Genomic DNA, 288358 nt, shown 5'->3' on the forward strand with positions numbered 1-288358 from the left:
CATTACTGATGAGTTTAATAGTTGTAGAGACAGTTGATTTCTTCTTCTGTTTTATACTGCAGAAAGCATTGTGCAATTAAAGTTTCAGCTTCAGATATATAAATCTCTGCTATAAGGATCCTTACATTGTATAAGAAAAACAACTAGAAAAAAACAACTAAAACTGAGGTAGATTTGCCAGATCCGGCCAATAATCAGCAGTCTGTATACAGGGCCACCATCAGAAATGTCTGAGCGCAATAGGGGCAAATAATAAGGACCTTTAAATCAACTATTGTCTCCACAAACCTTCATCATGTACGATAATAATGTGTTTATCTGTGGGAACCCTGAACACGGCTGTGATACTTTGAATAATTAGGGGTAATATGATCTTTTCGCAGCCTATACCATTTATTTAGTGGGTCCAGGTGGGAGTGGAAATAGAATACTAATGAAGAGCACCATGTTGTGTCTATTGAAGGTCACAGTTATATTGTGGTGGGTGGGTGTTATGTCCTCAATTTGCTGGGGCCCCTGACAGTGGTACCAACGGAGTATAATATATACCCAAAAAGTTATTTGATCAGCTCACCTCACTGTGCAAGGACAACCAAGTCTCCAAAGAAAGCAAAGCGTGAGTGAGGTCCAGAAGACCTCAGAAGATCCTCTTCACAAAATGTCATTCCTTTAAAAATACCATCCAAGCAATTACTGGTGGAACTGAAGAAAAATGTGAAGCCAGAGGAACCCCTGGTCAAGACGTTTCAGATATTAGTCCTTAATCATGATTCAGGCTACTTTTACACTTGTTAGTTCCGGAATTGATATGCGCTAGAGGAACCGTTTTGATTTTGCACATCAGGATGCATCCGTTCCGTCGGGATGCGGTTGTGTGAAATCAAATTGGGAAAAAAGGCATCCGTCACTAAATACATTGAAAATCAACGGTGACGGATGACGGATCTGTATTTTTAGGCTCCTAAAAAAACTCATCCATCGCGATTGACTTACATTGTTTTCAGTGCCGGATCCATATTTTTTTTCTGTTTTTTATGACCAGACACAAAACCATAGCTTGCAGCAGTCACAAAATGGAATACTGCCGGGAACGGAGGACATCCTGATGCATCAGGGACGGATCTCTTTCCATTCAGATTAGAAAGCATGAGGACTAAATGGATAATTTTTTTCCGGTATTGAGATCCTCTGCCGGATCTCAATACCAAAAGACAACAACGCAAGTGTGAAAGTAGTGTTTAATGAAGAGCATGATGAGTATAATATATGCATGGTGACAAAACTATTGTTACTGACAGAGAGAAATTGCCCACATCTGGCCACAAACTTATTCTTTGGGCCTAAGAAAAAAACAAGTACACCTGCTAGGTAAAAAAATTAGCGAATGAATAAAAATGGATGTACAAAATGGGTCCCAATTGCCTTCTTACTATGTAGTAATGTGTGCCCAATGCCAGGCAGCAATGCAAATCAATGCAAACATTTAATACTCACATATTTCTAGGCCTTAATACTGTATAAATGACCTTTTCACAAGAAGGGTATTTTCCTACATAATAAATGTGCAATAACATTTCCCCCTCCGCTGCTTCCAAATGGCTACTGTGATAGTTTAGAGCTTATTTTTTTGACTTGAACCGAGGCCCCGTGACCTCCTGCCCGGAGAGACAAAAGATGGTCATAGGTCAATCACTTCTGCAGCGAGAGCCTTTGCAGTCAACCTAAAAAATACCCCAAGCGTGGAAAATGGATTTAGGAACCTTGTTGACTCGGTTTAACCTTGTAATCCCAGGGACTTGAAGCTATAGACTTTGAATTGTTTTCTTCCTTTAAGGCACAAGACAAATATTGTTCACAAGAATCTTCCATGGTCATTAAACTATGTGACAAAATGTACAGTGATAGACAACTTTATTACATATAATGTGTGTGATGTGAGGAGTGGTCAGCGCCATTATATGTGAAATACTTGGCTATGAGCAAAAATCACATCCCCATGATCTTCCTCGCTGCTAAAGTAGATCTGTGGTCGTTACGGGATAATCTTATTTCCCTTGCCCATAGTTTAGTTTCTTGTATGTGCTGTACTGCTCACACCACAGCAACTAATCTGAGAAAGCACTGCTGCAGTGTAAAGCATAGGAAAGGCTCAGAGGGGACATGAGGTGGATTTCAGAAAATATTAGACTTGTACTATCAAACTCTACAGCTTAGCAGCGGTCACTGGTTTAAGCTATATCAAATATTGCAGTCAATCAATTATCAGAGAAAAAGAGAATTTCCCCCAAGATCAGGAATCACCCGCTAGTAAAAGTAAGCTAAGTCACCCCACCAATATCTGTCTCTGACAACAAACCACTACAGCTCCTCCCCTTTAGGGTACGTCCACATGGGACTTCATTTTTGGCACAAAAATCCACTGAGGATCACTGGAAAAATCTGTAAGTAGTTCATACAGAAGAGCAAACAGATTTGCTGCATACAAATTTACAGCAGTAAATGTACTGTATGTGCAGCGACTCGCTAGGGAGTGCGTGAAAGATGGGAGTGGAAGTTGCTGTGAGGGTGGCAGTGGTAGTCATGGATCACAGTGGCACTCCCCACGTTGGCACTACCTGGGGCCATGCAGTGACCGGAGGGAGCAGCCTTTTTTCCCTCGTGACACCCCCTGAAGTTGGTGGTAGTTGAGGTTCCCTTGGTGTTGGATGTTTGTCTGAGTTCAAGACAGGAGAATAGGTAAGGTGGCCAGCGGATGGTGGAGTCAGCAACAGGCCAGTCGGTTGCAATAAATAAAGTCTTTCTTTACTAAAGTACAAAATGGGAGTAGTAATTCTTCCGGTAATGACAAGGCACCTTTCCAAAGCATGTACCAGTGCAATTATTACCCAATGGAAGCATTTGGACAGCAGCAATAATGAGAGTTGTAGTACTCCTTCTGTCTCTCTGTAAAGTCTATTTGCAGAACCGTGGGCATGCAATGAGGTACCTAGTAGACTTTTGCAATTCCCAGGCTGAGGGGTGCAGATTTAAGATACAGTTGTTCAAACCATCCCAAGGTGTGGAAGGATGTGTTAGCAATATCCCCTTTCACAGCAGTAAGGTCTTTCTTCCATAAACTTGCCCAATACCTTGCTGACTGACTCCAGTGCACGGCCTGGTAGATTCTTGATCTTGTAACCTCCTTTTCTGTGGAGCATTTGGATGCTAAAGGTTCATTATTAGCTGTAGAAGTCTCAGAGATGGTGGTTTACTGAACTTGGGCCTAGCTGTGAGGAGCTTGCATGTGTAGCTCTTGACTTTTCGAAAAGGCTGAACTACACTCTCCACTAACTCACTCTCCACTAACTTATCAGGGGGTAGACCCAGATCCATCTCCTGGCAACCTAACACAGTCAGCCAAGAAGTTAACCATCAAAAGGGTTTTCTGAGATTTTGCTATGCTTGCATACCTAATTTAAATGTGTTTTTTTTTTTATAGATGAGGGAGGGTCACGTTTCCTCATATATGCACATTCATACAGTACTTTTTTCTGCTATATGGACACAATACATTTCATAACTCTACAATTTCAGCTGCAATACCAGTCACAACCAGGGGCGGACTGGCTATAGACACTACATGGAAATGTCCCGGTGGGCTGATGTCCAGGGGGCCACCTGAGCCCTCCTCATGGCTGCCGGCTGGGTACATAATGATCTGATGCTCTCAGCATTAGTTAATTTAGAAGCATCAGTTACTTACACACCTGACTGGCACTTTGTTATTTGGTTACTGCATTTGTGATGCACTGTGATATTTGGTTATGCAAGGGCGGTACTTTATGCTGCACACTACGGTATTGCTGGCTGCACCTACTTCTGTTGGCCCTGCCTTTTGTGTTGGCCTGCCTTCTGTCCGTTTGAACCTGCCTACAACATGGGGCCACTTTTAGTTTTTCTTCAGGGCCGCTTTAAGTTCCCAGTCCGCCCCTGGTCACAACCTACAGACAGTTTGTCTCAACACTTTTAGAAATTTTTTTACTCTTTTTACTAATCCTGAAAAACCCCTCAAAACACAAGATGTTATTCTTAGTCTACGTCCACATCAGTGGCAGGTGTTCCAGTATTCGTTTCCAGCAGAGGAACAGAATACCAGAATTGCAGTACCACCTGGATTCCATTCACTATAATGCATGTGGCAGTTTTCTGTCCGGCAGAATGCCAGCATTCAGAATGTCGGCCGTCCCCATTATAGTGAATGGGAACAGGCACACCTTAGCGGTGTCTGGCTATGCCGGACACAGAAATTGCAGAATACCAGAATGTCTGCTACAGATGTTGACGTAGCTTTAGGCCTCATGCGGTCCGCAAAAAATACGGATGACGCCTGTGTACATTCCGTATTTTGCGGAACGGAGCGGCTGGCCCCTGATAGAACAGTACTATTCTTGTCCGTAATACGGACAATAATAGGACATGTTCTATTTTTTTGCAGATTGGAAATACAGAAACAGAATGCTCACGGAGTAACTTTTTTTGCGGACCCGTTGAAATGAATGGCTCCGTATACAGTCCGCAAAAAAAAAACTGAACGGACACGGAAACAAAGTACGTTTGTGTACATGAGCCCTCAATCAGCGTTGTTCAATCCTTATGAGTAAGTAAAGCTATAGAACATATTTAACTGTCCGTATAAAAGCACGTAAAATAACATATCCACGTTTTGTCTTTTTCAGACATTTGGATTTCCACTGGTGTTTTGGACTTTGGGCATTTGGATGTTTGCACATTTTAGTTTTTTTTAAATGTTACCTAATTGCAACATATTTACAGATCAAACAAGAGCTAAGGGCAGAGATTACACATTTGCAGGACAGGTTGAGTAGATTGAGGTGGGACGTGTATAACAGCCATCCACTGCCTTTCAAATCAATGTTTAGAATAGAAAGTTCAGCATATTTTTATGTTTTATGACATCTGCATTTTTAGCTTTTTATTAGTTTTCTCTGGAAAACTAATAAAAGTAACCCCCTCCAATCTTGACAAAATTTCTAAAAAAATAATCTCAAAGGAAATATGTTCAGTTATGTATAAAATACCAAAACACTTGTATGCCACTGAAAAGGACTTGGGGACATTGATAGACAGTAAGGCCGAATGCACACGGCCGTGGAACACAGGAGCGCACGGAGTCATTGGTTGCTATGACGCCGTGCGCTTCATGCCGCCGCTGCACTACAGTCAGAGGCGTACATAGGAATCACTGGGCCCCATAGCAAAAATCTGAATTGGGCCCCTTAACCCCGCCCACTACCCACCATGGCCCCTCCCACTTCCTGACTTTGCTCCTCCCATGCCACACCCCCATTAAATAAATTTATACATGACCTACAGAAACTGTTAGGGGTTTCCTGGGGGTGACCTGTCACATGGGATATCTGCTGCAGCCTGCAGGTCTCCTTATTTGGGGTGCCATGTTAGGCTACCTTCACACTTGCGTTCGGGTCTCCGCTTGTGAGTTCCGTTTGAAGGCTCTCACAAGCGGCACCGAACGGATCCGTCCAGCCCTAATGCATTCTGAGTGGATGCGGATCCGCTCAGAATGCATCAGTATGGCTCCGTCTGTCCTCCGCTCAGCAGGCGGACACTTGAACGCTGCTTGCAGCGTTCGGGTGTCCGCCTGGCCGTGCGGAGGCAAACGGATCCGTCCAGAGTTACAATGGACGTCAATGGGGGCGGATCAGTTTGAAGTTGACACAGTAAGGCTCAATTTTCAAACGGATCCGTCCCCCATTGACTTTCAATGTAAAGTCAAAACGGATCCGTTTGCACTATCATGAACAAAAAAAAAAAATGTTAGTTTTTTTTGTTCATGTTAATGCAAACGGATCCGTTCTGAACGCAAGTGTGAAAGTTGCCTTAAAGGGAATCTGTCACTAGCAATTTACCCCCAATTTTTTTTTCATGAATCCATGTTTAACAGAGAACCTGTTTTCCATCTGTCTTGTTCTTTTGATTGTGAGTCTTGTCATTTCTTCAAAAAATCGATTCTTATGATATGTAAATGAAGCTGTAAGGAGCCCAGAGGGGCGTTATTCTTTCTCCACGGTGCCCAGGAACGCCCCTCTGAAGTGCCGTGCCCGGCTAAATTTGAAAACTAATAACGCCTCCAAGTTCATCTAAATCGCCTCCCAAATCCGATCCTCCTCTCGCCGGCATCCCAAATCCCACGCAGGCGCAGTGCCGTCAGTCATCTTATCATAGCGCAGGCAATCGCCGGCACTGCGCCTGCGCGGGATTTGGGATGCCAGCGAGAGGAGGATCGGATTTGGGAGGCGATTTAGATGAACTTGGAGGCGTTATTAGTTTTCAAATTTAGCCGGGCACGGCACTTCAGAGGGGCGTTCCTGGGCACCGTGGAGAAAGAATAACGCCCCTCTGGGCTCCTTACAGCGTCATTTACATATCATAACAATCGATTTTTTGAAGAAATGACAAGACTCACAATCAAAAGAACAAGACAGATGGAAAAAAGGTACTCATGGATCCATGTTTAATAAAGTACCTTTTTTCCATCTGTGTTCTTCTTTTCCATGTCAGTCTTGTCCTTTCTTCTAAAAATCGATTCTTAGGATATGCAAATACAGGAACGGTGCCCCTCTGAAGTGCCGTGCCCGCCTAAATATGAAAACTCTAACATCTCCATGTTTAGCTGAATCGCCTCCCAGAGGCGCGGCTAAGTCCTCAACACCCGCCCCCCTCCTCAGCGCTGCGCTCTGCAAACACCCGATCCTCCTCTCGTCGGCGTCCCAAATCCCGCGCAGGCGCAGTGCCGGCGATTGCCTGCGCCTGCGCTCTGATAATACGGCTGAGGGCAACAGCTTCAACATAGTCACTGGGCTCGGCGCATGCCCAGTGACGATGTTGAAGCTGTTGCCCTCAGCCGTATTATCAGAGCGCAGGCGCAGGCAATCGCCGGCACTGCGCCTGCGCGGGATTTGGGACGCCGACGAGAGGAAGATCGGGTATTTGCAGTCAGAGCGCGGCGCTGAGGAGGGGGGCGGGTGTCTAGGGCCTTAGCCGCGCCTCTGGGAGGCGATTCAGCTAAACATGGGGGGGGCCCTGGGGAGAAAAGCAGCCGCATAGCCGGCTGCAGGTCATGAGTGGGCGGGGCCTTATCTGCGCTACGGGCCCCCCAGTGCCGCGGGCCCCATAGCAGTGGCGTGGTCTGCCTCTATGGGCGGTACGCCACTGACTACAGTAATACACTCGTATAGATCATACCAGTGTATTACTGTAGTGCAGCGGCGGCACGAAGCGCACCGCGTTATAGCAACCAATGACGCCGTGCGCTCCTGCTGTCAGCAGGATGCCAGGCCAGGATACCATGGACCGCTCACGGCCGTGTGCATTCAGCCTAAATTTAACATTAGCAACCAGTGTCAGGCAGCTGCAGCCAAGGCACATAACATAATAGGATGCATCAAAAGAGGCAAAGCTGCTTGTGACAAGCACATAGGGGGTAATTTACTAAATGATATACACCAGATATATATTTCGCAGATTGCGAAAAAAAAGGTCTAAAAAAAGTTGGTGTGGCATGAGCGGGGAAGGGCCAGCAAGAGCATTTCATTTACCATTTCCTACGCCTGTTTTAGGCATATAAAATGATCTACATTTCAGCCAGCAAAGAAGGTGGCTTAAATGTACACAGGCGGTAGATGCGCCGAAGTTATGTAGCACAGGGGTTATTAAGACCTGCATCTAAAATGCCTGTGTTGATAAATGACCCCCATAGTTTTGCCTCTATACAAATCATTAGTTGGACCATGGAATATTGTGCACAATTTTGCAGTATCAGGACAGGTTAACAAACTTAGGGCTCATGCACACGACAGTATTTTGCGTTCAGTATACTGGCCGTTTTTTTAGTTCAGTATGCGGTAAATATACTGAACCAGCCGTATGTTGGGTCTGCATCCAATTACTTACATTGTGCGCCAGGACGGATCCGTTTGGCTCAGTTTCATCAGACGGACACCAAAACGCTGCAAGCAGCTTTTTGGTGTCCGTCTCCAAAGCGGAATGGAGACTGAACTGATGCAAACGGATGTATTTTGAGCGGATCCTTATCCATTCAGAATGCATTAGAATGCAAACTGATCCGTTTTGGACCGCTTATAAGAGCCCTGAATGGATCTCACAAACGGAAAGCCAAAACGCGAGTGTGAAAGTAGATTTATTCATTTCAATAGGGCCGCAGAAGCATACTGTGTGCTCTCCGCATCTGTGTGTCTGTTCAGCGGCACTGTAAAAAAGATAGAACATGTTCTATTCTTTACTGTTTTGTGGACAAGAATAGGACGTTTGTGAAGGAGTAAAAAAAATTGTCGGAATACACATGGCCAGGATTCGTGTTTTGCGGATCTGCAATTTGAGGACCACAAAACAGATACGATCGTGTGTATGAGGCCTAATGATCTTTTTATACCTAGACCTGTAACCATGACAAGAGGGCCTTCTTCTGGATAAATACTGTAGAATTAGAGGTTGGTCTTGATGGACCTTATCAACTATGTTACTCATGTTATTTCCATATATCTAAACTCATGTCTCCAGTGTCAGACTGAGGTTCCTTGGGCCCAATAAAGTAAATTATCCTCTATATAAAGCAGGTGCATATCCACTTTTAGTTGCTACGTACAGTCTGCTGTTATCACTGCACATACTTGGGACAAATTGACGATTTGTGAGTCAATCCATAAGAAATAGACCCTTGTCGATTAGATCCGAAGTCACCTTTGGACCTTCTTTCTAGGCCTTTGGAGCCCATTGTTTTCTCAGAGCCTGTGTCCAGCAGAGGATCAGTTTGATCCTGCATGTCATCATGTTGAAGTTTCTCTTTAAATGTGAAACCATTAATAGGTTTTCCAGCAAAGGACTTTTATGACATCGACGAGATGATAGCCTGGTGAGAGTAGTTTTGGATTTCCCATTCATTTCAGCTGAGATATGGCTATAGATGTGGGATGATATCCCGCCTTAGCCTCCTGACCTCCATAGATGTGACTCTTACAATATATTAGCAGTTTTGGAAAATGTTTCTACAGTGAACGCTATAGGAAAGGAGTACTGAATGTAATAACAATTGTGGTTATTACATCTGGTTTTGTAAGCTGAAGTTTTCCCCCATTGAAGTGAATAAGGAAAAGTAACAAAGAAACTAGAAAACAGCAGTAAGTGATCTGTTGGTCTGGCTTTTACACATGCTGACTGCATTAGTGATTATAGGTAAAGGATTGTAATTAAGGTTATATGTTTTCTTACTAATATGTAAGAGATCAAACATCCGTGAGGTTACACAAGAGATGTGAAATGCAGAGTAATTAATGTTTCCCTTAAAAACAATGGCTCATGTTTCGAGGATGAAGGTGTACCTTTCCAGTACATGTATGTCTGTAATAATACTATTAGATTACAGATCCTTGGCACTATCTCTCGTCAGCTGGAGGAGTATGCAGACAATGCCGCAGTCCAGGCTGTAGGAAAGTTCTATAGGGATCTAGTATTTCCCTTCTAGACAACAGTAACAAGTAATGCAGTATATTTATCAGTGGTAAAATCTTCCTTACCTGCGTATGTGGTTAAAGGGGTTGTCTAGCTATTAATATTGATGACTAGAGATAATCGAATTTATTAAAAATTTGATTCAGCCGTTTTGCCGAATTTCTCGGAACAATTTATTCACGGCGAATCGCGTTAAAAAACTGCCATTTCTGGGCTGCAGAGAGCCTTTATAGTGGTGTAGAACACTGTGCCTTGCAGTCTGCTTTGGTAGTGAAATAAGACTGTGAGTCAGTATGACATGCAGATGACAGGCGTCGCTCTTAGAATCACTGCACACTTCACTTATTAGGGCAGTCACGCGGCCAAAACTGACCAAATAACTCAAGTGTGAACTCAGCCTTACAGGTCAATGTTAGTGTCAAGAAGAAGCGCACTCCTTTTACACTGTCATCAGCTGATTCCACATAGATGTCTACAGAACCTGTTCTATTAAACAGTTATACGAGTAGAGCCCCCCGACAGAGTGGAGAGGGTGTCAGCGGTAAGTTTGTGTTGACATCACTGATTAATTTGCCCTTCCTCTGATCCGTCAGAACAATAACCCCCAAAAGCGGATCCTGTCTGTGAAGCATACGCTTTCACTCGGTCGGCATTTGCTCAATAATCCATCAGTATTGCTAATGGAAAAAAAACAAAAACAGGAGTGGATCCAAAACAGAGATGACATGTGAATGGAATATTTGCATGTCTTCTGTGTTTTGCACCCACTCCTGCTTTTGGCTACCAAATCACAAGCCAATTCTGATGGGACCATACAGACCTTACAGCTGCTACACAGACAGGATCTGTTGTGCATCTCATTTTTCCTTCCATCTGACAGATCAGAAGAAAGGTCAAATAAATCATTATGTCAGCCAGGCCAAAATAGTGGCCCAGTCATGAAGTGGGGAGCGTGGGAACAGCATGAGAAGTCCACAGAGTGGCCTTCTGACATAGTGGTGAGGTGGAAGCAGCATGAGGAGACCACAGAATGGCACAATGACAGTCTCAAGGTGGCAGCAGCATCAGGAGGCCACAGAGTGGCACAATGACCGAGTTTGGAGGTGGCGGTAAGGTGACATAGTGTGGAGATGGCAGCAGCATGAGGAGACAACAGAGTGGCAAGGTGACATAATTTGGAGGTGGCGGCAGCATCCGGAGACCACAGAGTGGCAATATGACATAATGTGGAGATGGCAGTAGCAGCAGCAGCATCAGGAGACCACAGAGTGGCAAGGTGACATAGTGTGGATATGGCAGCAGCATGAGGAGACCACAGAGTGGCAAGGTGACATAGTGTAGAAAAGGCAGTAGCATCAGCATCAGGAGACCACTGAGTGGGAATGTGACATAATGTGTAGATGGCAGTAGCAGCATCAGGAGAACACCACAGAGTGGCAAGGTGGCATAGTGTGGAGTTGGCAGCATCAGGAGGATTCCACAGAGTGGCAAGGTGACATAGTGTGGAGATGGCAGTAGCAGCATGAGGAGACCACATACAGTAGTAGCAAGATGACATAATGTGTAGATGGCAGTAGCAGCAGCATCAGAAGGATATCGCAGAGTGGCAAGGTGACAGTGTGGAGTTGGCAGCAGCATGAGGAGACCACCGAGTGGCAAGGTGACATAGTGTGGATATGGCAGCAGCATGAGGATACCATAGAGTGCCAAGGTGACATAGTGTGGAGTTGGAAGCAGCATGAGGAAACCACAGACTGGCAAGGAGACATAGTTTGGAGGTGGCGGCAGCATCAGGAGGATACCACAGATTGGCAAGGTGACATAGTGTGGAGATGGTAGTAGCAGCACAAGGAGACCACAGAGTGGCAAGGTGACATAGTGTGGAGATGGCAGCAGCAGAATAAGGAGACCACATAGTAGCAAGATGACAATGTGTAGATGGCAGTTGCAGCAGCAGCATCAGGAGGATGCCACAGAGTGGCAAGGTGACATAGTGTGGAGTTGGCAGTAGCAGTAGCATCAGGAGTCTACCACAGAGTGGCAAGGTGACATAGTGTGGAGATGGCAGTAGCAGCATCAGGAGGCCACAGAGTAGCAAGGTGACATAGTGTGGATATGGAAGCATGAGGATACCACAGAGTGCCAAGGTGACATAGTGTGGAGTTGGAAGCAGCATGAGGAGGCTACAGAGTGGCAAGGTGACATAGTTTGGAGGTGGCAGCAGCATCAGGAGGCCACAGAGTGGCAAGGTGACATAGTGTGGAGATGGCAGTATCAGCACCAGCAGCATCAGGAGACCACAGAGTGGCAAGGTGACATAGGGATCCGGAAACAGAGTGGGGCGGTGGGTGGCAATAACAGTACCCACTGACGAAGGTGGGTGAAATAAGGAGCACTTGGCATCAGATGTGTGGCATCAGGTGGGTTGCAGCATCAGAGTAGTAGCTGAGGCAGGTAACCAGAAGAAACTGGTCTTTTTATCAAAGTGTTGGTGTGGCACCATGGATAATCTAGTCTGACACATCAGGAACTGGTGGTTAGAAATCCTGGCTGATCCACGCCTGATTCATTGTGACAAAGATCAGTCTCTCCACATTTTGGGTGGACAGGCGAGTTCTCCTTGGGGTAAATATGGCCTCTGATGCCACACTACTGGCCGGGCAGGACAGCTTCTTTAGGGCAAACTCTGCTAGTGGTGGCCACAAATCCAGTTTGGCTACCCAGTAGTCCAGCAGATCTTCAATGTTGGGTGGCAGGGTGCTGTCCAAGTATGCCACCACCTGCTGGTTCAGGTCCTGCTCCAGGTCTACCTGCTGCTGCTGGTGAGTAGTTTCTTAACTATGCGGGTAAGGAAAGCTACTCATCAGCGACTGTAGACTCAGGCTGCTGCTGATGGAGCTGGCAGGATGCTGCTGATGGAGCTGGTACTGCTCCTGCCACCCCACCCCTCCCCGGCAGCCATGGCAGTGGAACGTGAGTGCAGACGGCCCCTCTGGTCAGACCTGCGAGAGGATGGATGATGGCGCAGATAGGCAGCGGCCAACTGACTACAAAGGATGTCTCTGTAGTAGTTCAGTTTGTCCTCCCTCTCAGTGGGTGTAAGAAAAAAGGCCCCCCTAGATCGGTAGTGAGGGTCCAACAAGGTGGAGAGCCAGAAGTCATCCATCTGCCGAATAGTGACGCAAGCAAGTGAGCATACATAGTGCCATTTGTGCAAGTGACTCGGAGGGACTCCCTGCCTCCATCTCCACTGCATACTGCCATGGTGTGTCCGGGTCCTCTGTCCCATCTTCCTCATCGCCCTGTGGCTCCTCTGGCTGCTCCTGCTCCTCCTCTCCTGTCAGCTGAGTAGAAAAAACACCCATTTGGCTACACATTGCCTGTGCTCCAATGTCCTCCTCCCCTTCTTCCAGTTCAGCCCCCACAGGGCTCATGTGGCTTTGAGATCGAGGCGCCATGTCTCCTCCTGACCAGCCATAGTTATCAGCATCTGTTCCAGGACATGAAGCAGTGGAATGACGTTGTTCATTCCGTAGTCCTGGCTACTGACAAATAACGTGGCCTCCTTAAAGGGCCTGAGCAAACGGCAGTTATCACACATGAGCTGCCACTGGCTGACATCGAAGTTACACAGTGGAGTACTCCTATCTGCTTGCATCATCAAGAAATCGTTGATGGCCTTTCTCTGTTCGTATAGTCGGACCAACAAATGGAGGGTGGAATTCCAACTAGTGGAAACGTTGCATATCAGCCTATGTTAGGAAATGCCGTTCTGCCGCTGCAGCTCAAGAAAGGTGTGCTTTGTTGTGTATGAGTGGCTGAAGTGTATGCAAAGTTTCCTGCCCATTTTTAGGATGTCTTGCAGATGGGTGGAAGACTTCAGGAACCGCTTGACAACCAGATTGAACACATGTGCCATGCAGGGCGCATGGCTCAGCCATCCTTGACGCAGCGCCGATACCATGTTCTTCCTGTTGTCGGTCAGCATGGTTCTGATTTTCAGTTGACGCGGAGAAAGCCAGGATTCGACTTCTTGATGCATCACACGGAGCAGTTCCTCCCCTGTGTGACTCAGTTCGCCAAGGCAAACCAGGTGCAGAACAGTGTGACACTGCTGAGCCCTGCACATGTGGTATGCTGGAGGGGCACTGTGACTTGTCCCTGCAGTGGAGGCTGAGGACACAGTGGAGGAGGCAGAGGCGGACATTGTCGCAGGACCAAGGGCGTACAACGTGGAGGTGGAAGTGGCGTGACCTGGCCAAGTTGCTGGTGTGGCTGTGCAGGAACCACATTCACCCAGTAGGCCGTAAAGGACATATACTATCCCTGACCGTAGTTACATCTCCACACGTCGTTGCTGCCGTGCACTTTGGCAGACGCCGACAGGCTCAAAGACTGGCCCACCTTCTGTTCTACATGTGTGTGCAGGGCTGGTACTGCCTTTTTCGCAGAGAAATGACGGCTTGGGACTCTCCACCTCGGCTTGGCACAAGCCATCAATTCTCTAAAAGGTGCATAGTCCACCACTTGGAAAGGGAGGGACTGCAGCACCAGCAACTTGGACAGAAGCACGTTCAGCTTCTGCGCTGTTGGATGTGTGCACGCATACTGCTGTCTCTTGGCAATCGCTTCGGTGATCGATTGCTGACGGAATAACTGACGAGGAGTAGGAGCAAGAGCATCTGGACCAGCAGATGAAGGGAATGACATACAGCTCCCTTCGGCTGAGGTGGTGGAGCCTTGACTGGCTGAAACAGGGTGCGTGCCACTGGGTGATGCAGTGGTAGCTGGGGCAGGCTGGACACTACATCGGAGCCACGGTTCTCCCAGGCCACTGCATGGCGACACTGCATATGTTGAAACAGGGCCGTGGCACCCTGGCCACACTTCACCTTCTGCCCACATATTTTACATGTGGCCACGTTAACCTCCTCTGGCAGCTTAATAAAAAACTGCCACACCGCCGAGTACGCTATTTTCCCCCCCAACAGTCCGCACTGATTGACTGCTACCACCGCTGTCTTCGTGAACCCCTGCACCACTACTTCCCAGGCAGGCAGGCTGCTGCGAAGGAGGTGTTCTACCCCGGGCACGTTTGATTCCCGACCTGCAACTGCTGCCACCCTGCTGACTCCCAGCCATGCTACCACCTTGCTGGCTCAGCCGCTGCCTCACAGGTAAGCTGCCACCATCTTGTCCTGATGATGATGAAGCCCCTTCTGCACCCGGCTCCCAAGTACGATCGGCTTCATCATTATCAAGTAGTGTCTGCACGTCACGGATGTCCTCCTCAACGGTCTCTGGGTCAGGAGCTCGCAACACAAGCTCCTGTGCCACTCTCCTCATCACTACTGCAGCGGATGTCTCCTCAAGATTTTGGCTCGGCAGTAGCTGCTGACTGTCCTCTAGCAGCTCATCCTCGCTGTATAGTGGAGCTGAGCCCACAGCATACAATACTTCTGTGGCTGAGGGAACAGCAAAGGACAGAGGCAGGTTGAGGACAGGTGAGGGCACAGGGCCTGCTTCCGGGTCATGCCAACTAAGTGTGTGTCTGACAAACCCACCGATTTTGGCTGGGGGTGTCTGATGTCACTTGGGATGACATGACATGGATGACCGAGTTAACCAATCAAGAACTGCTAGGTTGCTGATCAAGACACGACCACTAGATGACACCGGGAGCTCAGGCCTCTCGCTGCGACTCCTGCTGCCATGCTCCCTTACTCTGCTGCGACCTCTGCTTGCGCCCAAAACATTCGGGCCTCTGCCACTCCTCTGTGCATGGCCTGGCACTTCTCTGCCTGACATACTTGTAGCTGAACTACACAAATTAAATGGAAATTAAAACACCCCTAAAAGCGATAAATATATTTTTATTTTTGTACAAAAATAGTCCACTAAACGCTTTCACCATAATTAACTGCCGAAATGCACTGAGAATATATTTTTCTTGTTGTACTGAAATACCACCCTATATGCTTTGACCAGAAAAAAATTAAAGAGTGAAGTGTGTATATATATTTCTTGACGTACTGAAATATGTCCCTATTCGCTTTCACCAGAAATAACTGCAGAAGTGAAATGCGTATATATTTTTCTTGTTTTACTGAACTATGCCCCTATACGCTTTCACCAGAAATAACTGCAACAGTGCAGTGCGTATATATTTATCTTTTTTTTACTTTAATACGCCCCTATACGCTTTAAACAGAAATAACTGCAACAGTGCAGTGCATATATATTTTTATTTTTTCAATGCAGTAAGCCCCTATACGCTTTCACCAGAAATAACTGCAACAGTGCGTATATATTTTTCTCGTTGTACTGAAATATGCCCCTATACGCTTTCAACAGAGATAACTGCAGAAGTGAACTGAGAATATATTTTTCTTGTTGTACTGAACTACGCCCCTATACGCTTTCACCAGAAATAACTGCAACAGTGCAGTGCATATATATTTATCTTGTTGTACCGAAATACGCCTCTATACGCTTTCAACAGAAATAACTGCAGAAGTGAACTGAGAATATATTTTTCTTGTACTGAACTATGCCCCTATATCCTTTCACCAGAAATAACTGGAGAAGTGAAATGCGTGTATATATTTCTTGAAATACTGAATAAGATACTAAGATATAAGCCACTAAAGGCTTTTCAACATGACACTTACAGCCCAATAACAAAAAGCTGGAATGACAGAGCTGTCTAATGACTATTTGGATCCCCAAATAATCGTTCCCTGCACTTGTAAATCACTTTCCTATCGATTTCCCTAGCGCCTTCTGACTTTTCTCCCTGCACTAAGATACTGTAAAATGATTCCTCCCTATGCTTTCCTTGCACTTATAAATAGTTTTTTCTGTCTTTTTTTTCCGCAATCGTTTTTCCACATGCTGTCCCTAGTGCCTTCACACATCTGTCCCTGCACTCTGAACGCTGGAAAATGGCAGAATCTAAAATGGCTGCCGCATTTATAGGGCTGTGACATCACAGGGCTGGCTGCTGATTGGCTGCATGCGGGCATGTCAATCTAGGTGATCCCGTCTTCCCAGAGTTCCTTGCCTCATGTCCTCAGTCCTCACACGTGTAGCTGCTATTTTAGGAAAATTTCATTGGTTACCACGAAGCACAAGGAAATTCACATTCGTTGCGAACTGAATTTTTCCTGAAATTCGGATCGAATTCTACTTCGTCAGCTTTGATTCGCTCATCTCTATTGATGACCTATCTTCCGGATAGGTCATCAATATATGATCACCGGGTGTCCGACTCCCGGCACCCCCGCCAATCAACTGTTTTAAGAGGGGGCGGCTCTCCATCTGAGAGCCACTTCCTCTTCATTACACTGCACTTCCTCTCAGAAGTGAGTGTAATTACAAGTACTCGCTTCATTTAAGTGAATGGAGCGAGTGCTTGTAATTACACCACGCCACCACTCCACAGGAGATGAGATGTAGCGTAATAACCAGGAATGGTGCTCGCATGGAGCACTGCTTCCATGTCGCACAGCTGATCGCCAGGGGTGTCGGGTGTCAGACCCCCGCCGATCAGGTATTGATGACCTATCCTGAAGATAGGTCATCAATATTACTGGCTGGACAGCCCCTTTAAACAGCTTTCTTAACCACTTCAACCCCGCTAGCTGAAACCCCCTGTCACAACCAGACAGCTGAGAAGCTCTGACAGAGGCCTTTCAGAACCTCCTCCTTGAGTTCTCTTTGTTGTGCTGTTCAGTTCCTCATCTCGTTAGCCTCTCTCAGCTGTCATGGAGTTGGACTGATTGCTTCCCTTTAAATCCCTCCCCATGGTGCATTGCTGGGCGGCTTATAATGTCACGGACGGTGTACGTACAGGAAACAAGACAAAGCAACATGCATATATGACTGAGTGGATCCAAAGCTAAGGAACCAAAAGGGAGACCCCTGCACAAGACCTGAGACTATCCCTGGCTGCTCAGCCTATGCAAAGATCCGAAAGGTGGAGGTTTGCATATCCACGTACCTAGACTATATAACCCCTGAACACCCTACAATAGTGAGGGGACATGACCACCGGCTCCCTACTCCAGACACGGAGGGCGTCAGGGTCACCTGGGATCCAGCAAACAGAAAATAACAGATAAATGTTCAGCACTTAACTTTGTAGCAGACAGGAAAACAAGATCAGCATGCACACACACTCCAGGAGGAAGTATAAGCCGCCCAGCAATGCACCATGGGGAGGGATTTAAAGGGAAGCAATCAGTCCAACTCCATGACAGCTGAGAGAGGCTAACGAGATGAGGAACTGAACAGCACAACAAAGAGAACTCAAGGAGGAGGTTCTGAAAGGCCTCTGTCAGAGCTTCTCAGCTGTCTGGTTGTGACACCCCCTTAATGACCAGGCCACTTTTTACACTTCTGCACTACACTACTTTCACCTTTTATTGCTCGGTCATGCAACTTACCACCCAAATGAATTTTACCTCCTTTTCTTCTCACTAATAGAGCTTTCATTTGGTGGTATTTCATTGCTGCTGACATTTTTACTTTTTATGTTATTAATCGAAATTTAAAGATTTTTTTGCAAAAAAAGGACATTTTTCACTTTCAGTTGTAAAATTTTGCAAAAAAAACGACATCCATATATAAATTTTTTGCTAAATTTATTGTTCTACATGTCTTTGATAAAAAAAAAAATGTTTGGGTAAAAAAAAAAAAATGGTTTGGGTAAAAGTTATAGCATTTACAAACTATGGTACAAAAATGTGAATTTCCGCTTTTTGAAGCAGCTCTGACTTTCTGAGCACCTGTCATGTTTCCTGAGGTTCTATAATGCCCAGACAGTACAAACACCCCACAAATGACTCCATTTCGGAAAGTAGACACCCTAAGGTATTCACTGATGGGAATAGTGAGTTCATAGAACTTTTTATTTTTTGTCACAAGTTAGCGGAAAATGATGATTTATTTTTTCTTACAAAGTCTCATATTCCACTAACTTGTGACAAAAAATAAAAACTTCCATGAACTCACTATGCCCATCACAAAATACCTTGGGGTGTCTTCTTTCCAAAATGGGGTCACTTGTGGGGTAGTTATACTGCCCTGGCATTCTAGGGGCCCAGATGTGTGAGAAGAAGTTTGCAATCAAAATCTGTAAAAAATGACCGGTGAAATCTGAAAGGTGCTCTTTGGAATGTGGGCCCCTTTGCCCACCTAGGCTGCAAAAAAGTGTCACACATCTGGTATCGCCGTACTCAGGAGAAGTTGGGGAATGTGTTTTGGGGTGTCATTTTACATATACCCATGCTGGGTGAGACAAATATCTCGGCAAAAGACAACTTTTCCCATTTTTTTATACACAGTTGGCATTTGACCAAGATATTTATCTCACCCAGCATGGGTATATGTAAAATGACACCCCAAAACACATTCCCCAACTTCTCCTGAGTACGGCGATACCACATGTGTGACCATTTTTTGCAGACTAGATGTGCAAAGCGGCCCAAATTCCTTTTAGGAAGGCATTTTTAGATATTTGGATCCCAGACTTCTTCTCACACTTTAGGGCCCCTAAAAAGCCAGGGCAGTATAAATACCCCACATGTGACCCCACTTTGGAAAGAAGACACCCCAAGGTGTGGGCATAAGTTAGCGGAAATTGATTTATTTTTTGTTTTTTTCTCACAAAGTCTCCCTTTCCGCTAACTTGGGACAAAAATTTCAATCTTTCATGGACTCAATATGCCCCTCACGGAATAACTTGGGGTGTCTTCTTTCCGAAATGGGGTCACATGTGGGGTATTTATACTGCCCTGGCATTTTAGGGGCCCTAAAGCGTGAGAAGAAGTCTGGAATATAAATGTCAAAAAATTTTTACGCATTTGGATTCTGTGAGGGGTATGGTGAGTTCATGTGAGATTTTATTTTTTGACACAAGTTAGTGGAATATGAGACTTTGTAAGAAAAAACAAACAAACAAAAAAAAACTATTTCCGCTAACTTGGGCCCAAAAAATGTCTGAATGGAGCCTTACAGGGGGTGATCAACGACAGGGGGGTGATCACCCATATAGACTCCCTGATCACCCCCCTGTCATTGATCACCCCCCTGTAAGGCTCCATTCAGATGTCCGTATGATTTTTACGGTTCCACGGATACATGGATCGAATCCGCAAAACACATACGGACGTCTGAATGGAGCCTTACAGGGGGGTGATCAATGACAGGGGGGTGATCAGGGAGTCTATATGGGTGATCACCCCCCTGTCATTGATCACCCCCCTGTAAGGCTCCATTCAGACGTCCGTATGTGTTTTGCGGATCCGATCCATGTATCCGTGGATCCGTAAAAATCATACGGACATCTGAATGGAGCCTTACAGGGAGGTGATCAATGACAGGGGGTGATCAGGAAGTCTATATGGGTGATCACCCCCTTGTCATTGATCACCCACCTGTAAGGCTCCATTCAGACGTCCGTATGTCTTTTGCGGATCCGATCCATGTATCCGTGGATCCGTAAAAATCATACGGATGTCTGAATGGAGCCTTACAGGGGGGTGATCAATGACAGGGGGGTGATCAGGGAGTCTGTATGGGGTGATCAGTGGTTCATAAAGGGTTAATAAGTGACAGGGGGGTGTAGTGTAGTGTAGTGGTGTTTGGTGCTACTTTACTGAGCTGCCTGTGGTCGATCCAAGCAAAAGGGGCCACCAGAGGACCAGGTAGCAGGTATATTTGACGCTGTTATCAAAACAGCGTCTAATATACCTGTTAGGGGTTAAAAAATTCACATCTCCAGCCTGCCAGCGAACGATCGCCGCTGGCAGGCTGGACATCCACTCGCTTACCTTCCGTTCCTGTGAACGCGCGCGCCTGTATGCGCGCGTTCACAGGAAATCTCGGCTATCGCGGGAGGACGCGTATATTCGTCCACCCAAAAGAGCAGGGCCGCCGCCAGGACGCAATCCTGCGTACGGCGCTCCTGTAGCGGTTAATTAGGACCTATGTTGGTCACAGACAGTCAACAAGCTAATATATTACAAGTAAGGCCTCATGCACACGACAGTATTTTTTCACGGTCCGCAAAACGGGGTTCCGTTGGTCTGTGATCCGTGACCGTTTTTTCATCCGTGGGTTTGCCTTGATTTTTGGAGGATCCACGGACATGAAAAAAAAGTCGTTTTGGTGTCCGCCTGGCCGTGCGGAGCCAAACGGATCCGTCCTGAATTACAATGCAAGTCAATGGGGATGGATCCGTTTGACGTTGACACAATATGGTGCAATTGCAAACGGATCCGTCCCCATTGACTTTCAATGTAAAGTCAGGAGTCCCTTTTATACCATCGGATCAGAGTTTTCTCCAATCCGATGGTATATTTTAACTTGAAGCGTCCCCATCACCATGGGAACGCCACTATGTTAGAATATACCATTGGATTTGAGTTACATCGTGAAAACTCATATCGACAGTAAATTCTAACACAGAGGCGTTCCCATGGTGATGGGGACGCTTCTAGTTAGAAGATACTACAAACTGTGTACTCAGTATTCAGTGCAGGGAGCCGGTAGTCGTGTCCCCTCACTATTATAGGGATTTCCGGTGTCACACAGGCTTAGGTACGTAGTCATGCAATCGTCTACCATTGAGACCCTTGCATGTGCATAGCAGTCAGGGAGAGCTCTTAGGGTTTTAAAGGGCTCACCTATATGCTCCTTAGTTTGGGATCAAGCCAGTCGGTCGTTTATTTATAAGTTCCAGCTATCTGCCTTTAAAACTGCTCATTTGCATATGGATTTGCATATAGCATCTTCCCCTCACAACAGCTGTAAACAGACAATGGATTACCAGATTATCTATATAGGAGGTCTTATCATTTCTAGTGACTGCTATGGAATGGTACTGCCGAAAAGAAAATCAGCCATAAATTCTCAACGGAAATATATTTTCTATGAATACAGATTTTTTTTTTAAATACTCCTTTCTGATGGAAGTGTCTCTTTAAAAGGAGACCTAGGCCGTTGTGCATTATCAACAAAGAAAACAGTCTAGGTACTGTACAAGGACAATGACTACTGTGACATTTTCACAACAGGATAAAAGCTAAGGCTACTTTCACACTAGCGTTCGATCGGATCCGTTCTGAACGGATCCGATCATAATAATGCAGACGGAGGCTCCGTTCAGAACGGATCCGTCTGCATTATTTTAGCATATAACAGCTAAGTGTGAAAATAGCCTCGTACGGATCCGTCCAGACTTTCAATGTAAAGTCAATGGGGGACGGATCCGCCTGAAGATTGAGCCATATTGTGGCATCTTCAAACGGATCCGTCCCCATTGACTTACATTGTAAGTCTGGACGGATCCGCTCCATTCAGACTACATCAGGGCTGGACGGCTGCGTTCGGGTCCGCTCGTGAGCCCCTTCAAACGGAGCTCACGAGCGGACCGACGAACGCTAGTGTGAAAGTAGCCTTACAATGGAAGACTGAGGCTATTGTGACATCATCAAAAGAGAATACAGTCTATCAATAAAGACAGCGATATTGTGACATTACCAAAACAGAGCCTAGCTTACAAATAGGGTTGAGCGAACCAGAACTTTGCGAGTTCAGGTACCTGGACCAGAACCTTTTCACTGAAGTTCAGGTTTGGTGTTTGGGTGATTTTATTATTATTTTCCATTATAACATGGTTATAACGGAAAATAATATCATTCTTAGGCCTCATGCACACGACCGTTGTGTGCATCCGTGGCCGTTGTGCCGTTTTCAGTTTTTTTTCACGGACCCATTGACTTTCAATGGGTCCGTGGAAAAATCGGAAAATGCACCGTTTGGCAGCCGCATCCGTGATCCGTTTTTCCTGGCCGTGAAAAAAATATGACCTGTCCTATTTTTTTCACGGCCAACGGTTCACGGACCCATTCAAGTCAATGGGTCCGTGAAAAATCACGGATGCACACAAGATTGTCATCCGTGTCCGTGATCCGTGTCCGTGATCCGTGTCCGTTTTTTCCTATCATTTCAATGGCAAACTTGACTTAGATTTTTTTTTCATTTTTCATGTCCGTGGATCCTCCAAAAAACAAGGAAGACCCACGGATGAAAAAACGGTCACGGATCACGGACCTACGGACCCCATTTTTGCGGACCTTAAAAAAAAACGGTCGTGTGCATGAGGCCTTAAAGGGAGTCTTTCACCTAATCTGAGCGTTTTAGACCGCTCAGATCAGGTTATAGACTCTTTAACCCTCATTACGATCATACCTTTCTGTTATGTGTCCCTTGCCCAGATAATGAAAATAACACTTTTTAAACTTATGCAAATTACCTTCTGAAGGTGCCCAGGGGCGGCGTTACTGGGCGATGTGCCCAGAAAAACACACCTCCAGCCGGCGGACGTCACGAGCGGCACCAGAGGACGGCGGGCTGGGAACTGGCCCGCACCTGCGCACTGCTCTGCCCATTATGGGCAGAGGAACATTCTTTCATATTGCGCATGCGCCGGCCGGCTGTCTTTAGTTGGCCGGCGCATGCGCAATATGAAAAGCTGTTCATCTGCCCATAATGGGCAGAGCAGTGCGCAGGTGCGGGCCAGTTCCCAGCCCGCCGTCCTCTGGTGCCGCTCGTGACGTCCGCCGGCTGGAGGTGTGTTTTTCTGGGCACATCGCCCAGTAACGCCGCCCCTGGGCACCTTCAGAAGGTAATTTGCATAAGTTTAAAAAGTGTTATTTTCATTATCTGGGCGAGGGACACATAACAGAAAGGTATGATCGTAATGAGGGTTAAAGAGTCTATAACCTGATCTGAGCAGTCTAAAACGCTCAGATTAGGTGAAAGACTCCCTTTAAGACAGAATGCTAAATTAAATGGCCATTGAGGGGTTGAAAATAATGAATAAAAAACTCACCTCATCCACTTGATTGCGCAGCCGGTATCCTCTTCTTTCTGCAGGACCTACAAAAGGACCTGCGATGATGTCACTGCGCTCACCACGTGGTGAGTGCGGTGACGTCATCGGAGGTCCTTTTGCAAGTCTTGCAGAAAGAAGAGGATACCGGCTGCGCAATCAAGTGGATGAGGTGAGTTTTTTTCCATTATTTTTAACCCCTCAATGGCCTTTTTTTTTCATTCTGTCTTAAGAATGCTATTATTTTCTGTTATAACCAGTGAAGTTCGGGTCCCCATTGACTTTAATGGAGTCCGGGTTCGGTGTCAAGTTCGGGCCCCAAACCCCAACTTTGGCCGAACCCGGCAAACCCGAACTTCCACGGGTTCGCTCATCCCTACTTACAAATAAAGCATATGGGGGAAATTTATCAACGGCTTTTCGCCAGTTTTAGGATAAAAAGGACCAAATTTTGGCCTTATTAAATTTCCCCCACCGTCAGGACATAGCCGAAACACAATGCCGATCACTTGTATGATGATATCTAGAATAGGACACAGTGAAAACATGGTTTAATGTGACATCCAGCCCAGATCTAGGGTATCTTGGCCTCACCTGAGGATGAGTCCTAAGGGTATCTTCACACTTGTCTGTTTTACAAGGGTAAGCCAAAAATTATCTGCACTCTGGCTGAAGAATTTATTTTAATCCACTTTCAGAAAAGACAAATACTTCACTTTCGCTTTTGAATAAATTCTGTCCATCTGTCAACAAGCTTTCGTATTCCCTCATAAAAAATGTTTTAGGCTGAGCTGTGAGCCATGAATGGCCCGCTGTCGTCACCTTTTCATCAGAAGAGAATCCTCATCCTCAATCAGTCCACTGTCACTAGTCTATCCAACAGATTCAGCTGGGGTTCGACTCTTTCTTCATGGCTGACACTTGTGTGGCCTTCCTTGAATCTCTCTATCCATTCATACACACTTCTTTACGACTAAACACTTTCTCCATACTGTGCACACAGTGTTCGATAAATATCGACACCAGGCATATCCTCAACCACAAAAAACGAATCACTGCTCTTCTGTCATGCAAATCACAAGTGGGACAGCCATTATTTCTCACACGGCAGTCACAAATAAATGGATGTAACATTTTCAAGCATGCACAACGGTGACTGGGAAGATTACGTTAAAAAATTATGTTATTTGCCTTCACTGAATGTTGACCAAAATAAATTCTACAGCCAGAGTGTGGATAATTTTTGACTCACCCTTGTAGCAACTAAATGCATTTCCCATGTAATATCAATCCTGGAGCATCTATTCTCATGACTCTATGACGTGCTGTTCGTTTATTATTCCTGTTGGAAGTTATGAATGAAATACCAGCAGTTTGCAATTAAGGTCCAGCTGGGTGTTACATGGGGGGATGGGGTGTCTCTGCACAGTCTGGCACTGGCAGCACTAATTGGATAGTGGGGTCACAGAAAGCTAGGAAATAAAACGTAACTATCAATAACTATCTCAATAATACTTTACTTCAATATATTCTAAAACTGCAATTAAGCAAAAATCCACATTTCATTATCTCATATCAATAGGTCATAAACATAAAGGAAACCTGTCATCACTTCCTCAGCCTATTTATCCTCTCACTTTTCTAAAAAATACTTTTTAATACATTAATAATGATATTAAAATCAATTCTGAACGAACTATCAGTTCAGAGAAAAATCTAAAATGTATGTTCCCGCCATATATGTAAATGAACCTTAGATGAGTCCTGTCCACTCCATGCTGCAGAGATGAGTCCAGCATTCTCGGTCTCTGAGCCCAGCCACTCCCACTGTGAAGGAGACCAGCACCGCCCCGCCTCCTCCAAATCTCCTCCTTGCTCCCCGACATCACAGAGCTAGAGCGCCGTAATCTCGCCATGTGCGAGCTAGCGCATGCGCAGTTCGTTCCCTGAGGCTGATGCCAGCACATGGAAGGAACACTATGCCGACACTGCACATGGGCTAGCTCACGCATCGCAAGATTACGGCGTTCTAGCTTTGTGACGTCAGGGAGCAAGGAGGAGATTCGGAGGATGCGGGCGGTGCTGGGCTCCTTCACAGTGGACGTGGCTGGGCTCCGGAAACTTTAGTAACAGCTCCTTGGGCTTCTTACTTGCCTCATTTGCATATATATAAAATCATTTTTTTGACCCAATAAAAGCACACAGAGCTATGGGGACTGGGTATTGCGGATGTGCTAGCGGCCATCTAGCAGCCTGTGGCCATCAGCTCTATACCCAAAATCCAGGTGACAGGTTCCCTTTAAAACCTCAAATTTACAGGGGAGACCTAGAGGGGTACACTTGGGAAAGACGATGTCCCTACCAGATCCCTGGCTAGTACCTCAACCCACAGGAACACCCTGATGGTGGGTGGCTGTGGTCCCGTACCTGCCCTGTCTCACCCTCTCATTACCTTAAACATTCCCAATGCGTTTCCCCACATAGCAGTTCATCAGGGGAATAATATGGGGAATTATTCATCAACAAAAAAAAATAAAAAACATATAGTTGCTAGCACATAAATCTCAGATAAACATGATCACAGCAGGATACCAGATCTCAGAAAGACATAATCCAAACAGAGATACCAATAATATTATTTCTAGTTATTAAGCCCACAGGTTTATACACAGTTAAATCCTTCAAAAACATGATATTTCAAGACCAAGATGAATTGTCTTGAAGGGCAAAAGGACCAAGCATATCAATCAACCCTCTACCTGGTATATCATGTCAACCATCTGTGGTCCCACAATTCATAATCAATTAGATAAATAGTTAAATACCAATATGTAGTCTATAATTCATGGAGCCGTAGAGGTTTTTACTGCCAGATATTCACCGGACCTAAGGGTATAATATCAGACACATCCCCAACTGGTAGCGCCCATTTGTACCTTCAATGTAAACTGCTAGTATTTTCCTATTCTAGCAGGGATAATAAAGGAATACATCTTAGAGTTGTTATTACAAGGGGGATATAAGTAGGAGTTGTTAGGACACATTATCAGAGGATATAGGTCCTCTTTAAGGCCTCCTGCACACAACCGCATCTGTTTTGTGCTCCAAAACTCGTGGATTTGCAAAATATGGATGTGGTGCATGTGAATCCCTATAAAAAAGCCTATTCTTGACCGCAAAACAGGTTTTTTTTTTTTTTTGAGACTCATAGAAATGAATTAGTCCGCATGCAATCTGCAAAAAATGCAGATTGGGCACAGACCAAAAATATACTCATGAGGCCTAACTCTATTGCAAAATCTGCATGAGTTAAGGGGCCTGAGAATCCGCCAGATAACCGGTAATGAACGTTTACCCGCTTGTTCATTGTTCATCAATTGTTTGTGTAGGCACCTAAATCGCCGTTTGCCGGCAGCAGATCGTGCTGTCTAATCACGCTCTGCTGCTGGCAAACAACTACGAGGACGAGTAATTGCATTTGCGATTGCTCCTCCCCATGCTGTGAGATCGCTGCATGTAAATGCTTCGGTCTCCTTCACTGACGAGCAGGCGCTTGCTGGAAAGGAACGCTTCCTTCCTAGCAATGGTCTGCTGCACTGTCCGGTCTGAAGGGACCTTTACAGGCGGATTTGTTTTTTAAATTTTGATGCAGATATGTTGCAGATTTCACCCTATGTATTGCAGAAAGTGAAATCTGCTGTGAAAATTTGCAGCATAAAATAACATAGATTAACAGCCCCAAAATCCGTATTCCGTGTCCCCCAAGCGGCATGTAACCAGTGACATGCAAGTCAGAAGACACCTCACCCCTGAGCCAGCCATTAGCTGCAGCAGCGCACGTGACCCCATCCATAAGGACCGAACATTGGGGAGTAGGTAAGTATGCTCCCCTTGACAGGTCCCTCTGTTTGTGGCGGGTGGGGGAGGGTTATTTAAAGGAAGTCTGTCACCATCTTCTTATCTGTTGTAATACATGAGTCCTACTGCAGATAAGAAGTCCAGATCACAATTATTTTATTTCCCCCCCACTGGGAACTTAAAAAGGCCTTGGAAAAAATCCTACAAGTGGCCCCATGTTGTAAGCCAGACCAAATGGACAGAAGGCGGGGCAGTACAAGTGAGCAGGGCCAACACAGGTAGACGGGGCCAGCACATAATACCGCCACAGCAGCACCAGTATGACATCCACAGAGCTACTGCAGATATCTGTCTTCATTTGCACTTGAAAAGAGGCACAAATACAGATAAATGTGGGGGACCCACTGAGCGGCGCAGAAATCCAACCTGCAACAAAAATTGTCTCAAGTGGCATATAAAAAGTCACAAACACAGGATTTGAGACTTTTTTATGCCAGAAAACTGGATGATAAATTTTGCCTATGTTTTCTCTGAAGTACAGCAGGATTTCAGAATAAAACAGAGCTGTGCGCCCTTTGTATGAAATCAGAGGTACAGTTTGGGCCCACAGCGGTCTATAAGGTGCTGTATCGCATGTGGCTGAGCCCTAGACGCCGCACCTCAGCCCGGAAATGCTGTGATACACATGGGAGCGAGGACGTCAGAGAATGAGCGATTAGAAAACACAGACTATAGATAGTTTCATGTCAGTAAGTGTTTTAAAGTGTGGAGAGAAAAGATAGTTGTACAATAAACTGATAGAGTTTAGAGGTGTCAGCCTTGGGCCTCATGCACACGACCGTTGTTGTGTCCCGTGTCCGTTGTTCCGTCATTTTCTGCGGACCCATTGACTTTCAATGGGTCAGTGGAAAACTCGGCTAATGCACCGTTTGTCATCCGCGTCCGTGATCCGTGTTTCCAGTCCGTGAAAAAAATACGACCTGTCCTATTTTTTTCACAGACAACGGTTCGCTGGCCCATTCAAGTCAATGGGTCCGTGAAAAAACACGGAGCCACACAAGATTGTCATCCGCGTCCGTTTTTTTCCTATCATTTGCATGGCAAACTTGACTTAGATTTTTTTTTACTTTCCTTCATGTCTGGAGATCCTCCAAAAATAAAGGAAGACACACGGAAACAAAAACGGACACGGATCACGGAACAACGGAACCCCTTTTTGCGGGCCGCCAAAAAATACTGTGCATGATGAGGCCTTAGTCAGCGTGTTAGGCCTCATTCACACGTCAGTGTTCCACGGACAGCACACGTCCCTATTCATTTTAAAGAGCTTGGAAGGGTTTGGATACAGTCCTAGGAGACCTCGGTGTCATAAATGACTTTTGTAATTGGGGCACTTTTTATTTGGACCGGATTGAATCTGACGGTCGATTCAATTGAATCGGACCCATATCAAATTTCGCTCATCTCTACACATGCCCCAAACCCTAATCTAAATGTTATAAATTATTTGCTTTCTTCGTTGTGCTGAAAGGTTAATTACTTTATTTTTATTTACTTGCAACTAATGTAATTATCTTTCATAGGCTAACAGCGTCTAAAACTTTTTTCCTCATTATCTATCTATGTAAGATGTGCTTCAGCAAAACTCATTTTTCAGAAATTAACATTTTGCTCTAAACAAATCAAAGTAATTAGTACAATTATTATATTATTAACCCTTCTTGTGCTCTTAGTAAGCGCAGAATAAAGCCATGTGCTCAGAGCTGCGTACTACAACCTGTAGGCAGGCCGTTTGCAGGCTTATTGCTTGTCTCCGTTAGGGTGCAGTATAAGGCTACATGCACACGAACGTTGTTTGTTTACGCGTCCGTTCCGTTTTTTTTTTGAGGATAGGATGCGGACCCATTCATTTCAATGGGTCCGCAAAAAACGCGGACAGCACACCGTATGCTGTCCGCGTCAGTATGTCCGTTCCGTTGCCCCGGCAAAAAATAGTGCATGTCCTATTTTTTTCTAGTTTGCAGGCAAGGATAGGCATTATTACAATGGATCCGCAAAAAAAACAAATGCCGTATGGAACGTCATCCGTTTTTTTTGCGGATCCACAATTTGCGGATCACAAAACACATACGGTCGTGTTCATGTAGCCTTACTCGGGGGTTGTACAGACCCCTTAGGGCTGTATTTCATACAGAGACCATGCAGGCGATTGTCGGGAGGGAAGCGTTCCTTCCTGGCAATTGCCTGCTTGTGGGTGGAGGAGACCGCTGTTATTATGTGCAGCGATATCCTCCAGAGTATGGGGATTAGCGATCACTAATGCCATCATTCATTCCCATACTGACTGGTTGTTTGCCGGCAGCAGATCGTGATAGAATTAGGCCTCTTTCACACGGGCGTCGTGTGTAAAGGCCGGATAGGATGTGGGTGTGTCGCGGGAAAACGTGCGATTTTTGCCTGTGAGTGGGTGAGACTGGGAGAAAAGGACCTTTGGTGACGTCACTGTGCTTATCACATGGTCCATCACGATAGTGATGGACCATGTGATGAGCGCAGTGACATCAACAAAGGTCCTTTTCTCCCAGGCCCTCAAAGAAGAAGAAAGAAGACAAGCCAGGCTGCGCAAACAAGTGGATGAGGTGAGTTAAATTTTTTATTTTTTTTTAACCCCTCCATCCCTAATTTACTTGGCATTCTGTATGAAGAATGCTATTATTTTCCCTTATAACCATGTTATAATGGAAAATAATAAAGATCGGGTCCCCATCCCGATTGTCATCTAGCAACCACGAGTGAAAATCGCTCCGCATCCGCACTTGCTTGCGGATGCTTGCGATTTTCACGCAGCCCTATTCACTTCTATGGGGCTTGCGTTGCGTGAAAAACGCACAATATAGAGCTTTCTGAGATTTTCACGCAACGCACAAGTGATGCGTGAAAATCACCGCTCATGTGCACAGCCCCATTGAAGTGATTCAGTGCGGGTGCAATGTGTTCACTTCATGCATTGCACCTGCGCGGAATTCTCGCCCGTGTGAAAGGGGCCTTAAGCCTCTTGCACACGACCGTATGGCTTTTTCTGTATTTTGTGTTCCGTTTTAAACGGATCCGTTTTTTCTGGTTTTTATTTTTTGCTTCATCAGTTTTTCCGCTTCCCCTCCATTTTATCCATTTGTGATCAGTTTTTTGCGGATCGTAAACGGAAACTGAAGCATACAATAATGTTTAAACAGTAAGTACATAAAAAAATTGGGCTGGGCATAACATTTTCAATAGATGGTTCCGCAAAAACGGAATGGATACGGAAGACATACGGATGCATTCAGTTTTTTTTGCGGACCCATTGACTTGAATAGAGCCACAGATTGTGATTTGCGGGCAATAATAGAATATGTTCTATCTTTGAACGAAACGGAAATATGGAAACTGAATGCATATGGAGTACCTTCCGTTATTTTTGCGGACCCATTGAAGTGAATGTTTCTGTATACGGACCGCAAAACGGAACACAAAAAGAAAAACGGAACGGAAAAAGAAAAAAAAAGAGGCCTTACACTGCCAGATCTTCGCTAACGAGCATTCATACGAATGTGATCTGGCAGACAATCTGCCAGTCTAATACACCCTTTAGGCACACGGCTGTGATCGGCCCAGGAAACACGGTCCGTGTGTCGGTTGCATCTCCGGCGCTGACTGTGGCTCCGCTGACCTGAACTGGCTGTATCATAGTAATTTATGCTGATAGCGGTGTTATTGCAGTGTGCTCACGTCATCATATGAGTACACTGCAATCGCTCTGCGATCACATACAAACTATCTCATAAATCACTATGAGGGAGCTGCAGAGCGTGAGCCCTTGTTGTAAAGATTTTTTTGCACACTTTTTTACCATAAATGTCTTAGGTCATTTGTAAACATCTAGATTTCATTGCTTTTGACTGAGAAAATATCTTAGCCTTGGTATATCATCTCCAGATACATGACAGCGCTTCCCACTGCTATATGCTGCAAAATGAGTGACTCAGTCATATACAGACCCGTATGTGCCCAATTTTGAAAGACTGGATTTTATGGTTTCCCATCGCTTTCTGTACAGGCTTCACCCCTGGAACTTTGCAGACTGATACTTTAAGCACATACACTTGGATGACTGTAGTTGTATTGGGGGAGGGGAAGAGGCTTATCCCCAGAGGGGGGTTCATAATGACCATTAGTGAGTCAGCAGGAGAGGGGATGGTGGTGGTGGTTTTATATTACTAATGCGCAGAAGGAAAAAAGCTGGTTCAGCCGGCTGCTCTGCTTCTCCCTAATGACACCCAAATTGACAAAAAAATTGCCTGCTCACCTGAAAACTTTCCTCCGTGACTCCTGTGAAGATTTATATCGTACTAAAAAGTAAAGAAAAAGAACGCGTCCTCTTCTGTCAAGTTTCTGTGACGGCCGAGAGATATTCAACATAGCTGCTGTTAGGTTCTGGCCACATGGCTGCGGTCGAGAGCCACGTGACTGTGCAGGCCACAGCTTGTTCCTGTTATAAAAGGATGAGGACCACTGACCCCTGAAATGCCCCCATATGCCCGGGCACCTCACACACAATGTACTTACCTCGCTTCCTGGTACTCGAGTCACTTCTGAAGCCCGGACGGCCGCCACTGCATCTCCCCGCCAATAGCAGGCGGTGGCGGTGACGAGCCTCGCTAGCGTCATCCGCGATGCTAGAGAGGTTCGTTCCAGTCACCGCCTGCTATTGGCGGGGATCACTCCGGTCATCACATGGTCTTTTACCATGGTGAATCACCATGGTAAAAGATCATGTGACGTACCATGTGATGATCGGAGTGACGTCATCGAAGGTCCTTAACCGGTATTTAATGCAGCAGCTCACCCCAGGTCCTGTTCAGCGCAGAGGAGACACAAGGAGATGCCGGCTTCGCGATCAAGTGGACTAAAGTGAGTAAAAATTTTTTTAATTTTTTTTAACCCCTCTAGCGCTGTTTTACTATGCATTCTGTATTCAGAATGCTATTATTTTCCCTTATAACCATGTTATAAGGGAAAATAATAATGATCGGGTCTCCATCCCGATCGTCTCCTAGCAACCGTGCGTGAAAATCGCACCGCATCCGCACTTGCTTGCGGATGCTATGCGATTTTCACGCTTCCCATTCACTTCTATGGGGCCTGCGTCGCGTGAAAATCGGACAATATAGAGCATGCTGCGATTTTCACTCAACGCACAAGTGATGCGTGAAAATCACCGCTCATGTGCACAGCCCCATAGAAATGAATGGGTCAGGATTCAGTGCGGGTGCAATACGTTCACCGCAAGCATCGCACCCGCACGGAAAACTCGCCCGTGTGAAAGGGGCCTAACAGTGAATGGAGAGAGCACTGCGCAAGCCCGGCCACCTCTCCATTCACCGCTATGGGACTGCCAGAAATAGCCGAAACTCGCATAGTGGTGAATAGAGGGTGTCTGCACATGCACAGTCACACACTATTCACTTCAGGGGTTCCATTCGGGGACCCGCATGACATTAATGGCATATCCTGGCGATATGTCATCAATGTCCTGGACGATAATACCCATTTAACAATGCAGACCAACTAACCGAGCGGTCCTCAGTTGACTAAGAGCTAGCTGCAGCCTGTAGGGCCACGAGATACTCGACCACAGTGTGGCAGCGTCGCAACCGTAACATAACCGCTCCATGTGGTTGTAGACTTACTGGGGTCATCATGCATCTTTCCTAGAGTCCAGACTGTAATCTGCCCCGCCATGCAGGGTTTCTGAAGACTGTTTTGGACTACTTGTTCGACAACTGAAGGACATTTATTTTTATTTACTAGTGATTTTTTTTAACTACATATGGAGTCTCCATGAGGCACTGTACTCTGCCAAAGTAATCCCTGAGCTAATACCTTAGTATAAGGCAAACATTTTTTATTTCACAGATTCATAAGTATGAAATTGGAGGCCCAGTTAGGACTCATGGTCAATAGGCAGTGGATTACAGACCATTCAACACAGGTCCCTAATACCTGTGTGCATTAGGCATTTAAATGCTGTGTTTACTGAAAGTGAATGATGTGCTTCGAATGTCTATTGTAGTGTGTTTCTATATATATACACACTACACAAAACAGGGAAAAGGGTGAGAGCTGGACTGTGACATTTCAGAGGTAAAAAATGTCCTTCTGAGTCACACTAAAGCAGAAAACATGAGATTCAGAAAGGTATTTCAGGATGGGTGAGGTGTGAAAAAAATTAAAAAGAAAAAAGAATAGTTTTTGCTTCTCTTAATTTTGTCAACTTTTTTTTTTATGAGTGATATATATATATATACAGTACAGACCAAAAGTTTGGACACACCTTCTCATTCAAAGAGTTTTCTTTATTTTCATGACTATGAAAATTGTAGATTCACACTGAAGGCATCAAAACTATGAATTAACATAACAAAACTATGAATTATATACATAACAAAAAAGTGTGAAACAACTGAAAATATGTCATATTCTAGGTTATTCAAAGTAGCCACCTTTTGCTTTGATTACTGCTTTGCACACTCTTGGCATTCTCTTGATGAGCTTCAAGAGGTAGTCACCTGAAATGGTTTTCACTTCACAGGTGTGCCCTGTCAGGTTTAATTAGTGGGATTTCTTGCCTTATAAATGGGGTTGGGACCATCAGTTGTGTTGTGGAGAAGTCAGGTGGATACACAGCTGATAGTCCTACTGAATAGACTGTTAGAATTTGTATTATGGCAAGAAAAAAGCAGCTAAGTAAAGAAAAATGAGTGGCCATCATTACTTTAAGAAATGAAGGTCAGTTAGTCTGAAAAATTGGGAAAACTTTGAAAGTGTCCACAAGTGCAGTCACAAAAACCATCAAGCGCTACAAAGAAACTGGCTCACATGCGGACCGCCCCAGGAAAGGAAGACCAAGAGTCACCTCTGCTGCGGAGGATAAGTTCACCCGAGTCACCAGCCTCAGAAATCGCAGGTTAACAGCAGCTCAGATTAGAGACCATGTCAATGCCACACAGAGTTCTAGCAGCAGACACATCTCTAGAACAACTGTTAAGAGGAGACTGTGTGAATCAGGCCTTCATGGTAGAATATCTGCTAGTAAACCACTGCTAAGGACAGGCAACAAGCAGAAGAGACTTGTTTGGGCTAAAGAACACAAGGAATAAACATTAGACCAGTGGAAATCTGTGCTTTGGTCTGATGAGTCCAAATTTGAGATCTTTGGTTCCAACCACCGTGTCTTTGTACGACGCAGAAAAGGTGAACGGACGGACTCTACATGCCTGGTTCCCACCGTGAAGCATGGAGGAGGAGGTGTGATGGTGTGGGGGTGCTTTGCTGGAGACACTGTTGGGGATTTATTCAAAATAGAAGGCATACTGAACAGGCATGGCTACCACAGCATCTTGCAGCAGCATGCTATTCCATCCGGTTTGCGTTTAGTTGGACCATCATTTATTTTTCAACGGGACAATGACCCCAAACACACCTCCAGGCTGTGTAAGGGCTATTTGACCATGAAGGAGAGTGATGGGGTGCTGCGCCAGATGACCTGGCCTCCACAGTCACCGGACCTGAACCCAACCGAGATGGTTTGGGGTGAGCTGGACCGCAGAGTGAAGGCAAAAGGGCCAACAAGTGCTAAGCATCTCTGAGAACTCCTTCAAGACTGTTGGAAGACCATTTCAGGTGACTACCTCTTGAAGCTCATCAAGAGAATGCCAAGAGAGTGTGCAAAGCAGTAATCAAAGCAAAAGGTGGCTACTTTGAAGAACCTAGAATATGACATTTTCAGTTGTTTCACACTTTTTTGTTATGTATATAATTCCATATGTGTTAATTCATAGTTTTGATGCCTTCAGTGTGAATCTACAATTTTCATAGTCATGAAAATAAAGAAAACTCCTTGAATGAGAAGGTGTGTCAAAACTTTTGGTCTGTACTGTATATATATAGTTTTTGGTCATTGTGGATCGGACTAGAGGCTTTTTGGGCTATTGGTGGCTTTGTTTTTTGTTTAGAATTTGCTTTTTTTACCTTTTTATTTTATTTTTGTCTTGATTTACTCATTTACTCATGTTACACATAAGGTCATATAAAACCTTTCTGAAGGCATCTTTACATTACATTATTACATCATCGCAGCTACTTGAACTGTATACACAACGCCATGTATACAGCCATAGCAATTGTGAACAGTCAGATTTATTATATGGTGGGATGTTGTGTGCCACCACTGCACAGCTATTTATGGCAACAGATGGCCAGGTTGGAATTCACATTGGACATTTGGCCATTTACATTGAAGCTGATTCAGGTCAGACACCCAGCAAACATCTTCTGGATGAGTTTTGGGGGTAGTCTTAAAAGGGTTGAGTCATCTCAAGCATTGGTGGCATAACACTAGTATATGCCATCAATGTTTGATAGGTGCGGGTCCCACCTCCACACCTATCTCTAGAAAGGAGCCTGCAAAGTGAAGGAGAGCAGACTATACATGTGTGACCGCCCTCCTTTTATGAAAATAGGCTATTTCTGTCAGCCCTATAGAAGAGAATAGGAGAAGTGGCCATGCTGGCGCAGTGCGCTTCTCATTTGTTTCAATGGGACATCCCATAGAAATGAATGGAGGGTGGCCGTGCATGCACAGTCTGAGAGTCGAGACCTGCATCTATCAGACATTGGTGACATATCCTTTTGATATGCCACCAATGCTTGAGATAAACAACCCCTTCAAATAGGTAGTCCAGGAGTAGACAAACATGGCAGCTTTCTTCCAAAGACTGCATCACACCTGTCCATAGGATGTGTGTGGAATTGCAGCTCAATCTCATTGAAATTAGTTGAGCTGCAATACCAGATACAACGCTTGGACATGTGGCGCTGTTTTTGGAAGAAAGCATCCCTGTTTTCCTAATCCTGGACAACCCCTTTAAAGCTCCATACACAGCAATGTATTGTTGGTAGAACATGCTGAGAACTGCGGATTTGTGTAATGTGTAGGGGAAGCTCCCAAATCTACAGAAGTGTCTGGTGACGGATTATTCCTCTGTCCCAATTGAAAATATATTCACACTCATCCGATCGTTCAGCCGACAACTATTAAATGCATGTGGCCATCTATAACCAGGGGCGGTCTGGCCATAGATCCTACAGGGAAAGTTCTTGGTGGGCCGGTGCCCAGAGGGCTGTCTGAGCCCTCCTTATGCCAACAGCCATGGTAAGTATCTGGTGAATCCTGAATTCAACCGTATTGCCATCCTAAGGGAACTGGAGTAGGAGGATAGAGGGGCAATGTTTGGGTAGATATTTTTTGCTGCTGGTGCAGTTTTTTGTCATACAAAATAGGGCCACTTTTAGTTTTTTTCTAGGGCCACTGTAAGTTCTAAGTCCACCCGGGCCTATAACCCAGATCTGATTGCTTCAAGCCATATACTTGATAACTTGTGGAGTTTTTGATGCATTTATGGAGCCATTGGCGGACTTCATCACAGTCTGCTAAGCTGGTGGAGGTGTTGCTGTAATGCTTGGTTGTCCATAAGACAGTTTACTTCATCTAAAACATCTATGGCAGCTTAAAGGGATTGTCCTGTTTCAGGCCCTCTATGACTTCCATATGCGCTGACAAAGCATAAACATTAACTTCTGTCCAAAGTGATAATGATATCTGCAGCTCGGGCTATCTGAAGTTTGCCTTACCTCATGCTTTGTGATGGGATTAAAGTGTGGAACCAGTCTCTAGAGATAGACCAGACGGGATCATTCTAAATGGATTCAATCGAGATTAGGACTAGAATCCTAGATAATAGCAGATAATTACATTATGATGGACACACAGGTACAGCTCTAATCATTCCCATGTGCCAAAAATTGCGTGTTTTCATCCCAGAAATGGCAGATTGTAGCAAATGAATATAACTTACATCAATCATGCGTGACCCTAAATAGACAACCTCTATCCAACAGGTCGAGCAATTCAGAATGACATTCCAATAAAGAGTCCAAATAGAAGTATTTCTAAAAGTAACCAGATTTCAACTATGTGCGACCATTAGTGAAGAAGTCCCAGTCTCACATATGTACATGGTATACACATGCAGATACGTAGAGACATAAACACAATATATACATTATATAGGCAATTCAATATATGAAGATGTCACACTCACATATGGTATAGACTTGGAATGATGAGTATCGTGGTTATGATAAAATTGTGTTTATTAATGATAAAAAAAAGATAAAAACCAAATAATGGTTATGTAAGGTATGCTGTATAGTCACAATTAGATGATATTAGAAATTTTAGGATGCTATGTGCAAGCTGAGTACATATGAAAGTCAATTCAAGCTGAATATGCAAAGTGCTAAGTGCAAGTACCAGATAATCTTGGAATAATGAGATGCTATAGGCAAGCTGAGTACATAAGAAATCAAATAAGGCTGAATATGCAAAGTGCTAAGTGCAAACTTAGTATATCAAAGTGCAATATGCGGGCTCGGTATATCAAAGTGCAATATGCAAGCTCGGTATATCAAAGTGCAATATGCGTGCTCGGTACATGAAAGTGCAATTTGCAGCCTCGGTAGGATATGTGCAATATGCAGGCTCGGTACATTTTGAATAAATAGGATGTACTGAAATGATCAGTTCAGGTACTCAATGTGGTAATGTTAAATATATAGAAGTGCTATGTGCAGACTGAATAAAGTGCTATGTGCCACTTGAGTATATCGAAATAAATTATATAGGTAAGGCTACTTTCACACCTGCGTTCGGTGCAGATCCGTCTGGTGTCTGCACAGACGGATCCGCACCTATAATGCAAATGCTTGTATCCGTTCAGAACTGATCCGTTTGCATTATTCTTTAAAAAAAAACAACTCTAAGTCAAAACGGATCCTTCCTGACTTACATTGAAAGTAAATGGGGGACGGATCCGTTTTCAATTGCACCATATTGCACGTACGTTTGGCTCTGCATCGCCAGGAGGACACCAAAACGCTGCAAGCAGCGTGTTGGTGTCCGCCTCCAGAGCGGAAGGGAGGCTGAACGGAGGCAAACTGATGCATTCTGAGCGGATCCTTGTCCATTCAGAATGCATTAGGGCTGAACTGATCCGTTTTGAAATGTTTGTGAGATCCCTGAAACGGATCTCACAAACGGAATTCAAAACACCAGTGTGAAAGTAGCCTATGCTGAGTATACAAAAGTTGATACATATGCAATTAACCTGAGATGAGTCCTGTATGTGAGAGGAGTCAGGGACAGGACTCATCTCAGGGTAATTTGCATATGTATCAAATCGGTTTTTATACACAATAAAAGCACACAGAGCTATGGGGACTGGATATTGCGGATGTTCTAGCGGCCATCTAGCAACCCATGTCCTCAGCTCTATACACAAAATCCCGGTGACAGGTTCCCTTTAATGCTAATGACCTAAAATCTGGATGGGTCATCAGTATTTGGTCGGTGGGTTTCAAACACTCGGAACCCCCGCTAATCAGCTGTTTGAGGCAGCACCGGCGCTCCCTAAGATCCGTGGACTTCTCTCCGCTCACCTTGTACCACGGCTGTGCTTGGTATCGCAGCTCAGCCCCTTTCACTTCAATGGGGCTGAGCTGCACCTAGGTCATGTGACCAATGACCGCGACGTCACTTGGCCTAGGCAAAGCTGTGAGAAGACCGCAGAGCTACTGTCAGTGCCTTCTCTAATAGCTGATCGGCGGGGGTCGAACCAGCACTGATCAGATACGGATGACCTATCCTGAGGACTCAGTTAAAAAATCTCAGAAAATGTAATAGGGGGCATTTATGCAGTGTCCCAGGGGGTCAGTAGTGTGTGCAGGGCTTTGTAGTGCAGTTTGACCACTAACCTGGGATCCACTGTCGTCTTCAATTGGGGCAAATGCTGGAACAGGCAGATGATTAAAAGTTCGTGACGCCAGTGTCAATTAAACGGTGACACGCCGTGTAAAGTATGGTGGAAAAATGAAGCAAGCACAGGATAGCCAACAAAAACTGGAACTTTTACTGAATATCAGTCAGGATAATACACGGACACTGGTACAGCACAGTTCCATAAAAGACGGTTGGTTTTAGAAGAATACAGGTGGTTCTTGACATCACAGAATGGCCGGTCTTAGCAATGTATAATACAGAGTGTTGATTGCAGGAGATGCAGTACAGGCGGATTGCTCACTATTCCTGACTGGGTCCTGACTCATATGTGACTTTCTCTCCAAGGTCTAATGCCCTTTATCTGGCGTACCCTTGAAGCTGTCCTTATCTAGTACCTCCTCTGTTATCTTGAGTACCTCTTGCTTTCTCTGATCGGCCTCTGTGGTATTCTGTGTCTTGGCTTGCGTCTGGCTTGTGGCTTGATTATGCTGCTTCAGCTAAACGAATGGTGACTCAGGAGGGGAACCTTTTCCTTGGATCCGGAACCCGGTTACAGGGCCTTTACTACCCTCTCCTAGCCGGCAGGCTTCAGGCCTGCTCTGCTCTCACAGGCCCATAGCCTGGCCTTCTCTCAGACACAGGATCATTTCTGACCTCTGCTCCCACTGTCTGTCTCTCCTCTACCTGCTACTACTTCCTGACTGGGCCTTATATAACCTAGGGTTCCCTAGCTCCCTCTAGTGACTCAGAGCTGGAATGACACCCTAGCCGGCCTGCATAAGCACGTTTCACAGTAACAGGAAAATACATAGCATGACATTACAAGATGTTTTTACCAACCTCCCCTTAAATACAGGGGGAACGACAATACCCAAGTGACCCTTCTGTAGTGACGGGGTATTACTCTCCCGTACACTACATACCCCGCTGCTTTAAGCTGAGTACGACCTCGTACTCCATCAGGGCCCGCCCAACTGGAATCCTGACCTGAAACAGAGAAAGACACATGCATACATACATATATGTCAATTACACTCTTATCAGACCCAATTGGAAAGGTGAAGTCTGGTGACAAGGGGCGTCGTTCTCTTTTTCACAGGATAGTGAGTGGAACGGGGGCGCTGACCTGGCACAGCGGATGTTGAAAGAACCAGGATAGTCCATGACAATAAATTAGTCCATAATAAATTAACCTCTCAGAGGCTCGCACATAGGAAGTCCATCTCTGGGCACATATACTTGAATAGAAAAACCGGTTATTAAATACTGTCAGCAGCACATATATAAAATGACAATACAGGACTCTGACAATACCAGGGCCTTGTTATCCTGGCAAGTCCTGCTTACCCTTTAAAATAGTGCTGACATAAAAATGTCCTTTCAACCTGAAATGGGGGTAAAAGGGGTAAAATTTGTGCAAAACTTCAAGGCACAACCGGGAATTCAGCAGCAAACCGGATGTCCCAAACAAAACAAAGGCAGCTGGAAGCCTTGGTACACAGTGGCACGTTATAGAATTAGAATGCCACCGGCCGTGGGTAACTGGCAGCGAGCTACACCAGCTCTGCCAACCGGAGGGACAAAACGGCCATTAAGGAGATGGACCTGAGGGCAGGAATACTCACAAGCGAGTGTCATATTCTTCCTCGGATGACGAGTCGATGTACGGAACCTGCAGCAATTGTTCTGGCAAGGCCGGCCACATCTGGAAACCATCTCCTCTTACAATCTTTAGAGGGGGAGGCTTGTCTTTCATGGCCTCCATTTCTGCATCCGTTCTGGGAAACGGGATCCACTGCACGCATCCTGCGTACCCGAGGTCCTCCACCCAGTAAACTCTTTTGCGTAGCGCCTCTATGTCCGCCTTGGTGCAGGTCATCGGGGCTACCAGAGGTCCGGCGACAGTGGCCTCTGAGGTAACGGGGGCAGCCGCTGCTTGACGTCGGGCCTCTGCACATTCTTCCGCCCGCTGGCAGCTGTCCAACCTCTCTCTCTCCTCTTCTCGCCTCACCGCATCGGGAGGGGGGTATGGTTCTTCTCTCACTGGGTGCAGAGTCGACACTGACTCCTCCCACACACTGGGCCGGTCTACCTCCATCTGAGGCCCGCCTCCCAGGCGTAACTCTTCAGGGTAGTCAGTCGCATCGTCACTCCTCAAGGTGGGTGGCGCTCCAGGACAATCTCCTCCTTCTTCTTGGAAGGTTTGGGCGCCAAATCTTCGCGCCTCTGCACATCCTGATGGCGCAGTAAAAAGCCTCATGGCGTCGGCGGCCATTTTAGATGTCCTGATGCTGCAATTCACTGACAGCAAGCAGGATGATGAAAAGTCCAGTAAAACACAATCCACAAATGCGATTTTCTCTCTGGGGGTAGCGCAACACAGTACAGCGTCTCTGATTCCTCCCAGGCACAATTTCAATCCACCGGCTTGGAAATAAAGGGTACAGTCTTTGTAATACGGTGGTGGAATAGTTAAAGCACACAGTTCACACTTCTCTGCACTGTAGAAGTATGCGGATCCTGTTCGTGACGCCAAAAAGAGCGATGCAGTGTCCCAGGGGGTCAGTAGTGTATGCTGGGCTTTGTAGTGCAGATTGACCACTAACCTGGGATCCACTGTCGTCTTCAAATCGGGCTAACAACTGGAACAGGCAGGTAGTTAAAGAGTTCGTGACGCCAGTGTCAATTAAACGGTGACACGCCGTGTAAAGTATGGTGGAAAAATGAAGCAAGCACAGGATAGCCAACAAAAACTGGAACTTTTACTGAATATCAGTCAGGATAATACACGGACACTGGTACAGCACAGTTCCATAAAAGACGGTTGGTTTTAGAAGAATACAGGTGGTTCTTGACATCACAGAATGGCCGGTCTTAGCAATGTATAATACAGAGTGTTGATTGCAGGAGATGCAGTACAGGCGGATTGCTCACTATTCCTGACTGGGTCCTGACTCATATGTGACTTTCTCTCCAAGGTCTAATGCCCTTTATCTGGCGTACCCTTGAAGCTGTCCTTATCTAGTACCTCCTCTGTTATCTTGAGTACCTCTTGCTTTCTCTGATCGGCCTCTGTGGTATTCTGTGTCTTGGCTTGCGTCTGGCTTGTGGCTTGATTATGCTGCTTCAGCTAAACGAATGGTGACTCAGGAGGGGAACCTTTTCCTTGGATCCGGAACCCGGTTACAGGGCCTTTACTACCCTCTCCTAGCCGGCAGGCTTCAGGCCTGCTCTGCTCTCACAGGCCCATAGCCTGGCCTTCTCTCAGACACAGGATCATTTCTGACCTCTGCTCCCACTGTCTGTCTCTCCTCTACCTGCTACTACTTCCTGACTGGGCCTTATATAACCTAGGGTTCCCTAGCTCCCTCTAGTGACTCAGAGCTGGAATGACACCCTAGCCGGCCTGCATAAGCACGTTTCACAGTAACAGGAAAATACATAGCATGACATTACAAGATGTTTTTACCAACCTCCCCTTAAATACAGGGGGAACGACAATACCCAAGTGACCCTTCTGTAGTGACGGGGTATTACTCTCCCGTACACTACATTTACTCTGCCCCTACGCCAGTTTTCTGGTGCAAAAAAAGAAAACATCAAAAATAGTAACTGGTGTTTTTATGCCACCCTCGGCACTTTCAAAAAAGTGGGCAGGATGTGGATGGTAGGAGGTATGCCACAGTCGGAAGCTCCGACATGTCCACCATTAATCTGGAGCACATTAGACCACAAATCTACTCCAGCATCTGGACGGGGTGGAGTTCTGTTTTGGTGGACGGATAGCAGAAGAAGCGACAAATTTTAGTAAACTGGTCGGATCTTCCACCAGAGGGGTTTTAAGACCGACCTGTGAAATGCCGGTGTGTAGTAAATGATCCCCAATGTGTCTGCCACCAGTCACTCCATTGGGCCACATAATGCAGTAAGACCAGTAGAAGAGAGTGATGAGGTGAGTGACTTATCACCTGATGATGTCACACCGGGGCACCCGTTGACAAGGACTCGCGCTGGCATGATTACAGGCTGTGGAATCTATACGACACTATATTGCCCACCCGATGCTGCTCCTGGTACAGTCCACACTATGGTACACTGCTTCTGATACATTCCATACTGTACTGGGGATATCCGTGGTGACAAACTGGTTCAAGCATCTGGCCTGCTTTTTATGGTGTGGTCATCATAAGAACTACTATACAGCCTCATGCACACAAATCGCTGATCCGCAAAACACGGATACCGGCCGCGTTCGTTCCGCATTTTGCAGAACGGAAAGTCTGGCCCTCAATAGATCAGTCCTATCCTTTTTCGAGATACGGACAAAAATAGGACATGTATTTATTTTTATTTTTTTGGCGGGCTACGGGACGGATGTGAATGAGTCCGCAAAAAATCCAGCTCAGATGTTGACCCAAACAACACTCGTGTGCATGAGGCCTAATAGAGCATCCGTAGGATCGCCCATAAGGTTTCATCTGGTGGCAGTAGGACTGTATCTGCTCTCCGGGCACCTGCCTTTACATTTTGGGATAAGGTATGCCTGCTTTGGGTGGGCAATCAGGACCACTGTCACACGCCTCTAAAGCTTGTCCTGCTGCCACTGCCCTAGGGGATGAGGGGCCCCAAAGCAAGGATTAAATGAGGACCCTTTCAAGTGCTGCTTAATACCACCACCTGTGTGAGCGTGATTCCCCCTTATGGACAGAGCTCATTTCTCAGCAGTGCACAGCATTAGGCCTCATGCACACGGCTGTTGTTTGGGTCCGCATCCGAGCCGCAGTTTTGGCAGCTCGAATGCGACCCATTCATTTCAATGGGGCCTCAAAAGATGTGGACAGCACTCCGTGTGCTGTCCGCATCCGTGGCTCCGTTCAGCGGCCCCACCAAAAAATTATAACATGTCCTATTCTTGTCGGCGATTTGCGGACAAGAATAGGCATTTATATTGCCGGCGCCCGTTCCGTTCCGCAAATTGCGGAAGGCAACATGGACGCCTTCCGTTTTTTGCGGACCGCAAAAAATGGCTCGGTCGTGTGCATGAGTGCATATACTGATTTATAATGCTGTGTGTCTCTGCCCGACCTGACTCCTACAGAATTATACGGACATAATGCTGTCAGTATAATTCAGAAGATACAGGTCATGCAGAGACACACAGCATTATAAATCAGTATAAGGCCTATGGCACACGACTGTATGTTCTGCAAAAAAAAAGGGATGACATTCGTGTGCATTCCGTATTTTGCGGAACGGAACAGCTGGCCCCTAATAGAGCAGTACTATCCTTGTCCGTAATATCCTTGTTCTATTTCTTTGTGGAACGGAAATACGGACATACGGAAACAGAATGCACACAGAGGACCTTCCGGTTTTTTTGAGGACCCATTGAAATGAATGGTTCCATATACAGTCCGCAAAAAAAAGGAACAAACACGGAAATAAAATACGTTTGTGTGCATGAGGCCTAATGCCCTGCGCTCCTAGGCATAGACCACATGATACATGGCCGGGCCGAATATCCCTCACTGCTGTGCGGTGCACCAGAAATTGTGGATGGGAATGAGCAGAGCCTTTTACTAGTTGTGATGTCACGCAGTTTACCTCACTTTCTCACACTTCAGATGTCACAGAAGGTCACAGCCATGCTTCTGACTGAAACCCACTTGAGATGTCACCAAATGTCTGAGAAAAACACAGTTGTGATGTCACAGCAGCTTACTGAAACCCACCAGTGATGTCACAGCAGCTTACTGAAACCCACCAGTGATGTCACAGCCGCTTACTGAAACCCACCAGTGATGTCACAGCAGCTTACTGAAACCCACCAGTGATGTCACAGCCGCTTACTGAAACCCACCAGTGATGTCACAGCAGCTTACTGAAACCCACCAGTGATGTCACAGCAGCTTACTGAAACCCACCAGTGATGTCACAGCAGCTTACTGAAACCCACCAGTGATGTCACAGCAGCTTACTGAAACCCACCAGTGATGTCACAACAGCTTACTCAAACACACCAGTGATGTCACAGCAGCTTACTGAAACCCACCAGTAATGTCACAGCAGCTTACTGAAACCCACCAGTGATGTCACAGCAGCTTACTGAAACCCACCAGTGATGTCACAGCCGCTTACTGAAACCCACCAGTGATGTCACAGCAGCTTACTGAAACCCACCAGTGATGTCACAGCCGCTTACTGAAACCCACCAGTGATGTCACAGCAGCTTACTGAAACCCACCAGTGATGTCACAGCAGCTTACTGAAACCCACCAGTGATGTCACAGCAGCTTACTGAAACCCACCAGTGATGTCACAACAGCTTACTCAAACACACCAGTGATGTCACAGCAGCTTACTGAAACCCACCAGTGATGTCACAGCAGCTTACTGAAACCCACCAGTGATGTCACAGCAGCTTACTGAAACCCACCAGTGATGTCACAGCCGCTTACTGAAACCCACCAGTGATGTCACAGCAGCTTACTGAAACCCACCAGTGATGTCACAGCCGCTTACTGAAACCCACCAGTGATGTCACAGCAGCTTACTGAAACCCACCAGTGATGTCACAGCAGCTTACTGAAACCCACCAGTGATGTCACAGCAGCTTACTGAAACCCACCAGTGATGTCACAGCAGCTTACTGAAACCCACCAGTGATGTCACAACAGCTTACTCAAACACACCAGTGATGTCACAGCAGCTTACTGAAACCCACCAGTAATGTCACAGCAGCTTACTGAAACCCACCAGTGATGTCACAACAGCTTACTGAAACCCACGAGTGATGTCACAGCAGCTTACTGAAACCCACCAGTGATGTCACAGCAGCTTACTGAAACCCCCAGTAAAGTCACGGCAGCTTACTGAAACCCACCAGTGATGTCACAGCAGCTTACTGAAACCCCCAGTAAAGTCACGGCAGCTTACTGAAACCCACCAGTGATGTCACAGCAGCTTACTGAAACCCACCAGTGATGTCACAGCAGCTTACTGAAAACCACTAGTGATGTCACAGCAGCTTACTGAAACCCACCAGTGATGTCACAGCAGCTTACTGAAACCCACCAGTGATGTCACAGCAGCTTACTGAAACCCACCAGTGATGTCACAGCCGCTTACTGAAACCCACCAGTGATGTCACAGCAGCTTACTGAAACCCACCAGTGATGTCACAGCAGCTTACTGAAACCCACCAGTGATGTCACAGCAGCTTACTGAAACCCACCAGTGATGTCACAGCAGCTTACTGAAACCCACCAGTGATGTCACAACAGCTTACTCAAACACACCAGTGATGTCACAGCAGCTTACTGAAACCCACCAGTAATGTCACAGCAGCTTACTGAAACCCACCAGTGATGTCACAACAGCTTACTGAAACCCACGAGTGATGTCACAGCAGCTTACTGAAACCCACGAGTGATGTCACAGCAGCTTACTGAAACCCCCAGTAAAGTCACGGCAGCTTACTGAAACCCACCAGTGATGTCACAGCAGCTTACTGAAACCCACCAGTAAAGTCACGGCAGCTTACTGAAACCCCCAGTAAAGTCACGGCAGCTTACTGAAACCCTCCAGTGATGTCACAGCAGCTTATTGAAACCCACCAGTGATGTCACAGCAGCTTACTGAAACCCACCAGTGATGTCACAGCAGCTTACTGAAACCCACCAGTGATGTCACAGCAGCTTACTGAAACCCACCAGTGATGTCACAGCCGCTTACTGAAACCCACCAGTGATGTCACAGCAGCTTACTGAAACCCACCAGTGATGTCACAGCAGCTTACTGAAACCCACCAGTGATGTCACAGCAGCTTACTGAAACCCACCAGTGATGTCACAGCAGCTTACTGAAACCCACCAGTGATGTCACAACAGCTTACTCAAACACACCAGTGATGTCACAGCAGCTTACTGAACCCCACCAGTAATGTCACAGCAGCTTACTGAAACCCACCAGTGATGTCACAACAGCTTACTGAAACCCACGAGTGATGTCACAGCAGCTTACTGAAACCCACCAGTGATGTCACAGCAGCTTACTGAAACCCCCAGTAAAGTCACGGCAGCTTACTGAAACCCACCAGTGATGTCACAGCAGCTTACTGAAACCCACCAGTAAAGTCACGGCAGCTTACTGAAACCCCCAGTAAAGTCACGGCAGCTTACTGAAACCCTCCAGTGATGTCACAGCAGCTTATTGAAACCCACCAGTGATGTCACAGCAGCTTACTGAAACCCACCAGTGATGTCACAGCAGCTTACTGAAACCCACCAGTGATGTCACAGCAGCTTACTGAAACCCACCAGTGATGTCACAGCAGCTTACTGAAACCCACCAGTGATGTCACAGCAGCTTACTGAAACCCACCAGTGATGTCACAGCAGCTTACTGAAACCCACCAGTGATGTCACAGCAGCTTACTGAAACCCACCAGTGATGTCACAGCAGCTTACTGAAACCCACCAGTGATGTCACAACAGCTTACTCAAACACACCAGTGATGTCACAGCAGCTTACTGAAACCCACCAGTAATGTCACAGCAGCTTACTGAAACCCACCAGTGATGTCACAACAGCTTACTGAAACCCACGAGTGATGTCACAGCAGCTTACTGAAACCCACCAGTGATGTCACAGCAGCTTACTGAAACCCCCAGTAAAGTCACGGCAGCTTACTGAAACCCACCAGTGATGTCACAGCAGCTTACTGAAACCCCCAGTAAAGTCACGGCAGCTTACTGAAACCCACCAGTGATGTCACAGCAGCTTACTGAAACCCACCAGTGATGTCACAGCAGCTTACTGAAAACCACTAGTGATGTCACAGCAGCTTACTGAAACCCACCAGTGATGTCACAGCAGCTTACTGAAACCCACCAGTGATGTCACAGCAGCTTACTGAAACCCACCAGTGATGTCACAGCCGCTTACTGAAACCCACCAGTGATGTCACAGCAGCTTACTGAAACCCACCAGTGATGTCACAGCAGCTTACTGAAACCCACCAGTGATGTCACAGCAGCTTACTGAAACCCACCAGTGATGTCACAGCAGCTTACTGAAACCCACCAGTGATGTCACAACAGCTTACTCAAACACACCAGTGATGTCACAGCAGCTTACTGAAACCCACCAGTAATGTCACAGCAGCTTACTGAAACCCACCAGTGATGTCACAACAGCTTACTGAAACCCACGAGTGATGTCACAGCAGCTTACTGAAACCCACGAGTGATGTCACAGCAGCTTACTGAAACCCCCAGTAAAGTCACGGCAGCTTACTGAAACCCACCAGTGATGTCACAGCAGCTTACTGAAACCCACCAGTAAAGTCACGGCAGCTTACTGAAACCCCCAGTAAAGTCACGGCAGCTTACTGAAACCCTCCAGTGATGTCACAGCAGCTTATTGAAACCCACCAGTGATGTCACAGCAGCTTACTGAAACCCACCAGTGATGTCACAGCAGCTTACTGAAACCCACCAGTGATGTCACAGCAGCTTACTGAAACCCACCAGTGATGTCACAGCAGCTTACTGAAACCCCCAGTAAAGTCACGGCAGCCCATCTTACTGATCCCCCCCCCAATGATGTCACAGCAGCTTACTGAACCCTCCCAGTGATGTCACAGCTGCCTACCTCACTGAAACCCACCAGTGATGGCACAGCAACTTACTGACCCCCCCCCCCCCCCCAGTGGTGTAACAGCAGCTTACTTTACTGAACCCCCCTGGGGATGTCACACTAGTTTTTGTGACTGCAACGCCTTGTAATGTGACAGCAGTTGTCTGACATAAAAACCCCTTGTGATCTCCTAACTTTCCTGCCTGAAACCCCTGGGTGGTCACAGCAAGCTGCCCGGAGAGAACCACTTGTGATGTCACAGCAGCTGAAGCTGTTTGTCAGTGGATTCCGCTCATGATGTCACAGCAGACTATCTGAGTGCTAGCCAGCAGTCACAGAAACACAGCTGAAACCCACTTATGATGTCACAACTGCACACCTGATTGAAACCCACCTGTGAGGTCATACAAACCTATGTAATTTAAGCTAGTTGTGATGTCACAGTATTTTACCTGAATGGAATCAAGTTGTGATGTCACAGTAATTTAGCTGACTGAAACCCACGTGTTGGCAATAGAAACTTACCTAGCTAACGGAACTCCCCATGTGATGACACAGTCCCTCTCCCAACTGCAACCTAGCTGTGATGTCAGAGCAGCGTCCCTGTTTGAAAACCACTTGAGATGTCATAGACATTGATCAAATTTAAGCTCAGCTGTGATATCACAGTAGCTTATCTGACTGAAACCAGCTTGTGATGTCACGGTAGCTTATCTGACTGAAATCCACTTGTGATGTCACAGTAGCTTATCTGACTGAAACTTGCTTGTGATGTCACAGTAGCTCGCCTGACTGAAATCCACTTGTGATGTCACAGTAGTTTATCTGACTAAAATCCGCTTGTGATGTCACAGTAGCTTATCTGACTAAAATCCGCTTGTGATGTCACAGTAGCTTATCTGACTAAAATCCGCTTGTGATGTCACAGTAGCTTATCTGACTAAAATCCGCCTGTGATGTCACAGTAGCTCGCCTGACTGAAACTCGCTTGTGATGTCACAGTAGCTCACCTGACTGAAACCAGCTTGTGATGTCATAGTAGCTTATCTAACTGAAACCATCTTGTGATGTCACAGTACCTCACCTGACTGAAATCAGCCTGTGATGTCACGGTAGCTTGCCTGACTGAAACTCGCTTGTGATGTCACCGAAGCTCGCCTGACTGAAATCCACTTGTGATGTCACAGTAGCTTATCTAACTGAAACCAGCATGTGATGTCACAGTAGCTCACCTGACTGAAACCCACATGTGATGTCACAGTAGCACACCTGACTGAAACTCGCTTGTGATGTCACCGAAGCTCGCCTGACTGAAATCCACTTGTGATGTCATAGTAGCACACCTGACTGAAATCCACTTGTGATGTCATAGTAGCACACCTGACTGAAATCCACTTGTGATGTCATAGTAGCACACCTGACTGAAACCCACTTGTGATGTCACCATAGCACACCTGACTGAAACCCACTTGTGATGTCACCGTAGCTGACCTGACTGCAACCCAGTTGTGATGTCATTGAAGCTTGCCTGCAACATATTAGTGATGTCATAGCTGCCTACCTGAGTGAAACACTAGTATCATACAGTTAGTACTATACACTTGCTAATACTATTCAGCCTGCACGTCATTTGGTTATAGTATACTCTCTAGTTGCTAGTATTGTATAGTTACTACCATACAGTCGCCCATGTTAGAACGCCAGTCAGCACGCAGTACAGCAGTCATACGGCGCTCGCTCCCATTCACACTGAGCGCCGCTTTCGTTAACCCTCTGTCGCCTGTGTCAGGTGAGCGCGCCGTACTACATGCCGCTCCCATATTCCCAATCCTCCTCAATTCACAGTCTCCTCAAACCTCCAGGCCACGCCCATTATGGTAATCAGGACACCTACAGTCGGCTTCTCATTGGCGCGCCGTGGTTAGGAGGCGTTACCCCACCGCTGGCAGACCGAGTGCCTTCTGGCAGGACTGTGCAGTGAAGGAGCGATGTTGGGAGGCTGAGGATCGCAGTTGATGTGTGGACTGTACCGGGGGGCTCTGTTCCACTGGGCAGGGGGGCTCTCCATGAGGGAGGAGAGGGCTGAGGACACCGAATACAGAATGGAGAAGCAGATGTCTCGCTGTAAAATAGTGGTGGTCGGGGACACTCAGTGTGGAAAGACGGCTCTGCTTCATGTGTTCGCCAAAGACTGCTACCCGGAGGTAACCTGCTCTTCTCTGCTGATCACAGCACTGCTACATCACAGATACCCCGCAGTGTGTGGAGCTGGTAGTCCAGTATACAGTGTGATGGGAAAGCAGTCTGTGATAGCGACCGGACTGTTCTGTACGGGAGAGTGCATTATATTAGTTATACTCACCAGTGTGTTATACCATAAACAGGAGAGGATTATTGCTAGTGTATTAGGTATACTTCTAGTAGTGTATTATATACTTCTAGTAGTGTGTATATATATATACTAGTACGGCGTTATATACTTCTAGTAGTGTATTATATATAAACTTCTAGTAGTGTATTACAAACTTCTAGTAGTGTATTATATACTTCTAGTACGGCGTTATATACTTCTAGTAGTGTATTATATATATAAATACTAGTACGGCGTTATATACTTCTAGTAGTGTATTATATATATAAATACTAGTACGGCGTTATATACTTCTAGTAGAGTATTATATATATACTTCTAGTAGTGTATTATATACTTCTAGTAGTGTATTATATACTTCTAGTAGTGTATTATATACTTCTAGTATGGTATTATATACTTCTAGTACGGCGTTATATACTTCTAGTAGTGTATTATATATATACTTCTAGTACAGTATTATATACTTCTAGTAGTGTATTATATATATACTTCTAGTACAGCATTATATACTTCTAGTAGTGTATTATATATACCTCTAGTAGTGTATTTTTTATATATATATATATATACTTCTAGTAGTGTATTATATACTTCTAGTAGTGTATTATATATATACTTCTAGTACAGTATTATATACTTCTAGTAGTGTATTATATATATACCTCTAGTAGTGTATTATATACTTCTAGTAATTATATATACTTCTAGCAGTGTATTATGTATACTAGGATAAGCAGCAGAGTATTATAAGAAACTAGTGTTTTATAGCTGTGATGGTATTTATCATTTACTATGATATTAGATACTAGTTATAATTACCAGTGTGTTATACCATAGGCAGGAGATGACTATTGCTAGTGTGTTATTGGTGTATATGTAACCAGCTCTGTATTATAGCTGCGAGTATGTGTTACATCCACTACTACTAATTAATTTATTATGGCTGCTAGTTCAGTAATGTCTTATAACCGGTTAATACATTACCTGTATCCTTCAGTGTATTATAAGTAGCCGTGTCTTATAACCACTATTCTATTTTATAGGCAATTAGTGTTTTATCACTTATAATGGCATGTGTGGTATAGTGATTTATAGGCTAGACTTCTGTTATACATACTGTGGTGTTATAACTAGTAGTGGATTACAGTTGCATATCCAGTAGTGTTAGAAGCTACTAGTAATGTGTTCTATATACTCTAGTGTGTTATCACTATTAGTGTGTTCTATATACTCTAGTGTGTTATCACTATTAGTGTGTTCTATATACTCTAGTGTGTCATTACTAGTAATGTGTTCTATATACTCTAGGGTGTCATTACTAGTAGTGTGTTCTATATACTCTAGGGTGTCATTACTAGTAGTGTGTTCTATATACTCTAGGGTGTCATTACTAGTAGTATGTTCTATATACTCTAGTGTGCCATTACTAGTAGTGTGTTATAGCTACTTTCTGTAACTAGTAGTTCATTATATTTACTATTGTTATAATCTGGTAGTTTGTTATACACAACTAAAAGTGTAGTTACTAGTCTACCACATACTACTGTGTCATAGGCTAATGCATTATATCTACTAGTCTGTTATATATGCATTGCTTGCACTAGCAGACTATGATTGCTGCTGGTTGTTATTAGTAGTGGATTATAATTATTAATGTGTTATAGTCAGTAGTGTTATAAGCAACTAAAAGTAATGTAACCAGTACATCAGTGTTATTACTAGCAGTGTGTTACAACTAGTGGTGTATTATAGCTGTCAGCTGTATCTAGCAGTGTATTATAGTTACTAGTATGTTATAACCAGTAGCTGTCAGCTGTAACTAGCAGTGTGGTTACTAGTGTGGTATAACTAGCAGTATATTATAGCAACTGATTTGTTCTAGTTACTATTCTGTTACATACTGTTACTGGTGTGTTATAGGCTACTATATGGGCTCATTCACATCTGTTGCAGAGGCCTCTGAAGGAGCCCATATAGTAGCCTATAACACACCAGTAACAGTATGTAACAGATTAGTAACTAGAACAAATCAGTTGCTATAATATACTGCTAGTTATACCACACTAGTAACCACACTGCTAGTTATACCACACTGCTGGTTATACCACACTGCTAGTTATACCACACTAGTAACCACCCTGCTGGGTATACCGCACTAGTAACCACACTGCTGGTTATACCACACTAGTGTAACCACCCTGCTGGGTATACCGCACTAGTAACCACCCTGCTGGGTATACCGCACTAGTAACCACACTGCTGGTTATACCACACTAGTAACCACACTGCTGGTTATACCACACTAGTAACCACCCTGCTGGTTATACCACACTAGTAACCACCCTGCTGGTTATACCACACTAGTAACCACCCTGCTGGTTATACCACACTAGTGTAACCACCCTGCTGGTTATACCACACTAGTAACCACACTGCTGGTTATACCACACTGGTAACCACACTGCTGGTTATACCACACTAGTAACCACACTGCTGGTTATACCACTCTAGTAACCACACTGCTGGTTATACCACACTAGTAACCACACTGCTGGTTATACCACACTAGTAACCACCCTGCTGGTTATACCACACTAGTAACCACACTGCTGGTTATACCGCACTAGTAACCACACTGCTGGTTATACCACACTAGTAACCACCCTGCTGGTTATACCACACTAGTAACCACACTGCTGGTTATACCGCACTAGTAACCACCCTGCTGGTTATACCACACTAGTAACCACCCTGCTGGTTATACCACACTAGTAACCACCCTGCTGGTTATACCACACTAGTGTAACCACCCTGCTGGTTATACCACACTAGTAACCACACTGCTGGTTATACCACACTAGTAACCACCCTGCTGGTTATACCGCACTAGTAACCACACTGCTGGTTATACCGCACTAGTAACCACACTGCTGGTTATACCACACTAGTAACCACCCTCCTGGTTATACCGCACTAGTAACCACACTGCTGGTTATACCACACTAGTAACCACACTGCTGGTTATACCACTCTAGTAACCACCCTGCTGGTTATACCACACTAGTAACCACACTGCTGGTTATACCACACTAGTAACCACACTGCTGGTTATACCACACTAGTAACCACACTGCTGGTTATACCACTCTAGTAACCACCCTGCTGGTTATACCACACTAGTAACCACACTGCTGGTTATACCACACTAGTAACCACACTGCTGGTTATACCACACTAGTAACCACACTGCTGGTTATACCACACTAGTAACCACCCTCCTGGTTATACCGCACTAGTAACCACACTGCTGGTTATACCACACTAGTAACCACACTGCTGGTTATACCACTCTAGTAACCACCCTGCTGGTTATACCACACTAGTAACCACACTGCTGGTTATACCACACTAGTAACCACACTGCTGGTTATACCACACTAGTAACCACACTGCTGGTTATACCACACTAGTAACCACACTGCTGGTTATACCGCACTAGTAACCACACTGCTGGTTATACCACACTAGTAACCACACTGCTGGTTATACCACACTAGTAACCACACTGCTGGTTATACCACACTAGTAACCACACTGCTGGTTATACCGCACTAGTAACCACACTGCTGGTTATACCGCACTAGTAACCACACTGCTGGTTATACCACACTAGTAACCACACTGCTGGTTATACCACTCTAGTAACCACCCTGCTGGTTATACCACACTAGTAACCACACTGCTGGTTATACCACACTGGTAACCACACTGCTGGTTATACCGCACTAGTAACCACACTGCTGGTTATACCACACTAGTGTAACCACCCTGCTGGTTATACCACACTAGTAACCACACTGCTGGTTATACCACACTAGTGACCACACTGCTGGTTATACCACACTAGTAACCACACTGCTGGTTATACCACACTAGTGTAACCACCCTGCTGGTTATACCACACTAGTAACCACACTGCTGGTTATACCACACTAGTGACCACACTGCTGGTTATACCACACTAGTAACTACACTGCTGGTTATACCGCACTAGTAACCACACTGCTGGTTATACCGCACTAGTAACCACACTGCTGGTTATACCGCACTAGTAACCACACTGCTGGTTATACCGCACTAGTAACCACACTGCTGGTTATACCGCACTAGTAACCACACTGCTGGTTATACCGCTCTAGTAACCACCCTGCTGGTTATACCACACTAGTAACCACACTGCTGGTTATACCACACTGCTGGTTATACCACACTGGTAACCACATTGCTGTTGCAGATTCTGCAGGACACAAAACTGCAACACTATCCAGTATAATGACGGACGCCATACCGGAAACCTGACGGACCCCTTTATAGTCAGTTTAGTCTCTCTGGATCTGACAGATTGGGCACCTCCAGTACTTTCGTTGTTTTGCTCCTATTATACTGGAGGAACAATGTGAACAAGCCCTAATGCTAGTCTCTGGTTTGTGAAGGACCCAGTGGCGGCCAGATGTCACATTTTCATGTGAATAAGACCTGTTGCTTTCTCTGGGCTCTTGCAACGATGGTTACTAGCCTCTGCTACTTTTAACTGGTAGTGCAGTATAGTTCCCAGTCTGTGATACCAGGCTACACTGGTCTTATACTTACTGGTCTTTGATACATAATGTCTTGTTATTAGCAGTATCTGAGGATAGAGGACTCGTATGTCCATGGGCTATTCCTAGCAGTATGTGCTGATGTGCAGTGCAAGCCTAGTGGCGTGTTTCATGTCCTTTACAGCAGTTTTACGTATTTAATAATGTGATTGTCGCAGACTATCATTGCTGTAAAGTTTTTGCTTGGCTACCTCCAGGACTGAGGTAGCTGATGTGACATGACATTGGAGGCAAACATTTTGGGTAGTTTTCTGCTCAGGTCAGGCCACTACAAGAATCAGATGGGCTGTGAGCACTTGCATATGAATTTTCTATAAGAGGTCATGTGCTTTTGAAGGGTCCCTGGATTAGTTCCAGTTCCCTAACTCTTGAGTTTCACTTTTACTTCCACTGACTTAGCTATATACTCTCTGTTGAAATGTGTAATTCCTCTATATTGGTTACTGTATATTCTATATGGAGTGTCTACATATGAATTGGAGCATTCTTAAATGTCCCTTTTAAAGGTGTCCAGGAGGAGGTGGGTTTTGGCAACCCTCCTCCTGGACAGACCTGCGAAGGGATGCATACTTTCCCTGCTTCCCGACACTGGCACTCCTTTGCTTCACGGCTTTGGCTGTTCCTCTGGGCTCCCTCGATGTAAACTTCATGTTCGACGCTGCAGCCAATCGCTGGCCACTGTGCTAACCTTTTCCCCTTGTCCGTGACCACTTGTCATGACGCAATGGGAGCAGGTCACCGCTGCAGTCAGCAATTGGCAGGAAGTTTACATCAGGGAGACCAGCGGAGGCTGGGGAAATATGCCTCCCTTCGCAGGATGCCAACCCTCCTCCCCAAATGCGAACAGCCTCTTTAACGCTACAAGCCCACGGCCTTGTCCGTATTTCGGTCCGCAAACCAACTGTCCACAAAATACAGATATCTTCTGTGTACACTCCACATTTTTCTCACTCCCATCAATGGAAATGGCCCATCTCTTCTGCAATATGGACAAGAATAGGACAGGTCATCCCTTTGATAGAGCTGTCGCCTTTCAATCCAGCCATGCTGTTCCCGGACGCAGTGTGATCCATTTATCATTTCGGTGCATGCTGTCAACATCAATTTGTGCTCCATACTTTATCATTTCGTGGTACATGGGATCAAGCTGGTGACGTGTTCGACGTGTGTGTCGCACTCAATGCCTACGTTAGGGCACATTGCTGCATTCATGTACAAGATGACTCCCTTGAAGCCCCACTTACAGGCCGTGCTTATCAAATAGAAAGCCATTAGACTGGTAGATGTGGCGTAGAAAGCAACGAGGCAGGATCGCAGCGCACTTACAGGTAGAATGCAGAGAGCATTAACTCTTGAGGTGGTGGGCCATAGTCCTGTCCTGTGTTGTGCTAGCTGACTGTGCAGCAGAGCCCTCTGAAGGGTTAATAACGTATGCATCTACAATAGGATTCAGTTCAGGCTGCTCAGCTGGATATCCCCCTTTTTTCGCCCCAAAGTGGAATCATATGTCAGTTTCCAGTACAGTACAGTGTAATCCTACAGAGGATTGTTCCCAGGGAGTTTTTGCATTTAGGAAAAGTGGTGTTCCACCGAGGCATGGGGTGGGGTGAAGTCCTACAGATACATGGTAGGTAGCGTGTAGGCAAATACTCAGGCGTGATCATAAAGGATTAAGCTCGGCCTATGGTAGAGACCCGGCGTTTTATCTATAGAAATGCTAATAGTGTAACTATTCCCATTGTAAGTGCCTTGTGATCCTATCAAAAAGTTCAGAATTGAGTTGTAGAGATGAAACGTGGTCCTATAAAGCAGACGGTGTAATCCTATTGACTCCATGAAGTTCTTTAGAGATCATTTCCACAGAGGCGTCTACGTGCCAGGCTAGAGACGATACGGAAAGTGGTTAATACTGCGCTATGAGGATGTCTGGCTCTGCAGCTTGGACCTCTCGTGGATCTCATGCCTAAGAAAATTCTACTGCTATATGGTGTTTTACAGTATAGTGATAACCGACATAGCTATGGCCTGTAGTGTTTCTGCTTTCATTTTTTAGATTATTACGAATGGAGCGCAGCTAAGAGGATGCTGATGGGGCTGGGTACCAGGGGGTGCCAACGAACCACTCTGCCATGGTATTTAGGACAGAACTGACTCTTTGAGCTAATCCTCTGATTATGGAGACATAACATGGGTTTTAAAGAACATTTTAATCTGAGATCTAGCTGTACATTTGCTAAGCGGTTGAAGGCAGTCTGTTGGTTTCTGTTATTTTAGACTAGGGAGAGTTTACTGTATACTTTTTTTTCAGACCAAAGTCCAAAAATGTTTGCCCCCATGGTCACTACTTTATCTGGCATTTCTCTAGTTCTGAGAACCTCCTTGAAGCATCGGCATACGTCTACATGAATGGTATTGGCAGCTGTTTCCATAAAACTCACGTTTATAGGCTTGCAACTTTAGTTTTATTGCGCCTTTACATATAACAGGAGGCAGCGTGATGGTGTTTGTAATATTCACTGTGTCGTACGGACACAGTTAAAAAATAATGAAAATTGGGGTCTTGGTCCTTGTGCATATTGGGTGTTTTCTGCAGACATAGGCTATTAAATATGCTGCAGAAAGTGTGTATGATCGGAGCTCTGCCTCGTTTTATCTATTAGAATAAGCAGAAAATGAACAAATATGACTGCCACTAAAGTGATGCAAATCCAGATGAAAAATAAAGAACGGTATACTGTACCTTTAAGGCTCAGTTCACATCTGCGCTAACATTTCCATTGCTCTGCAATATTATTTCAGTACAGATGCAAGCCGGGCTCAGCAGACCCCATAGGAGGGATCGGGTTTCCAACAGAGAGCACTGCTGTGCTATTATGTCCAGCTTTCCATTTTTTTTTTATTTATTTTTTTATGGAGACCATTAATGGAGCCTTCGTGTGAACGAAGTCTGAAATTCAGAGCCGTTCTTCCACTGCTGTCCTTCATTGGCCTTACTCCTCTGTTTATGTCTTTGCATGATTAGGTGTTGTCCATAATTGCACCACGTGGCTCTGGTGGCCAATGCCACGTGACTTGACTTCCATATGAACCACATATCATCATAGTGGGCTGTAGTCACTGGAGCAAGAGTACCAAATAAGGAACCAGCACAGATAGTAGTATATGTGTAGATGCAGACAAGAAAGAGAATCGGTGGAAGAGGACCAACCCTCCCCTTCATAGGCAGGTGGAGCTAACATACAAAACAAGCTATCCTTACAGAGGATGGAAGGTGGTCATCAGAGCTTGGGTTTTTCTGTCTTAGAATCATGGATTTCACTGCGACTTTTCCTCTGGGGAACCTGTGTTCTACACCCCACAGCTTTCTTGTGTTTGTGAAACATTATGGTTGGGGGGAAAAAGTTCCCCACTGAGTGGTATTCATCAGCATTTCAAAAATATAGTCCTGGAATAAGCCCCTTTTAGCTAACCCAATGTCACCTTGGGTGGCCTTTAATCTCCGCCAATGGCTTTGTAATGTATTGTGGTGCCGTGATCAGATGTTCTTCACCTTCTGGCTACACAACTGTATGCAGTGATTGATATCATAGCTCATTTTGTGTATGACCGTTCCAATCAATGACGGTAAGAATAGGAAAGCTCGTATCTATGGTCGGTTACTAATTAACCACATAACTGTGCGCAGGTTTGGATTTCCGAGAAGGGTGTTTGGATTTATATCATCAATATTTCTTCCACTTGATGTGTCGCTGTCATCTCTGGGCTCACTTGTTAATTATATTTTATGATATGTTGACTTGTCTCGCCGCCAGTGTCCAAGTTTCCTTGCAGAGCAGGCGTCCGATCTTGTGTTGTAGGTCAGCCTTCTACTGTAGCTTCCTACCTCATGTATTTGTTCCTACAGAGTTCTCTATTTAAGGCCTTTGTAGGTTGTCGCATTTACTGCAGACATATTATATGATCCATGCATGTTGTAAGCTTGATGGTTCATCGGGGTATAATTAGAAATAGCGTATTCTCTACCGGACCGTACAAAGACAAAGGCTAACAAGTTTTAAGTGACTTCTAACGTCATAATAATTTACATCAGGGGATTATTATTTCTTAGAATTCATAGGTTCCTTATGACAGTGTTGGGTCTTTCTTGTTAAATGAAGGTCTCCTGCAGACTGCTGTCAGCACCCACAGCAGGACCATACATGGTCAAGGAGATATAAAGGGGTTATCCCACGAAAAGTATTACTATGCAATGTCTAGGGCATTTCTAATGAAGTATTATTGCAGTATACATGCAAGTTTTTTTTATTTTTATGTTCATGACATTTTCCACCTTCTCCTGCTTATTCTTCCGGTCCATCTTCTTCTTCATTGAATGGTGGTGGACTAACATGCTCAGCATCTTCCCTGCTGTCCTCTCAGTGCCATCGTGGAGCTCTCATAGTGAAGCTGCCCAGATACCTTTCATTGATGAATTAATTAATTTATTCATTCCTGCATCTAAATTCATAGAAATTTACCTTTTTCCACAAACAAGTGCCAAATAGACATCAGCCCAACATTTCATTCACATTAGAAGGTCAGCCAGTCATTGGCTAGTTTGGTTAACCTACATTTAGTGTGTATGGCCATCCATAGGCTTAAGAATCATTTTGTCTTTGATCAGCTTTGACCAGTTGAAATATTCTGCATCGGTCAGAAATACATAAAAATATATTTCCCACTGTTGAAGTAATTTGGCCCAAAAAAATGGTTCATATGATACCAGATAGCTATCTGATTATCTGTATGTCCCAGCCATGATTTTCCCAAAACGCCATTTATAGTTATTTAGTGTATGTTAACATACATAATGGGGAAGCACGTTAATTAGTGATGGGCCGTGTCTGCCAGAGGTTGCCTTCGTTAGTGTCTGGTTTATAGAGGGGAGGAGGGGGCCCAATCAGTGAACCCCCCTCTATGATGCATATATATATGTATATTGAAAAGAGCTGTCGAAATGAGTCAGCCCCTTTAATGAGGTTAAGGAGACTGTCTCTACGGAGTCCACTAATGGGCGCATTCAGTCTGGTTTTGCACCAGGCTGTTTTCTTCCTGTAGACTTCACACAATTGCATTAGCTGAAAACATCTGGGCTTAATCTCATTAGGACGGTTTTAACTGTAGTGAGTGCGGATTAACGCTCATTCATTTAGATTTCCGTCTGATATTTTAATTGAAAATACAGTTATCAAGTTAAAATAAAGAAACGCTTAAACATTTGGCTGCAGATGAAATGTTTTGTGACGGCTCAGAAGTGCAAATATCGATACTATGGTAACAAAAGCAGCAGACTATAAGAAGAAGGCATGCTACGCTAAGAAACAGAACCTATCTGAAGCTGAAATAAAGGAGGCCTAGTTGTTGAGTCATCACGTGGGCTTTAAAGCGAGTCCGCCAGCAGTTTTGATACCTGTTGTGGACTTCAGTCCAGTACAGAGAGTGCCCGGAACTGCACCATCCACACACTGTGCTAATTGCTTGAATACGTATCCCTCGCCAGCCTGTTCCAGTTATTCATCAGTGGTGCTCAGTACTTTTGCAGAAAAGCCAAATAATTGGCGCTTCTGTAGTATGAAAAAGTTCATATGGCACGCAAAACCCCGCAAAGGCACACAGATGGGAATGATGGCCATGTCACGCCTCACATGACGCTTTGTCAAAGTGTCTCCTTTTATTATCAGAAAAGTTGTGAATATGATCATTTTTTTTCTGCCTGATTCTGCTCCTGCAAGTGCCCAGGAGGTAGCGTGAACTGCTTTGTGCCTTGAGCTGCTACACAGCCACTCCCCTCTGCTCTGAGTGACAGCTGTAGCATCCAACCAAAACTACAACTGTCACTCAGAGGGGAGGGGCTGTGAAGCAGCTCAATGCAGAGCGCACGTCACCGTGAAGCTCCACCTCCAGTAAAGCTCCAGGGCACTTGCAGGAACAGAGTCTGGCAGATTCCCTCAAGGGCATTAGCAGAAGGAAGCAAGTGCGAAACTTGGGTTGGATATTTCACTATTGGATCTCTCTGTCTGTGTTCCTGAGAGGGATCTAGGCGGAGATTTGATGTATCTGAAGTATTAGGCCTCGTTCACACTTCAGTGTTTGGTCAGTGATTTCCATCAGTGATTTGTGAGCCAAAACCAGGTGCAACTCTAAACACAGAACAGGAGCAGATCTTTCCCTTCTACCTCATGTCTGTGGAGGCTCCACTTCTGGTTTTGGCTCACAAATCACTGATGGAAATCACTGACCAAACACTGAAGTGTGAACGAGGCCTTAGAGATTTCCACGTGGAGCTACTGGCAGAACAACTAGAGTGTCTTTCCTTCCCTGGACTTCTTTCTGTGAATTGAAGGGAGCGTGGATCAGATTTTACAATGTTCATCCAAAGTCAGAATCACCCATGAAGCAGAAACCCGTTTTTCCTTATGTTAGGGGAAATATTCCTTTCTGACCCTAAATTTGCCAATCAGAATAATTCCCTCGTCAACAACCCTTCTTTAGAAATCTAGTAGCTATAACTTACACTCCAGAAATACATCCAGGCCCCTCTTGAACTCTTATTAAGTTCATCATCACCACCTCTTCTGGCAGAACTCCATGGTCTCACTCCTTCTTCTTTTCTCTAGGCATAGATAATGGTCTGTTATCCATCCATCTGTTATTTGCGTGAAAAACATACCAAGGACAATGGAAAAAACGTATTACAATGGACTTCAGGTTCTCTTTTGAGGTCGACAAATCCACTTCATGATGGCTACTAATCATCTAATAATGGAGAGTGTGTATTATTTTACCTTAAAGGGGTATTCCCATCACAGACAATGGAGGCATATTGCTAGGATATGCCCCCATTGTCTGATAGGTGCGAGTCCCACCTCTGGGACCCGCACCTACAATGAGAACGGAGCGGGGAAATGAACGGAGGACGCACTGCGCATGCGCAGCCGCCCTTCATTCATTTCTATGGGGCCGTCGAAAATAGCCGGCTATTTCCATCTTCTACATAGAAATAAATGGGAGCAAGGGCCGCGCGTGCACGGTGCGCTTCCATTCATTTCTGTGGGAGCAGCGTGGACATCTGGGGTCCTCCAGCCACAGCTCTCCCAGCTCTGTTCTCGTTGTAGCTGTGGGTCCCAGAGGTGGGACCCACACCTATCAGACAATGAGGGCATATCCTAGTGATATGCCCCCATTGTCTGTCTGTGATGGGAATACCCCTTTAAAGGGGTTGTCCATCATAGCTGTATATAAGTGGTCAATTGCTGGGGCCCTCACTGATCATGAGAGTAAGGCCTCATGCACACGACAGTATTTTTTCACTGTCCGCAAAACGGGGTTCCGTTGGTCCGTGATCCGTGACCGTTTTTCCGTCCGTGGGTCTTCCTTGATTTTTGGAGGATCCACGGACATGAAAAAAAAGTCATTTTGGTGTCCGCCTGGCCGTGCGGAGCCAAACGGATCCGTCCTGAATTACAATGCAAGTCAATGGGGACGGATCCGTTTGATGTTGACACAATATGGTGCCATTTCAAACGGATCCGTCCCCATTGACTTTCAATGTAAAGTCTGGAGTTCTGTTATACCATCGGATTGGAGTTTTCTCCAATCCGATGGTATATTTTAACTTGTAGCGTCCCCATCACCATGGGAACGCCTCTATGTTAGAATATACTGTCGGATATGAGCTACATCGTGAAACTCATTTCCGACAGTATATTCTAACACAGAGGCGTTCCCATGGTGATGGAGACGCTTCAGGTTAGAATATACAAAAAAACTGTGTACATGACTGTCCCCTGCTGCCTGGCAGGTGCTGCCAGGCAGCAGGGGGCAGACCCCCCCCCCCCCCTGTTTTTAACTCATTGGTGGCCAGTGGGCCCCCCCTCCCCTGTTGTTAACTCGTTGGTGGCCAGTGTGCGCACCCCCCTCCCTCCCTCCCTCTATTGTTTTAATACATTGGGGCCAGTGTGCGCGCGCCCCCCCAACCCCCCCCCCCCCTCCCTCCCTCTATTGTTTGAATACATTGGGGCCAGTGTGCGCGCGCTCCCTCCCTCCCTCTATTGTTTTAATACATTGGGGCCAGTGTGCGCGCGCCCCCCCAACCCCCCCCCCCCCCTCCCTCCCTCTATTGTTTGAATACATTGGGGCCAGTGTGCGCGCGCTCCCTCCCTCCCTCTATTGTTTTAATACATTGGGGCCAGTGTGCGCGCGCCCCCCCCCACCCCCCCCCCCCCCCCCCCCCTCCCTCCCTCTATTGTAATCATCATCGGTGGCAGCGGAGTGGAAGATTTTCATACTTACCTGGCTGCTGGCTGCTGCGATCTCTGTGTCCGGCCGGGAGCTCCTCCTACTGGTAAGTGACAGGTCTGTGCGGCGCATTGCTGTCACTTACCAGTAGGAGGAGCTCCCGGCCGGACGCAGACATCGCAGCAGCCAGCAGCCAGGTAAGTATGAAAATCTTCTACTCCGCTGCCACCGATGATGATTACAATAGAGGGAGGGAGGGGGGGGGGGGGGGGGGGGGGGGGGGGGGGGGCGCGCGCACACTGGCCCCAATGTATTCAAACAATAGAGGGAGGGAGGGGGGGTTGGGGGGGGGCGCGCACACTGGCCCCAATGTATTCAAACAATAAAGGGAGGGAGGGGGGGTTGGGGGGGCGCGCGCACACTGGCCCCAATGTATTAAAACAATAGAGGGAGGGAGGGGGGTGCGCACACTGGCCACCAACGAGTTAACAACAGGGGGGGGGGGGGGCCGCACAATGATATTCAAACTGGGGAGGGGGGGGGGGGGGGGTCTGCCCCCTGCTGCCTGGCAGCCCTGATCTCTTACAGGGGGATATGATGGGGTTAATTGTACTATCATATCCCCCTGTAAGAGATCGGGTGCTGCCAGGCAGCAGGGGGCAGTCTTGTACAAAGTTTGCAGTGTATTCTAACTAGAAGCGTCCCCATCACCATGGGAACGCTTCTGTGTTAGAATATACTGTCGGAAATGAGTTTTCACGAAGTGAAAACTTAGCTCAGAAAAAGCTTTTATACAGACGGATCTTCAGATCCGTCTGTATGAAAGCAACCTACGGCCACGGATCACGGACACGGATGCCAATCTTGTGTGCATCCGTGTTCTTTCACGGACCCATTGACTTGAATGGGCCCGTGAACCGTTGGCCGTGAAAAAAATAGGACAGGTCATATTTTTTTCACGGCCAGGAAACACGGCTCACGGATGCGGCTGCCAAACGGTGCATTTTCCGATTTTTCCACGGACCCATTGAAAGTCAATGGGTCCGTGAAAAAAAACGGAAAACGGCACAACGGCCACGGATGCACACAACGGTCGTGTGCATGAGGCCTAAGGCCTCATGCACACGGACGTTTTTTTTCACGGTCCGCAAAACGGGGTTCCGTTGGTCCGTGATCCGTGACCGTTTTTCCGTCCGTGGGTCTTCCTTGATTTTTGGAGGATCCACGGACATGAAAAAAAAGTCATTTTGGTGTCCGCCTGGCCGTGCGGAGCCAAACGGATCCGTCCTGAATTACAATGCAAGTCAATGGGGACGGATCCGTTTGATGTTGACACAATATGGTGCCATTTCAAACGGATCCGTCCCCATTGACTTTCAATGTAAAGTCTGGAGTTCTGTTATACCATCGGATTGGAGTTTTCTCCAATCCGATGGTATATTTTAACTTGTAGCGTCCCCATCACCATGGGAACGCCTCTATGTTAGAATATACTGTCGGATATGAGCTACATCGTGAAACTCATTTCCGACAGTATATTCTAACACAGAGGCGTTCCCATGGTGATGGAGACGCTTCAGGTTAGAATATACAAAAAAACTGTGTACATGACTGCCCCCTGCTGCCTGGCAGGTGCTGCCAGGCAGCAGGGGGCAGACCCCCCCCCCCCCTGTTTTTAACTCATTGGTGGCCAGTGGGCCCCCCCTCCCCTGTTGTTAACTCGTTGGTGGCCAGTGTGCGCACCCCCCTCCCTCCCTCTATTGTTTTAATACATTGGGGCCAGTGTGCGCGCGCCCCCCAACCCCCCCTCTATTATTTTAATACATTGGGGCCAGTGTGCGCGCGCCCCCCCAACCCCCCCCCCCTCCCTCCCTCTATTGTTTTAATACATTGGGGCCAGTGTGCGCGCGCCCCCCCAACCCCCCCCTCCCTCCCTCTCTCTATTGTTTTAATACATTGGGGCCAGTGTGCGCGCGCCCCCCCAACCCCCCCTCCCTCCCTCTCTCTATTGTTTTAATACATTGGGGCCAGTGTGCGCACCCCCCCAACCCCCCCCCCCCCCCCTCCCTCCCTCTATTGTAATCATCATCGGTGGCAGCGGAGTAGAAGATTTTCATACTTACCTGCTTCTTGCTGCTGCGATGTCTGCGTCCGGCCGGGAGCTCCTCCTACTGGTAAGTGACAGCAATGCGCCGCACAGACCTGTCACTTACCAGTAGGAGGAGCTCCCGGCCGGACGCAGACATCGCAGCAGCAAGAAGCAGGTAAGTATGAAAATCTTCTACTCCGCTGCCACCGATGATGATTACAATAGAGGGAGGGAGGGGGGGGGGGGGGGTTGGGGGGGTGCGCACACTGGCCCCAATGTATTAAAACAATAGAGGGAGGGAGGGGGGGTTGGGGGGGGGGGGGCGCGCACACTGGCCCCAATGTATTAAAACAATAGAGGGAGGGAGGGAGGGGGGTGCGCACACTGGCCACCAACGAGTTAACAACAGGGGAGGGGGGGGGCCGCACAATGATATTCAAACTGGGGAGGGGGGGGGGGGTCTGCCCCCTGCTGCCTGGCAGCCCTGATCTCTTACAGGGGGATATGATGGGGTTAATTGTACTATCATATCCCCCTGTAAGAGATCGGGTGCTGCCAGGCAGCAGGGGGCAGTCTTGTACAAAGTTTGCAGTGTATTCTAACTAGAAGCGTCCCCATCACCATGGGAACGCTTCTGTGTTAGAATATACTGTCGGAAATGAGTTTTCACGAAGTGAAAACTTAGATCAGAAAAAGCTTTTATGCAGACGGATCTTCGGATCCGTCTGTATGAAACTAAAACCTACGGCCACGGATCACGGACACGGATGCCAATCTTGTGTGCATCCGTGTTCTTTCACGGACCCATTGACTTGAATGGGCCCGTGAACCGTTGGCCGTGAAAAAAATAGGACAGGTCATATTTTTTTCACGGCCAGGAAACACGGCTCACGGATGCGGCTGCCAAACGGTGCATTTTCCGATTTTTCCACGGACCCATTGAAAGTCAATGGGTCCGTGAAAAAAAACGGAAAACGGCACAACGGCCACGGATGCACACAACGGTCGTGTGCATGAGGCCTAAAGGTCCTGAGTACAGCACTCAGCTCTCTTTGTCAGGTCCATAGAAAATGAATGCAGTTTGTGTGACTGTCACTCCAATCAGGCAAGAGGCTTTGTACCCCTGTTCTCAAGATTGGTAAGGTTCCCAGAAGTGAGACTCTCAGATGTCAAACACTTCTCACTATCCTATGGATGGTGGAATAACCCTATTAAAGGGTTTATCCAAGACGAATAAAGACCTCCCAGAGTGACCAACCTGGAGTGGTGATCATACTTAATTGGTTTCCGTTACTGGGTTCGGTCTCTGTGGCTCCCGGGCTGGGTCTTCCTCTCCCTGCAGTGCTGAAAACAAAATTTGTCAATGGAGGACAGATGACTGCTGCAGCCAGTCACAGGCCACAGTGGTGACCTGCTCTCCTAGTGGCCTGTGATTGGCTGGATCGGTCACGTGTCCCCCCCCATCGACGGATGTTGTTTACAGCACTGCAGTGAAAGAGCCAGCCCGGGAGCCACAGAGACTGAACCCAGTGGAGGGGACCAGGTAAGTATGATCTCCACCAATGGTCGGCCACACTGGGAGATCTTTATTAATTTTGGATTGCCCCTTTAAGTTCTATAACCGGCCATATACAGATTGGAGATGGCTACTTTCTAAAAAGCCTATCATTCGTGATTGCCCTGGGAAGGTTGTCCATGGCTTTTTTATCTCATGACAGTCAGCAGCCAGTGGTCTAACCTCTGAGAACTCTTTAGGTTGTTGAAATGGGTCTGAGTTTCTTAGATTCTCCGGTTCTCCTGTTTCTTTTGAACGTCTTTCATTCCCATTTCCACTTCATTCATCTATTTTATTCTTGCTGTTGCGTTTCCTTTAATCTTATCATGTGCAATTACAGTATGTCAGATGGACACATGGTAGCTAGATCCACCAAGGAATAATCGAAGTACGCTTTCCTTGTATCCCATAGGAATAGCCCGGCTTCATTTGCATAACTTGTTACAAGGTGATAATTTCCTTTCTCCATCTTCAGGGACTTTTTTTTAAATCATTCCAGAAGATGAATAGGATTCTGGAGAAATTTGTGTGATTCATTTATCGTTGTCATCTCACATTTAAATGAGGTGGTCTGGCAGCTTGAAATGTGAAGACATGGAGGATTTATAGCTGCACCGGGGAAAAATAGGAGACAAAGAGCCGTCATGTGGGTGGTTCTGTGCAGATGATCTCATGACTTTGTAAATCATTGGTTCCTCCCTGACCGGTTATTAGAGGGGGTTTCTGGGAGTACATTAATGAGGGCCAGTGGTGTACATAGAGAAGTAAGGTCCCCATAGCAAGGATCAAACCAGGCCCCCCACACAGGACAGAAGGGTTTCCAACTAAACCCCTTTCAATGACCCTTTGGCCATTTTTCCACGGCCTCATTTGCTAAAAGTTGTTTCTTTAGAGGGTCCTGACTAAGTTTTCACCCCCAGTAGAAATGGGGATGATCCTAACTGGGCCCCCTCTTGCCCTGGGCCCCATAGCACTCGCATGGTCTGCTGCTATGGTAGTTACGCCCCTGATGAGGGCCTATCCTCAGGATAGGTCATCCATATCAGATCAGTGGGGTCCGACTCCCAGCACCCCCAAGATCAGCTGTTTGAAGAGGCTGCAGCACTGGCGCCGTACATTATATAGTGGCTGCGCTTGATATTCATTTGAATGGGACTGAGCTGCTACTAGTCCATTTGACCAATGAATGTGATGACTCTGGCCGAGAAAGAGGGTGAAGGTCTCATTGGAGCACTGTGGTCCCTTTAAACATCTGATCGCTGGGGTTACCGGGAGTCGGATCCCCGCTGATGTGATATTAATGATCTGTCCTGAAGATAGGTCATCATCAATATTTTACTCCTGGAAAACCCCTTTAATGTCTATTTACTCAGGCTGGGGAACTCGGGGAACTAATGCTTTAGGAACTTTAGTTCAGCCGATCATTTCTAAGCACCCCACCTATCTGCTGACAAATGCTCATTTGTCGAAATAGTATGGAGGACGACGGGTGGTGCTAATGATATTTTTCAAATAAACACACTGAAAGCAATACTATAGGGATCAGATACTAAAAGGGGGTCATTTACTATTAGAAATATGCGAGCTAGCGCATGCGCAGTGTTGTCATAGTGCTCCTTCCCTTGTGCTGGCATCAGCCTCAGGGAAGAAACTGTGCATGTGCTAGCTTGCGCAACCCGAGATTACAGCGTTCTAGCTTTCTGACGTCGGGGAGCAAGGAGGAGATTCTGAGGATGCGGGGCGGTGTTGGGCTCCTTCACGCTGGACTTATCTCCGGGACAGGACTTATCTCAGGTTAATTTGCATATGTATCAAATAGTTTTTTTTACACAATAGAGGCACACAGAGCTATGGGGACTGGGTATTGTGGATGTGCTAGCGGCCATCTAGCAACCCATGTCCTCAGCTCTATACACAACATCCAGGTGACAGGTTCCCTTTAAACTTGTTAAAAAATTTTTTTTTTTATGTGTCAGGTAAATGTTTATTTCATCACATATTTATTACAATGTACAAACAGTGTAGAAAAGCACAACTTTGTCTACCATTAACTGTAAAGTCACTGCATGCAAAATCTAGTATATTCATATGTTCATTAGCTTTTTTTGTACATTTTTTAAAAAAAAAATAATTAAAATTTTACTTGATGTTTGTAGTGCAGAAAAAAAATATGTATCTGCATGAACACTGTCAGCAAGTAGGCCCATTTATAAAGACCAGCATGTAGTATGCCAGTCTTAAGCAGCTGCTGACATAAGATGTGTAAAATTTATAAAAAGTTGCATGCCTTTTAATAATTTTGCTACACCTGGGATATCCGTGTGCTAGGAACTCATGTTGCCCATATCCTGCCCACATGTTTGTTTTTTAAAAGAGGCAAGCACATTTTAAACAAGGAAAAAGTTTACTTTTCTGGCACAAGGGGCTTAAAACAACCCCCCCTATGATTCTGGTAATAGCTTGATAAATACTCAGATAGAGGACTGGTTATAGTTAGAAAAAAATACTCACCTCTCTCTTGCTCCTATGGGCACCTCCGCTCTTCTTGCAGTACTGTGTCTAGGTGAACACTACACTGTGATCTGATGTTGCACAGCGTCAGGTCAAAGCGTGCTCCTATGCGCACTACGTCCTGTCCTGTGGACAATGCAGTGCAATGCAGGCGCCCAGACAACAGGCCATGGGAGCGGTAAGTAATACTAGTGCTAAGACTGGGAGCACCATACTCACCACTCCCTGGGCCTTAAAATAAATCCATCTATCCTCCTCCTGGACCCCTTCCTGAGTTTGGGCCCTCCAGCAGCCAATTCCCCTGCTTCCATGGTAGCTATGCCCCTGCACACCGATTCATCAACAGCTCCTTGCGGACAGTTTTCTGTAGAACAAAATGTTTTTGCACACTTGACAAATAAAAATCAACAGAAAACATATAGGAAAAGTGTATCAAAGATGCTACAATGTTGCTGTATTTTACCTTTGTTGACTATAGAGACAGTTTTCATTAAAATGTACCAAAACTTTTAACAGAACTTTATTAAAACCTGTCACTTACCGGGGACCAAACCAGCCCACCGCTTCAAGTGACAAGGGTTGCTCAAGCCCTTCAGGCCGATTCACCTCACACCCTCACACGCTATTACGCCCTGCACCAGTCTGTTACTCGAGCATAAATCGCCACCTGAAGCCTGCAAGCACACCCACGCAATAGCACAAAACTTTTGCCTCCACCACCTGCCCGTTATAAAGTCAAAAGGACACCCCTGAATGTTCCACTCGCAAGCAGACACCCACACGATAGTAAGCCTCACGGAAAAACAACATACAGCCTCAGACTGCACACACACTCTTCATGGAGCTAACAGGTTCTTAAGGTTACAAGACAAACCATCAAACTTTTAGGTTTAATGTACGAAAAATAGACAGTACTTGGTTACAAAAAATGATTAACAAGAGACATACATAAATGGCAAACAATTGTAAAATAAAAAGGAGAAAACAAAGTCCTAAAACTTAGCAGTTGGGTGGTAAAAGTCCTTTCCTGCCAAGAGATTTGGGCAGAGTAATGGTGCACAAACCAATTCGATTGGCTCTCCCACTTTGTGACACACAAATATCCCAGGGATTACATTTTTATGTCTTCCCTCAAGGAGCAGGCCTGTGGGGGATTACCCATGCAGCCGGCCCCCTGGCCAACTAGGGAACAGGTAGGAAAATATCCAAAATATATTTTCCCAGTTGCCCTGGTGAATATAAAGACCCCAGCCCTTCTTCATAATTCATATCTCATCGCTCTGAGTCCTAGCATATCTAACGCGACACGTCCAGGACGCTCGGAAGGTGAGATCCTTATTTTAAGAAGATGAAGGCGAGTTGATACGCCATGTCTGGTGTCCATGCAATGCCCCCATCATACCAGAGATGATGAGCTGGATTTTGGGGCCATCCGCCCCCTCCTGAACAAGTTATGAAGGATTACGGATTATTGTTCATTCTCTGATTAGGAAGCCCCCCGCTGACAAAAGGTGCCAGAGAGTCTGCTGTCCCCTGTCCTGAGATGTGACCAGCAAACGGGCCCATCCTCGTTAGCATATCTGTGCTAACTTCCCCCCGGGGAGCAGTTTGTCTGTTTCCTAGGTACAAGGCAGATAGCTCGGCTCTCTCTTTATGCAGCCTTAAACCAATTCATAACTACATAAATACACACTGTATGTATATGTGAATCACACCGGAATATATTACACTACGACATATAACCATAAAACATATAATATCACAGCAAACATTATAATAACTAGGGATACGGTGGTCCTTATTCCTGACAAAACCCTTTCTAAATGTGATAAAAATATTTTTGTAACATACTTTTGTTACATATTTTTGTTCAGTTTTACTCGCAAAATAGGCACCTGGAATTCAGGTGCCTATAGCGTTTTTGAATCTGTAGACAGTGAACTGGTGTACAGATTCTACTAGGGCCACAGAGCTGAGCACACATCGTTGCCTGAACCACCTCTGCTAGCTAAGGCTACCTGTCCACGGGTGCAGAAACTGAGACTTGCAGAAATTCTGTACGAATTTCCACATGGATTTCTGTGCATTTCTACACCCATCAAATCCACATCAAGATCTACATGTGCTACAGCTGAAACCAGAAGTTTACATACACTGTATAAAAAGACACATATGCATGTTTTCCTCAGTATCTGACATGAAATCAGAATAAACCTTTCCTGTTTTTGTTTAATTAGGATTACCATGATTATTATTTGCCAAATGCCAGAATAATGAGAGAGAGAGAGAGAATGTTTTGGATATCCTTCCACAAGCTTCTCACAATAGTGAGTCCAGTGGGGGGATGTGTACCAGGACAGTACACAAATGTGATACCTCTTGGCGCAACACGACTTCCCTTTTCTACCACACAATAGTTGGTTGGAATTTGGGCCCATTCCTCCTGACAAAACTAGTGTAACTGAGCCATGTTTGTTGGTCGCCTTGCTCACCCCTGCCTTTTCAGCTTTGCCCATAAATTTTCATCAGAGCTTTGTGATGGCCACTCCAAAACATTGACTTTGTTATCCTTAAGCCACTTTGTAACCAGTTTGGCAGTATGCTTCGCCCCAAGCTTTAACTTCCGGGCTGATGTCTTGAGATGTTGCTTCAGTATTTCCACATAATCCTCTTTCCTCATAATGCCATCTATTTTGTGAAGTTCCCCAGTCCCTCCTGCAGCAAAACAACCCCACAACATGATGCTGCCACCCCCGTGTTTCACAGTTGGGATGGTGTTCTTAGGCTTCCACACTTCTCCCTTTTTCCTCCAAACGTAACGATGGTCATTATGGCCAACAAGTTCAATTTTAGTTTCGTCAGACCACAGGACATGTCTCCAAAAATTTAAGTCTTTGTTCCTCTGTGCATTTGCAAACATTAATCTGGCTTTTTTATGTTTCTTTTGGAGTAATGGCTTCTTCCTGGCAGAGTGGCCTTTCAGCCTATGTTGATACAGTACTCGTTTCACTGTGAATATTGACACAATGTTACCAACTTCCGCCATCATCTTCACAAGGTCTTTTGCTTTTGTTCTTGGGTTGATATGTACATGTCGGACCAAAGCACGTTCATCTCTGGGACACAGAACCCGTCTCCTTCTTGAGCGGTATGATAGCTGGACATTCCTATCTTGTTTGTACCTGCATATAATTGTTTGTACAGATGAACAAGGCACCTTCAGGTATCTTGAAATTACACCCAAGGTTGAGCCAGACTTGTGCAAGTCCACAATTCTCTTCCTGATATCTTGGCTGATTTCTTTAGACTTTCCCGTGATGCTACGCAAAGAAGCAGTGTGTTTCAGGTGTGCATTTAAATACATCCACAGGTGTGTCTCTTACTCAGATGTTGCCAACAAACCTAACAGAAGCTTCCACATGACATCATCATATGTTCAGTCCAGAATTGTTTAAATGCATACTAATCTTAGTGCATGTAAACTTGTGACATTGCAGAAAGTAATAAAAATGTCTTAAAACATTCTCTCTCATTATTCTGGTATTTGGCAAATAATAATAATTATGGTAATCCTAACTGACCAAAAACAGGAAAGGTTTATTCAGATTTCATGTCAGATATTGAGAAAAACATGCATATGTGTCTTTATATAGTGTATGCAAACTTCTGGTTTCAACTGTACTTGAGAATTTTGCTACAGATTTGATGAAAAGGGTGAAATCTGCACAAGAAAAACACTTCACATGCTGCAGATTTCAAAAATCAAACTGGAGGTCAATTTCTGCACGGAAGAAAAAAGCCAAGTGTAAATGAGATTTGTTTAGTCTCATACGCTTTGCTGGTACTGTATTACAACGCATTTTCTTTAGCACGAGAATCCATACGGAAAAACCACATGTAATCTGCAACGTATACAGGTAACCTCAAAGCTCTGCAGAGCACATCACTGATGTGCCATACCAGGCTTTAGTGGAGCGAGCACAGGAAGGAGCAGTGATGTGCTATGCAGAGCTCCTGCCTCTGCACACTTCGCTCTGCTAAAATCCTGTACCAATGTGATATATCGTAAATCGGTGCAGGAGTCTAGCAAAATGGAGCAATCGGAGACTTTGCATAGCACATCGCTGCTCCTGCCTGCGCTCGCGCCATTTAGGCCCCATGCACACGGCCGTGTTTCACGGCCGTGTGCGGGCCGTGGAACCGCGGCCTGGATCCCTCCTGAGAGCAGGAGCACACGGCGTCACTGGTTGCTATGACGCCGTGCGCTTCCTGCTGCCGCCGCAATACAGTAATACACTGGTATGATCTATACCAGTGTATTACTGTACTGTGCCGGCAGCAGGGAGCGCACGGCGTCATAGCAACCAGTGACGCCGTGCGCTCCTGCTCTCAGGAGGGATCCAGGCCGCGGTTCCACGGCCCGCACACGGCCGTGAAACACGGCCGTGTGCATGGGGCCTTAAAGGGATTGTCTGGGTTCAGAGCTCAACCCGGACATATCCTTATCTTCATCTAGGCAGGCCCTCTGTTAGGATCATTGGAGCATTCCTTGCTCCGATGCGTTCCCTTGCCCTATGCTGTATCGCGCAGAGCATTTTTGTTTACATTTTTACACTGCCCGGCGGAGGCTTACCGGGAACACTGCTAGGCGGAAGCCTCAACCAGGAGAGACCCAGTACATCACCGGATCTGCAGAAAAAGCCCTTCAGCCAAGGGCAAGTGAGAACATCGGAGCATGAAATGTTCCAATGCTCATCTTAGAGCAGCTGCCCGGGTGAAGAAGCTCTGAACCTGGACAACCCCTTTAAGCCTAGCGTATCACATAGGTGATGTGCTGTGCAGAGCTTTTAGCGGGTAGAGCAGGTACAGACAGGAACAGCGATGTGTGCTCCTGCCTGTACTCAGCTCACTGCAGCCCCAGTGGAAACAGTACACCATTACAGCACTGACAGGTCAGGGCTGTGTACAGATGCCAAAGCGCTATAGGCATCTGAACTTCAGGTGCCTATTTCACAAGGAAAATTATTTTTAAAAAGTACATTCAAAAATTACTTTATCACACTTAGAATAGGTTTTAATAAAGTTTAGTTGAACGCTTAGGTACAAACCCTCCCTATATATGGCAAAGTCAGCTCTACTACATCTGTACGTATAGTAGAATGAAAAGAGAGCAGACGAAGCCTTGTTTTGTAACCAGCAGTAACCAGTCAGATGTTCGTGTTCATTAGTCAGATTCTGTAACCACAGTCATTAATAGGCAGTTAGTGAATGGATGTGTCTCGGCTTCGTTGTCTTACACGTTGGAGACGTCCCATGAACATGATTTACTCTGGATGCTCTTGGATAAGACTGGTTGTCAATACCGTACAAAAGGCATTGACCCTTTCGACATCATATTGGAGAATCGCTTATAATGCAGTTACATAATATAATAGCTCAACTGGCTCAAAACCTGCTGTCAGTAAACAATCACATTTAGAGAGTTATTACATTTACTTAGACAGTATGGCACCACCTGGTGGTCAGAGTGTATACAATGTCCACATCCATCTACAGAGATGAGAGCTGCGGGTCACACATGCTCAGTTATTCTTCCTACAGCCAGGTCTCTGGAAAGTGATCCTCTATTGATGACTATTCCTCAGGATAGGTCATCATCAATATTAGATTGGTGGAGGTCCAGCACCCGGCACTTCAATGATCAGCTGTTTTTGGGTAGCCACTGGTACCGGAAACTATAAACTGTACACTTTGTAGTTTTCGGCACCAACACCAGTTCAATGAATCTGAGCTAATTTGAAGTACCTTGTCACGGCCACTACACAATGTATGTAGCCTTCTGCTTCCAGCTCCATACAGCGACAGTAGCATCCCTTTCTTCCCCGAAATCCAGAGGAGCATGTATTGCCTATAAGTCTCACGCCGATAGGGGTGTGCTCTCCCCAAAGAGCGATAGTACCCCCAAATCCTGACTTGGCCTCTCACCCAGTTAAGATAGTACTCTCTGCTCTGCCCTGAGGAGGGGCAATCACTCCGAAACTGTTGTCTGCAGATGAGATGCTGGGTTATTTAATATCTGAGTCATGTCTCAAGGCCTATTTAAAGGGTCGAACACTGACTTATAAGATAGCTGCCTTACATCTGGTGGCATCAGAGTCAGAACTTAGAGCTAAGAGCTAATTTGCATAACCTCTTCCCAGAATTCCAAAGGAGCATGTCTGGTCCATAAGTCTCCTCATGCCAATTAAAGCGCTCTCTCCCTAAGAAGAGATAGTACCCCCCCCCCCCCCCCCCTCCAAAAAAAAATAAAAAAATACACCCTTTGGCATGACACCTAGTTACAGATTTTTCCATTGTAGGTTCATAGGGCCTATGGGGAGTCTTTTCAGCAGTGTTACAACCCGCCATTCTTCATCACCCCTATCTGCCCCATATGTCACACTCAGATTGTAAAGTGTGTAAAGTTGAGTGGTTGAAAATTGTGTTAAATTGTAATTGATGCTGTCACTTTAGATGCCTTGATTGGTGCAAATATGCAAGGCGTATGTGGCACAATTGTATTTCCTTTAGCACATGCATGATTCAAGTTTTTTTTTGATAACCTTTGTATAAAATTTTTATTCTGTTTTGCGCCTTGTTTTGTTGTAGTTTTAGGGCTCTTTCACACCTGCGTTATAGTCTTCCGGCATAGAGTTCCGTCGTCGGGGCTCTATGCCGGAAGAATACTGATCAGGATTATCCCCATGCATTCTGAATGGACAGTCCGTCCTTCAGGATGCATCAGGATGTCTTCCCTTCCGGAACGGAACGTTTTTTGGCCGCAGCAAATAGCGCAGCATGCTGCGCTATTTGCTCCGGCCAAAAATTCGGAACACTTGCCGCAAGGCCGGATCCGGAATGAATGCCCATTGAAAGCCATTGATCCGGATCCGGCCTTAAGCTAAACGTCGTTTCGGCGCATTGCCGGATGCGATGTTTAGCTTTTTCTCAATGGTTACCATGGCTGCCAGGACGCTAAAGTCCTGGCAGCCATGGTAAAGTGGAGCGGGGAGCAGCATACTTACCATCCGTGCGGCTCCCGGGGCGCTCCAGAGTGACGTCAGGGCGCCCCAGGCGCATGGATCACGTGATCGCATGGACACGTCATCCATGCGCATGGGGCGCTCTGACGTCATTCTGGAGCGCCCCGGGAGCCGCACGGATGGTAAGTATGCTGCTCCCCACTACTACTATGGCAACCAGGACTTTAATAGCGTCCTGGGTGCCATAGTAACACTGAAAGCATTTTGAAGACGGATCCGTCTTCAAATGCTTTCAGTACACTTGCGTTTTTCCGGATCCGGCGTGTAATTCCGGCAAGTGGAGTACACGCCGGATCCGGACAACGCAAGTGTGAAAGAGGCCTTAGACAGGATTTTGGTGAATGTTTTGGACAAAACTGTATCCAAGGTGGTATAAAAGTGATAATATAATTCCCTACGTAGCAATATGTCACAGCTTCCCTTTACCGCTCTCTGAAACAACATCACAGGTTTGGACACATTTAAGAATCCAAGTCATAAATGGCGCAGGCACAATATTCTGGTGCAAAATACTCTCATCTTCTCCTCTTTGCTCCGGAGTGTTTTCTGTGTCCACTTCTCCGAATCATAATCTCGTTCTCTCTTTTTCAGAATTATGTCCCGACTGTTTTTGAGAACTACACCGCCAGCTTCGAGATAGACAAGCAGAGAATCGAGCTCAACATGTGGGACACGTCTGGTGAGTCTCTGCTTCTGCTGTATATCGGCGGGCTGTCTGGGAGTTACACAGCATGGCAGGTGTGCTGATCTGTAGCTGGAAATAATGAGCATTTTATGTGTTGTGTGGATGTTCCAGCAAAATAACTTTCATTTTATTTTAGATTTTCTTTTAAAGAGCAATTGTAGCAAAAATGTGAAAGGAATGAACAAAGTAGACAAAAAGGTCCTTAAAAATGAATAGATTCTGGTGATGACCCATTAATTTGGGGAAGTATAGTGTGAATGAGGCTTTCAAGGGATTTTCTGGGAATAAATAACTTTCTGTGATGCCTCAAGCCTACCTCCGCCAGATTCATACTCGCCTGCTCTCCGCTGCTCATGTCATCTGGTTCTCCAGCTTGCATACTTGTGACTGGGCATGGTTACCTTTTCCGCTGCCCAGGAACGGCGTTAGGGGGTTAAACTGGGCAATTGCCCCAGGCCCCCATCCTCTAAGAGGCACCCTGCTTCAGTGCTGCTCTTCAGCTGAACGTCCCTGGAAGCGGACGGGCGGACAGCTGAAAAGCTGCACCTTACAATGCCCTGTAAGGCCCCCTCACTGTACACATAACACAAGTCATTACCACAGTGCTGCTCTGCAAACTGACAGCTCCGGACACCAGCAACACTCTTCTACTGGAGCTGTAGGACCTGCCATGATGTCACGTGCGGCAACACTCTTCTACTGGTGCTGTAGGACCTGCCATGATGTCACGTGCAGGAGGCGGAGCTCAGCAGAGAAGAGGGGAATGAAGTATCTGTGATGACCTCACCATCATGTGACCAGAACAGGAGGCGGGGCTATGCAGTAAAGTAATGAAGAAGAACAGTGATGCATGGGAAGAATTGAATGATTCAATGTAAGTGCCAGGAAAGTGCTGGGAGTTGTAGTCCTCTCCTCTACCTCCTGTTATGTAATATCAGAGTACATTACAAGAGGAGGTATGAGGAGAGGACTAAAACTCCCAGCATGTCCAGCTTGTTATGTAATATCAGAGTACGTTACAAGAGGAGATATAACAGGAGAGGACTAGAGCTCTCAGCATGTCCAGGCCATTATTATGTAATATCAAGGTACATTACAACACCCTAGATATGCTGGGCGTTGTAGTCCTCTCCTCTTATACTTCCTTTTATAATGTACTCTGATATTACATAATAACGGCTTGAACATGCTGGGAGTTGTAGTCCCATCCTCTTATACTTCCCCCTGTAATGTGCTCTGATATTAAATAATAATGGCTTAGATATGCTGGGAGTTATAGTCCTCTCCTGTTATACCTCCTGCGTTAATGTGCTCTGAACTAGGGCCAGGACGATGGATAGGCGAGGGTAGTCATCCGCCTAGGGCGCCACTTTGCTACCCATAAAGGGGGGCGCATAGGCCGCCCAACTTCACAAGCCTCAGGCCGCTAGACCACAAGCCTGTGAGGCATTAGAACAGCGCAAGAAGCCGCAATGACATCAATGGGACCTCCTGCGCTGGGTCTCGCATGATGACGTGATCGCGTGAGACCCAGAGCAGGAGTGGTGATGTCATTGGGACCGCATGCATCAGGACGCAGCAACACAAGCCACAGATAAAGCTGTGGTCTGTATCGCAGACAGTGGCGGGGAAAACGGGAGTGAGGTGTTTTTTGTTATACTAAATGTCCGCACTGCTGGGGGCACCAAGAAAGGGGGGAAGGAGATCATTATATATACCTGGCACTACTGGGGAGTAATGGAGGAGCATTATATACTGGCACTACAGGGGAACATTATATATATATATATATATATATATACATATACTGACACTATGGGGGGAGCATTATATATGGGAACTATTGGGGGGCACTACAGGGGGACATCATGGTTATATTATTACTACAAGGGTACTGTAGGGACACCCGCCACACCTGCCGATCAGCTGTTTGAGAAGACGACGTGCTCTGTGCGCATGTGCCATCACCTTTCTCTCTTCCTGCTCACTGCTGTATGTCTATGGGACAGCAGCAGTGGACAGCACGCTCCATCTGCTCAAACAGCTGATCGGCGAGGGTGTCAGGTGTTGGATGTCGGACTGTGTTTTTAGCACATTATTACAAGATTTGGGGCCCCACTTTGATTTTGCCCAGGGCCACATTTTGTCTAAAACCGGCCCTGCCGCTGCCACAAGCGACATGTGTCTCTGCAGCCTACCATTGCCTTCATCGGTGACGTAGCTTGTTGCAGCAGACGAGGTGACCATGCCCAGCTAGAAGTATGCAAGCCAGAGATCCGTAAGATGGACACACGTGATCCAGCACGCAGGACCTGAGCTGTGGAGAGCAGGTGAGTATGAGTCTTTCAATAATGGCGGAAGGCTGTGGCATCACTTAAAAGTTAGTTATTCCTGGAAAAGCCTCAGATCAGGTTATAGACGCCTTTGCCCTTATTACAATGGTACCTTTATTTGTTTTGTCCCTCGCCGAGATCTTCAAAAAAATACTTTTTATACTTATTTTAATGAGGTTCGGCAAGTGCCCAGGGGCTGCATTACTGCATCAAGTACCCTGGCCCCTCGGCGATGTGCCTAGAAAACCACACCTCTTTCACCCCTCTGGCCTGCCCTTGTTTCCTATTATTACCTCCTCCTCTCCCTTCCAGATCTCGCGCCTGCGCCGCTCCACACTTGTCCTGCACCTGCGCACTGCTGTGCCCACCATGGGCAGAGGAACAGGTATTTAGACTGCTCATGCACCGGCAGCGCTGGCGCGAAATCTGGGAGGGAGAGGAAGCGGTAATAATAGGAAACAAGGGTGGGCCAGAGGGGTGAAAGAGGTGTGGTTTTCGTGGGCACATCGCCGAGGGGCCTGGGCACTTGCTGCAGTAACGCCGCTCCTGGGCACTTGCTGAACTTCATTAGCATAAGTTTGAAAAGTCTTTTTTTGCAGATCTCGGCGAGGGACAGAACAAATAAAGATACCATTGTAATGAGGGCACATAAGTCTATAACCTGATCTGAGCGGTCTAAAAGGTTTAGATTAGGTGACAAACTCCCTTTAAGGCCTCATTCACACTATACTGATTTCAGTGAGTTTGCCAATCATCTAATGTGATTGGGGTGGGGTGGCGGTGGTTGTCTCGACTTTTTGGCCGTTAGGGCAAAGAAGGATTGGGCTGTTGGATTTCAACAATACTACGTGCACGCTGAGCATGCATGTACAGGTGAAACTCGAAAAATTTGAATATTGTGCAAAGTTCATTTATTTCAGTAATGCAACTTAAAATATGAAACTAACATATGAGATAGACTCATTACATGCAAAGCGAGATATTTCAAGCCTTTATTTGTTGTAATTTGGATCATTATGGCTTACAGCTTATAAAACCCCAAAGTCATAATTTTGAGGTACCCTTTGCTCAGGGGGTATGGATTAATTAGCTGACTAGAGTGACACTTTGAGCCTAGAATATTGAACCTTTTCACAAAATTCTAATTTTAAGCTGCATTAATGCAATTCCTTTTAATTTGCATTACTGAAATAAATGGACTTTTGCACGATATTCTAATTTTTCGAGTTTCGACTGTATATGGGAGAATCGGGAGAGATAGTTGTCAGCCTACAATAATCTAAAGTGTATGGCCAGCCTAAGCCTACGTAATTCAGTTATGTGCAATGTGGCTACCAGTAGTCTGTGAGACTTACCAGTCGGAGCTGCCGCATTACCCATTCTCCTAGCACACAGCACAGTGATTTATATATCCCCAGTCATGAGGGACATAGTTTAGCATCTGCTTATTAATACAAGTGCAGTGAGTATATCATGTATATAAAGGGAACTGGAAGTTTTGCACAATAATAAATCAGGCCTCGTAGCCCGGGCACATCTACGCACAGGCCCCTCCTACTTGCTCGCTACGCTAACATTAATCACTTTTAATGCTATCAAGTTGAACCCGCGATTATATATCCAGTTATTGGCATTTGAAGCTGTCATAGTGGGAAGTAATAAATGTGTTTTATACTAGAAGTAACGTCAGGATAATACCCTGTTAGCTTAATGTCAGAAGAAGCCATCATTATGCACTTTTATTGCCTCCTTCATCTTAGAACGCAGCCTTCATTTCAATTAATTTTTTTTTTAAACATTTCCTAATATGTGTATCGGTAACATGTGTTATGCTATCAGGGGTCTTTCTTGTGGAGGTAATTGCCGTTCCTTGTGGCAGAGAGCTGCTATTCCATCTTGGTGGGGGGTTCGCATGATGCAACGCAGAATATATATACTTTATACGTATATAATATTAATATGTATTATTATTTATTATCGATATACACAGTATATCTCATTATACAGGCCATAATATATTATGAATAAGGTGACCAATAAACTGCCCATAATGGGGGGGGGGGATGTTTTGTTACATATGACTCTCAACACATTTAGCCATTCTTCTAAAAAAAGGGAGACTTATTGGGCTCTGGGAAGAGCTGGTAAATCTCTCGGACAGCTTGTGGAAAGCGTTTGGTTTTCCGAGAGTTTAATACTAGTGGCCTATCCTCAGGATAGGTCATCAAAATCTGATCGCTGGGGGCCGACTCCCGATGCACGCGCCAATCAGCTGTTTGCAGAGGGTGCGATGTTCCGGTGAGCGCTACGGTCTCTTCCTAGACCAGTGACGTCACGTTCATTGGTCATATGGGCTAAGCTCAGCTCAGTCCCATCAATGTGAATGTTCCCCAGCTTGCAATACCAAGCACAGCCGCTATCTAATGTACGGCTTTGTGCACGGTCTGCTGTGAGGAGGCTGCAGCAGTCACCGGGGCGCCACGGCCTCAACAGCTAATCGGCTAGGGTGCCAGCTGTCAGACATCCATTAATCCTGAGGATAGGCCATCAATATTAAGCTTCCAAAAAACACCTTTAAAGGGGACCTGTCAGCTCCCATACACTACCCTCACTGACAGACCTGCTCATTTCAGAGCACTGTCACTGTTGTGATGGCATTCAGTAATTTCAGAGCTCCAGTGATGTGAGAGAGATTAGTCGGATGCAGCACCTGCTGTGAATAGGAAAGGAAACTGTCAATAATCATCCGGGGGAGGGGGCAGCATGCTGCACTGGACTCATCTCTCTCACACCGCTGATGTGCGTTGTTTTATTGACTGCTATCACAGAAGTGGCAGACACTGTCACTATACTGTGCCCTCAGGAAGGGCAGCATATAGAGCTGATAGTTTCCCTTAAAGCGACTGGTATGAGGCGGTAAAGATTTTAGCACAGACACAGATCAAGCATAATGTTTCAGGAAAGAAAAAGTCATTCTTTGCACAGACTAATATAAAGCAGATGTGAACTATGGACAGAGAGACATTTTTCTGTCCGTTATTCGCTACGAGCCATAACTCTACACACAGGAAAAAAAAATGCAGCCTTCTAGTAATTCACATTACCACTGAAAACGTTCCAATTTCGAATATTGGCTTTTACGATGCTTCTTAGGCAGCTGTAAAATAACTGCTGTAACTCTGTAGTCACACTGGGCTAATTTAATGCAGGAATGGAAAAATTCTGCTTTTCATTTAGTTAGCTAGTAAAGAACAGAGGACGCACAAGCTTCGTCCTATTCCCGGTTACAGCTTTACTTAACCCCAGGTGACTCATAATGGTGATTGTAGGCAGGTAGCATGTGGACTGTCATGTGTGCTCGTACAGCCCGAGTCTAGACTGTAACTCTTATCTTACTGTGTCCAGTTTAGGTACAATTGTTTAATGCAACTTCCTCCCGATACGAGTTATGAAACCGTATTATTACGGTCACATTCCAATAGATGTCGGTGTAAATCTTATACCTTTATTGCGGTTGAGTGAGGTTTATATTTACTTTTATCGGAGTACAACCTGTACAATGCTGTTCTCCTGGGCCAGCGTTCCAGGCAGCGCAACACATGCAAGTAGCTGTGTTGCGCCACATTGGTTTGAATATTTTGTGCCATGGAACGCAGAATTCTTGGGTTTTGGCTCCTAAGAAACACCTTGTGACTGTAGATCTTGTGTACTTCAGTTATACCAGTGTACCAAGAGGAGAGGAGTGGCTCCATGTTACCTGTGTGTGTTACTTACAAATACACCACCAATCATTGGGCAACTCTACCTCGTGACCAGTACTTTAAGGGTTTGTCTATTGTAGTCTATTTACTTCTGATGTCTGTATCGCATGCCCCTGTTCATAGCGCTTCCACCAGTGTCAAGTCCATGAGTGAACTCTTCTCTTTTCTGGTTCAGCGAGAGACTCTGAGCAAATCATCACCTAACTGGCTTGCAGAGGTCAGTGGGTGGTGGTCAGCATCCAGTCCTGGCACATAATAAATGGTCTTTTGTGCTGTATACACCTATGCTTGCGCCAGGTCTGGGGTCTGGATTCTGTCACCACACCCTGACCCATGGAAATGGTTAGGCAGCAACGCACTTAGAGCCTCTCCCTGGAAGAGAGAAGATCTCAGAAATGCTTTGATTGACACTTTAAAAAAAAGTTGGTGGAGCTTAGTAGAAGGGTCCACTGTGGTCCAGCAGGTTTATTGTAATTTATGCCAGAAAACTGAGGGGAATCATAGATTTCAGATTTAAGGTTCTGACAAACAGATAACCCAAAGATGTGAAAAATATATCAAGAGGCCTACGCTCCTTTAAGGGGTTCTCCGGGAATTAAGAAAATGAAAATACTTAAATATTAATTTATTATAAATATATTCTCAAATACCTTTCATTATTTATAATGGCTCAATTTGTCTGGGGAGCAATCATTAGGGGAAACAAAATGGCCGCTGTCCCATTAGTTCACACAAAACCTGTCCTGATCACACATGAGGACACGTTACGTTACAACACTGAGGTAAACATCTGCCTCATCCTCCTCCTCTCTATCTGTCAGGGATTATGATCCTGAATACAGATGATAAGAACTTTAGCTGAATCTCTGGGAAATTTTGTTCATGAGGAGACATGAAGTACAGAGAGGACGTGCAGGACAGGCTGTAGTAATGTGTTGCTGTGGTAATGGAGACTGCATACTAGTGCTGCTGCTGCTCATTAGCCACACCTCACCCTCCTCTCATATCTCCTCATCATCTCCATTCCCACAGAGATTCACCTGTATTCAGGATCATGATTCCTGACAAGCAGAGCAGAGAGGAGGATGAGGCAGCACTATAAGGCCCCTTTCACAAGGGCGAGTATTCCGCGCGGATGCGATGCGTGAGGTGAACGCATTGCACCCGCACTGAATCCGGACCCATTCATTTCTATGGGGCTGTTCACATGAGCTGTGATTTTCACGCATCACTTGTGCGTTGCGTGAAAATCGCAGCATGCTCTATTTTGTGCATTTTTCACGTAACGCAGGCCCCATAGAAATGAATGGGGTTGCGTGAAAATCGCAAGCATCCGCAAGCAAGTGTGGATGCGGTGCGATTTTCACGCACGGTTGCTAGGAGACGATCGGGATGGAGACCCGATCATTATTTTTTTCCCTTATAACATGGTTATAAGGGAAAATAATAGCATTCTGAATACAGAATGCATAGTAAAATAGCGCTGGAGGGTTAAAAAAAATAATAATGATTTAACTCACCTTGATCGCGCCGCCGTCATCTCTTCTGTCTTCTTTCTTTGCTGTGTGCAAGAACAGGACCTGTGGTGACATCACTCCGGTCATCACATGATCCATCACATGATCTTTTACCATGGTGATGATTCATGTGATGGACCATGTGATGACTGGAGTGACGTCACCACAGGTCCTGTTCCTGCACACAGCAAAGAATGAAGACAGAAGAGATGTCGGCTGCGCGATCAAGTGGACTAAGGTGAGTTAAATTTTTTATTTTTATTTTTTATCCCCTCCAGCGCTATTTTACTATGCATTCTGTATTCAGAATGCTATTATTTTCCCTTATAACCATGTTATAAGGGAAAATAATACAATCTACAGAACACCGATCCCAAGCCCGAACTTCTGTGAAGTAGTGTAGTGATAGGAGGGCCGCCATTTTATTTCTCCTAACAAAACGAGCCATTATAAGTAATGAAAGGTATTTGTGAATATATTTATTATAAAATAATATTTAAAGGGAACCTGTCACCAGGATTTTGCGCATAGAGCTGGGGACATGGGCTGCTAGATGGCCACTTGCACATCTGCAATACCCAGTCCCCATAGCTCTTTGCGCTTTTATTGTGTTAAAAAACAGTTTCGATTGATTTGCAAATGACTTGATATGAGTCCTGTAGCCGAAGATGAGTCAAGCGGAAAGGAGCCCAGCACCGCCCCGCGTCCTCCGAATCTCCTCCTTGCTGGCTGACGTCACAGAGCTGGAGCGCTGAAATCTCGCGATGCGCGATCTAGCTCATGCGCAGTTCGTTCCCTGTGCTGATGCCAGTACAGGGAATGAACATGATGCCGACACTGCGCATGCGCTAGCTCGCGCATCGCGAGATTTCGGCGCTCCAGCTCTGTGACGTCAGCCAGCAAGGAGGAGATTCGGACGACGCGGGGCGGTGCTGGGCTCCTTTCCGCTTGACTCATCTCCGGATACAGGACTCATATCAGGTCATTTGCATATCAATCAAAACAGTTTTTTAACACAATAAAAGCGCACAGAGCTATGGGGCCTGGGTATTGCAGATGTGCTAGTGGCCATCTAGCAGCCCATGTCCCCAGCTCTATGCGCAAAATCCTGGTGACAGGTTTCCTTTAAGTATTTTCATAATTTTTTTTTATTCCTGGAGAACCCCTTTTAAAGGGGTTATCTCCCAAATTTAAAACTCTTCTTACCCACTTATCCCTTTCTGTGGGTGGGCAGCAGCTCGTCAAGTACCTGCTTTTCTCCGGATGCATTGCAGTTAACTCTTATGTAGTTCCAGAGATACATCTTGGATGTAATGACCCCACAATTTCCTTCTCCGCTGTCTAGAGAGAGATAGCTTTATAGTTGTATGAATTTAGAAATGGAGATGAACGAAGAAAAGGTGTCTGGCCCGCTTCACCTGCTTCTCTATGCCGGCACTGAGAGGAGCAGAGCAGGGAAGCTACTGAGCATGTTAGTCCACCACTGGACGTAGGAGAAGGTGGACCAGAAGAATAAACAGCAGGGGGTGATACCAGAGAGGAAAATGTAATATTCCTAAAAAAAACAAAAAAAAAAACAGACAATAATTTTATTACATGTATAATCCTAGTATCATTAAATTCCCCCTTATGTTCTCGTTTTCCCCGCCCCACCATATTCGCTCACCGCATAGTCCATCGTTCAGAACCCCCAAGTCTGACTTTGCTGAAGTCACCATATTATACGGTACATATAACTGTATAACACCACATCAGGTAGCATCATATTTATAAATCCCTGATGTGTAACCTGACTCCCTTATAACTGCTATGGAGGCACGTTGAGAGTAGTAGTTTTACAGCAGGTACCACCTTTTTAGGCCAAACACTTTACTCTTCGCTCACTGTAGTGTATTCTTCTTGAGAGCCATATAATTACAGGCAAATTAAGAATCTATTAAGATGTAGCCCTTGCAGACTAAATACCTGGATATATTCTGCGTTAAACTTCTGCTTGCTTAGAAAATATTATAGGAAGGTAATGAGGAGATTTCTCTCCACAAGGCTGCTCGCTAACTGCTAATGATGCTGCTTTTACGGCTGCAGTTAAGTTGTACAATGCCACTGTTAATTGCTCTGCAGTGCTCGGGTTTCGGGTCCGCTCCCTGTACGTGTGATCTCACCATGACGGGATGGAGATCATCAATGGAAGGATACTTTGCATTAGGTAGATATAGTGTAAAGGTTAAAAAAGGTATAAAATGAGAAGGGACAAAACTGTTGCCCATAGTGGACATGAGCGAATATTTTAAAATTTGATTCGGGTCTGAATTGGCCAAATCGACAGTCCGATTTGATTTGGGTCAAATTTATTAAGAAAGTCCTCTGATTGCCTGGAAAAGTCCCACTCTCTCACCTAGATCCTCCTGAATCCAATGGCACAACGATTAGGTATGGTAGAATCAGAACTAATCAAATTTCCCAATTTTAGAGTCAATGTCCTCATCTTTAGTCACCTGTTGATATTGCTGATATAGTCACCACTCCTGAAATGACTATAATAGTAAATGGTTGTGTTCTCCATGAATAACAATTCTGGAGCATCTTTAATTAGAATTCTGCTTGTACGGTTTCTCCATTATTCCTTCTAGAAATGTGTGAATACATTGACCACTGCCGTTTGCCTGGTCAGAAGGGCGTGTCTTTATACAGTCTAGCACTGCATAGCATCAGTCTGTGCAGGGACATGCCCCCATCTGGCAACACCTATTTGTCAATGTATTCATAAATTTGAAGGAGGAATAACAGAGGAACATTGCAATGGGGAGTTTTAAGAAAAAAGGCTCCAGAATAATTTCAAGGGGGATAAAAGTAGTAACTTAAACACAGACATATCAGAAGAGGAGAAGGGTCCTCTTTAAAGGAACTAATCGTGGATGCATACTGTACTGTACACTGGGCAGGACCAGTTCTCTTTGTGCCCAAGGCACTGGTTTTCTAATCCATAAACTGCACCTCCCCCCTTCTCCCCAAGGGTGCTGAAGAAGACGGTTACCCTGCCTTCCCGTCATACTGGTTCTGCAAGTTGTAATTCATTTCCAAAAACAGATTTTGGGAAGATGCCTCTTTATTTACACACAGTACACTCATGGAGGAGGAACGTTTATACAGGCGCACATGTACACAGTAGTTATTGTCTGCATTACCTAGGCTACTTTCACACTTGCGGCAGTGTGATCCGGCAGCAGTTCCGTCGTCGGAACTGCCTGCTGGATCCGCCGATCTAGTTGTGACTGAAAGCATTTGTGAGACGGATCCGGATGCGGATCCGTCTCACAAATGCATTGCAAGAAGGGATCCGTCTCTCTGCTTGTCATGCGGACACACGGATCCATCTTGTATCTTTTTTCACATTTTTACCGGTCTGCGCATGCGCAGGACGGATCCTGCATTCCGGTATTTTGAATCCGGCACTAATACTCTCCTATGGGGAAAAATGCCGGATCCGGCATTCAGGCAAGGTCTTCAGTTTTTTTCGCCAGAGATAAAACCGTAGCATGCTACGGTTTTATCTTTTGCCTGATCAGTCAAAATGACTGAACTGAAGACCTCCTGATGCATCCTGAACAGATCACTCTCTAGTCAGAATGCATGGGGATATGCCTGATCAGTTCTTTTCCGGTATAGAGCCCCTAGGACTGAACTCTATGCCGGAAAAGAACAACGCAAGTGTGAAAGTACCCTGAAAGGGGTTTTCTGACTTCAGCGGGTATTGTTATCAGACTAAAGACACAGCAGAGGGGGGGAGGCTCTTGCTGCAGCCAGTTGTCCTACAGCCATACACAGGACGGACAGGAGCAGAAGCTTATTTCCTGGGATATATAGATAATATTTCTTTATTTGGTCATTGTTTTAATTGTAATGTGAGACAAAATAGAGTCAAAGGAGAGGGTTAAAGCAGGAAGTGATTGGATATTTTTTTGTGTGTGTATTAGTTTCTATGAGGAAATCTGTCTTGGGATCCTCTGTCTTTATGAAGGCTTAAAGGGGTATTCACATCTCAACATTTATGGCATATCGCTGAGATATATTGCAAATTTTAGATAGGTACAGGTCCCACTTCTGGGACTTGCTTCTATCTCTGGAATGTAGCCCCGAAGTGAAGGTGAGCACTCCTCGCTTGTGTGGCGTCCTCTCCATTCACTGCTGTGAGACTTTCAAAAATAGCTGCTTGATCATGCTCGGCTATTTTCGCAAGTCCCATAGCAGTGAATGGCAGAGCAATTTGCATAAGCGCGACCTCCTCTCCGCTCACCCTTATGGAACTGCCGGAAATGGTCAAGCCAGAGCTTGACTATTTGTGGAACTCCCATAGCGGTTAATGGAGGGTGACTGCGCATGTGTGGTGCCCTCTCCCTTCACTTTGTGAGCCCCGCACCTGCCCTTTGTTGCATATCCTAGCCGTATGCCACAAATGTTAAGAGAAAACCCCATTTAAAGGTCATCTGTCAGCAGATTTGTACCTATGACACGGGCTGACCTGTTACATGTGCACTTGGCAGCTGAAGGTACTAGTGTTGGTCCCATGTCCATATGTGTCTGCATTGCTGAGAAAAATGAAGTCTTAATATATGCAAATCAGCCTCTAGGAGCAACGGGGGCGTTGCCATTACACCTAGAGGCTCTGCTCTCTCAACATTTGCCGCTCCCTCACTATTTTGATTGACAGGTCCAGGCTGTGATGAAGTTTTCATTGCCTGCCCCTGTCAAAGTGGAGAGGGCGCAGCAGTTGCAGAGAGAGCAGAACCTCTAGGTGTAACGGCAACACCCCCATTGCTCCTACAGGTTAATTTGCATATATTAAAACATCACTTTTCTCAGCAATGCAGACACATATGAACACAGGACCAACACAGATATCTTCAGCTGCCAAGTGCACATGTAACAGGTCAACCAGTTTCATAGGTACAAATCTGCTGACAGATGCCCTTTAAGGATAATCTGATGTGTACAAGAGACTTCAAAACTCCGTCATGTGATAAGTCAGCCTCATTTCTTTGTCAATGACAGATTCAATAGTTTCTGTTGTGTTCACTGGTGTCAATCACCCAGTCCTCCTCTTCTTCCACCTACAGAAATTAGCATGAATGATTTGCAGATGTTTGGCCTGAAGATCAGTCGGGAATAACCCGTGCCATGTTGTGCCATAACTTTAATTGGCCCCGTGTCTTGCAGAGCAATTGACTGCTCAAGAACCTCTCATGTGAACATATGAATAGACGCCTCGTGCACGGAGTCATGATAGAAATATTTTTCTTTTCTTTTTTTTCAAGTGTAGATTTACTTTAATTACTCTCTTTTTTGTAAAATAAAATGGTACTTGCCAGAAATCTCTTCAACAATACTACTAAGTCGGTAAAGACCTCCGACTGATAATGATTGCACAGACTGAACCGATTTCCTACTCCACTAATATCTCGCTAATATATTATTCAAGGGCTTGTAATTACTACCTGCGTTATTTGATTATTAGCTCAATAACCTTCTGTCTTGGTATTCTGCTTATTGATCTTAAGTAACATTAACTACCGTTTCTGCTTTCTTTAACTCCTTCCCCGCTGGGAGATGCAATTCAGGTTTAAAATACACGATGTGTTGTGACTGCAGTAGTGGGAGTGCTTTGTGACTCAGCCTTCAGTCTGTATGCTCACCATTACTCCTCACTTTAAGTAAATATTGAGAAGCCGGCTTCTCAGTGTGAAGGCCAAAGAGAAGTATTGACAGGAGGGTAAGAAGCGGCTATGATATAACTGGTTGCACAGGGGCACGCTCCATCCTGTCAGACCGGCATTTTTTTTTTTTGGGTGTACATAAACCCCTCTATTGAACCAAGTCTTTTCAACAGCATAGGCTCCTCTAAAAAGAAGACTTTTTGGGTATGGACGTGTTCTTCTAAATTCCTTACAGGAATTGCAACAATTTTCTCCAGATACTGCTTCACTTCTTTCTTCAGCATCCCCTATAGAAAAGACATTAAAATCCACATAGGAAAAACAAACAGAGAGCAAATGTACAGAACAAGTCCAAAGTTTCCAATTGGGTAATCCACAGGGAGACCCTGTGGTGGTGGATCATGCGTCAGCACACGTAGAGGCATGCGAATACGCACAAGGACAGAGTAGTACTGCTGGGGATTATGGGAAATGTAGCTTGAGGAGATGTATTCCAGTCACGTGTGACCAGTGCAGCGGACATGACAGTAGACTAGTAGCGGAGCCATGGGATAGTTGACTTGTTGAAAAAAAAACTGTATCGGGAAATTGTTGGAAGGTGAAAACTGAAAACCATTGAGTTAGCGATTGTACAGTATGCAGTGTGGATAGTGTTTGTTAAGTTAGGTTAGGCAACCTGAATACCCCTTTTACTTCATAGATATTAGATGGATAGATATTACATAGATGATAGGTAGATATTAGATAGGTAGATCGATAGATAGGTAGATAGATTTTTGTTAGAAAGATGATAGATAGATGTTAAGTAGGTAGTTGATAGGTAGATGGATATTAGGTAGGTGGATAGATAGTAGATAGATTTTAGGTAGGAAGATTTTAGGTAGGTAGCAAGATATTAGATAACTTTTAGATAGATGGATGGATAGGAAGATAGACAGATAGATTAATGTTAGATGGATAGATAGATGTATATATAGATGATAGATGGATAAAAAGATAGGTAGGTAGAACGGTAGGTAGATAGATGGGTGGATAGATAGATGTTAGTTGGATCATTAGATGGATAGATAGTCAGATAGATAGATAATTCTCACTTGGCTACGTTAAGCAATGTATAACAATTCACTTTTGTCCTTATTGTCATCTTGCATTGCAACTGCCTATAAACCAAGCCATATAAACAACACTACTATGGGTATATTTTTATGACAAGTTCATTGACCATTGCTGTATACAGAAAACCAAGTGTGGCCCCTCGGCCGTGGTTTGTGCTCTTGGGCAGCCTCATTTCCAGCATTGTTGACTTGTCACGAGTTCCCCATAACAATGAAAGACATGTTGCGGAGAGGTGAGGATTTTCCCAGGCCACCCCTTGTTTACATGGAGCCAGATCTCTATCCTTTCTGCTGTGTAAGTTTCTCTAAGCTTGGCTTTTTAACATTTGTTTTCACCCTTGTCTATTGACAACCCTGCTGGGGACAATGGTTCACTCAGAGCTGTATCATTCTCATGCTAATTTAATGGCGTTTCCCCAGAAGCCTTTGCTGAACTTTGCAGTAGACAATTCCCTGTCCCTTTGTCAGGGGAGCTGGAAGCAAAATAGTTGTGTTTATCAGAGCAAGACAACGACCCAAATATGCTGTGAATAAGGGATTCTGGGAGATAGCTCTGATTATTGAGTTACTTGGCTTGGGTACTTCATGTCGCCCAAGGATTTCTCTTCCATTCCTTTTTCTCAGGCTGTTAAAGTTAACATCTTTCATGCCAAGGAGGAGTGCTACCATAGAACTGGTTCATAAGGATTATATATTTTGAGTTGGTTTACTTTGAACTAAGTAATTTGTTTTAGGAAGCACACTGACTACATAATGTCCCTCTCACTGGTCACCTACGTAGTCATTGGGTTGATGAACCTAAAATAATGGACACCTTCAACCAGCATAGGATATCTTTGTTCAAGGGACTTACATAAGTAGTAGTTCCCTAATATGATGTCTTATTACAGATTATAGTCCAGAATAGCTGCTTCCACTTACTACCAGGTCTGCAGGGAACTGTGAGGACTTACAAATATTCTTTGTCTCTGCTTTTCTGTGAATTAAAGGAACAATTTTAACAGTCACCTAATACTGTGAAACCACACTTCTAGAGGGTGTCATTAGAATTAAATGTATGCAGAACCATTGCATTGTAACAGATTTCACTTACGGCTAAACCTGGAAGTCAAAGGGATCCCCCTGGTTTTTATAGTTTAACCCCATGGAGGCATCTAATATTTGCTGCAGAGAATCCCCAGGTTGCAACCACAGAAGTAGTCTCTGTTAACAAAAGCTGACGTGACACTAGCCAGTGGACAACTGGATGCATTACTAAGTCCCGAGGTCAGAAGTCGTAGTCAGGACAAGCAGAGGTCAAGGGCTGACATAGTATGTTCTCAATGATAAACAGGCCAAAGTTGGAGCAGACAGAGTTCAGGCAATACAGCAGACAAACAATAGTGCAGAGCAGGCCACAGATTAGTCATCGTGGTCAGGAAAAAGCCTAAGTCAGTAACAGAATAGACAAACAAAAGAACACTTTAGCACAAGAGGATCCTTACTCAGGCACTAAGTAATGGGGGAAGAGCCCTTAAGTAGCTTGGGGCATTAGATGATTGGCAGAGGAGGAAAAACTTAGCAGGATATTGGCCTTTTAGTAAGAGGGTAATCAGCACATAGGGACTAGGGATAGCACCACAAGTTGCAAGCTGGTTGAGCATTAAGGCAGGCAGCAAGAGTGACGGAGGCCAGGAGAAGAGCAGCAACAGCTATGGGTGAGCGTGAAAGAGTGGTGGTACTCTCATTGAATACATAGATATAAGGGACTTGAAAATCAGTGTCTCAAAAATTTGTTTTAGATCAGTGTTAGTTATCTTAAAGCGGTTGTCCAGTCCCTTGAAATTCTTTACCAAAAATAGCAAAATGAACAATATTTACCTAACCAAATCCTCACTGCCTGAATTATACAGTGATGTTTTGAGATGGACATCACAGAGATTTTTAGTAAAAATAAATTGCTGGACAACTCATTTAAAGAGGTAGTTTTTCGGGGGAGGTTTCTGTATATTCTTGTTATTTAGGTGGGAAGCTCCACAAAGTACTTCTGTTGCCTCTAAAAATCAAATCGGAATACAATGTAATGGTCAGCTGGTATGCATATGTGTGCAATATAATAATAGCAAAGACAGGTGCATGCTGCGGTCTTACTAAACCCTCAAACTGATGTTAAATTGAGAGATTAGCCAACATATCCTACTGTGGAGGACATGTCCTCCACAGTAGGATATGTTGGCCAATCTCTCAATTTTAACATCAGTTTGAGGGCTTAGTAAGACCGCAGCATGCACCTGTCTTTGCTATTATTATATTGGTTATTACATCCACATAATTGCTATCTTGTGTAGGATGTTTATTGTGGTACTTGTGGTCCGCTGCGGGCATCCTCCACTGTATGCATTTTTGCTGGGGATCGCCATTAGCAACAGGCGACAAGTGCAGGATTTGCTTCCCTATATATATGCACAACTGCATATGGTTTTGAGCACTTCCTGCCTGTTTAATACCACACAATTTTTTTCAGTATGCATATGTGTGAGCCTACATGACTATGTCAGGTGCTTAAGTAATCGTTCCTTAACGAAGAGGTATTATGGAAATCACTAAAAGTTCTACCGTTCTCTTAGGTACTGAGCCGCGTGTACAGCACTGTGCTAAAACTGAATACACGTAATGCTTTTTTAACCATTATTCAAATCACATACAACATGAACTATCAACTGGCGTCAGCCAAACAATCAGCGTTCCTTGTGTAATATTTTTTTCCATGTGGATAGGTCCCTTGTGTGCTATATTGATAATTATTCTTAGAAGATGAAAGTGTTCCTATTGTTTAATGACTCTCTGCAGAAATAATTTGTTCGAAACAGGAACGTTGCCTGACTGTTCAATATACGATGAAGACTCCTCATGTACTGCACCACCGCTGGCCGCTTCCACCACTAGGCTCGTCTGATATGTGTGCAGCTCTAAGGGTCTTTTCATACTCTGCAGTGTCCATTCAACATCTACACCAGGAAAACTCCCAACACATTTGTTAGACTAACCTATAGGTCCCCATTATATTGATGGAGGCCAGAAGAGTGCTATGCTACCTATTTTCTACTGTATGGAATAGCGCCGTAGACAACCGATGGTTACAGTTAATTTAATGGTTTAATGAAATTTGTTGTGTCAAGTTCTATTTGACTGAAGGCCCTTTACACGGGACGATAATACAGCAGATAGCCGGGAAGGAAGCGTTCCTTCCCTGACAATCTGCTGATCGCTAGTGGAGGAGAGTTGTGCATTTACATGGAAGAGTATGGGGATGGGCAATCGCTAATGCCATCGCTCTTCCCCATACTGACTCGTGTTTGCCAGCAGGAGATTTTGTGTACACAGCACTGATTTGCTGCTGGTAAACGATCATTTTTGTGGATAGCTCGATAAATCGGTGGCACATTTACACCGCTTGCCTCATTGCTAACAAGTTACTATGAACGCTTGTTGGTATTAATCTGTGGGATTCTTGGCCCATGTAAAGGACCCTTTACTCTTTATACTCAACTAATATGAATAGTTCCTTGACCAAATGCTTGTCTTTGACAAGTTATGCTCTGTTTTCTTGTTCCCATCACATAGGTCTGTACTTGACTTTTATTCTTTCAATAAATACTATTGAAACATAAAGGGAATCTGTCAGCAGTTTTGACTGTGTTAAACTGACAGCATTAGGTAGGGGCTTGGGAGACCAATACATGCATAATATTCTGTGGAGCTTTTATAATCAGGAGTAATGTGAATATGAACTTTTATTCTACCAGATTCTGCTCCTGCAAGCGCGCTGGAGGCAGAGCTTCACTGAAGAGCTCTCTGCATTGAGCTGCATAACATCTCCTCCCTTCTGCTTTGAGTGACAGCTGTAGTGGTCTCCTGGTTGGATGCTACAGCTGCCACTCAGAGCACATGGGAGGGGTTGTATAACAGCTGAATGCAGAGTGCACTTGAAGCTCTGTCTCCTGGGCACTTGCAGGAGCAGAATCTGGCCAAGTAAAACTTCGTATTCTCACTACTTTGGATGATAAAAGCACCATAAAAGGTATGTTTGTACTGCCCTCTCCAGCCTCTCGCCTCAACAGTTTAGCATGGACAATACTGCTGACAGTCTCCCTTTAAAGGTTTATTAGCACCATGTTTAGCATATACATTGGCGTACACATCTAATGTGTGCAGAGAGTTTTATTTGCCAGAAGTGTTTCCTTTTGGGATATGCTTTGCCAGTTTATCAGTACAAGTAGATTCTTCAAAAACTGTATACTGCTAGTATATAATTTTTTTTTTTTTACAGTGGGAGTCAATGACCATCACATGCATATGTTGGGGTCGCCCACATACAGTTAAATACATCTCGCGCATACGTCAGGCGGGTACACCAGATGCAGTGTTAACAGAGCCTAACGTTGTTGGATAGTGACTTTGGGCTAAATAGAGTAAAGCAGTGCAGATGAGAACAAACTCTACTTTCCTCCATACTACTGATTTCTGAAGAGCACCATGAAGGTGTCATTGTGCTTTACAATGATAGTAGGAACACATAGAAGGGTCTGGCAGTGGTGTATGAAAAAAGTTAATTTAGCATGAAAAACCCTATTAACAGACAATGCTATAGGCAGGGTGACAAGTGGAAAGGCTCACCGCCTCGTGGACATATGGTTTCAGTTAGAAAAGTAGGGTTAACTTTAGGCAGAGGGTGTCATGTTTCAAGTTGGTTAGAAGTTATAAGGAGAAGAAGAATGGATTTATTTTCGATGTGTTAGATTGCAATTGTATGTGAATAATGTGAAAAATCTGCAAAAACATAACATTTTAGAGCTAATTGTTCCCTTTGGATGTGACTAAACATGGCCTTCTACAGGGACTGGTGGATTCCAGTTTGTCTACTTGTATTCAGATTGGCTTCAAGCGAAATGCTGAGTTCTCATGGTTCTTGAAATACGCGGTAATTACACATTGTTCATGTGCAGACAATAGGTATTAAGAGTCCCACAGTTCCCGTCATCATTTAGTAATTTTCTCATCACTGTTCAGTGGCATTTTTCATGTCCCCTATGATTAGGGCCATCTGGATGTAAAGAACAGGTTGCTAAATACCATAGATACTCTCCACCTGTGTAATAACCATGTTGTCGTGTAAAATATATTGACGCTTGTCAGCTTCCTAAACAGTTGTAAATTAACAGAACCAACTAATTAAAGGCCAGTACTTTGCAGTTAGGTGGTAAGTTGCTTTGGAGGTACTTTGCTTTTGTCAACATGATGTGTATTACACAGATAGCGAACAGGACCACTGGAGATGAGTGGTACTAGCTTAGGGGCTGTTGACACAGAATTTTTCGGTAGCTGAACCTAGCGCTGATTCTGCGCCAAAAGCAACAGGGTACCTCCCATCATTTTACATAGGAGACCATGGCTTCATGACATGACTGCACCAAAAAAGGACATATACTCTACATTCTTGGTGTTGTTGTGGCAGTAAACCATGGCCACATGATCGGCAGCATGGCCTCTGATTGCAAACAATGGGAGGTGGTTTCTGCATGGCCGCCCACCAGTTTTTGACATGGAGTCCACACGAAATTCAACAAAAAAATTCAGCGTGAATAGCCCATTAGGCTAACTGAGTTGCGCAGTGGGTAAATCCTGAGGATAGGTCATCAATATTAGATCGGCGGAGGCCTGACACCTATCACCCCCACGATCAGCTACTTGAAGGGGGACGAGCAGCTGTAATTATTTTGCGCCACGTCTACAAGTGAGACAACTCTCAGGTAATCTTGAAGAGGAAGCATTGCTCACACAAGAGCAGTCTCCTCTTCAAACAGCTGATCGTCAGGGGTGTCGGACCCCCAACAATAATAATAATATTACATTTTATTTATATAGCACCAACATATTCTGCAGCGCTTTACAGTTCAGGGAGTTCAAGTACAAACAGAGTCATAAATAACATTGCAGCAAACAAGTCAACAATTAAAACAAGAAGAATGAAGGCCCTGCTCACAAGAGCTTACAATCTAAGAGGAGATGGAGGTGAGACAAAAGGTAGACGTGCTTGTTTTGTACAATGGTCAAGCCATCTTGACACAATAGGGGAGGAGATATTTACCCACTGCCCACTTCCTTTAATCTCAAATCATTTCCCTATAGGCCGGGGATGGACAAAATACTGTTCATACCAGTTGTACCAGTCCAGGTCCAAGTATTCTGAGCATTAACAAACGTTTAGGTTACCGGAGAACCCCCTTTAATAGGTTACAGGCCTGTACAGATTGATTGAAATGTGTCGTAAAAACCTTCTGTTCATTTTTGTAATATCTGAATACATAAAACATTATTAGTAGGGATGAGAGAACTCGCTGTTTTCAAGTTCGGGTTCTGTGGGAATTCCATTATGGATTACATTATCATGGAATCCATAACTGAACTCCCACAAAACCCAAACGCCGAACTTGAAAACAGCGAGTTTGCTCATCCCTAATTGTAAGTGTTTAGTATGTATTTTGAGTCAGGTCATGGTGTATGTTAACATATGATCTACCGTAATTTGAGATGGATGGATTTATGGAATATGTGACGAGTTACATGGGAATTACAAGAAAGGAATCGGTGAAAGGAAGGAAAGAAATGTTTCTTCTGTGGGCATCGGTATATGGAGAAAGCTTGTCTTTTCGAGAGAACTGTAGTCTGTAATAAATGTTTTTCTTTCCATATCTGCATTGACAGATATGTCTCGGCCTCTGTTTGCTTATGGAAAGTCTTCGTGAAGTGACTTTCAAATGTTGACAGTGATGCATATACGAGTGCGCCAGCCTGTGTCTCCTGTGGCGTCAGCTCCTGAGCACAAACAGTGGAAGTGAGCACCTTATAACATTTACATACTGCAGTCTACAGCGGGAATATATATGGCATCATAGGTCTTCTTATGTTATGTCCATGACTAACTGTCATCCGACAGGTATTTCTTGCAACTCCCCCATAAATATATACACTCGGCTTGGATGAAGATGCATGTTTATTTCAATAGGCAAAGGAGAATTCAAGGGTTTGTGTCAATTCAGCAAGTTAATACAAGCCACTTACTAATATATTGCGATTGTCCATATTGCTTCCTTTGCTGTTTGGATTCATTTTTCCACCAAATTATACACTGCTCATTTCCATGTTTAAGACCACCCTGCAATCCATCCGTGGTGGTCGCGCTTGCATACTATAGGAAAAAGCACTGGCCTCTCTGGTGGCCGGGACCATGAGAACTCACATAGCCCAGTGCTTTTTCCTGTAGTGTGCAAGGACAACCACCACGGATGGCTTGCAGGGTGGTCCATAACCATGGAAATGACCAGTGGCTTATCTCCTGCAGGGAAAAGGATTGGGCATGTTGAGTCCAACATGCTTGATCCTCCTCTTCCCTGACATCTTCCCATACACATTACACAGTTGGCAAGTCCTTCTAAAATCGGTAAGATCAGTCAAGTTCTTCCTAGAGTATATGGCCACCTGAATAGATAAGTGAATGGCACGTTGGCTACCTGGCTCTGGCGCTTGTCTGGTGCCGAAGAAATGGAAATGCACTTCATAGGGGTTCTCTTCTTGTGGGGTTCTCTTTTGACATGTTAATATTAGCAGTGCGTGGGGAAGGCTGTACAAAAATCTTAGCTTTTGTGTAGTCTTACCCATAGACGTAAAGATAAGGACGATTCTTGCGATGGACCTTTTTTCCTATAAAAACTAAAAACAAGGGTCCGGGGTGCAGGCACAGTAGCAGAAATCTACCCACGGTGGTAGAAGGCACATGCAGGCACAAGGCACCCTGGCACATTCCAGCTAGACAATTTCCCCCAGTCACACGCAGTCATATATAATTCATAGTGGGATGGTGTTGTGTGTCTGCACACTGCTCTTCTTGTGTTGCCCGTGAAAGGGTCAGTGTTAGCATTCAGCTGCTGTGTCTACTAGAGCCGGGCAGCAGGAACGTCAGTGGTGTTAAGTGACTAGACATTTACAGACATGCCAAGTCTGTGCCATCTAACACCTTCACACAGTGCCAGTTCTGTAAACTAAAGTATTTGCAAGGCATTTAAGGGTGTGAACCTGTTATTTACTCATGTCCATGCAGGTGACTTTAAGGATATTCGAGTCCATTAGGCCATTATTCTACATGATCATGGATTACACGCCCTGGCCCATTAGCCGCGATGACTGATGGGAGCAAACATGGACCTTATATTACATGGCCACCCACACATTTGAACAAACATAGTGTAGTGCTACAGACCATTTCGCTGCAGTTAACTTGAGCAGATATTGCAAGAGGTCTCATCTGCCGGAACCGACGATATCAGCATTTCATCCTGGGGAGGGGGGCCCTTTTTTGAGAAGGGATTACCCTAACGGAAGAGCCGCTCTAATTTTGTGCCCGGTCACAGTTTGTCACCTTGCATAGCAACAACCCAGGAAGATACCAGGTGGCAACTTTTGATCCCCTTGGGACATTGCAAGGTTGGTTGACCAGATTTGTCTTCCAGTAAACTCAAACTCTCAAGGTATACACAAAAGTTGACTGAAACCAACCAACCATCTTACGTGTATGTAGGCCTTCTGGCTCTCCCACGACAGTTAATGTCAGGGAAACAAAGGAATGGGCATGTGGGCAAATAGCAGTGGAGATTAGCCACCAGAGGTAGAATTGCTCCTCTCTCTCCTATTGAAAACATGAGGGACCCGGGATATCCTAATCCAACACTAGGGCTGTTTGAGGGTAGGTTGACATCTGTGCTAAAGTTAATCTGGTAGTCTGTTTCAACAGATTAGGCTACGTTCAAATCTGCACCAGGGAACAGACTACCGAGGTTACCACATATGTCATAGCTTGACACCACCGATCCCGGCTGACCATAATGGGATCCGACAGCTTTCTGGCATAAATGCCAGATTTTGGCTGGTAAAATATAGCTGCATGCAGTGGTATTTGCTGAAAGCTGGCATTTATGCCTGAAAGCCTCCGGATCCTGGTCGAATCCCACTATAGTAATTTCGGATCTGGCAGTGGTGTTCGCCTGAGCCGTATACGGTTACTATGGTAGTCTGCTGTTAGTGCTGATTTGAATGTAGCCTTATCGAGCCTCATCACCCAGTAAGTCCGAGCTCCAGGATTTAAGTTGAGTATAATTTGTTTGAATTTTCCCCCAATTTTTCGCCTTACTTATGCCATTTCTCTCTTTATACTGGTTCATCTGCTATCAGTGTGTCTCGACAGGTGGTACACATTCATTATGAAAACATTAATTTTTTTACATGAATCACTGCAGAATACAGAATACCAAAGCATCTCAATGCTTTGGTAAGAGATTATAGTGCATGTAAGGAGCTAATTTTTTTTCATTGCAATTTTTAAAGGAAATGTGTCATCAGAAAATGACCTATTGTTTATATCAATAAATGTTTTTAATGTTAAACATATTTTTTTTATTTATTTGCCATGTCAATATCTATATTTAGAAAAAAAACCATAAAATCCTGTAGTTTTCCCACTGGACACTTAAGCCTAATAACAGGCGCCCCTTCTTGGTCTGCACTGATCACTTTACTGCAATCTGATTTCATTTTCCCTTTCCTTTCTGAAATAAAAGGGTGTCCTGTGACTTTTGACTTGTACTTTCTCAATGCTGTTAGGAACTGCTCAAGCAAGATGGCCACCCCCATAATCATGTTCAGAAAATAGAGTAAAAAAAAAATTGCAATCTGAAAAATAAAAAATAATAAAAAAAGGCTATGTGTAGCTACCTGGTTTTAACTGGCAGAAGAAAAAAGTTTGGTGACACATTTCCTTTAAGAACAGTTACTTTTTGTCATGTCCATTATATTCAGACGTGTTCTAATTAGATGATAATTTCATGATGGTTTAAAGAGGACCTGTCACCACTCCTGACATGTCTGTTTTAGTAGCTTCATGCATTCCCCATGTACTAACAATTCTGGAGCATCTATTTTTACATCTGTATGTTGTGCCAACCCTCTGTTATTTCTACTAGAAGTTCTAAATGAATCGCTAGCAGTCTGCAGTAAGGGCACAGAGGGGTGGTAACCAGTTGGGGGGGGGGGGGGGGGATGTACCTGCACAGACTGACTCTATCCAATCAGTGCTGCCATTTTCAAACTGTGCAGGTACCCCCCCCCCCCCCCAACTTGTTACCTCCCCTCTGTATCCTTACTGCAGGCTGGTAGCAATTATTCATAAATTCTAGTAGAAATAATAGAAGTATGGGACAACGTACAGACATAGGAATAGATGCTCCAGAATTGTTAGTACATGGGGAATGCATGAAGCTATTAAAACACACATGTCAGGAGCGGTGACAGGTCCTCTTTAAATCTCTACAATCTATAATAAAACTTGTAATAGCTTCTTTATAGAGGAGGCCATGTGTCCTTGTCAAGATTTTTTTTCAGTCATCAACAGGGTTGAAATCCAACAGCTGCCTGATTCTTAACACCCCTCCGTATTGTTAGAGGACGCTACCATCCCACGCTTCATATTAAGTGCAATAAAGCTAATTATCTATATGGCAGCTGTAAATTCCTATTCTTCCGTTGACCCCTGTACAGTGGCTGACTGTCCTATGGGCATTGCATAGCTGACACATGTTTAATAGTAGCCGACTGTTTCTACTGTAGAATAGGCTGCAGGGGACGGATATCTGTTATAACCTCTCAAGATAAATATAAAAGCAATTAATGTATAGAAAAAAAATGAAACCTAATTTGTAATAATATATATACCCATCAATACATCATTTATGGCTTTCACACTGTTTTCAAATTACAAACCCCTTACGAATTTCATTTCGTAGGAATAAGGCATTAGTGATATGAACATGGGCCATTAATTTTTCAGAAATGGTTCCCAGTGCGTTATCAGGCACCAGCGCTGGAGGATTAATGGTAATAACAATTCACTTTCAGTAAAAATAAGGTAATATATAAAATGATTAACCTCTTAATGTGGTCCTGGGTGGTGAGGTTCTGCTAGTACTCAACTGAAGCAGAAATGTTCTAATGTAGTATAGATCCCAAGCTCCTTAGTGCAGAACTTAACTTTCTCTAGTTCTTGCCCTGAAGGCTATCACTAGGCCATCTTTATTATTTTCTTGTAGAAGTAGTTGAGGGTCACTTATCTACATATGCTTCTAGCTTTTACTAGCATCTACACAAAGTCTGAAAAACATTGAAAGCTTTGTTGGACAACAATTGGCTTAGCCTTTCTAGTGGACAACGAATAGGGACCAAGGGTTGATCCTACAATAGCTTTTCTCCAGAGGCCAGCTAACTTCATAATATACCATATTTTTTATATCTGCTAACTTTTGTATATATATTTTCCCACTTTGACCAGTCTTCAGGCATGAAAATGACCAATTATTTGTTATTTAACGAGGACCTGTCACCACTTCTGATATGTGTGTTTTAGAAAGCAGTTTTCTAGGCTAAAGGTATTGATGATGTGTTCTCAGGATAGGTCATTTGCATCAAATTGGTAGAGTCTGACACTCGGCACCTCCATCGGTCACCTGTTACCTGCCAGTGCTGGAATTAACACTGAGAACAGAGCCAGAAGCACATGCCATTCAAAATGTAGTGGCCGTACCGGACTACTGTAGCCCATCTCTCAATCAAGTGGAAACCCCTGTAGGGCTAATGTATTAAAAATGTCCCTGACCATTTATGATGTAAACATGGAAATGCTAACGCTGGCTATGTACTGTAAATCACATTTTTATCGGGCAGTATGCAGCCAATTAATCATCCATGGGATCATTCGTAGGAACTGTACTACTAGCCAAATGCCAGACGAAACTGGTCAGTTGGCACAAAGTGGCAAGTGATGGACTGAATTTGCCCCAATTATAACATACACTTGCATTCTAAAAAAAATACAACCTAATGCCTTATTCATATGTCAGTGTTTTGGTCAGTGATTTCCATCAGTTATTGTGAGTCATAGCCAGGATTGGAGCCTCCACAGACATAAGGTATAAGGGAAAGATCTGCTCCTGTTCTGTGTTTAGAGCCTGCACCTGGTTTTGACTCAAAATCACTGATGGAAATCACTGACCGAAACTGACTGTGTGAATAAGGCATAAGAGATAAGATTTTGGTCAGTCTGCCATCAGCCATTGCGAACAAATCAACCTGGTATGTGTTCGGGCAACTTTAGGGTATGTTCACATGGCATCTTTTGCCCCTGGAATTTTGGTATGATGTTCTGCTCCAAAATTCTGGTGGAGGTCCTCATGGTATCCACCTCCTATTGTTTTCAGTGGGATGTCACTCTGCTGTTCACGTGGCCGGTGGTTTAAGGCTGCATGCATACCAAGAAAGGACATGTCTTTTCTTGGCGCCGTGTCAGGATGGATGCCACTGGAAGCCATGGTGGCAGGACCATTCGTGGTTTAGCTCCATTCAGTGGGACTAAACCGTGGTCGAGTATATAGCTTTCAAGGTGCGGCAGGTGTGAACGTGGCCCAAGACTTTCCTAGCAAGCGGTACTTTTGTTGGCTAATTCAGAGAAATGATATATGCTAGATTTCCCTTTATCAGCATCTGAGCCCTGAAAGCTTGCAAATGTAAATTTTCGCTAATAAAGGTACTTTTTTTTTTGACACAAGGTATTTTATGTCACATAGATATACCCTCTGTAGATTGCAGCCTGTAAAAGGTGATTGTATAATTCACTTTGCTGTATGTAAATGTTAACTGGATTTTAGAGGGAAGCCCCTTCCTGTAATTACAGTGAGTTGCACCACAGATTTGCATCTGCTTGTCTTCCCCAAGGCCATATCGAAAAAGCACTGGCAATATGTTCTAATGCTTTGTGGGAAACTTCAATAGGCTCATTGCAGCTTTGTGAAGCCTTTCCCATGGCTGTGATGGACATTGCCAGAGCCAGACAAGGCTGCCAGAATTGTCACTTCAGTGGTGCTCCTGGGAGTTGTCTGGAATGTGATACAATAGATGCTAAGGTAAGTGTTCGCAGTGTTACTGTAACTGATTGCTCCCAAACCTTGGACCAGATACAGTGTCCACATTGCAGGTCTACATCACAGCAGTTATGTATCGACAGTATACGGAGTAAGTCCTTTCTGGCAGATGGTTTTCAGCTTGCTGTATGCACAGGGATTGTAAATCACTAAGGTTGTGTGGGTATGTTACGTAAGTAGTCAACTGAGATGTAAAGCAAACAGAAGGGGCACGTTTGGAAGCTGGCATCAAGCCGGGAACATCCGCAGCTTAACTTGATAGAGGTTGCTAACCTGAAGCAAGAACATCAACTCTAAAATGTTAGATATGAGTCGTCTTGACTGTTCTTTTATTTAAAGGGGATGTCTGGTTTAGACTACCCATTTTTAAAGGGGTTTTCCTGCAGTTCGATATTGAATAGGTCATCATTATCTGTGCAATGATCAGGAACCAACTTGCATAGGAACATTCATTTGACTGAATATCACCTCATGTAAAAGTACCTTATGTCAGATTTCCCGATACAGTATGTGAGGTGTTTTCCGGGAGTTTGACAGTGATGATCCTTAGATCTTAGGATAGGTTATTGAAATCTGATTGGTTGGGGGTCTGATTCCATGCACCCCACCAGTCAGGTGCTTAAATAGGCCACACGCTCTGGAGAGCACAGTGGTCTCCTCAAAGCATACCGAGCACAATGCCATACATTTGTAGAGAGGCTGTGCTTAGTATTGCAGCCCAGGCCGATTCACCTGAATGGGACTGAGCTGCAGATAGTTCTTGTGACCAACGAACGTGATGTCACATGACCTAGGAAGAGGCTGTGGCCTCTCCAAACAGCTGATCAGCAGGGGTGCTGGAAGTTGGACCCTCACCAATCAGATATCGAAGACCAATCCAAGATCTGAGGATCATCATTGTCAAACTCCTGGAAAACCTCTTCAAATACTGTATGGTAACTTCTGACATAAAGCCCTTTTACATGAATCGATAATCGGGCAAATGAATGTTCCTCTGCAAGTTGGTTCCTGAGCGTTGCTCAGACTAATGAGCAAACTCGACCATCTTTTATGCAAGCATAAAAATACCTCATTTTTTGTCCTATGAGACATACTTTTTCCCCCTCAAAGTGTGTGTGTGTGTGTGGGGGGGGGGGGGGGTGTAGAGCAGTAGCTTGATCTCTGGAGCAGCGGCCGGACCAGGAGAAGTAAGTTGATTTATTGTTTAAGTCTGATCTGAAGTCTAAAGAGGGGTCTTATTAACGTGTCAGTCTGATCTAAGATCTAAATGGGGGTGTTGCCATTGGAGATCCGATCTTAGTGTCTGACTAGGGGTCTTAATAAAATTATGGTCTGATCTGAGGTCGGAGTGGGGTCTTAACATTGGGAGTCCGATCTGAGGTCTAATTTGGGTCTGATTAATATTGGGGGTCTGATTGGGCATATGAGGTCTGATGAAAAATATTTTTGTTATTATTTTCCTCTACTAAAACCTAGGTGCCTCTTATAGGGAAAAAATACGGTATTTGTTTGTTGTCAGAATCTCCCTGTGTAAACATGATATACTGGCGACAGATGCAAACTGAATGGGCATGAATGATCGTATTAACGATTGTTTGTCCCCCCAGAGTAAGGTAATGTACTGAATGAGTGCCATTGAACATGATACATCATTGATTGACACTTGTTTATTGGCAGATAATCAGCCCCTGTAAAAGGACCTTTAGTGAAGGGGATCCCCTGTTCCGGACCATTGCTAGGAAAGGAGGGCCTAGAAGATACATCTGTGCCTTATACAGACAAAACATTCATTTCTGTAGTTCAAGGGCTTTATTAGACCTGCAGATTGTCGGGAAGATCATCACTAACGAGTGCTGGTGGGAACTCTTGTTAGTGATGATCTGCCTGTGTAAAGGTGCTGCCGATTACCCGATGAATCATTGTTTGTGCTGTCTAGTCACGCTCTGCTGCCGGCAAACAATGATTCAGTATGGGGACAAGCTATGACATTAGCGATCGCTCCTTTCCATACTGTGGAGGAGATCACTGCATGTAATAGCAGCGCTCTCCTTCACTGACGAGAAGGCGATTGCCGGCAAGGAAAGCTTCCTACCCGACAAACAAAATTCTGATCTGCAGGTCTAAGTCTGATTTTCCCCTATGGTGGTGCTACAGGAGAAGTGAACACTTGGATTGGAACAAATGATTGTGCTTGATTAAAATTCAACATGACCGACTGGATTCCCCCCAGTGCCAGTGGATAAGATTGTCTAATCTTGAGTTGAGACCTGGAAGATTTGTTGTGGATTCCACATTGAAAATCTTCTAAAAAGGACCCCATTCACATGGCACAGCTTTTTCTACTGCTGGAGGTTTGCTGCAGATGTTTGCCTCTGTACCATGCAGTAAATTAAGGTCTCATTTATTTATATGCACTAAACGGTTGTGTCTGCGACGCTGAGGAAGTAGATATTTCAGACTGAAATCAGAGATCAAATCTTTAAAAGATCTGTGGGAAAGCCTCAGGCTTCGGGCGGCATAATTGCCTCACTCCATATATTACTGCTCTTCTCTTTAGGTGTGGCCATACAGTTAAAGGGACACTTCCATCACAAAGGGTTTTTTGTTTTAGACTTATATATATATTTATAGAAACCCCTTCTTAAAAAAGGCTTTTTTTTCTTATTTCAGCAGTACTATATCATTGAAAATAATAGTATGTGCAAAATATTGTCCTTCGGTAGCAGTCAGCACAAATGATAAGACCTTGTGTATAGATAGGTAAGCATCCATTGTTAGATTACTGCTGCTGTGAGGGGAATATGCTATCTTAATGGTAATCCTCATTATTCACAGTGGGTGTAGAATTGTGGTAACAGTATGCCCGCTCTATTAATAGGCCTAGATAAAGATGCCCACAGAAGAACATTGTATTAATTAGTGTAATATTTCATGTTCTAAGTCATTCATCCCCTTCCTTTTTCAGCCACAGTGAATGGTCTGACTGAGACTGTTTGCCATGCTAAAAGTCCAAACAGGAAGTGAAAGAGCCAAGACAGGAAGTGGAATACATGGAATACAGTCACAGATCGGCTGTTAATACTGTAGTTGAAAAATGTGATGGAAGTGTCCCTTTAAGGGCTTACTCTAAACTATAACTGTACCTTAGGCCCATGTTCCCTTACATACACAGCAGTGTACCTATATGGGCTGCAGAAGTACTAGTCTACCAAACCCTGGTGCCTGAGGGGGCCGAAAGACTCCTCCACCACATAAGACGTACAGGTATGATATATGGCACATCCTTTACCAAAGCTGTGGAGTCGCTTTTCAATATCATTTTACAGTTTACTCTATATATGACCAGTTCTGTGGACGGTACCGGTGTTGTATGTTGTGTGCAGCCTTGATGTAGGAAGGAGCCCATGACAAAAGTGGGCCAAGCTGGGGAAGTAAGAGTATGGCCCCCTGCACACGAACGTGTGCACCCCGTGGTCGTGCTGCGGCCCACAAAATGCGGGCCGCAATGCACGAACACAGTCCATGGGGCAGCCGCAGCGGATCGCGGACCCATTCACTTTAATGAGTCTGCGATCCGGCCGTTCCGCAAAAAGCTACGACATGTTCTATCTTTTTGTGGAACGGAAGTGCGTGACGAAACCCCACAGAAGCACTTCGTAGTGCTTCCGTAGGGTTCCGTTCCGCACCATTCCACATCTCTGGATTTGCGGACCCATTCAAGTGAATGGGTCCGCATCCGTGATGCGGAATGCCCACGGAACAGCACCCGTGTATTGCGGATCTGCAAATGCGGTCCGCAATATGGCAACGGGAAGCACACGTTCGTGTGCAGGGGGCCTTTGCTTGTACTAAGTATCCTTCATTGTAAGGCCTCATGCACCACGATTGTATTTTTCATCTGCGTTTTCTGTCAGTGACACACTGACCCGTTCCTTTCTGTGGGTCCGTGTTTTGTTTGGATCCGTGCGTCCATTCCGCACATTATAGAACGTGTCCTATTCTTCTGGTCCGCACATTTCTATGGCGCAGTGCACACAGATGGTGTCGGTATTGTGCGGACCCTTGATTTTTCAGACCAAAATACGGACACAGGCGTGTGCTTGAAGCCTAAAGCAGAAGAAATCATTAATGGGGAGGCTCTCCTGTCATTCAGTTTGCATTCCTGTGTCAGTCTGGTAGCAGAGGAGTTAAAGAATTTCTTCAGACGCTGCGGGTTTTCACACACCTCATGCTGTCACACTCTGCTACGCAGCTAATTATTCCTTCAGCGGCTGCCAGCAACGGTGTAATGGGGGATACAAAGGGTCCGTCCTTAGGAGAGGTGGTTCCCATCTGACTATTATGGTGGGTCCTGTGGTGATATCTAGATCCAGGTTGAGCGCTTTGTAGTAAACTAACCACCAGGTGGCACTGTTATATTGTCAGTAGTGCAGTTTTATCGTCATGTACAGTAGTGTGATGTCATGGCTGGATGCCGGTGATGATATTGGTTGTCGTGCAGCCCCCCAGACACACACGATATTCGCTTTATTATAACTTTGCGTTTTAACGTAAGCATTTTTCCTGCGCTTCATTACATGCTTACCTATTTGTCAAAAACCCTTTTTATCATTCAGTCCTTGACCTTTACCTCCATTTTCCTCCTTACTAAACATGCTCGTCTGTTGACTGGGAGAATCACTTTGCCACTTAGTGTCATGCAGCAGCTGTCACCTGCTGTGAGGAGCGCCCTTCCCTGCCCGGATGTGGGGTCATACATAATTTAGCGCCTTGTCTCTCCTCTCCAGGCTAGCAATCATTGTGCTTATGGCTTTAGGAAAGAGGCAGATGTGACTTTCCAGACCATTAACCCTGTAACGTACCTTGTAAAACACTTGTTCTTATCATCTCAAAATGGCCGCCATGCTTCAGGTGACAGCAGTTATTACTTTTATGCTCCTGTATTTATGATTATATTTCACGGGCACAGCGAGAGGTAATGAGGGACCTTGCGCATGCAAGTTTACAACGTAATAATCTCTCCATATAAATTTATGGCGATGACCGACGGCCGGACGGCACGGAACAGATGAAGTAAACAGTGTGAAAGAAAGTGATTAGATCTTCACTGGAGTCATTTACAAAATGCTCAGGACATGTTGTACGGATATATTACTAATAACCTTCGGTCCTGCGGATCTGGTGTTTTGCACTGCAACCATTGCATGAACTGAAATTAAAACTTTCCATCATCCTCCAGCGCTGCAATACATGCGTCTAGTGATGAGCGAAACGATTCGTCTCATCAAGCACAGTTCTACATCTCCGAGAGGGTGTCCCCGAGGCTGAGGACGCTCCCCCTGCCGCTTGATTGATATGGTCGGACATCTTAGCTTGGCCATGATAATCGTGTGTCTGCTGCGCAAGCGCAGAGACTTTGCTTCCCCTTCTGGAGCAGCGACTTTTCATGCTCCACTACTCAGAATTGCAGCGACTCTGCTTCCGCTACTTAATGTTCTGCTACTTTTCTGGGTAGCGGTACATGAACAGTTGCTGCTCCGGAAACGGATGCAAAGTCTCTGCACTTTCGCTGCAGGCACATGATTGCGATGGCCAAGGCTACATGGAGCAGCGCCATAAGCTCAAGCTTGTCAATGCTGACCGAGATGTCTGGCCTTGTCAATCGAGCGGCAGGGGGAAAGTCCTCAGGCTCCCAGATGTAAAACTCTGGTTAATGAGACAAATCGATTTTTACAAATCAATTCGCTCATCTCTGCATATGTCTTATCAAAGGAGCACATAGCTTAGAGGTAGCGTTTGGGGCCCTTGGAACGAAGGGTCCATTGTGGAGTTTTCATCTGTAGTGTGAACTTTAAATAGGACCTGGCATCCCTCCTGACATGTCTGATTAAGTGAATAATTGTATTCTCCATAATATAACTATGTTCTTCTATGATTCCTACTAGTTATCATTGATTGAAGTTCATTTACCAGAAGAGTATCTGTCCGTTCATAGGGACCTTTGGCGGATAAGTTGTCATAGGACAAGCCCTTTAATAAAGTTTCAGCATACTACTGTGGCGGACTTTTTACTGAGACTGGTGTATGAACCTGAATAGATCTTGACAGACGAGGACAACTCAAAGAACTTCTATTTGCAGATCCTTTAATGACATGCTCGTAGAGAAGAAGGGACAGACCAGGTGTCGCTCTTCCAATGAAGTGGGTTGATCCAGGCTACCTTTACTTTGAGATTAGATTTGACATGTGTCATGTCTAATGTATTATGTTGCTATGTACGTCTGCAGCATGAGAAGTTGGTGTGTAACCTCCCTGCAGGCTGCTATCTGGTCCGACCTGATTGCTCGGCTCGGGTTGACTTTTCAGTGATTACACAAGGTGAGGTCTGTGTGTATATGTCACAGGTATGCTTTGATGCACCAAAAACTATTTCTTGCTTTAGGAGATTTGTGCTCCCAGCCAAATTCCAGTTATGAAAAGTGTCGGCTCAGTGTTTCATATGTCACAAAGAATTGGGCAAGATGAAGCTCGATAGGAAGGGACACATGGCACAAAGAACTGGATACCTTGCAGAACTTCCCCTTCCCTTTTACTACATGGTTGCACAATGCTTACCATTAATGGTCCTAGCAATGGGTAATCGTCATGTCTGCAGCACTAAATCAAGTCCATATGTTTAGCAATTTTTCTAGATTGTTTATAGCAGAAATATCAAAGCTTGTTTAAGGGAGGGGAAGATTTCCATCTGTGATCAGTTAAAGGGTCATTCACTTATGGTTAGAGGACCTCATCTTTAATCTTACTCGAGTATGATGTCTCCAGAGTGTATTATGTGACGAGAGGTAATAATTAGATCATACGTAACAACAGAGAGTATTACAGGAGGAGGTAAAGATCTGCTAATCATCTATGCAAATATGTTTTAAAACCTGATCTATATGGGAAAAGGACGGGCAGGGCCATGATCTCAGAAGTAGAGTCAAAACCAGAGACTGGGTTAGACAGAGGGCAACAGTGTCATGCCTTAGATATTGGAATTAAATTAAAATGTGTATGGCCATGTCAGTGAAATGATAAGTTACCAAATGATCACCATCAACCTATTTCTAGCTGATATGTATGGTCACCTATGCCACTTTTATGGGACTTGTAATTGGGGTACAGTGCATATCCCTTTTGATGTACTTACTTCATGTAGCCGGTCCTATCAGAGATCAGTTTCAGGAGAGGAAATGACGTGAGAGCAACTGGGCACCCTGGCACCATTCATTGGGGCTGTTCAGAATTATTGATGGGGTCATTCTGGCACTATTTATGGGATATGGGGTAAGTCCTGCAGATTTCAAGGGGGAAGCTTGGCAGGTTGCGTGGGGTTAGCCTGGCCATTTTCATGGGGGCATTTATTGGGTTTTCATGAAAGCAGTAGTGTTCAATTCATGGAGGCAGACATTCTGCGACTACAGCTAACCAAGCTCTGCTGCCTGTGAGGGATTACAGTTATGAGGGATTGCAGACACCCATCACAATTAGCCACCTTCTGGCCAGACATGCCTCTTAAGACCTGTCCCCCGCAGTGGAAACTGCAGCCATAATTGCCAGATTACAGTTGGTAGCCATAGATTCTACAGAGAGTGCAACATAGCATACCAAAAGTGTCATTATTTGTCACTTTGCCAGACTACATACCAGACATCATTTAGGAAAAGGATTTACACTATGTACAGATTATTGCTGGATGTACAACAACTCCTATTCTGCAAGTAAGAAGAGATCTTCTACCTCTGGTCTGGTTTCCTGACTCCTACCACACCATACGCTGGCCATTTTATCACTACACCTCCTGCCAGACATTCAAACAACCACTAACACCAAGGGCACCCTAAACTATCATCAGACAGGAGCACCAACAACAAGGAGCGCCCCCAGGGAAAGGATGTACCCTCCTCTTACTGCATTGGCTCGGGAGCAACAGCCTGAGGGAAATCCCTGTGACACATCCTATAGTCAGAGCCACTACCACTCTCATTCGCCTCTCCGGCTCCTCAAGGGCTTACTCTAGATGTCTTGTGCCGTTGTAACACTTATCACACATGAACTGTTGCTCGAAGACTGTCATGTTCTCACAGCCTGTGTGCAAAGGCTCATTTACACCATCCGAGGAGCAGCTGATTGTCTGGAAGGAAGCGCTGTCCGCACCTCCAATCATTTCACCGGATGAACGAGTGTTTTGCTCGTTCCTCCGGTGATCTGCGGCACCTTTAGTTGGGCAGATTATCGGGAACAAGCGTTTGTAGGAACGATAAAAGGCTTGTGTAAATCCATCTTAAATCACAAGCTGCATCTCGGCTCACGTTAATTATACTTATGTCTCCTTTCTGTTTCACGTCTTCTTGGTGTTTTTTTTCACGTACTGCAAATTGCCCTGATATAAAGAGGAATCATTTACAGATCTGCAGAGGAAAGCGTAGCATTAGAGATTCTCCAGTTCAACAGCTCATCTCAGATTCTCCATGCCTGACCTGCGTTCCTGCCATCTGACTATAGGTCACCACTGACAGTAGTCTATAGTCTGTAAGGGGATATATTATCTTTTGGTGCATTGGGTTGTTTTAATGTTTGTCCAGGGTTTACATTTACTTTCTGCTTTGTATTAGCAATAGTTGTACTCGTGGTCACCAGAATGTATCCAAAATGGAGGAATTTGTATGCTCCTAATGAACATTTTCAGTTCAGAATTAGGAAAAAAAAAGAGTGTGCTCTTTTCCAGAAATAGGGCCACTCTCGTCCCTGGCTTTGTCTGGTATTGTAGCTTCACTTAATGAGGATAAACTGAAGTACCAGACACAACCCATGGACAAGGGTGGCATTGTTCCTGGGAAAAGACAGACTTGAGGAGTAGCATAGAGGCTGTCACTTTTCGATATTGAGCTTTGTTCAGTTCACGTGTTCTGCATATACAGTGGGTGTCTTTCCCATTGTGAAAGCTGTGGAGCAGGAAGGTGCTGTGAATATACCGCAAGATGGTTGCTTTCAAAAGGCCAAAAGGTTCTGTAAAATCTAATTATCTGCCGCACGCCAGAAAAGACCATGGGCATGATGTGCTGGACAACTTCTAATATCGCTTTTCTTTCTAACCATAAGTACAAGACCTTAATGTATTTTCTCCTGAACGTTTTATTGCTGTAATATAGTGTGTAAGTGATAGGAGGACATTTACTAATCTCTCTTAGCTCTAGGATAAGATATAGAGACATTGAATGGAATTGGCTAATGTGTTTCTCCATTTGCAGGCTCAGCGTATTATGACAATGTCCGTCCTCTGGCATACCCAGAATCTGATGCTGTACTCATTTGTTTTGATATCAGCCGTCCAGAAACGTTAGACAGTGTATTAAAAAAGGTAAGTAGAATTGTGTTCTAATGTAGATCGGCCCTAATCCGAAAATGTCAGATTAATAGCTGCAATTGTGGTAGGTTCTATGTTTAGTTGACACTTAAAGGGCACAAGATCAACCCTATTAAACATTGATTCTGTTTGGTAGGGTTGACTGTGCTGATTAAAATGATACCCGTCTTGTAGAAATCGGTTGTGGCGTTCCTAAGAAAAAATACTCTGATTCTTCATGAAAATGACGGCATCAGTGCCCTGAGAGGTGTGGCCAGCACAGGAAATCTGAGGTGCTAGCCCCCGCCCCACTGTGCGTTTAAGCCCTCATTTGCATAACAGAAAGTCTTCTTTCTTTGGAAAGCTGCAACCAATTTTCACCATTCTAATCAGCAGGACCAACCCTACCAGGCAGTATGCATTAATCCTGCTGACAACAGTTGTTCAGGGTTAGAGGAATATGACTGCTTTTATCCAGAAACATCAGCACACCTGTCCATTATTTTGCATTGATATAAAAAGGGCTGAGCTGCAGAACCACACACAACCTATGGGCAGTTGTTGCAGTGTTTTTGGAAGAAAGAAGATATGTTTTTCAAATCCAGCGCAACCATCAGGTCCACCTCACCTCATAATGTCACTGGAGCAAAGTAGTCCTGCTCAGTTTAAGGGTCCATTCACACGTCTATAGTGTATTGCGGATCTGCAATACACCCGGCCGGCACCCCCATAGAACTGCCTATTCTTGTCTGCAATTGCGGACAAGAATAGGACATGTTCTATTTTTTTCAGGAGCCGCGGACCGGAATTTCGGGGCTGCGCTCCGGAAATGCGGATGTGGACAGCACACTGTGTGCTGTCCGCATCCATTTTTGCCCCATAGAAAATGAATGAGTCCGCAACCGTTCCAGATAATTGCGGAACGGGTGCGGACACGTTCTATGGACGTGTGAATGAACCCTTAAACCACCTGTGTGGATATGACCATACTGTGCTGTCGATGACTTCAATAGCAGCCAGGAGGACCTGCAATGAGAAGGGTAGTTCCACTATCAGGTCCACCTCACCTCATAATGTCACAGGAGCAAAATAGTCCTGCTCAGTTGTAAACCACCTGTGTGGATATGACCATCCTGAGCTATCGATTACCTCAATAGCAGCCAGGAGGACCTGCTATGAGAAGGGTAGTTCCACCATCAGGTTTACCTCGCCTCATAACATCACTGGAGTGAAGTAGTCCTGCTCAGTTTTAAACCACCTGTGTGGATATGAACATACTGAGCTGTCGATAACCTCAATAGCAGCCAGGAGGACCTGCTATGAGAAGGGTAGTTCCACCATCAGGTTTACCTCACCTCATAACATCACTGGAGTGAAGTAGTCCTGCTCAGTTTTAAAACACCTGTGTGGATATGACCATACTGAGCTGTCGATGACTTCAATAGCAGCCAGGAGGACCTGCTATGAGAAGGGTAGTTCCACCATCAGGTTTACCCGACCTCATAACATCACTGGAGTGAAGTAGTCCTGCTCCATTTTAAACTACCTGTGTGGATATGGCCATACTCAGCTGTTAATTACCTCAATAGCAGCCAGGATGACCTGCTATGAGAAGAGTAGGTCCACTATTAGGTCCACCTCACCTTAGAGTTTTAGAACTTTAATAAAAGGCATGGTGACAAGAACAAGCACATCAATAATAATAATAACGATTACAAGTGCCGCTACACATAGGAGTTGCGATTAGACAATGTATGATTGTGAAGAGGGGCATCGGGATAATTGTTTTTTGTCTGTTGCATGACGGTATATTATTATAGCTCATTTGCAGTACTTTACAATCCAGTTGCCATGGAAAACAAATGACCACTTATCTTTGGACAGAATTTTGATGTTATTTTCCTCTATTTGAATGTATTTCCTTTCCACTGAGATGTCTAAATTGTCTGCAGTTGCAGAGATCTGGCAATTGGTTGGATCATTATCATTCATGTTGAAAAATGCACTAAGATGATGGCTGCAGAGATTGATCAATGTAAATGTACAATCCTTGCCTGGCTGCACTACTACTCCTCACAACCACTCACTACTACTTACAAATCATGCTATATGTCACTGGTTTCATTCAATCCATATGAAGAGATGTTTATGGGAGCAAACATTTTTTTTTAATCTCATGACTATAAAAATGGACATCAGACTCTTATACCATAGCTATTGGTTGTCCCTGTGGTAGCAGTATTATATTAGAGGATTGTGACGTTTGCTCTTTTCTGATATAATATTTAGCATACCTCCAAAGGGTAAAATTGCACTTCAATGTGTTGGGTACCAAGATGTTTTTGAACCTTATGCCGTAGTTTTATGTAGTCTCATCATTGTTTTTAATGTAAGAAATCCAAAAACTCAAGAGCTGCTAGGTGTCAATATTATCAGAGGAGGATGGTAGAAAGTAGGTCATGCTTTTCTTTCACTTTTTTGCCACTAGTCTTTGGTTTTATCAGTTTAAAGGGGTTCTCCAGGATTTTAATATTGATGGCCAATCATCAAGATAGGTCATCAATATGAGATTGCTAGGAGTCCAGTTCCTGGCACCCCCACTGAGATCAGCTGTATGAGGAAGCCAGGACACTCACCGGAGCACTGATGAGCGACGTGGCCTCCTTGCAGGTTACCGAACACACCGCAGTCAATTTGATAGAGGCTGTGCTTGTTATTGCAGCTCAGGCCTATTCACTTGACCGATGAACGTGATGTCACATGACCCAGGAAGAGGAATAAGTGCTCATGGAGCACCACAGCCTCTTCAGACAGCTGATTGGTGGAGGCGCCTGGAGTCGGACCTCTGATATTAATGAGCTATTCTAAAGGATAGGCTGTCAATATCAAAATCCCATAAAAACCCTTAAAGTCATAAATTGAAACATCGGGCCTATTTATGCTCCTTTCTCCATCCCATGTGCTACTCTCCTATTTTTATGGACTGAGGCTTGGAGAAAATGCCATACATACATTCACACCATCCACAGGTAAGGTAAGGGTGGTCTGAATGTGAACCATGATAGAAAATAGAAATGGATTAAAATCATACTAACAGTACCATTTCAGCACAAATTGCCTTGGGATTTTACGGTATAAAGCTATAAGGTGTCAAGGATTATGGGAACAGTTAAACCCAATCCATTGAATGTGCTCATAATACTCAATTTCACACATTTCTCAAGCAAAGCTAAAGTTCCCTAGAAGTTGCTAGGTCCACCTGCCCATCTGCAGGGAATGTTAGAAGGGAATACATTTCGTCGGGCAATTTGCTCAGTCACACACATGGGCAGCCGTCCCAGAATAGGCGGTTCATAGTCTAGACTGGCTTTTGTTTAGTGCGCTACAGGATGTTCTTTGCTGGCCACAGATCGGGGTGCATAGAGTCCCTTGGGTTCATTTGTGAGGGTGTTCCATAGAGTGTTTTTATGCATTTATTATCAAGTTGAGGGGAATGTTAATTACTATCCTCTGAACATTAGTCGTTGATGCCATTTAACCTACAGTCATGTGAAAAAATTAGGACACCCTTTGAAAGCATGTGGTTTTTTGTAACATTTTTAATAAAAGGTTATTTCATCTCCGTTTCAACAATACAGAGAGATTAAAGTAATCCGACTAAACAAAGAAAACTGAAGAAAAGTCTTTTCAAGATCTTCTGTAAATGTCATTCTACAAAAATGCCTATTCTAACTGAGGAAAAAGATAGGACACCCTTGCCCCTAATAGCGAGTGTTACCTCCTTTGGCTGAAATAACTGCAGTGAGACGGTTCTTGTAGCCATCTACCAGTCTTCGACATCGGTCTGAGGAAATTTTACCCCACTCCTCAATGCAGAACTTTTTCAGCTGTGAGATGTTTGAGGGGTTTCTTGCACGTACAGCCCTTTTCAAGTCACCCCACAGCATCTCAATGGGATTCAAATCTGGACTTTGACTTGGCCATTCCAGGACTCTCCATTTCTTCTTTTTCAGCCAATCTTTGGTTGATTTACTAGTATGTTTTGGGTCATTGTCATGTTGCATGGTCCAGTTCCGCTTCAGCTTTAATTTTCTAACTGATGGTCTCACATGTTCTTCAAGCACCTTCTGATACACAGTAGAATTCATCGTGGATTCTATGATGGTGAGCTGACCAGGTCCTGCTGCAGCAAAGCAGCCCCAAACCATGACACTTCCACCTCCATGCTTCACAGTTGGTATGAGGTTCTTTTCTTGGAATGCTGTGTTTGGTTTACGCCAAACATGTCCTCTGCTGTTGTGTCCAAATAATTCAATTTTGGACTCATCTGTCCAAAGAACATTATTCCAGAAGTCCTGGTCTTTGTCAACTTTATCTCTGGCAAATGTCAGTCTGGCCTCGATGTTTCTCTTGGAAAGCAAAGGTTTCCTCCTTGCACACCTCCCATGCAAGTTAAACTTGTACAGTCTCTTTCTGATTGTAGAGGCATGTACTTCTACATCAACAGTAGCCAGAGCCTGCTGTAGTTCTCGAGATGACACTTTAGGGTTTTTGGAGACCTCTTTTAGCATCTTGCGGTCTGCTCTTGGGGTGAACTTGCTGGGGCGACCAGTCCTGGGCATGTTGGCAGTTGTTTTGAAAGCCCTCCACTTGTAGACTATCTTCCGGACAGTGGAATGGCTGATTTCAAAATCTTTTGAGATCTTTTTAAATCCCTTCCCAGACTCATAGGCTGCTACAATCTTTTTTCTGAAGTCCTCTGACAGCTCTTTTGCTCTCACCATGGTGCTCACTCTCACTTCAACAGTCAGGAGCACACCAAACTAAATGTCTGAGGTTTAAATAGGGCAAGCCTCATTCAACATGCAGAGTAACGATCTACTAATTATGTGCACCTGGTGTGATATACCTGTGTGAGATCTGAGCCAATTTAAGAGGGAATACATGTGAGGGTGTCCTATCTTTTTCCTCAGTTAGAATAGGCATTTTTGTAGAATGACATTTACAGAAGATCTGGAAAAGACTTTTCTTCAGTTTTCTTTGTTTAGTCGGATTACTTTAATCTCTCTGTATTGTTGAAACGGAGATGAAATAACCTTTTATTAAAAATGTTACAAAAAACCACATGCTTTCAAAGGGTGTCCTAATTTTTTCACATGACTGTATATTCTGTCGCTTTTGCATTTAGTATACATATACCGGTAGTAGGTCCTCTGGCTATCTATATATTGTGGTCTGTCTACTTGACTGTTTTGATTACCAGAAACCAAAGCTTCCCGACTTCTCACTTCCCCGGTACACCCTAGATGGCCCATGCAGTAAGGAACTATTACAATTTACCTGCTGTGATGGTCATTTGTTATCAATCCAGGCAAACATTGATCTGTTAGATCAGGCCATTCTTAGGTGCTCCAGACCAGTGGCCTCCAACCTGTGGCTCTCCAGCTGTTACAAAACTACAACTCTCAGCATCCCTTTGAAACAGCTGGGGAGCCACAAGTTGGAGACCACTAGTTTGGAGTAGATCATTTTTTTCTGGATCCGCGGAAAGAATGTCATGTCTCACACATTTTTTGCTACAGAAATAGCGGTGGATTTCATGCTGTCCATTGCAAAGGGTGAAATATTTAGTGAAGATCCAAAGTGTAAATTTCAAATCCACACCACAGATCTGTTTTTTTTGTAGCCTTGTGGATGGGATATCTTAAAATGTCATCCACTTTGCCGGTTCTGTACAATGCTGTGAATGTGCTTCACGAAAATCTGCATTGGTAAATCTGCAGCCTATCTGCCACATGTGAGCCCACCCTTACTGGTACTTCTTTAAGTGTTTGATTTATTTCTGACAATTTATGGTAATCAGACTTTAGTAATTGACAATTAAGCTCCAGGGCAGTCAAATATGTCTTACAAGGAAATGTGTCTAGTTGACATGTCTGTGAAGAGAAAATTAGCTCTTGCTTTTTTATAGGGAACCTGTCACCATGAAAGTCCAGCGTAATTTGCAGGCAGCATGTTACTGGGCAGGAGGAACTGCAGACTGAGATCCTGAATCTTCTCCCACAAAACTATAGAACTTGCATTTCCTTTAATTAAAATCCTTCAGATTCTGGTCTCTGAAGTCAATGAAGAGGTCCTATCAGTGATTGACACCCGTTCCTCTGACTGTGCATAGCTGTCAATCACTGATAGGACCGCCTCCTTGACTTCAAAGCCCAGAATGAGCAGGAATGTAAATAATTGAAATGCACGTTTTACTGAATCTTTTCCCATAAAATTATATATCAGTCTGCTCAGCTCCTCCTGCTCTATAACAAGCTGCCTGCAACTGAAACACCATGTTCAATGGGACAGGATATACTTTACACTGTGGGTCCGTCAGTGGTGTGCTTTGTATTTGGAGGACCCCATAAAAAATGTGACTTTTTTTTTTTATTGCGCCCATTCTTGGCTGTTATATAACATTTGTCTGGAGAGTAACTTTCCACCTTCCTGTCCTTCATCCATGTTTTTCACAAGCAAATAGTAAATTGTTGCTTAGAAATTGGGTAAGTAAGCAGCAGTACAGATGCATATAGATAAGTCTCTCTGAATGTACTCAAGAAAAAGCTGCCTTCTGGAGTGAAATAAATATTCATGAGTATTAATGAGAGAGTGAATATCTTAGGTACTGGGCAGGGGCATGCTTGCTGTGACATCTTACAACTGTTGGAGGTCTACAAGCTTTTCTTGAAGTACTGGAAGTAATTACTGTGTATTAGTGTCATCGGATTATTGGTTCGGAGCAGTGCGCCTCACTTCACGTAGTATTTTATGCCTGATCACCTACTGAGGCGGTATTTTGTCATATCCACATTATATTACTGTAGACACATTACGATAGAGCCAAGACAAGATAATGTCCCATCCTTTATAGAAAACCTTTTTACAGTTTCTTCTGTCAACGTGCAGCAAGCCACAAGGAAGTCGCCAGGCAGAGAGGATGGGAGTGCTGGTTGTGGCCCTGAGATGGGTAAGAGTACTCACAGTTTATAGTGGCAGTCCTCACTTTGACACTGTCCGGTTTGGGCACAGTGAATAGAGGGCGCACCGTTTCTTCTTTCTGATGGTAGTTGGGGTTCCCTCGAAGTTAGGTGGTTGGCAGGATGCAAGGCAGGAGTATGGATGCAGGGCTGGTGGATGGACAATGGAGTCCATAATCAGGCAGCAGTAAATTCATTTTTTTTTTAACCAAATAGAGCCACAAAAGGCACTGTTCCAAATGATATCAAAGTATAGTCTCCTCCCAATAGTTGTGTATAGGCAGCAACAAAATGGTAATAGTAGTGCTCCACACTCTCCTTCAAAGGACATTTTGCAGTTTCTCCCAATAACCACAGACATACTATTCTGTTCTTGTTAACCCTTTCTGCAATTCCCTGGCTGTGGGGCGCAGAATTTAAATCTGGATTGCCAGTCTGTCTCAAAGTGTGGTGGGTGCCGGAGGGCAATACATCCCTTCCACAGCAGTGAAGTCTTTCTGCCATAAATGAGCACATAACTTGAAGTCGCTATCTTGCACTGACTTTATGGTTCTGGACCTCCTAAGATGGATGGTCTCTTTCATTCAAGAGTTGCTTTTTTTGCATCTGTAGTGTCAGAGAGAAACACTTTCTTGACTGGGCCTAGTTTGCAGAAGCTTGCACATGTAGGTCTTGACTGTAGCTCTGCTCTGCTAAGGCTATACTAACTAACCAGGGGACGGACCCAGGCCATCACCCTGGTAACCTAAACAGGTCTGCCAGTTAATTAACCATATACTGTCCATACGTTGCTATTAGGTATACACAGTGCCTAAAGAAATATGTGCTTTGACAACAAATCACAACATTTAAAGGGGTTGTCCGGGTTCAGAGCTGAACCCGGACATACCCTTATTTTCACCCTGGCAGCATCCCTGAGCCTAGCATCGGGGCATCTCATGCTCCGATGCGCTCCCGTGCCCTGCGCTAGATCGCGCAGGGCACGGGCTCTTTTGTTTTCAATAACACACTGCCGGGCGTTAACTTCCGCCCGGCTGTGTGTTCGATGACGTCACCGGCTCTGAGGGGCGGGCTTTAGCTCTGCCCTAGCCGTTTTACTGGAGGACCTGGCATGTTCCTGTCAGCCCCATGGAGATCCCCAGTACGTCACCGGAACTCCTAAAAATTGCCCTGTGCAATTTAGCGCAGGGCAAAGGAGAGCATCGGAGCATGAACTGCTCCGATGCTCATGTCAGGGGGGCTGCCGGGGTGAAAATGGAGGGATGTCCGGGTTCAGCTCTGAACCCGGACAACCCCTTTAAAAAGAGGACCTATCAACAGTTTTGACATAGGCTAATTATGGTATTACCTTGTAGGGCGGCCCCCACTGATGGGTGTATATATATTTTTTCAAAACAAAGCATCCCCCCCACCCGTTCGTCCGCTGTGGTCCCCCGTTATTTTGGCGTACTGTATTGTAATGAGCTGTAACTTCGCAACGGGGCGGAGACGCAGTCTTCTGCTGTGGGCGTCTCCTTCTCACTGGCTGTGAGCGGACCACTCACAGCCAGGCATCAGTGAGGGCCGCCCTACAAGGTAATACCATAATTATCCTATGTCAAAACTGATGAAAGGTCCTCTTTAACTTAGCAACATTAAATTAACCCTTTTGGCAGTAATTATCCCTTTCCAGTCGTCTCCAGGCCACTGAGAATGTTCCAAATGGCCGGTCGTCTTATTGCTCTGCACACTGATCTACCACACGATTGCCACACATCTTTCTGAACCCTTCTGGGAGAATGGGGAGATTACTGGTTCCTCCTCCCATGTTTGATAATGTTATGGTGCTTGGAGCCCTGCATAGGTTGAAACTGACCATACAGTGGGTCTGAATCTCCCTAACCCTGTGCAATTATGTTGTACTCTGTTTGATGTCTTTTGTCAATTTTTTGTTCGTGTGTAAGTACACACCTTGCCTTCCTTCTTCAATGTGTTGCAAGATGGTAGGCACTTTCATTATTGTTGTCGTTTATAGCATTGAGCAACGTGGCACCTTTCATTCTGGTTTTTGAGGGCTGTTTTCTTCGGCTCCTGTTTGTTCTTTGTAAGGTTTTACAATGTGTGAGAGGGAAATGTATGAGCAAATGGTACTCGTGTCAGCCCGGTGAGGCTCACACTGTCATGGTGGGGAGAAGGCGTCTCTCCTAGTAACATTTTGTCTGAGGTGTGAGGGTGCACACACAGCTTCTGTCTGGAGAGGTGCAAATGAATGCTGCCTCCTCCCTGATTTACCGAGCACCTCCTGGGCCTCAGTAGAGTCTGAGAGAAAGCTGCTGCTGAAGCTTGTTAGCGGGGACCTGTGATCGAAGGGTGACAGATCTGTGACATGATACCGAGTAGACTCTTTTCATACACCACTGACATGCCAGTGATATCAATACTAGAAGATATGTCAAGTAGCTTCAGTAGAGCGCCATACTCCATTAATAATTACCAGTGGCGACTCTAGGAACAATATATAGGGGGGGCACAAAGATACCACAGTCAAAAATGGGGGGGCACAAACAAAATAAGTATATATCAATAAGATTACAAAATACGAGAGAATTGCGATATGCAGGGATACAGTTATAATAAAGCAATTTACTTACAAAAGAAGCTATTCAGTCGTCTGCAGTGCCGTCCTCTGCTTGCTTCCACGGATTCTTTCCCCTTCTTTCTGTCTCTCGTCAGTGCACAGGCGCACTGTTATGGTGGATCTGTGGAAGACACACTGTTATGGGGGCATCTGTGGATGACACATTATGCCTCTCATTAGCCCTCATTATGCCTCTCATATCAGCCCCCATATCAGCCCTTATGCCTCATTAGCCCCCATATCAGCCCTTATGCCTCATTAGCCCCCATATCAGCCCTTATGCCTCATTAGCCCCCATATCAGCCCTTATGCCTCATTAGCCCCCATATCAGCCCTTATGCCTCATTAGCCCCCATATCAGCCCTTATGCCTCATTAGCCCCCATTATGCCTCTTATTAGCCCCATTATGCCTCTTATTAGCCCCATATGCCTCCTATTAGCCCCCATATGCCTCCTATTAGCCCCCATATGCCTCCTATTAGCCCCCATATGCCTCCAATTAGCCCCCATATGCCTCCAATTAGCCCCCATATGCCTCCAATTAGCCCCCATATGCCTCCTATTAGCCCCATATGCCTCCTATTAGCCCCATATGCCTCCAATTAGACCCCATATGCCTCCAATTAGCCCCCATATGCCTCCAATTAGCCCCCATATGCCTCCTATTAGCCCCCATATGCCTCCTATTAGCCCCATATGCCTCCTATTAGCCCCCATATGCCTCCTATTAGCCCCCATATACCTCCTATTAGCCCCATATGCCTCCTATTAGCCCCATATGCCTCCTATTAGCCCCCATATGCCTCCAATTAGCCCCATATGCCTCCAATTAACCCCCATATGCCTCCTATTAGCCCCCATATGCCTCCAATTAGCCCCCATATGCCTCCAATTAGCCCCCATATGCCTCCTATTAGCCCCCATATGCCTCCTATTAGCCCCCATATGCCTCCTATTAGCCCCCATATGCCTCCTATTAGCCCCCATTTGCCTCCTATTAGCCCCCATATGCCTCCTATTAGCCCCCATATGCCTCATATTAGCCCCATATGCCTCCTATTAGCCCCATATGCCTCCTATTAGCCCCATATGCCTCCTATTAGCCCCATATGCCTCCAATTAGCCCCATATGCCTCCAATTAGCCCCCATATGCCTCCAATTAGCCCCCATATGCCTCCTATTAGCCCCCATATGCCTCATATTAGCCTCATATGCCTCCTATTAGCCCCATATGCCTCCAATTAGCCCCCATATGCCTCCAATTAGCCCCCATATGCCTCCAATTAGCCCCCATATGCCTCCAATTAGCCCCCATATGCCTCCTATTAGCCCCATATGCCTCCTATTAGCCCCATATGCCTCCAATTAGACCCCATATGCCTCCAATTAGCCCCCATATGCCTCCAATTAGCCCCCATATGCCTCCTATTAGCCCCCATATGCCTCCTATTAGCCCCATATGCCTCCTATTAGCCCCCATATGCCTCCTATTAGCCCCCATATACCTCCTATTAGCCCCATATGCCTCCTATTAGCCCCATATGCCTCCTATTAGCCCCATATGCCTCCTATTAGCCCCCATATGCCTCCAATTAACCCCCATATGCCTCCTATTAGCCCCCATATGCCTCCAATTAGCCCCCATATGCCTCCAATTAGCCCCCATATGCCTCCTATTAGCCCCCATATGCCTCCTATTAGCCCCCATATACCTCCTATTAGCCCCATATGCCTCCTATTAGCCCCATATGCCTCCTATTAGCCCCATATGCCTCCTATTAGCCCCCATATGCCTCCAATTAGCCCCATATGCCTCCAATTAACCCCCATATGCCTCCTATTAGCCCCCATATGCCTCCAATTAGCCCCCATATGCCTCCAATTAGCCCCCATATGCCTCCTATTAGCCCCCATATGCCTCCTATTAGCCCCCATATGCCTCCTATTAGCCCCCATTTGCCTCCTATTAGCCCCCATATGCCTCCTATTAGCCCCCATATGCCTCATATTAGCCCCATATGCCTCCTATTAGCCCCATATGCCTCCTATTAGCCCCCTATGCCTCCTATTAGCCCCATATGCCTCCAATTAGCCCCATATGCCTCCAATTAGCCCCCATATACTTCCAATTAGCCCCCATATGCCTCCTATTAGCCCCCATATGCCTCCTATTAGCCCCCATATGCCTCATATTAGCCTCATATGCCTCCTATTAGCCCCCATATGCCTCCTATTAGCCCCCATATGCCTCATATTAGCCCCATATGCCTCCTATTAGCCCCATATGCCTCCTATTAGCCCCATATGCCTCCTATTAGCCCCCATATGCCTCCAATTAGCCCCATATGCCTCCAATTAGCCCCCATATGCCTCCAATTAGCCCCCATATGCCTCCTATTAGCCCCCATATGCCTCCTATTAGCCCCCATATGCCTCCTATTAGCCCCATTATGCCTCATATTAGCCCCCATATGCCTCCTATTAGCCCCATATGCCTCCTATTAGCCCCATATGCCTCCTATTAGCCCCATATGCCTCCAATTAGCCCCAAATATGCCTCCAATTATCCCCCAAATATGCCACCAATTAGCCCCCATATGCCTCCAAATGCCCCCATATGCCTCCAATTAGCCCCCAAATATGCCTCCAATTAGCCCCCATATGCCTCCAAATGCCCCATATGCCTCCAATTAGCCCCCATAATGCCCCCAGCAGCCACATTTTCTATAAAATAAAAAATAAAAACACTTACCTCTCCTGCTCCTGGACGGACGCCGCCTGCCATTTTCTCCTCAGTCGACTGTGCTCTAAACTGGCGCGCACAGCGTGAGGTCACAGAGCGACCTTACGCTGTGCGCAGCCCTGCACAGCCGACAGCCGAGGACCAGGAAGTGGTGAGTACAGAGCGTTCACCACTTCCTGGTCCTTCTGTACTAATGAGCGCTTCTATAATGGAAGCGCTCATTAGTATTCACTCTGGGGAATCAGCGGGGGGGCACCCGGGGGGGCAAGGGACAACATAGGGGGGGCAATTGCCCCCCCTCGCCCCCCACTAGCGACGCCACTAATAATTACTGATGACATAGCAATCTGCAAATTATCACCAGCCGCTTTCCATCTGTCTTCTGGTAGGACATTTGCATGTTGGAGGAGGGTTTATAGGTCATGCATTATAGGTTTGGGATTTCAGCTGCTGTGTAAAAAGATAGACATTGGAAATATATTTTAAAAAAAGCACCATTTTGGAGATGTCTCTCAATTACCTGGAGCAGAGAGCGGCTACAATGAGAGTCTTTGGGCGAGATTTATCTGCCAGAGGATGCGCCTAAACAGAAATCTAAGGTAGCTCTGAGCTGCCATAGATTTCTGGCTTCATTTGCTCATGAAAACTGGTGTAAATTAAATGTATTTGTCATGGCAACGGGCGGCCAGACCCCCTTTCTGAAAAGTAGCAAGGGCAGCGTAAAACGTGTGCAAATTTTTAACACCACTTTTGTGGCGCAGGGAGATTATAATTTTCACCCTTTGTCTCTGGAGGACCTGGCATGTTTGAGCTCAATGTGGGAAACCCATTTATATAATTTGGTACCTTGTAATTCTGCCATTTCCCCTGTGGCGGCACTGCAAGCAGATTGAACACTTGTGCAAATACTTAAGGCCCCAGAACTAGGACCCTCTTGGACAAGTTATTTTTGTAGGACCTGTGGACAACCCCTTTGAAGATTTTTTTATTTGGGCTCACATTATGGTCCTCAGGAGACATTATTATGGTATATGGTCTACACATCCATTATTTGGGCTGATGAACATGAAGGACATGAATCACGTGCTTCAGGTACAACCATTTAATTTGTACAGCCTGATCAACGTTTGAATGGCTTATAAATTAGAAACCCTTTATCCTGCATGGTCATCTCATCTGGCCTTGCCAATCAAGAAGGTAAGGACTGCAGGATGAAACAGAAGGAGCAAGGGTGCACAGAGTGGCATGGGGCCGCCCCCAGTGCACTTCACATTTGCATATGGAACAAAAGTACATTTTCTCCAGAACGAAGCAACGGATCGCTAAGTGAAAGGTCGTATATTGAATTTGTAGATGAAAAGCCTTTCTAGGTGAAAGACCTTTAAGGAGACCCGAAGCTACAGATGATGATGATACTCATGGAGGATGCCAGTGATGGTATGGTTTGAATTCAGGAATAATTCCTAATTACGTTTGCTGTAGAGAAGTCCCATGATGCATCATTTCTAACCATTGGGTTCACATATTTATACATCTGGTATGTAATTATGCTTGTCACCACATGTTACACGGCACCATTAGGACCTTCTTCTGGCCTGTTCCAGATTATGGTGCTTTCAAGTTTGCTGCCATTTCAATGTACAGAATCAATTTACAGGGAGCTTCAGAGCATTTTCTCTGCCCGTTAACAGGTCTTCATCCAGATCGATCACTTGTTGTGCTGTCATTCATGAATTCAGAGAGTGAGCAGAAAGCTTTCTAGATGAGATTCATGGGAATTACACATTCACCGTGCCAGGCGCAGGGTTGAATGACCTTGGTGCATTTTCTAGACTGGACAGCATCCTGTACTAGTTTGTGGCCATTGCTGCCCCACATAACTCCATGTTTATCCTCTGCAGCTGATAGGAAGTGCCTGGAATATGTCCAAAGAACCAGAATGTCCTGGTCACTTCGCACAATGGAACCATACACGGCTCCCACAATGCCCCTGTGTTCCAGACAGATGTCTGTACTTAAAGCGCGGGCATTGCAGGGCGCAGGGAGACAGTGGCGAGCAGCAAGCAGAGGCTTAATATTCTTCGCAATAGGCTGGCTACATAAGCCTTGTTACGTGTATCAGCGGATCTACTAATCTACTAATGGCTCATTCGTTTTATGAAGGGGGGGGGGGGGGCTCAATTACTTCCGTTTCCCTTAATCCCATTTACTAGTCCTGTTCCCTTTTTCCATTTAACACGTTCATATCAAACCCACCGCCACCTTGCAAAGAGTTTGTGGAGCTCGAAACAAGTTTGGAATGGACTTAATTTGAAGGAAGATTAAACAACCCCATATCCTACTGTCACCTCTTAAAAAATATTTCCTTCAAAGTAACTTTATAAAAAAAAATATGGATGTGACATGCGGCAGTAAAACCGTAATGAAGAGTAAAAAGCAATCACGGAAAAATGTAAACTTCACGTTTGTGGTTTGATTACCGTCATCTTTGTTAGTTTTAATAGACTTACAAAAAAGTTAATTTTGCTGATTCAGTTTGCATAATGATATACATACAATAAAGTAGATAAAGTAAGAGTTAAAGGGGTTCTGCCATGACTGATGTAAAAAATAAAAATCTGACACCATATAGAACATAAAACAATACCTTCCAAGCAAAACTAGAACCAGCCCTGTAACCCATAGGAATCCAGAAATATTCCCATTCATTGCCCCATTTGTTCTGCTAGATTTGTTTCAGGCTGGCAGCTCAGAGGGTGTGTCCTTTCTGAGGGGGGGGGTGTCCATTTCTGAGGGGGGTGTCCTTTCTGAGGGGGGGTGTCCTTTCTGAGGGGGTTGTCCTTCTGAGGGGGGGGGTGTCCTTTCTGCTGCAGCTCTTTCCACTGTAACTGCCATAGTTTCTTACAGAAAAAAAATCGCCGCTGGAAGCTGAACATAAAAAATGAGCACCTGCAACCACCCCAGTGAGGTGGACAAGAAATAAGGAAAGGAACAAACAGCAAGTGGCGCTATACATATTTTATTGCTGACTGGTTAATAGCTGACTGGTTATACAAACTTTTTAATTACATGCAAAAGTATTCAGATCCAGGTGCTGGTTTGAAAAACGTAGAACGTGTTTCATGGCACAGCCCCATTAAGATCCCACGCACATTAGTAGAATGGTGTGTTTGGCCGACAGTTTGTGTAGGCCCCTTTCACACAACTGTATCCGATGTGCATTTTTTGCGGACCAATTCATTTCTATGTGTGCGCAAAAAAACGGACAGCACACCATGTGCTTTCCACATCCTTATTTTCGCTCCACAGTCCCCCCCAAAAAAATATAGAACATGTCCTTTTCTTGTCCGTTTTGCAGACAAGGATAGGCATTGTTATAATGGGTCCGCAAAAAAAGTTCCCCAACAGAATCGGAACTGAATATTTTCACCCGATGCTTTTGTTCTTCCAGAAGCGTATGGCAGCGTCTTTCTCCTCCCGCGCCATTGATTACAGATAAACAATTGTCGGAACCTAACGTGTATGTATATGGAGGAGTCCAGAGTGATAGCCATTAGCTGAACGATTGTTTGGCCGACTGCTATGTGTGTGTTGAATGTGTGTGGCAGCATTACTGTCATGAGTGAAACGCGTAGACGCTGTTGTCTGTGTATATGGCTTTTTATATTTTTGCATAAATAAACTGTGGATTTTTATGGAAGCTGGATTTCTCTGTATTTTTGTGTCAGCATTACTGGGTGTATCCAATGTATAATGCAGATTAATAGTTTCTTTATAATGTATAGTGGACTCGCCTACGAGAAAATTAGCGCTAAGTCTGATGTGAAAACATAGCAACGGACACCCACTTTTCCACCCTCTGGAGTGAGTGGTGTAAAAATGAAGAATGTTGCACATTTTTGGAGCTAATGTGCCCGAAAAGTTGCAAAATCCCAATTTTGCTTCTTTTTGAAGCCAGAATTCTGCAATGCAGAGCTTGATAAATTGTAGGACTGCAAGGAGCTCCCGCAGCTTCTTTGGAGCCTAAGAAGAATTTTAAGTTAAAGAACTGCCTTTTACGCTGGTCTTTCATAGACCCTGCTCTGCCGGAGACTGTACTTAAAGAGATATTCCCATCTCAGACAATGGGGTCATATCTCTAGGGCACCTATCTCGTAAACTGAGCCAGCAAAGTGAAAGAGGGCGCACTGAGCATGTGCGGCCACCCTTCATTCTTTTTTACGGGTCTGGCGAAAGTAGTCGAGCGCTGACTCAGCTATTTCCGTCAGCCCCATAGAAACAAATGGGAGCGCACAGCACTTGCGCAGCCACCGCTTCCATTCACTTCAATAGGGCTGACGGAAATAGCCGAGCCAGTACTCGGCTATTTTCGGTGGCTCCATAGAAATAAATGGAGGGTGGCCACTTATGCCCGGTGTGCCCTCCTTCACTTTGCTGGCTCAGTTTTACTAGATAGGTGCTGGTCCCATCTCTGTTGGGACCTGGCACCTATCAGACAATGAGAGCGAATCGCGATATGCCTCCGTGTCTGAGATGGGTATACCCCTTTAATTTATGAGCACATGGATCCAGACTTCTGCCCATTCATTGCTCTGCTAGACTTATATCAAGCTGACAGTTGAAGGGGAGTGTCTTTTCTGCTGCAGCTCAGGAGGCGTGTCTCAGCTCTGCCTATCACAGCTCAGGAGGCAGTTGAAGGATCAAACGGAGCATGTGCGGCCATCTCAGACGGACAATGAATTTAAAAAACAAACAGTAGGTGGCGCTATACAGATACATTTTATTGAATAACTCAGTGACTGCAAAATGTTTTATTACATGCAATTACAAATGCCTTCAAATCAAAGTGTTGGTTTGAAAACTGTAGTTTATTTTTCGTGGGACAACCCTTGTAAGTCCTAATTTGCATATTGTTTGAAACACTGCATTGCCCCAGCAGATTGGGGTGTAAAAGGTATGGTTTTAATCAGCTGGGGCATCCCTACCAGGCATAGTGACTGGTTTGATAGGGTTGATCCTGCTGACAGATACCCTGTAAGTAAACGTTCCCTAAAGGAAGGTGTTTTCCCCCTATGAATGATATCGTTCATTAGTAGCAGTATTAGTCATGATCATGTCACTTCAGGGTTGCTGAATAATCTGTATCTAAGCCATGCTGGCAGCGACCACTGTGCGCTGACGTAGTCTCTTGTGCCGCAAATGACCGTACCCAGGTAGTCATTAGACAGACAGCGGGCTGGGATTTCTTGAGCCTATTGCTCTCCAGCATTGGAATAAAAGATGCAGGCAGAGACATTGCGGGGAGAAGCAGCAGCTGGCTTCTTCCTCTGGATTCCAGCCCCTTTGTAATTCCACAGTAGCTGTAATAACAGGCTTACTGGGTGAATGGACATCGTTCACAACAAAGCGCGCCTGCACAAGATGCTCTGGAGACGATTTCACGTGTTCGCGCTCATACAGATCCTCCGTTCAGCCACTCGAGCCTCAAGTCTCTGCTGGCAGGCTGCGGTCGATAGACTCACTGGCCCGATTACGAGAGTGAAGACCGTATGGCAGTTTGCGTGCGTGGGCATTTGTATGTTTGTGTAATTTCTTTCCGTGTACAACCAACTGTGGGTGCAGAGCTTTAGAGATTACAACAAACAAAGGGTGCAATATGGCGAGTCCTGCGGCAGCAGAGATGTCTCCTATACACAAGCAAGCCTTAGGAGAATGCGAATCATAGCTGATATCATCCCGCACAGGCAGTGCAATAGTTAATTTTATGAATTACACATGAATTTTGGCAACTGGATCCAAAGTGCTTGTCACCAGTTAGTAGAGGTCATTAGTCTTTGTCGTCATGTTAATCTGAATGTGGTAACCGAACCCTATAAATCAATATTTCCACAGTCATTTCATATATTAAACATTCATTAATCACTTTTTTATATTGTGTAAATATATTAGGCAATATTAATGTTAAGAAATCTGGTTTATTGTAATCTGTTTTGATTGTAGATTTTTTACAACATTTACAGATACGCTTTACGGCAGCCACCATGGACCATAGACGCAATGGTCAGGAAGGGACCTCATTGACTTTTAATGGGATGGGGGGGGGTTTGAAGACATGCTCCGTGACCTGTGCAGAGGTCAGGGAGGAGTAGATAAGCTGTGACATCACCTATTGTGATTGGTGACTCCTGTGTTATATATTTATGAGTTATCTATTATTTTAATCCTCCCTGAGAGAATATTGATATGACTACTGAAACGTGATATGTACAGTGGTGTCTATTATTAGGATTAGTGGCCAGTACGAAAACCTCTGGATTATATATATTTTTTTAAGGAGTTTTCCAGGTTTTTTTAAGTGATAAGCCATTACTAGTTGATAGGCAGGAGGAGTCAGACAACCCGCAGTCCTGCCGATCAGCTGGTCTGAGTAGCTCCGTTGACGGAAGTCAGCACCAGAGCTACACAGCACCATCGACAATAGAGTGATGGGAGCTCACTACTACAGCGCTGCTGCCGTTGACATTAGTGGGTAGCCCCTGCTGTTACAGTGCTACTGGTGCTGTCTGATTGACTGATTGGTGGGGGTTCAGGGTGTCCACCACCAATCAGGTAGTGATGGCCTATCCAGAGAATAGGCCATCACTTAAAAAAAACTCCGGACAACACTTTTAAAGATAGTGACATGGAAAATTTTAAAATAACATCACCAAAAAAATCTTTAAAATATGTTTAAAACAGAGACTTGGTTTAAATAATAGGTCATTCCCTTTAAATGAGGCACACGTCATGTGCAGTACCCCAGAATATGGTGCTTGCAAATTGTTTCTGGTTAGTTAAGCGTTCTATAAATGTTATTTAATGCATTGTACAACCCAGCATAGTTTTGTATGGATTAGGTGGGGTTGATGCCCCTGTAGGAAGCTAGGAGAGGAACTTTTAGTTCCGCCACTAGCTCAGTCAGTTCTTCTAGCTGAGGAAATCACAAAAGAAGCTACATTTGCTCATTCCTAAGAGGACTAGCCGAGAGATCTAGTGAGAAAAAAAGAAGCATCTCTACTTCCTAGCACCTCAAAAAAGAAGGGAAGGAACTAGAAGGTCCAGGACCTGTAAGGAAGAGCACTAGAGTCAGTAAGGTATACACTGTTTAAGACTTTACTGCAGTGAAAGGGACGTTGCTATTACACTCTTCACTCTTGGACACGGTCAGGCCCACCTGAATCTTAATCCTGTACCCCTCAGCGGGGAATTACAGCCCTAGATTCTGCATAGAGAGATTGTGGAGAGATAGAGGGAAGGAGAACTACAATCCCCATCCTGGGCTATATCCAATATATTGCTATCTGGGAAGATTTGTAATTGTTTGGAACTGCGCTTTGATACTGTTGGATGTAGTACAACTCCCATTCTGTACTTTAGAAAAGAGAGACTTTCTTCTACAACTGGCCTGGTTACTGACTCCAGCACCATACACTGACTGCACCTACACCTATTGCCTTGCACCTACACCAAACCCACAACATCAAGAGCACCCCAACTACCATCAGGCAGGAGCCCTAACATCAGGTTGTGCCCTGAGGGAAGAAATAGTGTGCCCTCCTTTTACTTCCCTTGCCCGATGGAGCATCGTTGTGAGGATTGCCACTGTTAATAATTATTGTAGACGCAGCCACTACCACTCCCATACTTCGGGGCTTGCAGAAAAAGTACACTAGAATTAGTGTTGCACTTATATTAGGTTGACGTTGCTTGAAGTTGTTAAATATGTACTTGGAGACCCCCAAATCGTCACTGTTTTACCAGGGGGCTTTGGGCCCCAGTTTCCCATGCGACCCCCTACACCCCCCATTACTGCACCACTGCGCTGGGCGATTCAGTATGTTGGATTCACAAGGATTGTTCTGCAGGATGTGGCGGCATTGCCTTATTTTCTTGCTGGTAACATGCCTGCTCACGAGAAGGAAGCATTTCCATGAGAACATTGCAGCTCGAACATAATGATGCTGAGCAATCAACACTTGTGTGTTTCATTCCACAAAGCAGCGAGGGGCTGGCAATGAGATTCTTCCCGAAACTTCATTATGCAGTGTGCATGAGGATGGCAGGAAGGCCCACCGCGTCTAGCAGATCCCTTTCATCGCTGCAGCAACTTGTACTTATAATTTAAACAAGACATGCCTCATCAAATAGAGGAGGCTGTATTCTCTGCAGGGAATCAAGATGAATAGATGCACATTTTTGTTCTTTTGTTTTCCCACATCACTCCGGTCGAGATAAGAAAACACTATCTGATGCTACCATAATCAGCGGCAGCCCAGGGAAAGGGAACAGGAACGCCGCGCCGATGTCTTCCTGATTGATTAGCCGTAAGAGAGTCGCAGAGCCACTCAAGTCTGTAGCGTTTGAAGGGTTAATTGTGTGGGGTGCACAAGTGAGCCAGGCCTAGCTGTGGTCTGTTCCAGAGGTCATCTTCAGGAGAGCTGGGAATATAATCACATGTATAGTGATCTACTGAAAATTGTGAATGGGTTTAAAGAGGAGCTGTCACCTCTCCTGACATGTCTGCTTTAGTAACTACTTGTATTACAATTCTCAAGCATCTATTCTTTATGACTCTGTGATGTGCCCATCCTTTATTATACCTACTAGAAGTTAGGAATCCCTAGCAGGTTGCAATGAAGGTCCAGATGGGTGTTACCAGTTAGGGCTGTGTCCCTGCAGTCTGACACTGTGGCAGACTGTGTAGGACACATCCTCAACTGGTAACACCCATCTGGACCTTCATTGCAAACTGTTAGTCATTTGTTCATAACTTCTAGCAGGAATAATGAAGGGATATAAGAATAGATGCTCTAGAATTGTTATGCAGGGCATGCAAGTAATTACTCAAACGGAAACGTTAGGAGATTCCGTATCTGGTCTTCATCCAGGAACATGTAGACTTTCTTATAATGTCTTGGTCAGCATTAGGGTAGCCAAGTGGATGTCTCTTGGGGGCATACCATGTAATGGACATCTGGCCTTCCTGCTGTAATGCTTTCAAGTCTTTGGCTGATGCTCCATATTGGTTTGTGGACTTTTTATATAATCTTTTATCAATCTGACCCTCTGTACAAGGTACCATGTGCTTCTAGTTTTGCTTCTTCTACACAAGCTGGTTCTTCGCTGTATCACATCAGTAAAAGGTCAGGTTTAAAGCATGAATTTACTATTCTTTTAGATTATGCATAGGACACATCTACTACTAATTCTATTGTTTGGCAGTTTTAAAGGGGTTGTCCACTTTGGACAGTTTCTTTTGTTTAGAATGGTCTCCGAGCAATAATCTGATACATGACCCCAGCAATCAGTTGTGAAATGTGAAGGAACCTGGGAGCAAGAGTTCGATTACTCTGAGGTGCTATCACCAGGGAAATGAAGCATTACTTTCAAAATAATTGCTCGTAGATATAAAAGGAATGCAAAGATATCCTGGATTCTCCAGAGTGATGGACTCTGTGTAGCTACTGCCCACCCTAATCATTGCCAATAGTTGAGGTTCTTGACTCCCGTCCTTTTATTTACAGAATCGCCTAAAATAAATAGATTTTTCATCCTAAACCAGACAATCCCTTTAAAGGTCATCATTGTGATGGAACACTTTGATATCTCCAGATTGTACTTCTTGAGATTTTCTTACGTCTCCCAGTCTTAAAGGTAATCTGTCAGCAGATTTGTACCTATGACACTGGCTGACCTGTTACATGTGCACTTGGCAGCTGAAGGCGTATGTGTTGGTCCCATGTCCATATGTGACCGCATTACAGAGAAATTATTTTTTTTATATATGCAAATGAGCCTCTAGAATCAACGGGGGCGTGGCCGTTACACCTAGAGGCTCTGCTCTCTCTGCAACTGCCACGCCCTCTGCACTTTGATTGAGAGGGCCAGGCATGATTATGTTTTCACTGCCATTTAAAGGACGCAGCAGTTGCAGCTAAGCCTCTAGGTGTAATGGTAACGCCCCCTTTGCACCTAGAGGCTCAATTGCATATATTAAAACATCTTTTTTCTCAGCAATGCAGGACACATATGAACATGGGGCCAACACAGATGTCTTTAGCTGCCAAGTGCACATGTAACAGGTCAGCCAGTGTCATAGGTACAAATCTGCTGGCAGCTGCCCTCCAATAGGGTTTTACAGGCTAAAGATATTAATGACCTATTCTGAAGATAGGTCATCAATATCAGATCAGAGGGGGCTCGAGACCCTGTACCCCCACAGATCGGCTGTTACTTGCAATCGGAACTACTACTGAGAATGGAACTGGACACACAGCTCAATTCGAAGTGTAGTGGCCATGATGGTAGCAGCTGATTGGTGAGGATGATGGGTGCTGGACTCCCACTGATCTGATATTGATGACCTATTCTGAGGCTTGGTCATCAATATTGTTAGCCAGGAAAACCCAACCTGACTGGTTTTAAACTATTCGCATCAGTTCAGTGGGACACAAAGACATGACACAGATGTTACCTGTGTTTAGTTTTTCAGATCCTCCAAATCGCCGATAAAGTACCGTAGTTTTTATGATCCATTGCAAGTGCCCAGGAGCAGAATGTTTGCCTCGAGTGCTCAGGAGCAGAGAGTTTGCCTCGAGTGCTCAGGAGCAGAGAGTTTGCCTCGAGTGCTCAGGAGCAGAGAGTTTGCCTCGAGTGCTCAGGAGCAGAGAGTTTGCCTCGAGTGCTCAGGAGCAGAGAGTTTGCCTCGAGTGCTCAGGAGCAGAGAGTTTGCCTCGAGTGCTCAGGAGCAGAGAGTTTGCCTCGAGTGCCCAGGAGCAGAGTGTTTGCCTCGAGTGCCCAGGAGCAGAGTGTTAGCCTCGAGTGCCCAGGAGCAGAGTGTTAGCCTCGAGTGCCCAGGAGCAGAGTGTTAGCCTCGAGTGCCCAGGAGCAGAGTGTTAGCCTCGAGTGCCCAGGAGCAGAGTGTTAGCCTCAAGTGCCCAGGAGCAGAGTGTTAGCCTCAAGTGCCCAGGAGCAGAGTGTTAGCCTCAAGTGCCCAGACCCTCCTGCCTTACTCGTGCCTAACTCCTCCCCTCAGTTAAAACTGGTCATGTTAGTGACAGAGTCCCTTTAGGCTATTTTCACACTTACGGTAGCCTTTTCCGGCAGGCTGTTCCGGCAGGGAAACAGCCTGCCGGATCCATGCTATCGCGAGTCCACCGTGCTGCTGAAGGTCCACTCTGGCCCCATCCACTATAATGGGGGTGGAGTCCTGGGGCAGCACGGCAAACTACAGCGCGCTGCGTTTTTAGTTCGTCCACCTCTCTGCTTTTTGGCGATGCTGCGGCCGGACCTCCGGCCCGCCCCCATTATTGTGAGTGGGGCCGGTGGCACGTTGGACTTGCGGTAGCCGGGTCCGGCAGGCTATTTCCCCGCCGGAACAGCCTCCTGGAAAAGGCTACCGCAAGTGTGAAAGTAGCCTATGCTGAACACGTTATATTGACCACTTTTCCTATTCTTCTCCATACATATTATTTCCAGTGTAGTCCCTAGTTAACCATTCTATTAGCAGATGATGTATGTCATTATGGAGATTATCATTCTTAGTAGATACAGATATGTAAGTGACCAGTATCCAACTGTAGTCTCCTGTGTAGCTGTAAGACATATCTTTGCAGATTTACTTATAATAGTGGATTCCATTGATGCCAGCTTCCTTCATTGTAATGACACTTGTACTCATTTAGCCAGTCGTTCATCTCATTTGTTATACTGGACAAACTTGTTTTTAGCAGTCTTTACAAGGCAGGTGACGGCAGCGTCTTCCTGCTGTCAGCGCGTAACACTTCTTCCTGCCCTCGCCGGGAGGTTTCTGCTGAATCCGCTGCCTCGTTTGTTATGTGAAACTGGGGTCTATTTGCAGCCAACTGTTCTCTACAAGAAAAATTTGGCTACTTAGCATTCAGCTTGGGGAATGAATGTGTTCCATTAAACAAGAAAATGAACTCGAGGGGCTCAAGAGCTGAGCTTATCATTTATTAATCCTCTGTTCAGAGAGCATACAGCACCGACCTACACCAGTGTTAGAGGTAGAGACTGAGCGATGTGAGGCTCCTCGCTTGATGTCACCCTTAAGTGACCTTGCTTGGGATCAGCCTGCAACACTTGTCATTTGCTGCTTATTAATTATGTACTTTACGCAATATAATTCTGTGTAGGGCAAATGGAGGTCCTCATGTTTAGAAAATTGCTAAATGTATATACCCAGCTAGAACTATTTCAGTGTTGACAAAGTTGCCTAAAAGTTTTCTGCTAATTAGACATATACCGCTCGTGTCCATTATATTATGGTGAGTAAGTACTTCTATTTATGGCCAAGAAGAATATAGAAGCAAATAAGGCAATTATTATGAAGCATCTGCCTTTCAGAACTTTTTCAGATGTCACATTACTGCTAGGGATGATTGAGTGCTGTACTTTACATGCAGCCTTTGGGTATTGAGCTCTATGTTGACATCATGGAGTACTATAAACTGGCCATTAGGGACTGGACTTGTACTGAAGATTTGGCCACCAGGAAATTGTATTGTATACTGATCAGAAGGCAATGTTCAATATATTATATGCATGTTCCTTAGTGAGTATTGTACTGTTCAAACATTGGCAGCTTGTAGGACCATTTCCCATCAGGGACAAGATTTGATATTGGGCACTAAACCACTAGTCATCATTAACTAAATGTTGTATTACTTCATCTTCATGGATGATCATTGCCATTGTATACTAGCCATGAGACACTTTATGTGATGTCTAAAAGGTTCCTACAGCATATGTAGTATTAAAGGGGTTATCGGAGACTAAAAAATGTCCCCCATATGCCCGGGCCCCTCACACTGAATCTACTTACCTGGCTCCCTGCGCTGCTCCTGGTCCCCGCACCGCCGCCGCTGCTGCTGCTTTTCCCCGTGCGCGGATGAAAACATCCGGCAGTGGGAGCAGCCAATGGCAGGCGGTGACGGGGACGAGCCTCTAGCATCGCGGGTGACACTAGGGAGACTTGTCCCCGTCAGATGTTTTCATCCATGCATGGAGAGAAGCAGCAGCAGTGGTGTGGGGACCAGGAGCGGCGCAGGGAGCCAGGTAAGTAGATTCAGTGTGAGGGGTCTGGGCATATGGGGGACATTTTTTTGTCTCGGATAACCCCTTTAATGCTGTGTAACAAGTAGACATCGTTCAGAAATATATAGCAATAATAAACTCTTGGGAGTTGAGGTTGTTGTTTTTTTTTTTGCAATTTTCTTTTTTTATGAACATATTAGAGTCTCTCGTTTAGTTGGAGAAGAAAGGTCATCGATGCGGCAGCTGATAACACGAATTACTGAGTATCCAGAGTATTTTGTGAGCTAATTATCTTTTTTTTTTCTCCACAGTGGCAAGGTGAAACTCAGGAGTTCTGCCCAAGTGCCAAGGTCATTCTCGTAGGCTGTAAGCTTGACATGAGGACAGATATGAACACTTTACGAGAACTGTCCAAACAGAGACTTATCCCAGTCACACATGAACAGGTAAGGACATTTATGTATACCATGCACAAACCTCAGTAGCTCACCTGTTATGTTACTGGTGGAGCGATGGTGCACCAAATCGAGTGGCCCACGATGCACCAAAAAGCTTTTTAGCATAAAACATTTAAGACAGATATGGTTATGATTCGTGCATCTACTGCACATGGTGGTACCCTTACTTTGAAACCAATTTTGGATGTAACAGACTTCCTTTAATGAAATTAGAACAAGAAATGTTATCATCAGAATCTCTCACAGCCTCTGGGCCAGTAATTGCAAGCCATCATATCTCAGAATAAAAGTAAAATATAAATAAAAATGGTTTGGCCTTTTGGTTTTCTGGGAAAAAAAACATTAATGCATATCCTTAGGAAAGGGCATAGACGTGGGCTTGGTAGAGGACCAACCTGTGGTGGTAGAGGACCAACCAGTGGGGCACCACCGATCATCGACATGTACATGGGCAATGCTAATATGACACCTGAGATTCTCCTGTGCATATACAGTGATAGATGCATCGATAAATGTGAGTCTGTTGATATGTATATTTGTGGTGCCATATAATAGTAGACCAGTATTAAAGTACAAATATGTGCATTATATGTGTGCCAAAAAAAATACTATGATTTGAGATGGGACTCCTGGTGTATGATGAGAAACTGCCTGTGTTCCTAAAATGGCATGTCTCGGCCTGTGTTTATACAGTTCCCACACTTCATTCCTTCCATGTCCTAATCCACATCCTTTCCAGCCCCGAAGGGAAGATGTTTACATTCCCATAAGTAAATTGGGGACTGAAACCGTGTTTTCTTCAGCCAGTTCACAGCAGACTAAACAAAAATGACAAAGAGAAAATGTTATTTATGTATACGGAGGGGAAAATGAATTTACGGAGGATCTGGCTCACAGGCAGTGTCAAAACTTTAGAAGTTGCATGAGTAGTCTTAGATGTTAAGAGAAGTTGGACTGTGGCCATTACTAAATATAGTTTCAGTGAGATGTCCCGTTATGACGCAAGAATCTGTATTACATAAAAATCGCCTTCTAATGGCGGTACTAATGGCGCCACGTCCCGTCACATTTCTGCTTTCAACTGGCAGTAAATTACCCTGAATCCTTAGTGGATACAGGACCTCTGTAGTCGGAACATGGCAGCAGTGGTTTTATTTGTTCACTTGTTGCATTTACTGGATACATTTTACAACTATTTGAAGTTTATTGAATAATTTTAAATATTTCTTCCCCTACATTTATGTCCATGCACCCTCTGATTTGTAATGTGCTGCACAATATGTTTGTACTATAAAAATAAAGATTATTATTAGTGATGAGCGAAGTATTAAATTGTCACAAAGCGCATTTCTTTGTAAGTAGTAGGTTCAATGACAGATTGCGCCACTCCCCATCATTGTAGCCCTCCGATGCCGCGCTCATAGCTGATCGCGGCATCTGACATTGATGTTACAGTGTAGAATTAAAAAAGGAAAGAAAGAAAATCGCTGCCATCATCATTGAAGATCTAGCGCAAAATCTCACGTGGTCTGTGATGACTTCATCAGGTCAACTGGCGTAGTGATGTTATATGTCACTGTGCACGGGATTTCGCGTGGGATCTTCAGTCAAGATGGGTGCGGCCGGCTCTTCGCGCTCAAACTGATGAGGTAAGTATGATTTTTTTTTTGTTTTATCGCCAGTCAAGGAAAATCGATTAGTTACCACGAAGCACAAGCAAATTTAGCTTTGCGGCAAAACAAATTTTCCCTGAAATTCAGATCGGAGTCCAATTGGCTCTATGTTTCTATATTTGTTACTTTTAGAGAAATGTGATTCATAGTGTAGGTTGATATAGGCAATGGCATAACGTGACTGGTTTTCCTGTTCTGTACAGTAGAGATGAAAAGCCTTCTGAGAAAGTATGGTTGCGACGGCTTCTTAATTAGATGTGTCAGTCAAAGCTTCCCTAGAAACCAGTCTGACTCAGATTATTCCAGGGGCACAGCTGTATGGGATGCAGAGGTAGGGTCTTATTACACTGCCCAAAGTTTGGGCAGTGCGAGCGCCAATGGATGATAACACCTCCATTGGTGCTTGTTTGCACCGGCTAATGCAAACAGTCGTTCCCCCCCTTATTCAGCTCTGTCTGTTATCGGCAGCACACCCGTTATTGCTCAGGGACATCTCCCACCTATAATTGTGCATCATTCATTCTGATGAAAGGTGCCCATCAGCTGATGAATGAGCATTTGCTCGTACATCGGCTGCTTGATTATACGGGCCAATTATTGGGAATGAGCATGCCTATAAAAGCTTGTACCCGATTATTGGCCTGAAAATCGTGTTCTGTAATAGGGCCCATAGTAGACACATTCAGGGCCCTGATGCCTGAGAAGGCCCAATAGTCCCTTCAGGTGACATTAGTATTAGAAGTGTGGGTCCATGTGACTGTATATTCTGTATAGCTTCACAATATAAGGGCATTTACTAGTACTGTAATACTGATGACCCATTGATGGGTTTCTGACTCTATCACCCTTACCAATCAGCTGTTTTTCAATGGGTTGCTGTGCTCTCGGAACAACTCCAGAGTATTAGAACTGGAATAAATCTAGGTGCCACAACTACTTAAAGGGGTTGTTCGGGTTCAGAGCTGAACTCAGGACATACCCTTAGTTGTCACCCAAGCAGCCCCCCTGAGGCTAGCATCGGAGCATCTCATGCTTCGATGCTCTCCCTTGCCCTAAGCTAAATCGCACAGGGCGCTGGCTCTTTGTTTATCATAAACTTCCGCCCGGCAGTGTGTTCGGTGACATCACCGGCTCTGATAGGCGGGATTTAGTGCTGTCCTAGCCGTTTTACTGTCTAGGGCAGCGCTTAATCCCACCCATCAGTGCCGGTGACGTCACCGGGGTTCCTGGCAAGCCCCACAGAGAGCTCCGGTACGTCACCAGATCTCCAAAAAATGCCTTTGCCCTGCGCGATACCCAGACAGCTCTGAACCCGGACAACCCCTTTAAATGAAAAGGGAACTGTAGAATAAACAACAGTGTGCAAATGATAAATATGTCCTCATCTCTACATGCCCGACACAGTATATCCTCAAATCAATATGTTTCATTGTAATAATATATAAAGTGAGATTCCCCTTGAAGCGAATTTTCATGTGAAAAATGGCTTAATTATATATCATACTGTTCTTCCCTGTAAAATGTTATTTCATTACAGTATAGAATAAAATTATATTATCTCTAGCTTTTAATAGTTGGCATAAAATAGTAGAAAATATTGAAGAACCTCTTTAATTTTCTTATAATTGAGAAAGGGTCCCTGCTTGACTATTTGACCACATTAAAACACAAATAATAAAAATGAACTTTATTGGGGCAGATTGTTGATGGTGAGAGGTAGTTTCCTATTCTGTGACCTCTATTTCGCCTTGTCTTCAGCATAGTAATCCCATAAATAAAGAGGTCACTGTCTCACGCCAGGTCAACACACTTATCTTCTGCTGCTGGAAAACTGTCAAATGATCTGGTCTGTCTGACTACAAGATGCCCCGTTTACCTAAAAGGATGTCCATATGGGTAAAAATAAAAATCTAAAGTTGCTTCAGCCTTTTTTTTAAGTATACCATGACAAGTTCAACAGAATGTCTAAAGTAACACTCCAGGCCAAACTGATAAACTGTTTCAGGCCTAGCGGACAGTACATGACACAGGGATTCAAAGAACACTAAAGATAAAAACCCTGTGTTGTGGATCTCTTTTATACAAGATAGCAATTAGAGATGAGCAAATCAAATCCAATGAAGTGTAATTTAATCCGAATTTCAGGATAAATTCGATTTGCCGTGAACCCGAATTTCCTCCTGCTTCATGGTAGCAAATCGATTTAACTTGAAATAGTGTAAAAAACAAGCAAAATCATACTTACCTCCTACATTTGCCCACGACAGGCCGGACGCCTCCATCTTGATTGAAGATCTTGGCTGAATCGTATGACGTCACCCAGGGGCGTAGCTAGAAATGAGTGGCCCCCATAGCAAAAAAAATTTATGGGCCCCCCCGTCCCGGATCTCCTACCCCCACATACCTCTCGGACCTCGCTGCCACATACGCAGCTCCTCATGCACTTGAGACGGTTACGCGTAGGATTGAGCACAGACAGTTGGTCACTGGCAACGTATTTGTGCTAGTGTAGGAAATGTATGAATCTAATGTCTGTGTATAAGGGTCCATTCACACGTCCGCAATTTCCTTCCGCATTTTGCAGAACAGAATTGCGGACCCATTCGTTTCTATGGGGCAGCATGATGTGCTTCCCGGACACGGAATTGCGGACCCGCACTTCCGGGTCTGCAATTCCGTTCCCGAAAAAAATAGAATATAAGTGCTGCAGTGTGTGGTCCGCGGATCCGCAATACACGTTGCGGACGTGTTAATGGACCCTTAAAGAAGATTGTTAAATTGTACAGGGGTCTGTAACAGAAGAAGGTGAAAGAACATATTGTGTGGTGTGTATGTGTATTAGACAGAAGGTAGGCATATGTATCTTGTGTAATTTTGGTATTAGGGAGAGTAAGGGGTATATATCTAGTGCTGATACACAAGTAGGTGAAGAGCCGCTCTGACATAATTCATCTCTTTCATATTATAAGCTCCCCTTATGTATAATTTACTTACAGTTCTGAAGACTCAGGGGTGCTGGCAGTCTTGGCCTCGGGTGCTGGCAGGCTTGGCCTCAGGGGTGCTGGCAGGCTTGGCCTCAGGGGTGCTGGCAGGCTTGGCCTCAGGGGTGCTGACAGGCTTGGCCTCAGGGGTGCTGACAGGCTTGGCCTCAGGGGTGCTGACAGGCTTGGCCTCAGGGGTGCTGACAGGCTTGGCCTCAGGGGTGCTGACAGGCTTGGTCTCAGGGGTGTTGGGTGGCTTGGCCGGGCAGAAGGAGTGTGGGAGACTGTGAGGCCTTTTTCTCAAAGCTGCTCCGGAAAAATATATTTTCCATTACACCTCAGGTCAGACCACCAATCAGACCCCCAATGTTAATCAGACCTCAGCTCACAGCCCCAATAAGATCCCCAATGTTAATAAGACCCCAATAAGACCTCAGATTACACCTCAGCTCAGACCCCAATATGAATGACCCCCAATCAGACCTCAGATAAGAGCCCCATGCCTCATAGCAGACCCCAGTAGCCTCATAGCAGCCCACAGTAGACTCATAGCAGCCCCCAGTGCCTCTCACCAGTCCCCAGTGCCTCTCACCATCCCCCAGTGCCTCTCACCAGCCCCAGTGCCTCTCCATCAGCCCCCAGTGCCTCTCCATCAGCCCCCAGTGCCTCTCACCAGCCCCAGTGCCTCTCACCAGCCCCCAGTGCCTCTCCATCAGCCCCCAGTGCCTCTCACCAGCCCCCAGTGCCTCTCCATCAGCCCCCAGTGCCTCTCCATCAGCCCCCAGTGCCTCTCCATCAGCCCCTAGTGCCTCTCCATCAGCCCCCAGTGCGCCCTCCCCGGTATTAAAATCATTGGTGGGCAGTGCACCCTCCCCCCGGTATTAAAATCATTGGTGAGCAGTGATGGACTTCAGTAGCGTCCTGGCTGCCATGGTAACCGATCGGAGCACCAGCATTACACTGCTGGGACTCCGATTGGAACTGCCGCTGCCACCAATGAAGGTGGGGGGGGAGGGCGCACTGCCCACCAATGATGGGGGGAGGCCGCGACCTATCGTACCGCCGCTCGGCTTCACTGTGGACACTCCTGGCTTGAGGGGGCCCCGTGGTCCCCCCGACTTAGGGGCCCGGTCGCGATCGCGACCGCTGCAACCCCTATAGCTAGGCCAGTGACGTCACCACACTGGCCGACGGGACGTCATCTCGGGCCACTCGAGATTTCACCCAAGATCTTCAAGCAAGATGACGGCAGCCGGCCTGTCACAAGCAAAGGCGGGAAGTATGATTTTATTTCTTTTTTTGTTAATTTTACACTGCTTTTATTCTCAGATGCCGCGATCATGTATGAACGTGGCATCTGAGGGGTACAATGATGGGGTACAACAAAGTAATTAGTCACAAAGCAAATTTTTTAGTAAAATTCGGTGAAACAGCCGAATGGAATTTTCCAAAAGCTCGCTCATCTCTAATAGCGATCATGACAATTATAAGGGACGAAAGTTTGTGCGAACACTCGTTCTCAATAATTGACCAATAAATGAGCAAACACTTGTTCATCAAGTGATCACATCTTTCATGCTGTAGCAGTAGCGATCATTCTTTCCCTTACCGGGGGTGCTGCAAGTAAATGCATCTGTATTACGGCTCAACGAATGGGTGATTTCATAAACTGATCTTTCTCTCTGTTATTCCAGGGTAGCACTCAGGCCCGTCAGATTGGAGCTGTGGCCTACGTCGAATGTTCTTCTAAGGTGTCGGAGAACAGCGTGAGAGACGTCTTTCACGTCACCACCTTGGCTTCTGTTAACCGTGTTCACAAGAACCTCAAGCGCAGCAACTCCAAGAGGGGACTGAAACGTGTCTCACAGCTGCCTGGACGGACTGAACTATTAAACGAGACAGAAATACGCAAGGACCGTGCCAAGAGCTGCTCCATCATGTGAAAACGTGCCTACTGGCTGTAAATAGAGTGTGTAGAGTTTTCACTCTGTGCGGTAATACGGGCATCCAATGCACAGAAATGGCAGCTTTTGCCTTGGCCAGTGTTGTGTAACCATAGTTAGGCGCTGGCCTGTGACTGTTACAGTTATTTCTGGATTGCCTTAGACAAAAAAAAATTATGAAACTCATCGAAAACGCAAGTCAATGGCGGTGTAAACCAATTAACAAGCATTAAGAGTTTGCTTTTGTCCTGCTGATTCTGTCTCCATCAATGTATTTATATGCGCACACAGTTCACGCCCATTGTACAGAGCATAGAGGAGGCGCCTGTGTAAAGCCTATGTAATGTGTGTATATATGTATGTATGTTTATATGTATATATACACACACAGATGACGCACATTGTGTTCTGGAGAGGTGTGGAAGGTTGTGTTGGTTTGAGAATTGAAGCATTGTTGTAATCCAAAAGTATAATAAAAATCGATTTATTGTTAAAAAGTTGCATTTTCTTTTGTGCTATGACAGTTTCACATCCAAGAAGGATATCCAGCTGAGATTCACCTACACGATCTGCTTGTATTCACAGATTTTTCGCTATAAAGACCCTTGGGTGTGTCTTGCAAATAGGTGTGTGCATCCTTTTACGGCTACTTTCACACTGGCGTTTTTACTGGGTCCTGCAGGGTTCAGCAAAAACGCTTACGTTACGGATAATACAACCGTCTGCATCCGTTATGAACAGATCTGGATGTGTTATCTGTAACATAGCCAAGACGGATCCGTCATGAACTCAACTGAAAGTCAATGGGGGACGGATCAGTTTTCTATTGTGTTAGATTGTGTCAGAGAAAACGGTTTCGTCCCCATTGACTTGCATTGGGGGTCATGCCAGATCCATCTTGCTCCGCATCCCAGGACAGGAAAGCAAATTACAACATGTTACCATTTGCTCTCCGGTATGGGAACGCAACTAAATGGAACAGAATGCATTTTGGAGCATTCCGTTCTGTTCAGTTTTGGCCCCATTGATAATGAATGGGGAGAAAACGGAAGGGTTTTTTCCGGTATTGAGCCCCTATGACGGATCTCAATACCTGAAAACTAAAACGCTAGTGTGAAAGTAGCCTACTTTAGGCAAACAAATCAATAATGGATGTCAATGGTCACCATGCTTTGCTGCAGGAAAAAATCCACATCTAAACCATGCCCCCTCCCAGTGCACTTACTCCCGTTTCTGATAAGCCACGCCCTTGTCATACGAATCACTAAAAGTGTCTAAAACGCTTAAAGGGGTTGTTCACCTTTCTGCACATTTTCCACATTCCCCACAGCATGTCCGGATCCACTATGAGAATCATACTTATCTGACCCCCATTACTGGGATCTGGCTCCATCGCTGCCCCTGCCAGCTCTGTAGGTCTCAGGTCTCCTTGCGTCAACATCAGGTTTGACCCTGATCACGTGACTTCTACAGCCAATGACTGGCCACAGTGATGACATCTCCCCCATGCATCTTGTCACTAGGTCACTTGTCGCATGGGTGGCATGTCACCGCTGCAGCCAGTCATTGGCTGTAGCAGTCATCTGACCCAGTGTCAATCTGAATGTTGACACAGGGAGATCTGCAGACCTGACAGAGCAGCGATGGAGCTGGAACCCAGTGTTGAGGATCAGGTAATTATGAGTACCACTGCAAGTCCGGCCACACTGTGGGGTCCGTACAAAACGCAGAAAGGCGAACAGTCTCTTAATAAATGTGACTGCATTACTGGGCTATCCTGAGCTACATCTTCAAGTGCTGAACAGTAGCAGAACGCATACGCAGATAACCGAGGGGAGTGAGCTATGCGTATCTGTGAAGGCGGAGCATGCACAAAGGAGGATGCAGATCGCTTGCAACCTTCCATTAGGAAGTTGTAATAATGCTGTGAGTTTACCTTGAATCGTGGGATGACTCCAAAAGGGAACGGTCCTGTCATTGTCCGTAATGCGAGCAAGAATAGGACACGTTTTATATTTTTGCACATGCCATGGAATGGACATACGAATGCGGACAGCACACGGTGTGATGTCCACATCATTTACGGTCCCATTGAAGTGAATGGGTCCGCATCTGACCCGCAAAAAATGCAGATTGGATGTGAACAAAAATTACGTTTGTGTGCATGAGCCCTAAGGCAGTGGAGCCCTAGCCCAAATTTTGTATACATGACATGACTGTAAGGGCTCATGCACACGAACATATTTTCTTTCCGTGTCCGTTCCGTATTTTTTGCGGAACGCAAAATACATACGGTTGTGTGCATGAGCACTAAACGTGTAGTTGACAAAACCATGGGACACATTTCTAATGCAATTATTCGGTAATAGCTCGTTTTAATAAATTTCCCCCATTGTATATCAAGGCAAGGCCAGACTGGCCCACCAGGATACCACGGGATTGGACATCACTGTTATAGGCTGAAAGATCTTCCGGCTGCCGGCAATTTTATACCAATGACCAGATTATGTTACTTTATAGTTTTACTTTAGTTTCAAAGATATATTGACCTTTTATATCACACAAGATAAGAAATCTGACTGGTGAGGTAGCAAGAAAATATGAGCATCTATTAGCTAGAGATAACAGAAGGGCTCCTTATAAATCTGTGCTTTAGCAGGCGGTTTATGATGGACTGGCGCGGTAATGGGGGTCACCTGTGGCAGGCCTGAGTTCATCGGGATTACTTTCTCCCCCATCCTGTCCTACGGATCCTAAATCAGCCTTTTCTTTTTATTTCTAAATTGCAGTGGCCTTTTCAAGGACGCCAGGCTAATGAGATTTAGATGGCACACAATGTAATATCCTAAAAGGGAGAGTGGCGCTAGGATAGGAAGAGGTTTAATGTGACTTGTTTATGGGGGTCAGAAGGTGAGGCAGTGGAACTGCGCCGTCTTCCAGCTGAATAAATGCAGAACGAGAGATCTGTAGACCGGGCTCTTGGCAGGAGAGATAGCACATGCATGCCCTATCTTTCTTGAAATAGTAAAAGAAATACATAAAAAAACAGCAACAGGACAACATGAAACTTCAACAAAGGGGGCATTTATCTGTCTGCAGGCAGTAACTCTGGTAACTTCCATGAGGACGTGCCTAGGCATCACAAATGTAGATGTGACCAAAGCACATAAAAATAGGAGGCTAAGCGTATGGAGAGCCACAAATGCAGGCATAAGGCACAGGAGAGGCTGGAGGCTGTGCCCCATGCAGTGCAGAACTTACATGGAGTCTGGGATAGTTTGGAATTGTTATGGACAGTGGTACAGAGAAAAGGAAAATATACTTTCAGTTGCTATACTTCATTCAGTATATATACTCACAAACATATATCTATAGTTGTGTCTATAGTCAGGGAATCCTAGCCCAAAATGCATGATTAGGAAACGTTGACATGTAACAGCTTGCCAGTGCATTTCAACTGACTAATACACTTTCTCAAGTATCACTGTAGCTAGTGCATTTGCTGATCAGCACTTTTAGGCCTATTGCACACGACCGTATGGCTTTTTCAGTGTTTTGCGGTCCGTTTTTCATGGATCCGCTGTTCCGTTTTTTGTTTCCGTTGTGTTTCCGTTTCTGTTCCGTTTTTCCGTTCCGTTTTTCCGTATGGCATATACAGTATACAGTAATTACATAGATAAAATTGGGTTGGCCATAACATTTTCTATAGATGGTTCAGGAAAAAACGGAACGGAAACGGAAGACATACGAAGACAGAAACTATACTGCCAGGGGTCCCAAGGTATTACCCAGAGATGCTTTAAGATACCACGATGTACACTGAAATGGTTTGACCAATTCCCTAGTCTCTGTCGGACTAAGATGCACCTCAATAAAAGCACGCCATTTATTGAAGAATTTGGAAGCCGAACCTTCCTTGTGTCTAGATGCTTCAATCCTCTCAAACCCCAATAGAGTCCTCAGTTCAGAAACCACCGCTGGAATGTCTGGCATGGCATCCGTGAGCCATCTCTGGAGCAGTACTCTTTTAGCTACCAATAAGACAGAGTGTACTATAATCGGTATCTTAGTCGGTGTCTCTGGACGTATATAATGGAAAATCAGGGTCTGGGATTCTGCAGGCAATTCCACCGACCAGGTAGTCTTGACATACGCAATCACCACAGCCCAAAACTTTACAACCTCAGGACAGGTCCACATGCCATGCCAGAAATCTGTGGCCGCCAATTTGCAATTTGGACAATGCCTGATGCGGTCCGGAAACTGAGGCGTGACTGGGAAGTTAAAACCATAGATCGCTCGATGCATCATTCTAAAAAAAGTTTCACGCCAGGTCTCACTGATCACACACTGACGTACCTTACTCCAACCTTCCAGGATTTTCACCCCAATCTCATCATCCAAGGTGACAAGCTCCCATTTCCTAAAAAGTGTAGACGCTTTGGCTTTCGTGAAATTGCCCGAGAGGGCCCTATACAACCTAGAGAGAGAAACTGTTTGGGGGGAGAAACTAAGAATCTCGTCAAAGGAATTTGAGGCCGCCTCCTTTGATAGATCACGCAGTCTACATGAGCAAAAACCCAAAATCTGCATTATTTGCAGAAAATGGGAGTCCGGTAGGGTGAATCTCTCCTTCAATTCCTTTGGAGTCAGCCAGCGCTTTTCCCCCGGGTGCATCAGATGCTCCACCTTGGTCAAACCTCTAGATACCCACAGCTCCGGGGGTCTCAAACTAGTACCTGGCGGAGACTCTGGATGACCCCACAACGGTAACCATTTTGAGATTGCATGAGGCAAACCCATTGCCTTCCTAATCGCCTTCCAGGCTGCCATCGTATCTCTCAATAAAAGCGAGGATTTAATATCCCCAGGCAACGCGGCCATGTTAGAGTGAAGACACGAAACCAAGTTCCAAGGAGCTACTAAGTTTTGTTCTAATTCCCTATTGGAGAAAAGATCGGTATCATGTACCCAGTCGGATATGTGGCGCATAAGACATGCTAAATTGTAACCCCGTACATTTGGGAATTTCACCCCTCCTTCTGGTTTCCATAGCATAAGCTTCGAGAGAGAGATACGAGGGCGCCTGCCCGACCACAAAAACGTGGTAAACGCTTTGTTTAGGGCAGTGACGTCAGAGTGTTTCAGTAGGATCGGAAGCGTTTGGAGGGGGTAGAGCAACTTAGAGAAACTCATCATTTTAATAAGCTGACATCTTCCTAGCAGAGATAAGGGCAGGGAATGCCACTTCTGTAGTTCTGATAGTATTTTCGCAATAAGGGGAGGGTAATTTAGCGAGTATAGTGACCCTGGGAGCTTCCCTATTTTGATCCCTAAGTAAGTGACATACTTTTTAACCACAGAGAGAGAGAAACCCACGTCCTGCCAAATCTGCGGAGGGTTAGTGGCATGTAACTCCAGAATCTCGCTTTTGGTCGAGTTTATTTTATAGCCCGAGAAAGACCCAAAAAAACTCAGGAACTCCATTAAGGGGCCTAGGTGTCGCTGAGGAGCGTCCATGAAAATCAGAAGATCGTCAGCATACAGGGCTAATTTGACCTCCTTCTTACCAATCGTGATACCAGAGTATAAGTCAGAGTCCTCTAAAAATCTAGCCAGTGGTTCTATGGCTAGGTCAAAGAGGAGGGGGGAAAGCGGACAACCCTGTCTAGTCCCTCTCTGAAGAGGAAAGATCTGAGACAGGAAACCACCCGTATGGATGCGCGCCGCTGGGCTGGAATAAAGACCCTTCAGAAAAGTGCGAATATCCCCGAAAATCCTGAATTTATCGAGCACCACTCCCAGCCAGTCCCACCGCAAGGAATCAAAGGCTTTTTCCGCATCCAAAGCCAACAAAATAGGGGCCGAGGCTGGCTGAGGGCGGCGCCGCACCCAATCCAAAGTCGCCAATACCTTCCTGATATTGGCCACCCCCGACCTCCCTTTAATGAAACCTACCTGGGAGGGACCTATCAGGGCAGGCATTAATAAGCTCAGCCTGTCGGCCAAAATTTTCGTCAAGATCTTTAAATCCTGGTTAATAAGTGAGATTGGGCGGTACGAGCCTGGATCTAGTGGGTCCTTGTTAGGTTTAAGTATCAATTTGATGTGGGCAACATTTACATGGGCAGGAAAGCTACCTGTGTGTAGTAAGTGATTGAAATATTCCGTTAACGTGGGGGCAAGATTGTCTTGAAGCACTTTATAGAATTCCCCTGAGAATCCATCAGGGCCTGGCGCCTTTCCATTATGCAAGGAGCGTATTATGCGGAGTACTTCCTCATCAGTTATTTCCGCATTTAGAGAACCCAAGTGTTCCTCAGTCAGGGACGGCAGTTTGACCCCAGATAGAAAGCGCGCACCCTTCTCCGGGTCCTCTGGAGTGTCCTTGTAGAGACGCTCATAGTATGACCCCAGCAAATCATTTATCAATTTAGGATTGGTTTGGACCACTCCCCCCTCCCCCCTCAGAGCTGTTATGACCGTAGGAGCTCTCCTACCCCGAGCTAGGTTAGCCAGCATTTTGCCTGACTTATTGCCAAATCTGAACAGATCCGTCTGGAATTCTGACCTATACATTTCCTCCCTTTTGTCCACCCATACCTCGAAGGTGTTCCTAGCTGCTATCCAAGCCTCCTTGCCTCCCTGCCTAAGGGCCGCGCTAGCCTCTTGATATTGTTTTGCCACCACCTTGCGCAAATTACTAACATAACTGAGAATTCGACCTCTCAGGACCGCTTTAGCAGTCTCCCAATGGTTCGAAACATCTGATGCACCCCGAGGATTGTCACTCTGAAACTCCCACCAACAACCTTGTAGCGTATCTTTAAAGTTGTCATCTTTGGCCAGAAAAGAAGGAAAGCGCCACAGAAAATCAGTTCCTCTAGGGTAAGAATCCTGCATAGAAATGGAGACAGGTGAGTGATCAGAAATAAGCAGGTCATGAATTTCGGCAGATACCACCCTAGATGACATATGCAAGGGAAGGAAGAGGTAGTCAATACGAGACCATGCATTGTGGGCATGCGAAAAATGTGTGTATTCCCTGTCATCAGGATGCAGAGAGCGCCAAGTATCATACAACCCTGTAGAGGTTAGAAGGGGAGGTATAACCTTGTCAGAGAGCCTTTGCACTCCACCCGGCCCCCCATCCCTCTTCCGGTCTTCCACAACAGATGCGACTGAATTAAAATCACCACCCACAATTTTATTGTGAGTTCCATCTACCAGCAATCTGTTTTCCAGAAGAGCGTAAAAGGGGGCGTTATTGTCATTTGGGGCATAAACATTATGAATACTATAAGATATCCCTCCAATCTCAACTAAAAGCCTATGCCACCTGCCCTCACTATCATGAGATTCTGAAAGCATTTTCCCTGAGAAATTTCTATGCAATAATGTGAGTACTCCAGCTTTGCGTTCTCTGGCCGAGGATCCATATACCGAACTTACCCAGAACTTTTTCATACGAAAAAAATCTTTGTCCTCCAGGTGCGTCTCTTGCAGGAGAACCACGTCAGGCCGAAGACGCTTCAGGTGGCGCAAAATTTTGGACCGTTTCTGTGGGGAGCGTAACCCCTTGACATTCCAGGAGATGATTTTCATTTCAGCTCTGGTGTGCCCGGATCCCCGGACAGAGAAAGCCAAGGGAGAAGGGAAGAGGGAAGGAGAGAGGAGGGAGGGAGAGAGGAAAAATAAAAAGCAAAACCAATAGAAATACAACAATAACCCTGCCTAGGTGTGTGGCAGCAAATAATATCCTGCTAAGCAGGTTACAACTAGATGGTATCAGTCGTCACTTAATCTAGTTATAGACTTTCCTTTTTTCCACCATGGCAGAGCCCCTGCATACCTAGCCTAAACAATGGCAAACTGTACGACTGACCAAAAGAAGGCCCCAACATGACGCATGGAGCAGAAAACACATATCCATGAGCTAGGAAAAATGAGCAGCATTAACAGATACCACCCCTCAGGAATAAGTCCCGAACAAAAAGCAACTTGAGGAGTATCAGCGCCCCCTTCTGGAGGGCCTATCCAGGTCAGATTGCGAGCGGTCATTCCCTCGGCGAACAGCTGGTCCCAATGAGTCCTTCAGATTAGGCCGCTGAGGAGATAAGGGGACATCTCGCAGCTCGGAATCCACAATTGCATCCAAGGCCTCCTCTGCTTCAGAAGGGGATCTAAAGGTAATAGTTTCGCCGCGCGCTCTGTGGATCTTTAGAACCGCAGGGAAAAGAAGTTGAAACCTGATGTCCCTTTGGTAAAGTGCAGTACAGACTGGGCTGAAGGCCTTGCGCTTCTTCGCCACCTCAGCCGAAAAGTCCTCAAATAATAAGATTCTGTGACCTCTGATAGTTATCTGGTGCCTTCTCCTGCGAAAACTGCGAAGTAGGGCCACCTTGTCATTGAAGTCCAGCAATTTAAAAATTACTTGACGAGGCCGTCCATCCCCCCCTCGTGGAGATTCCTTATTAGAGAGCTTAGTAGCGCCCCTATCCGGGCCAATCCTGTGGGCCCGCTCCACCCGACAGAAAAACTTTAAGCCCAGGGCCTCCGGCAAGTCCTTTTCACATATATCCAAAAGGTCTGGTTGCGTTACGGACTCAGGCAGCCCCACCAACCTCAGATTGTTGCGGCGGGACCTATTTTCCAGGTCATCCACTTTAAATCTCAAATAATCCAGGGACTGCTGTTGGGCTTTTAACATGGATTCAGCGTCCCCTGCTTGCTGCTGTAAAGAACGCAGCTCTTTCTCCAGGGCCCCCACTTGCACGCTGGTTTGATTGACCTCCTCCCTCAAGGAGTTAAAAGAGGCCATTATTGTCGTTTCCAGCGTTTTCTGGATATCCGGCATGATCCGCATTGCCACTTCAATGGCTAGCTGTTTATAGTCTAAAGGGACCGAGCCACCCAGGGGGGACCCCTCACCCTGAGAACTCTGGGAGCCCTCCTCCCGAAAAATCAGTGGCTGAGAGTCCGCCATTTTTGCCGCGCTCTGTGAGGCTGCCATCTGCGCACCTGTAAACTTCTGCCCGCTCCGGAGAAGATATCTGTCCATCAGTTCCTCGGTCCACGCAAGCGGTGCCAGTCGGACGTCTCCTAGGGCCGAAGATCAGTGCCCTGCGCTGCAAAATGAAAGCGGTGGTCGGCGGTAAGCAGGAGCTCCGTGCACTGCGTCCTCACATGGCGGCGCCGGAACCGGAAGTCTCTCTCAGTATTTTTCTATAATCCGAATTTCGGTCCGTTTTTTGCGGATCCGTTGTTCCTGAAAATGTTTCCGTATGTCATCCTTATGTCATCCGTTTTTTGCGGATCCGCAAAAAACGGAAACATGTATACATTTCAATAATCAAATAAAGTTGTTTGGATTTCTTTGAAAAAAAATTGAAAAAAAAAATAAAATTTGCTATGTGTTTCCAGGAACGGATTCCGCAAAAAACGGAAGACATACGGAATGACATCCGAATGTCTTCCGTTTTTGGCGGAACCATTGACTTTGCATTGGTTGCATTGATTTTTCAGGAACATAATAGGACATGTTTTATATTTAAACGGACATGCGTAACGGAACAACGGAAACGGACAGCACACATTGTGCTATCCGATTTTTTCCAGGACTCATTGAAAATGAATGGGTCCAGATCTGGTCCTGATCTGTTCCGCAAAAAACGGAACAGATCAGGAAAGAAAAAACGGACGTGTGAATGGACCCTTAAAGGGGTTTTTCAGGCTCCTGATATTGATTGACCTATCATTAGGGGCCTGACACCCCGCACCTCTATTGATCGGCTGTTCCGTGCAGCATCCAGCACAGGAACTAGCACTTTGAATGGAACAGGAAGGATAGCTCTGTTCAAAGTGTAGTGGCCGTTCTGGGTTACTGCAGCTCACCTTCCATTTACTTCAATGGAAAATGAGCTGCAGTAACCTATCACGGCCACTAAACTTTGAACGGAGCTGTGCTTCCTATTCCATTCAAAGTGCTAGTTCTTGTGCTGAAGGCTGCAGGGAACAGGTGATTGGTGGGGGAGCAGGGTGTGGGACCCTCACCAATTGGATATTAATGACCTATCCTGAGGATCCTGGCAAAACCTTGAATTCCTTTTCTTGTTAAAGTGGTTCTCCGGGAATTAAGAAAATGAAAATACTTAAATATTACTTCATTATAAATATATTCTCAAATACCTTACATTATATATTACGTTATAATGGCTCGTTTTGTCTGGGGAGCAATCATTAGGAAAAACAAATTGTCCGCTGTCCGATTAGTACACACAAAACCTGTCCTAATCACATAGGAGGACAACGCTGAGCTAAAGAGGTGCCTCGTCCTCTCTGCTCTGCTTCTCAGGGATTATGATCCTGAATACAGTTTAATATGGTCATCAGCTGAATCTCTATAGGAATGGAGTTCACGAGCAGATGTGGCTAATGAGCAGCAGCACTTGTATGCAGTCTCCATTACCACAGCCCCACATTACCACAGTCTGTCCTGTCCATCCTCTCTGTACTTCATGTCTCCTCATGAACTCCATTCCTACAGAGATTCAGCTGCAGATCTTATCAGCCGTATTCAGGATGATAATCCCTGACAAGTAGGAGAGGAGGAGGAGGCAGCTCTATAACACAGTGTTGTTAAGTAACTTGTCCTGCTGTGTGATTAGGACAGGCTTTGTGTGCACTAATAGGACAGCAGCCATTTTGTTTCTCCTAATCATTGCTCCCTAGACAAAACACTAGGATATGCCCCCATTGTCTGATAGCTGCGGGTCCCGCCTCTTGGGCTCGCACCTACATTGAGAATGGACCCCTGAAGATTGTGGAGAGGGGCACTGCGCAGGCGCAGCCGTCCTCCATTTCTATCGGGCCACCAAAAATAGCCAAGCACTGGCTCGGCTATTTCTGTCAACCCCATAGAAATGAATGGGAGCAGTGGCCGCACAAGCACGGTGTGCTCCCATTCACTTTTATTGGGAGAGAGCTTGGCGGAGGCCGTACCCTGGAAAATCCGGTCCTCCAGCCACCACCTTCCCTGCCCTGTTCTCAGTGTAGGTGCGGGTCCCAGAGGATATGTCCCCTTGTCTGAGATGGGAATAAGATGCTGTGGCCACATGATCCGTCTTGGCCAATCCGTTAATGAAAATAGCCAACAAGTAGTAGTAGATTTGTTTTCAAGTAGATGATGGGGCCATTGTCTGCATGCATAATTTAAAGATTTATTTTTCTTTGTTATCGGCCATCTGAACTGAGGAAAGGCTGACTGCATTGTCCTATACTGAATTGATGCACATGTAGCTTGTAACAAATCTCATTTTCTCCCAGCAATGTTTCATACAGACAAGATCTTTTAGAAATCTGTATATAATTTCATCTAATCTGCATAAACACTTTTGAATCATTGCAAGTATTTTACAGTATTTTATGCATGGCAAAATGGAAATCGAAGATGGAACTTTCATAAATAAGGCACTTGTCCTTCGTTTGAGATGAGCTTTACTCTACAACAAAAGGCTTGTGTATGTCTGCGCCAATGTGTTTATCAGCTCATTCATCCATTTATGATGTCACGCATGAACACTGTGCCCCCTCTTATAGTCAAAATAGGAAAATGCTAATGTAAATCCCAAATGTCATCCGAGTTTCATACCATTAAAATTAGTGCTTGTTGTAAGCAACACTTCCTTCAATGCCGACTCAAATTATCTGGGTGGAATAAAAGCAGGAAGGGTAAGTGCCAGCCAGCAGACTGTATCAAAGCATCTTAAAGGGGTTATCCTATGATTAATGTCAGACATCATATAGTACATGACAACCTCTTTCTAACAAAGCTAGAACCAGCCCTGCACCTCACATGGGTCCAGAGATCGCCCCATTCATTGCTCTGCTAGATTTATCAAGCTGGCAGCTCAGGAGGCGTGTCTTTTCTGCTGCAGCTCAGGGTGTGTGTCCATTCTGCTCTCTCCCTATCACAGCTCAGGAGGCGTGTCTTTTCTGCTGCAGCTCAGGGTGTGTGTCCATTCTGCTCTCTCCCTATCACAGCTCAGGAGGCGTGTATTTTCTGCTGCAGCTCAGGGTGTGTGTCCATTCTGCTCTCTCCCTATCACAGCTCAGGAGGCGTGTCTTTTCTGCTGCAGCTCAGGGTGTGTGTCCATTCTGCTCTCTCCCTATCACAGCTCAGGAGGCGTGTCTTTTCTGCTGCAGCTCAGGGGGTGTGTCCATTCTGCTCTCTCCCTATCACAGCTCAGGAGGCGTGTCTTTTCTGCTGCAGCTCAGGGGGTGTGTCCATTCTGCTCTCTCCCTATCACAGCTCAGGAGGTAGTTGAAGGATGAAACTGAGCATGTGCGGCCACTCAGTGAGTAAAGCAAAGAAATAAGAAAAAGAACAAACAGCATGTGGCTCTATACAGATACAGTTTACTCAGTGGCTATACTAAATTTTTAATTACATGTAATTACAAATGTATTCAGATCCAGGTGCTGATTTGAAAACTGTAGAATTTTTTTGGGGGGACAACCCCTTTATAGGAAAGAGTCATCAGAAAATGATTTATTGTTTTTAACATACTTTTTAAGAATTTTCATCATATTTTGAATTTTCCATGTCACTACCTATAAATCTGCCCCCGTGGATTATTTTTTAGGCCTTTTGTTTCATATATATGCATCAAACTGCACCAAAAAGATGTCAAATTTTAGCACTAATCTTGGCAAAATTTGGTCCGGTTCCCTAGGCAACGTTAGGATACCTGAAGCTTCTCCTTGAGTTCCCCTTTAAATTTTGCATATACCTCTGCTTGGCTGGTAAACTTCAGTTCTTACCCACCACCATCATTTTGAAATATATCATAGTGTGAGTATCTGACACTGATGGCATATCCTAGCGTTATGCCATCACTGTCTGAGACATCCCCTTTAATCATTGTGCTTCAGTTACTTTGACTACCATTTTCAAGATCTCTGCTTTCTATTAGGGAATGGAAGCATTCTAGTTTACACGTAGAGGCCGGACTCTGTACAGATTTAATATTTTTGGGATGAGTTCACATTACCGCTATATATTTCCATTTTTCTGCTTCATTAGAGGGGCAGAACACCGAAAATAACGGAAGTGCCAGATTCAGCACATAACCGAAACGACTGGAGACAATGGAGTCCGTTCAGTTTCAGTTTGGAATCCAATTTTTTTTCAGCAGACAAAAAAGCCCTGCATACTTTTTCATGGAATCTGCGAAAGGACGCCTCGAATGGAGCCTCTAAGGCAGATGTGAACAAGCCCATATGACTGAGTGTTTGTTAGTATAGATCAGTCTACGTAATCTCCTGTGAGCTAAATGCAGCAGTGGCACAAATCCCTCTCCAGTCCTTTTGGTAAAAACTATGGTCCAGGCCATTTAGGTCCGATTTTATTTTTCAGCTATTCATGTTATAGACAAAATAGCACAAAAACAAGACAACCAGAATGAAAACATCTAATACATGCTGCTGTTTTATTAACTTGTAGGTAAGTTTTTGTTTGTTTGTTTTTTTACTTTGCGCTACAAATATTTATCTTTGTTGGTAAATAAAAATGACAAAATAACACAAAACAAATCCTAACAGTATACAAATCCTGCCCAGGACGTTGTACAGATGGAGGAACCCCACTGGACAGGATTTCCTGTAGCATATGTTGTTTTAACTGGTAAATTGACAAATCAATTTACTATCCTTTTCAATTTGCAATTTGCCCTCAAACTGAATTTTGCAAGACACTAACGGCTTGTTGTCATCCTAGACTTTTAAGAAACACTGACACCCAGTGGCTGGACACATTATCACCACTAAAACTCATTTACTATCTGTGTTTACTGCTGTGCCATAAGGCTGACAATTGTTTAAATTAGGATATTTCACTTATGTATACACATTCCATAAGGTAAAACCAGACGTAACGGGAAATGTGTTCCATCACAAGATCAGTCAGGCTGTGCTGTGGAAAGTCAGAAGTGGCATCCATAGTTTGCCTACATGGGAGCATGTTTCTAAGGCCTCTTTCACACTACCATTTTTTTTCCGTTTTGCGGTCCGTTTTTTGCGGTCCGTATACGGTACCATTCATTTCAATGGTTCCGCAAAAAAAACGGAATGTGTTCCGTATGCATTCCGTTTCCGTATTTCAGTTTTTCCATTCCGTTGAAAGATAGAACATGTCCTATTATTGCCCGCAAATCACGGTCTGTGGCTCCATTCAAGTCAATGGGTCCGCAAAAAAAACGGAACACATACGGAAATGCATCTGTATGTCTTCCGTTTCCGTTCCGTTTTTTTCTGAACCATCTATTGTAAATGTTATGCCCAGCCCAATTTTTTCTATTTAATTACTGTATACTGTATATGCCATATGGAAAAACGGAACGGAACAACGGAACGGAAACGGAGACACAACGGAACAAAAAAAACGGAACAACGGATCCGTTAAAAACGGAACGCAAAACACTGAATTCAACATACTGTAGTGTGAAAGAGGCCTAATAGAGACTACATATATAGAAAACAGTATGAAGTCTGTGCTAACACATATAATTATTATTAACCAGCACACATATTAACCATAAATATCATATTTAATGGGCTTCTTATTTTTATTGAAATCTGCAAACTGTTGTCATATGTCCTATTTGAGCACATGCAATAGGGTGGAGTATGCTATTAGGGCCCTTCAAAGAGCTAAAGTCAACACGGACCGACTGGATACTTTAATATAATTTGCTTTAAAGAGGGTTTAAAATGGTCTGACCACAAGCAACATTATAAAATATAACAAATAACCATAACTTACCTGTAAAATTCCACCCCCACTCCAGCGCAGACACTTCAGTAGTCCCTCTCTTTGTCGTCTTGTCCTGCAGTGATGACGTCAGATATCCATGAAACTGCTGCAGCCAATCACTAGTCTCAGCAGTAATACACGGACTGAGCCACACCCACAACACCTGCTCAGAAGACATAATATTGTAACATTGTGCAGCCAGCAACTTAACATATCATTGGCCACTTTAGTGGAGGAAACTTAAAGTGGCCCTGGAAACAAAGATCCATGAGACTGCTACAGCCAATCACTGGTCTCAGCAGTAATACACTGACTGAGCCACACCCAGAACACCTGCTCATAAGACATAATATTGTAACAATGTGCAGGCAGCAACGTGACACTTTATTGCCCACAATATACTACAAGTGCAGACACTTTAGTGGAGGGAACTTAAAGTGGCCCTAGAAAAAAATGCTGTAGGCAAGTCCAAATTGAGAGAAGGCGGGGCAACACAAGTAGGCAGGGACAACAAAAGTAGGCGGGGCCTGCAATACCACAGTGCAGCACAAAATCTCGCCCCAGCAGAACCAAATACCACAGTGCAGAATAAAATACTGCCGGGAAATTTCCCTGTAGGGTCTATGGCCCTGCTTCAGTGGTCCCCATCTTTGTCTTCTTGTCCAGCAGCGATAATGTCACATACATTCATGTGACTGCTACAGCCATTCAGGGGTCCGATGCATTTGTGCAAGTTTCAGTGCTAAGAAAGACCAGGAGGTATGATGGAGCCTCGGCGCTGAAGCATTGGCAAATGTACCATTATTCAAATTTTATCATATTGAGTACTTTAACAACTACTTCAATTTGACTCCTTGTTACGCTGCAAATTTATAGCTAAAGTCTATATTACACCAGGCGCTAACGAGCAGTTGTATGAATGCTCATTAGCGATGATCTCTCAGTGTAAGGCTACATGCACACGACCGTGGTGTGTTTTGCGGTCTGCAAAACACGGGTGGCATCCGTGCGCGTTCCGCAATTTGCGGAACGGCACGGACAGCCTTTAATATAACTGCCTATTCTTGTCCGCAAAGCGCGGACAAGAATAGGACAGGTTATATTTTTTTTTGTGGGGCCACGGAACGGAGCAACGGATGCGGACAGCACACGGAGTGCTGTCCAAATCTTTTGCAGGCCCATTGAAGTGAATGGGTCCGCATCCAAGCCGCCCAAACTGCGGCTCGGATGCGGACCAAAACAACGGCCGTGTGCATGAGGCCTAATACTGCCGTCGTTCATCGGGCGGTCCAAATCTTTTGTCAGGTTTAAAAATGATCGTTTGCCGGGGGAATATTGTGGTGTCTAATCACGATCTGCTGCTGGAAAACAACTGGACAGCATGGGGATGAGCAATGATATAACGATCGCTCCTCCCCATGTTGTGGAGAAGATGGCTGCATGTAATAGGAGCGGTCTCCTCTGCTAGCGATCAGTCGATTGCCAGGAAGGAACAGTTCTCTCCCGACAATCGCTGGCAGAATCGGGCTGTGTAATACAGCCTTAACAGCTGAAGAGGCTCCAAGCAGGAAGACCTGATCCGCTATGATCAGCATCTATAGATCATTTGTAAGAAAAAAAAAACGTAGCGCGTTCCATTGCAAGTTGTATCATGGAGGCAATATCTGCTAGATGCCTCGGCCCTGGAGACTAGAGGAGCAAATTTACTAATGCAAAGGTGCCAGAATTATTTCTGAGACTGAACCAAAATTCTGGGGCAATTGCATTTCTAAGCCTTACATATAGTGAGGGTTTTAGACATTTCCACTCTGTTTGACAAGGGGTGTGGCTTATGAAAAGGGGTGTGTCTTAAATGTGTCAATGTGTGCCAAAATTGTGCCAGCAAATAGTATGAACATGGACTGGACAGTCTAAAGGTGCGCTGATATATCATCCAGCATCAGCCGTTGTGATAAATCTAGCTCATCTTCAGTATTTTAGTATTAGGGCTCATGCACATGACCGTAGCCTGTTTTTTGATCCACAAATTGAGAATCTGCAAAACACAGATTCCGCCATGTGCACTCTGCATTTTACAGAACGTCCGACCCATAATAGAACAGTCCTATCCTTGTCCGTAATACGGACAAGAATAGGACATGTTCTATTTTTTAGCGGAACAGCTATGCGGACATATGGAAACAGAATGGACACTGAGTAAGGCCTCTTTCACACGACAGTATGTCCATTTCAGTGTTTTGCGGTCCGTTTTTCACGGATCCGTTGTTCCGTTTTTTGCTTCCGTTGTGGTTCCGTTGTTCCGTTCCGTTTTTCCGTTCCGTTTTTCCGTATGGCAAATACAGTATACAGTAATTTCATATTAAAAATTGGGCTGGGCATAACATTTTCAATAGATGGTTCCGCAAAAAACGGAACGGATACGGAAGACATACGGATGCATTTCCGTATGCATTCCGTTTTTTTGCGGACCCATAGACTTTAATGGAGCCACGGAACGTGATTTGCGGCCAAATATAGGACATGTTCTATCTTTAAACGGAACGGAAATACGGAAACGGAATGCACACGGAGTACATTCCGTTTTTTTTGCGGAACCATTGAAATGAATGGTTCCGTATACGGACCGTATACGGACCGCAAAAAACGGCCCGCAAAACGGAAAAAAAAAACGGTCGTGTGAAAGAGGCCTAAGACTGAGTTCACACGAGCGTGACAGATTAGATCCGGATGCGTTCAGGGTGCGTTCAGTTAAACTCGCACCATTTTGCAAGCAAGTTCAGTCAGTTTTGGCTGCAATTGCGTTTAGTTGTTCAGTTTTTTCCGCGCGGGTGCAATGCGTTTTGATGCGTTTTTCACGCGCGTGATAGAAAAACGGAAGGTTTACAAACAACATCTCCTAGCAACCATCAGTGAAAAACGCATTGCATCTGCACTTGCTTGCAGATGCAATGCGTTATTAACGCAGCCCCATTCACTTCTATGGAGCCAGGGCTGCGTGAAAAACGCAGAATATAGAACATGCTGTGATTTTAAAGCATTGCAGAAGTGATGCGTGAAAAAAAACGCTCATGTACACAGCCCCATTGAAATGAATGGTGCCGGATTCAGTGCAGGTGCAATGTGTTCACCTACTGCATTGCACCCGCGCGGAAATCTCGCCCGTGTGAACGCAGCCTAAATTGAATTTTTTATGTGGACCCATTGAAGTGAATGGATCCGCATAGGGGCCGCAACCGACACGAAAAAAAAAAGTTGGGGTCATTTATCAAACTGGTGTAAAGTAGAACTGGCTTAGTTGCCCGTAACAACCAATCAGATTCCACCTTTCATTTCCCAAAGGAGCTGTCAAAAATAAAAGGTGGAATCTGATTGGTTGCTATGGGCAACTAAGCCAGTTCTACTTTACACCAGTTTGATAAATGACCCCATATATTCGTATGCATGAGCCCTTAGACGGTATCAGGGAAATGTCGGGAAATCTTCTTTAAGATGGATATTCTTCTACTTAGATAATGAGAAACAAAAAGTAAAACGAATGCATCACTTGGCGTATAAAAGATAACTACGCCGCCCTTTCCAAGCAGATTACATGGCAGAAGCCCCCTCCCCGAGCTTAGCTGCAGTAAGTGGGAGCTAGTAAATACGGAGCATCGCTTATTCTCAAGATAATTTGATTTACCACAATTAAACAGAGAGGGTTAGCAATGCTGTTGTCAGATAAACATTCTGCGTTATATATCGCTGGGCTGCTAATTGTCATTCCTTCCTTAATAGCACTTCTCCATGCATAGGAGCGGCATTCATTACGTTTCTGACTAGCGCATCAGTGCAGTACTATCTGCGTATTAAAGCAATCTAGTTTAGTCTACTGCTTAAAGCTAAGTTCTGACGTCTGTGGTACTGGAGATTGGAAGCCGGGCAGCATTTCCTTTATTTCTGTGCTTATTTTTGTTTCTTTACCGCCAGTTTTTATATGCTAAGTATAAAACTAGTAGCAATGTTCAGCCAAAAAGCATCCTACCCAAATCACCCTCTAAATCAAGCCAATAAGGACACGGAAAACTGCCTGATGTGGAAATATTTGGCCACAAAAGCCTATTTATAAGGAAATCAAGAACTGAACAATTTATTAACTAAAACCTTAAATAAAACAACAGCTACAACAATTAACACTATGTATATATATATATATATATATATATATACACATACAATATCTAGAGGACCAAAAGGATGAACTTTTTGAGAGCACAACGCTGTATCCATTAATATAACATATGCCCAGAGGACCATATATGGAACCATTCATTTCAATAGGTCTGCAAAAAAAACGGAAGGTACTCCGTGTGCATTCCGTTTCCGTATGTTCGTATTTCCGTTCCGCCAAAAAATAGAACATGTGCTATTATTGTCCGCACTACAGACAAGGATAGTACTGTTCTATTAGGGGCCAGCTGTTCTTTTTCGCAAAATACGGAATGCACACGTATGTCATCCGTATTTTTGCAGATCATTTTTTTTGCGGACCGCAAAATACATACGGTCGTGTGCAAGAGGCCTAACAAACTCATCAGAATGCAACATTAACCCCTTCAAGACCCTTTTTTTACTCCCTTTCTTCCTGGAGTCAACTTTTTCCATTCCTATAGCCGTATGAGGGCTTGTTTTTGGTGGGACAAGTTCCAGTTTCTATTGGCGCCACTCAATATTGCATATGATGTAGTGGGAAGCTGAAAAAAAATTCAAATGGGGTGGAATAAAAAAAATGCAATTTCACAATAGTTTTTGGGGGTTTGTTTTTAAAGCGTTCCCTATACAGTAAAACTAACCTGTTACCTTCATTCTCTGGGTAAGTACGATTACAGCAATACCACATTTTTAGAGTTGTAATTAGGGATGAGCGAATTGACTTCGGATTGTACTGTACATCCGAAGTGGATTCACTAATAACTTGTAATACTGTCTGGAGTTCTTGCTCCGTACAGTATTAGAATGTATTGGCTCCAATGAGCTGAAGTTATTACTGCACGAAGTCCCGTGAGACTTTGTGTAATAACTTCGGGAATTAATTATTACTGTAAAAAACCTTGGAACTGAACCCGAGATCGGTACCAAGGTTTTTTTACGGTAATAATTAATTCCTGACGTTATTACACAAAGTCTTGTGAAACCTTGTGAAGAAATAACTTCTGCTCATCAGAGCCGATATATTCTAATACTGTACGGAGCAAGAACTCCGGACAATATTACAAAAAAGTTCTTAGCGAATCCACTTTGGATGTACTATCCGAAGTCGATTCCCTCATCCCTAGTTGTAATATTTAAAAAAAAGAGTAAAAACTTATATATATATATATTTTTCTTGCATAACCATATTCTGACCCCATATTCTGGCCCTGAGATTGCAACACTCCTGGATAAAAGCCTCTTAGATGTCGCGGTCACAATTTACCATGGCACCTAGGGGGTTGAATGTTTGTGATCGGCATTATCACCTATCATAGACATTAGCTCCAGGTGTCTCCTGTTTCAAACTGGTGACAGATCCCCTTTGCAAATTGCTGGGTCAGTTACTTGAACTGATCCGGCTGTTTGCTAAAATCTGTACTGAACGGCTCCAGCGCAGGAGCTGTTCAATACATAGCATGAGTCAGGGAGTCCTTCTAATATTCATGAACCCCTAGATTGCCCCACCAGCTTGCTGCTGATTGACAGCTTTTTTTTCCTATTGGAATCAATGGCAGGGGCCATGAAGAGACCGGAGATCGTGAATATGAGGACTCCATGCCATGCACTGTACATTGAACAGTTCCAGTACAAGGGCTGTTCAATACCAATTTTGCAAAACAGTTTGGTCAATTCAGGTAAGTGACCAGGTGCTTTTGGCTCAGAGGATCTGTCACCGGTTTATGGTGCTCTTAGTTACAGCACCCTAAAACTGATGACAGATCCCTTTTAAATAATTCTTCTACCTCAGGCACCCTCCAATAGGGAACCACCACACGTATCCACCTATTTACCAGCAGAGAACCATAATTGGTGCTTCATACCAACAGTGGGCTGCTTACCAACCTTATTTCTGCACCCTCAATGGGTTGATGCCAAAATATGCTCCTTCCTACTCCCCTAATAAGCCCAACTTCCTGATGGTTCCTACTACTCTCCCATCCTATACAAGTCTTTCAAACCCTGAATATATGGGCCTCCATGACAGGTGACGCCTCTGCTCTGGCTCTCAACATATATAGTGATATACATAATTATTTACCTCCTTCCAGATGCACCACGTGTGGCACATGGAATAGTGACTGGCTTCTTGTTACATTTAATTTTGCATGTGTAAGAAAATGTCTCATCATCAGACATTAAGCTGCCAGTGGGGAAAAAAAGATTAGAGCTTTCCCGGTTAAAGTTTCGGCTTGAATGCAATAGAGATGTCCAACGTGAAACCAATATACCTGTGTTTTAATGCATTGGGGCCTCCAATTTTTAAGCAGTCAAGTCAAACACTAATATCAAATTTTGTTTTATTTATTTTACTCACTTATATAGAGCTGACATATTTAGCCTCACTTTATAAACCTTATCCTTACTCTCTATCCCCGATGGAGGTCACAATCTTAGTTCCATATCAGTATGTCTTCAGAGTGTGGGAGGAAACCCACACAAACATGGGAAGAACGTACAAACTCCATGCAGATGATGTCTTTGGTTGGATTCAAACCTAGGAGGGCAACGCTGAAAGGCACCAGTGCTAACCACTGAGCCACCGTGTTGCAGCAGGGCTTGCTGCTAAAGATGTGTGTCATCAATTAAAAGGGGTTTCTGGGATTTCAATATTAATAACCTGTCCTGGGTGTACTGCAAGAAAATTTCGACTAAAACCTTCAGAATCACAGGTGCATATCCATGAAGCAAACATAATTACAAAAAACAAAATGGCTGCACACCATTATATATGCAGGGATAGGGACCTATCTGCGGAAGCCACCTTGACGCTTGGTAGGTGGGCCTGACGTGTATGTGCGCTAAGAGCTTCCATTACTCATTTATAGTCGGTATTGTACCACTTTTATCTAGAATGACCCCCATTTCTTAGCTCTATTGTTTGCATATATAATGGTGTGCTGTCCTGGGTGTACATCATCTTTATCCCATTGGCAGGAGTCCAACTCCTTGCACCTCCACCGATCAAGGCAGGTGAATGACTGCGACCTCTGCCTAGGCCAAATGGTCACGTGGACTATATGCAGCTTAGTCCTATTTAAGTGAATGGCCCTCGGTTGCAAAACCAAGAATAGTCCCTACACAATGAGCAGCCCTGTGTTTGGTATACTGTAAGGAGGCCACAGATCTCACTGCTGAGCCACTGAGCCAGGCAGCTGGGGTGCCAGGAGTCAGACCTCCTCTGATCAGATATTGATGCCTTATCCTGAGGATATGCCATCAATACTGAACTCCCAGAGAACAAATGATCTGGGAGCCAAGTTTTACAGTTAGTAGGGGTCTGCTCTCTCTTGCTTATCTCAAGATTGAACAGCCATTTTTCTAAATACATTCTGTATAACAGTGATAAATCACTATGCAGCATATTGATGCTCTGTGGGTGTTCAGGGTTGACAATCTAATTTATTTTTTTCTGGACAATTTATCCAAAACTCACAGACAGGTACATTTTAATGGTTGAATGATAATGAAAATAGTCACCCATGGGAGGGCACCCTGTGTCAGGCTCTGGGTCACACCCCCCGACTGGCACAGGACCACAGCAACAACAGCCGATATGCAGTACTGCTGGACCCAACAGACTAGGGACCCATTTGAATGACGTGACCGTGAAGTGGCAAGTAGACCTACATCATTTTATCAAAATGTATGCTGAGAACTTCATGTTCATTTTTATCATTTTTCCTTAGAAGTAATACATCATTGGAGGGTCAGTCTTTTTGTACCAGTTTTGGGTTCTCATATGAAAGCATACATACGGTATTCTGTTTTAAAGAGCAGCAGTAGCCTCTGTTAGGCCACATCCATATTCTGCTATGTAGTGCGGCTCAGATGACCATGTTCTAATGCTAGTTTTCTTACAATGAATGCGACTGTCATAACACAAACATGATAAGTCTTCTTGATTGTAACATAATGAAAAGCAGAACATGGAAAGTGACACCTTGTACTATGATATTGATTCCTGCCTTGTGTTCACCTAAATCAAATGGTCCTTTTCTTTTGAAGTCTATTGCTTATGACTCTTCAGAGGAATCCGAACTTCCATAAACCTTTTATCAAATGCAAGATGAGAAACATGGGTAGTGTGCATTCAGGGTGTCTCGACCGGCTGAATTCCTCAGAGTACATTCTATCAGTGAAGCTCAGAGAAAATAGATCCACACACAGCTCTGGCAATCTCTAATTTAGTTGTTATGTGAAATCAGGCCTTCTAATCAATATTCTTCTGAACTGCTTCTCCATTCTGAAAGATCTTCATCTGCAGCAGAAGACTACGAAGAGTCAGCTCATATATTTCTCCCTGAGATTGATGAGGATTGCTGTCTGTACTTTGGAATCTGTCCAACCCAGTAACCTTCATTTTCTCTCCTTGTGCCTCCCAAATAAAAGATGTTTAAAATAAAAACTCTGTATTTCTCCAAGACTTTTCTTTCCACAATGTAAGAAGAAGATGTGGTGGTCTTATCGGAACAGGTTCTGGGTTCTCAAGTGGTCCAAGAACCTAATGGACGACATTGGTTAATATCTGTGTGTTGACTGGAGAAAAGATAACATGACTGTTAAAGTCCAGCAATATATGAAGTCCCAGAAATAAATATGCATCTTCTAATGTCATGTCTATTTGTTTTAGTGTTAATTTGTCCCTTCATCTTTTAGATATGTCATGTTATTGCATCGATAAAAATAGTTTGTAGATGTGTGTGTAGCAATGAACAAATGTAGCAGAAGTTGCTTCATGAAGACACGAAGCTGAAAATTATAGACTTTCTCTCACAGCCACACACTGCTTATGGCCAGCAGAGGGTGACTACTTGTAGAACTTTAAAGGAGCACTCCACCTGGATGTAAATGTGTGATCATCCCTGGTGGTAAATTTCCCTATCATTTATTTCTGGTGTTCTCTGTGAGTATCCTGTGTTTCGCTCAGCTTTGTACTGACTCCACTTCATCCAATATACCCATGTACTGACCTCTGGCCTGAACCTGACCTTATCTCCTGTTGCTGATTTGGTCCTGACTATACCTATTTGTTCATGACTCAAACTTTTTCACTGAGTAGATGCCAAATGCAGCCTGATTACTAGTAAGGACTATCCTGGTTACTGTGACCTGAGAATCTTGCCAGTAAAGTCCAAACTTCTTTGCAAATATAGAAAAGGGGGTTCCTTAGACCAGTGGTCCTCAACTCCAGTCCTCAGGGCCCAGCTGCCGGACATGTTTTCAGGATTTCCTTAGTATTGGGCAGCTGATCTAATTAGTGTCCATGCATCAGGACTTATCACAGGTATTCATTCTGTGGGATACTCCTAAATCCTGACCGGCAAGTGGGCCCTGAGGACTGGAGTTGGGGAACCCTGCCTTAGACTCTGCTCCCCAAGTTAGCCTGCACCAACCCAGTAATGGTTCCAATCATCCATTCATCTATTGCCCTAGCTTGTTTCTAAAATCCGCCTGTGAAAGTGCAACTTCTTCTCTCACATGTCATGGTGTCATTAAAGTCTGTTCATGCTATTGTTGCATACTTGCTTTTGATATGTCGGCCAAGTTGGGACTACGTTAGCGAGGCACCAGCATCTAAGTATTCCTATAGTGTACAGAACATTACAGGTTGTTTAGATAGGCCAAACCCAGCTCTGACTGATATTTCCATTAATGGGATATTCCCATCTTGGACATTTATTGCCTATCGATATGCCATAAACATCTGATAAGTGTGGGTCCCATTCCTATCTCAAGAATGGGGCTTTGCTGTGAACAGAGATCACAATGTGCATGCACTGTGTCCTCTCCATTCAATGCTATGGGACTACTTAAAATAGCTGAGCAAGTGCGCTGTTTTTAGAAGTCTCACAGCAGTGATGGCAGAGCAAATTGTGCATGCATGTCAGGAACGGACTGGCTATAGACCCTACAGGGACATTTCCAGGTGGTTTGAGGCCATGGGGGCCCCCCGTGACTTCCTCGCAGCTGGCGGCTAGGGACATAATGATCTGATGCTCTCAGCATTAATTGCTAGGAGTATCAGGTACTTATGCACTTGGCCGCAAGTGCCCTCCTGAACTCAACTGTATCACCGTCGCCAGGCTGTGAATACATGACTTGCTCTCCATTGACTTAGGAGGCCAGTTCATGAGTTAGGAGTGGGTCCCTATCAAATAGTTATGGCATATTCTATCAATACGCCATAAAGGTCCAAAATGGGACTTCCTGCAAGTTACCAGTGGGAAACCCATCAATCATCTATTTCTAGGATGTAAATCTGAAAATTATTGTTTACAATATAGGGAGGAGAAAGCATTATGGGGGCCATTCAAATAAGAACCTATTGTTTTGACCACTGTGGACCTCCACAACTGAGGGAGGTTCCAGTTTTAGTTGCATATAAATGGAAAACCCTAATCATAGACCTTACTTTACCATTATCATCAGACTGGCCCACCAGAGTACTAGAGTATCCTCTAGTGGGCCCAGGGTGTGATATCATAGTGGGCCTCAGAGGTCCAGGAGAAAAAAAAACATTTGGAGCTGCCTTTGGAGACAAAAAATTGCCAGTAGGGTCTATATCATTAAATGAAACTAAAAAAAGATTTGACTTTATTAATGATATGTGGGTTGAGCCCAAGAATAAGTTCATGTGATGCACCCAAAGAACCCAAGTCCAACCTTGTATAGCTGCATAGCATTCTTTAGGATATATTTCAAGGGCTCCCGTGACAACCTCAAAATGCACCATTAAATGGTTTACATTTATAGTGTTCTTTTAGCCCAGAATTTGGGTGGACTTGTTAAGAACTTTTAGGGGGTTGTAATGACAGCCATTCTGGATATCAACCAGCTTTACCAAACAACATGACATGTGGCCATCTCAAAGATATATAAATTAGGCTACAAGAGCGTAGCTGCTCGTCTACATGCGTCAGTGTCTCCAGTCTGTGCCCCCCCCATCTTTATGTTGGGTAGCTATAGTTTTGTGTGTTAGTATGTTAGAACAGTGATGAAAGACCTGCATTCTCTAGACACTGCTGTACAATCACTATAAATAGCTATTCACTGGCCGTGCTACATCACAGCGCAGGGTATTGTAGTCCTTTATATGGTATCAGCACACTCAGTGTTTATTCTAGCAGTGCTTCTCTCTCTGTACACTGTTCTGCAGTGATGGAAGTTTTGTACACTACATGCCTATAGATAATATTGTATAGCAATTTGCCGCATAGTAGAGATGCAGTGCTGTGCATCTTATTACAATATTCTACATTACAAATATGGCAGTTACAATGTTCTGCAAGGACCTTAGTAAAGGGGATATATGTTTATACAGCTGGTCGGGTTCTGCTGCAGGGTAAATTAAAGGCATTGGACACCTTTGTGTGTGGTGTGTGTGTGTGTGTGTGTGTGTGGGGGGGGGGGGGGGGGGGGTTACAAACGCCTTCCTGAGCAGATCTGCAAAGGGAAGTGTAGTGTCCCACTAGGTAAATGTGGGCACTACACAAGGGTTAATATGACTATTGTAATAATGTGATGGTTTTATGTTCATTTCCCTGTGTTATCTGGGTAGCAGGACTATTAGGGTGTAGTTCAGCCTCCTAGACACAAGAGGGAGCTAGAGAGCACTTAGTATATATAGTTAGGCCCAGACAGGGAAGAGCAGTGCAGTCCAGGAGGCTAGTAAGTGCAGTCTGGCCTGCCTGAAGTTCCTGAGCCTCAGTTAGCTCAGAAGATTCACCCCAAGAGAAGAGTTTACCTCCTGGGAGAAACCCAGTTCCCTAACCAGAGCAGAGCAGAGCCATGGTTTCCAGCTAGACAAGTAAGCTGAAGGGCAGAAGGATCATTAACCTGAAGCAAGGGATATATACCTGAGAAGGATTGCTACCAAGGATTAAAGCCAGCATTAGGGCATACGGGCCTTGGGATACAGACAGCTAGGATATTTGAGGAATAGTGCAGCCTGGTCTGTGAGTGTTGATTTTACCCTCTGCGTATCTTGCAAAGAACATTACCTGCCATTGACATAAATCCTGCTATTGATTGCTGCTGCAAATTGGAATTGAATTCAAATTGTATAAAGTTGAACTGTTTCCAGTAAAGAAAAGTTTGATTCACCACAACCTGTGTTCCTCACTTATTACAACTATAAATCGGTGTGCACCGTTACAAGCACTGGCGTCACGAACCTTAAAGGGACCTTGCCCTAGGCACATTAAACACCTGCAACATCCAGGGCACCTCATCCACCATCAGGCCTGGTCCCTAAATACAGAGTGTGACCCAGGGGACCCCTGTGCCAGCCTCTCCATCACTGCTGTATGCCTGCCCAGGGTCTTCCTACAAACTGTGAGTAACCCTCGCTTGCCCATTAACCGTGACCTCACATTGCAATATCCTGCAGGTCTGCGTACTGCATATTTTGGCGCCACGAACAGGATACGATCATTTCTGCGCCATTGTGGAATATAAAAACTGTGTGCCATTAATTGCCCATAAAGTGACTAAGCCCTACTTGTTTATTGGAAAAATTGCTGGGCCAAAGAACTGTAATAATCGCGGTGTGAAGATTTTATTGCATGGACTGTTTGCCGTTTGTTTAAGTCACTGCTTGCTGAGCCTGTCAGTGAATAGACAGCGATGTGCTCAAAGATGGCCACTAAATCTGACTGGATTATTTGTGCGCCTCGTTGTGTCCGTTTGGCGCAAAAAAGACAAAGAGAAGGTACCGCCCAGCCTGCAAGAAGGAAAAACGCCGCCCTGTCTGTAAAGAGGATACCGCCTACCTTGGATCCCGGAGCTCCAAGAGGGCGTGCCTACCTTCTGATGCCGTGCGTGGGACTCCCGTCTGACGTAACCACGCATCTCGCGAGATTTGGAGCGAGCACCGCCGGAGTAAGTACAAACTTTCGTATTCACCGGCCCCTTCATATATCTGTACCGGAGAGGTCCCGATCCTTGCCAGGAGACTGGGGGAGGTTCCCCACTAGCAATAAGGGACTGGACCTGGGGGAAAAATACGTCCACCTTAGCTCTGGTCTGCTCCGGAGTTTCTTAAAGGGCCATACTCACTCCGTAGCCCCCTCAGCAACGCTATGTCCGCACCTAGAGAAGCGGGGCAGGCGGCCCCCGATTTGCCTTCAGAAGTGCATGCAGCTGATAATGTGGCACCTGCCACTGAGGCAGCATCAAGCCTGATGCCACTGACCATGCCATATTATTTTGGGGCCCCCTGGTTCCCACGATATTCAGGGGAAGCCCATAAATTGAAGGACTTTAAGGACCAGATCCTGGCCCTGTTTCGGCTCTACCCTATCTCTGCTGAACAGCAAATGGAGATCCTCCTAGCTCAGTTAGAAGGGGCCGCCCGCAGGGAAGTCATGTCCTGGCCCCATTCTGAAAAGAGTAGCCTGGAACAGATTTTTGATCGCCTCGGCACCACGCTTGAGGCCAGAATGGTGTCCGAAGTTAAGATGCGATTTTTCAGCAGGAAGCAACAGCCTGGGGAGTCGCTCCGCGATTTTGCTCTGTCCTTGCAAGAGACCCTGAGGGCTGTGGTCCAGGTGGACCCCAAGGAGGCCGAGGACCAGGACAGGACTCTTAGAGAGCAGTTAATTGCGGGTATAAATACTGAGCACTTAAAGGGCCAGCTGAGGATGCTGTCGGCTCAACACCCCAATTGTGCATTTTTGGACTTTAAAGAGCTGGCCATCAGTATCCTAGGCCAAAACCCGGCCGCAGGGCCAGCAGCCTCCCCTGAACCTCAGACCTGTCAGCCAAAGACTGTCAATGTGAGGCCGGCCGGAGTTAGTCAAGCCACGCAGGCTCCAGTAACAGATGTGGTGGCGGCACTAATGGAGCAGGTAAACCATCTCACTAAGAGCCTGGAGAAAGTGTGCAGGAAAATAGAGGAATGGGAGAGACCATTGTTACTGGAAGATGAAAGCCCCCTTCCTCCAAGGCTCCCGCCTGCATATAAAGAGGTATATCCCAAGGAACCTGATGGACGACCGAGTTACCGGTCTAGAAATCGCAAGCAGCCTGTCTGTCACTATTGTAATAAATATGGACATACTGAAGCCACGTGTTGGAAGTTAAACGGGCCACCCCCGAGGCCGAGGACCGACCCTCGGGAGGTAGAACAATGGGTCCAAAGGATCCAAGCTGGATGCCCAGATACGTAGGATCTCGTCCAAAAATTAACATATGCATCAACGGGATACCTTTTGAAGCCCTGCTGGATACTGGGTCTCCGGTCACCACCATCCAACGACCCGCCTTTGACAAATTCTGTGATTCAAGTCTCCTCACCCAGCCACCAGAATCCTGGCTAGATATCATTGCCAGCAACGGCAAGCCAGTAAAAGTTCATGGGTACTGGAAACCTACCCTTCAGGTGGGAGAGGCCACCTTACCGCAGCAAGGTGTGAATGTGGTACAAGCCGGAGATAAAGGGGGACACCCCGTGATCCTAGGAACTAATGTCTTTAAAAATTGTTACTCCGAGGTACTTGAGGCATTGAATCAATCCATACCCTCAGCTTTACCTGCTTCTAAAAAAGTTATTCAAAAGACTATCAGTGTGCTGTGTGCTCAGCAAAGGTTCGCAAATGGAAAAGGAGAAATCTGTACTGTCCGAATCCGGGATAACCGGCCGGTAATTCTGCCTCCGAATTCACAGATCATCCTGTGGTGCCGTGCTGTGCTAGGGATCCAGGGCCAGGACTATCAAGCCCTAGTGGAACCTATCCAAATTGAGAATCATCCCTTCGTGCGAACAGCTAAGAGTCCGGTGACCGTATTTCAAGGTAAAGTGCCTGTCCGTTTGATAAATTTTGGTGATCACCCCGTTACTCTTTTCAAACACTGCCCCATTGCTCAGCTTTTCCAGGTGTCCTTCCAAGATGTGATCCGTCTGCCTGCCACGGAGACGTGCCAGACCGCACAGAGTAACAGCGCCCCTGCCAGCGCCTCTTCAGTATCCTGGTGGGAGGAACTTCATGTAGGGAACTAATCCACCCCGAAGGAGCAAATAGAGGGAGTCCTGAAGCTGGTAAAAGAACACCACAAGGCCTTTAGCAAGCACTCTACGGACTACGGAGAGGTCAGTGTAATCAAACACACCATACCCACTGGCTCTCATCCTCCTATTAAGGAGAGATACAGATCCATACCACCTACTACCTATCAGTCCGTAAAAGAGATGATACAGGAGATGAAGGACTCTAATATAATCCGGGACAGTCATAGTCCCTGGGCTGCGCCCCTAGTTCTTGTCCGAAAAAATAGATGGCAGCATAAGGTTCTGCGTGGATTATAGAAAAATCAATCAAATCACCCACAAAGATGCTTATCCGTTACCACGCATTGAGGAGTCCTTAACTGCCCTAGGGTCATCAGCCTACTTCTCCACTCTGGTACCTATGGCCCCAGAAGATCGAGAGAAGACCGCTTTCACTACGCCCATGGGTCTGTTTGAATTTAATGATATACCTTTTGGACTGTGTAACGCTCCCGGGATGTTCCAGCCTTAAAATCAAGCCGTCCAAGTGCCATCTGCTGAAACCAGCAGTAAAGTATCTAGGGCACACTGTGAGTGCCGAAGGAGTCCAGCCTGATCCTGATAAACTTGCTGCTGTCCATAATTGGCCTACGCCCACCACCGTGAAAGAGGTGAGAAGTTTCCTCAGCTTTGCAGGATATTATAGATGCTTCATCCCGCATTTTGCACAAATTGCGGATCCGATCCAGGAACTCCTAAGGGGGCATCCCAAGAAGAGTCCAAAGACTCCTATCCCTGTTGAATGGAATGAAGAACAGGAGATTGCCTTCCAGCTCCTAAAGAAGAAGCTGACTGAACCCCCTGTCCTGGGTTACCCAGATTATCAGAAGCCGTTTCACCTCTACACGGATGCCAGTAAAAGAGGCCTGGGAGCGTGTTGGCCCAAGTGCAAGACAACAAAGAGAGGGTGATTGCCTACGCCAGCAGATCCCTGAGGGGGGCTGAGAAAAACAATCAGAATTATAGTTCCTTCAAGCTGGAGTTCCTTGCCTTAGTGTGGGCTGTGACTGAAAAATTCAAGGACTATCTTGCTGCCACACCGTTTGTCGCCTTCACGGACAATAACCCCCTGGCACATCTAAATACAGCCAAGCTAGGGGCCCTGGAGCAAAGATGGGCCGCCCGCCTTGCCAACTATGACTTCACTGTGAAATACTGGGCAGGCCGCTCCAATGATAATGCTGATGCCTTCTCTCGGCTCCCCACTACAGAAGCACAAGATGAACCAAAGGATGTCTGGGAAGAAGTGGAAATGCCGGCGTTTTACAACAAATTTCAGCAAGATAATATTCGCAATGAAACCCACTCAGCTGCTGATCCTTCCTCATCAAATATCCTGGAGTCCAGGGGCAAACAAGAAAGGTGGATTAAGCTCCAGTCAGAAAGTAGAGTCCTCGGTGAACTTCTCGACTTCCTTACTAGTGGGAGAACTCCTGAGAGCACACCCAGAACTAATGAGACTGTGGAGATTTTGCCACCAACTCTTCCTTCAAAAAGGCCTGTTGCTTAGAAGGAGCCTGGATCCAGTGTCCTGCGATAAGATATATCAGATCCTCATACCACGTCGAGATGCCAGTCTGGTGTTAGAGATGTATCATAATCAGTCCGGACTCGTTGGCGTGCAGAAGACTGAGGCCACCATTCGCAGGAGATTCTATTGGATCGGGATGAGAGAAGACATTGAGAAATGGTGACGGGAATGTACTGCCTGTGCCGTGGGGAGAAGTAAATGCCATGACCAGAGGGCGCCTCTCTATCCTATCGTGAGTAAAACTCCTTTAGAACTTGTTGCCATTGATCATGTGAAGTTGGAGCCAAGTCGCTCAGGGTATACTTATGCCATGACCATTATTGATCACTTCACTAAGTTTGTCGTAGCAGTGCCTGTGAAAGACCTGACAGCTAAGACTACAGCGGAGGCGTTCTGGAAGTATTTCCTCCTGCCCTACGGCTGCCCAGAGAGGATCCTCACCGATCAAGGGTCTGCGTTTGAATAACAGTTGTTCCAAGAGATGTGCCTGCTGCATAATTGCCAGAAAGTCCGGACCACCGCCTATTATCCGCAAGGTAACGGACTCTGTGAAAAGATGAATCAAACTCTCGTTGAAATGCTGAGAGCAGTACCCCCCGAGACAAGGGGTGATTGGCCTACTCTGCTGCCACAACTTATGTATACCTATAACAACACAATTCACTGGTCCACCGGGTACACACCCTTCTACCTGATGTTCGGCCATCAAGGGAGGTTACCTGCTCACCACTCCCTGGATGTACAGGTGCCTGATGTCATCAGTCCACTACCAAAGACTGATTGGGTGGTGGAGCATCAAAGACGTCTCCTCAATGCTAAGGAGATTGTTCAGGAATCAGGGGCTCATGGAAAATGCCTGAGAATGACAGCAGAGAGACTATGACCTGGCTGCGAAACCTCTAGCACTAGGAGACATGGTGTGGTTGAAGAATAACCATCGAACCAGTAAATTGGACAGTAAGTGGGAAAGGATTCCCTATGTCATTTCTGCTATCCCTAATGCTGAGGCCCACATTTATCAAATTTCCAGAGAAGGTAAAGGCTCCCAAGTTGTACATAGAAATTGTTTAAAACCCTGCATAGAAGGAGAACTTGCAGCAAAGGACATTGAGCCGGAGTCTCCTAAGCCTGAGTTGCCAGCCCAACCTGGTGATCCTATGCAGGCTGTTGAGAACCTGATACATGACAAAGAGCCACTTCATTGGATTCTCACACCCTGGTTGAACTTGGTGGTACCAGCTCCAGTTCCTTCTAGTCCTTAACCCCAGGATGACCTGCCCCAGAGGGTACCTGAAACAGCTCCAGAGCCTGTGGACTCCTCTGACCCTCCTGAACCAAGGCAGGAGGAACCTCTGCCAGTAAGGAGGTCCACGCGGTCTACCAGGGGGCACCACCTGTGAGATTTGGAGACTATATTATGAGGCCAGGTAGCCCCTCCCGGGAAACCCCTGTTTAACCATTTACAAGTCCCGGGTACAGACTCATTTTGTTCTTTGAGCCTCCAGGAACTTATGTTATATTACATTTTCTATCATTATGGACTATCCGGGTTATCCTTGACACGCTGTACCAGGTCAGCACCCCCTGTTCCCTTATACTATCCTGAGAGAGGAGAACGACGCCCTTTTCACCGCACTTTCCAGTGGAGCTGCTTGATATATTTATACTGCTAAAGTGATGATTACTGTATATGCCTGTGTTCCGTTTTGTCTTTCAGGTTGCAGTTTGCAGTGGGAGAAACTCAGTTCCCTAACCAGAGCAGAGCAGAGCCATCGTTTCCAGCTAGACAAGTAAGCTGAAGGGCAGAAGGATCATTAACCTGAAGCAAGGGATATATACCTGAGGAGGATTGCTACCAAGGATTAAAGCCAGCATTAGGGCATACGGGCCTTGGGATACAGCCAGCCAGGATATCTGAGGAATAGTGCAGCCTGGTCTGTGAGTGTTGATTTTACCCTCTGCGTATCTTGCAAAGAACATTACTGCCATTGACATAAATCCTGCTATTGATTGCTGCTGCAAATTAGAACTGAATTCAAATTGTATAAAGTTGAACTGTTTCCAGTAAAGAAAAGTTTGGTTCACCACAACCTGTGTTCCTCACTTATTACAACTATAAATTGGTGTGCCACTGTTACAGGCACTGGCGTCACGAACCTTAAAGGGACCTTGCCCTAGGCACATTAAACACCTGCAACATCCAGGGCAGTTCATCCACCATCAGGCCTGGTCCCTAAATACAGAGTGTGCCCCAGAGGACCCCTGTGCCAGCCTCTTCATCACTGCTGTACGCCTGCCCAGGGTCTCTCTACAAACTGTGAGTAACCCTCGCTTGCCTATTAACAGTGACCTCACATCGCAATATCCTGCAGGTCTGCGTACTGCAGAAGCATACTTTTTTTTTTTTTTTTTTTTTTTAATTGTTTTTATTGTTAGTATATCAAAACATTACAGATAGAAAACAAAGAATACAATTTCCCCCAACCCCAATTCCCTTAAAGAAACCCTCCCCTCCCCCCCCTACCTGTGGTGCGTCAAAATAAGTCCTCTATCATTAAGAAAATTAAACACAACTGATCAAACTCTCCAACCACCCCATATCTTAATCCACTTCTCCTCAGCCCCCCTCTTATTGTACAAAATTTTCTCATAGTTTTTTACCTTAGCAATTAAATTCATCCATGTGATTATATCTGGAGTATATCGAGCAAACCAGGTTCGACTAACCAACACTCTGGCCAACATCAATATCCTGCCCAGGAGGATCTTTTGATACTTGTGACTATTTAATTTAGAGAGATCATTAAGCACGAATACTTGTGGTTCAAAAGGGATTCGTATTTTTAGTTTATACCTAATACAATTATTTATAGTATTCCAGAAGTTTGTGAGTTCTGGACAAGTCCATATCATATGAAGAAAATCTGCTCCTACAGTATCGCATTTGGGACAATTGGACTTGTCTCTTAATCCACATTTATTCATCCATAGAGGAGTAATATATAATCTATGGCAGATAAAAAATTGTATTAGAACGTGGTTGAAATTCTGGGATAGTGAAACTAAATTTCCAAAAATATTCTCCCATCCTTCTACCTGTAAATTCAAACAATCCACCTCCCACGCTTTTTGTCCTGGTGACTGTGTGTCACTAAACCGTGCCTTAAGTAATAACATATATATTTGAAATTTTTATTCTAGACAGTGTACCCCCTACCCAATCATTCAAAAAGGATGAATTATCTATATCTAGCACCAATTTATCATCCAAACTGGATAGGACTGAACGCAATTGAAAATACCTAAACCAAGAAAGGTTTGTTATACTATGTGTCATCTCTATAAATGGTTTAATTTCTCTATCTTTAACTATCTGTGAAATATACAAAATTTTATTCTTTTGCCAAAATGTATCAGCTGCAATATCATCTAGCCTTTGTAAATACAGATTGTGCCAAAGAGGCGTGAATGTCAGTGAACCCTTGATCTTCAACCACGTTCTAGTTGTAGCCCATACTTTCAGGAGTAATTTTATGGTCTCTCTATAGCCCCACTCATAGCTCTTTAATAGACCAGATTCCAACAAGGTAAAAATATTATTGTGGGCATAGCTAGTTACCAATTTCCCCAACAATGCACTATTCTCTGATTCATAGCATCTCAATAACTGGGCTGCAATAAAATACCCTTTAAAGTAAGGGAGATTTAAACCCCCGCACTCCATAGATTTATACAGATATTCCAGCTTTATTCGAACTCGCTTTCTTCCCCATATTAAATCATTGATTATTTTTTCAATAAGTTTAAAATGTTTGTCTTGTATCCAAATAGGTGTATTCCTGAGGACATAAAGAAATTGTGGTAATATCACCATTTTAACTAGTGAAACTCGATCGGCTCTGGATAGGGGCAGTCTTAACCAGATCCCTATTTTAGCTCTAGTCCTTACCACTATGGGAATCAAATTAAGTTGTACGAAATTTTCAACCCGAGGTGATATAGTCAAGCCCAAGTATTGAAAGGTGTCAACAATATCCAACTGTGTCCCGAGAACCTCTTTCTGTGGCAGGGGATCTATTGGCATCAAGCTGGTCTTTGTCCAGTTTATAAGAAGACCAGACACCTCGCCAAATGCTTTAACCATTTGAATAATCCTAGGAAGAGTGATTTCCGTATGGTCTATAAAAAACAGAACATCATCCGCATATAAGGGAGATCCGATCTTGTACTCCTAGCGTACCAAATCCTTTAACCTGATCATCCTGTCTAATGGCCATCGCGAGGGGTTCAATATAAATATCGAATAATAAGGGAGACAGTGGGCAACCCTGTCGTGTGCCTCTTCTTAAATCAATACTACTACTCCATTAAGACTCAATTTTGCCCTTGGAGATCTATACAATAACTTAAGAGTACGTATAAACTTTTCCCCAAAGCCCATCCTTGCCAGAACTTTCCAGAGGAAGCACCACTCCACCCTGTCAAATGCCTTGGAGGCATCCAGCGACAGGATGGAGCGAGTGGTCCCCCCAGGGGCCTGAATATTAGAGAAAAGCCGATGTAAATTATGATGTGTGCCCTTGTCTTGGACTAAAGCCACTCTGGTCCGAATGGACAATAGAAGAAATAACCCTAGAAAGCCTTGTAGCCAGGACCCTCGCAAGGAGCTTTACATCTGCGTTAAGCAGTGAGATTGGTCTATAAGATTCTAGATCTAAAGGGTCCTTGCCTTTTTTTGGAATTAATATTATTACAGCCTCCATCATTGAGTCTGGGAGCTTCCCATCCTCCATTGACTTCAGAAAAGACCTCCAACAATCTCGGGAAGATGCAATCCCTATATTTACTATAAAATTCATATGGGAGTCCATCTGAACCAGGAGTAGAGTTAGCTGAGCATAATTTAATAGCTCCCTCAAGTTCCTGGATTGAGACCTCTAGTTCAAGTGCTTTCTTTTGCGTCTCAGTAATAGTTGGAAAGATGATCCTATCAAGGTAAAAATCTATCTTATCATCTGTGATGTTAGATTCGGCTTTATACAAATCAAGGAAATAATCAACAAAGGCCCTCTCCACCGGGCCCTGTCCAGTGACCATCCTACCATCAATCAATCGGACCTTGTCTATATATTTTTTAGGTTGTTGACTTGAAATTACTCTGGAGAGAAATTTACCGGGTCGCCCCGACTCTGTAAAATATTTTTGCCCTTTAAAGAAAAGACTCTGTTGGGCCTTATCTAGTAAAAAATTAGAATATATTTGTGTGGCTCTTTGCATATTTTCCCTATTTTGCTCCGACTTATTCATGTAAAAGGATTCTGTCGCCTGTGCAGCACGTTCTTCTAAGTTTTTCTGTTTTTTCCCATACTCCTTTCTAAGGTTCGCGATATTACTAACCATCAATCCCCTCATATACGCCTTGAAAGTATCCCATACCACTTGACTTTTGGCTGAACCATAATTATTATCCCAAAATCGGCCAATTTCATTTTGGATTATTTCATGTGTTTTTATAACTGATAGCCAGTAAGGATTTAGTCTAAAAAGGGGTTTTGATGTATATCCTTCCTGAGACAAACAGAATTCAAGTAGTAACGGAGAGTGATCCGATATTGACCTCGTTTCATATTTCATTCGCTTTATTAATTTCACATGTTTACTACTGATCAATGCAAGATCTATTCTGGACATTGATTTACCTGCTTTACTAAAGCATGAAAAAGCCCTCTTCCCCTGTCCTAAATATTCCCAAGCATCTTCAAAACCAGCCTCCAGGCAGAACCGTGCCAGGGGGGACCCCTGGGCCGGGCTGTCACTCCTGACACTCGTAGAGACCCTATCACGTACAGGATCGATAACACAGTTAAAGTCGCCAATAATCAGTGTTGGACACTCTGGCCATTTATCCATAAACAATACCAAGGAATTAAGGACCGAAAAGGAAAATGGCGGTGGAATATAGACAAAGGCCAAAATACATATCTTCCCCCTTAACCTACAGTATAAAAAACAAATCTCCCCTGTTGGTCAACAGAGGATGCCTCGCAGACAAAATCAATAAGTCTATGTATCAAGACAGTAACACCTCTCGAGTAGTTAGAGAAAGTAGAATGGTAAGTGTGCGCAGCCCATCCCCTGTCGACCACCCTAGAGGTCTCCTCGGTGAGGTGGGTCTCTAACAAGCATACTATTGCTGGCAGATGGACCTGAGTCAAGTCAAAAATCGCTTGTCTCTTTCCTCTATCCCCCAGACCACGTATATTCCAGGCAATAATTCTAGTCAACATTATCGACAGCGGCTAAATGGGAAAAAGGAACTGGAAGAAAAAAGAAATACAAAAGAAAAAAAAGGGCAAAAAGAAAAAGAAGAGGAAAAACACACCCATTTTGACGCACCACAGCCCAACCCCCACCCCCCCCCCCCCACATACAAATAATCCACCACGTATTGTGGTAGATTTCTTTCCTATGACCATCCCTCCCACACTCCCCCCACTCGGCCACCCTCATTAGGAAGCAAAGAGAATTAAATTAAGGGGGATAAACCCCCTTGTAACAATTGATATTCCCGCCAGATCATAAGACAATTAAATCATAAGTTATTTCGGTCAAGCCAGTCCACGGCTTCTTCCGAAGTATCAAAAAAAATAATTTTATCATTAAAAATAATCCACAATTTTGCTGGGAATATGAGAGAATAATTAATGTCCTTTTCTCTTAGCCTTTTTTTGACCATCAAAAATGTGCGTCTCTTTTCTTGTATATCTTTAGAAAAATCCGGAAAAAAAGCCAATCTGTTCCCGTTATGTACAACCGGTGAACATTCTCTCGCCCTTCTCAAAAGGATGTCTTTATCCCCTGTGGTCAATAACTTAACAAGAAATGTCCGCGGTTGTCTCCCTGGAATTGGTTTACCCCCTGGGACCCGGTGAGCTCTTTCAATCATAAAAAAAGAGGAAAACGCATCTTTCCCAAATTTCTCAAAAATTAATTTCTGTATATATTGAGTTGGGTTCTTCTCTTCCGCACCCTCTGGAATCCCTATTATTCTCACGTTGTATCTTCGTGACCTATCCTCGAGGTCCGCAACCTTTTTCTTCAAAAGATTATACTCTGATTTGAATGTAGAGACCTCGGTATTTATTTTTTTGGATTCATTTTGTATCAGGGCAACGGAGCTCTCGAGGTTGTTAACCCTGTCTCGCATTTTTGACAAATCGTCTTTTATTAATCCCACATCAGCTTGGATAAACCCCAGTTGGGTTGTGACAGCCTGTATTAAATCCCCATTTTGTTTGACCGCTAGCAATATTTCTTCTAGCGGAGAGGAGTTGTCATTAGGGATAACTTCCCCCATTATACCATCTTCTTCTGGGGTGTATCTAAAGGCTTTTTGTGGTTCTGACTCAGTCATCTCCGGATCGTCAATTTTTTTTATGACAGGTTCCTTTTGTGCGCCCCTCGTATTAACCCTCGGAGACTTCAGAAACTGATCTATTTTTGTTAATTCAGCAGTTTTAGACCCAGATTTCTGGGTCGAGAGGTCAGTCGAGCGCCTGCTGGCTTTGGGAGCCATACCTTGTTCCTCACTCTATATATATATATATATTTTATTTTTTTCGGTTATTCCGCCTCTTCTTTCCTTTTGTATGTGTGTCACTATATATCACTTCTTCCTTCTTCTTCCTTTATAGTTATTTATTATTCTTTTATTTCTTCCTTGCCCTTTTTTTTTTTTTTTCTCCCCTTTTTTTTTCTCTCTCTTCCTGTTTGTTCTTATTCTCTCTTAGAAATACACCATGTAAAAAAATAGATTACGTATATTCTGGTGCAGATTAGTTCTTTTTACTTAGGTTCGTTACTAGTTAGTATAGTTAGTAGGAAAGACCAAAAATCATAGGAGAGCCGAGGGAGACAAGCAGGAACATAGATGCAGGAGCAAACAGGAACAATCTCACCAGCTCTTTTCCGTTCCCTCCGGCGTCCACGAAGATCCCACAGACTTGGCACACAAAACAGAGGAGAGAAGCGCTAACACCTGAAAGAAGCGGAAACGTCCGAAAGTACACCCGCAGTCACGGAGTCCAGAGTCCCAGGTATACAAGAAGCCGACCAACCGATTGCGCACCAGATATTCCCCACAAGCTGGATCCCGGAGACAAGCAAGCGAGGCAGACAGTCCAGAAGACCAGGATACACAATCAACGCCGGGCAGCGAGCGGAATCAGGCGGAGTCAACGCCGGGAGCAAGCGAGGCAGACAGTCCAGAAGACCAGGAGACACGATCAACGCCGGGCAGCAAGCGGAATCAAGCACCCGAACCTAGCCAAGCAGCATCGCCCCCAGGTCCATGGAAACAGAAGCGGCCATAGAAACGCCAAAACAGCAGGACAGCGAGGCAGCAGAGCAGCCGAGCAGGGGAGAGAGGAGAGCGTGACGTACTACGTCTACGTCATCACGTCATCACGTTACCCGCTTCCCTGCACTTGGTCCTGGCTCCTTCACTTCCTGACCTAGGCTATCTCATTCTGTCAGCATCCAATTTGGCACTGCTGCATCCAATCATTGGCGGCAGTGGTGACCTGCTGCCCCTGCATCATACCAATTGGTCATGTAACAAAATGTTGATAGCAGAGGACCTAAGCTGGGGAGCGAAGAAACCAGGACAGAGCGTCGGAAAGCAGGTAAGTATGTTTCCTTTGCAGGTCTGCCCAGTGATAGGTGTATGCCAGAAAGCATCCAAAAGGTGGTCAACCCCTTTAAGCATTACATGATGTTCCTTGGTTTCTATGAATACTAACAGGTCCAAGGCTACATTCATACCACATTTAGGAAGCTACATTTGGCATATACATTGGGAAATTCCCCCCACGTATATTTGTAATGTGCCTGTAGAAGTCTACTAGCCAGATGTATGCCAAACATGTGTCCTTTTGGCCTTCATCTGACTGGTATACCTTTGCTTCAACAGTTGTGAAAAGCCTACTCCACTATGCTTTTCAGTACACACAATATATTGCAAGTTAATTGCATATACAGTCAGGTCCATAAATATTGGGACATCGACACAATTCTAACATGTTTGGCTCTATACACCACCACCACAATGGATTTGAAATGAAACGAACAAGATGTGCTTTAACTGCAGACTGTCAGCTTTAATTTGAGTGTATTTACATCCAAATCATGTGAACGGTTTAGGAATTACAACAGTTTGCATATGTGCCTCCCACTTGTTAAGGGACCAAAAGTAATGGGACAATTGGCTTCTCAGCTGTTCCATGGCCAGGTGTGTGGTATTACCTCATTATCCCAATTACAATGAGCAGATAAAAGGTCCAGAGTTCATTTCAAGTGTGCTATTTGCATTTGGAATCTGTCAACTCTCAAGATGAGATCCAAAAAGCTGTCGCTATCAGTGAAGCAAGCCATCATTAGGCTGAAAAAACAAAATAAACCCATCAGAGAGATAGCAAAAACATTAGGCGTGGCCAAAACAACTGTTTGGAACATTTTTAAAAAGAAGGAACACACCGGTGAGCTCAGCAACACCAAAAGACCCGGAAGAGCACGGAAAACAACTGTGGTGGATGACCCAAGAATTCTTTCCCTGGTGAAGAAAACACCCTTTACAACAGTTGGCCAGATCAAGAACACTCTCCAGGAGGTAGGTGTATGTGTGTCAAAGTCAACAATCAAGAGAAGACTTCACCAGAGTGAATACAGAGGGTTCACCACAAGATGTAAACCATTGGCGAGCCTCAAAAACAGGAAGGCCAGATTAGAGTTTGCCAAACGACATCTAAAAAAGCCTTCACAGTTCTGGATCAACTTGTACCAGAGTGATGGGAAGAGAAGAGTATGGAGAAGGAAAGGAACTGCTCATGATCCTAAGCATGCTACCTCATCAGTGAAGCATGGTGATGGTAGTGTCTTGGCGTGGGCATGTATGGCTGCCAATAGAACTGGTTCTCTTGTATTTATTGATGATGTGACTGCTGACAAAAGCAGCAGGATGAATTCTGAAGTGTTTTGGGCAATATTATCTGCTCATATTCAGCCAAATGCTTCAGAACTCATTGGACGGCGCTTCACGGTGCAGATGGACAATGACCCAAAGCATACTGCAAAAGCAACCAAAGAGTTTTTTAAGGGAAAGAAGAGGAATGTTATGCAATGGCCAAGTCAATCACCTGACCTGAATCTGATTGAGCATGCATTTCACTTGCTGAAGACAAAACTGAAGGGAAAATGCCCCAAGAACAAGCAGGAACTGAAGACAGTTGCAGTGGAGGCCTGGCAGAGCATCAGGGATGGAACCCAGCGTCTGGTGATGTCTATGCGTTCCAGACTTCAGGCTGTAATTGACTGCAAAGGAATTGCAACCAAGTATTAAAAAGTTAAAGTTTGATTTATGATAATTTTTCTGTTCCATTACTTTTGGTCCCTTAACAAGTGGGAGGCACATGTGCAAACTGTTGTAATTCCTACACTGTTCACCTGATTTGGATGTAAATACCCTCAAATTAAAGCTGACAGTCTGAAGTTAAAGCACATCTTGTTTGTTTTTATTTCATATCCTTTGTGGTGGTGTATAGAGCCAAAAATGTTAGAATTGTGTCGATGTCCCAATATTTATGGACCTGACTGTAAATACAATTGCTCACGTACATTCATGCCGATTAACTATAATGAGTAGTATAATGTTCGCGAACCGCGCATTCGCAGCGGGCCTCATTCACTTTAATGGCAGGCGAACTTGAAAAACCTTCAGGTCATATTTCCAGCCACCAAATACTTACTAGAAGTGCACAAATAGTCCAACAACATGGACAGTGACATACCAGAGGGGGGTCATTGGCAACATTTCCTACAAAAAATATGTATTTTAATCAGGGGCCATTTTTATGCATCTTAAAGGGAAACTCTCAAAAATGTGCCCTGCTGGTGCCTAGAAAAATGTTATCTTAGGCCACGGGAGTACAGACCCCAAAAATTAGGCATTCACCTGACAGAAAATAATTTGTGATGATATGGCTGGAGGTACATTAGGCAGGCTTTTGGCAAAAAATTGGACTGTAGGCCACTGGAGTAAAGGCCCCAAAAATTAGGCATTCTCCTGACAGAAAATAATTTGTGATGATGTGGCTGGAGGTACATTAGGCGGTCACTGGCTAAAACTTTTACTGTAGGCTAGTACAGGCCCCACAAATTAGACATTCACCTGACAGAAAAGAACTTGTGATGATGTGTCTGGAAGTACATTAGGTGGTCACTGGATACAATTTTTACTGTAGGCCACTGAAGTAGAAGCCCCAAAAATTAGGCACATCACCTGACAGAAAAGGCCTTTTGTGCCGCTGTATAAGACAAGGACCATTCTTTGTTCTTCGATTTAACCCCCTTCTAGCTGCAAAGAAAAAAGAAGAAAAGAAGAAGAAAAAAAAAAGAACATGTGAGGGCTGGCATGAGGAAATTCAATTACACGTGGTCATCACAGGTGCTGAATTCCTCCGAGATCCATGCCTCATTCATTTTTAGAAATGTGAGGTAGGCGAGTGCGCTTATCGGTCACGATCCCCCCTGCAGCGCTACACGTCCTTTCGGACAGAACACTCGACAAGGGGCAAGCCAAGAGTTCCATGGCAAATTGTGCCAGCTCTGGCCACAGGTCAAGCCTGCACACCAGGGATTCCTCGCTTCTCAGAGTTTCCACATCGGCCGTTAACCCGATGTAGTCTGACACCTGTTGGTCTAGGCGTTCCCTGAGGCCGGATCCGGAGGACGGCTGTCGATGGGTTGGATGTAAGAATGATCTCATATCTGAAGTAACCAACACATCTTCAAACCGGCCACTTCTTGCAGGCGCGGTAGGATTGGTACCCGCACCTGTTTCGCTGTGGGTGGAAATTCCACTGCCAGTGCAGCAGAATGCAGCATCTCTCACAGCAGGACCTGGAAATGCTGCCTTCTGCCAACCCACTGTGATGCTGGTAACATGTTCGCCATTTTGTATTTGTACCGTGGGTCTAAATACATTGCCACCCTGTACTGGTCCTTGCCCTTTATGCTTTTTATATGGGGGTCCCTCTTCAAACACTGGAGCATGAAAGCCCCCATTTGCACTAAATTGGAAGCGGTGGAGCGCCATGGCTCCTACTCATTGCCCAGGAGAATGTCATCCTCGGTCTCCTCCCCCCAGCCATGGACAAGACCAGGGATCCCCAAAAACCACAGACAAAAGGAGGATGAGAGAGCCGCTGCTAAACCCCTCTAGTCTTGCTGCCCTCTGACATGGAGGAATCAGCACACGGAGCGTCAGGCTGCGTTACCGCAGTGTTTTGCTCCAGACTCGATGTGCCCGATATGGAAACTGAGAGTAAACCGATGCGGGCGGCGTGTGGAGTTAAATTTGTACTAATTTATTGTGGGCTTTACAAAGTTAAAATACCTTTTAAAAAAACTATTTAAACGGAAAATATTGCATTTTGTATGCATGGGAGCACTTTCCTGCTCTAGACAAAGAACCTGCTGCTGTCAGAGGTGTCTAAGTTTATTTGTGGTGTTGCCCCGGTCTGGTGGGGGCCCATTCCTGGGAACACATTCCTGCTGAAAAGAACCTGCTGCTGTCTGTCCTGATCATGCTGAGTTATGTGTAGGCATTATACTACACCATTTCTTTTACCTGCTGCTGTCTATCCTGATCATGCTGAATTATGTGTAGGTCTTATACTCCACCGTTACCATTACCCGCTGCTGCTGCTGCTGTCTGTCCTGATCCTGGTGCATTTTCCATGGACTAAAGGGGCCTTACTGTAACCTTATCGTTTAAAATTTCATGAAAACATAACAGTATTAAAAAAGTATGCACACGTTTTAACTGCAAAAGCTATTTATTCAAAAGTTGGAGCCAAACATGTCTCTACGGCAACTTTTTAAGTAGCTTGTGCAGGTCACACAACTCCTGCATCTGATTTAGTTGCAGCGCATCAAACCACTGCACCTGCAGTGTAAGCTTCTACTGCTGCTCATGGATCTCCTTCACCTTTTTTTGCCAGCTGCTGCTGCTGCTCCTGGATCTCCTGTATTTTATTTTTCTTCTCCTACTGCATCTTGTTCAGGAGTGTTTTAAATTTATTGAGTACTATTTTGTTAGGAAAAAAAATATATTAAAATTACTTGCAATTCAGATTAAGAGGCAATTAGTGTATTGTGTGTAGTATTTGTTTAAGCACTGCCGATTTACATCTCAATTTCTTAGTTAATGATATTTATGCTAATTATATAGTTGGTTAGTTATTGAAAGTCAAGTAGAGTATAATTATTTATTTGGTTAGTTAATGGTTTTGATGTAGATTACAGAGTTAGTGTCCAGTGTTGTTTTCTATTGCTGTACTTTGTGTTGTCCCCTCATTGTTGGCCAATTTAACCCCTTCCTGACCAACGCCGTAATAGTACATCGCAGTGGGACGTGACTTGCCGCCCAGCACCATACTATTACGGTGAAACGAACACTCGGCCACCGTGTATAATCGTTCGGAAACCGGGATGCAAAGGGGTTAACTACGGCCTGCGGGAGTTTTTTCTGGCCCCTTTCAGCCCTGATAGCTGATATTGGCTGGATTCCTTATTCCTTACACATGCGCATCGCAGCTCCGGAGCTGCAGGGGGTGGGGGGCGGTGGGTGTCATGTGGCGGTGACCATCGATGAAAAAGTCATCACCTGTCTACTCTGAGGTGAGGCAGGGGACTTCAGTGTTTTGTGTTGCCTGCCAGCACTGCTATTGGCTGAAACAACACTCCAGACATTAGCAGGGCTGTAGCTGTACAGGAAGAGGCAGAACTTCCCTGCATGCAGCCATTCTAGCTGGTGACTGCATGCAGAAAGGTCATGTACCTTTCTGTGCTGCTTGTGGCTTGCTGGAACTTGTGGTGCACACCACTGTGATTTAACGCCCTTCATGCTGCAAAGAAAAAAATAAGAAAAGAAGAAGAAAGAAGAAGAACATGCAAAATTGCGGCACAGATTTTTTTTTTCATTTGCAGCTGTTCCAGATCATTCCCAGCTGAAGTCCCCCAGACAGCAAGAAAGGGAAGGACCTAGAAAAGATGCAGAGTGTGTTCAAAAAGGGGTATTAGGAAGGACACCATTTATCACTACGAAAACTGCCCTGAAAAACCTGGAATTTGCATGAAGTAGTGTTTTAAAATCTACCACTCATCCATGGTGAATACATTTAATTTTGTCCTTTATGCTCCCTGTAATATTTCCACTTTATATCTCTGATTTAGTCCACCTCGCTTTCATATCCACTTTCCAACAACCAATACATAATTTTTCATGTGAGACAACTGTTAGGTCAAAAGTGCCCTTTCCACCCCTTAAAATGTTCGTACGGTGGTGCTCTTTCGGAAATGGGGTCACTTTTTGGGGTTTTTCATTTCTGGGGACCTCAGGAATTTATTTAATGCGACATGGCACCTAAAATACATGTCTGCCAATTCAGGCCTGTCAACAAAATTCATATTTGGCAGTTTTACTCTAGAGCCCTGCGCCCATATATCATTTTTTGAGCACATATGAGGGGTTGGCGTATTCGGGGAAAATGGAGAACTAAATGTGGGCTGCATTTTGTCCGGTAACCCTTTGTGAAAGTGAAAAATGTGGGTGTAAAGCAACTTTTTCTGGAATTTTTTTTATTTTTATTTTTCACAGCCAAGTGTTTCCTAATTTTGTGAAATGCCCGATGGGTCAAAGTGGTCAGTGTATTCCTTGAGGGGTGTAGTTTCTGGAATGGAGTCACTTTTTGGGGTTTGCCACTGTAGGGCCACCTCAGGGTGTCTTCACATGCGACATAGCTCCCAATTACCATTCAAGCTAAATCCTCTCTCCTAATGCCATATGGTGCTCCTTCCACTCTGAAGCCTGCTGTGCGGCCATGCATCAGTTTTTGAGCACACATGGGGTGTTTTTGTAAACTCCAGATTCAGGGTAATAAATTTTGAGTTTTGTTTTGCTGTTAACCCTTGATGTGTTTCAGAAAAATCGATTAAAATTTAAAATCTGCTAAAATAAGTGATTTTTTGAAATTTCATTCCCATTTTCATTTCATTCTCGTGGGCCACCTAAAGGGTTGACAAAGTATGTAGAATCAGTTTTGATTAGCTTGAGGGTGTAGTTTCTAAAATGGGGTGATTTATGGGTGGTTTCCAAAAAGTCCAGAAAGTGACTTCATGAACTGGTCCTGGAAAAATTGGGGTTTGGAACAGTTCTTAGAAATTTGAAGATTTGATTCTAAACTTCTAAGCCTTCTAACGTGCCCCCCCCAAAAAAAAAATATGTATATATGCCTGAGCAGGAAGTTGAAAACTGGCCTGGGGTAGAAAGGGTTAATGTTTCTGAATATATTATGTATATAGAATTATATTGCTGTGTGCACAAATTTACCCTCCTGGCTGGGGGCTGGTAACATCCTCCTCATCATGAGCTGGGAGGGGAATCCGGCTGATGGGAGGGTCCGGCCTCTTCTGCCACCACTTTGCCAACATCAGGTGGGGTGAGCATCCACATTCTGGGAGGGTCCCACCTGCTCTCCCTACTCCTCCTCCTCCTCTACGGAGACCTCCAGCACCTCTAAATCCTCAGTGGAACCCCTGCGGCAGAGTGAGGGAACGGGAACCCCTGTAATCACACAATATTAATAATTTTGACAAACAAACAACTCAGAACTCATAACAAATGCAAATTAAGGGTACAATAACGTGTGTAATCCTTTCCGTTTTGTGGTCCACAAATAACGGAACCGTGTGTCCGCATTTTGCGGTCAAATTACTTCCATTCGTGTTCCCTATGTCTTCAGTTTTTTACGGTCCGCAAAAAATGGAAGGGAAAAAAAAGGAATTAAGGCCTTCAAAAATACGGAAACGGATCCGCAAAAACGGATGACATACGGAAACCATTCCGTATGTCATCCGCAATTTGCGGATTCATTGACTTGAATGGGGCGGCGGACCGATCTGTGCGGACAATAGTAGGACAAGCTTCATATTTTTGAGGACTAGAAATGTGGAGACACACGGATGCGGACAACATACTGAATGTTGTCCGTACGTTTTATTCACCCATAGAAATGAATGGAAATGCGGAACGGATGCGGATTGGATGCGGATCAAATTATACGGTTGTGTGAATGTACCCTAAGTGGGGGATGTATCTAATGTAATGATAGACGGGGCCTTTTACTGGAATACAGAATGATGATTGCAGTTTTTGTATACACACACACGTATATATATTTATGTCTGTGTGAAACGTACAAAACGTACAAAATCAGCCGGTTACATCATACATGTCTACCTTGTTGTGTGTATAAATATATATATATACACTCACAGCGAGGTAGAGATGTATGATGTAAACGGCTGATTTTCTACGAGTCACAATAGGTACTAAGTAATCATTTGTAAAGGGATGAAATACTTATTTGCATAACTGTATATATATACATTACAGAGTGTAGGCGAGAGATACAAAAGTAATGTAAGCATTGTACCTGGGCATTTTCTGTCACGGATCTTTGTGATCCAGCCAATGTGCCTCCTCTTCAAATCTGACCAATGTTTCATGATGGCCATCGCACTATGCTTTCCCTTATACTCCCTCCTAAACTCCTTCCTTAGATCCCTCACGATCCACAGTTTTTTATCCCGGACCCGGGTCCTGTCGTACCCCCCTCTCCTCCAACATGCACTGCAGGATAAAGATGCAAGCATATAATCCCACATTTTTTTAATACAAGTATTGAAAATAATATCATCAACAACACGGCCAAAACTATTTAAGTGTTTGAAGGGGAAATATTAGATTTAATGTTACCGTTATAAGATCGGATTGTATTGCAATTGTATGTGTGTAGGGTCTGAGCAATTGGATATTGGCCAGCTGAGCAGAGATGTACCTGCCTAGTGAAGTGACGGTACGGTATGGGGTGTACAGCTGTTTTGCCTCCCCGTGATGCACCCTGGGTAATGCTCAATGAACCAGAAAATACTGGCGGTCAGACAAAGAAAGCATCTCCTGACCTTTACTCTAATCTATAGATTGTGTGTCTGTGTGTGTGGTATATAGTGTGTGGCAGGAAATGGATGTGCAAAGTGAATTTGAGAGATATTTCTCTGCTGTCCATACATACATGCTACAGACATAGTGCTGTGATGTCACAGCAATACTTAGTGCACCAGTCAGTAATATGTAGTCAGACCTGATAAAATGTGAAGTTGTATGTATTGCAAATACAAATTTGCATCAATAGCTCAGCTTTTCGCAATCACAAATATTTTGGAACACTCTATCTGCATATAAAGCCATTGTTCTGCAATGCATGCGAAAGGTCATCAAATACAGTGCTGTAATGTAACATTACTTACAGTGATCAGGAGTTCTTCCTCACCGTCATAAAAAATTGCTGCCCACCATCTTTTCCAGTCTCTGCAAGCTTCCCACAGTTTGAAAAAGGTAGCAAAACTAAGGCAAGCCAGTATTGCGCATACCCAAATACGCCCATATTACATGCCTGATTTTCGCGATCAAGAAAATCATCTCTAATTCTCGAATATTCTACTGAATATTCGTGAAATATCGCTCCTGCCGCTCATCACTAGTCGTTAATGGCACGTTGCTGCTGGAGCAGCCTATCAAGCATATACGAGGTGGAGTTTCAGCACGTCGGGCTGTCACAAATCAGATGTCTGATGGGCAGGTGGTGTCGCCGCTGAACGTCAGCTTGGCGAGCCATGGCCGTTTAAGATCTTCCAAAATGGCCAGAGATTTTCCTGGCCTGCCGCAAGATGTCCTGGACCCCGGGGTATTGGGCAATGAATCGCTGCATGACTAAGTTCAGAACGTGTGCCATTTTGCCCTGTTTCAGCGTGCTCAGCAGATTGGCACAGTTGTCGCACACCACTTTACCAACTGTCAAATTGAGCGGGGTTAGCCACTGATAGGCCTGTGACCACAGAGCTGAAAGCAGTGCAGGACCGGTGTGGCTCTTGGCTTCCAGGCACAACAGCCACAGCACAGCATGGCAACTTTGCACCTGGGACATCAAATAGGTTCTGGGGAGCTTGGGGGGTGCAGTGGAAGAGGCGGTAGCAGTGAAAAAGGAGGAGTCAGCCAAGGAGGATATGGAGGATGGAGTAGGAGGAGAAGAAGAGGCAGGCCTGCATGCAATCCGTGGCGATAACACCAAATCCACACAGGAGCCACGGTTACTTGCTTGACAGCCGTCAGAAGGTTCACCCAGTTGGCAGTAAAAGTTATGTACCTTCCCTGCCCGTGTTTTCTAGACCACATGTCTGTGGTCAGATGTATCTTGGCACTGGCACTGTGTGCCAGAGATATATTCACTTGCCGCTGAACGTGGCCGTATAGCTCTGGGATGCCCTTCTGGGAGAAATATTTACTTCTGGGGACCTTCCATTGCGGTGTGCCAATGGCCACAAATTTTCTAAAGGCCTCCGAGTCCACCAGTTAATATGGCAGTAGTTGGCGGGCTAGCAGTTCCGACAAGCCAGCGTTCAGCCATTGGGCAAGATGGTTATCCGGCGTCATCAACTTTTTACGCTCAATATTTGGTGGAAACAGGTATATCAAACCCCTTATTCAGTATTTTGTGGAAGCAGGTATTTTGCAGGCCTCAATCAGTATTTGGTGGAAGCAGGTATATCAAACCCCTTAATCAGTATTTTGTGAAAGCAGGTGTATCGCAGGCCTCAATCAATATTTGGTGGAAGCAGGTATATCAATCCACTTAATCAGTATTTTGTGGAAGCAGGCCTCAATCAGTATTTGGTGGAAGCTGGTATATCAAACCCCTAAATCTGTATTTTGTGGAAGCAGGTATATCAATTCCCTTAATCAGTATTTTGTGGAAGCAGGTGTATCGCAGGCCTCAATCAATATTTGGTGGAAGCAGGTATATCAATCCACTTAATCAGTTTTTTGTGGAAGCTGGAATATCAAACCCCTCAATCAGTATTTGGTGGAGGCTGGTATATCAAACCTCTTAATCAGTATTTTGTGGAAGCGGGTATATCGCAGGCCTCAATCAATATTTGGTGGAAGCAGGTATATCAATCCACTTAATCCAGGGGTGCACAACGTTTCCCGGTTGGGGGCCACATTGCCAGACTAAACCAATGACAAGGGCCGAAATTAAAATTTAAAGGTGTATTAACAACTGAAATATTGTACTTATGGCATATTGAACACACATTATATACCATTAATGTATAGTTACACTTCCAGGACTCCCCTCTAATGGGAGAAATAGATGAAAAATACATGTGAGCAGCCACAAGACATAGGCATACATGTCTGTTACCAGATGGTTAGGGGCCGCACAGAATGGTATCAAGGGCCACATGTGGCCCTCGGGCCGCAGGTTGTGCACCCCTGCCTTAATCAGTATTTTGTGGAAGCAGGTGTATCGCAGGCTTCAATCAGTATTTGGTGGAAGCAGGCATATCAAACCCCCTTAATCAGTATTTGGTGGAAGCAGGCATATCAAACCCCTTAGTCAGTATTTGGTCAAAGCAGGTATATCACACCCCTTACTCAGTATTTTGTGGAAGCAGGTGTATCGCAGGCGTCAATCAATATTTGATGGAAGCTGGTATATCAAAACCCTTAATCAGTATTTTGTGGAAGCAGGTGTATCACAGGCCTCAATCAATATTTGGTGGAAGCAGGTATATCAATCCACTTAATCTGTATTTTGTGGAAGCAGGCCTCAATCAGTATTTGGTGGAAGCTGGTATATCAAACCCCTAAATCAGTATTTTGTGTAAGCAGGTATATCCATTCCCTTAATCAGTATTTTGTGGAAGCAGGCGAATCGCAGGCCTCAATCAATATTTGGTGGAAGTCGGTATATCAATCCACTTAATCAGTTTTTTGTGAAAGCAGGCCTTAATCAGTATTTGGTGGAAGCTGGTATATCAAACCCCTCAATTAGTATTTGGTGGAGGCTGGTATATCAAACCCCTTAATCAGTATTTTGTGGAAGCAGGTATATCGCAGGCCTCAATCAATATTTGGTGGAAGCAGGTATATCAATCCCCTTAATCAGTATTTTGTGGAAGCAGTTGTATCGCAGGCCTCAATCAGTATTTGGTGGAAGCAGGTATATTAATCCCCTTAATCAGTATTTGGTGGAGGCAGGCATATCAAACCCCTTAATCAGTATTTGGTGGAGGCAGGCATATCAAACCCCTTAATCAGTATTTGGTGGAAGCAGGTATATCAAACCCCTTACTCAGTATTTTGTGGAAGCAGGTTTATCGCAGGAGTCAATCAATATTTGGTGGAAGCAGGTATATCAATACCCTTAATCAGTATTTTGTGGAAGCAGGTGTATCGCAGGCCTCAATCAATATTTGGTGGAAGCAGGCATATCAAACCCCTTAATCAGTATTGGGTAAAAGCAGGTATATCAGTTCACTTAATCAGTATTTTGTGGAAGCAGGTATATCGCAGGCCTCAATTAATATTTGGTAAAAGCAGATATATCAAAGCCCTTAATCAGTATTTTGTGGAAGCAGGTGTATCACAGGCGTCAATCAATATTTAGTGGAAGCAGGTTTATTCAACCCCTTAATCAGTATTTTGTGGAAGCAGGTGTATCGCAGGCCTCAATCAATATTTGGTGGAAACAGGTATATTAAACCCCTTATTCAGTATTTAGTGGAAGCAGGTATATCAAACCCCTTAATCAGTATTTGGTGGAAGCAGGTATATAGCAGGACTCAATTAGTATTTGGTGGAATGAGGTATATTAATCCCCTTAATCAGTATTTTGTGGAAGCAGGTATATCACACCCATTGAAAATAGTTGTTCCAATAGCGCTTGTCCCTCTATATAGCTGCGGTATCGCAGCAGAACCACACACAACTGCTGCACAATACAAATGCACTAAAATATACTTTCTATGTTAGAAAGTATATTATATCACAGTATCACACCCCTCTGTATATCACACCTATCGATAGCACACCCTATACCAGTCCTTAAAAAGACTTTTGTGGCCCTATTTGCTAGCGTTTGGTATCCCTAACAGTCTGTCTCTGCTCCACAAAGCAACCTCTCCCTACACTGGCAAAACACAGAATGTAAAATGGCTGCCAAATCGGGTTCTGTTATAGGGTGGGGGTGTGTCCATGTGCTGAAATGTCTCAATTGGCTGTCCTGTCCCACCTGATGTGTGTGTCATGGGTCAAAGTTCGGTGCAATGCAAAAGAATATGACGCCGGCGGACATCGTCATATGTACGCATGTTCGGTGAATCGCGAACGCTCAAAGTTCGCCATGAAACAGACCACTGTGCGAACCGCAAGGCCATCTCCAATAATGAGTAAACCTGCTGGGACCTGGAAACGTCATCAGAAAAGGGTATTTTTTAGGTCAAAGTTCATAGAGAATTTAGCTTTTTCTTTTCTTTCTCTCTTTTGTTTTTCTTTTACTTTCTTTTGCTGTGCAGTCAAAAATGAAATATAAAATATTGTCCTCCTGTTGCAGTCAACACAGAGATAAAACTCCTATATAGATAATTAGTTTACTGCTGCTGTGAGGGACACGTGTTATCTGTTAGTAAAATAGTAGATTAGTAGAATTTGGATAACTGTATGACAGCTCTATTGTTTTCACCTGAGGAAGCTGATGCGAAACACGTGTCGCGGTGTCCTGTGGAGGTGCTCACTTTGGTCTGTATATTTTTCTGTACTGAATATTATTGCAGCTTGTGTTATACACTAACTTCCCTTATCCTTTATGACACTTTTAGTATGACCATATTGTACGCATCCTCCAGCGTTTTTGGATTATGATATCATATACACTGCCTGTCCCAAAAAAAAGTCGGCACCTGAATTTAACTAAGCAAATAGTTATGAGCCTCCTATTGGATAATTACTGCATGGACGATTATCTTTCAGCTGGCAATAAGTTATTTAAAGGGTTTCTACCACTTCGGTTTCACATAATTAGGTGTCAGACACTAGCGATCCGCTAGTGTCTGCTCTGCCAAACTATCCTGCTATAATAGCTTTTGGGGCAGCTGTTTACCTAAAAAAAGAACTTATATTGATATGTTAATGACCCTCTAGGTGCTATGGGGGCGTCATTAGCACCTAGAAGATCGGTCTACCTTCTCAAGATGCCGCCGCCCAGCGCCTCTCTCCAGCCCGCCCATCTGCTTCGGAATGCGATCAAACGGACGACTTCACGCGCATGCGCCGTGCGCGGCTGTATTCGGCGCATGCGCAGTGAATGTCCGACCGCTTCCCTGCTCAGACATCTCCACTGCGCCTGCGCCGATGACGTCATAGTGCTCCATCGGCGCAGGCGCAGTGGAGATGTCTGAGCAGGGAAGCGGTCGAATAAAGCGGTCGTCCGTTTGATCGCATTCCGAAGCAGATGGGCGGGCTGGAGGGAGGCGCTGGGCGGCGGCATCTTGAGAAGGTAGACCGATCCTCTAGGTGCTAATGACGCCCCCATAGCACCTAGAGGGTCATTAACATATCAATATAAGTTCTTTTTTTAGGTAAACGGCTGCCCCAAAAGCTATTATAGCAGGATAGTTTACAGGTGCTATGGGGGCGTCATCGCTAGTGTCTGACACCTAATTATGTGAATTCAAAGTGGTAGAAACCCTTTAACCAAGGGTTAATGAGTTGCTCCTTATTTCTTAAACAACCATGTCGAAAGACACATCTCGTGGTCGTGGAAAAGATGTTAGTCTGTTGGAGAAGGGTCAAATCATTGGCATGCATCAAGCAGAGAAAACATCTAAGGAGATTGCAGCCGCATCCTCCGATCCTAAAGACGCCCCCTCCGCATGTTGATTGACAGGGCCAGGGAACGGGATCGTCCTCTGCTGGCCCTGTCTGCTATCAAGATCTTGCGCCTGCGCCGTAACGGTATTCAGTCGGCGCACGCGCACTGAGAGGCGGCCGCTCGCTCGGCAGCTCCATCCTCAATGCGCCTGTGCCGATGACGTCACATCTACACCCGCCGCAGGCGCATTGAGGATAGAGCGGCCGAGCGAGCGGCCGCCTCTCAGTGCGCCTGCGCCGATTGAAGACAGGTACGGCGCAGGCGCGATATTTTGAATTCAAACAGGGCCAGCAGAGAACGATCCCGTTCCCTGGCCCTGTCAATCAACATGCGGAGGGGGCGTCTTTAGGATCGGAGGATGCGGCTGCTACCAGCAAGTAGCCGCCCTACTTGCTGGTAGCAAGGTAATTTGCATATTTTAAAATTATGTTTTTTAACAAATTTTACTGAACCGAAATTATTATTTAGCTTATCTATGCAGAAATCGCACTATAGGGATTATAAGTAAACAAAAAAAACAAAAAAAAACGGTTTAGTGGGGTGACAGAAGCCCTTTAAGCCATTCTGTTGTTGATTTACTTCTATGCTTTGGGTCGTTGTCCTGTTGCAACACCCATCTTCTGTTGAGCTTCAGCTGGTGGACAGATGGCCTTAAGTTCTCCTTCACAGTTGGGATGAGGTTTTGATGTTCGTGTGCTGTGCCTCTTTTTCTCCACACATAGTATTGTGTGTTTCTTCCAAACAACTCAACTTTGGTTTCATCTGTCCACAGAATATTTTGCCAGTACTGCTGTGGAACATCTAGGTGCTCTTGTGCAAACTGTAAACGTGCAACAATGTTTTTTTTGGGCAGCAGTGGCTCCCTCTGTGGTATCCTCCCATGAAATCATTCTTGTTTAGTGTTTTACGTATTGTAAGTCTTTAGCTGACACTCTAGTATTCTTCTTCACCTCATTGAGCAGTCTGTGCTGTGCTCTTGCAGTCATCTTTACAGGACGGCCAGTCCTAGGGAGAGTAGCAGCAGTGCTGAACTTTCTCCATTTATAGACAATTTGTCTTACCGTGGACTGATGAGCAGCAAGGCTTTTGGAGATACTTTTATAACCCTTTCCAGCTTTATGCAAGTCAACAATTCTTAATAGTAGGTCTTCTGAGAGCTCTTTTGTGCAAGGCATCATTTACATCAGGCAAAGCTTCTTGTGAAAATCAAACCCAGAACTGGTGTGTGTTTTTTATAGGGCAGGGCAGCTGTAACCAACACCTTCAATCTCATCTCATTGATTGGACTCCAGTTGGCTGACACCTCACTCCAGTTAGTTCTTGGAGATGTAATTTGTCTAGGGGTTCACATACTTTTTCCACCTGCACTGTGAATGTTTACATGGTGTGTTCAATAAAAACATGGTAACATTTAATTCTTTGTGTGTTATTAGTTTAAGCAGACTGTGATTGTCTATTGTTGTGACGTAGATAAAGATCACATCACATTTTATGACCAATTTGTGCAGAAATCCATATCATTCCAAAGGGGTCACATACTTTTTCTTGCAACTGTATATTTTATACTGATTTGGTGGAGTGCTGTGCTTTTTTGTTGGAGTTTTCAGTTTTTTGCATGCACCTGCAAATGTTATACATCCTTAAGGCCTGTTTTTTTTGGTGTCTCTTAATAGGCCTAGATAAAGATGCCCACAGAAGAGCATAGTACTTACCAATGTAATGTGTGATGCTCTAATTGACTCACCCATCCTCTTCTCTCTATGGCCACAGTGAATGGTCTGACTGAGAAAGTCAAGCAAGGCTGTTTCCCATGTTAAAAGTCCAAACAAAGGAGAAAGTTAAAGAGCAAACAAAGGAAGAAGAATGCATGGAGTGACTTCAAAAACTATATGCAGAAAACTATCCACCAGTTTTTTTAAATAAAAAATTACATTGAATATTAATATATAGGTTGTCAATATATGATTAAAAAAACGTGATGTGGTGCCCCCTTAATATTAGTGACTTGGTTGTCTTGTATTACTACATATGATAGTTTTCAGCTGTTTATAAAAGTGTAATGACTACTATGCAATCATGAGAATAGGACCTATGGCCTCATACTTTTTTGGTTGCTGAACTTCTTGGTGATTTCTGATGTTCCCATATATATTATACCATAATAAATGTCCACGTTGACTAGTAATTTGAGAGGTGACCAGGGCAATCAGTGAAGTATAACAGTCTTCGCCTGATTTGGATAAACTTCCAAGTATGGCATGTCTGTCAGAAATTAGTTTGCCCAGTTGGCATGATCTAGCTCTTTCAATAAATGTCGACTTTGTGTATCTGAAGCAACAACAGGTTACGTGCAGAGTGTCACTGTGCTGTGCGCCTTCTCATTCTGTACAGGCCAACCATTTACAGGAACAGATCTGTCTCTCTGTAAATAGCCATGTGTGCAGTCACCTTACTGCAGTATTGTTTAATGTAATTCTGCGGGAGACTTTTCTACAAGAGGATGTAACATCTGACCTTAAAAATATTTCCCCAGTCTGTCTGTCTCCTCAGCATTCATATGTGAAATGATCCAGCTGCTTTTCATGCTGAATAATAGAACTAGTTAACCCCTAGCATTCCCACATTGAAACTTTAGGATATTTTAAACTTCCCAGTGGGTTTTCCAGAGTCCAAAAATTGCAGGTCTAATTTCTGGCTACTTTTGGTGGAACCCCTGCATCAAGGCCAACTGTTATTAAGGGCTCGTTCACACGAATGTTTTCTGCATTCCGCATACGGCCCGTATACGGAACCATTCATTTCAGTGGGTCCACTTAAGATGCAGACAGCACTCTGTGTGCTGTCCGCATCCGTTGCTCCGCGGCCCTACAAATATTTTGAGTCCAGTCCTATTCTTGTCCGTTTTGCGGACAATAATAGGCATTTCTATAATAGGCCTCCTGTTCCGTTCTGCAAATTGCGGAAGGCACACAGGCGTCATCCGTGTTTTGCGGATCCGCAATTTGCGGACCGCAAAAAACGGCACGGTTGTGTAAACGAGCCCTAACAGAGAAACGCTGTAGAGAATTGCTGGCCTATACAGAATGACAATAAGGCACTCCACAGTCTATTTTATGAAACATCTGGCTCTTTCCATAACTCCTGTAGTGTATCCGGAGCTTCTGTTTCCTTTCTTTTTTCCCCTCTACAGCCAACCGTATAATATGGCATTCAACGCTCTAGTGACTGAGGGTTAGACCAAATGACTCTAACATTTATCACCTATGCAGTAGAATAGTGATGATGATGATGATTGATAAAAAGGGTTGTTCTACCTCCCAAAAAAATTATGAATAGCAAACCATTGACCTTTTGGGAAACCACTCACCAATCTGGTATCAAGGCTCCCGTATCTGTTTTTACCAGTTCCTGGAGGACTGTAAGTGATGATGTCCCATCCTTGATCCCTGCAGCTAGTCACTGGCTTCAGTCACTCCTGCACACATCACTGCTGAGGCCAATAATTGTCTGCAGTGGTCACGTGGCCATGGTGGGACATCAGCTGTTCTGGTCGCCAAAGACTGGAAATAGTAGGGATGGGAACAGCTACAGTGGAATGGAGAGGCTTTAAAAAAAGTGAGTGTTTTAAGCAGTTTCTTGGCTTTCACACTTTTATGGCACAACGCCTTGTGAAAATCATTTCTTAGCATTTTAACATTCTGAGTACTTATTGCGTACAGTTTGTAAAATTGTCATGCCAAGTATGTATATTTATTCAGCAGGGAGACGAGCTGGTGCCAGACACTTATCTCCTGGTAGATGAAAGGATCAGATATGTTGAAATCTAACACTTCTGATCTTTGTTTCCACAACATCTATTGTAGAAGGACACTAGGGAGACCCATGACTCTACTGTTTATAAGCTCGTATGTATGGATAGCTATGCTCTTGAGAAGACTGCTGTGGCCACCTGCAGACCAAAGTCACTTAAAGGGTTTTGCCTAGATCTTTTTATTGAAGAACTATCCTTTGGATAGTGTCACGGACGGTGTACAGGAAACAAGACAAAGCAACATGCATATATGACTGAGTGGATCCAAAGCTAAGGAACCAAAAGGGAGACCCCTGCACAAGACCTGAGACTTTCCCTGGCTGCTCAGCCTATGCAAAGATCCCAGAGGTGGAAGGTTGCATATCCACGTACCTCGAATATATAACCCCTGAACACCCTACAATAGTGAGGGGACACGACCACCGGCTCCCTACACCAGACACAGAGGGAGTCAGGGTCACCTGGGATCCAGCAAACAGAAAATAACAGATAAATGTTCAGCACTTAACTTTGTAGCAGACTGGAAAACAAGATCAGCATGCACACACACTCCAGGAAGTAGTATAAGCCGCCCAGTAATGCATTATGGGGCGGAATTTAAATGGATGCAATCAGTCCAACTCCATGACAGCTGAGAGAGGCTAACGAGATGAGGAACTGAACAGCACAACAAAGAGAACTCAAGGAGGAGGTTCTGAAAGGCCTCTGTCAGAGCTTCTCAGCTGTCTGGTTGTGACAGTACCCCTCCCTCTACGATGGACTCCGGACACTCAGAGCCCACCTTCTCAGGATGGGACCTATGGAAAGCCCTGATGAGACGAGAGGCCTTAATGTCCGTCACTGGGACCCACATCCTCTCCTCAGGACCATAACCCTCCCAATGTACAAGGTACTGAAGAGAACCGCGGACAAGACGAGAATCCACAATCCTAGAGACCTGAAATTCAAGATTCCTATCAACCATAATTGGAGGAGGAGGCAAAGGCGAGGGTACAATGGGTTGAACATAAGGTTTCAATAAGGACTTATGAAAAACATTATGGATCTTCCAAGTCTGAGGAAGATCAAGACGGTAGGCAACAGGATTGATGACAGACAGGATTTTGTAAGGCCCAATAAACCTAGGACCCAACTTCCAGGAGGGAACCTTCAATTTGATATTCTTGGTAGACAACCACACCAGATCACCAACATTCAGGTCCGGACCAAGCACACGTCTCTTATCTGCCACACGCTTATATCTCTCACTCATGCTCTTTAGATTATCCTGAATCTTTTGCCAAATAGATGACAAAGACGAGGAGAATCTGTCCTAATCAGGTAAACCAGAAGACCCCTCTCCCGAGAAAGTCCCAAACTGCGGATGAAACCCATATGCACCAAAAAATGGTGACTTATCAGAGGACTCCTGACGACGGTTATTTAAAGCAAACTCAGCAAGGGACAAAATAGAACACCAATCCTCTTGATTCTCCGCCACAAAACAGCGCAGATATGTCTCCAGATTCTGATTGACGCGCTCTGTCTGGCCATTCGACTGTGGGTGGAAAGCAGAAGAGAATGACAACCGAACCCCCAAGCGAGAACAGAAAGCCTTCCAGAATCTGGAAACAAACTGCGTGCCCCTATCAGAGACTATGTCTGAAGGAATACCGTGCAATTTGACAATGTGATCAATAAATGCCTGCACCAGCGTCTTAGCATTGGGCAAACCAGGAAAAGGGATGAAATGCACCATTTTGCTAAAACGGTCCACCACCACCAGAATCACAGTCTTCCCCGAGGAACGAGGCAGGTCCCTTATAAAGTCCATGGACAGATGTGTCCAAGGACGGGAAGGAATGGGTAAGGGAAGGAGAGGACCTGATGGCCGTGAATGAGGGACTTTGGCACGAGCGCAAGTCTCGCAGGCTGCCACAAAACCCTCAACCGACCTACGAAGCGCAGGCCACCAGAATCTCCAAGCGATGAGATCCAGTGTGGCTCTTGCCCCCGAGTGCCCAGCAAGGACCGTATCGTGGTGTTCCTTAAAAATCTTGTGTCTTAAAGCGAGAGGCACAAACAACCTCCCAGGAGGACAAAGATCAGGAGCCTCTGACTGGGCTGCCTGCACCTCTGCCTCCAATTCAGAAAAGAGAGCAGAGACCACCACACCTTCAGCCAAAATGGGACCCGGGTCTTCAAAATTCCCGCCTCCCGGAAAACAACGTGACAGGGCATCTGCCTTCACATTCTTAACTCCAGGACGGAACGTGACCACAAAATTAAACCGAGAAAAGAACAAAGACCATCTGGCCTGTCTCGGGTTCAGACGCTTGGCTGACTCCAAGTAGGCCAGATTTTTATGGTCAGTAAATACGGTAATAGGGTGTCTGGCTCCCTCTAGCCAATGGCGCCATTCCTCAAAAGCCAACTTGATGGCCAACAATTCCCTATCTCCCACATCGTAATTTCTCTCTGCGGAGGAGAGTTTTTTCGAGAAAAAGGCACACGGTCGCCATTTGGCAGGAGAGGAACCCTGAGACAAGACCGCCCCCACACCCACCTCAGAAGCATCAACCTCGACTATGAAGGGTAAAGAAATATCAGGTTGCACCAAGATGAGAGCGGAAGCAAAACTCTCCTTGATATTAGAAAAAGCCTTACGCGCCTCTACTGACCAAGAAGAAAAATCTACCCCTTTTCTGGTCATATCAGTAAGTGGTTTAACAATAGAGGAATAATTCAAAAATAAATTCCTGTAATAATTGGCAAAGCCCAAAAAACGCATCAGCGCCTTCTGATTCTCAGGAAGCTCCCACTCAAGCACAGCGCGGACCTTCTCGGGGTCCATGCGAAAACCAGAAGCGGAGAGAAGAAACCCCAGAAATTGAATTTCTGGAACCGCAAACACACATTTTTCCAGTTTCGCATATAATTTATTCTCCCGCAGGATGAGCAAGACTTGACGTAAATGTTCCTTATGAGTTTTGAAATCAGGAGAAACAATCTAAATGTCATCCAAATACACTAATACAAATTTTCCCATCAAATGATAAAAAATGCTGTTCATGAAATGCTGAAAAACGGCTGGGGCATTCATCAAACCAAAAGGCATAACCAAATTCTCAAAATGGCCCTCAGGGGTATTGAAGGCCGTCTTCCATTCGTCTCTTTCTCTGACCCTGACCAGGTTGTATGCCCCTCTTAGATCTAATTTGGAAAAGACTTTAGCCCCAACAACCTGGTTAAACAGGTCCGGGATCAGAGGAAGCGGATAAGGGTCACGAATAGTGATACTGTTCAGCTCCCTGAAATCCAGACAAGGTCTTAAAGAACCATCTTTTTTCTTAACAAAGAAAAAACCAGCGGCAACAGGTGACTTCGAGGGTCGTATGTGTCCTTTTCTCAGACTCTCAGAGATATAAGCACGCATAGCGATCCTCTCAGGTTGGGAAAGATTGTATAAACGAGATTTAGGCAGTTTGGCGCCTGGGATGAGATTAATAGGGCAATCGTACTCCCTGTGCGGGGGCAAATCCTGAACTCCATTCTCAGAGAAGACATCCGAAAATTCAGAGAGAAAAGATGGTACAGTCTTAGAAGAAACCTAAGAAACAGATGTCGTGAGGTAATTCTCTCTGCAAAAGTCACTCCAACCATTTATTTGCCTCGCTTGCCAATCAATAGTGGGGTTATGTTTAGTGAGCCAGGGTTGCCCCAACACTAGAGGAGTAGGCAAACCGCTAAGGACGAAACATGACACATCCTCAACATGAGCATCACTCACAATTAAACGGATATTGTGAACTATGCCCTTTAATGATTTCTGAGAAAGTGGAGCGGAATCAATAGCAAAAACCGGAATATCCTTTCCCAAAGTGCGCACCTGGAAACCATGAGTTATCGCAAATTGATTATCAATGAGATTGACCGCTGCTCCACTATCCACAAAAATCTCATAAAAAATGTTCTTGCTCTCTAGCGCCACCCTAGCCGGCAGGACAAAACAGGAGCTACAAGCAAACGGAAAACCTTCAATTTCCGCCTCAACCCTGCCAATAGTAACAGACAGAACATTTTTTAAAGATTTTTTCCTGTTTGTTTCTTTATTACTCCCAGAAAACTGCCTGAATCTCCTAGAGGGACAAATATTTGCCAAATGATTTATACCTCCACAACAAAAACAAACCCTCCCATGCGAGCTGAATCTTCTATTGTCAGAAGCAATCAACCCCAGCTGCATGGGCTCCTGCTCAGAAGGGGCTGACAGCGACTGAGACCCCTGCGCACAGAATGGGACCGCTGCACTGTCCTGGGACTGAGTATGACAGGAAGGGGACATCTCTCCTCTCTCTCTAAGACGCCTGTCAATACGAACGGCCTGAGACATAGCAGAGTCCAAAGAAAAAGGCCTCTCATGAAAGGCAAATGCATCTTTCAATCCCTCTGAAAGACCATGGCAAAATTGACTTCGGAGTGCAGCATCATTCCAACCAGTATCAACTGCCCATCTCCGAAATTCTGAGCAGTCTATTTCTGCGGATTGTTTACCCTGGCATAATAGACGTAGTCTAGACTCAGCCAGAGCAATACGATCCGGATCATCATATATCTGACCCAGGGCTAAAAATAATTCATCCTCTGAACGAAGAGGCTGTGCCCCCTCCGGCAGCGAAAAGGCCCAGGACTGAGCGTTACCCCTGAGCAGCGATATAATGATCCCCACCCTCCGTTCCTCATCACCAGAGGAATGGGGAAGAAGGCGAAAATGGAGTTTGCAAGCCTCTCTAAAACGCACAAAATTCTCACTACCCCCGGAGAACGTATCCGGGAGCGAGATCTTAGGCTCAGAACAAACTCCATGAACGCAAGCTGAACCGGTCACTTGAAGCTGAGAAAAAGTCTTACGGAGATCAGCTACCTCCAATGAAAGACCCTGGAAGTGTTCAGCCAAAAGTGAAACTGGATCCATGCTTGAGACGGTTTTGGCGGCTTATAATGTCACGGACGGTGTACAGGAAACAAGACAAAGCAACATGCATATATGACTGAGTGGATCCAAAGCTAAGGAACCAAAAGGGAGACCCCTGCACAAGACCTGAGACTTTCCCTGGCTGCTCAGCCTATGCAAAGATCCCAGAGGTGGAAGGTTGCATATCCACGTACCTCGACTATATAACCCCTGAACACCCTACAATAGTGAGGGGACACGACCACCGGCTCCCTACACCAGACACGGAGGGAGTCAGGGTCACCTGGGATCCAGCAAACAGAAAATAACAGATAAATGTTCAGCACTTAACTTTGTAGCAGACTGGAAAACAAGATCAGCATGCACACACACTCCAGGAAGTAGTATAAGCCGCCCAGTAATGCATTATGGGGCGGAATTTAAAGGGATGCAATCAGTCCAACTCCATGACAGCTGAGAGAGGCTAACGAGATGAGGAACTGAACAGCACAACAAAGAGAACTCAAGGAGGAGGTTCTGAAAGGCCTCTGTCAGAGCTTCTCAGCTGTCTGGTTGTGACAGATAGGTCATAAGTATCTGATTGGTGGGAGTCTGACACTCAGGATCCCTCCGATCAGCTGTTTGACAAGGCACGAGCGCCTCGGCCCTCTCACAGCTTTCCCTATTTTATTAAATCTTCTTATCCAACATATTTATTCCATGTGGGATGCTGAGTCTAGCATTGCCCTGGTCCCCCCCCCCCCCCCCCCTGCCATGGTATGTTTTGAGAGACTCTGTCCCCTAAAGGTTTAAATAGTTATACAATCTCATAAATTAACATTAATATAGACAGCAACATATCAATTAAAATATACCATGTATAACAACCATATCACTAATACAAAGTATTTAAACAGCATCTGTCAGGAGTACCAACCCTATTAAACTGGGTATATTGCCTGGTGAGGTTAATCCTGCTTAGTAAAAGTCAGTGGTGGCATCCATGGAAAAAAAAAAATCCCTATGCAGATAAGGACTTCAGTGCACTGAGGGGTGAGATCAACACTGGAGGATTGAGGAGCTGAGGGGCACCAAGGGGCTATGGCCCATTCCTCAGTGCACTGAAGCCCTCATTTGTAGACAGAATAAAAGTATTTTTTCTAAGGAAGACTACAACCGATTTCCACAATACGGGTATCATTTTAATCAGCATGATCAACTCTAACAGGCAGGAGGCCTGGTTTAATAGTGTTGATCCTACTGACAGATATTGTTTGCACCGAATCTCCTCGAGTGATCATACAAACACTAAAGCTGCAATCTTCATTTGATCCAAGTGTCTGCAATTTCACTATGCAAATTACCTCTCAGCACCTTTTTTCACCCACTTAATGGGTGCATTTTGACCAACTGGTTCAGAGGGAGCAATAAATGTCCTGAACCAAGACGTTTTCCTCATGCCTACCACAGTACTGACCCTGATTCCAAGACGAAAGGTGTCTCTATCCTCATCTCGAACACAATCCTCTGGGATCTGATTGATTCTCGCACTGATGGAGCTGGTAGGTACTTGTTTGTAAAAGGAAGGATAGCAGGTACTTTAGTCACCTTGGCGTCTGTCTATGCCCCTAACACGGGTCAGATCAGTTTCCTGACTAAGACCCTTAGAGCCTTGGAGGACTTCACAGAGGGCCTCCTAATTCTTGGAGGTGACTTTAACATAGTCCTAGACCCTCGTTTGGACTTCTCCAAGGGCCAAGTCTCTTATCCTCTCCAAACTCAAGGAGCTCCTGTTCCCCCAGCAACTCGTTAACACATGGCGCGTCCTATACCCAACGTCTAGAGACTTTTCCCACCCACATAATTCCTACTCCAGGTTAGATTACTTCCTCCTGAACCATGCTAGACTAGACCTCCTCACTATGGCGGAGATCCGCTAGCCTTTTCTGATCACGCCCAAATCTCCATATCGCTGTCTCTCCCGACTCATCAACCCAGGGCCTGGCATTGGCAAATGAATGATTCACTCCTACAAGACTTGCTGGTCTCTTCTGAAATACGGAAAGACCTGACTAAATACTTTATGAATAATGTATCCTGAGAGTGTGATCCCCTCACTGTCTGGGAAGCTCATAAATGCTTTATCCGAGGCTCCTTTATCAAATTGGGTTCCCGATTGAAAAAGGAGAGGGCAGCAAAGATTACCTCCCTGCTGTCACGCATCCACGCGTTAGAACAGCAACACAAACAGACCCTGGACCCGCTGCTAGGAGCAGAATTAACCCAGCTTCGGGATCAGGTTCGTTCACTCTGCCTCTCAAAAGCGAAGGTGACCCTAACCAAATGTCGTAGACACTACTATGAATATGGGAACAAACCAGGTAGAACCCTTGCCCGGGCCTTGTGGAAAACTAGGCTACGCTCTTATATCCCGCATGTGTCAACCCTCTCCGGCTCAAAGGTCTCCCTTCCACGGGAAATAACGGAAGCGTTTAGATCCTACTATCACACATTATATAACTTAGAAGACCCTCATCAGTCCACTGACAGGGAATCAATGCCCTCAATGAGAGCTTATCTCGAGTAAGCGGGCCTTCCATCTCTCCGCCCGGAAGTGGTTCCAGTATTAGAGGAGCCCATATCACTTTCTGAGTTACAGGCTGCTATTAAGGATTCCCAAACAGGGAAGGCTCCTGGTCCAGATGGACTCACGCTACCCTACTATAAACATTTTGGGGACATCTTATCTACTCACTTTCTAGCTGCCTTTAACTCATTTGATATGTCCCGCACCCTTCCCAACGATACCCTTAGAGCGCACATTACAGTCGTCCCCAAGAAAGGGAAAGACCTTTTGCAATGCCAAAGTTACCGCCCCATCTCCCTGATTAATGTAAATTTGAAATTGTTTTCTAAAATACTCGCCACATGACTCCTGCCCCATCTTCAAAAATTAATCCATTTGGACCAAACTGGGTTTTTACCCTTGAGAGAAGCCTGCGACAACACAACAAGAGCAATAAACATGATTTACCGGGCTGTTACCTCTAAGATCCCGACATTACTCCTGTCCACTGACTCCGAAAAGGCTTTTGATAGAGTCAACTGGAAGTTCATGTTCGAGACCCTACGTCACATAGGATTAGGCGAGAAGATGATGTCTAGGATTACCAATCTATACTCCAATCCCACGGCGGTTGTCAAAGTGAATGGCCAATTCTCCTCACCCCTATCTATCCGCAATGGAACCAGGCAGGGTTGTCCCCTATCCCCTCTAATATTTGTGATATGCCTGGAACCACTCCTATGTCACATAAGGGGGAACCCCGATATCTCTGGGTTACAGGTCAATGGGTCCCCACATAAGGTTGCAGCCTATGCTGATGATCTCCTATTTTTCCTCACCAACCCAAGGGTTACCCTCCCAAACTTGCTGCGGGAACTTAAAGAATACGCCCACCTCTCGAACTTTAAGATTAATTATCAGAAATCTGAAGCCTTAAACATTACTCTTCGTCCACCGTGGTCTAGTCCATTTCAGTGAATTACCCCTTTAAATGGGCGCGCTCCTCATTAAAATATCTTGGCATATTCCTGACCCCTACTCTCTCCGACCTGTACCAGGTTAATTACCCACCTCTTCTTCGGGCCATAAAAACAGACTTAGGCTACTTTCACACTAGCGTTCTGCTGTCCGCTCGTGAGCTCCGTTTGAAGGGGCTCACGAGCGGAGCAGAACGCTTCCGTCCAGCCCTGATGCAGTCTGAATGGATGCGGATCCGCTCAGACTGCATCAGTCTGGCGGCGTTCAGCCTCCGCTCCGCTCGCCTCCGCCTGGCCGTGCGGAGGCGTGCGGATCCGTCCAGACTTAGGCTACTTTCACACTTGCGCTTGATCGGATCCGTTCTGAACGGATCCGATCATATTAATGCAGACGGAGGCTCCGTTCAGTACGGATCCGTCTGCATTAATAACTTAGAAAAATTTCTAAGTGCGAAAGTAGCCTGAGCGGATCCGTTCAGACTTTCAATGTAAAGTCAATGGGGGACGGATCCGCTTGAAGATTGAGCCATATGGTGTCATCTTCAAGCGGATCCGTTCCCATTGACTTACATTGTAAGTCTGGACGGATCCGCACGCCTCCGCACGGCCAGGCGGACAGCTGAACGCTGCAAGCAGCGTTCAGCTGTCCGCCTGGCCGTGCGGAGGCGAGCGGAGCGGAGGCTGAACGCCGCCAGACTGATGCAGCGTTCTGCTCCGCTCGTGAGCCCCTTCAAACGGAGCTCACGAGCGGACAGCAGAACGCTAGTGTGAAAGTAGCCTTACAATGTAAGTCAATGGGAACGGATCCGCTTGAAGATGACACCATATGGCTCAATCTTCAAGTGGATCCGTCCCCCATTGACTTTACATTGAAAGTCTGAACGGATCCGCTCAGGCTACTTTCGCACTTAGAAATTTTTCTAAGTTATTAATGCAGACGGATCCGTACTGAACGGAGCCTCCGTCTGCATTAATATGATCGGATCCGTTCAGAACGGATCCGATCAAGTGCAAGTGTGAAAGTAGCCTTAGACAGGTGGCATAAGAACACGTTCTCATGGTTCGGCCGGATCTCTATTTTAAGATGAATGTCTGCCGGTACATATCCCAAGACTCTTTTTTCACAATCTTTTGAAAATGTTGACCCATTTTATTTGGGCTGGTAAACCGTCCAGAATAGCCAGGTCGACACTTTTTCGCCCCAAACTGGAAGGAGGACTCGGCCTACCAGACTTCCTCTCCTATCATAGGGCATCACATCTCCTTAGAATTGTAGACTGGTGTCGTCACAGGGCCTATAAGCAATGGATTTCAGTTGAACAGTCATTTTTACCTACTCCATTGCCTGCTACTCCTTGGTTGGCTGCCCACATACCTTTAGAGGCTCGTTTTCATCCGACCATAGGCCCCTCCCTGAAAGTTTTTTCAACCATCCAAAATCACCCCAATGTATCCCCGTTCCCTCTCCTGGGGAATCCACAATTTCCCTCTGGGATGGAACGTGGTCCCTTTCGTGGTCTGGTGAAATGCAACAAATTCAGGGCCCATCATTTGATCGCCTCGAATTCGTGGCTCTCACCCCAACAAATTTCAGAGATGTCTGATACTCCTGTCATTAACCCCTGGCAGTCCCGTCAACTTCAACATTTCATGGCCACTCTCCCGCCAGCAGAGTCATACATCCGTGACAAGACAGACTTCGAGTCCTTGTGTGACCAATCTGGAGTGACTAGACATACCCTATCTCGAGTGTACACTTCGCTGCTCTCTCCACCTGACCAATCTCCTCCCAACTATATCACTCAATGAGGCAGATTTACATATAGAGGTGTCCTCAGATCAAAGGCAGAGGTTGTATACATGCATCCACAAAACGTCAATTGCCAGCAATGTCCAAGAAGCTGGTTTCAACCTTCTGTCCTGATAGTATACGGTTCCTACTAGACTTAACTCAATTTTCCCGACGGTCTCGCCTTTATGTTGGCGTTGTGGCTCCGAGCGAGGCACTATTCTGCACACGTTCTGGAGCTGCCCTCATCTCTCGAGTTACTGGGACTCATACACCCTCCCTAAGACACCTGCTTTCTTCCTGCTCCATCAGTGCAAGATTCCTCTCTCTACTTATAAACGTTCTGTGGTAAGGCATCTGGTCAACGCCGCAAGGGCCTGTATCTCGGGTCTCTGGAGGCACCCATCGGCTCCCTCAGTAGCCATGTGGATTAACAAAGTCCAGGAGACCATGAGAAGGGAAGACCTCACCTCGACATTGAGACATACTGAGAAGAGGTTTACCAAGACCTGGAGTCACTAGTTGGGATTTTACTACTCCACTGAATGTAAGGCGCTCTTATCTCGTGTGTGAGTGCGTGGTCTGTTGCTAATTGTCCTACTCCCCCCTTCCCTACACCTTCTTCTTTGCGTTTCTCATCCCTGTCCCCTCTTCTCTTTTACCTTGATTCATCTGTCTGTGGTTCAGATTTTCTTATACTGGGTTCGGTGATTTTTCTACCTGACCATTTGTTCTCTGCTACATGTTCACTTTTTCTGTGTGAACTTTTGTTCAATATTTGCTCCATGGCTAGCCATGGCTTTGATAACTGAAAATTGAAAATGCTAAATAAAGAATTTACAAAAATAAAAATAAATGTCCTGAACCGGAGAAGACAAATTTTAAGCCTTCCCATTAAGCTCAATCGTTCCCTAAAGGATAATCTAATAATCTGCATTAACAGCAAACAACTGTCTGCCGAAATTCTGAGCACATCAATGGTCTTATGACGCAGCAGGAACAAAATTAGAGATGGCCGACTTGCCGCCTGACCAAGCCACTTGCATCTCTTCCTTTTCTGTCACCTGGTCAATGCGCAATGAGTCCATTTTGTCCATGTAATTGTGGAGATGTTCTATGTGGAGAAAGGTCACAGTGACTAATATATTCTCGCCATTTGCAGCAGCTTTATGCACCTGATTCTCCATGAGAAGCTGATCTGAAATGTTATTCCTGGGATATTAATGATTGTTTTAGGGAAATAGAATTTTTATGTGAATTATTTTAAATTTAGCCCAGGGGCGCTTAACCTTTTTAGGTTCAGTATCCCGATTAAATCTGGACTGGAAACCATGGTGCAGTCTTCAGCTAGTGACATACTCTGTTTTAATGACTCTAGAGCTCCTCTAAAGGTTAAATCTATGATTATGATTACAACATCACTTATCTAATTAGGTACAGCCTGATCTTAGACGCATTTTAAGCATGCATCTGTAGGCAGTTCTAAAGGAATACGAAGGCGGATTCAGGATTGCAGTCTAGTATTACCTGCTAGGTGTGTTTTAGACCAAATGTAGCATTATTTATAAAGAATTTAGACTGCCTTACCAAAAATATGTAACAAGGAAAATCAATTGACCTATTAGTTGGAGCAGTGGCTTAACTAGAAATGACTGGACCCCACAGCAAATTTCTGAACGCGCTCCTACCAGCAACTCTCTCCTCCTGTGCAACCCCAGCCCGGTAGCCACTCTATCGGTTTACAACACATATAATGTAGATATTGTCATTGTATAATACTGTTGAGGAGGCCCTGACAATAAAATTTGTTAGTCCTCCTTCTGGGCGGGCCCCTTCTCAGTTCGGGCCAAAAGTAGCTGCTCGCCCTATAGCTACGCCACTGCGTTGGAATAATCCAGGTCTCCCTGGAACCTCCTTCTTCTTGTGTCTCTGTGAATAACATATCCTATACTTTAGGCTAGGCACATCTCTAAAGAGTAAAACTAGAAAGTACAGCGGCTCACCCTCTCACCGTATGGATAAGGTGCTCACCCTCTGGTCCCACCCTCAGGACCACAATGAACAAATGGGGTTTATGCAAGTATGAAGGGGCACACTCAAAAGGGAAACACCTGGATTCAATAATACACACTTTATTACTCTAAAAGCATACCCCTAAAAATTGTGTAAAACATACACAATAGGCACAAATGCATAAATGACCTCTATACTCCAGAAATACGAATCTATCCCAAGGATATTCCTATGTCAGCAAAACAATCAGCAGGCTGCCATATACATAGAACCCCTATGGCAGGAGACTGATATACCATAGGTGTCGGCAAACTGTTGGTCCATATATAACAAATGGCACTGGCGATATGGCACCGATGTCAATGTGCCGCAGCCAAACTTAAACAGGCACAATTCAGCAAAGCAATGCTGTAATAATGTTATCAATGTGTCGAAGCCGAATTCCTGCACATCCACTGAATAAAACTGTCCAAGACAATGTCGCTAACTTGGTAAGTGTCCTTAGCAAAGATTCAACTGAGACATACAGCACTGTTCCACAATCAGTAACGCTACTCACAGTCTCTTAATACGTCTGTATATGCTCCTTAGGAGCTCGGTCTTACCCCTCTTCACTGCCTTAATGCAGCGTTGATCCCAGGCGGCCGTACACCAGCGGCGTCTCACGTGGTGTGCTGGGCCTCAGCGTGGCGTCCTACGTGACCTGGTTGCTTAGAGGACCAGATGGAAGCTATGTGTATGTCACTAGTAGGCGACTGCTCCCTCAGACTTCGAATCAGAGTGGTTCCCTTTTACTTTTCCTTGTTTCAAAGTAACATAAGGGAATGTTTTTCCTTTTTTATTTTTATTTTTAACTGATTCCACGCTCACTCTGTACGCCAGACGCGTTTCGAGGTCCTGTTGTGCATATATTCCATCGGACGTTCCCTCAAATTGTAATCGTGTGAATATCCCTGAGATAATATCAAAAAAGTCTAGGAAACTTAGTCATATGGAGAGGAAAGATGTCACTGAGGCTCACCCACGGAGGGAGGTCGATAGCACTAACACACAGGGATTAAATATAGAATTGGAGAATGTCAAAATCTCCAATAGATTTGAAACACTTGCGACACCGCATTTTTTAGACTACACTCCACCTCACCACAAAGCACGAACAAGGACCACACACACTCCCACCCCACCACTGACAGAATATAAGGAAGTACACGCACATAACACAGGGATATTCACACGATTACAATTTGAGGGAACGTCCGATGGAATATATGCACAACAGAGGGAATCACCAGACACAGAGACAGGACCACAGGCATCATCAGAACTCAGAACACTATCACACACCGGTACCAACCAGAGCCAAAAGACAGGAACACAACGAAAAATTTGTAGAGGACGACACTCACATAAGAAGGAATTACACAAACTCACACAATCGACGTCCAACATAGTGAACATCAGTGACAGTGAACTCACAGATACCCAGGTCCAATTATTGAATAAGGGTCTGAAATTTGCCCCGACAAACTCCCTGGATAAGTTTGCCACATACATTCGGGTGGAAAAATTTATTAGACAGTTATGTCTTAAAAAATATTATTTAAAGAACCCCATTAATAGAGAGATGGATACAGAAGGGAACTTGAATAGATATGTACATACTAACCTGAAGGCCAAGTCGAAAAAATTCCCTAGGCAGGAGATTAGTAGTGAGATGGCCACGTTCAAAAATAATATGGAACGAGATCTGAGGAGAACAAAAAGCCGTAGGTTGAATACAAATTTGAATAAAGAAGAAATTAAGGCAATTAAAACATTGCAAGATAATAACGAGATCACTATCAGGCCAGCAGTTAAGGGAGGGGCGGTAGTGATATTAAATACGGAAGACTACCTAAAAGAATGTTATAGACAATTAAGAGAAGAGAACACTTATCAAAAACTAAAAGGGAACCCGACGGATGAGTATTACAAAACCCTAAAGGAGTATTGTGATAAAGGACTGGAGGTAGGTTTTCTCTCTAATCAGGAAGCCAAATTTATCTTGGATACGGAAAAAAGGATTCCAATGTTCTATTGCATCCCCAAAATCCACAAAAATATGAAGTCACCCCCAGGGCGTCCGATAGTGTCAGGGATTGAATCTATATCATGCGACTTGTCTATATATATCGATCAATGGTTGCAACCCTATGTGAAGCGAATGCCATCGTACATTCGTGACACTACAGACATTATAAAAACCCTGGAAACTATTAAATGGAAAGACGGGTGTATTTTGGGGACGCTGGATGTTGGATCCTTATACACAGTGATTGATCACACTCAGGGGGTACAAGCACTATATGAGCAATTGTCGGGAGATGCCGGTCTGCCGATTGAGCAGATGGATTTCCTATTGGGTGGAGTGAAATACATATTGGCTCACAATTACTTTGCATTTGAACATGATTTTTATGTGCAGTGGATCGGCACCGCCATGGGTACCAGATTCGCCCCCAGCTATGCCAATTTATTTTTGGCACAGTGGGAAAGGGAAACCATCATACCCAGGCTGGGGATGGATCTGGTACTATGGCGGCGCTATATTGATGACATTTTGTTCATATGGCAAGATACATCTGAATCCTTGGACTTGTTCCTAAGGAGCATTAACATCAATGAGAGGAACCTTATATTTAGCCCAAATATGAGCAAAGAAAGAGTAGAATTTCTTGATTTGGAGATATGGGTTAAAGGTGATCAATTACACTGTAACACTTTTTTCAAACCAGTAGCCAAAAATAGCTTCATCAGGTTTGCTAGTTGCCATCTTCCACGATGGCTGATGAATGTTCCTACCAGTCAGTTCCGAAGATTGAAGCGGAACTGTACTGAAGATAGCAAATTCGATGATGAAGCTACTGGTTTGAGACAACAACTATTGGAAAGGGACTACCCAGTTCAGATAGTAGATAAAGTTGTATAGGATTTTATAGATGATATTATTTATTATTTTAATATATATGCATGGGAACTTAAAGTGCAAATGAACAGAGAAAGCATTATGAGTCCAATCCATTCCAGAGATTAGCAAATGCACAATGAGGTGAAGCATTATGGGAATAGGTGTCTCATTTATAAGGAGTGAGGATCCACTCACTCAGTTGGCCACTGAGGAAGAGGCATAGGACCTCGAAACGCGTCTGGCGTACAGAGTGAGCGTGGAATCAGTCAAAAAGAAAAAGAAAAAAGAAAGAACTTTCCCTTATGTTACTTTGAAACAAGGAAAAGTAAAAGGGAACCACTCTGATTCGAAGTCTGAGTGAGCAGTCGCCTACTAGTGACATCATCATAGCTTCCATCCGGTCCCCTAAGCAACCAGGTCACGTGGGACGCCACACTGAGGCCCAGCACACCACGTGGGATGCCGCTGGTGTACGGCCGCCTGGGATCAACGCTGCATTAAGGCAGTGAAGAGGGGTAAGACCGAGCTCCTAAGGAGCATATACAGACGTATTAAGAGACTGTGAGTAGCGTTACTGATTGTGGAACAGTGCTGCAAGTCTCAGTTGAATCTTTGCTAAGGACACTTACCAAGTTAGCGACATTGTCTTGGACAGTTTCATTCAGTGGATGTGCAGGAATTCGGCTTCTGCACATTGATAACATTATTACAGCATTGCTTTGCTGAATTGTGCCTGTTTAAGTTTGGCTGCGGCACATTGACATCGGTGCCACATCGCCAGTGCCATTTGTTATATATGGACCAACAGTTTGCCGACACCTATGGTATATCAGTCTCCTGCCATAGGGTTTCTATGTATATGGCAGCCTGCTGATTGTTTTGCTGACATAGGAATATCCTTGGGATAGATTCGTATTTCTGGAGTATAGAGGTCATTTATGCATTTGTGCCTATTGTGTATGTTTTATACAATTTTTAGGGGTATGCTTTTAGAGTTATAAAGTGTGTATTATTGAATCCAGGTGTTTCCCTTTTGAGTGTGCCCCTTCATACTTGCGTAAACCATGTATCTAAAGAGGGTTTATAGGAAGCAGGTGCACCTACGCCCTCACACCTGAGGGAATTACCAGTGTTATATTTGGTAGGTGGGAGTCCCTATTACAAATTAACTCTAGATGGACTCTAGATGGACATTGGCATTGGTCTCATTGGCATACTTTTTCCAAAGATATTACCATAGTATGGCTTACAGATGCAGCTGTAGCTTTACATTGTCTTATGCTACTAGTACAAACTACTGAAAATAAGGCACTATAGACACAATAGATGCAAATATTATATATAGACTAAGCCCTCATTCTGGTATGATAAAATCTGAGATTCTTAGCCAGTATATTTTGATCAAAACACATCATGGTGCATTATTATTTTCTTTAATAAATGTAGCCATGTACATCTGCATATTTATTTATCACAATCGTGCAGGATGTTTTTTTTTTTTTAAATCCCTTTCATTGATTTTTATTTGTACAATGATAAAAGCATCAAAAGGATATTCTTAAAAGATTAAAAGGTGGATAATCCACAGGAAAACACAAGTCTGATTATTGGTTCATGGATGCTATTCTCTCCACATCAGCTGGTAATCATCTGAAAACCAGATATATGCATGGATGGACAGCTTGGCTCTAAAAGCCAATGTATATTTTATGGAGGATCATTCATACGACCAATCTAATGTTGAAAGCTACACAATACATACTTAGTGTGTATGGCCCGCCTTTGGTCTTGTAGGTTCTGTATATACAATCTATTTAGATTTTTTTGTATTTAGTAGCTATGTTTCAATTTCCCATCTCAGATATATTACGACATTTCCACAAGATATACAATAAACCTCTGTTAGGTGGGAGTCCTAGCTCTACAACCCCATCAGGAGAATGGATGTCATCTTACCCTTGTTTCAAAAGGTGAGGCAGACAACAGTGGACGCATCCATCTATGCACTAAATGAAGAGGTGACACACATGTGAATGACTCGTTCCATTCAAGTTGATAGTTTCGTAGAGAGAGATGCACAAGCTTGCATGGTCATCTCACCATTTGGCCTGCAGCTGCGGAATGGCTGATGGAACAACCTCCCTGTTCTCCTAAGAGGTGAGAATTCCAGATATGGGACCAACACCTCAACCATTTAAGACATATCTCCTTTTAATTTCTCCTTAACACCTCCAGTGTTTGTTTTTTTGCCACTATGCAAAACCCACGATTGCATGGGGCCGCAGAGATCAGGAGGGGCCCCCTGCTGCCACAAGTATCTGGATCCCCTGGCAGTGGCACCTGTTTCTATTGTATCCATGTCCTGAAGACTATTATATGGTGGACACATCACGGTGCATTATACTGAGGTGGAGGCACATAAGGGGTATTATCCTGTGTGGGGGCACATAAGAGGTCACCATATGACTAGTGTGATGGGGGAGCTTAAGGCCTCTTTCGCACAGGTGCAATGCATGAGGTGAACGCATTGCACCGGCACTGAATCCGGACCTATTCATTTCTATGGGGCTGTGCACATGAGTGTTGATATTCATGCATCACTTGTGCGTTGCGTGAAAATTGCAGCATGCTCTATTTTGTGCATTTTTCACGTAATGCAGGCCCCATAGAAGTGAATGGGGATGCGTGAAAATCGCAAGCATACGCAAGCAAGTGCGGATGCGGTGCGATTTTCCCGCATGGTTGCTAGGAGATGATCGGGATGGGGACCCGTTCATTATTATTTTCCCTTATAACATGGTTATAAGGGAAAATAATAGCATTCTTAATACAGAATGCGTAGTAAAATAGGGCTGGAGGGGTTAAAAAAAATATAAAAAATAATTTAACTCACCCCATCCACTTGTTCGCGCAGCCCGGCTTCTCTTCTGTCTTCTTCTTTGCTGTGCAGGAGAAAAAGGACCTGTGGTGACGTCACTGCGCTCATCACATGGTCCGTCACATGATCCGTCAGGAGGAAATGGGCCTGTGGTGACCCCCCTGTGCTCATCACATGGTCCATCACATGATCCAGCAACGCACCTGCATCTTATCCGGCCCAAATCCAGAACGCCCGTGTGAAAGAGCCCTAACAGTGCGACGGGGAAGCCAGATATAACTTTGCTTAGGACCTCAGAAGTGACAAATTTTCCCCTGATCACCCCTTTAATGGTCATATAAGAGACAAATCTTCCTATTTATGGTCTAAATAACACAAATAACATTAAGTCAGATTTTTCTTTGATCATTTTGCAACCAGATCTTCAACCTCAGGCCCATCCTGTTCTCACTGGTCAGACTGGAAAAGTTAGTACAGACAAGCAGAACCCACCAAAAACCAGTATGCAAGGATATAGCCCACTGTGTTAAAGTATTGCTTGGTATTTGCATCAGAACAATGTTTTTTTCCTAACTTGAAGTTTGCTTTGGATTTACCGTTTCCAGTTTAATTGATACCATAAGAAAACTCAGAAACACAAAGTAAACAGCAGAAAGCAATGTTCCAGACTGGAATCAATACAAATTTATTATTCACAAGATGCAAACGTGTAAGAAAGTGCTTTTATTTTGTCAGCTGCTCATTTCTTGGAGACTGCCATTAATACTGAAAGGACTGTGCCCACAATCACAAAAGAAATGCAAAGTTTTGGAGAAATCCTCGGCGCCAGAGGTTGCAGCCTACAGAGCCGTCTTGATTCAATTGGTTTTCTTTAACTATTTACATCAAGTCACATTGTTACATCACTTCAAATCTTCCATAGCTGGACAGGATCTAATTTGCATGTAAACGACTTGGAGAAGAAGAAGAAGGGCAAAGCATATTGTGACAGAAAACCACCCAAGGCCCACAATTTACTGCTGGTGCCGGGTTACTGCTATATATTTATTTGCATTCCTGTGATGTGTTGATAATATCTTTTATTCATAAAGCACTAACAAATTTCACTCCACTTGAAGAAAATATACTTAGTTTGCTTGATTCTGAATTACAAAGAATTTTATTTAAGAAGATACCCTGTCATTTCAAATTTCCTCTGGTGTCACTCAGTAAAAGCTCGCATGAAGGTTTGCCGAACTCGCGTCAAGGTTGGCGCCATCCTGGAGGAGACACATTATGGGTAACTGATTCTGTCCTTTATATAGATTTTTTCGGCTTTTTGCACTTGCACTTTCGGACTATTATGAATTGTTGCCACTGTGTCCTCTTCCAGTTGATGTCGCCATTTCCCTGCACTTGTTTTTAAATATTTCATTCATATGAATTACGTAAATAAAGATTATTATTGATTTCATACGGTCTGGCAGTTTTTTTTTTTATAGGTGTTTTTATTAAAATCTATTCTAAATGTGATGTTAAGAATTTTGGAATGTAACTTTAATTATAATTTTTTTAATTTACTTTTTCACACAAAGCCACAATGTGAAAAGTCAGTTCAGGTGTCTATTGTGCTTTGCAATCTGTACTCCCTTACACTACTCACACGTCAGTGGTGTATGGGAGTATGTATTCCTCTGGGGCTGTACTGAGTACTGTACTTCTACCTATACTAGCATAGATGTGTCCAATATCAGACTAACGGGATCTGGCTTCCTGGCCCCCTAGCAGATCATCTGCTTTGCAGTAGCTCAGCACCAAAAATAGGCCCCAGAACTATAGAGCTAAAAAACTGTGTAGTGGCCAGAGCTGGTGCACTTAAGTACTGCTCTCACTGTGGTTGGGGCTATGTAGTTCTGGTGTCTGCATCTGCTGCCAGAGTTACCGCAGAACAGCTGGTCAGACCCCTGCCGATATTGATTACCTATCATAAGGATAGATCATAAATACCTCACTCCTGGAGAACCCCTTTAACAGCATTTCAACATTTCCATTATTCTCCAGCTTTCAGAAATGCCCTGATTATAGCCATTTGTGTTGCTTCGCCATAGAGTATACCTAAGGATATCTGGCATCCAGACCTACTTACTGAAAGTACAAGTCATTTTACTGCTTGCTTAATGTATATATGAAAAGTTTTAGAGGTTACAAAAGGCCATAAAAATGTAATAAGGAAAATGGAAAAGTCATAAAAATGTAATAGGTTAATATTAAAGTCAACTTCCTTATACAGTATGTGACAAAGAATGCAGACGCTCATATACAGTAGGCTTAAAAATTATTAGAATCCAAACACAAGCCATGCAGTAACCAAGTAGATAGGCATGTCTGCTAGAGGAAAACATTTTAGAAATCTTCTTGTGGAGGAATTGGACCATATTTGTGCATTTTCTAAACTGTTTCCTCCAAACGTTCTCAAATTCTTTTATGTGGTTGGACAATGCCAACTAAGAAATTTGGATGCTGAAGTGGACCCAGACCTCAACACAATAATGGGCCCCAAATGCTCAGCAGAACACCCCCCCATCTGAAGTGGACTTCAGAGCTGATCACTTTCCACTAGGATGCATTTATTATAGGCCGATAACTTATTAGATATTGATATATGATTATATAATATATATCCTGTGTGTTCAATAATAAGAAAATTTACTGAGGCAAATAAAAGTGGACATGAACATGTTCTGTATAGATGGACAGTGGAACTGCAGCGTCCCACTCAGGGCACGTGGGAACGGCAAAATCACTGTAAAACTGCATTAATGCATTGCATGTTATTTGCATTATAACACCTGTTGTATCCCTGTTCATAGGCTGGTCTGGTGTAATTTATACATCCCACCACTAGATGGGGATAGCACTACTCTGGGATATCCAGTCCAGTTCAGGTCTGATCTGTGGGTCAGTTGGTTGTTAAGTTAGAGAGAGTGCAGATCAAGCACCAAGCTGTTAGATAAAAGTGTAGTCCAGAAAGGGACAAAAGAAAGGAAAGACTAGAAAAAAACAAAGGATAAATGCCACTATTCAGGCATCAAAGACCTTTGGGAATCCAGGTGAAGGATACTTTAGCCACAGGCAACCTCACCAAATAACTCTGGTTTACAAGGGACCTGATGCAAAGTCACTTACCAGAAATACTTATTCAGAACCACAGCCTGAGTCAAAACCCAGCCAAACCTATTAACAGTGGATCAATAGAATTCCTCTAAGAACAATAGACTGTATTCTGTCTGGATGTATATGCCGCAACTGGAACCAACTTCAGTAAAAGTTGTGAGTTGTATCCTCCCACTGTCTACTTCATTCTTCAATTTAATTACAACTGGTTGTACCACCATTAATGGTACTGGCGTCACGACAAATAACACCAAGGGACCCAGCCGTCACAAGCACCCTAAACACCACTGCCATCAAGGGCACCTCAACCTCCATTTAGGCTGGTACTTCCTTACCACAGAGTGTGCCCCGGAGGATTTTGTGCTGTCTTCCTCAACACTGTGCTGCCGACCCAGGGAGTCTTTCTGCTAACCGTGAGTAAACCGATGAACTGTGTTATTATTTGGCCCCTCATCGGCCTACCGTGCACCTCACATGTTGCCCCTGCGGTTCTGGCTGGCTGTATATCTTTATTGGCGTCACGAACAGGATATTAACCCCTGCGCCTTATTTGAAAGACTGTCGCATTAGAATAAGCCCCTTTGCTTTATTGAGAGACTTTTACTTATTGCACTCTGTATTGGGACACAGAACGGTTTAAACTGCTTGAAAATTGCATGGAAGTGTTATACCAGTCATCAGCATAAAAATCGCAGTGTTAAAAGTGAGAAAAGCAGACATTTGTGTATTACTAAAACGGCTTGCTGTCATTGAATAGACTGTTTTTATGCATTTAAAATGGCCGCCAGAGGCCTTCTTGTTTGAAGATATACTGCGCCATCACTGTGGATAAGTTTGTGACACCCCCTAAAGAGCGGGAAAACGTAGTGCCGCCCATTTATGCAAAATTGTCCCGGCCAGCCCGTCCTACTATTGCTGTATCAATTCTGGGAGGCCAATCCTCTATGCAAACGCAGCGCCGCCTCCTCTGTTTTCAGCCACATCAATGTGAGATGCCGCGCACGGGAGGAGAGTATGACGTGCGCATACCCAAAAAAATGCGAGATTTCACATGCGAGTTAACGGAGAGGAGAGGATCGCATTGCTAGCCATCCCCCAAGTAGTAATCGCGACCTGTGAGTACTACGATGTGCCCCTACTAATCATAAGGGAGCGTCGATAGCCAGGAGCGCTCTCCAAGACTTAAACAGGCGCTGTTCAAACACTGTATTCAGCCGGCACCAAGTTCCTTAAAGGCCATACACCAGCAAAATAGCAGTTGCCCATAGCAACGCCGCGCAAGAAAAAAAAAGTGTCTACAGCCACAGTTAACATATCTAATCATAATTCACCTGCAGTTACCATGTCTGTGCAGGAAGATAACGTGCAGCCTGACCTCCGCTGACCCCCTGAGGCAGCCGCAGCCGGTCCCAGCGCAATGCAGCACCAAGCTTAATGCCTTTAACCATGGTTCCCACGATATTCTGGAGAAGTTCATACTTTAAGGGACTTTAAAGAGAAAATTCTCTCTGTCTTCAGATTGTACCCTGTATCCCCAGAACAACAGATGGAGATTCTCCTTGCGCAATTGGAAGGAGCTGCTCTCAGAGAAGTGAAATCCTGGCCAAGCTCAGAGAGGAGGACGCTGGAGCAAATATTTGAATGTCTCTACACCAATTTTGAACCCAGGACCGTGTCAGAGGTCAAGATGAGGTTCTTCAGTAAGAAACAGCAATCGGATGAGTCACTCAGAGACTTTGCATTATCTTTACAGGAAGCCCTTAGAGCTGTTGTCCAAGTAGACCCCCGTGAGGCAGAGAATCAGGACAAAACCCTGAAAGAGCAATTTATTGAAGGCGTCAATACAGACAATCTAAAGAGCCAACTAAGAATGTTAGCCGCCCAGCATCCAAGTGCTGCTTTCTTAGACTTTAAAGAATTAGCTATCAGTATACTGGGAAAAAATCCACCAACAGAAGCTGTTGGATCCGCTGTAGTGCCAGTAGCACAGCTGGTCACCCCTATAAAACCTTTACCTGTCTTCAGTCAGGCAACCCAAGCCCCAATTCTTGACGCAGTTGCTGCCCTTACTGAGCAAGTCCAATTACTGACTAAAAGTCTGGAGAAAGTCCACCAAAAGTTGGAACAGTGGGAAAAACCATTATTGCTGGAGGATGAGAAACCTGTGTCCAGAATGCTCTTCTCTCCTGACTATTCCAGAAATTCGGGTGGACGCCCTCCTGACCGTACTAGTACCCCTAAGCGGCCTATCTGCACATACTGTCACAAGCCAGGCCATACTGAAGCAACCTGCTGGCAGTTAAACGGCCGACCCCGAGGTCAAAGACCACCCCTCGGGAGGTAAATCAATAGGTCCAGAAGATCCCTATTGGATGCCAAGATATGTAGGATCCCGTCCAGAAGTGACACTCCAAATAAATGGAGTTCCTTTTGTTGCCCTAGTTGCCCTGTTGCCCTAGAATCCTGACTGAGTCTCATAGCCAGTAACGGCAAACCCGTACTAATACTTGGCTATTGGGAACCTACCATTCAAGTAGGAGGAACTACACTATATCGACAAGGCATTATCGTGGTACAAGTCAAAGAAAATAACAATAACCCTCCAATGGTCCTAGGAATGAATGTCCTCAGGAACTGTTATGTTGAGATGCTTGGAAGCCTTGCACCAGTCAGTGCCTACTGCCTCTTCTGCTTCTAAGAAGGTGATCCAACAAACTATCCGTGTACTAAATGCGCAACAGAGATTCGCCAACGAAAAAGGAGAAATCTGCTGTGTCTGCATCCAAGATAATCAACCTGTGATTCTCAAACCCAATACCGAAACCCTCTTGTGGTGCCGAGCTGTAGTCGGAATTCAGGGTCAAGACTACCAAGCCTTGGTAGAGCCGGTTGTTTTGGAAGACTATCGTCTAGTTAGAGCTGCGAGAAGCCTAGTAACCGTCTCTGAAGGTAAAGTGCCTATTTGTATCCTAAACTTGAGTAATAACAGTGTAACACTAACAAAATACCATCTCATTGCACAGCTAATCCAAGTTACATTTCAGGATGTCATCAATGTGGCTACAGATACCAAGGAGCAACTTATCAAGAAACAGCACCCACAGGACCAAAATTTAAACACCCCCTGGTGGAAAGAACTTCATGTGGGAGATGCTTCAACGCCAGAACACCATATAGAGGGAGTACTGAAAATCGTGAAGGAGCATCACCGTGCCTTCAGTAAGCATTCTACAGACTATGGAGAAGTAGATATCATAAAACACTCCATCCCTACAGGTTCACATCCACCGATCAAGGAAAGGTGTCGGCCTATACCACCAACTATGTATCAATCTGTAAAGCAAATGATCCAGGAGATGAAAGACTCCAATGTCATCAAAGACAGCCATAGTCCATGGGCTGCACCGCTGGTCCTTGTCCGTAAAAAAAGAAGGTAACATCAGATTTTGTGTGGACTACAGAAAAATCAACCAAATCCCTCACAAGGATGCTTACCCTTTACCACGCATAGAGGAATCCTTGACAGCTTTAGGATCTTCAGCCTACTTCTCTACTCTTGATTTAACCAGTGGATACAGGCAAGTACCAATGGCACCTGAAGATCGTGAGAAGACTGCATTTACCACCCCTATGGGCCTATTTGAGTTCAACTGCGTGCCTTTTGGACTTTGCAATGCACCCAAATTTTTCAGAGATTAACGGAGCATTGTCTGGGCCACAAAATTTTTTAAACCGTCCTGTTGTACTTAGACAATGTCATCATCTACTCCAAATCTTATGAAGATCACTTGAAACATCTGGCCGAAGTTTTTCAAGTCCTCATTAAACATGGACTCAAAGTCAAACCATCTAAGTGTTATCTACTGAAGCCAGAAGTCAAATACTTAGGGCATATTGTCAGCTCTGAAGGTGTTAAACCGGATCCAGAGAAGATAGCCGCCGTCTGAAATTGGCCTACTCCTACTATGGTGAAAGAAGTGAGAAGTTTCCTCAGTTTTGCGGGATACTACAGACGCTTTATTCCTCATTTTGCCCAAATCGCAGAGCCAATATTAGAACTTCTGAGAGGACATCCTAAAAGGTATCAGAAATCTCCAATACCAGTTGAAGGGAACACCAAAAGAGAAATTGCCTTCCAGCTCCTGAAATAGAATTTAACAGAACCACCAATCTTAGGCTATCCGGACTACCAGCAGCCATTTCATCTTTACACAGATGCCAGTAAGAAAGGCATGGGAGCTGTCTTGTCGCAAATACAAGAAGGTAAAGAGTCATTTCCTACGCTAGTAGATCTCTTAGAGGTACTGAAAGAAACAACCAAAACTATAGTTCCTTCAAATTGGAATTCCTCGCACTCGTGTGGGCTGTTACTGTCACGACTGTGACTGATCCAGACAGGTCTGGGAGGAGAAGGTCGCAGCGACTTGCTACTCGCGATAGCTTGTGAGTTTGCTCTGTGGTTCAGGGTATGTCATCAGGGTTTTGCCTTGTGAACCTTTTTGTCCTGACTGGGAGTTTGTAGGCATCCTTCTCAGGTGAATCCTGTCTGCCACTCCCAGCTACTATATTAGTTTCAGTTTCACTTGCAGTCATTGCCAGATATAGTCCTTACTTCCAGTGTTATTCTGACCTTTGAAGGAGATCGTTTGATGGTATTGCTGTGGAGCTCTTGTCTGGCGTGGACTGTCGTTATTGGGATCACCTTCTCTGCTCGCGACTGGATAAGTCTATTCTCTGTTATAGATTGTTTGTTTGTTGCTGTCTTCCCCTGTTGTTCTCCTAGACATGAGTGATGGTGACTAGTGCTCCCATCGGCCTTTCCCCAGTCTAGTCTTGCTAGGGTGACTGAGGGTTTAGGCATCCTGCTCGCCGCACGGGTTCACACCCCGTCTAGGGTATCAGGGCAGACAGGTGCCAGCTTAGGGTTAGTCAGGGGTGGCCGTTCTATCTCCCATCCATAGATAAGGGTCCCCCTTCCCCTCCGTCTGGTACGACACGACTGCTGCTGGGATAGCGGTCGTGACAGTATATCTGGCCATTTAAAAAAAAAAAAAAGTAAAAGTGACATTTCTTTTTTTTTTTTTTTGCTTGCTGTTTTGCTTTGTATTTTTCTGTTCCACTATGGATCCGGTTACGGTTTTGGCAAAAGAATTACAGGGGTTATCCCTTGAAGTGGCAGGATTAAAAGCAACAGTGCTGCAGCAGCAGTAGCAATCCTTGGGTTCCACCGTTGCTACGGGAAACCAAGGTACTCCTGAGCCAAAAGTAGTTTTACCTGATAGGTTCTCAGGAGGGAGAGACCAATTTGTAACCTTCAGAGAAGCTTGTAAATTGTTCTTCAGGTTACGCCCTAGATCCTCTGGCGGCGAGGAACAACGGGTGGGCATTGTAATTTCTCTCCTGCAAGGAGATCCGCAGGCTTGGGCTTTCTCCCTACCATCAGACTCTCCAGCCTTACGATCAGTGGATGAGTTTTTTGAAGCCCTGGGTCTCGTATATGATGACCCGGACAGGTTCTCACTGGCTGAGTCTAAGCTACGTAGACTTCGGCAAGAGAACCGGTCTGCTGAACTATATTGTTCCGAATTCCGTAGGTGGGCTACTGATACATTATGGAACGACTCGGCCCTTAGGAGTCAGTTCTGCCAGGGGTTGTCTGAAAAATTAAAAGACGCGCTGGCGGTATACGAGGTCTCTGGGTCTCTTGAGGCTGCTATGTCTCGGTCTATTAGAGTCGACAGACGACTCAAGGAGAGACTATTAAACTCTACAGAGGCCTCTATAGGGCAGGGATCGGTTTGTTATGATCCAGTCGAACCAATGCAAATAGGGTGAATCCTCCGAAGGTCCGCCATAGGTCAGAGGTTTGTTTTCGTTGTGGGGGGAGGGGTCATTTTGTAAAGGTATGTCCCTCAGAACCCAAGAGAACAAACAAAGGAGCCGCGGGAAAACTAGAGTCCCCAGATTGTGCGGAGGATAACAGTCTGGGCGTATTTGTTTCCTCCATAAGCATGTCTCAGTTTTTGTTGTCCGCTACCGTTAAGGCTGGCAATAAGACTGAGATCTGTTCCGTCTTTTTGAACAGTGGGGCGGGGGTCAACTTGGTGGATTCACAGTTTGCTCAGGCTCTGGGTTTTACTCCAGAACCGGTACGCAGAACTATTCCTGTTTTTGCCATCGACTCCTCCCCTCTTACTCAGAGAGAGTTAACTCAGATCATCCATAACATCCATCTGCAGGTAGGGGACCTCCATAAAGAGCATATCTCTTGTTATGTCCTGGATGGTCTTCCGGCTCCTATGGTATTGGGGCTTCCCTGGCTGGTGACTCACAATCCAGTGGTGGATTGGCAGGCCGGGGAGATTGTGGAGTGGAGTGATCATTGTAAGGACTACTGCTTGAGTAGTAGGTGCTCTACACTCTCTGTAACATCTCTGCCTGCCTTTCTGTCAGATTTTATGGATGTGTTCTCTGAGAAGGGTTGTCAGGGGTTACCACCTCATCGTCCATATGATTGCCCAATTAACCTAGTACCTGGGGCAAAACTACCTAAAACCCGGTTATATAATCTTTCCGGCCCGGAGAGGAAGGCTATGCAAGATTATATCTCGGAGAGTTTGGCTAAGGGACACATCAGACCCTCTTCTTCACCTGTGGCTGCAGGGTTCTTTTTCGTTAAAAAGAAAGATGGGGGCCTGCGTCCTTGCCTGGATTTCCGGGAGTTAAACCGGATAACTATCCGAGATCCCTATCCTCTTCCTCTCATTCCCGACCTCTTTAATCAGGTTGCTGGTGCTAAATGGTTCTCCAAGATGGATCTCAGAGGAGCCTATAACCTGGTTCGCATCAAAGAGGGGGATGAGTGGAAGACGGCTTTTAATACTCCAGAAGGGCATTATGAAAATCTGGTTATGCCTTTTGGTCTTACTAATGCGCCTGCAGTGTTCCAACATTTTGTCAACGATATTTTTAGTCACCTTATCGGGAGATTTGTTGTGATATATCTTGATGACATCCTGGTCTATTCTCCAGATCTGGATACACATAAGATCCATGTGAGACAAGTGCTGCAGATATTAAGGGCCAACAAATTGTTTGCTAAATTAGAGAAATGTGTGTTCGCCGTAAAAGAACTGCCATTTCTGGGGTATGTGTTGTCAGATTCAGGTTTCCGCATGGATCCAGAGAAAGTCCGGGCGATTATGGACTGGGATCTGCCTGAAGGCATTGCAACGCTTCCTGGGGTTTGCTATTTTTTATAGAAAGTTTATAAAGAACTATTCTTTGGTGGTCAAACCACTGACGGACATGACCCGAAAGGGATCCGATTTTTCCAAATGGTCACATGCAGCCAAAACTGCCTTTACATCTCTGAAGGAGAGATTCACCTCAGCCCCTATTCTCGTACAGCCAGATGTCTCGCTTCCTTTTATTGTAGAGGTTGACGCATCAGAGGTGGGGGTGGGAGCGGTACTATCTCAGGGCCCGTCCCCTGGTGAATGGCGTCCGTGTGCTTTCTTTTCGAAGAAATTGTCTACTGCAGAAAGGAACTATGATATTGGCAACAGGGAACTTTTGGCTATTAAGTTGGCTTTTGAGGAGTGGCGTCATTTTTTGGAGGGGGCGGTTCATCCCGTCACGGTGATTACTGATCACAAAAACTTATTATATCTGGAGTCTGCTAAACGTCTCACCCCTAGACAGGCTCGGTGGTCGTTATTTTTTACTAGGTTTAATTTTGTAATAACCTATCGCCCGGGGGCAAAAAATACTAAGGCAGATGCATTGTCTCGAAGTTTTCCTGGAGGGGGTGATGTTGATGTACCAGAGCCTATTTTGCAAAAGGGGGTGGTGGTCTCTGCATTACACTCAGGTTTAGAGGGGAGGGTGTTGGAAGCTCAGGGGGACGCCCCGGCCTCCTGCCCCTCGGGTAAACTGTTTGTGCCAGAAAATTTACGCCTGGAGATACTAAAAGAACACCATAACTCCACACTGGCAGGACACCCAGGTAGTAGGGCAACCTCTGAATTAGTGTCTCGTTGGTTCTGGTGGCCTAAGTGGCGCCAGGAGGTGTTGAATTTTGTGTCTGCATGTGCTACCTGTGCTCGTTCTAAGGTAGATCATACTCGTCCAGCAGGGCGTCTTTTACCTCTGGCCATCCCCAACAGGCCTTGGACGCACCTATCAATGGATTTCATTACGGATCCACCAGTATCAGCGGGGAAGACTGTTATTCTTGTAGTTGTTGACAGGTTCAGTAAAATGGTGCACTTTATTGCTCTTACCGCATTGCCTAATGCTAACACACTGGCTCAGGTTTTTATTGACCACATCGTGAAGCTTCACGGGGTCCCTTCCGATATTGTTTCGGATCGTGGTACCCAATTTGTTTCTAAATTTTGGAAAGCTTTTTGTTCTCGTTTAGGGGTTCATCTGTCGTTTTCTTCATCTTTCCATCCACAGTCCAACAGTCAGACTGAACGTACCAATCAAAACCTAGAGACATATTTGAGATGCTTTGTTTCAGAAAATCAGGAGGAGTGGTCATCTTATTTACCATTAGCCGAGTTTGCCATTAATAATCGTCGTCAAGAATCCACCGATAAGTCACCATTTTTTGGTGCGTATGGTTTCCATCCTCAGTTTTGTACGTTTAGTGAGGGGGGGCCGTCTGGGATTCCCGAGGAGGAACGATTTGCGTCTTCACTTTCATCAGTGTGGCAGAGTGTGCAAGAAAGTTTGAAGAGAATTGGTGGTAGATACAAACGTGTGGCTGATAAGAAGCGCTCTGAAGGTCCGGACCTTGGGGTGAATGACTTGGTGTGGTTGTCTACCAGAAATATCAAGTTGAAGGTTCCCTCGTGGAAATTAGGTCCGAGATTTATTGGTCCTTATAGGGTAATTAAGATCATTAACCCGGTGGCTTTTCGTCTGGAGCTACCTCCGACTCTAAGGATCCATAATGTCTTCCACAGATCTCTGCTTAAGAGATATGTAGAACCTCCTGAACCATTGCCATTACCGCCTCCACCGGTGGTTGTTGATGGCAGTCTGGAGTTTCAGGTAGAAAAGATTGTTGATTCACGATATGTTCGCCGCTCTCTTCAGTACCTGGTGCACTGGAAAGGTTATGGTTCCGAAGAGAGAATGTGGGTGCCAGCATCAGAGATAAAGGCGGACAGACTCATTCGGGCTTTTCATAGGTCCCATCCGGAGAGGCCTGGTCTTGAGGGTCCGGTGGCCCCTCGTAGAAAGGGGGGTACTGTCACGACTGTGACTGATCCAGACAGGTCTGGGAGGAGAAGGTCGCAGCGACTTGCTACTCGCGATAGCTTGTGAGTTTGCTCTGTGGTTCAGGGTATGTCATCAGGGTTTTGCCTTGTGAACCTTTTTGTCCTGACTGGGAGTTTGTAGGCATCCTTCTCAGGTGAGTCCTGTCTGCCACTCCCAGCTACAATATTAGTTTCAGTTTCACTTGCAGTCATTGCCAGATATAGTCCTTACTTCCAGTGTTATTCTGACTTTTGAAGGAGATCGTTTGATGGTATTGCTGTGGAGCTCTTGTCTGGCGTGGACTGTCGTTATTGGGATCACCTTCTCTGCTCGCGACTGGATAAGTCTATTCTCTGTTATAGATTGTTTGTTTGTTGCTGTCTTCCCCTGTTGTTCTCCTAGACATGAGTGATGGTGACTAGTGCTCCCATCGGCCTTTCCCCAGTCTAGTCTTGCTAGGGTGACTGAGGGTTTAGGCATCCTGCTCGCCGCACGGGTTCACACCCCGTCTAGGGTTTCAGGGCAGACAGGTGCCAGCTTAGGGTTAGTCAGGGGTGGCCGTTCTATCTCCCATCCATAGATAAGGGTCCCCCTTCCCCTCCGTCTGGTACGACACGACTGCTGCTGGGATAGCGGTCGTGACAGTTACAGAGAAATTTAAGGATTACCTTGCCGCAACACCCTTCGTGGCCTTCACAGATAACAACCCGCTAGCGCATCTTAACACCGCCAAGTTGGGAGCATTAGAGCAATTGCTAACTACAATTTCACCGTGAAATACAGAACAGGAAAACCAAATGAAAATGCGGATGCATTATCCCGTCTGCCGACCCAAGAAGACCCTACTACACAAGGTGTTTGGGAAGAGGTAGACATGCCATCCTTCTACAAAAATGTTGCCCACCAAGACATCATCACTGTCAAAGGGAAAAAGGTCCTTAACCTTCAACAACAAGTGGATCCAAAATCCCAAGTGGACAAAGAAAGATGGATCAAGCTGCAAAATGAAAGCAGAGTGTTGGGTGAACTGCAAGATTTCTTCACCAGCGGAAGAACACCAGAATTAATCTGCCGGAGGAATGCTGATCCAGAATTGTCAAAACTATGGAGACACAGAAAACACCTCTTTCTACAGAAGGGCCTGCTATTAAGAAGGACCTTAGATCCAATTACCTGGGATCGTCTGTATCAAATCTTAATACCACGCCGGGATTCAAGAATAATTCTTGAAATGTACCATGATCAATCAGGACACTTTGGCGTGCAGAAAACAGAAGCCACCATCCGTAGAAGATTCTACTGAATCGGGATGAGAGGAGACATTAAAAAGTGGTGTCGAGAGTACTCCACCTGTGCTGTTGGAAGAAACGAAAAACATGACCAAAAAGCACCCTTACATCCCATTGTAAGCCGAACACCGCTAGAAATAGTTGCAATTGACCATGTGAAGCTGGAACCAAGTCGCTCAGGTTACACATACGCTATGACCATCATTGATCATTACACTAAACTTGTTGTAGCCGTGCCTGTCAAGGACTTGACCGCTAAAACAACTGCAGATGCTTTCTGGAAACATTTCTTGTTACCATATGGATGCCCAGAAAGAATCCTTACAGATCAGGGATCTGCCTTTGAATCGCAACTCTTCAAAGAACTGTGTACCTTTCACAACTGTCAGAAAATCAGGACCACAGCATACCATCCCCAAGGGAATGGGCTTTGTGAAAAAATTAACCAAACTCTAATTGAGATGTTAAGAGCAGTAACACCTGTTACCAGAAATGATTGGCCTACTCTACTGCCTCAATTGATGTACACTTACAATACTATTCATTGTTCTACTGGGTATACACCCTACTATCTTATGTTTGGCCGACAAGGTACATTGCCTGCTGATCATACTTTGGGCATGCAAGTGCCTGATGCAATCAACCCTCTACCATAAACTGATTGGGTGAGTGATCAACAACTTTCAGCTCTGCTGATTCAACGTTGAGTACATCCTTACCTTGTCTGGAGTTCCAGAATTCAAGAAAAAGACTGACCTACGTTTATCATGTTCTATTTCTAACTTTTTAAGGGACTATTTACCTTTCATCCATTTTGCAACGTTAAAGCCTGCACCCGGAGATTGACTTTCACGCACCTGAGCCTCTGTGATATGTTCTTTTGACATTTTCCTGTGCCCAGGTAACGGACTCATACCCTGTGAGCCTCCTGAGATGTTATTTTTGGTTTTATTCATCGTTATGGACTATCCTGGTTTTCCAATACATCATCAGTCTTCAGAGGAAAAATTGCTACCCCATTTGTCACATTTCGTTGTTGCCTGAGATATGTTTGCCTAACGCATTTTTACTTACAGGAACAAAAAGTACAAGAATGAGGCTATGGTATTACAAACCGGATTCCAAAAAAGTTGGGACACTATACAAATTGTGAATAAAAACTGAATGCAATGATGTGGAGATGGCAAATGTCAATATTTTATTTGTAATAGAACGTAGATGACAGATCAAACGTTTAATCCGAGTAAATGTATCATTTTAAAGGAAAAATGCGTTGATTCAAATTTTCACGGTGTCAACAAATCCCCAAAAAGTTGGGACAAGTAGCAATAAGAGGCTGGAAAAAGTAAATTTGAGCATAACGAAGAGCTGGAAGACCAATTATCACAAATTAGGTCAATTGGCAACATGATTGGGTATAAAAAGAGCTTCTCAGAGTGGCAGTGTCACGGCCATGGCTATGACCGTGACTCCTGCACCGCATGCGGTTGTCAGCGGTTTTGGTTTCGTTGTCAATCACAGGTGAGGGCTTTGGTTTTTGCCTCACCTGTGGTTGCCGCTGGCAACAGTTTTTATGTGGCAGCATTGCAGCCTGAGTTGTTTCGTGGCTGCTTGCTGTGTGGTGCGTGCGGTTGCATCTGGCAACTTGTGTGGTTGGTGTGCGCTTCCCATGTCTGGTGTGCACGGGGTTTATTTGCCTGTATTCCCCTTTAAGTTGCTGTCTTCCCTTCCCTGGTGGTGGAAGGGTTAATTCCCTTCCCAGTGTGTGTGTGTGTGTCTCACTGGGTGTGTTCGACTGTGGGGTGTGGCTTCTTGGCCTTTAAAGTCTCACTGTTTTCTCAGGTCTGGAGGTTGCTTCAGCCATGCTTAGCTGGAGCAGCCTCCTGTGTTTTCCACCTGCCAGTGAGAGCCACCCCTGTGGTCATAACCATTATGTCACATTTAAGTTTATGTCCAGTTATGTGTGATGTCTATTTGATGTTTCCTTTTGATTTTGTGCAGCTATGGATCTGGGTCCCTGTGTGTGGATGCGTTGTGATCTTCACCTTGCCAGCACAGGGATCCAGTCAGCAAGGCTGTGGCAGGTAGGTGGAACTCCTTGTTCACCTGCCATATCCATAGAACTGTTTATGTTCCCCCTTTTCCAGCAGCTTGGCCATTGAGACTCCTGCTCCTCCGTGCCTAGGAGGAGTAGGTTGTCTTACCCTGACTCCTAGCTAAGGACCGGACAGAGGGTAAGTCAGGGCTCCTAGGTTCCTGCGCATGGGTCCTCCTACCTTTAAGGTCAGCCCATGCAGATAGGAGTTAGGGTCAGGTTAGGGACGCTGTAGGAGGTGACCTGCTCCCTATCCTGTTGTCCTGGTCGAGCAGCCATAACATCATCTGGCATTGCACGGCTGAGGGTTTCCCCCATCCTCAGCCGTGACAGGCAGTGTCTCTCATAAGCAAAGATGGGTAGAGTATCACCAATTCCCACAATGTTGTGCAGAAAGATAGTGGAGCAATATCAGAAAGGTGTTACCCAGCGAAAAATTGCAAAGACTTTGCATCTATCATCATCAACTGTGCATAACATCATCCGAAGATTCAGAGAATCTGGAACAATCTCTGTGCGTAAGGGTCAAGGCCGTAAAACCATACTGGATGCCCGTGATCTCCGGGGCCCTTAAACGATACTGCACCACAAACAGGAATGCTACTGTAAAGGAAATCACAGAATGGGCTCAGGAATACTTCCAGAAACCATTGTCAGTGAACACAATCCATCGTGCCATCCGCCGTTGCCAGCTGAAACTCTACAGTGCAAAGAAGAAGCCATTTCTAAGCAAGATCCACAAGCTCAGGCGTTTTCACTGGGCCAGGGATCATTTAAAATGGAGTCTGGCAAAATGGAAGACTGTTCTGTGGTCAGACGAGTCACGATTCGAAGTTCTTTTTGGAAATCTGGGACGCCATGTCATCCGGACCAAAGAGGACAAGGACAACCCAAGTTGTTATCAACGCTCAGTTCAGAAGCCTGCATCTCTGATGGTATGGGGTTGCATGAGTGCATGTGGCATGGGCAGCTTGCATGTCTGGAAGGGCACCATCAATGCAGAAAAATATATTCAGGTTCTAGAACAACATATGCTCCTATCCAGACGTCATCTCTTTCAGGGAAGACCCTGCATTTTTCAACAAGATAATGCCAGACCACATTCTGCATCAATCACAACATCATGGCTGCGTAGGAGAAGGATCCGGGTACTGAAATGGCCAGTCTGCAGTCCAGATCTTTCACCTATAGAGAATATTTGGCGCATCATAAAGAGGAAGGTGCAGCAAAGAAGGCCCAAGACGATTGAACAGTTAAAGGCCTGTATTAGACAAGAATGGGAGAGCATTCCTATTTCTAAACTTGAAAAAACTGGTCTCCTCAGTCCCCAGACGTCTGTTGAGTGTTGTAAGAAGAAGGGGAGATGCCACAACTTGTCCCAACTTTTTGGGGATTTGTTGACACCATGAAATTCTGATTCAACATATTTTTCCCTTAAAATTGTACATTTTCTCAGTTTAAACTTTTGTTCCGTGATTTATATATTAGAAGTTGGCACCTCCACATCATTGCATTCAGTTTTTATTCACGATTTGTATAGTGTCCCAACTTTTTTGGAATCCGGTTTGTATTTCCTATGCATGCATGCTTTTCCCTTTTCTTATATCTTACAGGAAGATACAACATCGAGTCAAAAATGTGTCGAGGTCGACTCATGTTTTACCATGGGGGTATGCATCCCATTAAGGACACGTGGGAACTGCAATATCACTGTAAAACTGCATTATTGCATTGCATGTTATTTGCATTATAACACCTGTTGTATCCCTGTTGATATGCTTGTGTAATTTATACATCCCACGACTAGATGGGGATAGCACTACTCTGGGATATCCAGGTCTGATCTGTGGGTCAGTTGGTTGTTAAGTTAGAGAGAGTGCAGATCAAGCACCAAGCTGTTAGATAAAAGTGTAGTCCAGAAAGGGACAAAAGAAAGGAAAAACTAGAAAAAAACAAAGGATAAATGCCACTATTCAGGCATCAAAGACCTTTGGGAATCCAGGTGAAGGATACTTTAGCCACAGGCAACCTCACCAAATAACTTTGGTTTACAAGGGACCTGAAGCAAAGTCACTTACCAGAAATACTTATTCAGAACCACAGCCTGAGTCAAAACCCAGCCAAACCTATTAACAGTGGATCAACAGAATTCCTCTAAGAACAATAGACTGTATTCTGTCTGGATGTATATGCCGCAACTGGAACCAACTTTAGTAAAAGTTGTGAGTTGTATCCTACCACTGTCTACTTCATTCTTCAATTTAATTACAACTGGTTGTACCACCATTAACGGTACTGGCGTCACGACAAATAACACCAAGGGACCCAGCCGCCATAAGCTTCTTATAGCAATGCCACTGCACCATTGCTTATCTATTCCCATATGACACCACTACAGACCAGCATGCACTAGGTGCAACAGCTTTGGCACCCACATAGACCACCACTAGGAAGAGACTGCTCTTCTTTCTGGATCTGCTCTGAACCTTGTGATTTTCAGCACAACCACCCCACCTAATGTTATTGTGGAGAGGATGGTGTATTCTTATCCATATTTTCTAAAATCTCTCTAAAATCTGCATGCTCTCCCTATGTTTTCTTGGCTCTGGGTTGTGTGAGCCACATTCCCTTCGTATTTTATGGTAGCCAACAATAAATAGCTTAAATTTACATCCCCTATCTATTATGGATCCATATTATTTTTAAACTTTTCTATATTATTTCAAAACTTCTTCATGGCCTTCACCCTATGAACAATGATGGGTATATATGATCTATACATCTACACACCATGCTCTACGGTATATACAATGAAGTGAGCTGTTTTTGTCAAAAACGATCTGTTGGTATTTTTTATGCAGATGGTTCACTCTCAAAACAGACAGGTAAAAAGACAGATGGAGCAGACTTCACACTTTAGATTGAGCCAATTAATACTTCAAATCTTAGACACAACATATTAGCTATGGAGAGATCTTTACTTTTAAGATAAACAGATCAATGTATTATTATAATGGAAGCGTGGGCATTAAAAGTGTCTCAGTATCCGGGCAGGACAATATAGAAAAGTGTAATATACAGAACATCTTTTTAGACTTTTTCACATTTTTTTCACATTTGGTTATGTTGAATCCTTGTGCTAAAATAAAAAGCAAGAGAATCAAGTTCCAAGTCCCCACCCCCATCATTCTGCCCTCACTCCAAAATGAAAAAAGTGAAAACAGATTTTCAGAAATGTTTGCCAAATTTATGAAAAAGTAAAAACTAAAATTTGGCATGGACATAAGTATTCAGACCCTTTGCTATGCCACTTCAAAATTTTGCTCTGGGGGCTTCCCATTTATCTTGACTGTCTTTGAGATTTTTCTACACCTTGATTGGAGTCCACCCAGGCTAAAACATTCGGGGGCTGGGGCCCTGATGTTTTGTCCCAGGCCCTGAATGTCCTGCCTGTCTGCAAGATACAACTGTATTGCCCTCCTCAGGACAGCAATACAATTGAATCTAATGCACTGTAACAGCTGAAGGACCTGTGATGACATCACGGGTCATGTGACCAGTAAAACAGGCAGTGATTGCGAAGGACCTGCGATGATGTCACTATCATGTGACCAGTGAAGAGGAGAAGTCCTGGGAAGAAGCTGTAGTGATGTCTGCTACATGAGGAGAGGTAAGTGAAGGCAGATGCAGAGTAATGCTGGAAGTTATTTAACTGAGATTGTATGTTAGGGCTGAAGGGAGGGATGTTATTTACATGGAACTGTGTGTTGGAGGGGGCTAGGGGAGGGAGTGATAGTTTTTACATGGGATTGTACACTCACCTAAAGAATTATTAGGAACACCTGTTCTATTTCTCATTAATGCGATTATCTAGTCAACCAATCACATGACAGTTGCTTCAATGCATGTAGGGTTGTGGTCCTGGTCAAGACAATCTCCTGAACTCCAAACTGAATGTCAGAATGGGAAAGAAAGGTGATTTAAGCAATTTTGAGTGTGGCATGGTTGTTGGTGCCAGGCGGGCCGGTCTGAGTATTTCACAATCTGCTCAGTTACTGGGATTTTCACGCATAACCATTTCTAGGGTTTACAAAGAATGGTGTGAAAAGGGAAAAACATCCAGTATGTGGCAGTCCTGTGGGCGAAAATGCCTTGTTGATGCTAGAGGTCAGAGGAGAATGGGCCGACTGCTTCAAGCTGATAGAAGAGCAACGTTGACTGAAATAACCACTTATTACAACCGAGGTATGCAGCAAAGCATTTGTGAAGCCACAACACGCACAACCTTGAGGCGGATGGGCTACAACAGCAGAAGACCCCACCGGGTACCACTCATCTCCACTACAAATAGGAAAAAGAGGCTACAATTTGCATGAGCTCACCAAAATTGGACTGTTGAAGACTGGAAAAATGGTTTCTTGAACATGACAATGAGTTCACTGTACTAAAATGGCCCCCACAGTCACCAGATCTCAACCCACTAGAGCATCTTTGGGATGTGGTGGAACGGGAGCTTCGGGCCCTGGATGTGCATCCCTCAAATCTCCATAAACTGCAAGATGCTATCCTATCAATATGGGCCAACATTTCTAAAGAATGCTATCAGCACCTTGTTGAATCAATGCCACGTAGAATTAAGGCAGTTCTGAAGGCAAAAGGGGGTCCAACACCGTATTAGTATGGTGTTCCTAATAATTCTTTAGGTGAGTGTATGTTGATGGTGGCTGTAGGAGGGAGTGATGTTATTTACATGGGACTGTATGTTGGACGGGGCTAGGGGTGGGAGTGATGTTATTTACATGGGACTGTATGTTGGAGGGGGCTGGGAGAGGGAGTGATGTTATTTACATTGGACTGTATGTTGGAGGGGGCTGGGGGAGGCAGTGATGATATTTACATGGGACTGTATGTTGATAGCAGCTGTGGGAGGGAGTGATGTTATTTACATGGGAATGAATGTTACAGGGGTCTGAGGAAGTGATGTTATTTACATGGGACTGAATGTTGAGAGGGCAATGTTATTTACATGGGCCTGTATGTTGAAGGCGGCTGGGGGAGGGAGTGATGTTATTTACATGGGACTGCATTTTGGAGGGGGCTGGAGAGATGGTGTGATGTTATTTACATGGGACTGTATGGTGGAGGGAGGAATATAACTATAGGGGGCACTGCAGGGGGCATTATACATACTGGGGGCACTTCAGGGGGAGCATTATAATAGTAGGGGGCAGTATAAATACTGGGGGCACTATAGGGGTATTATAAATCCAGGGGACATTATAGGCATTCTTATTACTACTGGGGCTCTATAGGAGTGAATTATAGATCCACCTTATTTCTACTCAGAGCACTATGGGGGCCTTATTACTACTGAGGGGTCTGTAGAGACTTTTATAACCACTGGGAGAACAATAGGGGGCCTTTTTTCTACTAGGGTCTCTGTGAGAGCATTATTAATACTGTAGGGATCTTCTACTAATGGGGGCACTACTTATTACAGGGTTATTACGGTTAGGGCACTGTAGGGGACAGTATTACTAGTCGGGGCATTGTTGGGGAGCATTATCACTGTTGGGGAAACTATAAGTGGCAGTATTACTAATGAGGGGATTCTAGAAGGGAATTACTATTGGTGGGACTATGAGGAGCACTATACTTTGGGGGAACTATTATTTCTTCAGGATAGTATTTGGTGGTATCAGGGAGCGCAGAGAACAGCAGAATAACACTGTTGGGACTCGAGGTTTGGGGATGATGATAGAAATATAAGTAAGCTAAGATGTCTGTGTGTCACACTTTGCAGAGACGAAGCGCGGCTGAAAGAAGTTGTATGGACCAAATGGAGAAGATGATGACAGAGAAGATCTTCAGGAGGAGATGTCACCTAGGAGGCACTGGACGTGACTGGTTTGTGCTGCTGTATAGCAAGTACAGAAAAATGCGGTGTGCGAGGGAGGATTGATTTAGAGAACTGCACCATATTCATTGGGGCTTGGGCCCAAATCTTTTGATACCTTAGCAATGCCCCTGAGTTCACATGTGGTAAATTCAGTTGATTGGACATGGTTTGGAAAGACACACCCCTGTCTATATAAGGTCCCACAGCTGACAATGCATATCAGAGCAAAAACCAAGCCATGAGGATGGAAGAACTGCCTGTAGATATCAGAGACAGGAGTGTTTGGAGTCACAGATCTGGAGAAGGGTGAAACAAATTTCTGCTGAGCTAAAAGATCCAAAGAGCACAATGGCCTCTTAAATAGGGATGAGAAAACCCGAACTGTATAGTTCGGGTTCGTACCGAATTTTGGGGTGTCCGTGACACGGACCCGAACCCGGACATTTTCGTAAAAGTCCGGGTTCGGGTTCGGTGTTCGTCGCTTTCTTGGCGCTTTTTGAAAGGCTGCAAAGCAGCCAATCAACAAGCGTCATACTACTTGCCCCAAGAGGCCGTCACAGCCATGCCTACTATTGGCATGGCTGTGATTGGCCAGAGCACCATGTGACCCAGCCTCTATTTAAGCTGGAGTCACATAGAGCCGCCCGTCACTCTGCTCTGATTAGCGTAGGGAGAGGTTGCAGCTGCGACAGTAGGGCGAGATTAGGCAGATTAACTCCTCCAAAAGACTCCATCCAGTGATCGATCTGCAGCTGTGGATCATTGAGCTGCTGATACTCAATTGCTCACTGTTTTTAGGCTGCCCAGACCGTTTGTCAGTCACTTTTTTCTGGGGTGATCGGCGGCCATTTTGTGTCTTGACAAGGTGCACATAGGGTCATTCAGAATAACTTCACACACACGCTACTGTGCATTTCCAAGTCTAATTCTGTCAGTAAATCTATACCTGTCACCCAGCGCCTAAATACTAGGCCTCAAATTTGTATTCAGCTGAATTTGAATACAATACATTGGGCCAAATAATATTTTTGTTGTTGTGGTGAACGATAACAATGAGAAAAACATCTAGTAAGGGACGCGGACGTGGACATGGTCGTGGTGGTGTTAGTGGACCCTCGGTTGCTGGGAGAGGACATGGCCGTTCTGCCACATCCACACGTCCTAGTGTACCAACTACCTCAGGTCCCAGTAGCCGCCAGAATTTACAGCGATATATGTTTGGGCCCAATGCCGTTCTAAGGATGGGAAGGCCTGAGGAGGTACAGGCATTAGTCAATTGGGTGGCCGACAGTGGATCCAGCACGTTCACATTATCTCCCACCCAGTCTTCTGCAGAAAGAGCACAGATGGCGCCTGAAAACCAACCCCATCAGTCTGTCACATCACCCCCATGCATATCAGGGAAACTGTCTGAGCCTCAAGTTATGCAGCAGTCTCTTATGCTGTTTGAAGACTCTGCTGGCAGGGTTTCCCAAGGGCATCCACCTAGCCCTTCCCCAGCAGTGGAAGAGATAGAATGCACTGAGGCACAACCACTTATGTTTCCTGATGATGAGGACATGGGAATACCACCTCAGCAAGTCTCTGATGATGACGAAGCACAGGTGCCAACTGCTGCGTCTTTCTGCAGTGTGCAGACTGAACAGGAGGTCAGGGATCAAGACTTGGTGGAAGACGATGCAGGGGACGATGAGGTCCTAGACCCCACATGGAATGAAGGTCGTGCCACTGACTTTCACAGTTCGGAGGAAGAGGCAGTGGTAAGACCGAGCCAACAGCGTAGCAAAAGAGGGAGCAGTGGGCAAAAGCAGAACACCCGCCGCCATGAGACTCCGCCTGCTACTGACCGCCGCCATCTTGGACCGAGCACCCCAAAGGCAGCTTCAAGGAGTTCCCTGGCATGGCACTTCTTCAAACAATGTGCTGACGACAAGACCCGAGTGGTTTGCACGCTGTGCCATCAGAGCCTGAAGCGAGGCATTAACGTTCTGAACCTTAGCACAACCTGCATGACCAGGCACCTGCATGCAAAGCATGAACTGCAGTGGAGTAAACACCTTAAAAACAAGGAAGTCGCTCAGGCTCCCCCTGCTACCTCTTCTGCTGCTGCCGCCTCGGCCTCTTCTGCTGCTGCCGCCTCGGCCTCTTCCTCCGCCTCTGGAGGAACGTTGGCACCTGCCGTCCAGCAAACAGGGGATGTACCACCAACACCACCACCACCTCCGTCACCAAGCGTCTCAACCATGTCACACGGCAGCGTTCAGCTCTCCATCTCACAAACATTTGAGAGAAAGCGTAAATTCCCACCTAGCCACCCTCGATCCCTGGCCCTGAATGCCAGCATTTCTAAACTACTCGCCTATGAAATGCTGTCATTTAGGCTGGTGGACACAGACAGCTTCAAACAGCTCATGTCGCTTGCTGTCCCACAGTATGTTGTTCCCAGCCGCCACTACTTCTCCAAGAGAGCCGTGCCTTCCCTGCACAACCAAGTATCCGATAAAATCAAGTGTGCACTGCGCAACGCCATCTGTAGCAAGGTCCACCTAACCACAGATACGTGGACCAGTAAGCACGGCCAGGGACGCTATATCTCCCTAACTGCACACTGGGTAAATGTAGTGGCAGCTGGGCCCCAGGCGGAGAGCTGTTTGGCGCACGTCCTTCCGCCGCCAAGGATCGCAGGGCAACATTCTTTGCCTCCTGTTGCCACCTCCTCCTTCTCGGCTTCCTCCTCCTCCTCTTCCACCTGCTCATCCAGTCAGCCACACACCTTCACCACCAACTTCAGCACAGCCCGGGGTAAACGTCAGCAGGCCATTCTGAAACTCATATGTTTGGGGGACAGGCCCCACACCGCACAGGAGTTGTGGCGGGGTATAGAACAACAGACCGACGAGTGGTTGCTGCCGGTGAGCCTCAAGCCCGGCCTGGTGGTGTGCGATAATGGGCGAAATCTCGTTGCAGCTCTGGGACTAGCCGGTTTGACGCACATCCCTTGCCTGGCGCATGTGCTGAATTTGGTGGTGCAGAAGTTCATTCACAACTACCCCGACATGTCAGAGCTGCTGCATAAAGTGCGGGCCGTCTGTTCGCGCTTCCGGCGTTCACATCCTGCCGCTGCTCGCCTGTCTGCGCTACAGCGTAACTTCGGCCTTCCCGCTCACCGCCTCATATGCGACGTGCCCACCAGGTGGAACTCCACCTTGCACATGCTGGACAGACTGTGCGAGCAGCAGCAGGCCATAGTGGAGTTTCAGCTGCAGCACGCACGGGTTAGTCGCACTGCGGAACAGCACCACTTCACCACCAATGACTGGGCCTCCATGCGAGACCTGTGTGCCCTGTTGCGCTGTTTCGAGTACTCCACCAACATGGCCAGTGGCGATGACGCCGTTATCAGCGTTACAATACCACTTCTATGTCTCCTTGAGAAAACACTTAGGGCAATGATGGAAGAGGAGGTGGCCCAGGAGGAGGAGGAGGAGGAGGAGGAGGAGGAGGAAGAGGGGTCATTTTTAGCACTTTCAGGCCAGTCTCTTCGAAGTGACTCAGAGGGAGGTTTTTTGCAACAGCAGAGGCCAGGTACAAATGTGGCCAGCCAGGGCCCACTACTGGAGGACGAGGAGGACGAGGATGAGGAGGAGGTGGAGGAGGATGAGGATGAAGCATGGTCACAGCGGGGTGGCACCCAACACAGCTCGGGCCCATCACTGGTGCGTGGCTGGGGGGAAAGGCAGGACGATGACGATACGCCTCCCACAGAGGACAACTTGTCCTTACCCCTGGGCAGCCTGGCACACATGAGCGACTACATGCTGCAGTGCCTGCGCAACGACAGCAGAGTTGCCCACATTTTAACGTGTGCGGACTACTGGGTTGCCACCCTGCTGGATCCACGCTACAAAGACAATGTGCCCACCTTACTTCCTGCACTGGAGCGTGATAGGAAGATGCGCGAGTACAAGCGCACGTTGGTAGACGCGCTACTTAGAGCATTCCCAAATGTCACAGGGGAACAAGTGGAAGCCCAAGGCCAAGGCAGAGGAGGAGCAAGAGGTCGCCAAGGCAGCTGTGTCACGGCCAGCTCCTCTGAGGGCAGGGTTAGCATGGCAGAGATGTGGAAAAGTTTTGTCAACACGCCACAGCTAACTGCACCACCACCTGATACGCAACGTGTTAGCAGGAGGCAACATTTCACTAACATGGTGGAACAGTACGTGTGCACACCCCTCCACGTACTGACTGATGGTTCGGCCCCATTCAACTTCTGGGTCTCTAAATTGTCCACGTGGCCAGAGCTAGCCTTTTATGCCTTGGAGGTGCTGGCCTGCCCGGCAGCCAGCGTTTTGTCTGAACGTGTATTCAACACGGCAGGGGGCGTCATTACAGACAAACGCAGCCGCCTGTCTACAGCCAATGTGGACAAGCTGACGTTCATAAAAATGAACCAGGCATGGATCCCACAGGACCTGTCCGTCCCTTGTCCAGATTAGACATTAACTACCTCCCCTTAACCATATATTATTGTACTCCAGGGCACTTCCTCATTCAATCCTATTTTTATTTTCATTTTACCATTATATTGCAAGGCTACCCAAAGTTGAATGAACCTCTCCTCTGTCTGGGTGCCGGGGCCTAAATATATGCCAATGGACTGTTCCAATGTTGGGTGACGTGAAGCCTGATTCTCTGCTATGACATGCAGACTAATTCTCTGCTGACATGAAGCCAGATTGTCTGTTACGGGACCTCTCTCCTCTGCCTGGGTGCTGGGCCTAAATATCTGACAATGGACTGTTGCAGTGGTGGCTGACGTGAAGCCTGATTTTCTGCTATGACATGCAGACTAATTCTCTGCTGACATGAAGCCAGATCCTCTGTTACGGGACCTCTCTCCTCTGCCTAGGTGCTGGGCCTAAATATCTGACAATGGACTGTTGCAGTGGTGGCTGACGTGAAGCCTGATTTTCTGCTATGACATGCAGACTAATTCTCTGCTGACATGAAGCCAGATTGTCTGTTACGGGACCTCTCTCCTCTGCCTGGGTGCTGGGCCTAAATATCTGACAATGGACTGTTGCAGTGGTGGCTGACGTGAAGCCTGATTTTCTGCTATGACATGCAGACTAATTCTCTGCTGACATGAAGCCAGATTGTCTGTTACGGGACCTCTCTCCTCTGCCTGGGTGCTTGGCCTAAATTTCTGAAAATGGACTGTTGCAGTCGTGGGTGAAGTGAAGCCTGATTCTCTGCTATGATATTAAGACTGATTCTCTGCTGACATGAAGCCAGATTCTGTGTTACGGAACCTCTCTCCTCTGCCTGGGTGCTGGGCCTAAATATCTGACAATGGACTGTTCCAATGTTGGGTGACGTGAAGCCTGATTCTCTGCTATGACATGCAGACTGATTCTCTGCTGACATGAAGCCAGATCCCCTGTTACGGGACCTCTCTCCTCTGCCTGGGTGCTTGGCCTAAATTTATGAAAATGGACTGTTGCAGTGGTGGCTGACGTGAAGCCTGATTCTCTGCTATGACATGCAGACTGATTCTCTGCTGACATGAAGACAGATTCTCTGTTACGGGACCTCTCTCCTCTGCTTGGGTGCCGGGGCCTAAATATCTGAGAATGGACTGTTCCAGTGGTGGGTGACGTGAAGCCAGATTCTCTGCTATGGGACCTCTCTCCAATTGATTTTGGTTAATTTTTATTTATTAAATTTTTATTTTAATTCATTTCCCTATCCACATTTGTTTGCAGGGGATTTACCTACATGTTGCTGCCTTTTGCAGCCCTCTAGCCCTTTCCTGGGCTGTTTTACAGCCTTTTTAGTGCCGAAAAGTTCGGGTCCCCATTGACTTCAATGGGGTTTGGGTTCGGGACGAAGTTCGGATCGGGTTCGGATCCCGAACCCGAACATTTTCGGGAAGTTCGGCCGAACTTCTCGAACCCGAACATCCAGGTGTCCGCTCAACTCTACCCTTAAATGAAAGAGGTTTGGAACAACCAGGACTCTTCCTAGAGCTGGCCACCACACCAAATTAAGTAATCAGGGGAAAAGGGCCTTGGTAAGAGAGGTGACCAAGATTACAATGGTCGCTCTAGCAGAGCTCCAAAGATTGTGTGTGCAGATGGGAAAAATTTTTAGATGGTCAACCCTCACTGCAGCACTTTACCAATCTGGGCTTTAGAGCAGAGTGGCCAGAAAGAACCCCATCCTCAGTAAAAGACACACAAAGCTTTACAAAAAAGCACCTAAAGGAACTCTGACTTTGAGAAACAAGAATCCCTGGTGATGAAACCAAGACTGAACTTTTTAGCCTCAATTCTAAGCATCACGTTTGGAGGAAACCAGGCACTACCCAATACCATCCCTTCAGTGAAGCATGGTGGTGGCAGCATATGGAGGACCTCCATGCTGTGGAGGTCTTTTTCAGCGGCTGGGACAAGGAGACTGGTCATGGTTTAGGGAAAAGGATGAAAACCTGATCTAGAGTGCTCTGGACCTCAGACTGGGCTGAAGGTTTACTTTCCAAAAGGACAGTGACCCTAATCACACAGTCAAAACAAAACAGGAATGGCTTAGGCTGAGCTCACACGGGCGAGATTTCCGCGTGGGTGCAATGCGTGAGGTGAATCCGCACTGAATCCGGACCAATTCACTTCTATGGGGCTGTGCACATGAGCGGTGACTTTCATGTATCACTTGTGCTTTGCGTAAAAATCGCAGCATGCTCTATATTGTGCGTTTATCATGCAACACAGGCCCCATAGAAGTGAATGGGGCTGCGTGAAAATCGCAAGCATCCGCAAACAAGTGCGGATGCGGTGCGATTTTCACGCATGGTTGCTAAGATGACAGTCTATTCACTGTATTATTTTCCCTTATAACATGGTTATAAGGGAAAATAATAGCATTCTTTAATACAGAATGCTTAGTTGAAGGTCAATTAAGGGTTAAAATAATAATAATAATTAACTCAGCTCTTCCTCTTGATCTCGTAGTTGCCGATCTCTTCTTACTTCTTTAATCATGAGCTGCCTGCTAAAGGACCTGTGGTGACGCCACATCACATGGTCCAATCACATGGTCCATCACCGTGGTGATGGACCATGTGATTGGACCATGTGATGAGCTCAGTGACGTCACCACAGTTCCTTTGAAAGGTCCTGAAGAAAGAACAGGAGACCGGCAGCTACGCGATCAATTGGAGGAGGTACGTTAAAAAAAAAATGTAACTCTCAATTGACCTTGTACAAAGCATTCTGTATTAAATAATGTTATTACAGTCCTGATCAAAAGTTTAAGACCACTTGAAAAATGGAAAAAAATCATATTTAGCATGGCTGGATCTTAACAAGGTTCCAAGTAGAGCTTCAACATGCAACAAGAAGAAAAGATAGTGAGACAAAACATTTTTTGAGCATTCAATTAATTGAAAATAACGATTAAACTGAAACAGGCTGTTTTTCAGCTGATCCAAATTTGAGGACCACATGCCTTTAAAAAGCCAAATCTGTGCAAAGATGTGGATTCATTGTCATTTTCTGTCAGGTAGTCACACGTGATGGCAAAGGCAAAAAAAACCTCCCTTTTTGAACGTGGTCGGGTTGTTGAACTGCATAAACAGGGTCTCTCACAGCACGCCATCGCTGCTGAGGTGGGACGCAGTAAGACATGATATGGAATTTCTTAAATGATCCTGAGGGTTATGTAACAAAAAAGTCAAATGGAAGACCCCAAAAAATGTAATCAGCAGTGAGCCGGAGGATCCAATTGGCTGTCCGTCAAGACACTGGACGATCCTCGACCCAAATTAAGGCCCGTACTGGTGCTGACTGCAGCTCCATAACCATCAGACGGCATCTAAGACTGAAGGGCTTCAAAAACAAAAAATGTCTTCAAAGACCTCGTCTCCTTGAACGCCACAGAACTGCTCGTTTGGACTTTGCAAGAGAGCACCAAACATGGGACATTCAAAGGTGGAAGAAAGTTTTATTCTCTCATTAGAAAAAATGTAACCTTGATGGTCCTGATTTCCAACGTTACTGGCATGACAAGCAGAACCCACCTGAGATGTTTTCTACGCGCCACAGTTTGTCTTAGCCATTCTGTTGTTGATTTACTTCTATGCTTTGGGTCGTTGTCCTGTTGTAACACCCATCTTCTGTTGAGCCGTGGACAGATAGCCTTAAGTTCTCCTGCAAAATGTCTTGATAAACTTGGGAATTAATTTTTCCTTTGATTATAGCAATCCGTCCAGGCCCTGATGCAGCAAAGCAGCCCCAAACCATGATGCCCCCACCACCATACTTCACAGTTGGGATGAGGTTTTGATGTTGGCGTGCTGTGCCTCTTTTTCTCCACACATAGTGTTGTGTGTTACTTCCAAACAACTCAACTTTGGTTTCAGCTGTCCACAGAATATTTTGCCAGTACTGCTGTGGAACATCCAGGTGCTCTTGTGCAAACTGTAAACGTGCAGCAATGTTTTTTTGGACAGCAGTGGCTTCCTCTGTGGTATCCTCCCATGAAATCCATTCTTGTTTAGTGTTTTACGTATCGTAGGGGATGTTAGCATATGCCAGAGACTTTTGTAAGTCTTTAGCTGACACTCTAGAATTCTTCTTCACCTCTCTGAGCAGTCTGCGCTGTTCTCTTGCAGTCATCTTTACAGGATGGCCACTCCTATGGAGAGTAGCAGCAGTGCTGAACTTTCTCCATTTGTAGACAATTTGTCTTACCATTGACTGATGAACAGCAGGGCTTTTGGAGATACTTTTATAACCCTTTCCAGCTTTATGCAAGTCAACAATTCTTAATTGTAGGTCTTCTGAAAGCTCTTTTGTGCGGGACATCATTCACATCAGTAAACCAGAAAAGAAAACCCAGAACTGGTGTCTGTTTTTTATAGGGCAGGGCAGCTGTAACCAACACCTCCAATCTCATCTCATTGATTGGACTCCAGTTGGCAGACACCTCACTCCAGTAAGCTCTTGGAGGTGTCATTAGTCTAGGGGTTCACATACTTTTTCCACCTGCACTGTGAATGTTTACTTGGAGTGTTCAATAAAAACATGGTAACATTTAATTCTTTGTGTGTTATTAGTTTAAGCAGACTGTGAATGTCTATTGTTGTGACTTAGATGAAGATCAGATCACATTTTATGACCAATTTGTGCAGAAATCCATATCATTCCAAAGGGTTCACATACTTTTTCTTGCAACTGTATAATATAGCTTACAGTGAATTACTGTAAATACTTACAGTTCTGAAGACTCCAGCAGGCTCAGGATCAGTTCTCTGGGAAGGGGGGCAGCTGGGCTCAGGACTGGAAGTGGGCACCGCTCTGCAGTTCAGGAGACCTATAAGAGGCACCTAGGTTTTAGAGGGGGACAATGAGAAAAAAAATATTTTTCATTACACCTCAGGTCAGACCACCAATCAGACCCCCAATGTTAATCAGACCTCAGCTGACAGCCCCAATTAGACCCCCAATGTAAATAAGACCCCAATAAGACCTCAAATCAGACCTCAGCTCAGACCCAAATGTAAATTACCCCCAATCAGACCTCAGATGAGAGCTCCGTGCCTCTCATCAGCCCCCATTATCAGCCCTTATACCTCTTATCATCCTCCATTATGCCTCTCAGCCAGCCCCCATTATGCCTCTCAGTCCCCAGATTATGTGCCCCTCACAGTAGATATGCCCAGATATGTGCCCCTAACGGTAGTTATGCCAGATTATGTGCCTCCTCACAGTAGTTATGTCAGATTATGTGTCCCTCACAGTAGTTATGCCCAGATATGTGCCTCCCTCACAGTAGTTATGCCAGATATGTACCCCTCACAGTAGATATGCCCAGATATGTGCCCCCTAACGGTAGTTATGCCAGATTATGTGCCTCCTCACAGTAGTTATGTCAAATTATGTGCCCCTCACAGTAGTTATGCCAGATTATGTGCCCCTCACAGTAGTTATGCCCAGATATGTGCCTCCCTCACAGTAGTTATGCCAGATATGTACCCCTCACAGTAGATATGCCCAGATATGTGCCCCCTAACGGTAGTTATGCCAGATTATGTGCCTCCTCACAGTAGTTATGCCCAGATATGTGCCTCCCTCACAGTAGTTATGCCAGATATGTATCCCTCACAGTAGATATGCCTAGATATGTGCCCCCTCACAGTAGTTATGTCAGATTATGTGCCCCCTCACAGTAGTTATGCCAGATTATGTGCCTTCTCACAGTAGTTATGCCAGATTATATGCCTCTTCACAGTAGTTATGCTAGATTATGTGCCTCTTGCAGTAGATATGACCAGATATGTGCCCCCTCACCGTGGTTATGCCAGATATGTGCCCCTCATAGTAGATATGCCCAGATATGTGCCCCCTCACAGTAGATATGCCCACATATGTGCCCCCTCACAGTAGTTATGTCAGATTATGTGCCCCCTCAGAATAGTTATGCCAGATTATGTGCCTCCTCACAGTAGTTATACTAGATTATGTGCGCACTCACAGTAGTTCTGCCAAATTATGTGCTTATTCACAGTAGTTATGCTAGATTATGTGCCTCTAACAGTAGATATGCTCAGATATGTACCCAGGGGCGTCGCTAGGTTAAAACATTCGGGGCCTGGGTCCCGGATGTTTTGTCCCATGCCCCGAATGTCCTGCCTGCCTGCTAGATACAACTGTATTGCCATACACAGAACGGCAAATACAATTGAATCTTACACTGGGAAGAGGCGAAGGGCCTTTGGTGACATCACAGGTCATGTGATCAGCAAAACAGGCTGTGATAGGATGACCTGGATGATGTCACCATCATGTGACCAGTGCAGGATTGGACGGAGTGAAGCGGAGAAGGAGCCTAATGCTGATGTCTGTACAGGAGAGGTAAGTGAAGGGAGAGGCAGAGCAATGCTGGGAGTTGTAGTTATTTAACTGGGATGTATTTTAGGGCTGAAGGGAGGGATGTTATTGACATGGAACTGTGTACTTCAGGTGGCTGGGTCAGGGAATGATGTTATTTACATGGGACTGTATGTTGAAAGTGGATGGTGGGGGGGAATGATGTTTATGTACACGGGACTTAATGTTTAGACCCGTGTTTCCCAACCAGTGTGCCTCCAGCTGTTGCAAAACTACAACTCCCAGCATGCCTGGACAGCCTTTGGCTGTGCGGGCATGCTGGGAGTTGTAGTTTTGCAACAGCTGGAGGCACACTGGTTGGGAAACACTGGTTTAGGCTACGTTCACACTTGCGTTTGGTGATCCGCTTGTGAGATCCGTTTCAGGTCTCTCACAAGCAGCCCCAAATGCATCAGTTTAACCCCAATGCATTCTGAATGGATGCGGATCCATTCAGAATGCATTCGTTCGGCTCCGTGCGGTCCCCCGTTCCATTTTGGAGGCAGACCCGAAAATGCTGCAAGCAGCGTTTTTTGTGTCTGCATGGCCTTGCGGAGCCAAACGCATCCGTCCTGACTTAGGCTACTTTCACACTAGTGTTCAGAGCGGATCCGTCTGCATTATATTGTAAAAAAAATTCTAAGTGTAAAAGTAGCCTGAACGGATCCGTCCAGACTTTTACATTGAAAGTCAATGGGGGACGGATCCATTTGAAGATTGAGCCATAGTGTGTCATCTTCAAACGGATCCGTCCCCATTGACTTACATTGTAAGTCTGGACGGTTTCGCACGCCTCCGCACGGCCAGGCGGACACCCGAACGTTGCAAGCAGCGTTCAGGTGTCCGCCTGCTGAGCGGAGCGGAGGACAAACGGTGCCAGACTGATGCATTCTGAGCGGATCCCCGTCCGCGTCCAGAATGCATTAGGGCAGTACGGATCCGTTCGGGGCCGCTTGTGAGAGCCTTCAAACGGAGCTCACAAGTGGAGCCCCGAACGCAAGTGTGAAAGTAGCCTAACAATGTAAGTCAATAGGGACGTATCCCTTTGCATTGACACAAAATGGTGCAATTGTAAACGGATCCGTCCCCCATTGACTTTTAATGTAAGTCAGGACGGATCAGTATTGGGACTTAGAAATTAAAATCTAATACAAACGAATTGGTCCTGAACGGATGCATTATATCGGTGCGGATCCGTCCTGTACAAGTACATGACAGATCCGCACGAACGCAAGTGTGAAAGTAGCCTTAGGGGGTGATGTTTACATGGGACTGTGCGTTGGAGGCGGCTGGGGAGGAGGTGATATTATTTACATGGGACTGTATGTTGGAGGGAGGATTATAACTGCAGGGGGCACTGCAAATCCAGGGGACATTTATAGGCGGTCTTATTACTACTGGGGGCTCTATAGGAGGGTCTTATAGATCTGCCTTATTTCTACTAAGCGCACTATGGGGGCCTTATTACTACTGTGGGGTCTGTAGGGAGCTTTATTACCACTGGGGGAACAATAGGAGGCCTTATTTCTACTAGGGACTCTGTGAGGGTATTATTAATATGGGAGGGCTCTTCTAATAATGGGGGCATTGTTGAGGAGCATTATCACGGTTGGGGCAGTGTTACTAATAAGGGCATTCTAGAAGGGAATTACTATTGGTGGGACTATGAGGAGTACAATTACTATGGGGGGCAGTAATGTTTCTTTAGGATAGTATTTGGGGGTATGGGGGGGGGGGTTGAGTTTTTGGCATAGCAAGCAGCAGGATAACACTGTGGGGACTCCAGTTGGGGGATAATGATAGAAAGTGAGGAAGCTAAGATGTCTGTGTGTCACACTCTGCAGAGACGAGGCGGCTGAGAGAAGTTGTCCAGACCGACTGGAGAAGATGATGACAGAGAGGAGACTCCCCTGGAGGCCCTGGATGTGACAGGTAAGTGCCGCTGTATAGCAAGCACAGCATAGTGCGGGGGGGGGGCATATTTATTGGGGCTTGTGCCCCGGATCTTTTGAGACCCTAGCAACGCCCCTGTATGTGCCCCCTCACAGTAGTTATGCCAGATATGTGCCCCCTCATAGTAGTTATGCCAGATATGTGCCCCCTCAAATTAGTTATGCCCACAGCCCCCTCACAGTAGTTGTTGCCCCCAGTCTGCAGCTTTATAAAAAAAAACTAAAAAACATACTTACCTGCCTTCAGCACTCCTCCCACAGCCAGCAGCACGATCTGTGGCCAGCAGGGGGAGCGCTCAGAAGAACAGTGAAGCAGGGAACAGAGAGCACTCCCTGCTTCGCTATGGAAACAACAGCCCGGCAGTGACAAGATCTGACGGGTGTGTGAGTGCGCACTGCGCGCCCTTCCCCTCCTTGCCTCTGCGCCAACACCCCCTCTTCCTTGCCTCATAATATACATGTTTGAGGAGCGCTCTATTACATGTGAGTGCAAAAGACGGCCCTAACTGGGCCCCCTAGTGGCTGCGGGCCCTTGGTCCATGCCTGATTGCCCGAATGGTCAGTCCGCCCCTGGAGAGAGAAGAGAGATGACACGTGAATGGAATATTTGCATGTCTTCTGTGTTTTGTACTTACTTCTGCTTTTGGCTACCAAATCATAAGCCGATTCTGATGCAAAATAGGGACCATGTATGTCATACAGGCCTTAGAGCTGCTACATAGACAGCTGTACATAGACATGGGAACAGCATGAGAAGTCCACAGAGTGGCCCAATGACAGAGTGTTGAGGTGGCAGCAGCATGAGGAGACCACAGAGTGGCCCAGTGACAAAATGTTTAGGTGATAGCAGAACGAGGAGACCACATAGTGGCATAGTGACATAGTGGTGAGGTGGCAGCAGCATGAGGAGACCACAGAGTGGCCAAGTGACATAGTGGTGAGCTGGCAGCAGCATGAGGAGACCACAGAGTGGCCCAGTGACAGAGTGTTGAGGTGGCAGCAGCATGAGGAGACCACAGAGTGGTGATGTTTCAGCAGCATGAAGAGACCACAGAGTGGCCCAGTGACATAGTGGTGAAGTGGCAGCAGCATGAGGAGACAACAAAGTGGTGAGGTGGAAGCAACATGAGGAGACCACAGAGTCGTGAGGTAGCAGCAGCATGAGGAGACCACAGAGTGGCCCCGTGACATAGTGGTGAGGTGGAAGCAGCATGAGGAGACTACAGAATGGTGAAGTGACATCAGTATGAGGAGACCACAGAGTGGTGATGTGGCAGCAGCATGAGGAGACTACAGAGTGGTGAAGTGACATCAGCATGAGGAGACCACAGAGTGGTGATGTGGCAGCAGCATGAGGAGACCACAGAGTGGTGAGGTGGCAGCAGCATGAGGAGAACACAGAGTGGCCCAGTGACAGAGTGGGGAGGTGTGGGGGGGCAATACCAGTACCAGCTTAAGTTGGTGGGTTCCAGTAGGAACACCTTGCAGCAGCTGTGGCATCAGGCGGGTGGCAGCATCAGAATAGTAGCTGAAGCAGGTAGCCAGAATAAACAGGTCTCTTTTGACAAAGTTTAGGTGTGTAACCATGGATGAACTAGTCTGATGCATCAGGCACTGGTGTTTTAAAATCCTGGCTGATCCATGCCTGATTCATCTTCACAAAGGTTAGTTTCTCCTGATTTTGAACAGGCGAGTTCTCCTTGGGGTAACTATGGCCCCCGCTTCACTAAATACCCACTCTAATGCCACACTGCTGGCCAGGCAGGAAAGCTTGTCCAGGGCAAACTCAGGCCAGTTGTGGCCACAAATCGAGTTTGGCTGCCCATTAGTCCAAGGGATCTTCGATGTGGGGTGGCAGGGTGCACTCCAAGTATGCCACAACCTGCTGGTTCAGGTTCTGCTCTATGTCTAGCTGCTGCTGCTGGTGAGTAGTTTCTTCAGTAGGCAGGTGAAGAAAACTGCTCATCAGCAACTCTAGACTTAAGTTGCTTCTGATGGAGCTGGTACTGCTCCTGCCCCTCCAACCCCCTAGCAGTCATGGCAGTGGAACATGAGCGCAGAAGGCCCCACCGGTCAGACCTGCGTGAGGATGGGTGATGGCACACATAGGCAGCGGCCAACTGACTACATAAGATGTCTCGATAGTAGTTCAGTTTGTCCTGTCTCTCAGCGGGTGTAAAAAAGGCCCCCATTTTGGACCGGTAGCGAGGGTATAACATGTTCGAGAGCCAGAAGTCCTCCCTCTGCCAAATGGTGACAATTCGGTTGTCACTATGCAAACAACTGAGCATGCATCGGGCCATTTGCGCAAGTGACTCGGAAGGATATCCATCTACACTGCATATTGCCATGGTGTGTCTGGGTCATCTGCCTCATCTTCCTCATCAACCTGTAGCTCTTCAGGCTGCTACTGCTCCTCCTCTCCTGTCACCTGTGTAGAAAAACTAGTGGTTTCTCTATACATTGCTTGTGCTCGAATGTCCTCCTCCTCTAGTTCAGCCCCAACAGGACTCATGTGGCTGTGAGATGTAGTCACCACGTCTGCTGTCTCCTGGCCAGCCAGATTTAGCAGAATCTGAACCAGGAGATGAATCAGTGGAATGACGTTGTTTTATCCTGTAGTCCTGGCGACTGACAAATAAAGTGGCCTCCTTAAAGGGCCTGAGCAAACATCAGGTGTCACGCATGAGCTGCCACTGGCTAACATCGAAGTTACACAGGGGAGTACCTCTGTCCGCCTGTATCATCAAGAAATCGTTTAAGGCCGTTCTCTGTTCATATAATTGGTCCAACATATGGAGGGTGGAATTTCAACGGGTGGAAACGTCGCATATCAGCCTATGTTGTGGGATACCGTTCTACTGCTGCAGCTCAAGGAGGGTGTGTTTTGTGGTGTAGCGAGTGGCTGAAGCGCATGCAAAGTTTCCTGGCCATTTTCAGGATGTCTTGCAGACTTGGTGAAGACTTCAGAAACTGCTTTACAACCAGATTGAACACGTGCGCCATGCAGAGCGCATGGCTCAGGCCTTCTTGATGCAGCGCAGACACCATGTTCTTCCCGTTGTTGGTCACCATGGTTCTGACTGAGTTGTTGAGGAGAAAGCCAGGATTAGATTTTTTGATAAAGGACGCCGAGCAGTTCCTACCCTGTGTGACTCTGTTCGCCTATGCAAACTAGGTGCAGAACAGCATGAAACTGCACATGTGGTATGCTGGAGGAGCACTGTGAATTGTCCCTGCAGTGGAGGCTGAGGAGGCAGAGGCTGACATTGTCGCAGGACCAACAGCGTGAGAACGTGAAGGCGGAAGCTCTGTCAACTGGCCAAGTTGCTGACCGTAGTTACAGCTCCACACGTCGGCGTTGCCGTGCACTATGGCAGACACCGACAGGCTCAAGCACTGGCCCACCTTCTATTCCACATATGTGTGCTGGTACTGCCTTTTTGACAAAGAAATGACAGCTTGGGACTCTCCACCTCAGCTCGGCCCAAGCCATCACTTCTCTGAAAGGTGCGAAGTCCACCACTTGGAAAGGCAGGGACTGCAGCACCAGCAACTTGACTAGGAGCGCGTTCAGCTTCTGAGCGTTGGAGGAGTGCACACATACTTTTGTCTCTTGGCAATCGCTTCGGTGATCGATTGCTGACAGAATGACTGACAAGGAGTAGGAGGATAAGGAGGAGGAGCATCAGGACCAGCAGATGATGGGAAGGACAGACAGCTCCCTTTGGCTAAGGTGGTGGAGCCTTGACTGCATGAAATTGGGTGTGTGCCACTGGGTGATGCAGCAGGCTGAACCACCACATCGGAGCCACGGTTCTCCCAGGCCACTTAATGTTGACGCTGCATGTGTTGACGCAGGGGATGGTGCCAACATTGACACCCTGGCCACGCTTCACCTTCTGCCATAAATTAAGCAAATGCCCATGTTCACCTCCTCCGACGGCCTAACAAAAAATTGCCATACCACCGAGTACGGCATTTTCCCCTCAGCCTCTGTGAACCCCTGCACTGCTACTTTCCTGGGCAGGTAGGCTCCTGCGAAGCGGGTGGTCTACCCCGGGCACCTTTGGCTCCCAACCTTCCACTGCTGCCACCCTGATGACTCACAGCCACGCTACCATCTTGCTGGCTCAGCTGCTGCCTCACGCACAAGCTGCCACCCTCTTCTCCTGATGATTATGATGAAGCTCCTTCTTCATCTGGTTCCCAAGTGGGATCGGCTACATCATCATCATCGCACGATCTCAGGGCCCGGCGCTTGACCGTTCGCAACACCTGCTTCCACGCGACTCTCATTATCACTACTTGCCCGCCTACCGGAGGAAGCGGCGCATGTCTCCTCCAGATCTTGGCTGGGCAGTGACTGCTGACTGTCCTATAGTAGCTTGTCCTCGCTGAAAAGTGTAGCCGAGCCTACGGCATATAATACTTCTCGCGATGAGGGAACAGAAAATTACAGAGGTAGGTTGAGGACAGTTGAGGGCACAGGGCCTGCTCCCGGGCCATGCCAACTAAATGTCGTATCAGAGGAACCCACCGACTAATGGCTGGGAGTGTCTGATGTCACTTGCGACGAAGTTCAAGACTGAGTCAACCATTTAAGCACCACTGGGTTGCTGGCCAAGACACGACCACTAGATGACACCGGGAGCTCAGGCCTCTCGCTGCGACTCCTGCTGCCACCCCCCCTTCTTCTGCTGCTACTTCTCCCTGCGACAGAAACATTTTGGCCACTGCCCATTCCCTGTTACCTGTCTGCCTGATATACTGTATAATAAAATAATTAAATTAAAATTAAATTAATGCACCTAAAATAGGCTGTAGTACAATGTAACTTCACCGCAGAACGGCAATTAAGACATATTCTTTTTCCTATTAATACACCACAATTCACTGCAGAACGGATAATAGGACGTACGTATATTTCCTTTTAATACACTACATAAATGGCTATAGTACAATGTAACTTCACCGCAGAACGGCAATTAAGGCATTCACCGCAGAACAGCTAATAGGACGTACAGTTTTTTTTCCCTATTAACACACCCCCCCAAAAAAAGTTTAACAATGTCAAATCAATGCAGAATGGCTAATAGGACGTACATATCTTTCTATTAATTCACCCTGGAAATGGCTGTAGAAGAATGTAACTTCACCGCTGAACGGCTATTATAACAGATTTTTTTCCTATTAATACATATGTAATAAAGTACCTAATGCAGTGAAATGACCATGCGAGACAAATGGTAACATTAGAAACACCAACACATATGAGTAGTGTCCAAATAATCTTGGTCCACCCCAAGACATGTTTCAGCCTCTGGAGGCCCAATGTGGTGGGCAGGTTGGCACATACCTGCATCAATGTGATGAATTCATCATATGGATGCACTAGAACTCATCTATGATAGCCTATGTAGGGTGTTTTACAATAGAAAGCATGACTGCCCTAAAATGTGATCTAAATGCATGATTTGCACCCTTACCAGAAGGGTTAAGGTTGATTGTGAGCCATTTACAGGTAATTGCCTCAGATTTTCCCATGATTCATGAAATGGAGCTGATATGTTAAAACAAGTGATGAGCGAAGTTTACAAAAAATCGGTTCAGCTGCTTCACCAAATTTCACAAAGAAATATGTTTTGTCACGAAGCGCATTTCATTGTAAGTAGCGGGCCACGTTCATCACTGATTGAGGCATCTGAGAATAATAGTGAGGACTTTCAGGGGTTAAACAGCTGAAAAAAACGTACCTTATCCATTTGAGTCTGAAGAGATGTCATCACTGCTGGGACGTCATTCGTCACTGTGCACAAGATTTTGCGCGTGATCTTCAATCAAGATGGCTGCAACGGCTTCTTTGTGCACAAATGGATGAGGTGAGTATAATTTATTTTTACCATCATTTAGGGAAATTGATTTGTTACAACGAAGCACAAGGAAATTCTGCTTTGTGGTGAATCAATTTTTTCCTGAAATTTAGATCGAAGTCCACTTCAGATACTCCGATTTGCTCAACCCTAGTTAAGACAGACAATAAAGTATACAAATGGAACACATGGGTCCACCCTTTGAAACTCCAGTTGACCAACCAGTATCACTGAAGAAAGTTGAGGTCTGACCATATATTTAATTCAGTAACCAACCATGTAATCCTTCAAAGCAAGAACTGCTGTTTGTCAGCAGCTTTCAATTCTTGTTAATAGAGGAGAAACCTAAGCAGGCCACCCGCTCCATAATGTCTATATGTCATAGTGGGGCATTTGGAAAAGGGTTGTCTTCAACATAGCAAGACAAAGCCATGGATCACAGAGAAAGCAACCAAAAATCATAGTGTTCCTACAGATCTGGTGAGTGTGGGTATTGTAACCCTATAACTTTGCACATGTTCTTCATATATTGATTATCCATAGGTTATTCCAAAGGCAAATATCTTTCAGATATTCCAGGGGTTGTGCCATGATTCACGTAAAAAAAGGAAAATCTGTACATCATATAGTACATGACAGTCACTTTCTAATAAAGCCAAAGCAAACACTGTACTTTACATGGATCCAGAATTCAAACCATTCATTGCTCCAATTGCTGTGCTAGATTTCTGGTATCTCAGTGGCCGTGTCCTTTCTCAGAGGGCATGTCTTTTTGGCTGCAGCTCTACCCCATAAATGTCACAGCTTCTTAGAGTAACTGAGCATGAGTGACCACCTCAATGTGGTGGACAGAGAAATAATGAGAGGAACAAACAGCAGGTGGTGCTACAAAGATACATTTTTGTCAATAACTTTGTGGCTATACTTAATTTCTAATTACATGCAGTTGCAAAAGTATTCAGATCCAGACGTTGGTTTGAAAAATGTGGAATATTTACCGTGGGGCAATTCTGTTAAGCAAGCATCCTTCCTACTCTCTGACAGTGAGCCCATTAACATAACGTAGAATAAAGTGTGTCGTACATTACAGTTTGCATAGAATTAGCATTGCAAATACATCTGCTCCATTTATATCCTATGTACCTGTCTTTTACCCACATATTCCAACTGTATATTCTTCTCTTTCCATTCCTGAAGGATTTTCTATCTGATTCTTTGTGGTCCACTCCTTGACCCCCTGGAAAGAGCCTGGAGCTTTCGTAATGGTTGATAGACCGCCTGAGCATTCAGATGGGACCACACGTCATCCACAGAGAGCCTGCAAAAGGGAGATAAGGAAGGGAGAGATAGATGCCAGTTTTCAAAAGCTATAACCTGAGCCCAGCAGGATGCATGTGGTGCTTGTATGGCTGCTGAGTTATCTTTACCTACCTCTAACATCACAGCCTCAGCTGACATTTGTAAATGAGGACTTGCAGGTAGCTGTTTGTAGTGAAATCACAGTAGCTGAGAGGCATCGGGCTGTCTACAGATGTTTAACCCCTGCAGTGATTCTGCTGGATGCGTCGCTCCCACTGTGCATTTATTTATGTACACTGTTCCAGATCCTGCAGGCTTTGGTTGACATTATAATCTGTTTTACATTTTTACTTTTCACTAAAGTAATGTTAACGATGCTCGTATAGCTGTCAATGTTGCAAAAAGGCCCTCAAAGAGGGCACGCAAAACTATCTCAGTAGGTGGTTAGGGGTGGTATAATGGCCTCTCTATTTTCAACGAACCCTATAATTTCTCTATATAAAGAAAATGGGAAACCGTTGTGCAGTATGCAATGAAACCTATGAGGATCAACATGTAGAAAAAAGAACATTCCCTTAAGGCCTTATTCACAAGATCGTTGTTTGGTTCCGCATCCAAACCGCATGTTTTGCTGCTCGGATGCGGACCCATTCACTTCAATGGGGCCACAAAAGATGCGTACAGCACTACGTGTCCTGTCCGCATCCGTTACTCCATTCCGTGGCCCCACAAAAAAAATAGAACATGTCCTACTTTTGTCCGTTTTGCGGACAACAATAGGCATTTCTATAATGGGCGTCCCATTCCGCAACGGGCAGCATCTGTGTTTTGAGGATCCGCAATTTGCGGACCGCAAAAAATGGCGCTGTCTTGTGCATGTAGCCTTAAAGGGTTTGTCTGAGTTATATAAAACCTCGGGCAAACAAAAAACATACTCCCCTATTTTCTCTGCTGTTTCTTCGAGCGCTACACTCTAGTCCTCCTGCTGTTACCGCTGCTGCCAATTGCTGGCCTCAGTCTTGCATGGGATGTCCCTGGTGAGGCCAGTAAATGGCTGCAGCAGCGACCTGTTTGCACAGAACATCACTGCATCAGACAAAAAAAAAAAAACAAGAGCAGTAGTGAGGATAGAAGCGCACCGCAGGAAGTAGCAGAGGAGAAAATGGGTGAGTATACATTCACTTGTGATTTTAAGCAGTTTACTGGCGTTGCCTGAGTTTTTATATAACTCGGACAACCCCTTGAAAATGTATCGCTTCTAGGGAAAAATATCTCTGTAATACGGTATTGCACGCTCCATTGAATCTCGAAAAGCTTGGCTAGTTCTGGATGAATTTTGATACAGCACAGAATGACATCTAGAAGTGTTTTTAACAGTGGATGGAGTAAATATGTTCACAGTTCACAATGCTCTGCTGTGACTATGGTACTGATTCCTTTCCCATGCTTTAACTGTAGTAATGGATGATGAGGCTATACCATCAGAAGAGCCATGACATCACCTATGCATGATGGAGGCTAGTGATTGATCCAGTGGTTTATTCATTAGCATTGCGCCACCAACAAATGTTATTTTATTATAATTCAGGAAGAAAAATCAATTACTTTTGTAATTTACTTAATGCTACAAAAATGCTCCAATTGTGTGATATGCTCTTTACTTCATTACAGTGATGCCCACTACTGAGCTGGTTGAACATGGTTACACATGCCCAGTAGAAAAGACACATCCCTTTAAGAAAGGACATATTCTTTAGAAAGGACATGCCCCCTGAGCTACTAGCCTGAAGAAAATCTAGGAGAGCAATTGGAGCAATGAATGGAGAGATCTCTAGATCCATGTGAGATACAGGGCTTGTTCTAGCTTTGCAAGAGATTGTCATATACTATATGATTTTCATGGGATAACCCCTTTAATTTTCTATAGGTATGAAATACAACAGTTTACAGTAATAAATAACAGCATGAAAATGTACATATTATTTATATAAATCCCTTTATTTCAACTCCCATTACATTGAAAGTTTTTTGTACATGAAAGACAATGTGTTCTATGGTGGGTAGTAAGGATGAGCAAATTGGTTCTACTGGTTAATATTTTTGAAAAAGTTCCAATACACACAAAACCAGTGAGAAAGAGAAAGAGTGAGTTTAGTTTATAAATGTGTGTTCCCTCAATAATATATTTGTGTTGTCTAAGAGGTACTCCTTATTATGGAGAGTACGTGTGAACACTATTGTAGGCCAGGTGATTCCCTTATGGGTTTCTGGGAAATATATTCAAATTAGCTATGCAAATTCAAATTAGCAATGCCAGCAGATGTTAGGCATGATCATTTGCATCTATTTTTCCCAGAAATCAAGAGGAGTGTTGTTTAGCCTACAATAGTCATCATGTATATCAACTGGTCTCCATAATAAAAATAGTACCCACTTAAAGGTTCCCTTTAAGGCCTTGCAACTAGAGAAGCTGTTATTATCTTCTTTGCTCAGATAAAGGGCTTTTGTCCTGAAAGAGCTAGTTGCAGGTGGGAGGCTGACTTAGCTATTTTCCTAGCTTTGCTACCTTACTCTGTTGAACCCCCTTCAGGGCACAGCCATTTTTGCAAATCTGACATGTGTCACTTTATGTGGGAATAACCTTGGAACACTTTTACTTCTCCAAGCGATTTTGAGATTGTTTTCTCATAACCCAATATACTTTTTGTAAAGGTATTTCTAAAAAAAATAATCCAAAATTTACTGAAAATTTGTAAAAATTCACTCTACCTTTAAGATTGATAGTGATACCTCATAAAGTAGTTATTACTTAACATTTCACATATGTCTACTTTATGTTTGCATCATTTTGTGAATGTCATTTTAATTTTTTAGGATGTTAGAAGGCTTTGATTTTTAGAAGCCAATTTTCTAAATGTTAAAGAAATTTTGGGCTGCCTTTTCAGCCATCGGGTCCCCATCAGCACAGCACAGGGACCCGATGGGGACAGAGAAAGAGCCCCCTCCCTCCACACAGCCTGTACATGCTACGATCCGCACTGACCGCGGTATACAAAGGTATTCACCGATGCTGGTGCATACAGTAGGGTCACGGCTGTCAGGAACAGCCAGACGCCTGCTGCTAATCAGACAGGTGCAGCAACTTCACCTGCCCGATCAGCGCGCCATACCTGTACAGCGGCTGTCGGGAAGACACTTCCTGATGCGGCATACATGTACGGGGTGGATGTCAGGAAGGGGTTAAGAGGCTGAAAAATATCTTTGCCAATTAACTGTGCGGAAATAGTGCATCACCCGTATGGATGCTGTGTTCTCTTTACTGTAACAGTCAATTGCAGTTGCAAGTAGTTATACTTATAGCTCCTGCTGTCCTAATCCACTTGAATGGGACATCTCCTTCCTGTTCACCTGAGGATACATCATCATGACTCATCAGTATAACAAAAAAAGACAACATCTTTAGCAATTCTATTTCACTATTTTAGATCAACTTCAGATGAACCAGAAAGATCTCCAAAACCTGCTTGACTATTGTATGCCAGGCGACACTACTCTTTCTTTCTAGGAAGAGTATATGCAAATCGCGTATCTTAATTCTTCCTGCATTAGATAGCATATACCCTCTTTTCTTTTTTTTGTCAGACAAGCTAATTTACATACTTTCTGCTTTCTAGAAATGATATTCAAATTAGCTTTTCTTCCAAAACAGAAAAGAATGCTAATCTTTTCTCATGCTAGAAGAATTAAGATATGCAATCTGCATTATATATATCTCTCTCTCAGGACAAATTAATTTGTGTCTGAATTGTTTTAAAAATTCTGCGAACTTGAAAGAAACCGAATCTTGCCAGGTTGGCTCATCTCTACTTTCTGTATTTTATTCTAGAACATCTACGGTATGTACTGTATGATGAAGCCGCTATCCATTAGGGATGGCGTTCTAATAAAATGTTATTAGCGTGACATTCATTGCACCAGCTTGGAAATACTATGTTTCTATGAATACTATGTTTCTATGCTATGAATATGGTTTCAATATCCCATCAAAATACTATAACAATAGGACATCCAAAGATTCATGCTCGGAGCATTGGTCCTTTTGTAGAGGGAACAGCTGCTTGTTAGATTGCTGTCTTCAAATGCTCACCATAAACATGCATGCTCGGCTTGGCTAAGTGTGCATTTTTAATTAATTGGGGGCAAGGTGGTAAGCTAAGATATACACTTTTCAGCTCTGGAAACTGAACATGCTGAAACCTAACCTACTCAATCCTTTTTTACTCTGATATCTGCCATGAAAGGAGGTATCTTTGATGGCAGATATCAGATATTCCAGTCGTAATCGAAGAGTTCGGTTTCAAGTTTTAAAGTGGTTTTCCACTTTAAAAATCAACTACTGAAGTTATTCAACGAAGTCACGCGCGATTTTTAGAATAACTCACTTCGGCTCATCGGAGCCCATACGTTCTAATACTGTATGGAGATGGATCTCTGTACACTATTAATCCGAAGTTTTGAATGAGGCGACTTCGGATGTAGCATCCAAAGCTTGCTTCGCTCATCACTACTTACAACCTATAAATACTTACTGGAGAATGTTGACACAAGCGTGTAAGTGCACATCTGTGCAAATTTAGGCATTTCTCAGTAACTTTGCAGGGTTAGTAGCAGGATAAATTGCTGTACTAATTGCTTACATTGGCATTCAAATGGCTTATTAAGCATTTTTGGATCTGTAATTTCTAAAGTAAACCTGTCCATGTAATCAAGACACAGTGAATAAATACACGGTATATATGTAATTATAGAGAGCACTTCAATTATTTTTTGTGTGTTTGAACAGAAGCCTTTTTGTACATTCTCATTGCTGGCTATAACTACTGGGGAGCAGCCTGTTTGAATAATAACCATGGTTACTTGTCAGAACAAAAAAATAAATAAAATACAGAATTATTCCAGTTCTGTATGACGTAAATGTAGGCCAGTCCAAATGAAATACACTGGATTGAGGAATATTTATTTGTATTTGGTGAAATAATTATTTTGTATTACTGTTACATTTAATTAACAATTATAGGGAGTTTGTCAGCAGTTTTGCCCTTTCAAAACTGCTGATAGGTCTAGATAGGTGATGCGTTTGCTTCGCGAGTTCTAGTTCATTGTATTTTGTACTGCAACTTTGTAGATGTGCTGCAATACAGAAGACACTAGTGTTGAGCGCGAATATTCGAATCGCGAATTTAAATTGTGAATATCTCCACTTCGAGAATTCGTGAATATTTAGAATATAGTGCTATATATTCGTATTCATATTTTTTGCGAATATCGGCACTTGGCGACATTTCTAGTAACCAATAGGAAAGTTGCCTATCCCTTAGTGTTGATGGGGAATATTCTAATTGCTAATTTTTATTGCGAATATATTACATTGCCGATTTTGGCAATCAAGTAAACAATGAATGGAGATCACAAATTCTCGAATTTGTGAATTTATGGTGAATATTCGGCCAAAAATTCACGAAATATTGCGAATTCGAATATTGCCTATGTTGCTCATCACTAGAAGACACAGTTTTTATGAGATTGCCCTGCAATGCTGAAGCTTCCTTCTATTTATGTGGTTCCTTCATCCTTCATGCACGGGGGACGCCTCTAGTTGAAGTGGGTGAGCTGGCTTTGGCTATTTTTTATAACTTTTTTTGACCTATACCTCTATAATTTTATTGGCTGGATTACTTTGAGACAGAATTTCATTCCAGAATTGTGGTGTCACTTTTTAGGCCCCGTAACCCCTACTAGTGATTTGGGAGACATCATGCGGTCAGATGTGTTGCCTTAGCAAGACTTCCAACTGCCATTTTTCGGCAGGATAATGCTAGTCCACAAACAGTAAGGGTTTTCCAAGAATGTCTCCGCCAGATTGTAAGACTTCCTTGGCCTTCCCAGTGACCAGATTTATCACCATATTCATCACCAGTCAAGGATTTATGGGACCAGCTGAGGTGCCAGTTTCAGCAACCTATGAATGCACAGGATCTACAGGCCCAGTTGTAATATTTGTGGGCAGATGTGCCACAGGATACCATAAGGAACCTGTATGCCTCCATGCCCTACCATAACTCATCTTGTATCCAGACTAGAGGAGGCCCAGCAGGGTACTAGAGCCTATTTTCAATTGTACAGAGTTTTTCCCAATTAATGAATCCTTTCACACTAACATTGTAATCACTCACATATATCATCATTACGTTCACACATCATGCGATTCCAACAACTCCTTCTTGGTCCAGAGAATGAGAGTATTTAAAGGGGTTCTGCAGTTCGTTTAAACTGATGATCTATCCTCTGGATAGATCATCAGCATCTGATCGGCTGTTTGAGAAGACAGCGGTGCTCCAGAAGCGCCGCGGCCTTCTAACTGTTTAGCAATTTTGGCGGGATAAACGAGAGACAAGGCGCTCATAGGGTAGTATTGTTTGGTAAAACGTTTTAGAGAGAGTGCTGTATCAGTAGTTGTACTCACCTTCTGGTGCTATGCTTATATAAGCACAGCACTTGCAAAGGCGGGAGGAATAGGGGTACAATCCGGATGAGGTGTGCTGCCGGTATCTTTCTCAATCCTAGGAGTTGCCAGTACTCCAAAGGAGTGATGTAGAATACTGTGAAAGGGCTGTGTACTGGCTTGTACACACTATGATACCTTTTGGCGCAAAACCACAATAGCAAATGTCGTCTTTTAAGAGATATTTATTTGTTCAGATAACAACGCGTTTCGGAGTGACAATACTCCTTTATCAAGTCTAAAAGAAACAGTGGTGGTCCCAGGGGATAAAGCATAAAGGGAAAGATAAAAGACTGTAGGTGCATGTGTAAGGTTCATGATGATAATAAGTCAATAGATATAGGATAAAAAATGGGAGGTAAAATATATATATATATATATATATATATATATATATACATATATATATACATACATATATACACACATATACATACGCATATACAAGTGTACATACACACAATACACGAAATAGACTTATGTAAAAGCTGAACTTAAAATGAGACTTATATAGAAAAGCTGAAATTAAAATTAATATGGCCGCATTAGTGCAGGATGAGCAAATAAAATGGTAATGTTGTAAAACATGGTTATAAATATAAATATGGATACAAGTGTCATGGGATTCGTTAATACATGTAATCATGTTACTGCCCTAGTTGTCGATTGTACTGGTCGAAAATGACACTCGTAGGTAAAAAATGACAAAAATGAAAGTGGGCCTGATATGCCGCCAGTGTTAGCAAACAGTGTTAGCCCGGATGGGGACTCTTAGGTAGGGAACCATATGTGCATGTATACAGGACTAGAAACAACCAAATACGTATAAATGTATGCACATATCCACAAAAAACTGTTGGAGGATAGAGTGTTAATGATGATTATTGATGTAATGATGATGATGAGGGGAAACACATGGGGAGAGGCGATTACCTTTAGGACCGGGTATACACGGTTGGCAGGGCTGGTCCAGTTGCTAAAGTTAAGAATGGAAGAGAAGACATTATTTCCTATGGGCTATGATGCTGGATTTAATGGCTAAAGGTTGAGTGGAAAAGTTGAACCAGTATAAACCAAAATAAACCCATAGTGTTAATTTGATGGGTGGGGCAGTGCATTACCTGGTGCCGGGTCCTGTCTGTGTATAGCGCGGCTTGCCACGTGTATGTGAGCGCGCGCTTTTTAGAGCTGAACAGAGGGGAGGGGGTGTGGCAGATTGCCGGCTGTTCATTGGAGGAAGTGAGAGGGCGGGGGGCGGGGCTAATCGCGGTCAGTTGCGACGGGCTCTGTCTGTGTCCGCGATGTCAGTGCATTCTGTATATCCTCTGTTATTGTAGCGGGGCACCACCAGCTGTAATCAAATGGTATCGGGGAGGGAAGCGCTAGGGGTAGATGAAGGGAAGTCAGCAGTGTATCATTGGACTAAGTCGCAGAATGACTGGGATGAAATAAGGTGGGTTGAGGAGACTACCTGGGAATATGGCTGTGAAAGTGGGTGACAATGATGATAATAGTGAAAGTGACAATGATGATGATAGTGAGGGTGATTATCAAATTGATGGTCAGATAATAGAAATGAACCGATGATCATTATTATAGGATGATATTAGTGATAAGTGAGTGATGGTAATGATGAAGATGAAACAGATAATGGGAAAGAATTGATGATGATAATTATTACATGATGGTATTAGCAATGATGGGGAAGTGATGTGTATTATAAAATGATGATGATGACAAGGGGGTGTTTCTATATAATTATATATATACATACATACATACATTTCACATGCATACACCCACATACACACATACATACACACATATATATATATATATATATATACACACACACACACACACATATATACACACACACATACACACACACACACACACACACACATACACAAAAATATGTGTGCATGTGGATATCAATGCAAACTAATTTGGTTAATGATGTTTTGGAAATGTAAGTTTTGGGAGAGGGGGGGTTTTTGTATTTTTAGAAACAGTTACTTTCAAGCGATTCGTTAAAGCCATAGGGCTCTATTGTCTGTAATTTAAATATCCAGAACATTTCTTTCCTTCTTAGTTTTTGATACCGGTTGGTGCAGGTGGTGGGGATTTGTTCTATTGGTGTTATTAAGAGGTCCACAGGATTTTTATTATGGCAGTTGAGAAAATGTCGCGAGACTCCATGTTTTATGAAGCCGTTTGTGATATTCCACCGGTGTTTATTTATTCTCTCTCTCAGGGTCATGGTGGTGCGGCCTATGTATTGTAATCCGCAGGTGCATTCGAGCAGGTAGATGACGTAGGTAGATGAGCAATTTAGGAAATTTTCAATTTTGAATTGTTCTCCGGTGACACTACTAACAAAACTGGTGACCCGGGAGGAGATGTTGTTGCAGCATTTGCATCGGCGGTGTCCGCATTTGAAGCTTCCGAGGACTTGAGGGAACATGGTTACGGTAGGTTGTGTATGTGTCTTTTGGGACCGTAATCGACTGGGAGCGATGAGATTCTTGAGGGTTTGTGCCCTTCTGAAAGTTATTTGTGGTTTAGACTGGATATGTATTTTTAAAAACGGATCTGCTTGTAGGATGGGCCAGTGTTTTGAAAGGATATTGCGCAGAACATTATGGTTGCTGTTGAATGTGGTGGTGAAGGAGGTATGGTGTTTTTTGGTGGTTTTTGAGCTGACCTCTTCCGTTTTTGAGGACAAGCAGTTTTCTTGAGTGTATCCTTGTGTACGCTTGAGGGCTGCCTTGATGACTCCACTGGGGTACCCTTTGTTTAGGAATCTTTTTTCGATGACTTGGCTTTGTTGTTTGAAATCTTCATCGTTGGTGCAATTTCTACGGATGCGTTTAAACTGACTAAATTGTACGTTGTTCTTCCATTTTTTATGGTGTGCGCTCTGGTAGTCTAAGTAGCTATTTCCGTCAACTTTTTTGAAAAAGGTTTTGGTTTCTATATGGTTATTCCTGGAGGAAAGGACTAAGTCTAAGTATTCTACGTATATTTTGGAGTAATTTGCTGTGAAGGTAAGGTTGAAATCATTATTGTTCAAATGGGTAATTAATTTTTTGAGATCTTCTATACTTCCGTCCCAAATGAATAGTAGATCGTCAATATAACGTTTGTAGAAAATTAATTTGTGTTGCCATGATTGCTCATTGTGGATAAATTGCTCTCACTGTTTACCGCAGGCCCAGTGACGTCACGACTGGTATCAATGGCGGGGCTAAGCTCTGTTCACTTGAATGGAGCTTAGCCCCGCCCAGGCCAGTTGATACTAGTAATAACGTCACTGGGCCTGTGGTAAACAGTGAGAAGGCTGTGGCGCTCCTGTATCGCCGCTGCCTTCTGAAACAGCTGATCGGCGGGGGTCCCGGGAGTCGGACCCCCGCCGATCAGATGGATGATCTATCCAGAGGATAGATCAACAGTTTAAATAAACCGCAGAACGCCTTTAAATCTGCCTACCAATGACCTCTGTGTAACGGGGCGCCAAATGTGCACTCGGTCTCCCATCAGCCGCAGACCTGCTGTTTAGCTTCGGGAGCAAGGATCTGTGTTTGGCCTTGTTCCCAGGGCGGCTTTGCTAGCTGGAAGGCTCCCTGCTCCTACGTCTGCCTTGAGCGCCCAGCTGATCACTCGGTGCTCGACTTGTCTGTCTGTCGGTCATGTGATGCTGGCCACGTCACATGACCCTCACTCCCCACTATAAATACAGGCGGCCCGCTGGCTACAGGTTGCCTGTGATTTTAGTCTCTAGGGCTGTGTGAACTATTATTATTGCTTCCTACTTGACCTCTGGTATGGACCTTGTTTGTTTCCTGACCTCGCTTTGCCCGCTCCCTTGGTACCTACGCTATCTCTCAGATTTGACCTCGGCTCGTTCTCGGATTTCGTCTCCTGCCTCATCCCTTGTATTGACGTGACCTTCCGGACCGACCTCGGCTGGTTGACCCGTCATTGCCTTTCCCATCACTGGGTACTGTTGTCTTATCTACCTCCCTGTCCATCCGTTTGCCTTAGTTTTGTGTACCGCCTTCTGCCTTGGCTGTCTGTTCCTCTCTTTCTCTATTCGCTCTGCTCTACACTTACGTAGGTCAGGGACCATCGCACAGTTGCGCCCCGTCACCTAGGGCAGGTGGTGCAAGTAGGCAGGGACAGGGTTGAGGGTGGCAGTTTAGGGGGTGCACTTCCTCTCTACCTTCCTTACCTGTGACACTCTGTATGTGATTTAGATCTGAAAGGGCACCTTGTAAATCTCATTGGTGCGCAATGCACAATTCATTGAGGTAGATTTACTAGTCCTGTCTAATTCTTAGACAGTCTAAAATTGCACCAAATTTATCACAGTGGCTGTGTTTCATGATTAATTTTGTGTATCTTTAGTCTAAATTTAGCCTATTAGTTAGTTTACTCTGTCAAAATTCTGTTGCCATTTTGGCCATGCCCCATTTCCTGCAAGATCACGCCCTTTTCTTGTGAAGCCAAACCTCCTTGTCAAGTGCAGCGATTTTTTTTTTACCAAGACACCTAATAAATGTGCTGCACTGTTCACTGCAGACACCATATGGCAATACTATGTGGACACTGCACGATCCTATCCCTATATCCATGTATCCCAGTACATTGTTCCATGATGTTATCCTCATAATACTAGCAAATAGCTTGTCGGAGGAGAGCTACATGTCACAAGGGCCCAGTCCTATATTAGTGGGCTCTGCAGAAGCCGTTAGTCAAGCACTTATAGAATACTAAGCAAAAAGTTAATTAAAAAGGAAAAGACATATTCATCAACTCAATCTTATTTGGAAGGCTTGGCTAACAGAGCTTTTGCAGATACATTTGATTTAATTTGTTAACGGGGCTTGTTGAGCACAGTCATGTGTGATGTTTGCCAATTAAGAATATTAGCACCTCAAATTTCAAAGTACAGAATCAAACTGAATCAAAAGAAGAATTAACTTTGATCTCATTTCTAGAGATGAGTGAATCAAATCCGACAAAGTGGAATTCGATCCGAATTTCAGGATAAATTAGATTTGCCGCAAAGCCGAATCTCTTCGTGGTAGCGAATCGATTTAACCTGAAATAGTGTAAAAAACTAAAAAATGATGCTTTCCTCCTCCATTTGCTTGCGATCTTGGCCAAAAACGTATGACATCACAACGCCGGCTGGCCTGACAACGCCATCTCAGGACGCACAAGATTTAGCGCAATATCTTCAAGCAAGATGGCAGTGGCTGGTGCGAGCAAATGGAGGCTGTAAGTATGATTCCTTTTTTGGTGTTGTTAATTTTACACTGTATTATTACTCTCAGATGCCGCGATCATGTATGAATGTGGCATCTGAGGGGCACAATGATGGTAAGCTGTGGTATCACAGCTCCCTGTCATTGCACCAGCTACTTACAAAAAAATGCGCTTTGTGACAAAGTACTTCATCACTAACTGAATTTTTTTGTAAAATTCGCGCAAAGCAGCTAAATCGAATTTTTCAAAACTTCGCTCATCTCTAGTAGGAATACAGGACGGTATAATACAATCATTTTCCTCACATTTGCTGATGCTCGACATAGACTGCACAGGTCTAATTTAGTTTTCTGATTATTGTAGCATGCTCTTTGTCTGTGTTCCTATAACTGCAGGTGAGCATCATTCACATGGCACGGTGCGAACTTCACTTTAGGAAGTGTTTTTACTTGACTACAGGAAGACAGCATTTTGGCTAAATCCAATTTGGATAGTAGGTGTGCCATTTACTTTTTTGAGTAAAAAATCTAGAAGCATCCTTGCACCAGATCAAAGGAAAAACTCTGTAGGTAAAGGCCTTCAACCCTGTTTATTCCGATGCTCTGGGTTCTGAAAAGAATGAAAAACTCCTGTTGCATGGCGGAAAAAAATGGAATACGGTCTTCTGCTCAGCAATTTTTTTTACTGTTTTTATGCAACACAATGCCTCATTGTAGACCTCCATGGCCCCACTTGAAGAAATTGAATAAAAATACACAAAGTTTATACTGAGGTCCAGACTGGGGCTAAAAAGCAATCAGGCACACAAATACCTCCAGCCCACATACAGTATCACAGAAAAATAGTAGTGTGCAATACTCCCTACTGTGAATCTCCTAACCCTCCCTTAAATTTGTGAACTACACCATCAACACAAGAAAATAAATAAAAGTGAAACACAGAAGCTGTAAATCACATGGTCAAGGACAAATGTATACTAGCCTCAAAATATTTTGCTACACCACCTAAATACATACTGTAGGCAGGCTTGGACTGGCCCACAGGGAACAGGTAAATCCCCCGATAGGACCCTAACGAAGGTGGGCCTCGCATAGCATCTTATTCAGCCTATATCCAGTTTATTGTTGTAGACACATTAGGTGACTATGATGACTTGTAGGTAAAGAGACTGGACCCAAACTTCTTGAAGCATCTTCTGAAGCATCTTGAGCATCTTATTGCTGCCTGCCACTATGTGGGCAGATAGTATTTGCATGTAGCTGCACAGTTTGCCACCATAATGAATATTGCTGGTGGGACCTAAGCGCCTCAGTCCAACACTGACTATAGGTTTACTACATAGTTGCAGTGCCAGGAAAAAAAAATTTGCACATAAATGCAACAGAACAAAGCTGTTACACAGTGCCAGTATCAATCTTACTACATAGATATGATACCAGAACCAAGCTTACTGCATAGATATGATGCCAGAACCAAGCTTACTGCATAGACACAGTACTAGAATCAAGTTTACTACATAAAAACGGTAGCAGAACCAAGCTTACTGTCTAGATATGGTACCAGAACCAAGCTTACTGCATATATGTAGAACCAAGCTTAGTACATAGAATACAAAACCAGAAATGAGCTCACTGCATAGATACTGTACCAGAACCGAGCTTAATACATAGATACAGTACCAGAACCAAGCTCACTGCATAGATACAGTAATAGAACCAAGCTTACTACATATATATGGTACCAGAACCAAGTTTACTGCTGAGATATCATACCAGAGTCATGCTTGCTACATAGTTGTGGTACCAGAACGAGACATACTACATACAGTAGATACAGTACCATAAACAAGCTTACTGTATAGATACAGTACCAGAATTAAGCTCACTCTATAGATACAGTAACAAAGCTAGACTAACTACATGGACACAGGACCAAAACCAACCCTACATATAAATAAAGTACTACAGCCCATCACACAACACAAAGACAAAAGTCTGTGCACGAGTGCAAATTTTAAAAATAATTGCTGACTCTTGAGTAGGTTATTGGTTATTCTACAGGCCCCCCACCCCAACTGTGGATTCCCCCAGCTCCCCTTATTCCCCCCAAAAGAAACACACAGCCACTGTTCAGATTAAATCGGCCACAGCAGCCGTTTTATTAATAAATAAAATATATAACATAACATTAATATTAACAATAAACCTGACGAGGGAGGTCGTGGAAGCCCCAAAAATTAAACCTCCATAAACAACCACCATGGAGATTCCATTTTGCCTCCAGCCGTGTAACACCAGCTCGGAGACACCAACTGATGGACGCCTCAACGACGTGGTTGCGATGGAGAAAGCATTCCAAAAAACTATTTCTCTCCACCTGGAGATGAATCCTGTCAAGAGTGATGCAAGTGCGGTATAGGCTGCTCATCGAGCATCAAGATACTTCTGGGGGAACCTTCCTGGCATGAACAGGCCTCTAGTAGCTACAGACAATGAGAAGACAAAGCTTCAAGATAGCTTGGGGCCCGGAAGAGTCGCGAAGTTCATCAAGATTGAAACCATAACTATCAGCCCCTGGTCTCTTCCTCAGGGAAAACCTCACGAGTTCCCAGTCTTCATGGATTCTGTGGTGCACGGAGATGGATAGTGTGGTGCACTATACGGACGTCTCAGAAATGAACTGCTGCCCCAGGCAGCAGCTCCTGTGGAAGGTCATGGAGCATCCTGGTCATCCGGCATCTATTCGCCCCACTGAAGGATTATTTTGAAAGTGTGTAGAAGCCACACGGGGCCCCCACGCTACAGATTTATCATGGAGACATCATGGAGATTTTACTGCATATAACTACAGCGCTGAACGCTGAATACATTTTGTTTTTCGACCGAAATACGTCACAATTTTTTTTACCGCATATAATGACAGCGCTGAACGCTGAATACATTTTGTTTTTCAACCTAAATACGTCAATATAAAGATTTTACCACATATAACTACAGCGCTGAACACTGAATAAAATTAGTTTTTCGACCGAAATACGTCAATAAAGATTTTACCACATATAACTGCAGCGCTGATTGCTGAACACTGAATTGCATTAGTTTTTCGACCAAAATACGTCAATAAAGATTTTACCACATATAACTGCAGAGCTGAGCATTAAACAAAAAATGTTTTCGACCGAAATACGTCCCAAAAGGTTTACCTCATATAATTAGCTCTGAACGCTGAATAAAATTTCTTTTTCAACCGAAATACGTCAATAAAGATTTTACCACATATAACTGCAGCGCTGACTGCTGAATAAAATAATTTTTTTGACCAAAATATGTCAATAAAGATTTTACCACATATAACTGAAGCGCTGAACGTTGAATAAAATGTGTTTTTCGACCGAAATATATAAATAAAGATTTTACCACATATAACTGCAGTGCTGAATGCTGAATAACATTTGTTTTTCGAACGAAATACGCCACTAAAGATTTTACCACATATAACTACAGCGCTGAACAAAATTTGTTTTTCTACCGAAATACGTCAATAAAGATTTTACCACATATAACTGCAGCGCTGAACGCTGAATAAAATTAGTTTTTCGACCAAAATACATCAATAAAGATTTTACCACATATAACTGCAGCGCTGAACACTGAATTACATTAGTTTTTCGACCAAAATATGTCAATAAAGATTCTACCACATATAACTGCACAGCTGAGCATTGGATAAAAAATGTTTTCGACTGAAAAAAGGTCAATAAAGATTTTACCGCATATAACTGCAGCGCTTAATGCTGAATAACATTAGCTTTTTTTTTTACAAATTATGTCAATAAAGATTTTACCACATATAGCTGCAGAGCTGAGCGTTGAATAAAATTAGTTTTTCGACCGAAATAAGTCAATGAAGATTTTACCACATATAACTGCAGCGCTGAACGCTGAATAAAATTAGTTTTTCAACCGAAATACATCACAAAAGGTTTTACCACATATAACTGCAGTGCTGAATGCTGAATACATTTTTTTTTGGCTATCGAAATACGTCACTAATGGCTTGGGACTCTCCACCTCAGCTCGCCACAAGCTATCAGAAAGGTGCAGAGTCCACCAGCAACTTGGACAGCAGCATACTGTTGTCTCTTGGCAATCGCTTCGGTGATCGATTGCTGATGGAATGACTGACGAGGAGTAGGAGAAGCAGGAGCATCAGGACCAGCAGACGATGGGAGTGACAGACAGCTCCCTTCGCCTGTTGTGGTGGAGCCTTGACTGCCTGAAATCAGGTGCGGCGTGCCATTGGGTGATGCAGCGGTTGCTGCGGCACGCTGGACCACCACATCGGAGCCACGGTTCTCCCAGGCCACTTTATGGTGATGCTGCACACTGGCCACGCTTCACCTTCTTCCCACAGATTCTACATATGGCCATGTTCACCTCCTCCAAGGGCTGTACAAAAAACTACCACAACGCAGAGTAGGTGATTTTACCAACAACACTACGCACTGACTGACTTCTACCGCCGCTGCTTCCGTGAACCCGTGGACCCCTCCTTAATAAGAATACATTTTTATAAGAATACATTTTTTGTTTTCTATTGAAATATGCAATTAAAGGCTTTACCACGTATAACTGCGGCACTGAACACTGAATAAATGTATCGTTTTCTACCGAAATACATCACTAAAGGTTTTACCACAAATATTACTGCAGCGCTGAATGCTGAATATATTTTATTTTTTGACCGAAATACGTCACTAAAAGTTTTGTCACATATAACTGCAACAGTGAATGCTGATTATATTTTACTATATGCTATATTTTGTACTGAAATAATAACTGCGTATATATTTTTCGTTTTGTACTGAAATAGGCCACTAAACTTTTTCACCACAAATAAATGCAACAGTGAAGTGCGTATATTTGTTTCCTTTTTGTACTAAAATAGGCCACTAAACTCTTTCACGACAAATAAATGCAATAGTGAAGTGTGTATATTTTTTTCCTTTTTGTACTGAAATAGGACACTGAACGCTTTCACCACATATAACTGCAGAAGTGAAATGCATACATATTTTTCGTTTTGTACTGAAATAGGCCACTAAACTCTGTCACCACAAATAAATGCAACAGTGAAGTGTGTATATATTTTTCCTTTTTTTACTGAAATAGGCCACTAAACTCTTTCAGCTTATATAACTGCAGAAGTGAAATGCGTATATATTTTTCTTTTTCCACAGATATAAGCCACTAAAGGCTTTTCAACATAGCACTTGCACCCCAATAACAAGAACAAATTGCTGGAATACCAGAGCTGTATAATGGCTATTTGGATCCTCAAATAATGTTTCCCTGCACTTGTAAATGGCTTTTTTTCACAATGAGGTTTTTCTAGCACTGTCCCTAGCGACTTCAGACGTCTCTCTCTACACTAAGATGCTGTAAAATGATTCCTCCCTATCATTTCCCTGCAATTTGAATAATGTTTCCCTGCATTTGCAAATCGCTTTTTTTCTTTCACAATGAGGTTTTTCTAGCACTGTCCCTAGCGACTTCAGATGCCTCTCCCTGCACTAGGATGCTGTGAAACAAATCCTCCCTATTGTTTCCCTGCAATTTTAATAATGTTTCCCTGCACTTATAAATCGCTTTTTTTCCACAATGAGGTTTTCAGTATAACTCTCTCAAGTGCTTGCAACGTCTGTCCCTGCACTCAGAATGCGGGAAAATGTCTGAATCCAAGATGGCTGTGGGTATTTATAGGGCTGTGACATCACAGGGCTGGCTGGCTGCTGATTGGCTGCATGCATGACATTATGGGTTAGCCTGCCTTCCCAGAGTTCCTTGCCCCATGTCCTCACACGTGTAGCTGCCATTTTAGGAAAAATTGCGATTCGTTACCACAAAGCGCAAGGAAATTCGCATTAGTTGTGAATCAAATTTTTCATGAAATTCAAATCGAATTCAACTTCATCAGCTTCAATTCGCTCATCTCTAATAAACTCCATCAAAAAATATTACATGCATCATATGAAACATGGTTCACATAAAAGGGGCAAAATAGATAAAGATAGAAACAGAATTAATTGAATGTGTGGCCCGGTGGCCTGACACCACTACTACCTCGACGCGCGTTTCGCCAACCCACTGGCATCATGAGGAGGCAGGATTGCCGGTAGGGGACACTTCCCTCCTGCCAATCGTCTTCTCTATCTACCAGTGTAATAGGGCCTTTACTTATTCTTTCAAGCGACTGTTCATATACATATACAATAGAGGAGAACTACTGTTTCTGTTTGCCTTTGTAGCTATTGCATACTGAAGTTATTTCAGTAAAGAGTTAAGCGCATCTTGTCTAAATCTGATTGTCACCCATCCACTTGGACCCTATTAAAAATCTTCATCTTTACAGCCACACTAAATAACCAATAGTGTCAGTTAGCACTAGCTGCCGCTGACACTTAAAATTACCGGCTCTTACCTCACTGAGGCCAGGAACCTCGGTGAAACATATCTTCCGTCAATGACGACCCCTTGCCCTTTCCTACAACTGCCATGAAGTGTTCTAATGGAGAACCAGCAACTTAAAACAGAAAAACTGCCATATCCTAAACGTATACAGTATAAAAGAACTATGGGGTTGGGTGAGGTAACCCCAGTCTTACTAAGACATTATCACAATCGTTCTTGCTGCAGCCCGAGTCAGCTTTGTATGTTATTTGCATTTCTCATTACCAGACATCATACTTTATGAACTAAATACATTTCTTCCTTAGACAAATAATACCAAATACCCCAAAGCATGAATCCTCAGTGCTGCTTAACTAATCGCTCTCCAGACACACGGCACATTAGATGCAGTTCATCTTGGGTAAACTGCTGCTACTGTAATTGAATTGTGAAAGAAAAAAGAGATTGGAATAGAACAGAAAGCAGAGAGAAAAACAATGGAAATGTTTGGGTAGACTGGTGAAATGTTAGCAAAACTATATGAAGCTAAGGTACAATGCAATGAATGGAGAGCACAAAACTATACCTTGACACAATTAACTATACCACACAACGTTTTTGTCCTCTTTATAGTTATCTTAAAGTAGACCTAAAATAGATAGAATAAATAGAATAGACCTAAAGTCCTAAAATAGATAACCAAATCAAACAAATGAGTAAAAAAAACTTGATCATTTACAAACCGGATTCCAAAAAAGTTGGGACACTATATAAATCGTGAATAAAAACTGAATGCAATGATGTGGAGGTGCCAACTTCTAATATTTTATTCAGAATAGAACATAAATCACGGAACAAAAGTTTAAACTGAGAAAATGTACCATTTTAAGGGAAAAATATGTTGAATCAGAATTTCATGGTGTCAACAAATCCCCAAAAAGTTGGGACAAGGCCATTTTCACCACTGTGTGGCATCTCCCCTTCTTCTTACAACACTCAACAGACGTCTGGGTACCGAGGAGACCAGTTTCTCAAGTTTAGAAATAGCAATGCTCTCCCATTCTTGTCTAATACAGGCCTCTAACTGTTCAATCGTCTTGGGCCTTCTTTGTTGCACCTTCCTCTTTATGATGCGCCAAATGTTCTCTATAGGTGAAAGATCTGGACTGCAGACTGGCCATTTCAGTACCCGGATCCTTCTCCTACGCAGCCATGATGTTGTGATTGATGCAGAATGTGGTCTGGCATTATCTTGTTGAAAAATGCAGGGTCTTCCCTGAAAGAGATGACGTCTGGATGGGAGCATATGTTGTTCTAGAACCTGAATATATTTTTCTGCATTGATGGTGCCTTTCCAGACATGCAAGCTGCCCATGCCACACGCACTCATACCATCAGAGATGCAGGCTTCTGAACTGAGCGTTGATAACAACTTGGGTTGTACTTGTCCTCTTTGGTCCGGATGACATGGCGTCCCAGATTTCCAAAAAGAACTTCGAATCGTGACTCATCTGACCACAGAACAGTCTTCCATTTTGCCACACTCCATTTTAAATGATCCCTGGCCCAGTGAAAACACCTGAGCTTGTGGATCTTGCTTAGAAATGGCTTCTTCTTTGCACTGTAGAGTTTCAGCTGGCAACGGCGGATGGCACGGTGGATTGTGTTCACTGACAATGGTTTCTGGAAGTATTCCTGAGCCCATTCTGTAATTTCCTTTACAGTAGCATTCCTGTTTGTGGTGCAGTGTCGTTTAAGGGCCCGGAGATCACGGGCATCCAGTATGGTTTTACAGCCTTGACCCTTACGCAGAGATTGTTCCAGATTCTCAGAATCTTCGGATGATGTTATGCACAGTTGATGATGATAGATGCAAAGTCTTTGCAATTTTTCGCTGGGTAACACCTTTCTGATATTGCTCCACTATCTTTCTGCGCAACATTGTGGGAATTGGTGATCCTCTACCCATCTTGGCTTCTGAGAGACACTGCCACTCTGAGAAGCTCTTTTTATACCCAATCATGTTGCCAGTTGACCTAATTAGTGTTAATTGGTCTTCCAGCTCTTCGTTATGCTCAAATTTACTTTTTCCAGCCTCTTATTGCTACTTGTCCCAACTTTTTTGGGATTTGTTGACACCGTGAAAATTTGAATCAACGTATTTTTCCTTTAAAATGATACATTTACTCGGATTAAACATTTGATCTGTCATCTACGTTCTATTACAAATAAAATATTGACATTTGCCATCTCCACATCATTGCATTCAGTTTTTATTCACAATTTGTTTAGTGTCCCAACTTTTTTGGAATCCGGTTTGTATTTATTGAGGAAAATGATCTAATATCAAATGTCTGTGACTGGCAAAAGTATATGAACCTTTAGGATTAGCAGATAGTTTGAAGGTGAGATTAGAGGAAGATATTTTCAGTTAATGGGATGACAATCAGGTGTAAGTAGGTGACCTGTTTTATTTAAAGAACAAGGATCTATCAAAGCCTGATCTTCACAGCATGCTTGTGGAAGTGTATCATAGCAAGAAGAGATCTTAGCAGATCTTAGAAGAATAGTTATTGATGCTCATCAGGCTGGAAAGAGTTTTGACTCCTCCAATCTACAGTCAGATTGTATGCACATGGGAGAAATTCAAGACCATTAATACCCTCCCCAGGAGTGTTCAACCTACAAAGATCACACTAAAGCCTGTATTAGCCACCCTGATGCCACAGACAAATGAGAGGAGGGAAGTATTCCCTCCCGGCAATCGTCAGATAGCTAGATGAGGACACCCCTGCTATTATATGCAATGTCTTCTGTGGCATGGAGAGCAGTGATCACTATGCCATCGCTCGTCCCCATGCAGGGCAGCAGTGTGCCGTCGGCAGATCGCTATTACACAACATTGTGATTTTTAAGCAAGCACTGAGGTCCTATGTTCGAATCCGACCAAAGACAACATCTGCATGGAGTTTGTAGTTCTCCCAGTGTTTGTGTGGGTTTCCTCCAGGTACTCCGGTTTCCTCCACTTCAAAGACATACTGATAAGGACCTTAGATTGTGAGCCCTATTGGGGACAGTGTGATGCTAATGTCTGTAAAGCACTGCGGAATATAGTAGCGCTATAAGTGTGTAAAATTAATAAATAATTGCCCAGTGAACGAGCATTTGCTCATTCATCGTGCATTCAGAGGCAGTATTGACCGTTCATAGCAAACAATGATTCAGTATGGGGAAGAGCGATGGCATAATGATCGCTCCTACCTATACTGAGGAGGAGATCGCTGCATGTAGTAGCAGCGGTCTCCTCCACTGATGAGCAGGCAATTGCCTGGAAGGAATGCTTCCCTCCAAACAATCACTTGCCTGATCTGGCTGTCTAATATAGCCTTAACAGAAGGAGCCTCCCTAGTGTCACCCGCGATGCTAAGGAGGCTCGTTCCCGTCGTGGCCTGCTATTGGCTGCTCCCTGTGGCCTTATGTTTTGGTCCGTGGGACAGGGAGATGCAGCGGCGGCTGTGCAGTCATCAGAAGCGACGTGGGTGCCAGGGAGCGGGATAAGTATAACCAGTATGAGGGGCCCAGGCATTTTGGGGGACATTATAGGGGTTAGATAACCTCTTTAAGGCATGTAATAGTTCACAAAGTAAAAATAGAGCCCAAGGTACCCTTTAAGCCATTAAAGAACTTTCTCGAATTAGCTAATATTATTGTTTATGAGTCCACAAACAGGAGGACACTGAACAACAATGGTGTGTATGGCAGGACTGGAGGGAAAAAGGCGCAGCTCTCCAAAAACAACACTGCTGCCCATCTGCAGTTTGCAAAAGATCACCTAGACAAGCCAGAAAGTTATATGAACATTTTTTTGTGGACAGATAAGACCAAAATGGAGTTTTTGGTTTAAAGGAGAAGGAAAACACTACATTTCAATATGAACCATCACCATCATACTTCTTCCACCCCATCTATGAAACATGGTGGAAGCAGTATCATGATTTGGGTCTGTTTTGCTGCATCAGGGCCAGGGTGACTTGCCATCATAAATGGAAAATGCATTCTGAATTATACCAACAAATTCTAAAGGAAAATGTCAGGACATCTGTCCCTGACCTGAGTCATGCAGCAAGACCCTAAGCACACAAGTAGTTCTACCATAACATGACTAAAGAAAAAAAAAAGAAAAATTTAAATTCAGACCTTAACCCCTTAAGAACCTGCACGTACATGTACGGCAGGCTTATAGGGCGGGTGCAGGAGCTGTGCCTGCCCGATCAGCGGCAAGGGTCTGGCAGTCACTGATAGCTGGACCCCTGCTGTATGTGCCGGCATCAGTGAAAACACAGATGCTGGCGCATTAACC

The 288358-nt window shown here is 44.8% G+C and overlaps 1 protein-coding gene across 1 annotated transcript; it reads left to right on the forward strand.

Moving 5' to 3' along the window:
- The first annotated feature begins 50870 nt into the window (after positions 1 to 50870).
- On the forward strand, positions 50871 to 148023 carry RND2 (Rho family GTPase 2). The gene is made up of 5 exons (XM_044297026.1): positions 50871 to 51085; positions 78019 to 78106; positions 114898 to 115007; positions 140783 to 140917; positions 147278 to 148023. Exons 1-5 carry the CDS (start codon positions 50897 to 50899, stop codon positions 147524 to 147526), a joined length of 771 nt encoding a protein of 256 aa, XP_044152961.1. The 5' UTR covers positions 50871 to 50896; the 3' UTR covers positions 147527 to 148023.
- Positions 148024 to 288358: the final 140335 nt, after the last annotated feature.

This window comes from Bufo gargarizans, chromosome 6, assembly GCF_014858855.1.
Source record: "Bufo gargarizans isolate SCDJY-AF-19 chromosome 6, ASM1485885v1, whole genome shotgun sequence".
In the NCBI taxonomy this organism is placed as follows: domain Eukaryota; kingdom Metazoa; phylum Chordata; class Amphibia; order Anura; family Bufonidae; genus Bufo; species Bufo gargarizans.

Coding starts and splice junctions, on each gene's coding strand:
- RND2 (XM_044297026.1), top strand. CDS start 50,897: ATGTGTGGACTGTACCGGGGGGCTCTGTTCCACTGGGCAGGGGGGCTC. Junction 51,086..78,018: donor CCAAAGACTGCTACCCGGAG/GTAACCTGCTCT, acceptor TCTCTTTTTCAG/AATTATGTCCCGACTGTTTT. Junction 140,918..147,277: donor TCCCAGTCACACATGAACAG/GTAAGGACATTT, acceptor CTGTTATTCCAG/GGTAGCACTCAGGCCCGTCA.